Source organism: Pelodiscus sinensis, chromosome 14, assembly GCF_049634645.1.
Source record: "Pelodiscus sinensis isolate JC-2024 chromosome 14, ASM4963464v1, whole genome shotgun sequence".
Taxonomy (NCBI): Eukaryota; Metazoa; Chordata; order Testudines; family Trionychidae; genus Pelodiscus; species Pelodiscus sinensis.
In genome coordinates this window covers 26,273,603-26,561,960 of record NC_134724.1, presented here as the reverse complement: position 1 = coordinate 26,561,960, position 288,358 = coordinate 26,273,603, and the positions used below count along the sequence as shown (strand labels likewise).

At 42.0% G+C, this 288,358-nt stretch overlaps 1 protein-coding gene and 1 long non-coding RNA gene across 2 annotated transcripts; one reads left to right on the top strand and one right to left on the bottom strand.

Annotated features, from left to right (window-relative positions):
• The first annotated feature begins 65,123 nt into the window (after positions 1–65,123).
• Positions 65,124–283,854, top strand: WDR72 (WD repeat domain 72). Its single transcript, XM_014580591.3, has 20 exons — positions 65,124–65,332; positions 94,799–94,963; positions 98,449–98,555; positions 103,899–103,977; positions 107,398–107,572; positions 108,231–108,307; positions 111,590–111,709; positions 114,038–114,183; positions 114,540–114,636; positions 118,453–118,594; positions 119,101–119,346; positions 121,955–122,175; positions 124,402–124,597; positions 160,848–161,053; positions 196,366–197,186; positions 202,243–202,334; positions 209,223–209,305; positions 217,848–218,034; positions 276,464–276,568; positions 283,216–283,854. The coding sequence occupies exons 2-20, from the start codon at positions 94,811–94,813 to the stop codon at positions 283,269–283,271; spliced, it is 3,309 nt and encodes a 1,102-aa protein (XP_014436077.2). The 5' UTR covers positions 65,124–65,332; positions 94,799–94,810; the 3' UTR covers positions 283,272–283,854.
• LOC142818321 (uncharacterized) lies at positions 120,234–132,821 on the bottom strand. The gene is made up of 2 exons (XR_012895783.1): positions 132,675–132,821; positions 120,234–121,665 (listed from the first exon to the last, which is right to left on the bottom strand). It is a non-coding gene; the product is annotated as an uncharacterized LOC142818321 (long non-coding RNA).
• Positions 283,855–288,358: the final 4,504 nt, after the last annotated feature.

The window sequence follows — 288,358 nt, the reverse complement described above, 5'->3', positions numbered from 1 at the left end:
GAAGAATGCTCTTCCTTCGACTTCCTGCTGTGTAGACAGCGCCAAAAGCCAAATTACGCTATTTTGACTTCAGCTACACAATTGACATAGCTGAAGTTAAGTATCTTAATTTGACTTTTGCCCTGCAGTGTAGATGTGCCGTCAGGGTGAAATCCTGGTCCTATTGAAGTCATTGGGAACTAGGCTTTCACCCCTCAATGATTTAAATGAAAAAAAATCTAAGGACTGCAGGATATGGCTCTTGATATATAGTAAAATTAACCAGACCCAAAATTCTATCTGCCCTTGTATTATAACTGAATATACACTTTGTCTGTGTTCAATCATGGATGACACTATTGTGCCTGCACATTTTAAAGCTCACTCCATTTTTTGCCTACATACCCCTATGGAGTGTAAAATTGAGGTATAATTATACGTTGGAGAATGGGAGCTGCTGAATTCCAAAACTAATTTTATGTGAGAGATTTTTTTTTATAATCCACTTCTATCAAAGTACATGGAGAAGCTAATCAATTGTACAACCTTTAGGATCCTCTAATTATGAAAGGCAAAAATTTCATTAAAAATGTAAGAAAAGATTTTGTTGTTTTATGTCACACAATTCTGAATGAACCCCGTGCTTTCTTCTATGAACACTAGCTATCCAGATTAGTAGTAACTATTGGTATAGTTCTAAAATTTCTCATTGCACGTGTGTGTATGCTATCATACAACAATTAGATGCATTAGGTGCTAGACTACTTTATTGCTGCCTCAGGCTGTGGTACTTGGTAATATTTTACTCTGCAGGAAATTACAAAAAAAGTCCCATGCGCAAAGCTCGATCATCTTTAATGCCTATAATTTCCACAGACCACACTGCCCCCTTCCTCCCGCAGATCAAGGAGGATCTATTGTATGCATATTAACAAATCAGGATGTTGCCAAAGGATAGTATTGCTGTATGTAACCACTTCGGTTCCATAGTCTAGATCGCCCCCGACTTTCCTAGTGATAGGAAAATAACAGATTCCTATAATCCCTACAATCTATCACCCTAAAGATGAAAATATGTAAATTACAGACACACCCTTGATTATATCACATACACACCAAATTGTATCCAATGACTATAAATGCCACTCTGCATGTTTGATTTTAGTAAGCACAATACTTTATAAAAGCTTCAGGCAAATTAGTCTGTACAGGATAAACTTAAAAAACAACAAATAGTCTGGTAGCACTTTAAAGATTAACAAAACATGTAGATGGTATCATGAGCTTTCGTGGGCACAGCCTACTTCTTCAGATGACCTGAGTGTTGGATGTCCATAACTAAAATAAATAGAGGAGAAATACTGTAGTTCTTCTTGCATGCTGAGAGAACCTTTCATGAGTGACAGGCTGTGGCATGTGTCCCGATGCAAATGACATGTACCTTAGGGAGAAGCCCTCCTGTAATGGTTTCTGTCATCCAAATCTTGACAATTGAGGAGGAGAAATAGATTAGAAATAGCCAAAGGGCCTGGAATCAGTTTCATAGAAAAGAAACTGTTTCTTATAGTAATTGACAGTACCAGGGTTGGGAAGTGATCATGTAACTCAGCGGTGGGCAATAATTTTTGACAGGGGGCCACTCCAAGATTTTGGAAAGTGGTCGAGGGCCACGCTCTTCCAGGATATTAAGGGAGGAGATGTGGAGTCTGGGATGGAGGTTGGGTGTAGAGAGGAGCTTGGAGTAAGGCACTGGGGTACAGGAGGGAGACTGGAGTCTGGGAGGGAGTTGGGATGAAGCAGGCGGTTGTGATCTAGGGCAAGGGACTAGATTGCAGGGGTTTGGGATGTGTCCTAGGGTAGGAGGGGATTGTGATCTGGGGCAGGAGCTTGGGGTGCCACATCTGGGAGGAAGGGTGAGTGTAAGAGGAGGACAGAGGGTTTGGGTATGATGAGTGGGGGGGGGGGGGGTGGCAGAGATTAGGGTCAGGAAAGGTTTGAGGTGCCAGAAGCAGGCTGTAGATAGAGACTTACTTGCCAGCTGCCAAACTAGCCTGCCTGCCGAGCTTAAAATGTTTCCCAGTCTGCCTGCTTGCCTGGCCATGTGCTTCATGAATAACTGAGCCCAGCAGAGGGGGAGTGATTCTTCTTGGCTTCCTGTTGCTCCAACAAGCAGCTTGCACTGACAGAAACCAGCCAATGGGAATGTGCTGGGGACAGGGTGGCTCCTAAAACTTCCCTCCTCCCCTCCAGTTTTAAAACAAAAACGGAACCCTGTAGCTGCATTTCTGCACAGTGTGTGGGGCTGCAGGGCAAGCAGAGGAGCCTGCCTGGGGCTTCTCACTGCCTCCACAGCCAGATCCAGTGGCTTGGTGGGCCAGATTGAGCCCGCGGGCCAGATTTTGCCCAGGCCTGATCTAACTTCAAGGCATCAAAGGATTTGTGAATTTCATCATAGCTTTCATGTAAATAAGTAATTTGGAGATAACTGATTATACATTATTTCAATCATTAAATTACATGACTTTCAAGATCATGAAGATCACATTCTAATTTTCTGTCTTTCAAATACAAGTTAGAGGTGTTTGGGGTATTATATTTTGCAATTTATTTGTTCAGAAACAATTTAATGTTTCTTAGTTAAGAAACAAACTATCATTTGTAGATGGAGTAAACAGAGTCTCAGTTTTCCAACTCAGTTTGATGGCATGTCATTGATTATATCTTAGTTGTGGTTGTGTTTAAGCAGGAGTGCCGTGAGGTGTAATTCCACCTGCTGTAGGACAAAAATGTCAGTTTCTTGTGAGGAGGCTGATATGTCACATATACTTTGCAAAGTACAAATTGTATTACCCTTATTTGTGTTAGGCAACATCTTAATTCACATGTAGGCCACTGATACACTGTAAGTAAACATATCATAATCTAGCCCTAATTCAACAGAACTTTTCTTCCACAAGGTTTAGAAGAGTTCATATGATCCCTTTCCTTTCCTTCTCTCCACTTACATTGTTCAGATCATTTGTTAGGTGTGGTTGTTTTATTCCTCTTCAAAGTATTTACTGTGGGAGGTTATCAAAATGTCTGGTTGGCTGCCAGGGAAGGAAGTTAAGATCTTATCTTTTACTTTAAATAAATGCAACACAACTGTGGGAAAAAAAGGATAAATTGAAGATAACATTTTGGAGCCAATGGGACCTTGTTCATTTTCTATTCCATCAGCAATGCTCCCTTAATCATCCCTTGCTGTGTTCATTTCCTGGAACAGCTATGGGAACCTTCCCCCCATCCATGGAGTGCATACAGTCCCTGCCTCACAATGATACAAAAATAATTCACATACAGTACTTACTATAGTACAGTCTTGCAAAGACACTGAAGGAAGTTACCTATCTGTCACAGGACTATGCCTACACTGTTAAAAATGGTCAATTGAAAACATGTTAACTGCTTGTTGGCTTCTTTCTTAAAATGAGAAATAAAATATTTCTTTGAAAAGTATGTCCTTTCTCTCCTTAGAACAGCATAAGGCTGCCTACAGTCCAATGCCCCTTCCATACTTAAACATTAAATATTTACAATTCTATTTATGTATGACCAGAAAGTCACTAAAGAACAGTTAAAATATGTAAAAGTCAGACTACCACATGCACAATGAAACAGTGCTAAAAAGTGTAGCTTTGGATCTCATACTGGTAGAATGACACTAATCTTTTTAACAGTTTTGCCCCAGGCAAGTTTACTGTTTGCAAAATGTATTATATTGACTGCTCTGAAGATGGAACTCCTGGGGTGCATCTAGACTGGCAAGATTTTGTGCAAAATCAGTTGCTTTTGTGCAAAATATTGCTGCCTGTCTACAATGGCCGCAAGTATTTGGGTAAGAACACTGACTTTGTACTGTACAAAATCAGTGGTTTTGCGCAAATACTTTGACACTCTTGCTCAGGGATATGTCCTCTTGCGCAAGTATTCTTGTGCAAGAGGGCCAGTGTAGACAGGCAAGTTAATTTCTTGTGCAAGAAAGCCCGATGGCTAAAATGACCATCGGAGCTTTCTTGAGCAAGAGAGTGTCTACACTGGCATGGATGTCTTTAGCGCAAAAGCATCCATGCCAGTGTAGATGCTCTCTTGCGCAAATACTTTTAACGGAAAAACTTTTCCGTTAAAAGTATTTGCGCGAAATCATGCCAGTCTAGACGTAGCCCTGGGATGAAATCTTGGCCCTAAAAAAAAGTCAGTGAAAAATATCTCTCTGACTTCAGTGGGGCCAGATTATCAGACCTGGATTTCTTTCACAGGAGAAATAAAGCATGGGCAGTTTAAATGCTATCTTCTCTGTGCTGCTATACTAAATTTCATACAAATATGCCTTAACAATGACTCAGGAAGAAGCTTTTAAAACTATCTGATTCTTTGCATTCAATACAGTTAGAACTTGATCTGTGCCAACTGGTCACATGCACATGGGATACCCAGAAATACTAGCTCACAGAAGTTGCTTGTATATGTAATCCCAATTCCCGCTGACTCCAATAAAAATTGGTTACTGTGGCACTACTAGTTTTCCACTATGGCCATTGTCATCTTTCATTAACCCACTCCTGAGATGCGATCTTGTACCTGATAGCATTCATCCTCAGTTCAGGCCTGTCACTCACATCCATGGTACTATGTGTCTGTGTTTGCCTTGAATCCCAGACACCCCAGCATCCATAGGTATGTATGTATGTTTGTGTTTGCTTTAGCTTTCTCCTAGTACAAAAATCTGACCAGATGCGTTTTTTGTTCTTGTAAGAGACATTTTTTTTTCTTCCCTAAAGTAAGAATTATTGCTAGCACAACCCCAGAGACATCCCTGGGAGCAGCATATGTAAGATTACATGGTAATTATCCAAGTTGGGATGAGTTAAAAAGGCTGTCATCCAGCTGCCAAACTTTAAAATGGTCTGAAACAGGAAATGCTTTGAAAACAAGTCTCCATTCGAAAGTGAGACGTTTTGGACAAGGGCCTGTTCCGCTTCTCCCTGATTCTCTGAGGCCAGAAATAGGTGGGACCATGGGGTTGTAATACTGTGATCTGAAGGAGTCAATGGATGAGAATGGAAATCTGACAAAGCTGGTCCTGAAATACTTGCATAGTTTGGTCATACAACCCTGCTGGAGAATGTCCAGAGACTTCATTGGAGCAAAGTTAATGTAGTCCTTTTGCTCCTATATCAAAAAAGCCTGAGCCCAATCAAGTGTCCAACTCCAAAAAGGGCTGGCTAGGAAAAGTGGGCAGTTGCCCCATAGCCTGGAAATTCAGATGGGCCGGAGGCTCCTGGGCACTGCCATTGCTCCTGCAAGAGTGGCAGAAGTTGGAGCCCTTGGCCTTTTAAATTGCCACTGGAGTGCCATGTGGCATGCTCCAAGCAACTCTCAGGGCTGCTGGGGAGCGAGGAGGTCGGTGTGGCACGTTTCAGGTAGTGCTGAGGGCTGGCTGCTCTGGCCCTGCTCCTTCCACCCAAGGCCCCTCCTCTCCTAGGAGTGTGAAGCCACATACCCCCTTGCCCAGGGGGCTCAGCAAGTCTGTTGGACTCCTTGGGGAGACCTCCAGAGACCACGGCAGCAACAGATGGCAGCACTAGTCTTAGCTACCACTTGCAAAAAGATATTTATTTTCTCCTGCTGTACTTTATGGACTGCATCAATTTGCAACATCACCTCTATTCTTTTCTGTAGTGTCTGGCAAGAGTCAGCCTTGCAAATCAACTTTTCTGATTACTCTGAATTGCTTCAATTTTCCATAACACTTTCCATTAAGATAGCTGAGAACAGATTTGTCTGAGGGTGTGATATCAAAGTGGCGCCCCACATAACTCCATGGTATAGATTTGTACTCCACTCCCAACACATCAGGACAGTTTCATGACTCAAGCAAGTGGTGCCTATTATCCTATTTTTAATCAATTTGATTTTCCTATATTAGATCTGGCAATTCAGACTTGCCTGGCTGACAGTAAGGCAAGGCTTCTGGCAAGGATAGATATTTCCTATCTCTTTTCTTATGCTATCTTACTATTTAAGCCAGGGGGAACTCATCTGTCTTTCTTTTGCTGTCACTTCTGTACCCTTTGCTTCTCTACTGTGGCTCTTGCAATGGTCTGTCTGTTCAGTCCTCTCCCTTTCTTCTAGCACATTCTGTGGCCCCTACCTTCCTCTCCTCTTGGTTTTTCCTTGATTTTTCCTCTCTCCCAGCCTGATCTCTGTCCCTCCCTGGTTGCTCTCTTCCTCCCTAGCTCAATTCTACTTTCCCTCTTCTCTAATCTACTGTAAATCATTTGATAGCAACCCCTGCTTTTCCCATACCACTCTGATCAGCATTCTGCTTCCTATTCTGCCAGTGATAGTGGAAGATATGAAAGCACCAATAAGAGGCTTCTGGAGGTACAGACGCACAGCTGGTGGTAAAAGAACAGGGAACAGAGCTCTTATGCTGTGGGCAGTTGCACAAGGCAGCATGATGAGATGGCGGCAATCCAGAGCCGTGTTCTGATTTATTTCGCCTCAAACAAAGGACTGAAGCACTACTACAGCAGTAGCACACATGTTCCCTCCCGCCATGCTTTGAAAGTTTTCCAGATGCAATAAGCGCTTTATACACTGAATTTACTCTTTTCAGTTTGTTTGTACTTACGAACATTTTAATGCCTGCTTCAGGCAAAATCATGTAGCTTGAATTGCACATGTACATTTTTACATTAATTAGAACTTGTAACTAGGGCTACTAACTGTCTAATTACAGAAGCCCAAACACCCTTGCCCAACTCCCACTTTGCCTTTTCCCTGAGGCTCCACTGCTTCCCTAAGGCCTTGCCCCACTCGCTCCATCTGCCTTCCCTCTGTTGCTCACTCTCCCCCACCCTCACTCACTTTCACCAGGCTGGGATAGGGGGTTAGGGTGCAGGAGGGGTGCAGGCTCGGGACTAGGCCAAAAGGATTGGAGTGTGGAGGTGTGGTTCTGGGCTCAGTCTGAGGCAGGAAATGGGGGTGCAGGAAGGGCTGGGGGGTTCAGACTCTGGGAGTGGGTTTGTGTACAGGAAGGGCCACCAATGGGGGAGAAGAAAAAGGGACAATTGTCCTGGGGCCTGGCGGTTCAGAGGGGCCTGAAGCTCCAGCTGCTGCTGTCATGACAGCAGCAGTGACTGGAGCCCTGAACCCTTTAACTTGCCACCGGAGCCCCGCACAGTGCACTGCAGAGCCCCATTCCCAGCCAATGGGAGCTGCAGAGTCAGTACTCTGGACAGGAAGTTCAGGCATATGCCGCCATATACAGGAGTGGTGTGGGGCAGGCAAGAAGGGAGCCTGCCTTAGCCCCGCTGTGCTGCAGGACTTTTAACAGCCAAAAACTCTCAGATTGGCTGCAGTCGCCTCTGGGAGTTCAAACCCAATTCTGGAAGACTCCCAGCAAAACTGAGAAGGTTGGCAACCCAAACTTGCTTCTGAAATATATGTTCTGGCTGTTTAATAAGAAAGACCACACTGTCAGGATCTCCTGTGTCTGCCACGTTTTTAAAAATGGGGTGTGAACATTTGAAGGACGTGGTCAGTTCATGGAACAGATAAAAAGTGCTGTGGAGTGGGGATGGGGGAGAAGTACTTTCACAAAAACTTTCCAAATGGGTTGGAATTTGGAAGAAATTCCTTACACTTGCTGTCCAGTAGAACATGTATATTGTGAGAAGGAGTATGGAAGTGATAGGAGTGTACACACAGGCATATGTTTGGAGAATTTTTTTTAAAGAGGTGGTAGAGGGAGCCTTTCAAACTCCAGGGACAAAGAAGAAAGGAATAAGCAGAAATGTGATTAATAGCCGTGGATGTCAGCTTTATCCTCAAGTAATAACTTGTTCAGGACTGTATTCTCCACAGCAGAATAAAAGGCTCTGGATTTGATTCTTATTTGCACAAAGGCAGCTTTACTTCACTCTGGCAATCCAAAGGTACCTTACAATAATATACATCCAAGTTAAGGCCCCTGTACGCTGCCAGAGTGGTACACTGTCATCTTCAAGTAAATAAGAACAAGAATTTTTCAGCTTCAGTTCATGGTAGGGATATTTGGACCAAACATGTCATCTGTGTCTGAGCATGGTATTTATTCTATTTAGACTTGAAATGCTTTAAAGCAGAGATCTCGTTTAATAGATTTCTAAAGCTTGATGTGCCCTTTCGATGCTATAGAAAATCAGCTTCATCTGTTAAAAGCATTCATCCAAGTTCCTTAGCACTTATAAAAATGTGAAATAATAAAGAGTAAATAGTCTTACTACAAAAATCTCTAGTAACTAAACCATGTTGCAGCCCTCTCAACAAGCACACAACGCTCTTAAAACACATGTAAACAAATATAAACAACACTGAATAGAGTATTGGTTCCATGATGGATCTGACAGTCCAATTGTGCAATGTACTTGGCAGTTTTAGTGTGTTTTCAACTATATAACTGAATGGTGCTTTAGGAGATGAAGAGCACGCTTCATTACACAGTGCCTCTTTAATGAATGTGTTTCATTATGTAGTGTATATAATTTTATTATTTGATAAATGTGAATGAAGATGATTTATGCCTCCCACAGTCCCTTTTGGAAAAACCAGAGTACAAATGCTTATCTATTTTTCATCAAGATTAGTTTCTTCTCTCACAGGAGCACATAGCTTCACAAACCCAAATAAATTGCTATGTTTTAATCATGTCAAATTATCCATTTCTAATAACCTTTTTAAAAATGACTTTCAGTAATACCATAATGTTCCTAATTCTACTCAAGTGTTTATAGATGATCTAGCATATGGGGGGAGAGGGAAAGTCACTGTATTTGCATGCAGAATGTTAGAATTCAGAGACTTTTTTTCTTCATGAGGCATTTTCAGTAGCCTATGTGACATGAATGCAGGTCTCAGTGGACAAGTGACCATGTTACAAAAGCACTAGCACAAATGGCAGTAACATACTTGGAAGCCATCACAGCAGGCACAGCAAAGACTGAGTTGGTATAGAGATGGAACTGTGCCCTCACCCCCATAGATGGTTCTACTAGTTTCAGATTAAGACAAGTGGGTCAGGCACCATGGGGATTCCTTGCATTTCTACTGCACGCATTACATCTGTCTGTAAATAAACAGGCTTCAGTCTTAGGGACTGGTACCTGGCACTTTTCATGAATTAGTGACAAACATTCTGTCTCTTTCTCAGATCCTCAATTGCTGTAAATCATCATAATGCCAGGGCCAGAGCTAAGGATTTAGAAGGCAATGTCTAACACATGGACTGAAAAGCAATCATAAGATCAACAAAGAATCAAAATGCGATGAAACTAAAAGTACTGCAGAAAAAGCAAAGGGTACAGCTATGTTTGGGGTATTTGAACATCTGAAAGCTTAGTGTATTATGCCTGTTATGTCCCTGCCTACATAGAAATACAATGTTAGAGTGACATCTGCAGGATTTCCCCAAACATTTGACTGTGTACAATGCTTTCTCCAGTTTCAAATACAGTCTCTTAGAAAATTGACATGCTTTATCTTTCATGCTTCTTAATTTCTGACCATCTGCCTGAAACCAAAATTCATGCAATGAAAAATTAATTAGTAACTGGCTGAGCCAAAAAGAGATGAAAATAGTACCTGCAAACACACAGTTGGGTCAAGTTATCTTGATGCACTTGTGTTAGGCTTCAATCCAGCAAACTACTTAAGAATGTGTTTAAATGCTTTCCTGATTTAGGGTCATTATGAGAGATGTATGTCTATTGCATCAGCATTAACTTTTTCCTCCTGGATGCTGTGGCACAAAATTCCAAGGACTTAGCAACTCTACCACACCCCAGACTGGATTGTTCCTCTTTATATATACCCTTTGCTTCTTTAATAGTTAGGGGCTCAATTTCACATGCTAAAGTCAGTGTAGTCATTCCACTGAGTTCAACTGGAAATAGATCAGGCCTGTGGTGAGAAATATTCTAGACAGAACTACATCTGAATAGTAAGAATAAAAATAATTGTATATGTAGTTTCTTATTTGTTTGAGGCTTCATTGCAGCATTCAGTACTTAGAAGGGAGAGTTGACCAGTGCTATTTTGTTAGTTAAGATTTACTATTTAAAAAAAAAAGTAGTCCTCATGAGAGTAATAGGAGCACTATTGCACCGACAATCTATTTTTCCCCACAGCAAAAGAATTCTCTCCAATGTTGACCTTGCAGATAAAAGTTTCATTTAACACAAGGTTTTCCACTTCATCACCAAGCTTTTGGTTGGATAAGTATTATAAGTCCAGTATTATAAGTTTGTATCACTCGTCTTCTGTATATCAATTTATGTTATATTTCTATTATAGTATATTTTCTAGTACCCTTGTATCCACATCAGCACTACTGTCTGTGATGTTGCACGTCCATATTTTTATGGAAATTTGTTTTTGAATATTAATAAGCCAAATTTAATATGCTTTATGCAAAATGTAGCTTGTAACCTATCATTGGAGTGCTTGTAATCTCCTGAATGTGTCTATTCTATTTGTATGTATGAATCCTTCCTGTGTTTGAAGTTAGAAATATGAAGTATAAACCTGTTTATACAGGCGGCCCCCGACTTGCGATGTGATTGGTTCCTGGGGAAGCGTTGCAAGTCAGGCACATCGTAAATCAAACCCTCATTTATGATAGGCACCATGTACCATCGTAAATGTGGGCCGAGGACATAAGTTGGGGGGTTTTGGCCCCTTCCACACTCTCAAAAATGGTTGTAAGTGTGGGGAGTCGGAACTTGGGCAGTCACATGTCGGGGGCTTCCTGTACATCAAGATGTGCTAATGAGGGCCATTAGTGGGACTCAAGGAACTTTATGGCCCAGTGTTCAAGACTATGATCTGTGTTCCTCCTGTATGCATGGACTATCCTTGGTCCTGGGAAGACATGTGGCCAGATTACCTGATGTTGGAACCCATTATGGATTTGATACTTTTTCATGGGAGGGGAAAGGATTGAAATGGAACACAAAGTATTCCTGTCTTGGGCAAAATCTATTTATAGGTATGAAACCAAAGACTCCAAGACCCATCCTTACTTACCACCTGGATGACTACTGGAAAGATCTAAGACTAATGAGGGAGGGATTGGGCCCAAGCTAAAGGGATGCCTTGCTTTTGAGAACAAGGTAATTCGACCTACTGTTAGGGTAAGAAATTGCATGTAACAAGTTTCTTAGGGCACATCTACACAGCAGAGCTAAAGCCGAAATAAGCTACACAACTTTAGCTACGTCAATTGCGTAGCTTAAGTCGAAATAGCTTATTTTGGCTTTTAGAGCAGCAGGGAGTAGAGCAGGAAGTCCGAAGTAGAGCACTCTTCCTCCAACTTCCCTTACTCCTTGTAAAAGGAAGGTTGCAGGAGTTGGAGTAAGAAGTTCTCCAGCTCAACATTATTTTGACATTATGTCGAAATAACTGCTTGTAGTGTAGACATGCACTATGTTATTTCAGAATAACTGGTGTTATTAGAAGCTTCAGGGGGTAGCCAAGTTAGTCTGTACAGAAAAAAAACAACAAATGGTCTGGTAGCACTTTATAGACTAACAAAACATGTAGAGTATGCCCTTAGAGAATGATGCTTATCTGGCGTGTTTTATTTTATTTTGCTTCATAACTTACTTTGATCTGTTTGCTATCACTTGCAACCACTTAAATCCTACTTTTTATACTTAATATTTGACTTTTGTTTATTATTAAATCCAGTGCAAATAATTTTTCCTTGTGGGGGGACAACAGTTATGCATTTTTCTTTCATTGATCAAGGGAGCAAACAACTTACGAGCTTGCTTTGTATATAACTTGTACGCAATGTAAGATGGGTTTATCTGGGGTTCTGGTTCCATTGAGGCTGTGTACCTGGATGCTATGTCAAGACTCTGTGACCGAGCCTTCCCAGAGCTGAGCTGCTCTCAGTGTCTGTCTTGCTCAGCTGTGACCCCCAACTCTGTGCCTTTCCTGGGGAAGATCAGAGCTTTTCCGGGTCGTGGAGCATCCCAGAGGGCAGGTAGGTGGGCTTAGTGGGATCACTTTTAATATGCTTAATTAAAAACCCACAACATTTTGCTCCTAACATTTGTAAATTGTGATTTATAATGGAAAACTTAGCAAAGTGTGACAACTGGACTGCCGATCATTTTAAAAGCTATTTCTTTGTCCATGCTACTTCCAATGCCTTATATCATTAAAAACTAGCCGCCACGATTTTCAGAAGTGTTCAGTGATTCTGAGGGTCCAACTTGAGACACCTTGAAGAGACATGATTTTCAGAGTCTACTGAAAATCCACCCTTTAAAGAAATGTAGATGTTCTTTCCATTATAAAACTTGGGCCCCGTCCCCTTTGTCTCTTGAGTAATAGGGGTGTGTGCAGGAATTTAAATATGACACCTTTTAAAGGTACACATTAAACACATACAAATGAAATGTTCTCATGACCACCCCCCTCTGATTTCTCAGGATGCCTCTGTCAAAGATGCCCAGCAGTGAGGAGGCAATGGCTTCTTTTGGCAGTGGCACATCCTGTCGCTCTGCAGTCTGAAGTGGCAGAGTGGCTGGCTGCTGACTAAGCTCCTCCTCCCCTCAGCCCTATAGCTGCTGCTTCTCCTTCCTTGCTGTTGGAAACCCAGAGCTTCTGTCTGGTTTGCAGACACACACACAAACCCCACTGAGGTGAGTCAGGGGGTGGAGCTGGAGTCAAAAGGGGGTGTTTCTGCAGCAGAAAAAGAGAAGCAGAAGGCTGAAGCTACGGGGTGATGGGAGAAGCTCAGACGGCAGCTAGACACCTTGATGCTTTCTCCCACCTCAGGCTGCAGGGACACGGAGATTGTGGGGGTGCCTGCTTTCCCCTCCTCGTGCACACTCTTGTTAACTACAAAATTGGTCCTACTGATGTCAGTAGGAGCACTCAAAGAGCAAAGTCCAATTCAAGATGAGTAGTAAAGGTGACAGAACAGGGATATTATTTTTGCAGTTTGTTAACAGATAAATTGTTCTAGTCATTGTCCAAATAGGGAGTGCAGAGCTCACCACTCATGGAGCACCATCTGGAGGGGGGATGCTACAGGGATGCACATTCCTTCCTTGATTTCCACAGTTCACATGAGGCACATAAAGCTGTGTTATCCAAGAAGCTTCCTTCCTACACACTTGTGCCTTACTTGCGGCTATGGCCATGACCATAGACACCAGGTCCCCTGGTGTCGTCATTGCCAAACCTGGAGAGTTAGCAAGAATGGAAGGAAGTATTTAAACCCTACCAGATAACTCTTTTAATGGCTTTGATTTAAAAATCATGAAGCAGCACAGACATCAGCAGTTTGGGACTTTTATATTTAAACCAAAAAAAATGTCCATTACATTATGGACCTAATTTTCCTTCTACTGTTCTTTTCATGCCTACTATTATCAAGTGGTCAGACACCATACTGATGGCCAGCCCTGTAAAAGCATACCGACAGTTTGATATTTGATAGAGCATTGCATGAACTTAAATGAGCAGGTATCTTCCATCTCACATGGTTCAAATTTTACTTGGTTATTAGTGTGAAACTTGTCATTCAGTACTGCAAAGTAGACATCCAATAAAATCTCATGTAGAGTTGGTGTTTTTGTGCCACAGATTTCATGTCAATTTTTTATGGCTTCAGAATGTAATATACACCGTGTACCTGAACCTCACTGGTGATACCATGCAAAGACTACTGCTGCTTCAGAGAGGATACTGAGTCCTGGCAGCAGCAACCCAATGTCAGTTTAAACAGTATGTGGTGTGGTAGAATTGGCTTCCACAGCACTCTTATGTTACTTGCCATGGCACTACTTATTCTTCCTGAGATTCCCTCTAGGTCCTCAGTCCTCCTTGTTTTGGTATGAGACCCTGGTCAGTTCTGATTACAACAGAACATCATAAATTCTTTTCTTTAGCTTGCTATTGCCCTTCTGCATAGGGTGTGTTTTCTCACAATAATATGCCTCAATGTTCCCTGCATCCCAGCCCCACTGTCAGGGTTTTGATAGCAAAATCAAACAGTAGCCCCAAAGGAAACATTTAAAAAAAGCATCTTACCTCAGGCACTACGCCTCCATCCCACTTTCTACTCTAGTGTTCACCTTCATGACTTTGTCCTTGGAAACCTAGCATCTACCCAAACCGCTGACTCTCTAGACTTTGGATGTTTCCTTTGGGACGATTGTCAGAGAGTCCACTGGGCTGGCGTGTCATATACCTCTACCCCTTCCCTGCATCTGTCCTGTTTATTTAGAGTGTAAGTTCTTTGAGTTAGGACTTTTTGTTACTCCTTATTTGTACAGTGCCTAGCACATTCTAGGTTGCCCCTCTTTGTACAGTGCCAAGCACGTTCTAGGTTTTCCCTACCATAACAAACATAGTAAGACAGATTAAAAATAAGACAAACACAATAACAAAAGCTGCCTTTCAAGTGCAGCTCCCAATCATTATTTCTTCAAAAGAGACAGAGACAAGGTACAAGAGTGAGGTCATAAATTGCTGCAATTTTTAAAGTGTCCTAGGAGCTGGCTTGGACCCAACTTTTCCACTGCTGGGGCAGCAGATAGAGAGTTTGTAGCAACTCCTGTGGTTTATGCAGATTGTGGAGCATCTGAGACTGACTCTTTTTCTTTCAGCCCCGACCTGCAGACAGTTCTACATTGGTCTGCTGTGCACATTCAGGATTTCTAGCTTATTCAGCAGTATGACCTGCTCCTACTTTGTGAATAAGCTGGCTTGTTGGGAAGCCAGACTGGACTAGGTTCTTTCTACCCGCAGCCCATTCCAGGCTACTTCAGAGTGCCTATTCTCTGCAGCAGTATGAATTGCTGTCTGAGTAAGATCACCTAGCACTAACCCAGTCCACTCAGCTCCATGGATCTCAGAGACTATACCTAAGCAGGTACTCAGTGCAATTACCTTTGAGTGCCACCCGTCTCCTCAGTCTTCCCCACTCCAAAAAATAATCTCTTCTCTCTTCCTTCCATCATCTTTCCTCCACTTTCACTCCTTTCCCAATGCAAGGTAGAAGGAAAGGGAAAATTTGCTTACAGTCATGGCCAGGAGGATGTGTTAACTGGGTTTTCTCTTCAGTATTTCTGCCTGAGAATAGGCACAAGGACTGAAGGCACTATTAGCCACGGATACCACAGCAATGATCTGACAGCTATCAGAGATGTTGGCTGTCATAGCAATTATTAGAGCAGAGAGTTGATCAGTGCACTGGGAAAAGTACACCCTATAGTTACATAATCAGTTTGGATCGGATTTTTAGAAAGCCCATCATGAATCAAGAAATCCTTCTTAGCTGTGGGCCTCACAGGATTTAAGTTTCTACTCTATGATAGGGCTCTTCCTTTTTAAGAGGCTCTTTTCTGAGACTTCTTCTGACCATGTGACCAGCATAAAATAACAATGATTTTAAACAGCAATTAAAAAAATACAACATTTTCACTCATACAGCACCTTTAACCCAAAGATCATAATCTTCTGATATTGAAAACTCGTAGTTCCCTTGAGAGGTAGATTGCTTGTATCATGCCCATTTTATAGATGCGTAAAGTGGCTTACCCAAGTCCACAATAAATTAGTGGAATAGCCAGGCTGAGAATCCTGACTCCAAGTCTCCCTGCTCTAATCACAGAAACCAAACTGCCTCTGTATTTTTTATAATTAGTGAACACTGTTAAACTTTAACTCAGTGACTGAATTACACCTCATTCAATATGTGAAACATCTCTGCAGAGAATAGGTTTTGCATATCATCTATTACTTTGAGTGCTGCATATGGAACTGAAGCAACTGAGATATTGCTTATGATTAACCCTTTGCCTATAGTAGATGAGAGACTGAAAATAACTTTATCAGATTTTACACAAAGCATTTTGTACAGCAAGTCAACCACATCTGTCGCATATTCCACAGTTGTTAGGGAAATCCATAAAGAACCTAAAAGTTTATCCCATATCAAGTGTTTCTTCCACAGCTCCACCATAACGCTCTTTTTAACATCACTGAATTCACTACAAACAAACAATTTGAAGAAAAAATTCAGATATTGTGAATTGGGGCAGCAAACTTGAAAGTTACCCTTGTTAGTTAACCATGAATCTGAAAAAGCAGTCTTACTGGTGTTTCACTGCTGCTCCACTAAAATACTCTGAATCACAAACTCTGTTTTATGAATACTTGCTCCTGAACAAATAAATAAATAAATAAATAAATAAATAAATCACAAACGAAAGTGATGTCAATAAAGGACAAGTTGACATCCTTCACATTCTGATGGCTTAAAGTAAAAATTGTTTTGCAAAGTTTCAACAGGCAAGAAGAAAATGACACAATATACCTATGTCCTGGATCTACTGTACTTGAGATGTTTCATTTTGTGAATGTAATCTCAAATTAGATCATAGGGGTTCTACTGTGAAATAAGTAGTAACTGACACTGATATAAGCATAATTCTGAAGATGCAAGCCAATAATACACTTTAGTACCGAACTTCATGGCTCTTGACTGGTTTATTTCACAACTCCATACTTTAAGTGGCAGAAAATCTGCTAGGAGTGAGGCAGCAGAATTGTTTCAGTAGCCAATATTTCTGCTTCTCTGGGAGACTTAGAGCCATCTGACATAGCCCAGAAAAAAGGTAGGTATAAGCAGTAGTAGTACTGGACAGTTTCTGCCAGTGGTGTTGCTTTGACTTTCCAATGGTTCTGAAGCTGCCCTCCTCAAAAGCAGCCTCACCAGCTCATCCATTACCCCTTGGATACAAGGGCAGCTCAAGACCCCACTTCTGGTACCACTGTAATGGGTCCACCCACTGGTGAGCACCCCACTGTGGCCAAATGGTGCTGTGCAGGGTCCTTGCCTGGTTGTCCGGTCATCCTCAAAGTCCTGAAACCAGGGACTGACTAGTCCTGTCCATGGTCCTAGTGAGTCTCTGCTTGTGGCTGTTCTTTGGCCACTGGGGCTACAACTAGACTGCAAGCCTCTTTCAAAAGGAGTTTTTTCAAAAGAAACTTTTGAAAAAGCCTCTTTCGAAAAAAAAGCATCTAGACCACAGCCAATACTTTTGAAAAAGCACGCTACTTTTTCAAAAGAGAGCACCCAGGCAGTCTGGATGCTCTCTTTCGAAAAAGCATAGCTTGCATTACATAGCACCTTTTTTCGAAAGAGCACTTTCAAAAAAAGGCGTTATTCCTCATAAAATGAGGTTTTCCGTGGTCAAAAAAACTGCCGCGTTCTTTCAATTTACTTTTGAAAGAACGCAGCAGCAGTCTAGATGCAGGGGAAGTTTTTTTCGAAAAAAGGCCACTTTTTTCTAAAAAAACCCTGGAGTCTAGACACACTCTGGGTCTGGGGCTTACCCAGATCTAGGTTCAGCTCACACTGGGAGCTAGCCTAGTGCTGATCTCCCGGTTAGGGTATAGACCTGGATGGGTTGAGCTCCTGAAGAGAACTGCCATGCCCCACCACTGCAGCTTCTTTTATACCCCTCTGCTGGGTCCTGATTGGCTGCCACAGAGACAGCCACTCTATAGTGCCTGGAGGACCTCTTCTCCACTCCTCCTGCTGGGATGGGGTATGGCAAGGCTGCTAGCCTACTGTAGGGTGTTTTTGGGGCTTAGTTCAGCCTATCACATCAATATATTTAAAAACATAGAAAAAAAATCCAAAAATATATAATAAATTTTGCTGGTAGAATGGTGTTGGCTACTTCCTCCTTTCTCTCCTGCCCAAGAACTCTTCTTGGCCATAAGGGGAGAGTACCTCATGCAGCAGCTCTGATGGCTGCTCCTCCCCAGGCAGCCAATCAAAATGGGTTTCCCCTAGGCAGGACTAAAAATCATGTTGGGTTGGACCTTCTGGCATTATGGCAAAACTGATTTCAGCATGGCTCAGTGTCCATGAAATCATGAGAGTTTCCAACACTGGCTTAGATGTTGCCCTCCAGCTAGTCAGTCAGGTGAATAACTTTGGTATTTGGGGTACTGCCCTTTTCCATCTCAGACACCTGGGAGGAAGGGGGGCCAGACCCTAGCCATACTGATACTATCACTTGCTTTCACTATAGAAAAGAAAGACAGAATAGGTCTTCTTAACTGTCATCTCTGGCTAGAGGTGACAGACTGTGTCCCAGCAGAAGCAGTGTAAGGATTCCCCTTGACATCAATGAGCTTTGTATTAGGCCCTCTACAGGTAGGTTACCTGTGTATTTTATTATTTGTTGTTTTAGAGATACAGATGTTTGTGCTAAGTCTTTATCATATACTTCTGCCTTGAGAATTCATAACTCCATTTAGGTATTGCCATGTATTGATTCAAAATCAATACAATAAAGTCCCAGAGAAAAAATACTAATTATTTCCTAATGACACATCCTGCCATCTTGAACATTTAGACTATGAACAACTATGTGCTATTTCCTTTAGCGTTAGAGATAACATACAATATAACTATGCTGCTGGTGGTATGAGTGATGATACTTGTATTTCTAATGTTTATCTGACACATTAAATGAAACAAGGATAAATGCTGAGATTAAATAATAAATTATATTTCAGTCAATCACAGTGAAATCCTATGAATTCACATTTACCTAGAAAGAGAAAAATACTGAAGCAACAAAGGATGATTCCCCTGATTTTTAATTAAACATGAAGAAAATATAACCAATTCATGCTGCACTGCACAAGCGGTTTACATACTGTATGCATTTGGGTTGCCTGAAGAGCCATGACTTGATTTTTCACTGCCTTTCACCTTGTGCAGTCATTAACACCTGTCCAAACTGGATGCAAAATACTTCTATTCTGATTCTCACTTTACACAGGTGTGAAGAGCTATCCCAGCGGCAAAGTCCTGCCTTTAAATGTCTTCATCAGTATGATGATGTTAATATTTCATTGGCAATCAAAAGGCAGAAACATATGGTGAAGACTTAAACTGCTGTGTACATTAAAAGAAGCAAACATGCCGATTTGATGTGTACGGCTTTTTGCTCCTTATGATACATCTGGAGAGAAAGAGCACTTAAAGAAATGGACTAGAACATGACTCCTCTATATAAATGTATTTGTAAGTGTCTATTTATAGGGCATTTTAAAAGGCTGCTCTGTTGTATGCTTCAGTGAGCAGCAGATGGAGCCACAGCAGGCTCAGAAGAGATTTCCTCTTGCTCTTAGCTAATGAGCTTTAATTATCACAGGACAAACTGTTTATTTTCTTTGCTGCTAAAAAGGTGGTTTAGCCTCCTTCTGTCATATTTAAACTGCAGACGAAATAACAAATTTCCTTATATCTAGTGCAATTTTCCAGTGATGCTTCTTCCTAAATGGTTAATTTACCAGGGCAGTTGTAATTCCTTTGCCATGAGACAAATTTGGGTACGTCTAGACTACAGGCTTTTGTCGACAGAAGCTACTGTCGACAAAGAGCGTCTAGACTACATTCAGTTCTGTCGACAAAGCAAGCTGCTTTGTCGACAAAACCCTGTAGTCTAGACACAACCCTACATGCAATAACACCTTCTGTCGACAGAAGGCGTTATGCCTCGTAAAATGAGGTTTACCAGCGTCGACAAAACTGCTGAGTTCTGTCGACGTTATGTCGACAGAACTCAGTGGTAGTGTAGACGCCGGTATAGTTTTGTTGACAAAAGTCCACTCGTCGACAAAACTCTGTAGTCTAGACACACCCAAAGACACAATGTGACTGAAGGCAAAAGGTTTTTACACAAATTCACTAAGATCTGAATTTTCAACAACTCTTATAGGAAAGTTAGAAGACTCAGGTCAGAAACCACATACATGATATGACAACTTTCCTACACTTTGTGGATAGAAAGACTTATTCTGGTTTTCTCCCAAGTAAATGCTAGTGGTACAAATGAGCCTTAAAGAGAGTGTGAATGTACCTTGCACTTATTGAAAAGCCTTTTACATTGTCAGAGTGAGATGTAAACTGGATTTGGTGTGAATGAAAATCATGCTCAGAAACATTAAGATTCTTAAACTGAAACAATGGTCTTAGACTACTGTCATTATTTAAAAGTCAAATGGGTGAAATCTGTCAAATGTCAAAAGTCAACTGTCTGAAAATGCAAAATTAAATTAAAAATTTTAAAATTAAATAGTTTGGGTAAGCTTAAGGGAACATAAGATGAAGCGATCTAAATAGAGTTTATTTCTTTGAGATTCAGCAGGAAAAGACAGAAAGCAGATAAGATTGTTAGCAGAGCTGGCAAAATGATTGACATGTGGTTTTTCAATGAGAATATCAGTTTTTGGTGTTAGAACGGAGAACCTGAAGATTTTTTTTTCTTTTAGTAACTGAGCCCCATATGTTTTGGCTAAAAACCAAAGGAAATGTTAACTAAAACCAAAAATATTTTTGCTTTTCAGATTTTTTTTAAAAAAATCAAACATTTCTGAGGAAAGCAAATACTTTTCCCAAAATTTCTTTGCATCAATTTTATATCTGAAAAATTAAAGCAATTTTTTTCCACTAATCCTAGCTGCTAGGAGTAAAACTGATGAGAGGAGTAGGCAGCAGGATCTGATGGTGGATCTGGCAAGAAGCAAGGAAGGAAAAACTGGAGATAGGGAAGTAAGAGAAGGAGTGGTTAAATAGCCAAACCCCACTGGAATTCAATGGGAGCTGGATGTTTAACTTCCTTGGGCTCCTTTGAAAATTCCAGTTGAAAACAGGATCTGAAAGAATAAGCTGATGGGAAGTATGTGCTCATCCAGCTGGAGCCAATAAAGTTCATGAGTAAACCAGGATGGCGGAGAGATGGGGTGGAAAGAGGAGAAGATGGCTCAAGCAAGGGAGATGGCAGTGGACAGGATTTGAAGAGAGACATGAGGAACAATAGAGTGTATAACAGGTCAGCAATTAAAAGATAATCTCAATGACCAGTTAAAATAATACATTGGGCACATCTAACTGACAGGCAGAGAGACAGAAAATAAAATGTTGCATCTACTTGAATCCTAACTACCATCGTACAGCTCTCTCCTATTCACTGGTGCTTAAATAAGCTTAATGAAACTGGATTGCCAAGGCTTTTCCTTCCCTTGATGTACATTCTGGCAGACCACTGACTTCTACTGTTCTTTGCCTGCGTTCTGAGACCAGGAGACTAGCCCAAGATCTCCCTGAGCTAAATTTCCCCTTTCCCGGTGTGGCAGGCTGTGTTTGGTCACAGACTGCATTATCAAGTTTCACTTGTATAAACATAGCTATGACCCAATCAAGCCCACCAATGGCGGGGGGGAAGGGGACAGTTACCACGGGACTCGACGATTTAAGAGGATTGGGGCTCCCAGCTGCCACTGTTGCTACCGCAGGAGCAGAGGCACCTGGAGCCCTGGGCCCTTTAAATCACCGCTGGACCACCATGTGGCATGCTCTGGGCAGCTCTCAGGGCTGGCTGTTCCGTTTTAAGCATTTCCGGAAAAGGGTGCCAGTGTAGACGTAGCCCTAGTGTGTTTCCCGAGAGCCACTGGGGAGACACAAGACCTTTCACTTGCTTCTATTTAAAGGGTTTGTGCCTACCAGTAGGCTACCAGTCAGTCACCCGGCAGGCGCAAGCCCTTTAAATAGAAGTATTTGAAAGGGCTCGTGCCTCCTTGGCGGCTCCCAGGCAAGGGCGTTAGTGGCAGGACCAGGAGCTGCAAGCCCTTTCAACTGCTTTTATTTAAAAGGCTTGTGCCTTCCCAGCAGCTGCTAAGGTGAGAGCCCTTTAAATAGAAGTAACTGCAAGGACTCACAGCTCCAGGCCGCACCACTAGCACGTTGCCTGGGAGTCACAGGGGAGGCATGAGTCCTTTCACTTGTTTCCATTTAAAGAGCTCATGCCTTCCAGGCAGCTGCTAAGGTGCAAGCACTTTAAATAGCAGGAGTTGGAAGGGCTTGCAGCTCCTGGCTCCGCTAATGTGTTGCTTGTAAGCCACAGGGGAGGCACGAAGCTTTTCAACTCCTGCTTTTTAAAGGCTCTGCCCCTTCTGCCCAGGCCCTGCCCCTTCTGGGGTGGCCCGTGACCACTTTGAACATTTTTGAAGTGGCCTCCCTTCACAAATTATTGCCCACCCCTGAACTAAGCTATGGTGTCCACCTTGAAAAATAGACATTAGTTGTTTTTCTAGCAGGAGCATTTTTGATAGAGAACTATTTCCTGATTGTTAAGTGTGCACAAAAGCAGTACATTATTTACAGAAAGAGAAGCCTTAGGTTACAGCAGCTACAACACATCATAAGAAGAGCCCAGCACCTTAAAGATATTAAGGTGCCCACTTCCTACTGAAACCAATGATTAAATAAGTTGTACATGCATTGCTGCATGTGCAAAAATGGAGGCCACGTCTGAAAATCTGCTCCGCATTATACATATTAGAGTCAACGTAATTTCAAGATATTTCCAAATCATGAGGTGCACTATATGACTGTCTACATTGCAATGAATAGAATGAATTCACAGAAATACAAAAATAGGCACCTACATAAATCTAACTGTGGTAGAAAATTTGTCCCTTCCAATAAATGGCAAGACATTTTTTACTCAATCCTCAGCTGCTCCAAAGCAGAATTTGGTGTTGCTGTCATGGAGGGTGTCAAACATGCCTCCAAACCATCTTTTAATGTCCTCAATCCTGGGACAGGACAAAAATCAAACTGGTCTCTGGTGCAAATTAGAGCAGCCAATTCCTGGCTTGGTTCAGTACCATTGCTAACTTCTACAGATATCATTTAAAGATCTCCAGTTCAATAACAAGCTCTATTAAAAGTTTCAGACAGGCTGATAACCATAACAGCTAGCACCTTCTAACATTTCATTAAGGCACACTGGCATTTTCAACCAGTGTGGATTAGTGAGGTGGGACCCAAAATGCAGGCCACATTTTGCAGGCTGCCCTGATGCTACTTGAGCAATAGGCTAGGTCTGCCAAAAGGAGAGCTCTCCTTGGGCAACAAATTAAAGGGAACAAATGAGTGTAAACAAAATAATCTGTCACCAAATCATCTATTTCTTTTCTGTGCTAATGTACCAAGCATCTCAAATATTATGTCATTGCTCTCACACAAAATAAACTGTTGATAAAGTCAGTATGCTTTTAGAAATCTGAAGAGGTTGTTTATGGATTAAAAGCTTTAAATATACGATTATTTATTATACATGGTAAATTCTCTGAATACTCCAAGTTACCTAACAGAGAATGAAGGTTACAAATTTTCTCTATCTTTGTTGCATGACATCTTTACTTTGTTTTCAGTTTTTGTGGTTTTGGGGCTCATGCATCAAACTGTATAAGCATCTGGAAGTAATCCACGTTAACCATAAATTACTTGCCTAATTCCATTGATTTTGAACATCACCATAAAAAATCTAACCTTCTATCTCCAAAAAAATATATAAAAAATACATAACCCCCATCCAACATTAAAACTAACATGGTTTAAATTATTTGTGCAAATGCAACCAGAATGGATGAGAAACAGAACAATGAGGCAGACAGATTAACCTTTAAAACACGTATTTTACACTTTCTGTGAAATCCACCTTTAACTCCAAACTTTCATCCACATTTCACAGCTTCACTTCTCACCTCTTGCACCAAAGTTTACCTCACAAGTTTTCAAAATGAGTTTACACTTCTGTTGCTTCCTCGCACAGCTTAGTGCCTCTGAAGAAAATCCTGACTTTTCCTCTTACAACAACTCTGTTATCTGCCATGTTCAAGCAGCTGCTTCTCTTTGATTGATTCCTGTGCTTAAGACCTTAGTGGCTTTTCTCTGCATTTGAATGTCACCACAGTGCTTTGCCCCAATCTCTCTCATTTCCTCTCTGAAACCCCACCACTCACTTTTGGAAAAGAGAGAGAAGGTGGATGAGGTCAGGGCTGTCCTTAGGACCAGGCAGACTGGGCCCATGCCAGGAGGGTGCCTCAAAGGCTTCCCCTCACTGGCTGAGGCAGGACTTCACTTGGCTGCGTTGCAGACTCCTCTTCTCCAGCCCCTCCCCAGCATTAAGTAAGCAAGATTCTTCCTGCTTTCACACCATCATCTCCTGCCCTCTGCCCTCCCTCATTCCTCAGATTGCTAGATGATGGCCCCAGCTACACTTCATACTCCCTACACCAGAAGCCTGGAGTAGCATGGACCATTGCTGGCAGCAGGGTGAGACATCCCAACCCACCACCTAGAGAGCAGCAGGACCCTTCTGCCTGTGCTGTTTGGACTCCACAAGACTGGGGTGGGGCCAAGAAAGAAACTTTCTGTCCATATGATCAGTGTTCCCTCTAAGATTTTCCAACCATGAGCGGAGTGAGTTTTGACTTGTGCTCCAATATTGGGGTCATGTGCGCTGGTATGGATGAGTGCCACCGTGGCACCCAATTTATTAACACAGAAATGGCTGGGGAGTCCATGAGTACCAGGGAAATAAGGGGGTGCCATGCCCATGGGGGCCAGGGGCACGAAAACACAAGTTCGCCCAGGGAACCATTTTCTCAAAGGCTGGCCCTGGATGAAGTGTGATCTTTTAAATTGAGCCAATTTAAGAACTGACTTCAGAAAATTTAAGAAAAAGAAACATTTGTAATACTTCTTTCATCACATACCTCCATGCATACACAGAGACACACATAACACCCTTACATACAACAACGCAGATTCTATGCCACATTCACTGGTAGGCCCCAGTGGTGAAAAGCTGTTGCAATTCCAGTTAACTTGACCCTTGAAGATTGGAATCTTTGGCAGCCCGCAGCTGCCATAGCAGCTCCTGTGCCACCTCCCAATCCAGGGTCCATAACTGGGGAAAAGGGAGCACTATTGGGTCATCCCTTTGTTCAGCTCATCCCTGACTACTGTAATGTCCCAACACAAAACAAAATAGACTTACAGCTGCTCTAACTTACATGAAGGAGTGGAAAGCAGGACAGCCCCAGGAGTGGGAACATAGGGGTGGTCTAAGACCACCCTTACCTCCCACATATAGACAGACACCTCTTTTAGAATTTCTCCAGCATGGAAACTTTAGGCCATTATACCTGTCAGTCTGCATCATTTTTAACTTTGGTCATAGCTAGTGCTACACAACATTCAAAGCTCAATTTAAATGTTTTATTTAATCTACACCAAGTGGTTCTATAAATGTAAGTGTCTATTGTAAATTAGAGCACAGTTGAAACATAACATTTTCTGGATCTTGTACAACAATATTATGCATTATGGGAGCAAAAATAAATTGTACCATGATCTACACTTCACAAATGCAGATGCAACTAATGATGACTGTGCTTCTCAATGAATTACATGAAAATTGTATTCTGAAAAAGTGGCTCAAATGTCAGACACTGCCATATTTGACTGTATTTATCAGTTTATAGATGAACTTCTCTAGAAAAGTAATCATTACAGATAATTGGTTTATTTCAAGAACCTCAGTTTTAACAGCAGATTGTACATTCATTCCATGATATCTATGGAATTCAATCTGCCCTAAGAGATACCTAGTAGGGAACTAATGTATGCATGAGAATTAATTTATGCATCACCAAAAAATGAGGCATGCTTTGGATACTGACTATCTGCTCCGTCACTAAATACTCAAGTGGTGTACAAGGCCAAAGGTACATGAAGAATCACTGATACAGGTGCCAGGTTCCTAGTCAATTGTTGGATGCTATTCATTCTTTGTATACAGGAACTATACACTTTTTCCTAGGAATGCTATGGAGTACCCCAGGATAAAGGTGATGTATGCTTTATTTTATTATTATGCTAAATTTAAATTCTTACTCAGATTTTAATCTGCATTTGACTACACTGAAATGTTCCTGCCTGAATTGGGTCTTGCCTCTCCAGCCCAGCCCTTGAACCTGAAGACTGGCTGAAAACAATTGTAGGCAGCCAGATTTTGCTCAAGGTTATCAGGTAATCTCTGGGGCATCTGCTTCCATCCACACATCTCCATTGTCCTCACTGGGCACATTCAGGCACAGTCTCCCTGTCAACCTTTGGTGATGCTCCAAATGTTGCACCATCAGTCACTAGTCACCAATCGCTGCCTCCCATCACAATTATCTCACTTGTCTCAGGACCTTCTGGCTGCTTTTTCCCTTGCAATTGTTCATTTCAAGTATTAGCAGGGTAGAAAATAACATCAGTAAATTTTATGTCATATTATGGACCTTAATCTTGTTTGGAAAGATTCATTTCTGTGGTTCATTTCTCTCTTTGTAAATAGTAGAAAAATTTGCATAGCAAACTTGCATGCTCTTATTTATTTTTCCCTGAACCTGATGAACTGGATAGACTGAGGATCTACTACTATTTCTAGCTTAATCAGATTTACTTTAACACAAGGCATATTTGCTCTTAAAAGAAAATATGAGCATGCCTAAATTTAGAGGATGGGAAGTCAAACTTACCTACTGTACCATTCAACCTTCCTTTTTTTCCAGTATGAAAAAAAAAGAAATACAAATAGCTATATTAATTCTTACAATAGTTTTAGATGATTCTTATCTGTAAATAGTCTCATCTTTTAAAAACTAAGGAATGTCAGTCTTTTAAATGTATTAATCATTTAAAGATGCAAATGAGCCCATATCAAAGTACTATCTGTGTTAATATTTCATAACACAAAATTACATAACCAGCACAATCTGGTATCACAATATTGTCCAAATTGTAGTCAAGACAATAGGATCTGATATATCTTGAGGAAAGAGAGGAAAAACGGGGGGAAATGTGTTTTAAGAAAATACCTTTTATATAATTACAACATAACAAAGATTGATTTAATAAACCACACTAAACAATTGACTTCAGTAATAATTTATTTCAAACACCACTTGGAAAGATGAAGATCCATACACCTCACTGGCTCTGGATCTAAAATTAAGTGGAAGCCATGAAATGCCATGTTAGGTTTTCCGTAGCAGCATAAGGAATATACTGCCTACTTCTTTTCCAATTACAGTAAAACTCCGATAATCCGGCATCCAATTGTATGGCACTTCCGATAGTCTGGCATCAAAATGGCAAGAGCCTAGTGAGTGACCTTCGGCAAAAAACGAATCACAAGGCAGCAGCAGAACCAAGCAAAAAGGGTAAAAAAGGGTTTAAAAAACTAAAACATTACAGTATACTGTATACAGTATGTACAATAAAAAGGATTTAAAACACTTTATATACAGTATATACTGTATACAATATATATATAACCAGTTTATAGTCTATATATATATATATATATATATATATATATATATATATATATATATATAACAGTTTATACCGCCTGATAGTCCGGCGCATCCAATAATCCGGCACTACCTAGGTCCCAAAGGTTCTGGATTATCGGAAGTCTTCTGTACTATCTATGATAATTATGTCAGGGAAACTCAGCAAAGAAACATGGTGGTGAGCTCTCAGTGGCATACTAACAATGGTTGAGATTCATTGAAGGCAATTGGAGGGTGCAATATACAAAGATGAGCTCCCCCATCCCCATACAGAATGGTTTTATATTCTCCTATGGGGTAAAGAATCAGCACTTGGGCCATTAAGCTGCTGTACTCCCAATAGAATGTCATTTACTGTGTGGCATTTTTAGAAATAACTCATATATAGCAAAGCCACAGTGCTGTGAAATGAATGAAACTACATGGACTTATTTCTCATTACAGCTGAAAATATGCACCATTTCAGCAAGGATAGCATGTTATGTCATGATCAGATGCTAAAATTGCTTGGTTACTGCTGTATGTGTCATATTTATTGTTCATAAACTGATATTTAGGTCTGAATCAGAGTCAAGTCTGGTTCCAGGGCTCAAGCCTTATTGTTTTGCAATGGACGTGTAACCCCACTTTGACTCTTCTTCTGAGAGTTTGCTAAAAGTATCCCATATTACTACAGGCTCAATTTCTTTGTCATCTGGACAGTCAAGTTTGCCCCCTGAATACTGTAAACTTCACAACCACATTCTGGGAAGACTCTAGGAAGTCTTAGATATAGGTGGTAGGACTTGGGCTTGCATAATATACTGTAGACACTGGAGCCTCAAGTTTGGACAATTCTTAGCCTAAGGGTACAGACATACAAGCCCTAGGTTAACCGGCAAAGGATTTATTAGCCCTGGCTTATCTTGCAGTGTAGATATGCCCAAAATGAGATTTATACAAGGCAAACCTGCAGTGGAACAGGGAATTGAACCTAGGTTTCTCAAGTCCCAGGACAGTATCCTAGCCATTAGCGTGTGCTTCTGTTTAATGCAATAGGACCCATTCATCACTACAAGGGATGGTGCCTTCAGCATCACTGGCTGTGTTTAAATCAGGTTGGGTTTGGAATGTGTCAAAACCAAGAGGGAAATCAGACTTTAATAGCCAACAAATTGAGGCATTGAATGAAAGGACCAAACTCCTTACTGCCCCATTCCAAAACAACTCATTTTTACTACAGGAACTTTCAATCAGGTTCTGTTATGAGAAGTGATGGTGTGAAGACATAATTGTAGTAATCCATGCTTATTCTTTTCCAATTATTTCTAGATCAAGTGTGCTAGGTTTACAAGTAAAAAGGATGTGGGCTGGGGATTGTCTAACTGCCACCTGCATAGTGTTGATAATTCTGTTGATACACAAAGATAGATAGCATGGTCCTAGCTGTGATGCCTTAGCAGTGATATTAGGTGCAAAAACCAGGACAGCTTTGTTTCTCTCAAAGAAATAAACAGATTTGATAGACAGCCATAGGGACCAGGTCTGTGGAGAATAAAGTGTATGTTTACATATTAAAGTCAGTAAAGAGTCAAGATTTTTCCCAGTATTGTCTCCCCCCCCCCCCCCCATCGGTTAATTACATTGGCAAGATGCCATGGTTTTAATATCCATAAAGAAATATGAGGCTGTTACATACTTCTTCCTAGTCACTGGATCAATATTTAGTTTTTGTGGGGAGGTGGAATTAAAAATGAGTGTGGTCTGGAAACAGAGACAGAAGGTAAAGTTCCTCTGAAGTTTGAGTGCAGACTGAAGGGAGACAAATGCCATGAAACTTGAATGACTTGGTGTCAGAAAGGACGAGAAGCTGAAACAAGAGCTGTAAGATTCCATTAGCCTTTAATGCTTCCTGTCTCTGTAGTTGAAAAAGAAGACTGTATTCTAGAGACAGGCAAATTCTCCCTCCTCAGGGTCCCATCACAAGAAGAAATATTATTTTGATCAGAGGAACTAAGAGTCAGGTGGAAAAAAAATACAGCATATTCCCCATGTCATCAAATTGTGGCAGAAATCCTGGATATTAGAAAGTCAGCTATATTGGGTCACTGTGGAATATATTGTGCCTGGCGCAGAGTGCACAAGGAACTTTCCTCCCAGTTACACTTTCCTCCCCACAAGCAATCCTGCACTCTGAGGAGTCCAATGAGTTCTGTCTGGGTGGAGAAAGAGAAAGGTGGTAGCCTCATTCCATCATTGCTCCAGAGCTGGCAGCTGTGAGAGACCATGCAGCAATGAGTGATATGCATATTCACCTTAAGTTCCCTGAAACTCTAGGGCAGGGTTTGTTTGCGACCCGCGGTGTGCTTTGGGTTTACACAGGGTTCAACACACAGTCTGCGGCTGGGATCCTTTGAACATGGCCTCCACTGGGAACATGCTCCAAAATGGTAAGTCAATATAATGGTCTTCTGTTGCTATGAGTTTTAGTAGTTAAATTCCTGAACTATCATGGCTCATTAACATGACATATACGAATGGAAATTGGGTAAATATTGCATTGTATTAATATCAGCAGAACTGACTTAAATGGGGCCTGCGTGTTGTGTACTCTTGCCTTAATTTTTGTATACATGCCCATCAGTGTGAAAGAAGCTATTTGCATATACATTTGTATGTGTATGCAACCACACTTAAGTTGTGGCCCTCGGCATGTGCTGTGAGTATCATTGTGGCTCCTGTTCTAGGGGGATTTCTGCTTTCTGAGTCACAGACCTCCAGTAGTTTTCCCTGGGACAACATGAGTATATATACACCTATAATCCTTGGCTAGGTCTGCACAATAGGACCCCGTGAATTTAGCGTTTGTACACAATCTAAATAAAGTATAAGAGTATCTGCATTCTATAAAGAATATTATAAGTCCTCACCCATCACTATAGGTGGAAATCACTTAGACTAAACATTATCTATGATATGCTGCAGGAAGTAAATATACTAGGCGTCAAACAAGAGCTAGCGGTATCAGACAGCCGGCCCTTTTAAGAAGTGAAAGCCTCAGCCAACTTGTGACAGGCTCCACAGATGGGAATGAGCCAACCCTAGACAACCTGGGGAAAATTAACTGTATAAATAGCAGTACCCTTTCTACAGCTTGTTGCCAGCAGACTCTTCTTACTGTGTGGCACAATCCTGTTTAAAATTCAATTTATGTTAATACCAATGCTCTATGGCCATGGCCATGATGGTACTGTGTAAGTGATCACTTCAACTATTTAGCGGGTAGACATAACATGAAATATGGCCAGAGAGCCAGTGAGTATGGTGTGATATCCATCAACTGTGGGCACTGAGTCCAGTGTGTATATCAAGAATATCTATGGAGAATAATCACTCAAAGCTTTGCATAATCTGAATTAGCTCCCATTGCCATCTAATGGTGTGGGCTCTAAATGAGGTGTGGAAAGATGTTATCTAGCCTTTACTAACTAAAAGGCAAACATTTTAGGGTCCAACTTGTAATAGATCTACTCTCTTGTCACTTCCATTGACCAAGAAAACCCCAAAATTATCAGCATCGCTACCTGTACAGAAGTCACATTTGTTAAAGTTGAACCTTGCCATCATTTCTAAGTCATATATCTGTGTTAAAGCTTATTAAAATGTGATTTTAAAAACAGAGAGCCCTAAACTTTCCTCAGCAATCCAATCTACAAAGAGAAACAGATTTAAATTGGTACAAAAAGATGACACTACTGCCATGTAACACTAAAGCTTGTGCTACACACACAGTAGTGTGAGATAGGGTGGACTAGGCCCAACACCCTCCATTGAAGTCTGGAGGCCTTCCCCCACCCTGTCCCAGGGAGAAGAGCTGAAGCGAGTTCCTCCAAGAAGGGTAGACTGGCTGCTTCTGCTGTAGCCAATCAGGGCCCAACAGGCTGATATAAAAGAAGCTGTTGGTCCAGGACCTGGCAGTTCCTTACTAGAGCTTGACTGAGCCAAGTCTAAGCTCTGACTAGGAGGACAGTAGCACCTCGGATAGCTGTGAGTGTGAGCTGAACTTCAGACCTGGTTCAGACCCAGGTCCAGAGACTGAAGACTAGCCACAACTAGCTACCAAACTTTGCAGAACCTGGGAGAGGGTGTATGGAGAACAGGGCCTCAAAACCCAGAGAGAGAGAGAGAGAGAGAGAGAGAGAGAGAGAGAGAGAGAGAGAGAGAGAGATGGACAGAACATCATCTTAGGGCTCGTCTAGACTACAGGGAAGATTCGAAGAGGATATGCAAATTCTGTGGGAATTTGCATATCTTGCATATCTTCTTCTGATCTCACTTTCGAAAGCAGAGCTTTTCAAAGTGAAAGTAGTCTAGACGCATTATTTGGGGCAACCCCCACCTCTTTTTTGAAAAGCCACTTTTCCTCAAAAAATGAGGTTTAGGTGTCTTTTTCGAAAAAGGGGGGAAGGGTGCCGAAAAAACATGTCTAGACTACTTTCACTTTAGAAAGTTTGAACTTTTGAAAGTAAAATAAGAAGAAGATATGAAAATTCCCACAGAATTTGCATATTCTCTTTCGAATCTTCCCCGTAATCTTGACATAGCCTTAGGGAAGTGGCCCAAGGAGCAACAGACACAAGAGGCACTTAGCAGGAAATTGCTACTTCCAGGGTCCCTGGGTCAGGATATAGAGGAGTAGGCAGGTCTGAGTGCCTCCCCACTCCCCAGCAGCCTCAGCAATGGGGTAAGAAGATGCCTGGTCCCAGGCAATGGACTTGATACCCTTCAGGTACTTCTCTGTTCCCAGAGAATACAGGGCCAAAAATTGCAGATGCACCCTCGGTCACAAAAAGGCGCTCACAGGAGCGTGAATCATTTACATAGCACATAACCATATATTTCACTACTGGAATCTGTCACCAGCTGCAGCTATTGTCAATAAATAAGAATAAAACATCAAGGCTCTCAGACCCTGCTGCTGAAGATTCCTCTCACCCACTAATGCATTCTTTTCTGCTAATCTCTATCCTAATCTCTACGGGTATGTCTACACTACCCTCCTAGTTTGAACTAGGAGGGTAATGTAGGCATACCGCTCTTGCAAATGAAGCCCGGGATTTGAATTTCCCGGGCTTCATTTGCATAAGCGGGGAGCCGCCATTTTTAAAACCCCGCTGGTTTGAACCCTGTGCAGCGCGGCTACACGGGGCACGAACTAGGTAGTTCGAACTAGGCTTCCTAGTTCCAACTACCGTTACTCCTCATTTCACGAGGAGTAACGGTAGTTCGAACTAGGAAGCCTAGTTCGAACTACCTAGTTCGTGCCCAGTGTAGCCGCGCTGCATGGGGTTTGAACCAGCGGGGTTTTAAAAATGGCGGCTCCCCGCTTATGCAAATGAAGCCCGGGAAATTCAAATCCCGGGCTTCATTTGCAAGTGCGGTATGCCTACATTACCCCGCTAGTTCGAACTAGCGGGGTAGTGTACACATACCCTACCTCTTCTACCATCTCTTTCCTTTGCCCTTCTCTTCCATCCTTCTTTCCCTGAAAGCCCACAAACTGCTTCTCAAGTTGGACTATGCTGGCAATACAGCTGTTCAACAATCCAAGAGACCCCATCAGTTCTCAAACTCAGAATATTTTTACTCTAAGGCCTCAGGAGGAGATGCTATTTAACTGTCTCAAAGCGAGCCACAGGCAAATCTTGGAGCAGAGAGCAATCAAAGCAATAGTTCAACCAGCCTGCAAGTGCTTAAAAACTTTGTAGAATTTATAGATACTTGGAGCCTGTTTCATGGGGAAGCTATGCAACAAATATGCCTATCCTCTTTAATAAGCAGTACAGTACACATCTGAGCTTCACAGAGATGTACTTAGCAAGTGGCAACAAAGAGCTTTCTTACTCTGCTGAATGTTATTAAACACTTACCTTCTATACAGAGAAGTTTCATACCAGCAGAAGATTATTTTAAAGAATAACAAATAAAAAAACAAACCTCTATTTACAATGGGATGAGGTTTATTCCTGCTTTGATGATCACTGCTAGAGAGAGAGAGGAAGGATTAAGAGAAAGTATGCATGTCTGTGTGTTTCCTTCTTCTCACAGCCTCCTCTCATGTTTCACAGGGACTAAAGCCAGCCATTTGACTAATGGGTTTAAAGACCAGCTCAAAAACCTCCTTCTCAGTACATATAATCTAGGTGATGGGAGTGGAGTAAAGAGAGATTCCTGACCCTCCATTTACAGCTGTTTCCTGACCCTCCGTTTGTTGGATACAGCTGCCTTTACTGTAAAAGCAGTTCTGGGGACCATCTTTGCCAGTGAAATGAAATTACATATATTAGTTCAGTTACTTTGCAGAATATTTAAACTTTGATTTTAACAAGTGAAAAAATCTGAGGTGGGAGATGGGATAGGTAAGCCAGTTTATAGGCAGTGGTTTTGTCCATTCTTGTAGCATGCCACCGTTTTTAATCAGGCAAAATTGAATCTTGCAGATTTTGTTCCATAGACCTGTAATTTTTTTTTACTGATCATAATCCATGCCTCCCGTTAAATGATATTCATAGCATAGTTTCATGGAGGTCTCTGGTCCTACTCTAGAATCTTGTATGTCCTTGTTTTTTGATTGTTTGTTTTTGTTTTCCTAACCAGATAAGTCTTTATTACTTAAGTTGGTTTTAGATTACACTCATGCAGTATGATGAAGCTATAACTAATATACTCTCCTGATGGTATTGTTTGTGCTGGATCAATATCTGTTGGTATTTTCACTCATGAATTTTTGTGAACAGCAACCTAGACTATTCAGGGCCCGATTCTTATTGGGTGTAAACTGATGTAACTCCTCTGAAATGAGTAGAGCTATTCTGATATACATCAGCTGAGAAGTAGCCCCTTGACTTGAACTTGTGTCAAAGAATTTAGTGACTCAACACAATAAAGTATCCATTGCATGATGTGTAACAGCTGAGCTGTGCTACTAAATGAATCAAACTCAAGTGAAATTTGAAATAAAGTTATTTCAGAATGAAAAAAAAACCCAAAACATGACACAACAATAGTTTGGCATTTGGTTTTGTTCTAGTGTTTTGGGTTTGTTTTCTTTATTAAGATAATTTGGAAAATTTGATATGAATTTTGTTTTGGGCCACCCAAATCTATGTTTATCGGGGGGAAAAGGCTTTACCTGAAAAATTTCACCAAGTTCCATTTATTAGTTGTATTAACAGTGATGCCTACAGTCTATGATAAGGCATGAGGCATATCACTATTATAGTGTTGCTAGTAGCTGTGGGCTCTCAAGTCTGAGTACACAAGTATCAGGCCTTGTATATTCACCTCTCTTGGGCCGTGTCCAGACTCAGGGGTTTTTTCGGGAAAAGTAGCCTTTTCCCGAAAAAACTTCCCCTGCGTCCAGACTCAAGCCGCGTTCTTTTGAAATTATTTCGAAAGAACGTGGCTTTTCTTTCGATGGCGGTAAACCTCATTTCACGAGGAAGAATGCCTTCTTTCGAAAGTTCCTCTTTTGAAAGAAGGCGTTCTTCAATGTAAAGAGGCTGTCTTCGAAAGAGAGCATCCAGACTCGCTGGGTGCTCTCTTTCGAAAAAGCGGATTTCTCTTTCGAAAGATCCGCCTGCAGTCTAGACGCGATCTTTTGAAAGAGCCTCTTTCGAAAGAAGCCTGCAGTCTAGACATAGCCTTGGGGAGGAATACTAAGGTTGTCTCACACTGAAAATGAGTCCCATGCTAAAATACTCTGTGTACCAACCACGCATGCTTCAACAGGCCTGCCTGGATTTTACACCTGTAAGTCTCCTCTTCAGAAGCAGTGCTAAATAGTTTGATCTTAGCAGTTAGAAAAAAAAGCATAAGAAACCATACAAACCATACAAGGTTTACATGCACATATATCTTATCTTTGGCTTACCTTCTCCCTTCTCCTCCCCCTGAGGAAAGACCAACTGCTTCAGACCCTGTGTAGGGTCCAGTTGTGTCTGCCTGTTCCCCACAAATAGTTCCTGACAACTGCCTGTCCTCTAGACAGAGAGGCTTTTTAATTTTAGGGTCCTTTTGATCTGTGTGTTCCCAGTCTTGGCCAACAGTTGTGTGCTGTCAAGGAATCAGATTCTTCATGGCTTATTGCTCAGGGATTGTCTTTTAATTTTCTGGGAGGTTATCTGGAATCATTTTCCACCTGTTTTTCCAACAGCCCTGCTACTAAATGAACCAACAGGTATATTCAGTAAACATTCTAATAACCAGGTCACACAGAGTATTCCTAAATTATTACATATCAACTCCATGTCCATCACAGGGCACGCTATGCAAGCTGCTGTACAAACATAAAATAAAGTTAAAGTTGAAAACACAGTTCCTTAGAAATTGTGAAAAATCAGAAAATTGAAAATTGTTACCAATATGGCAGTAACAATGTAGCTGTGTCCATGAAATAGGCTACAAAATGATTTACTGTATTGGGAATCTGTCATAGAACCTGCATCATGTTCTATTGACACTCTACTATATTTTTCATTTTGTGTGCCACACATTCAATTCACATGTCTGCTTTTGCAAAAGCCCACACTTTTTTTTACTCTCTCACACAATCATATTTTTAAAGAATAGCTTCATCATGAAAACTGTTTCCTTTTAAACTTTCAGACAATTACTTTATAACAGTGTTTAATCAGAAAAAGCCAAAAAGGACCATCATAAACCAGACACGTTTTCCAGTTAGGAAATGAACTTTTGCTGGATAATGTATAAGAAAAAAGTAAATCTCTCTCCTTCCTTAAATATAATTACTTGAATGTTTAGGCTGACAGAGCTACAGCAGCCCCGCAGTCCCTTTACTGAACTACAAAGCCATAAATTACTACTGTAGCTATATGCCGTGTTGTTGCATCTGTGTCGGTCCAAGGCCATTAGAGAAATAAGGTGGGGAAGTAATATCTTTTATTAGACCCAGGGGGGCCGACAGCCTTGCTGGGCCTCTGAGCAAGGGATTTGTGGATGTGGTCCTGGCTCCACACTACTGGAAGGAGAGGGGCCTCGGGAAGAAGCGGTGGTGCTGGTGGCTGCCAGCCCTCAGCACCATCTGGAGTGTGCCTCCTCTCTTTCCAGCCAGCCCAAAGTGCTACCCAATGCATGAAGCACAACATTGTGTAGCGCTTTGAGTGGTAATTGACACCGGGGTAAGTTGAACTAAGGTACATCGATTCCAGCTACACTATTTACATAGCTGGAATTGTGTACCTTAGTTCAATTTTGCCCTCTAGTGTAGACCTGGCCTAAAGGAACATTCAAGGTAGCAGCTCCTTTGGAGCTAGAGAAAGGACATTATGGGAGGGAGCTGCACAGGAGAGTTTGAAATGGAGGCAAGAGGTTGATGCAAGGATGACGACAAGGGGCATAGGGCGTGTGTGGGGATGTGCTGTACGTGCACATCAGCTGAGAAAGCCAGCATGGAGCAGATGAGAGAAGGGGATAGCGGGTGATTTGTGGGGATGTGACATAATCTGATAGGAAAAATCTGAGTTCTCTCTATGTTGAACACTTACTACATGCACTTTGAAGACAAGAGACAGTATCATCAATCAAAAAAGATAGCTACTCAATATGCTTCTTACTCTGCTGAGGAAGGGGAAATATCCATTTTTAGACCTCCACTGCTATATCACAATTCAAGGCGACGACTAGATGCAATTACATGTCTAAGCATGTGGACTGATGCCAGTACCAGACACTGCCTCAAGATGAGCTAACTAAATACTCGTGTTCAGATATTTATTCTAAATGGACCAAACCCTCAGCTGAGGTAAATGAGAACAGCTTCTTTCACCTCAGTGGAGCTCAACCAATTGATAGCAGCTGAGGAGGTGGACCATAAGCCAATGTACATAGCATATGCTTGCAAATGGCATTCCTCACCAGTGCAACAACATGACTGCTTCTGAATTCAACAAAGTAATTTTCAGTCTGATGATTTATTTGGCTTTAAAAGCCATGAATTGTTCTTAGCAGGAAGTATGGGATACTGGCAATAAGAAGAGTATGCACATCAAAACATATTCAAAGCACATGTTCATATAACTTACTGTTGGTAAACAAGAGTGCAGAACACATTTGAATACTATACTGGAAAACATGTGGAAGATAACCTCTCAACTCTCAGAAGGAAAGGAAGATACAGTAGAGTTGTTGGTGACTTGAAGGTTTCACAGATAAAGTGAACAGAATGTGAAGAAATTGCTCTTTGGAAAAAAAGTTTGTAGCAACATTTAAATTAAGAACGGAGAGCATGGGCAGTGTGAGAAATTTCATTGCTTCCTATGCTTTTCAATCTCTGCATATTAATAAAATATCATTTATAGAGATTACTTTTTCCTTAACTCCTCATGATTGATTTCTTATGAGCAAATTTGTTTCTGGAAAACCCATATTCAATCTTAGCTTTTTAAAGTAGCTTTCACCACCATACTATATGAAAATATTCAGTTCCAAACAAAAGAAAGAAAGAGGTACATGAGTTCATAACAAGTCAACACAATCAATAAAACACAATTAAATTTTGGTTCCACCAAGTTCAATGAGCATCTGTGCCACTGACCTTCCAAGAGATATAAAAGACACAATCTCTGGATTTTAGCTCTGCTCCTGCTCTGCAGTAAAGAGCAGGCTCAGTGTAGCAAAGAGGGTATGTCTACACTACCCCGCTAGTTCGAACTAGCGAGGTAATGTAGGCATACTGCACTTGCAAATGAAGCCCGGGATTTGAATTTCCCGGGCTTCATTTGCATAAGCGGGGAGCCGCCATTTTTAAAACCCCGCTGGTTCGAACCCCGTGCAGCGCGGCTACATGGGGCATGAACTAGGTAGTTCGAACTAGGCTTCCTAGTTCGAACTACCGTTACTCCTCATTTCACAAGGAGTAACGGTAGTTCGAACTAGGAAGCCTAGTTCGAACTACCTAGTTCGTGCCCCGTGTAGCCGCACTGCACGGGATTCGAACCAGCGGGGTTTTAAAAATGGCGGCTCCCCGCTTATGCAAATGAAGCCCGGGAAATTCAAATCCCGGGCTTCATTTGCAAGTGCGGTATGCCTACATTACCCTCCTAGTTCGAACTAGGAGGGTAGTGTAGACATACCTAGAGTTCTTCATCCACTGTGGGGCTCTGTTAGCCTGACTTGATCTTCACTCTACAAACTTCAAAGATAACCAGCAGTATCAGAATGAATGAATGAATAAATAAATAATAATAGTAATACAGTATATATTTTAGAGAATTTATGAATCTGTCTACATGTCTGTCTGAGTCCATTTGTTCAAGAACTCCTCCTATGCGGTAAGAGCTAGGACCACCAAATTCAGTATGCATCTTCCTCTTCCCATGGCTTAAAGCAAGATCAGGGTTTGGTTGTGCCAGGACAATGGGATTTGCATGGAATGAGAGCATGGACAATTATACTCATGAATGACTGCAGGGGGCAGGAAGCACAGAGGACAGTTATACTCACAAATAATCACAGGGGCAACGATCCAGAATCCTGGCCAGGAACACAGTCCCCACCACCCTGGTGTGTCCTGGGGAGCAGCTGCTGGTTGTCACTTAGCCCCAGCCACCCGAGGCTGTCCCCAAAGAGCAGATGCTAACCTTGCTGGCCCTGGGGAGAACAATACCGGGGAGAAGCCGGTGGGCAGACTGCACAGCCCCCTGCCTCCCAGGTCTCGGACAGCCCCGGAGAAAAGCCAGCAGGTGGCCCTGGGCTCAGAAAATTCTGGCTAAGTCTTCTAGTAATTAATAAAATATTTTGCAAAAGCAAATGAGAAGGAAGGAAACCCAGCAAAATGGGCAAAGTCAGTATTATCAGCAAATCCATCTATATCTCCTGGAAATATGGATTCTTCCTCCCCCAGATATACACTATAATTTTCAGGAGACTCCATAAGTGATAAAAAATGGAAATAATGAACTCAGTAACAAAATGTGCTATCAGGAAATACATCTTCAAAGCGACAGGACATACAGAAAATCAATCAGCTGATTTCTGACCCTGAGAAATTGGCGAACAATATTGCAGAGAAGAACTACTAATTAGATCACCACAGTCTTTGCCTTCTAAATATAGGTGCAACTTTGGTTATGGATAATTGGCAACATGTCCTGACTTTCACAAGTATCATAGTGACAAATGCGAAGTAGCAGCTTATCCGTTTTAAGTAGGTACACAGAATGTATCTCGTATCTTCTATATCAGAATGACTCAGATGCACCCTAACTGCTCCTAATTGTTCTATCCTCTCATTATAACATGGGAAAGGGATCTTTCTTACAAATGACATGTGTATTACACTTTATTTATCACTATTATATAATAATATGCTATTTTAATTAAAGATATGTCCTCAGCCAGCTCCTTGTGCATTCTACTTGTTCTTTCTCTATTTCAGACTCTGATCCTACCTCATTTTCTCTGATACTCATCACGTTAGATGCCCAATTGCTACTAACCTTTTTGGTGAGAACTGCAACAAAAAAGTAATTTAGCGCATCTCCCATTTCTGTTTTCTCTCTTATTTTCTCCTCTTGTTAAATAATGAGTCTATCCTGTACTTGGTCTCCTCTTGCTTCTAATTTAGTTGTACAATGTTTTCTTGTTACCCTTTACGTCTCTAGCTAATTTAATCTAATTTTGTGGCCTGGCCTTGCTAATTTTGTCTGTACACACTTGTTTATATTCATCCTTTGTAATTTGACCTAATTTCTACTTTTTGTAGGACTCTCTTTTGAGTTTCATATTTTAAGTCAGAACTGTTTGTTGCCATACTTTCCTATGCAGAGGGATAGTTTTCTCTTGTGCTTTTAATAATGTCGCTTTGAAAAACTGCTAATTCTTTTGCACTGTTTTCACCCTTAGCTTTGTTTCCCATGGAATCTTACCTACTAATTCACTGAGCTTGCTAATGTCTGCCTTCCTATAATCCATTCTCTTTATTGTACTATTATTCCTCCAATTATTCCTTGGAATCATGAACTCTATCATTGTATGAGTTGTCCTGTGGCACTTTCGTGTACATCTGCACACCAGGGCTAAAGTCAAATTAAGCTATGGAACTTCAGCTACGTTAATTGCATAGCTGAAGTCGAAATAGCTTAATTCGGCTTTTGATGCTGTCTACACAGCAGGAAGTTGAAGGAAGAACACTCTTCCTTCAACTTCCCATACTCCTTATGAAATGAGGGTTACCATGAGTCAGAGTAAGAAGTCCTCCAGCTCAATATTATTTCGAAATAACAGCTTGTAGTGTAGATGCGCACTATGTTATTTCAGAATTACATCAGTTGTGTAGACGTACCCTTAGAGATTAACCAAATTATATAGACTCATGAGCTTTTGTGGGTAAAACCCACTTTATCAGATGAATCGAAGTGGAAATTTCTCCTGCCTTTAACATCAGCATTTCCACATCCAAAGCTATGTCTGGGACACATCCAGACCACTTAATTAACCTCATTAATACAGGTTCTACAATTGACAAGTACTTTTTCTGATGTTATCTCTCTCTCTCTTGCTTTCAGTTATTTCCACTCCAATTCACAAAAGCTCATAATCCTATATATTTTGGTTAATCTCCAAGGTGCCATAGGACTCTTTGTTTTTAAAGTTACAGATTAACTGAGCTATCCCTCTGAGATTTCTATCATTTTCTGAAAACTTTTATCCAAGCTTTCTTCCACTTTCAAATTCTCAACAATTCTTCTCTATTTGTCAAAATCAAATCTGGACCAGTGTCTGCCTTAGTGGTTTTCTCCATCTTCCGAAATAAAAACTGTCTCTAGTACAAACCAAGATAATCTTACTTTTCACACTATTGATAAGGAAATGCTATTCTAGTTACATGTAACATATTTGAGTTGATGGCTTTACCATACGTAGAGTTACTACATTTTAAAAGTAGCTCCTAAGTAAGTTTTCTAGAAATAACTCACATGGTTGTATCTAGACCCTCTGTTTGAATTTTCATAGCTGCAACAAATGTTCATTTATGCTTATCAATGCATTTTTCATATCTTATGCAATAGGTTGGTTTGCCTTTGGGCTGGAGAGCCTGCGGCTAATCAAACTCTAATTACGAGCTTCAGGGGGTAGCTGAGTTAGTCTGTACAGGATAAATTTAAAAAACAACAAATGGTCTAGTAGCACTTTATAGACTAACAAAGCATGTAGGCCAGTGTTTCTTAAACTTTTTAAGACCAAGGAACACCAAGTTAGGAAAGTTATTGAACAACAACAAACATTTTTAATTCTGTTGTTCTCCGCGGCATACCTCCAACTGCCTCGCAACACACCAGTGTGCTGCGGAACAGTTTAAGAAACACTGATGTAGATGGTATCATGGCTTTTCCCCAGTGCTGTGCCTATGAAAGCTCATGATACCATCTACATGTTTTGTTAGTCTATAAAGTCTATTTGTTGTTTTTTAAGTTTATCCTAATTACAAGGTGAGATCCTCCTTCTCCCAACCCAAGGGGAGCCAGGTTTTCAAATAATAAAAAGCAGCAGAAAGCTGCAGGAGAGTGTGATAGTGAAAAATAATTGGGACTGTCAGAGAAAGACCTAGTAGAGAGCTAGAAAAGCTCAGGAGACTGGAACTCATGAAAACTGTTGGTTTGGGGATTTTTGAGTTCTGCTTTGGACACACTCTGTTGCTGCCTAGTAAGAAGTGAATTAAAGAGTTTTGGGCTGAGAAGGTGGCGAGGAGTCCTGTGGCACCTTATAGACTAACTGAAGTGTTGGAGCATAAGCTTTCGTGGGCAAAGACCCACTTCGTCAGATACATCTGACGAAGTGGGTCTTTGCCCACGAAAGCTTATGCTCCAACACTTCAGTTAGTCTATAAGGTGCCACAGGACTCCTTGCCGCTTTTGTAGATTCAGACTAACATGGCTACCCCTCTGATATTGGGCTGAGAAGGTGACTCATAATGGAGCGAGCCCTTAAAGGGGCACTATTAAGGGGCACTATTAATTAGTCACGGCATTGTACCTTAGTAGGCTTAATAAAGCAGGATGCTCCCTGTATAGGTCCTAAAACTACAATTACATGTGTCTTGTTATATGTACTGTGTGATGACTAAGTGGAAGGATAGCATCTAAATAGAGACAATAGGCCAGTGCAGCTCTGAATCACATCCACAGTGTCATCTCCTGAGCTCCACATCTCAGGTTATGTCTACATTTAGGGTGGCATGTAGTGTATGGACATTACTTGCCCCTCTGATATGGGTATAAATGGCAGTGGAGAGGGCGAGGCATTGCTTGGGTGAGTAGAATACTGATGCTCCAGAATCTTAGCTCTTTATGAGCTCAAGCAGTAGCTACTCCATCTACTATTTCTAGTAGTGTGGCGTCCCCCTGCTGCCAGAGCCTCTCCCTCAGCAGGGAAAGGCTACAGAAGCATGGAAAGCTCTGGTGGAAGGAGGTAATGGGGGGGAAAGCTATGGCAGCTCCCTGCTGCTGTAGCCTTTCCCTGTTGCCATCCCCCCTGCCAAGATTTCACTGTTATGTGAGACTGTGCACTAATTAGCCCTGCTAATTTGTACTGTCTGATGTAATATAGCCACATATTATTCCATCTAAGTAAATATCATTGTTGTAGCTGTGTTGGTCCCAGGAAATTAGAGACAAGTTGAGTGAGGAAATGCGTGCACCTAAATGGGTAGGCAAAGAGTAACAGATCTCCCAGTATGGTCATCGCATCTGGGTGTTGCGCTAGCCTAATTTTGACCCTAGTCTCATAGCTGACATTGCAGCTACTTCAGCCACTGCATCCTTGTGCTGATGCACTAGAAAAGGTTCCACCTCAAGGTACCTCTGCCAGGGATTATGCTGACATAAGCAGATCAAATTTCCTAGGTGCAACATAAATCAGAAAACGACATACTTTCAACTCTGCAGAGAGGCAAGTATCTGAAAGAAATGAAATACATATAGTTTTGAGGATTTTTAAAAAATCAGTAATTTTACTTATTTAAAACAGCACATAATTATTATGTGCTGATGGTGACGGGGGTTTTGTTGTTGTTACTGACAACTTTATTCCTCTCCATTTAAGATATAGAAGTGGTATTTATATATTAATGTCATAATAACTTGAATAGATTGATATTAAGCTTTATTCTCCATTAACTGAATAAAGTGTGACAATCTTCTCCCTAGGAAGTATTTTTGAAGCTGTCACATCTCTGTTGCTTAAACTCAGACAGATACATTTATCTGTTTTGATTGCTTATATTTTCCATTTGGTGACACCTAGTGGCTAGAATCTGTTCAGCCTGGGAGAAGAGCAATGAACTTTAAATGTTTATAAATCTTCTTTAATTTTATATTCCATGATATAGTAGGTATGTTTCACTACACAAACAAGTTATAATTGTAAGAGCATAAGTCACCAACACTGTCACTGACAAATGTATTGTTGCCCTGATATATTTTTACAAATTAAAATTTTCAAACTGTATATAATATTGCCTTAACTTCTTAAAACTACTTAACTTAATGAGAAATGTGACATTCAATAAAACCATGTATCCTTTCTATTCTCCCCATGCTAATGCTCCATCATAGTGTTAGATCAGGCAATCATTCATTAAAAGACATCCAGTCAGACTATAGGGCAGTTAGCATGTGGCGTGATAAACTTATGTCAGTGTTCCCCATGTCTGAGCCAAGCATGTCAAATCATTATGAATGAGAAGTTGCAAATCTTCCTGTGAGCATATGTGACAATATTCTTGAATAGAACTGGCCTTACTTTCATGAGAGCTGGCATAAATGCTACTTCAAGGCTAGTGATGAATACAAGATGAATTTTTAGAAGGTTGTGAGGGAAAGAGGCAAAGGGGAAGGATTTATAACAAATTTAAACCTAATTTAGGCCCCAATTTTGCAACTGTTTCTCGCTATGAGTAGTATTTACTTGTGCAGATAGTCCTATAGTCTTCAGTGGAACTACAGGTTGAACCTCTCTAATCCAGAACTCTCTCATCCAGAAACATCTGGGCTGTGTCCAGACTGGCCAGTTTTTCCGGAAAATCAGCCGCTTTTCCGGAAAAACTTGCCAGCTGTCTACACTGGCCGCTTGAATTTCCGCAAAAGCACTGACGAGCTCATGTAAGATTGTCAGTGTTCTTGTGGAAATACTATGCTGCTCCCGTTCAGGCAAAAGTCCTTTTGCGCAAAACTTTTGCACAAAAGGGCCAGTGTAGACAGCTCAGATTTGTTTTCTGCAAAAAAAGCCCCTATCGCGAAAATGGCGATCGGGGCTTTTTTGTGGAAAAGCGCGTCTAGATTGGCACAGACGCTTTTCCGCAAAAAGTGCTTTTGCGGAAAAGCGTCCGTGCCAATCTAGACGCTCTGTTCTGAAAATGCTTTTAACGGAAAACTTTTCCGTTAAAAGCATTTCCGGAAAATCATGCCAGTTGTCCAAGTGTGGCCAAGTTTCCCGCAGTCCCTTAAAGATTGTTTACAACTACAAGTCCTAGCTCTCAGTATTCTGTGCTGTTATTTAGCTCTAATTTATCCCTAAATGTCCTCTAACAGAACAGTCAGCAATGGAACTGTTGGTAATGCCGCTAGACAATATTGACCTCCTGTGATTCAGAAAATTCTCTAATTCTGAACCAGTCAGGTCCCAAGGGTTCTAGATTAGAGAGGTTCAGCACGTACTGACATAAGATTATAAACACATGTTAATGATGAGAGAACTGGGATGTAATCCTGGTCCCATTGAACTTGATGGGAGTTTGACCATTAATTTGACCACTGAAGTAGAAAGCATCCCTCAGTCTATGTCTAGACTGCAGGCTTCTTTCGGAAGAAGCTTTTCCAGAGCTATTTAAGCTCTGATTACTATGGGCGGAATGGCCACCAGGGCACCTGTGCTTTTTTTTCTTTCCATTTCTTGCAAAAGAACTCCCTCTTCCCCATCCACACACACTTTTTTCTGAAAGAGCTTTTCGGAAAAAGGCTTCTTCCTCGTAGAAAGAGGTTTCCCAATGTCAGAAAAACCCCTCTGTTCTTTTGATTTTCTTTTGAAAGAACATGATTACAGTGTGGATATAATTGAAGTTTTTTTCCGAAAATCTCTCTAGGGTAGACATACCATTAGTGAATTCTGTAAGGGGTGGAGTGCATGTCAGATAGTTGAAGGCCTAACTACATTTCAACCAGCAGATTAAACTCCCTTGGGATTATGCAGCCCCGGCAGCTATAATAGTGGTAGCCATTGTCACTCCCTAATACTTCCTTCTGTCCTGCTGCTGTGAGATGGAGAGATTGGGAGAAAAAAGCTACCTACTCCCTCTTCTCCCATTAGAACAACAGGAAGGATTCAGGTTTCTGAGATAATGGCAGCTAAAATAGCTTTTTGAGATCAACTTAGCTAAAGAAGGTAATACAATTTTTTAGTTGAATTCAGTGTTTCAAAATGAGTCCTGAACATCGTAGCATTTCTCATATATTAAACCAGGGGTGGGGAACCTAAGGCCCGGGGCCTGGATGCAGCACCCGGCTTGCCTGATTCCAGCCCCTGAGGTTCAGGGACTCCCCTCCAGCATCGGGGAGCCTGCGCTGGTGCTCCAGTCTCCTTACTTCTCTCTTGTGTGCAGCTCCTGACTGATTTTTCTTCAGGCCATTGGCCCCAACCCAAAAAGGGTTCCCCACTCCTGTATTAAACAAAGCTTCCAACAAAAGCATTGGAAGCAGAATTTCAAATATTCATTTGTATTATGCTCTTCTGGGTCCCTGTGTCTAGTTCCACTGCTGTCAACAGGAGTTTCCTGCAGGGTTCAAGAATATGATGGTTGATATTAAAAATGCAGGCAGTGAACCAAGATCAAGCTCACTTATTAAATATGGAATCATCATGCAATGTCCAGAACAGAGAATATGTTAAAGGGGATTATAGGAAGACACTTCAAAGTATTAGTCGAAATAGGAAAATATTTTGTAGATTAACAAAGTTGCTAGGGCTCAATGATTAGGAAAGAAAGCATGGTATTCAGTGGACTCAGATCACCCAATAAGCCAATTAAAACTATTTGTGTTCTTGTCCTCTTGGCCAGAAATATATTTTCTTGCAGGGGAGAGGTAAGTGTGGTGGATAGAATTGGGATAATTCTTGGTTTGGGCCCCATTCTGCCACCTCTATTCACATGTAGCAGTGTCACTGAAATCAGTAGCATCATTGAAACTAATCCATTCCGAAAGTAAAACTCAAGAGCCATGGTTGCATGCAAAAGGATACTCTCAAAAGTTTGAGAAATGGCATCCACTTAAGATTTATATGTAGGACAAAATACAAAGGCCAATATCATGGGGTAGTAAGCCCAACCCCCTCGGAGATAGGGCATTGAGCTTCTGAGGCTCCGTCAGGGGTGTTCCACCCCATAATTGTTATAGTCCCCAAGTCAGTAGCAGCCCCTGTCAGCAGGGCACTAGGATCCAAACTAGAATCAAACTATTTTGGTCATTTTCACACCATCTTCCTATTTCAAGGATAGTAAACATAGCCCTGGGCTACCCTAGCAAGTTATTTTGAAATAACTCACTTATTTTGAGATCTGTACTCCTGTTTTCCTCAGGGAATAATGCTTACTTTGAAATAGGTATTCTGAAATAGCATTAGTTTCAGTGCTTCTAATTCAAAATAATCGGCCTCTAGAGTCCTCTCACACCTGCAATTCTAATCGCTCTGACCACACCTGGCATCTCCATTGCTTCCCTTCTCCTGCAGACCTTAACATTCCAGGTAGCAGGAGAAGGGCTTGTCCCATGTGGTGAGCTATGAAAGCCCTGTGTCTACACAGCAGCATATGAGGGAGCCATGACTGAGCCTCCTCAGAGCCTCCCATGGCTGCCAGCACTCCTGCTGTTCCCTTGGCTGCCACTGGTCAGGGATGCAAGAGAGCTCCAGCCTGGACTGGTACAGAGATCCTGGACCTCATTAAGGTCTGGGGGGGAGGAGACCAACCTTGAGGATCTCCACACCAGGAAAAGAATGCAGAGGTCTACAGTTGGATCACTGCAACCCTGGCCGATAAAGGCTACAACTGGACCTCTGGCAGGCCTACCACAAGGCCAGGGAGCGGAATGGATGCTCCGGGGTGGCACTGCTCACGTGCCACTACTTCGAGTAGCTGGATGCCATCCTGGGAGGGGAGCCAGTCTCTTCTCTCCTGCATCTTCCCCCCCTCCCACCTGTCATCATGGAGTCCAGCCAGGACACACCTGGTGTCAGCCTCCAGGAGGGCAGTGTTGTGGATGAGGAAGAGGAGGAGGAACCCAGCCAGGCAACCATGCCCACCAGCAGGACCTGCTCCTCACTCTGGAGCCAGTTCCTCCATCCCAGAATGTCTCCCAGGCTTTGCACGAATCCAGGTAAAGCACTTCAAGTGAGTTCTATAACTTTCCCTATCTACATGTGGGGGCAAGTGATGGATTGCGAGGAGCTGCACACTCCTTTCTTGGCCTTCTTGGCCTGGGGGAGCGGGGTGACGCACAACAACCTGTGCACATGGGTGCACATGGAGCGCCAGCCAGGAGCACGTAGCCCCATGATGCTCTCACAGAACCCCCTTGGTCCTTCTCACAAGGTTCCTGGAGAGGCCTGCCTTATTCCATCTCTGTGGTGGGACACCTCCCCATGAGAAGCCACCAATAGGGAGGCTGGAGTCATGGAAATATATAGTAGTGCCACACATGACACGGGGTCATGCCTGCACTTTGGCACCATCTGTTCCTCATCAAATGTGGTGATGTGGAGCAGACAGATCTTGTGCATGGGAACCTGCCGGGAGGAGAAAGAGAAGGAGAACCCAGTAGCACTCCCTCCAGTAAGTGGTATCTGCTGCTCACACATACCTCCCCCAACACTCTATCCCCTCCATTAGAGTTCTCTCTCTGCACGAGGGACAAAAGTTCTATCTCTGCACAATACCACCAGTGCTGGTCCCGGCACGTGCAGGACACAGTAGGAAACTGAGCTGCCCTATCCGTCCTCCCACCTTCAGGCTTCTGGCCTGGCTGGCACCTACCCATGCTTGCTTGTACCCAGGCCATGGCTGTAGTAATGCTCCCCTGGGACATCTGTGCCCCTGCTAGAAAGTGCTTGCTGTCTAGGCAATATATGGCTTTGCTTGAAGCACATTGCCATCATCTGAACAGAGACCTTTGATGTTGGGTCAGAGATTAGAGCTAGGCTTCCTATACAGTGTCTCCTGGGATGACTGCATTTGCAACTTTTCTTCACATCTGTGCCAGCTGCAAGCTTGGTGCGTCCCCCACCTCCCACGCCATTTACCTGACTCCATGGGATCAGCAGGTGGAAGAGAACCCAGGAAGACCTCATGCATGAGCAGATGGCCTGCCTGCAGTCCCTCGTCTGGGGGCTCGAGGAGGAGTGCCAGGAGAAGGCCGCTGACGGGAAGTAGTGGAAGGCCAGCTAGGACCATGTGCTCCTCCCTTATCTCAGTGATAGAGCACATGGCCTCATGCATGAAGTGGACCACCAACCACCTCTTGGCCCCACCCCGGTTTCCCCTCTTAATCCCCCTAGGGCCGACAGGGCCCCGGAACATGAGACGGTGGGACCTCTCGGGCAGCCAAAGCCTCCCAAACAACCAGAGGCAGGTGCCAGTCCCAGCTCATTCTCTGAGCCCCCCCTACTTCCTCTTCCAAATTCCAAGTTCTTTCCCCAGTCTCTCCCCTGTTGTAAATCCCTTCAATAAACAGTTCTGTTGTTTCAACAAATAATGCTTTATTATTTGCTCTGCAAGGAAGGAGAGGAAGGTGGGAAAAGAAAGGGAGGGGTACCGGAGAAAAGGCACACAGAGAGAATGCAGAGGCCCCTTGTGGAGAGGCACAGGGGAGAGTCTCACAGCTGGCCTTGCACGAAACTCTCCCTCAAAGCCTCCCTGATGACCACAGCCCCTTGAAGTACTCTCCTGATGGTGCTGGTGTCTGGCTGCTTGTATGCCGTGACCAGCCAGTCAGCCTCTGCCCCCCACCCTGACAGAAAATTCTCCCCCTTACTCTCACACAGATTGAGGAGCACACAGTGGGTTGCAACCACAAAGGAGATATTGCACTTGTTGAGGTCCAGATGGGTGAGGACACTCTGGAACCTCCCCTTTAAATGGCCGAATGCACACTCCACCACAAGGTGGCACCTGCTCAGCCTGGTGTGTCCCCCACCTCCCATGCCATCTACCTGACAAAATAAGAGAAGCTCAAGCACTGCAGTTGCCCTACTGCCTCAGGGAATCTCAGACTTTTTCGAGGTGAGGACATGCAATATTTTCTGAACTAAATGGACTGAGAGGCCATTTCAGTAACCTAAATGCAGTTACCAAACCAGGACTGATTTGACAAAGTTTGCCATTTCTAGTTTTCAGTTTTGAGACATCTTACTGAAATGTAACCCACTCGGAATTTCATCAACATTTCATTTGTGGGGGCTTACACACTTTAACTGAGCTGAATATAATTAACAGAATTCAACTAGCCATTTTTATTCAACTAAACTCACAAGATACAATAGTTGCAAGCTTATTCCCTTCAACCATTTTCCTGTTGCTCCCTCTAGTGTCTTCTATTATGTATTGTATTTACTTCTCTTGAATCTTTTCAATCAGACTAGATACAGTAAAGTCATTATTGTATTTGTTGTTATTCTGAAATTACTCTAAGTGCTTGCAGTCAGAGGCCACTGCACTATTATCCTCTTCAAAAATCACTCTAGCTTCTGCCTAATAAATTCACAGAAAGAAAGAGAGGAAGAGAAATGGAATTCTGTATCAGTAGGCATTTCCTTACTTTAATTCCAGAATGTAACCAGAAAAAAAAAACATTTTTCCTCCATCCTACCCCAATTTGTGAAATTGCATTTATTCTCATAAAAGCAATAATTGAATGAACAGCATCCTTAAATATTCAGAAGTGTATACAATGGTATTTATCCTAGGAATGTGAAGGACGAGTTTACTAGTCGACTATCCGATAAGCAAATGCTTATCGGATAGTCAACAGGCTAGTCGACTAATTGGTCCCCCCCCCCCTCTTTCCTGCCTCTATCAGAAAGAGGCAGCAAGGTGGGGGAGGAAGAGAAGCAGGTACTTCAAAGTGACAGCACCGCTTGGAGCCTGGGGCCAGACCCTGGGAGTCACGTGACACTGCCACTTTGAAATGCTGCGTGCAGCCCGGGGCCAGCTGGGGTGTCCCCAGGCTACACATGACATTTCAAATTGGTAGCACTACGTGGAGGCTGCGATTAGCTGTGGACTCTCCCACTGATACCTGGCTCCATGCCATTTTGAAATGCTGGTGAGCCTGGTGTAAGGGCTCCTCGTGGAGTTTCAAAGCAGCAGCGCCACATGGAGCCCAGTCTCAGCGTGAGACTCCCTCACTGACCTCAGGCTCTGCGCAGTGCTGCTGCTTTGAAACACTGTGGGGAGCCTGGTGCAGGGATGCTAAAGACTAGTCGACTATCCAATAAACATTTGCTTATCAGATAGTCTGTTGAATAGTTGATTTCCCCATCCCCCTTGCTGCCTTTACAGGGCCAGCCTGAGCCCTTTTGGCGCCCTGGGTCCGGGCACGTGGTGCCGCCCCTGGTGAATGGCACATGTGCGGGTCCGCCCGTGGGGCGCACGGCGCATGCACAGACCAGCCACAGCCGCTGGCATGCAGCCCGGGGCCTGGCCCCGGGATGCACATCACATGCGCGGCCCAGCCCGGCCTGGTCAGCACTGCTGGCGCGCGCGCTGGGCTGTGCAGGGCCCTGCAGCCGTGGGGGGAAGGGCGCTGTTGGCCAGCGCCGCGGGGCTGGTGCTGCGGGAGCTGGGCGCACGGCACCTGATGGCAGCTGATAGGGACGTCACACGCCCCTTACAGCTGCCATCATGTGCCCCCCATCGGTTGGCACCCTGGGCAGTTGCCCGGCTTGCCCATGCCTCAGTCCGGACCTTTGCCTTTATCAGATAGAGGCAGCAAAGGGAGGGGAAGGGGTACTTCAAAGTGGCAGCGCTGTACAGCTGTGCGGCGCTGCCACTTTGAAACCCCAAGGTGATGTTTCAAAGGGGTAGCTGCTACACAGCTGATCCATGGATCAGCTGTGCGGTGGCTGCCCCTTTAAAACGCCGCCTCTGGCATTTCAAAGGGGCAGCTACTGTGGAGCCAGGGGTCAGCTGGGGACTGCCCAGCTGATCCCAGGCTCCCCGCAGCATTTCCCCAGAACCCAGGGTCAGCTAGGCATGGAGCATGAGTCCCGCACTGACCCCGGGCTCCATGGCTTTGAAATCCCGCTGTCCCCAGGCTGTACGTGGAGTTCCACATTCCTCCTTTGAAATGTAGATGGGCCCTAGCTAGGGCTCTTGTACATTTCAAAGGAGGAATGTAGAAGTGCCTATCGACTAGCCAAGTAGTCGATAGAAATTCTATCGACTAGTCAACTAGTTAATTAATCGCATTTTAACATCCCTAGCCTGGTGTCAGGCTGCATGCAGCATTTGAAAGCAGCAGTGACGGTGAAGCCCGGAGTCAGCTGATCCCAGGCTCCACATGGCTCTGCCACTTTGAAATGCCACAAGGAGCCTGACACCAGGCTCCTCGCAGTGTTTCAAAGCAGCAGTGCCACACAAAGCCCAGGGTCAGTGAGGGAGTCACCAGCTGACCTCGGGCTCCATGCAGCACTTTCACCTTTGAAGTGTAGCAACTGCCCTAGGAGTGGGGTGTGATGTCAGATAGTTGTGTAACCAGTCGGACATGACCCCTCCCTCCCCCGCCTGTCCACTGGCATCTAGCTGACTGGACATACTCCTCTGCTTTCCCCTTTTCCTTTGACCCTACCTCTCTTAGTTACAATTTATGTTAAGCTCTGTATCATGCCTTTGGCATGTTAACCCATATTATTTACAGTAGGTCCTTTTAGTATGTCAAGTAATTCAATTCATGGTAGTTTCTGGTTACTCTGATTTTTACCTAGAAACCATCTTGCTTAATGTATGCTTATGAATATTCATGTAACCTGTGGAACGTGTGTGAGGTGTGAATGAGAAATACTCAATCCAAGGCAGTTTGGGATCTCTGACCAAAAGGCTGGGCATGCAAGTCATGGAAGGATCATTAGATCATCATGAAACCATTGCTGGGTACTCTGCTTAAAAGATTGGGGGGAGAGGGGGAGAATAGGAATGAGTTGGGGGGGGAAGAATAGGAATGAGTGTTGTGCTTCTGGATTTGCATTTGGATTGCGGTGTTAAACTTCTAAATGTTCCTGAAAAAGGGGTGAACAGGGACTAATCCAAAGTTGACTGCAAAGAGCTACAAAGGGATTTCACAACATTGGGTGATTGGCAACACAAAGGCAGATTGAATTCAGTGTTAAGTGCAAAATAATGCACATGGAAAAATATAGTCCTTACTATAGATACAAAATAGCTGTTATCACTCAAGAACGAGATCTTAGAATCATTGTGGATAGTTCCCTGTACAGTGGCAATTTAAAAACAGCTAACAAAATATTGGGAATCATTAGGAAAGGAATATATAATAAGACAAAATACCATATTGCCTCTCCATAAAGTCATTGTATGCCCACATTTTGAATACTGTATGCAGATCTGGTAACCCCATCTAAAAAAAGATATATTGGGTTCGGAAAAGCTACAGAAAGGTAATAGAAAAGATTAGGAGGTAAAGAACTGCTTCCATATGAGGAGAGATTAATAAGACTGGGACGTTTCAGCTTGGAAAATAAATTACTAAAGGGTAGGGGGATATGTTAGATGTCTAGAAAATCATGAATGGTGTGGAAAAATAGAATAAGGAAATGTTATTTATTCCTTCACTAACATAAGACAAGAAGCTGACCCAAATAAATTTATAGGCAGATTTAAAACAAACAAAATAAATTATTTTTTCACAATCATCTTGTGGAACTCTTTGCCAGGAGATGGTGGACAGGCCCAAACCATAACAGGTTTCCAATAAGATCAAAACAAGTTCAGGGAGGATATGTCCATCAACAACTACTAGCCAGACTGGGCAGGGATGGTGCCTCTAACTTGTTTGCCAGAAGCTGGGAATGGGTAACAGGGGATGGATAATGATGACCGCCTCTTCTATTTATTCCTTCTGAAGCACTGGGCATTGGCTACTGTTGGAATACAGGATACAGGGCTAGAAGAACCATTGGTCTGACCCAGTATAGTAATTCTGATTTTCTTATATAGAGCTGAAATGTATCTGCTCCCTTGCTGTAACTCACTAGACCAGTGATCACCAACCAGTAGATCAGGCTCTACTGGCAGATCTTGGATCCTCTGACAAGGGTCCTTCCTGGTTTGACCAGGAAACTATTAAGCACTGGTACTTCAGTTGCCCTCCACCCAATGTCATGCTGCTCCTGCCCTCTGCCTTGGAGTTGCCCCGCTGGGAGCCTCCTGCTTGCTGTGCAGAGTGTGGGAGGGAGAAGGGAGGTGCTGATGTCAGGGTGTCCCTCCTCCTTCCACTCCTGTACCCCATCTCCACACACAGAGAGAAGGGGATTGAAGGAGCTTGGCAATGCAAGTTTGTCACTCTCACACACTGTGTGTGTCTCTGTTAGTCTCACAAACACGCACACACACACTGTCCTTCACTCTCATCTCCCCACCCAGCACATACATGGGGGGGGTTGTTGCTATTTCTGTTATTGCTTGCAAAGTGGGTTATTTTGGGGTTGTGACTGGTCTGTGCATTTCATCGTTTTCATTTCTCACTTACCCTTACATTTAATTCTTTGAGTAGTGAGTTCTGAAATGCCTAACCTGCCATGGCTGGAGTAATTATCCCTGTGGTAATTGCTGCTCCTGGAAGTGGCTGGCATGTCCCTGCAGCCCCTGAGAAAGGCATAGCAGGGGGTCTCTACATGCTGTCCTTGCCTGCAGATACCACTCCTGGAGCTCCCATGGATCAATAAAGGGGGAAGAATGGCCAGTAGAAGCTATGGGCTCAGTGCCTGTAGATGAGGGGCAGCACATGGCACCAAGGAGCCATAGCTGTACATACCAGCTGCTTTCAGGAGTGGTGCAGGGCCTGGGCAGGAGTAAGCCTGCCTTAACTCACTTCTTCACCACCTAGAAGCCATCTCAATTAAACAGTGCCCAGCCAGAGCCGGCTTCCTGAACTTCTGTCCCAGCCCTGAACCTCGTCCTACACCCAACCTCCTGTCCCAGATGTGAGTCCCTCTGCACCCAAACTCACCCAGAGCTTGCACCCTGAAATCCTCCTGGAGCCTAATCACCCACCAGGGGCTAAGCCCAGAGCCCTTCCCCCCCCCACACACACATACACTCCAAACCCCTTGGCCCAAGCCCAAAGCCTGCACTCCACCCTCCAACCCAGCCTGGTGAAAATGAGTGAGGATGGGGGAGCAAGGGAGATGGAGTGAGGAGGGTGAGGCCTCGGAGAAGGGGTGGAGCAGGGGCAGGGCCTCAGAAAAGGGGCAGAAATGAAGTGGGGCAAGGTTTAAGGTGGATCTTACATTGCACTTAAATTGAAAAGGCGATCTTGTGGTTAAAAAGGTAGCCCTGCCCCCTGCACTAGACCCCACTCTCCTTCCAGAGCTGAGATACAGTCAAGGAGTTCTGATGAGGTCTCTCTCTCTCTACAGAGTTTGTAACAGAGTAAGAATATACATTAAAATTGTAAGGTTAACCAGTGTCCCTTAAGTGACTTGCCAGAAGATATCAGAATATGTTAGCGTTAGAGCTGAGTGGGTCTAATATTTATTTAATTTTCTTTCTTTTATATAGGAATTAAATTCAGTGCTCCTGTCAGCTTACTGCTGAGATGTCTGCCAAAAAAAAGTGGAGTTTTCCAGTGCCTTAGTAGCTCCTGGATAAATATGATGTGTGTAGAGGAGAGGGAGGATGGGGTTGGTTCTCTCCCTCTCCATTTGGTGGTTGGCTTACACTGAGCATGCTCAGTAACACAGCTGATGCTTCTGTCTTCAGTCTACACCCCCATGCTCTCACTCTCTTCCCTCCCCTCATAGTATTCACAGGTCACCCCCCACACCAAAATCTGAAATGGTGTCCCTGGGCGGAAGGTGCCTGAGGCCCAGATCCATTTGCATTAGAGCCTAGGTCCCCAAAGGTATTTAGGTTTCTAATTCCATTTGAGTTATGGTGCCTATGTTGCTTTGAAGATCAGGGCCCTAAGCCGTCCCCTTCTCTTTTGTGTCTCATTCTTGTTGGTGCAGGTGGTGAATGGCTCACAGGGGTGCCAGAATGGAGTAGAGGGGGGTTACAGGCAATTTTTGGCCACTTTTTACCAGTTGTAATGGCAAGTCACGGGGGGAGGAATGGTGAGAGCAAAGGGGAGGGTCTTGCGGGGAAGAGGTGAGGTGGGAATAGGGTCTTAGAGAAAGAGGCAGGGCAGGGACTCACATAGAAGAAATGGTGTAAGGGCAGGAGCTCAGGGGGGAAGGGTGCCATGGGGGCAGGGCTTCAGGGAGAAATTGTGCTGCGGGGGGTGGGTTCTCGTGGGGTGGTGCGGAGGGCAGGGCTACCGTTCAAGTGTCTGTGACATCCCCCCTACAGATAAGGCACTTCTGCTGCTTCCTGACTTCTCACCATGATGGCTTCTGAGCAGCAGCGGATATAGGGCAGGCGAGTGGGGCGGCTGCCCCGGGCCCTGTGCTTCAATAGGCCCCACGCACATGCTACTATCTGTCGGCTGTGGCCATGGCGCATGTGCAAAATTGTGCTGCCCTGGGCTCCTCGCTTCAACAGGCCCCGCGCTCTGGGCCCCACAAAACTGTAATCTGCCCCTGCTTCTGAAAATCCCTTTTTAGAGACCTAGCTTTCCCTATGCACTCTATGGGGGGGGCATGGACACCTAAGTCAGCGTTGTGAATGCCAACAAGGCATATTTGCTTTATCAGTCTGATAGGTATAGTCTATCTTTATGAAAGTACACACACTACTGTTGACAATTAGTGCTACACAAACAGGAGAAAGAAATAAACTCCTTATAAGCTTATGTGTCCCTGTAGGAGTTCTGGCTTCACCCACACAATAACATTGTTGTTTGTACACATACTTGTATGGGTATGGAGAAATATTTAATTTGGATCATCATTACGGAAGGTCATAAAACTATTGCTGAACTCAGAAGACTAGATCCTGAGCTTGACCTAATTACTCTTTGCATCACTCAAGTGGTGTAAATGGGATTTCTAGTAGTACATGTAGATTCTCTTTGCAAGGCTGGTGAACAAGAGGATTGGCAGGGAAGGACATTCTAGAGTAAAATAGGAGAAGCCACACTTTGGTATCCTGGCCAGAAGAGAAGCCACATGAATGGAACCATTAGGAGGCCACCTCTCAGAGTTTTAACAAAAGCCTCATGATAGTAAGTGTTTTTCTTAAAGCTCTAGACTAGTTCTGGGTATGTCTACACTGCAGCACTAATTCGAACTAACTTAATTTGAATTAGTTAATTCGAACTAAGCTAATTTGAACTAGTGCATCTAGACCTAAAAACTAGTTCGAATTCGCATTTTGCTAATTCGAACTAGCATGTCCACACAGAGTGGACCCTGAACCAAGGTTAAGGCTGGCCGGAAGCAGTGCTGCAGGGCATCAGATTAGGACTTAGAGCATGGAGCTGCTGCCTCAGGCTAGCCAAGGGCTGTGCTTAAAGGGACCCGACCCCCACCCCGGACAGACAGTTCTCAGGGGTTCCCTGCTTGCAAAGCAGTCCTGGCTTGGAGTGCCCTGAGTGCCCACATTCGGCACGTCAGAGCACTCAGCCATCAGCCCGGCTGCACTTGCCCCAGTCTGCCATACGGGGGGGGGGGGCAATTGGGGGGCTGCAGGAGAGCTTCCACCCCGAGGAGCCCACAGAGCCACCCCAGTCCTCCCCATCGGGGGCTCGTACCCCATTCCTCCCTCACCTCCTTCCACTTACCCCTCCCTAGCCCCTCTTCCTGATGTACAAAATAAAGATAATGTTTCTTCCAACATTGACTCTGTCTTTATTGAACAAAACTGGGGGAGACTGGGAAAAGGAGGTGGGAGAGGGGAAGAGAGAGGGTGGGAGAGGGGAGGGCAACTACAATGATCAGGGGTTTGGAACAGGTCCTATATGAAGAGAGGCTAAAGAGACTGGGACTTTTCAGTTTAGAAAAGAGGAGACTAAGGGGGGATATGAGAGAGGTCTATAAAAGCACGAGTGGTGTGGAGAGGGTGCATAAAGAAAAGTTCTTCATTACTTCCCATAATAGAAGGACTAGAGGACAGCAAAGGAAAGGAATGGGTAGCAGGCTTCAAACTAATAACAGAAAGTTCTTCTTCACAAAGCAAAGAGTCAACCTGTGGAACTCCTTGCTGCAGGAGGCTGTGAAGGCTAGAACTGGAACAGAGTTTAAAGGGAAGTGAGATCAAGTCATGGAGGTTGGGTCCATGGAGTGGTATTAGCCAGGGGGTAGGAGTGGTATCCCTGCCCAAGGTTTGTGGAAGGCTGAAGAGGGATGGCACGAGACAAATGGCTTGGTCACTTTCTTCGGTCCATCCCCTCCAGCGTCCCTAGGGTTGGCCGCTCGTCGGCAGACAGGCTACTGGGCTAGATGGACCTTTGGTCTGACCCAGTATGGCCATTGTAAGCTCAGGGCTCAGGGTCGGGGGTCTCACTGGACCACCCTGATTTTCATGCAAACCTGCTCCTGGGTGGCCAGGCTGGCAGCTCTCCTGCCCTAGACGGCCACTTTCCTGTGCCTAGTGCGGAGGTCGTGGATGAGGTCCACAATCTCCGCACTAGACCTGGTGGACGCCTTCCTCTTGCGGACCTGGGCAGGCTCCTGGGAGCCGCCAGCCTGGTCCCGGGAAGAGGCAGAGAGCTGGGTGGCAGCGGGTGGCTGGTTCATGCCGTGCCAGGTGCAGGGTCTGCTGGCTGGGTGCTGGCAGGCTTGCACCTGGCACAGGCACCGTAGCCAGACTGTGCCCCGGGAGGGGGGCAGACGAGTTTCCCTAGTGGTGCCCAGAGTGGCCACCAGGCAAGCTGGGGAGGGCTAGCTTCCCACTAGTTCGAATTAAGTGGCTACACAGCCCTTAATTCGAACTACTTAATTCGAACTAGGCGTTAGTCCGTGTAGAATGAGGTTTACCTAGTTCGAATTAAGCGCTCCGCTAGTTCGAATTAAGTTCGAACTAGCGGTTTGTATGTGTAGCGCCTATCAAAGTTAATTCGAACTAATGTCTGTTAGTTCGAATTAACTTTGTAGTGTAGACATACCCTCTGTGAATATATCAGAATCTCAACTTTCATTTTTTAAAAAAGATAAATGTTTAGTCCTTAAGGCTGTGGACATGAGCTTGCAAATGAGAACCCTAAAAGTGCAAAAGCTAGAAAAGAAGTAAAAAAGAACTATAATATATTATTTTTAAAATCTCTGACTTTTAAGACAAATTTTATTATTTTTAAATGTTTGGATCTGATAAAACTGCAATTGTTATTGAACTCAATGGAAATGCTGTCATTTACTTTAATGGGAGTTGGGTCAGGCTTTACGGGAGCACTTATGATATACAGATGTTGCAGCAATTTAACTCAATCACTTAGATGACCTTGCACAACTTGGTGTATGGCCTCCTCACATTGGTTTAAATCTGACTTATACAAGTTTGAGGCATACATAACAGATTTAAACCACATTTACATTTATGTAAAAGTGTCCACACTGGATTGCACTCAGGGCCGGCTCGAGCCATTCCTGCTCCGTGGGCAATGGGCGCGCAATTCATGAGCAGCTCCACCCCCGGGCGCATGGCGTATGCGTGGCCCCGCCTCCCAGCATGCTGCGTACCTTACAGCTGCAATCGGGTGTGCAGCGCTTAATGGCAGCTCTAAGGGGTGCTGCGCAGCCCCCGGCCCCGGGCGCACGGTGCTTGATGGCAGCTCTAAGGGGCGCCACGCAGCACCAGGCCCTAGGCACGCGGTGCTTGATGGCAGTTCTAAGGGGCGCCGCGTGGCTAGGCGCATGGCTCCCCTTACAGCTGCCTTCAGGCGCCCCCAATAGGTTGGTGCCCTGGGCAGCTGCCCGGCTAGCTCCCCCCCTTAATCGGGCCCTGATTGCACTCAGTGCAAATTGTTGTAACATTAAACTTTTAGTTAAACTAATGCAACTGTGTGTGTAGACCAGCCTGCATTGAGCACACTGCTGTATAAATGCTATTTAATCACTTAGAAACTTTAGCTCAACAGTATTATTTGGTATTACTACAGGAAGGATGAAAATGAAAACTTCAGAATGGGACTATAATAGGTATTGAAGGTTTGATTTTTACCTAGGATCAGTATAAAAAAATCCATTGTATCATATTGATACTACTGTGTTGCATACTATATTAAATTTTCCAAAAATATACTATTGATGAGAAACAATATATTATTTAAATAGAATGCCTTGTGCTATACAGTTTGTGAATGTAACAAGAACATTTTATTTTTAATGTCAATCTTGTAGTATAATGGAAATGGAAATAGTCAATATATATTTTGTGGGACAGATTAAATTTCTACTGGATATTAAAACATTGTGCTGTTAATACGCATAGTAGTTATTTTTATGAAATGACTAGTTTTCCCCAGATAACAAAATATGGTACTGAAAGACAAAATACAGACTTGAGTTTTGGAACCTCTTCAAAGTGAGATGCAATTAAGTTCTGAGCAGTGACCTTCCCTTTACGTCAAATTGTGTTAAAATGTATGTGACAGCTTTACTTATGGACACTTTCATCTATCTATGATTAAGGAGAGGCTGCCAAACTCATTTATTTGGGATTACAGGTAGAATTCACAAGAAGTTCCCAATAGCAAAAGTTCCATTGGGTGGGCCTCATACAATTGCTTCACTTTCACAATTAGTGTCTATTACTTATAAAACCTGTGTTGAAGTTTCTGTTAGTACCAACAGCTTCAAATTACTACAATGTTTACTTTTCTGAGAAAGAGAATTCTATCATTTTTTAAATAAGTTGACTTCGATTATCTCATTTTGCTTTCAGCGGGGACACAACCAAAATCCAAAGAAATGTATTTGACCTTGAAAGCTTGTGCAGAAAAAGCTATATCTCAATGTTCATTTTCACCTAAAATATTATTTTATAGAGTTGTTCACTGGCACAGCTATAATCAAGAATCTGTCATAATTTCCATTAAACTTATATTTTATGGGGTTTATAACTTGCACATATAAAATTTATCTCAAACTGAAGCTTGGCATGAAAGGTCTTATCTCAGAAGTGAAAAAGTTAAGATGTTTTAATTTACAGACTGCAAATACAAAAATTAATGTAGAAAGAATATGTATATTTTAAAATTTCAGATGCATATGAATTTATTTTTATTACATTAAATAATTCACCTTCAAAATATACATTTCCTGAGACTATAATTACAGGAGTTCCAATCATATTACAATTACATTCCATTGAAATTTGGTTCTGAGTGTTAATCAGGATTGACCACAATATCTTTTCAGTGCAAACAATTAAATCATAATATGTAATATGTAACGAGATGTGAACCCCACATGATATTTCAGAACCATTTGTGTCCTTGTACGAAAGCTTGCTCTCCAACAACATTGAAAGCTGGAACTCTCCCAGGAAATTCAAGGTTTGTAACTAAAGAAGGACAAAACTATTTCTTTAATATATTATAATGAAGTATTTGATTATAATTACTCAGCCAACTCTGTTTGCAGCTCTAAATAAGTATCTGTAGGTCCAGAGTTTTAAAATTTACTATGTATGCTGAACTTGCAAATGAGCATTTGTGTAATTGAAATGGGTTTATGTGCACATTATCCAAGCTCTGTTTTGTTCTGTTCTAAAATTCAGGCCTGTAAATAACCTCTCCATCTCACTAGTTACCAGGTGTCCTCATATTAGGAAAATTCATATGAGGGAAAGCTGATGGAAGATGCACACTGGTAATAAGAATAGGAGAGGGTAAACCAGCGTTAGTTTCTATTCCATGCTCTGCTGCTCTTGTATCATCCTGCGTTATTCACCTAAGGCGACATTTTTGAATGTTGGGTGCCTTAAACATCTAAGCAGCCAAATTAAAAAAATTAAGCAGATAAATATGCTGCTTGATTATTAAAGGAGTAAAAAATCTACAGCCTTTACAGATTTCAAAGGGTTTCTAAATTTTGTTAAAATCAAGCTACATTATTTAGGAGATGAATTGTAGGCATCCACATTTAGAACTTCTCTGCACCTGAACCTACCCAACAGGGAAAGGGTAGCTAATATTGTCCATGCTACAAAACTTTACATCCACTTACACACACCTCACTCCAGCTGCCCAGCATGCATCAGTGAGATAATGTCTTTTACTGGACCAATCACCATCCTTCTACAAAATAATTTCAGAAACCAGTTACAAAGGGAGACAGATGAACTGGAATTCACTCACAAATTCAACACCATCAATTTAGGATTGAATAAGGATCGCAACTGGTGAACGCATTACCAAGTAAGGATGTCAATGTGTAGTTGGGCACACAGTTAACTGATAAGGTATTATCAGTTAATTTTGTTGACTACATGCACCTCCCCCACCCATTGCCTCTGTATAAGAAGTGGGGTGGGGGTGGGGGGAATGGAACAGGTTCTGGTTCCCGTGAAGAGATGACTTTAAGCAGGCTCCTCACAAGCACCAGATCCACTTGCCCTCCCACCCTTGCACTGCTCCCTCTGATAGAGAGGTATCAGCATAGAGAATGAAGGGGCCAGGCTAAAGCTGATATAAGTGGGGAGCTGGCTTTCAAGCAGGCCCCTGTGGATGCTGGCTCTGCAAACCTGCCTCTCTGCACCCGGGCTTGCTGCTTTCTAAAGAGGCAGCAAGCAAGGGGGGGCAGGCAAAAGCTGGTGCTGGGGGGAACCACCTTAAAAACCTGTTCCCCCCAGCACTAGCTTTGCGGTACTGCTTACTCCTGCTCCCCCACACTGCTGCCTTTGTAGTGGCCCAGGCTTGCTATGGCAGCAGCCCCTGTCTGAGGGCGGTGGAGGGGTCTGAGCTCCCTGCAGACAGAGGCTGCTTCCAAGGACCAGCCTATGTCAGAGGGATCTCAAGCACCTCGCAGACAGGAGCCGCTGATGCTCCACACTGTTGCCTCTGTATCAAAAGCAGCAGCATGGAGCAGTAGAGAGCTGGTCTGTGCAGGCAGGTGGTTTTTAAACTGGCTTCTTCCTGCCACCTCACGCTGTCACTTGCTTCCTGCCACCTGATACAGAGGCAGCAGCGTAGAGTAGCAGGGGGCTCCCAGGAGTGCCAGGAATGAATTGGCTGCCTCCCCACCCCGGGGGACTATTGAATAGTCATGTTACTGCTAGGACTCTATGCAGTTACATGCCTATTCAATTACACGCTATCTAACATCCCTATTACAAAGGCAAGTTCCCCTCTCTGTATATTCACATCTCCACATCAAGTGCTGTGAGTGACCCACTTCTAACCTTACTTGCTTAGTTTCATTAACAGAAGCAACTTCTTTGTTATATATAATCCTGCTTCTATACTTTCACTCCAATTAATCTGTTGAAGTGGATTTGACAGAAGCAGACTGTGAGGGACTCCAAGAAGATCTCACCAAACTGAGTGACTGGGCAACAAAATGGCAAATGAAATTTAATGCGGATAAGTGTAAAGTAATGCACATCGGGAAAAATAACCCCAACTATACGTAGAGTATGATGGGGGCTAATTTGACTATGACAAATCAGGAAAGCGATCTTGGAGTTATCATGGACAGTTCTCTGAAAACTTCCACGCAGTGTGCAGCAGCAGTCAAAAAGGCAAATAGGATGCTAGGAATTATTAAGAAAGGGATAGAAAATAAGACCCAGAATATCTTACTGCCTCTGTATAAAACTATGGTACGCTGTGTACAGATGTGGTCTCCTCAACTCAAAAAAGATATTTTGGCCTTGGAAAGGGTTCAGAAAAAGGTAACTAAAATGATTAGGGGTTTGGAACAGGTCCCATATGAGGAGAGATTAAAGCGACTGGGACTTTTTAATTTAGAAAAGAGGAGACTGAGGGGGGATATGATAGAGGTCTATAAAATCATGAGTGGTGTGGAGAGGGCGGATAAAGAAAAGTTAATTATTAGTTCCCTAAATAGAAGAACTAGAGGACACCAAATGAAATTAATGGGTAACAGGTTTAAAACTAATAAAAGAAAGTTCTTCTTCACACAGTGTGTAGTCAACCTGTGGAACTCCTTGCCAGAGGAGGCTGTGAAGGCTAGGGCTATAACAGAGTTTAAAGAGAAGCTAGATAATTTCATGGAGGTTAGGTCCATAAAAGGCTATTAGCTAGGGGATAAAATGGTGTCCTTGGCCTCTGTTTGTCAGAGGCTGGAGAAGGATGGCAGGAGACAAATTGCTTGATCACTGTGTTCAGTCCATCCTCTCTGGGGCATTTGGTGTTGGCCACTGTCGGCAGACAGGCTACTGGGCTAGATGGACCTTTGGTCTGACCCAGTACAGCCGTTCTTATGTTCTTATTTACCCATGCAAAGTAATGCCCTAATGAACCGGTAGTCTCTAAGCCCAAGTCTGCACTAGGAAGTTATTTCAAAACAACCTCCCGCCCCAGGCTTTGGTGTGTGAGAGGAATGTAGGAAGCGTCTTAATCAGCCAGGGCCTTTTTTTTTTTTAACTTCTCACTTGTATGCAATCCCTGATTTATTTTTCTGTGGGTCAGCAGCCCCCAACCCAAACAAGGTTCCCCACCTCTGGTGTAAAGGATTGCTGAACTCTTCTGGAAGCCTGGGTCTAGTAGATTTTGTGGGGCACTCCACTTACAAATAGGCCAGAGAGTTGAAATGCCTCTTGCTGCAGGTGCAGAGAGTTGTGCTGAGCCTCCCGAGATGGGGAGCGAGTGCGAGAAGCCCTTACCGAGGCCTTACCTAGCCGGCTGCCCTGGGCTCACCTGGCTGCCTCTGACCCTGCAGTGCAGTGTGTGTGTGTATGTACACCTGGCTGCCTCTGACCCTGCAGTGCAGTGTGTGTGTGTGTATGTACACCTGGCTGCCTCTGACCCTGCAGTGCAGTGTGTGTGTGTGTGTGTATGTACACCTGGCTGCCTCTGACCCTGCAGTGCAGTGTGTGTGTGTGTGTATGTACACCTGTCTGCCTCTGACCCTGCAGTGCAGTGTGTGTGTGTGTGTGTGTGTGTATGTACACCTGGCTGTCTCTGACCCTGCAGTGCAGTGTGTGTGTGTGTATGTACACCTGGCTGCCTCTGACCCTGCAGTGCAGTGTGCGTGTGTGTGTGTACCCCTAGCTGCCTCTGACCCTGCAGTGCAGTGTGTGTGTGTGTGTGTGTGTGTGTGTGTGTGTGTGTGTACACCTGGCTGCTTCTGACCCTGCAGTGCAGTGTGAGTGTGTGTGTGTACCCCTAGCTGCCTCTGACCCTGCAGTGCAGTGTGTGTGTGTGTGTGTATGTACACCTGGCTGCCTCTGATCTTGCAGGGGGCACAGAGGCAACCGGTGCCAGTGGGAAGTGGGGGAAAGGGGTGCGGGGTAGGGCACACGGGTCACTCCATTTAGTCATTAAAATTTTGGCGGGTCACAGGGAAGAGTGTCCCTCTTTAGTGCTGCCACGTGCCAACGATGGGCGGGGTCCCTTCTGCGCCCCCCCTCGAGAAGCCCCGTCCCCACTTTGCCCCAGTCCCCTCCCGGGGCGGGTTGGCTGCCAAGTACCGTGTCTCGGCTGGGCTCGCCTCTCCCGCCGGCCGGGAGCAGGGACAGCAAGTTCCTGCCGCATTGGGGCCACTTCCAGAGCAGGAGGCCGGCGGCGGCCGGTCCGCAGCCAAGGCGGGGTCAGGCCAGGGTGCAGCCGCTCGGAGCCGGCATAAAACCTGGCCGCGCTCTTCTTACCGCCCCGCCGCGCCCAGCGAGCCGCCGCAGGTAAGGGCCTGCCCGGGCTGCGCGCTGCCCCCGCTCGCAGCGTTTGCCGCCTCCAGGGGCAACCACCCCCTCCAGAGAGACGCCCCTTCGGGGGCCCGTGGGCCTCAGCCTCCGCCGGCAAGCGCCTGCACCGCTAGAGCCTGGGCGCTCCGGGCATGGGGGAGCGCCCAGAGTCGTGCCAGCCCTATGCACGCTGCCAGCTCCCCAGGCAGACAGACGGGCGAGGGATGGGGTGGGGGGCATTGATGACTGTGGCTTATTTAAGGCCAGAAGAGGCCATCGCAGCCATTCCCTTGACTAAAGTTTGTTCATTGTTTCTATGATGCTCAGAACTGTACAACACCGAGCAAATGTGTGGATTTTGTGTGTGTGGGGGGTGGTGTGGGGGGGGGCTGCGTAATTCTCAATAGGAAAACATTTTACTGAGGCTGAAAGTGCTTTGGCTAGGACTGTCTAGTTATGCATTGAACTATCTCCCAAATCCCTAACTGGATCCTCTGTGTAGTTATGCATTAAAAATGATGATGATGGTAACTACACATCTCAGTTTTAGGGATATATCACGATTTGTGCTTCCCAAAGCGTTTTTGTGAAGGTAGGAATGTAGACTGAGTTTCTGGTAGGTATGAGATTTGTGTGTGCTTTTAGTTGTGTGTGATTGGAGGGAGGAGAAGGGGTTCACCTCTGTGTGGTTTGGAAGAGTGTTGCTCTTGATATCTCTGATCAATGTGTTTTTTAGAACTTTTTTAATCTGTTCTGTAAATCAGATTTTCTAACGTACAAATCTTGGTTGTGTTACCTTTTTACTCACTTCTACTTGAGCAAAACCCCCAGGTACTCAGTGGGATATTTGTCGAAATAAAGGCAGTAAAAACTGAGTAAGGACCTCAGGATTTTGATGTGAATATAGGGTAAATATAATAATTTATACCATTTTGTAATATTCAGATTTGGGTACTTGAAGATATACATCTCGTTTGGGTTTTTCAAGGCAATGTAGGAGATTTAGATTCATATCTTCCATTATTTTTTATTGGAGGTTATGTGGCTAAATCCATTAGACTCCTTTGAAACATCTTTTCTGCAGTTTAAATGGTGGTAAATTTTGGCAAATAAGCTCTGTGCATGCAGGTTTGAAATGATTGTACAGGAAAACCATTTTATTATTCTCATGTTATAGTCCTATGCTGGTCAATTTGAAATAGCTGCTTGTTGATTCTCATTCCCCTTTAAACTGGTCTTATTCTGTCTTGCGCTTATTGAAAGATGTCTCTGAGATTTACTCTGATCAGTTGAAACTCTTGTGGTATTACTGCATTGATTCATCAGTGCTCTCAGGATACTTTGTAGTGGGTTAGTGATAGTAACAGAGAATTTATAAGCATCTTGTAAGTTTAATATGTCCATATTGCCAACAATGTTAGGAACTGTAATTGCACAAATGTTCATTGTAATGTATTACTTCTGCCCCAAAAGTTCTAGTAGGCCTTTGTTGTGAAAGGTGGTTTTTTTTCTTGACATACCTTCACTGTAAGCAGGTTCTCACTGTAACCAGAAATGCAATCTGCACCATTCAGGACATTGAATCATTTTCAAACTTTCTTTCTACCTCACTCTAAACAGAGTTTCTTTGTATCTGAGCTGCAGGTTCCCAAGTATGTATAATAACTCGGGGTAAATGTTTACACTAAACAGTAACATGCCATACAACAAGAACAGTGACGGAAGTAATCTATTTGATATTGGCAAAGATACACACAGGTGGATGAATAGCAAAATGAAAATATAAGGGGAACTTTGGGGTTGCAAAGTTTCAGTAAGATACAGTTGATTAAATTAATAATTGGAGGTTATTTATACCACTAATTAGTGGCCATAGAGTAAGTTTGGAAATGGTTATTTATTTTGTTTTCTGTAACTGATTCCAGTTTTGTTTATTGTTTCAACATTACTGGGTATTGTGTAGCAGAACCCAAAACACCACCTATTTGATCAGCAGATTTTTGTGCTAAATGAGTTCAAGGTCACCTAAGGGAGACAAACTCTGGCTACCTTAAAACATAGTTGACTGTGCACTGCTCATTAATTTGTTCTTGAACCTTTGTGGAATTCAATTTTTCAGACTCTCCACTTCTTCTTGACTTCAGGTTGGATTCTAAGACTTTCTTTTCACTTTAAAACAATGTAATTGCAGGCATGTTTTGTGGGCTTAATTATGGTTACTGCATATTAGAATCCCAGGATTCCTCATAGAAAATGATATTCAACTGAAGCTAATAAATTAAACATGACTGCTTCAGTCTATTGGCTGACATGGTATGGATAATAATAGTAATACTTAGCACTTCTTTGTAAAGTGATTTTCCGCAGCTCTTTACAAAAAGTGGCACTGATTCTGCAATAATCTCCACTTTGGTAGATCCTTTTGTCTGTGCTTAGTACCACAGAAATCAATGGGGCATGGTATGAATGGAAGGGTTTACCCACCCAATAGATCAGCAGATTCAGTGGAGCTGCCTGTCTGCAGACTTAGGCATATAGCACTGTTTACATTAGGAACAGTTAACATTCAGAAGATCATCTTTACAAGTACAATAGGTATCAAATTAGTATGAAATCCTGGCCCTGTTGCAGTCAATGAGAGTGAGCCTTTTAAAACAATCCTAGTTTTCATTCTGCAGGATGGCCCTGGCTAATTAGAGATTTCAGATTGACACCATTGAATGAATTTTGCGAAAACTGATTAAGGCCCACTTCAGCAAGGTATTTCAGCACATAAATCATTTCAAGTGTGTATGGAGTCCCAAAACCAGAAGATTTCTAAGACATACATGCTGAAGGGCGTTAAGAATTACCTACAGTTCATACCCTTGTGAGACCTTACACTACTGTACTAGAAAAGAATATTTCATTTTCTGTAGGTAGATACTTCATGCTGTTGCTGTCGAGGTAGATGTTTAAAATCCATCAGTGCAACAATTATAGAGATAGAAAATAACCTAGTAGAAAATAATTTACATTTATGGTTCCAGAACCATTTATTTAATCTATTTTTTTAAATTCAAGTAACTTTACATAGTTCTCACTCAGGCTATGTCTAGACTGCAGAGTTTTTCTGGAGGTAAATGCATCTGCTCTTCCAAAAAATTTTTCAGAAGAGCAGATACTTTGTTTGGCATCCCTATAAACCTCGTTTCATGAGGAAGAAGGGATGTGCCAAAAAAAGGGGTTTTTCTAACATTTGGCCCTGTGTAGATGGGCCAAATGTTGGAAAAGCCTCTTCTGACATAAGAAGCAGGAAAAGGTACACAAATTGCGGTTTGCAATTTGTGTACTTTTTTCCAGAAGAACACCATAGCCTAGACACAGCCTCAGGGATTCTGTATTTAACTATCATTAAAATCAGCAAGCATCTCTTATTAGCTTAAAAAAAGAGATAAGTTTTAAGGCCATATAAATGTTTCGTTAAAAGGATAATAATTCCTGTGAAACTTGCATTGTCTGGGGAAGAGGGGATCAGAATTTATACTCTCTCATTCTTTGATTTTTGCATTTCCTTTTTTTTTCTCAATGAGCTTAACATGATATAATTTATAAAATAACATCATCATCTCCTTGAGGTGGTCATTATTCTACTGTACACCATGCTAGTGTGTTAAGTACATGTGTTCTGAGTAGTTGCTGCTTTCAGTGCACCATTTTCCAGTTTAGGTGCAACATAAACTATTTTAATTAATATTGTGTCACCAAAAGGGTTTGAAATGGCCAATTGAATTCTACCAAGATAGAGTCTTTTGATGAAAACATATCTTTATTGATTGTAGAAGAAGAAAATCATTCTTAAAATGAAATCCACAGAAAAATCATATCCCTCAGAGAAAATTTCTGAGTGGCAGGCTGAGATTAACATCATAAAATTGAATTTGTGCTGCAAACCTTTGATGTAATCAGCAGCTGGGAGATGGTGTTGCCCTTACTGTGCTCCTTCTGATTGTGGTGAATTACTGTGTGGAATGAAATAAGTGTTTTTTGTGTCACTCGTTCAAGAAATACAAACAAGGTATTACTAGGTGGTTCTTGCTAGTTAAAATGGGTTGTATTGATTCCGGTTCCCAGGCTCTTGCTCTTTTGGACTGCAGAGGCAGTACATTCGTATCCCAGGGGAGAGCTGAATGTCACTCAACAGTGACTCCTCTGGCCGATTAAGGAGTAGCATTGACAGGTCCCAAGAGGAGTCCCATTAAGTTTTATGATGGAAGTACAGTGGCAGCAAGGCGGGGCTTGAACAAGAAATATGAAGGGAGGAGGTCTCTTGAAGCAGAACTGAGTCATAGATCCTGAGAGTCTTGGGAGGAATATAGAGGATCATCATGAGGGGTGAGAATGTGGGATTGATATGTTCAGGGTTGGACTAATTAACCCAACACAATCTACGCTGATGACTAGAGTTTTCTAAACAAGGAAAAATACTTATGCTTCATTAGGCCACATCCCTGACAATTTAAAGGAACCATTCAGTTGTGCACTCTCCATTGTGTATTGTATTTAACATAACATGGGACTAATAGAGAGCTCTTGGGTCATTAAGTCCAGATCCCTGCTAATGCAGACAAACCTCTCATATAATCCCATTCATGAACTTCTCAAATTCCCTTTGAAAGCTAGCTAGGCTGTTTGCCCCCACTGTTTCTAGAAGTAGGCTGCTTCAGAACCTCCCTCCTCTGATAGTTAGAATTTTTCTAGGTTTTAACCTGAATTTATTCCTGTTAGGGATGTGAATGCATAATTGGTTAACCAGTTATCTGGTAAGCATCACCCTTGCTAGGTGATGCTTAGAGGTATCAGTTAACTGGTACCTGGGAGCAGTCTGGACAGAGTATCACGGAGGCTGGGAGGAGCAGCTGGCCCCCTCTATGCTTGGGGATGCCGGCTCATGTTCCTACCAGCTCCTCCTAAGGTTTAACTGATTAACTGGGATTTTACATCCCTAATTCCAATCCAATTTACACACATTTATTTTTGTACCAACATTGTCCTCTAATTTAAATAGTTGTTCTCCTTTCCAGGAATGTTCCCAGACCTTATATATGTACAGAGAGCAATTCTATCCTCTCTCAAGGATCATCCTGCTAGCCCTTTGTATCAGTTTTAATTCATCTTTCTTGAACATAAAATTGTACATAGAATTCCATGATGGTATTTATCAGCATCTTGTACACTGGCATGGATGATTCCCAATCTTTACTGGAATTGCATCACCAGGTACATCTAATATTGCATTTACTTTTTTTCATGGTTACATAACATTGATGGTTGAGAGTCATTTTGTGATAGACCAAAGAGCTTTAGACATTCTCCTCTTTTTTTTCTCTCTTACAGATGCATTCCCAGCTTAAATGTTTGCAATGTTACAAACATGACCCATATTTGGCATTATATTGTCCATCAACTTCCTATTTAACTTTAATAATATAATTGAATGCTGCTTTCTTGCGTTTGTTATAACTTTTATCTTTTCCTGGCTTTAAGCATTTTTTTTCTTTTCATATGAAGTCATTTTCCTCTTGTCCTTCTCTTGCTCACCTTATTTCTTTCTCTTTTCCAACATTGTTTCCTATTTCTTCCTTATCACTCTGATATCTCTGTTCTACTTCCGCTTCTCCATCATATATCTATCAGTACCACGTCTTTTTCCTCCATTGCTCCCACATTCATAGAGGCCCATGCACCCATCTACTCCCCAACCAGTAGCTCAGTGCAGGTAACCTATGATTCTAAGTTTTATGACTGCAAATAGGGTTCTGAATGACAACTGAGATGAACAGCAAAGCTGTTAGCAGCCACAGCAGCAGAATTAGAGCTGTGTGTCAGGAGACTTAGAAAAACAGCACTATATTCTACAACTGGCTTATGTTTGGCAAGTTATATAATGCCAAAGGCAAGGGTTTGGGGTATTTTTATGCCTCACAGGAAATTTCCTACTTGCTGCAGACAATGGAATGGAATTTTCAAATCCTCTAAATAATTATATACTAAAGTTTTTGCAAATTCTGTTACCAGAAACAATCATTTCATTAAGGATACCACTGTAATGTATAATGAGCTTATGGGAGCTGTGGGAGTATTGTACACCGGGACTGTAGGCTGCAGGTCAAAAGATATCTTTATTGAAAATAACTTATTTTATTAAAGATGAACTAAATTGTTGACAGGACTATTACTTTTTTAACATACGCAGTAAAAAAGAGCGTGTCAGGAAAAAACAGCCAAGGATCAAAACAGAAACACAGGAATAAAATTCATTCTTGTTTACAGCAGTCTTACAAGACAGCCATGACAATTTACCAGCCTGTGCCTAAAATTTACTATCTTACATTTTGTTATGATGATGAAGCTAATGGGGGGAAAAAACCCTGATGATATTTTACCCATCGATCAAAAATAAATTAGTCTCTCTGGGTAGGTAGAATTTTGCAAGACTGAGAAGCAGCACACATGCTGCTGTTTTTAATAAGTTCATCCCACTTAGCCTATCTTTCCTCAAATAGTTCAATTGTTGACCATTTTGTTAGTCTATAAAGTGCTACCAGATGATTTGTTGGTTTTTAAGTTTATCCTGTACAGACTAACTCAGCTACCCCCTGAAGCTTCTAATCAAAGCAGTAAGTCTCACCTCTCAATTCTTTTATTGTCAACTACACTTGTGTGGTATGTGTTTGTTTTTGTAATTGTGGGGATGAAATGTATTTGCTGCCTGCAATTAATTAGTTTCTGAAAGATGTAGCATTTTATTAATATTAATAAGCTTCTGAGGGTAGCCGAGGTAGTCTGTAACAGGAAAAACTTAAAAAAACAACACATAGTCTAGTAGCATGTTAAAGACTAGCAAAACTTGTAGATTGTATCATGAGCTTTCTTGGGTGCAACCCACTTCTTCACATGGGTTGCGCCCACGAAAGCTCGTGATACCATCTACGTACTTTATTAATATTAATGTCTTTTTAAAGATGTTTTAACAATAAACAAAGTACATATGTAATCCAGGAACACAAAGTTCTAGCAAAGGGTAAAACAATTGGAAATGTAAACCCGTTTCTTGATAGATGGTAGATTGACTGACTGTATTACCTGCAGGGGTGATCTCTTTAAAAGTTTTGTTGTATGTTTGTTTGTTTTTTACATTATATAAATTTGTACTTGGGGAACATTTATTCACTTGTTGCATGATGGCTTGTAACTTCTAGGAGACATCTGTTGGAATCAATTTTTCATTAAACCAACTTGTTGAGGGAGCAATTCCTAGAGAGGGATTTGTCAGTTAGAGATGATTTGAGAAATGGTGGACTCTGATGTCTCTGTTCACAATTAGGAGGATCATTTATTCCTTATCATGAAATGATATAATGCTTGTTGAGAGATTCCAAACAGGAGTGTTCCTTTGACCAAACTTGGTACAGAGGTTAACTAGAGTGGAGAAGTTGTTATTGATTTCAACAGTTTTTAGGGTAGGTTTTTACATTTCATACCCATCTACAGTAAAACTCCAATAGTCCAGCATCCAAGAGCCCGGCACTCCTGATAGTTCGGCATCAAAATGGCAAGAGCCTAGTGAGTGAGCTTTGGCAAAAAAATGAGTCACAAGGTAACAGTGGCAGCAGCTGAACTGAGCAAAAAGGGTAAAAAAGGCTTAAAAAACTGGAAACATTACTGTATACTGTATACAGTATGTACAATAAAAAGGGTTAAGAACACTTTATATACAGTATATAATGTATACAGTGTATAATATATATATATATATATATATAACCAGCTTATAGTACCTCCTGATAGTCCGGCATATCTGATAATAAGGTACCACCTAGGTCCCATAGGTTCTGGATTATCGGAAATCTACTGTATATAGTTTTAGGTTTTCTCCTTAGCATCTGAGCATAGCATGTACACTAGAAAATTTATCTTAATACCACTCCTTTGAGCCAAGGGAGCCTTGTTTTTCTAATTTTCGAAATAAACAGGGTGGATACGATCTCAGCAGACCTTTCAGAACTGACAGTGTTTTATGATAATAGAAAAAAAATCTGCATTTAATTTTCCTTTTGCAGGTTTCTCCTCACCAGCACTTTCAACCTAGCATTTTTTCTCCTGTTATAATTATTGTAGGAAACAATCTTGGCTTGTCCACCAGGTGCACATTGACTCAGCAGATTTTTTCCATCTCTAGTGTGTGACTCTGCTGCACATAGGGCAAAAAGGAAAAAAAATATCTAGGCTTGATTTACTTGTAAGCAACAAAACTACAATTTAAAGTTGGAGTTCAGCCCAGTAATAGCATTGTCCAATGTTCTTTTCTCCCACAGTAAAAAAAAAAAAACTCAGACAGTGACTGCTCTTGGGAGGTAGGGGGAGAGAGGGAGGGGAGTGGAAACTGTATCTCAGACTGAGGGGTACTAGTCTGTAATAAACCCTTTTTTTCCTCTTCTTCCAATTAATCAGCCTGACCTGTAGGCCAGGCTCAATGTTAAGGCTCAAAACCAGTGACATAGATTAACTGTCCAGTTGCATTTTTATGTACACTACACATTTCTTCATCACTCCGAATATTTTAGCTGACACATCTGTGTAAAATTTTACAACCTATATTCAGACTCTTTTCTTGAATGTGAACCTTTCGGCAACAGTTCTTCAGGCTCATATTGCTAAATACAGGATAGACAGCGTTTCACTTTAGCTATGTTCTATGCCTCCTGTAGGCCCAACACAATAGAAATACAATCATCCATAGAATAGAGATATTACTGACATAGGATTCCCTGATGACATGCAAATTTGCTACAGGAGCAAGTCAGCCAACACCAGCTGACAGATGCTTCCTTGCTGACACCCCGCACCTCCACCCTTCTCACATACACCCTCTACTGAGATCCCACACTCCCAGCTCGCTCCTGCATCCTACCTTGCTCTTTCACCTCCCTCCTGGCCAGACTTTGCACCCTCACCCCCTCCTACACACCCACCCCTATCCCACTCACTGGCAGCCCTGTCCTGAATGTTTAACCCCTCATTTTTGGCCCCACCTCAGATCCTAGAGGGGCCCACGAAATCCACTAACCCAGGAGCCCCCAAGAGAATTAATCTGGCCTGAGGCCTTGAACCTGAGTCCTCCCTGCCCCTCCCCCCACCATAGGAGTTAAATGTTTCAGTTGGGGGCCACATCAGAGAGGGTTGGGGTTTTTTTGGAGGGGGGTTGGTGAGCATAGTGGCTGGGGGGAGGGAGGTTGGCAAGCGTAGTAGCCGAGGGTGAGGGGAGGTGGCCAGAGTGGGGGTTGGTGAGTATAGCGGCTGGGGGGAGGAGAGGGGTTTGACAAGCATAGCGAACAGGAGGAGAAGCCCACCAGTTCAACTGTAAAATTTTACATGTCAAAATGAGTGCAAAGAGCAAGAAAAGAAAGTGTACTTTTAACAGGGCTTTGCAAAAGGAATATCCTTTTTTATAGAAACGTGATAATCACACATAACATTTTGCACCCAGTGTAGTGGTGAGGTAAACGTTGCTCATGGTGGGAAATTTGACATAACTACACATATTCAATCAGAAAAACATTAGTTAGCTGTCAGCTCTGTTGCTTCCAGTGATTCAATGAACAAATTTGTTATAAAAGATGATTCTGTTAAAATGGAGCTTGTAGCAAAGGAAGCGGTAATTGCGAATCAGATCGTAAAACATAATCATCAGTTTCAGATCTTTAGATTGCACCTCTAAGCTAATTTCCACATTGCTTGAACCTAAATTTTCATCATCACGAACAAAAAGCGAAGCAATTGTGAAAAACATTCTTGCTCCAGAAGCTCAAAAGATTTCGGAATTAGGCGAAACTTGGTGTCTCACTATTATTATAGTGATCTAACAATGAAGATCAAAAAGTTGTTTGTACCTTATTAAGATATCTTCATAAAAGTACTGGAGTTAATGTGAAAGTTCTTGAACTTGACGTCCTGTCCAGGGAGACAAGTGACCAATTAAATGATTATGTTTTCTCTATTCTGAGCTGCAGCAGACTTGTTGATAAGACAGTTGGCATGTCAGTTGATAATACTAATGCTAGCTTTGGAGGCACAAAACATACAGGTTCTAAGAATCTTTTCCAGAAATTGTTAGCTAGCTGCAATAGAACACTGGTGGGGATTGGTTGCATGGCACACATTTGCAACAATTGTATTAACAACGCATCTGTCATTCTTCCAGTTAATGTGGAAGTTGCTATTGTAAAAATATTCAATTTTTTCACATTTATACAATATGAATGGAGATGCTGAAATCATTGTGTGATTTTATCCAAGTGCAGTACAGAATAATTCGGTCATATTTGAACACTAGATTTCTGAGACTGATACCTGCTCTTGAAAGGCTACTAGTAATGTTTCAACTGCTACAAGCTTATTTTTATCAGCTGAAAATGTCCCCATTATTATTAAGAAATTTTTCGAAGATCATAAATTAGAACTTTGGTTCTGGTTCTTACACAATGTTGCCACTATTTTCCATGATGCCATTTCCAAAATGGAGAGGCAGAACATATCAGTGATGGAAGCCGCAGGTGAATATTTGTGCTTGTATCAGAATTTAGAAGAAAGAAAAAAATCTAACAGAATTGCAGAAGAAAATTGCTAAAAATGGCATTCATTGTGATTTGGATCTGGTGCAGCAGGTAATGGGGGAGTTCTGTTAATTGTCTGAATTATCTAAACCTCTGTAAGGCAAATCTTGCTAGCCTCTATCAGTTATTTTAGAATCTCTTGGAAAAAAGCCCTGAATGGGATGATCTGGAAAAGACATGCAATCTTTTCAAAAGTGTACCTTCCACTTTGTCGTATGATGATCTTTTTAATAAACTTTGTCCCCAAATCATATCTTAAGGAGAACTTGCCAGTTGAATGGGACAAAGAGAAATCATTTACAGATCTGAGATGGTTGAATGTACTTAAAGATTTTTATCATGAGAACATTAGTACAGTATTCCAAACATAAAGAAAATGTGCAAATTTATCCTCTTACTGCCAGGTACAAACATTACAATTGAGAGGTTATTTTCACTGATAAACAACTTTTGGGGATTGGAAAAGTCATCAATGACCATTGAAACTGTAAAATCTCTCTTAATTACTCAGAGAGTTGCCAAGAGATGTTTGAAAAAAATTAAGATTAAGCAATTATTGAACAAGATGAGTTTTTCAAACAAGTCCGAGTAGAACAATATGCCATCAACTTCAACAGTAGATGAATGATAAAAATGACAACACAAATATTGTATTAACCGATATATAATTTTCCCTGAATTTTGTATCTCTTTTCATATAACTTTACTCTTTTTCAGTGAAGACGATTTGTTAAAAATTAAATCGCATTTAGTTATACATTTATACTTGTGTAAGACACACACAAATTTACAAATTAGAAAAAAATCCTTTGTCAGATCATGTGTCCCCATGGTCAAATCCACTCTTGGGCTGGTCCTACGGGGGGGGGGAGGGAGGAGTTAAACACATCCCGATTGGTAGAGGGTGATGGAAAGAGTTCTTGGTGGGGCACATGACATCCTTTAATTCTGGTCATGTGTCCATCTTGACCCTGAGAGTACTACCTCAGGGGTGGGACTTCCTGTGGCAGGTGGGTGGGGCTTAATGTGTCACAGGGGGTTGCTAACATTTGATTGATGGTGGGGCCCTTATACCCTGTGTCCTCATTTTTGCCTAGGAATAAATAGTCACCGTAGTTATAGCTTTTACTGCTACTTTTTATAAGTATTCTGCTGTGTGTGCATTTCTTGATGTATCAATTGTTTCTGTAAGGAAGACATTCCCTTCTTCTGTTGTCACACAAGACCTATAACAGGATCATTGTGGACATTGCACCACCCTTTGTAGCAAGGGTCCCTCTTACCCAGACCACTGCTTGGGCCAACCTCTTGCCCCCTTCCCCAGGGAGCCAGAGCTTGCAGCTGGCTTCTGGGATAGGGAGCCCAGCTACTCCTTCTGGGACTCCCTCCCCTAATGTTTCTGTTCTAAAGCTGTTGTGATTTACTGACAAACTCTAGCTCTCCTCTACCTCTCCTTCTGTCCTCACTCTTCCTTTCACCTTCCAGTTGAGGAGGCTTTTAAAGGCTTCTAGCAAGCCAGCAGAGGAGTCAGCTGGCTCCAGTCTTCCTAAGCCTCCTCCCTACCAGCTGCTTCTAATTGTCCTGCTGCCCTCTGCTTCTCTTTAGCTGGTCTTTTACCCTTTTTATGGCTGCCTTTCTCCCCACTCTGCGGCAGCCCTCTGGCCTGACCCTGCCACACCATAAAGACTCAGATTACTCTAGACCAGGGGTGTCCAAACTTTTTTCAAAGAGGGCCAGATTTGAAGAAGTGAACATGCGTGAGGGCCGACCATTTTGCCTGACATTCTTTGAACCATTAAAATTAAATGCAAATTAACTATTTTATGCAAAGTTTATTGCAAACGGCATACTTTTCATTTCGTCACATGGATGACAAATCTAAACAGGTTTTAAATCACTCTGCCTTTCATATCTGAAGGCCAGATGAAAAAAAAATCCAGGCAGCTGAAATATATGTCAGGAACATTGTAAAGTACATTACATATTATCAACTTTTAAGTTCAAAAAATATGAACAGGAACATAACACCAACTATACATGTTGTGTCCAAATATATTTATAACTGATTTAGACCAACTGACATTAACTGAGATTTTACAATGTATTCATCTCAAATTGAAAAAAAAAACTTGCCTAAACTAATGTGAAGGGTGAAACTGAGATCTGGACTGCAGCACAGGAGAGCGCAGGGCACGCTGGCCTCACGGCGGCACAGGGGCAGGGCGAACCCGCAGCCAAGCGGGGGAGCGGGGCTGAGGATGTGCCCTACACGGCAGGCTTTAGGACCGCAGTGGCCGCCATGGACGGCGGCGGCGTGGCCGGAAGCAGCGCGCTGCGCGCGCCAGTTCAGAGGAGCACCGGGGAGCCAGGAGAGGGGGAAGAAGCGGGGGCTGTCCCCGCACTCTCAGCCCCAAAGCGGAGGGCCCGCAGGGTCGGAGAGCGCAGGGCACGCTGGCCTCACGGCGGCCCGGGGGCAGGGCGAACCCGCAGCCAAGCGGGGGAGCGGGGCTGCGGACGTGCCCTACAGGGCAGGGTCTAGGACTGCGGCGGCGGTGGCAGCGTGGCCCAAAGCGGCGCGCTGCGCTGCGCTGCGCGTGCCAGTTAAAAGGAGCACCAGGGAGCCGGGAGAAGCGGGGGCCGTATTAAATCCGACCGCGGGCCGCAATTGGCCCGCGGGCCGGACTTTGGACATGCCTGCTCTAGACTTTTGGCACTCTGCTCAATTTCTCTTTCATGCACTTTATCCAGGAATTTGCCTGTGACATCTGCTCTGTTGGAAGGACTGCATCCTGGTTTTAATGATTGAATCATGTTAATGAAGTGTGGGTTCTCAATCCTAAAGAAAGGAGAGTTTGTTGCATAAACAAAGCAATTTTTTTCATCAATTACTACTTTTTGTAATCTGCTCGTTCTTATCACAGATTTATCGATGGTTGTTTCTGGATTATGTCGATTGTTTTTCTTTTTGCCACAGGTGATACTGTGGCTCTGTCTAGACTGGCAAGTTTTGCCGCAAAAGCAGAAAACTTGCCAGCTGTCTACACTGGCCACTTGAATTTCCGCAAGAACACTGCCAATCTCATGTAAGATTGTCTGTGTTCTTGTGGAAATGCTATGCTGCTCCCGTTCGGGCATAAGTCATTTTGTGCAAAACTTTTGCACAAAAGGGCCAGTGTAACAGCTCAGATTTGTTTTGTGCAAAAAGCCCCAATCACGAAAATGGCGATCGGGGCTTTCTTTCGCAAAACTGCGTCTAGATTGGCACGGACGCTTTTCCGCAAAACGTGCTTTTGCGGAAAAGTGTCCGGGCCAATCTAGACGCTCTTTTCCACAAATGCTTTTAACGGAAAACTTTTCCGTTAAAAGCATTTGCGGAAAATCATGCCAGTCTAGACGTAGCCTATGAGACTGAAACCCTATCATTGGCAGATAATTCTGAAACAATAGAAAATGATGGTGATCTTGAAGTTGGATAGTCTTCAGAATCCTGTATATTGAGGATGGATTCTCCTAAACAATAAGCCAGTTCAGTTATTTAATTATTATTACCATACTGCTCTGTTAGTATAACTCATTGCATTCACTGACATTCAGTACTACTTTAAAGGTGAAATTGTAAAAGGAAGATCTGCCTATTTTAGCTATTTATTTTTAATCACAACTACATTAAAAAATGTTACCATAGAGCAGGGGTGGGGAACCTCAGGCCCAGGCCTGGATACGGCCCCTAGCTTGCCTGGATTTGGCCCCCATGGGTCAGGGATCTCCTCTTGCCCCCCTGTGGGGCGGAGCACATAAATCTACTAGCCTGTCTCTACCACCATGGTAAGGGGCTATTTCAAAATAGCAACAGTGGAGCATCTACACACGCCTTATTTTGAAATAGCTATTTCAGAAGGAGGTATTCCTCGTGGAATCAGGTTTAAAGAAATCGGAATAAGCCACCCATTATGGCAATATTATTTCAAAATACCGGAATTGCTGTGTAGAAGCTTGCATTGTGATTTCAGAATAAAGCTAGTTAGACATACCCAGAAAGACCTCAAGACTTCTGGAATATGCTGCTCAAACAGTTTCACTTTGTGTCTACTGCCTGTCCCTCTATTCATTGAACTTTTTTGAAACTTTGCACTTTGAGAGAGAGGTAAGAGATTGATTTTGGGTACAGAAATTTGCAGAGGGACAATAGAGTTGAGGTCTGTTGTTTCTCACCTCTGTATATTATTTATTTATTTAAAACATTTTTGCTGTTAGCAAGTATGTTATCTCTGAAAACACAAATCCACAGTTTGAGAACTGCTAAACTAAGCATCTCTGATGGTATCTTGTGGATTGAGCACTGATTCCCATTGGGTAGATAGAAAGATTAACCTAAATAATCTATACAGAAGCCTCTGGAAACCCATAAGATTGAGTCCCTAATCCATGAACTATTGGAACTCATTTACAAACCTTGTTTTAAACATTACGGCTACGTCTACACTGGCCCCTTTTCCGAAAGGGGCATACTAATTTCACAGGTCGTAATAGGGAAATCCGCGGGGGATTTAAATATCCCCCGCGGCATTTAAATAAAAATGTCCGCCACTTTTTTCCGGCTTTTAGAAAAGCCGGAAAAGAGCGTCTAGACTGGCTTACTTTGAAGTAAGAATAAGAGATCCTCCGGAAAAGGGCTTTTTTCCGGAGGATCGGGGCCAGTCTAGACACTCTTTTCCAGCTTTTCTAAAAGCCGGAAAAAAGCGGCGGACATTTTTATTTAAATGCCGCGGGGGATATTTAAATCCCCCGCGGATTTCCCTATTACGACCTGTAAAATTAGCATGCCCCTTTCGGAAAAGGGGCCAGTGTAGACGTAGCCCATATGATTACATTGTCTCATACTTATAGAATTAGAATTTATAATTCGTATTCCATGATGAGATATCTTTGAGCTACAATGTTACTTAATTAAAACTATCTTTCAATAGGCCTTTTCCTCAAAAAAGCATTTCATCAGAAAATCCAATTTAAGTTAAAAAACAATGTTTTTGATTAAAAAATACTTTATCCACCCTGGAAATAGATAACTGAAGTCAGAGATGTCATGCTTGTCAACAGATGCCTTCCTTAGGGCAGGGTCCAGAGCAAGGGCTAATGCAAGGGGTGGCCTATGGTTGGTTTACCTTACAGATCCTGGGGTTCTATAGAAAAAGCAAACTCCAGTCCCATGTGGGACCTACCTCTGCTCAGCATTAATATTTCTTGGTCATTCCCACCTCTCCTGTGCTAGTTTTCCCCATTCACAAAGAAAAAGCAGTCAGGAGTATGAGTCCTGAATTGATTTCTGCTTGAAATCTATCCTAGGACAACATGACCATCCTGCACTCTGGTTCCTTAGCTCCCAGGGGTTTTGCTCTGCCTTCATAAGGAAACCTTTTAATTACAGTTTAGATTCTGTACAAGTGATCCTAAATTGCAAAAGTAAAATTGCTGAAACCCTGTAAATTATAAGATCTGCCCTTGACTCATGACACAGTTTTTCCAGGCTGATAATGTTCTCCATTGCATTTCTGTAGCACAAACTGTTGCTAAGGCCTTCCTAGAACCAGGAACTAGCAAGGGAGGCTGGAGAAGAGGGGCAAGCAAAGCAGAGGAGGGGAAGATCTGGCTTGCAACATAGAGCAGCTTGGCGTAAGATGGTGAGACAGCCATTTGAGAGGAGACTTCTGGGCAGCGTAATCATGCTGGCCCATTGGGAGAACAGAGGAAGGAATTTATTAGGCCATGGACAGTGAGTGGGATGAGGAAGGGAAATGGTTCTTCTAAGAGAGTGACAGAAGGTTCTTTATTCTTGGCCCCTGCAGAATTCTCCATAAGAGAGCTTGAAGGTTTAAGATTCTTTCAGAATTATGTAATACCCTCTAGTTGTCAGGTAGCCAGTTCCAGTTTCTTGGGGCAGGAGTATAAAGGTGTTTGGAAGCCACCTTTGCACTCTGTATTTTGGGGCATGCTCAAGCCTGTGCATGAGGTTAGAATTGATGATCATGAGGGACCCTTCTGACCTTGAAGTCTGAGTATGGCCATGGCCTAGGATTAGCATTTTTCAGCCATTCCACAAGGCTCATTTCCAGACTTCTCCGCATACTCTCTGTCCTTAGGGTTACTGTCACATACATTCTTCTTGTCATTGAGCCTAGTAAGGCTTAGGAGCGGGGTGGCTGGCAGACTTGCCCATCGGGATGTAAAATGTCATTTAAAAATGCAACCATGTAACTGTTAAAAATCCTAGCGGTCGCATGGTTACACACACTGTGGGCTCTGCCGTATTATTTAAATCTTACACTGCAGAGCCAGCAGCAAAGCCTCTCCAAGAGTGCGGCCAGCAGCCCCTGCTAGCCCTGCTCCTGGGGAATCTACACTGCTGCAGGGAAGCCATCTCTAGCAGCAGGCCGGCAAGGGCTTTGCTTTTGTTAAGGGCAAGGCTTTCTGGTGAACTGTTTACAATACATCCCTACAGGGTAGAGCCTCCAGAAGAAGGGGTGGGTCTGAGGTGTCAGCAGCAGCCGGGAGCTCTGGCCTTTTTAAATCTCTGCACTCTGGGGCAGCTGTCCTCTTTGACTGACCTAGCCACACACCCCTCCCCCCACATCTGCAGGCGGGCGTAGGAGAAACTAAATAGTTGCCTGCTTCCATGCACACATTCACCTGTTCTTGCCATCTGCATTAATTCGGGAAGGCAAACTGGAGCATAGCCCCTTTTTTTAGCTCTGCACATGCAGAGGAGGCTCTGTGTTCAGGCAATTTTCTCAAAGGGCCATTCCTATACCCAGTAAATCTTGTGTTGCAGGAATTGCATAAAAGGGCCCTAGTGTGACTAACAATCAGGCCCAAATGTCTCGAATGGTAGAAAACTTGTATAGCTTTTTAATACCATTTAATCTTGTTTTCTATATTTTTAATTTTCTGATAACTGAATCTGCTATCCTGGTGTCAGTAGATATATATTTTGATTTTTTTCACCTAATATCAGAACTTCTGGGTTTTGTCAGCACACTGTTGCAATATTAAGGTGTGCTTTACATTACTGTTTCTACCTCACTTCATCAAAAAATGAACATTTTGTTTTTCCCCAGCTGCTCATACATATTTTGGGCAAAGTTTAAAATATGCAATATTGACCCAAGCTGAGTCACTTCCTAGCAATGCAAAGGAGCTTGATTTAAAGTCAGGTTATGGGTTAATACCATGAATCAGACACGCTTGAGTGGAGAGAACTGGTGGAATTTAACACGTGCTGATAAGCTACATATAACCCTGATATGCCTCTGGCAGTGTTTGACTTTGTAGAAACAGATTATACCTTTTAAAAGGTATACTGTGATAAAAATCTGTTGATAAAATATAAGAAATTTTGCTCTTGGTGCATCCTCATAACAAAATAGCTTTGATAAAGCTAATGCTGTCCAACCAAGTGTGTATGTGTACACAGTATTTCTGAAAAAAATCACAAAAGCAACACATTTTAACAGATAAGTGTTACGCAAAATGGAATGTCTTCTGTAGTTCTGTGTTTTGTGAATCAGATGAACTTGATATGAAAGCGACATTAGACAAGCAAAAAAATAATTACTAAAGAATATTACACTAACATTGTGCCTTCTGTTGATCTTTTATACTTACCAAGTTTAGAATAAAAAAAGACACACGTACAAAATACATTCATAAAATTTCAGTACTTAGTCTACTCTTCTCTCTAATGATAATGTTTTGTCTTTTGCAATATTTTGGTAATAAGTAATGGAAAGTACTTTATCCATAGCAGCCTGTCTACATAGAAAGTATACATAAAACAGTTCTCTACCTTTCTTTTCTAGAAACTTGTGTTACAATTTTAGCTTGTTTTTGACACACTACTGTTTCTGATTCTCAACTTCCTTGTGTCAGTATAATAATTTATAACTGTGCAAAGTGAGGGAAAATAGTGTAAAACATCATTGGAAGGAAGCACAACACAAAGTGCAAGATATGGGAGGCTAAGTCCCACTGTTTTAGAGGGTAGGAGCATCTAAAAATTGACCTGTTGTTAAATTAGTAGCCACCATTTGTATATAACTAACAGAAAAACATAACTCGTCCTAGATGGTATCATGAGCTTCTTCAGAAGAAGTGGGCTGTGCCCACGAAAGCTCATGATACCATCTATGGGCTCGTCTACACTGGCCCCTTTTCCGGAAGGGGCATGTTAATTTCAGAGATCGTAATAGGGAAATCCGCGGGGGATTTAAATATCCCCCGTGGCATTTAAATAAAAATGTCCGCTGCTTTTTTCCGGCTTTTAGAAAAGCCGGAAAAGAGCATCTACACTGGCCTCGATCCTCCGGAAAAAAGCCCTTTTCCGGAGGATCTTATTCCTACTTCAAAGATCCTCCGGAAAAGGGGCCAGTGTAGACGTAGCCTACATGTTTTGTTAATCTATAAAGTGCTACCAGACCATTTGTTGTTTTTTTTGTAACAGACTAACTGGGGGTACGTCTACACTACAGTTAATTCGAACTAAGCTAATTCAAACTAACGCGTCTAGAACTAAAAACTAGTTCGAATTAGCGTTTTGCTAATTCGAAATAGCATGTCCACATTAAGTGGACCCTGAACCGGGCTTAAGGATGTCCGGAAGCAGTGCCAGCAGGGCATCAGAGGAGGACTTAGAGCGTGGAGATGCTGTCTCAGGCTAGCCAAGGGCTGTGCTTAAAGGGTCCCGACCCCCACCCCGGACAGACAGTTCTCAGGGGCGCCCCGCTTGCAAAGCAGTCTTGGCTTGGAGTGCCCGGAGTACCCACACTGGGCACATCACACCACTCGGCCATCAGCCCGGCTGCACTTGCTGCAGGCTGCCATCTGGGGAGAGGGGGCAATTGGGGGGGCTGCAGGAGAGTTTCCACCCCTAGAATCCCGCAGAGCCAGCCCAATCCTCCCCATCGGGGGCTCGTACCCCATTCCTCCCTCACCTCCTTCCACTTACCCTTCCCTAGCCCCTTTTCTTGATGTACAAAATAAAGGACAATTGTGATCAAAAATGGAATCTGTCTTTATTGAACAAAACTGGGGGAGACTGGGAAAAGGAGGTGGGAGAGGGGAAGAGAGAGGCTGGGAGAGGGGAGGGCAACTACAATGATCGGGTTGGGAACAGGTCCCATATGAAGAGAGGCTAAACAGACTGGGACTTTTCAGCTTAGAAAAGAGGAGACGGAGGGGGGACAGGATAGAGGTCTCTAAAAGCAGGAGTTGGGTGGAGAGGGTGCATACAGAAAAGTTCTTCATTAGTTCCCATAAAGAAGGACTAGAGGACAGCAAAGGAAAGGAATGGGTAGCAGGCTTCAAACTAGTAACAGAAAGTTGTTCTTCACAAAGCAAAGAGTCAACCTGTGGAATTCCTTGCTGCAGGAGGCTGTGAAGGCTAGAACTAGAACAGAGTTTAAAGGGACGTGAGATCAAGTCATGGAGGTTGGGTTCATGGAGTGCTATTAGCCAGGGGGTAGGAGTGGTGTCCCTGCCCAAGGTTTGTGGAAGGCTGGAGAGGGATGGCACGAGACAAATGGCTTGGTCACTGTCTTCGGTCCATCCCCTCCAGGGTCCCTAGGGTTGGCTGCTGTCGGCAGACAGGCTACTGGGCTAGATGGACCTTTGGTCTGACCCAGGACGGCCATTGTAAGCTCAGGGCTCAGGGTCGGGGGTCTCAGTGGACCCCCTTGATTTTCATGCACACCTGCTCCTGGGTGGCCAGGCTGGCAGCTCTCCTGCCCTAGCTGGCCACTTTCCTGTGCCTAGTGCGGAGATCGTGGACGAGGTCCACGAAGTCCGCACTAGCCCAGGCGGGTGCCCGCCTCTTGCGGTCCCGGGTAAGCTCCTGGGAGCCGCCAGCCTGGTCCAGGGAAGAGGGGGAGGGCTGGGGGGTATCGGGTGGGTGGCTCGATCCGTGCCAGGTGCAGGGTCTGCTGGCTGGGTGCTGGCAGGCTTGCACCTGGCACGGGCACCGTAGCCAGCCCGTGCCCCTTTAAGGGGTCCGGGGCCGGGAGGGGGGCAGTAGAGTTTCCCTGGTGTTGGCCAGAGTGGCCACCAGGGAAACCTGGGGAGGGCTAGCCTCCCACTAGTTCGAATTAAGGGGCTACACACCCCTTAATTCGAACTAGTAAATTCGAACTAGGCTTAATCCTTGTGGAATGAGGATTACCTAGTTCGAACTAAGCGCTCCGTTAGTTCGAATTAAGTTCGAACTAACGGAACGCTAGTGTAGCGCCTATGAAAGTTAGTTCGAACTAACGTCCGTTAGTTCGGACTAACTTTGTAGTGTAGACATACCCTGGGCTATCCCTTGAAGCTCCTTAACTCCTCCTGCTTACTTTGAAGTTAAAAGAATATTTCTAGCTATGGGGTATGTCTACACTTGCACCCTCTTTCAAGAGAGGGATGCAAATGAAGACATTCGAAATTGCAAATGAAGCTGGGATTTAAATATCCCGTGCTTCATTTGCATTATTGTGTTATAGCGCTATTTTGAAATAATAGATGCTGTTAAAATGCAATTATTTTAAGAGAAAAACCTTTTCTTGAAATAAGTAGTAAACCTCACTGTATGAGGAATAAGGGTTATTTCGAGAGAAGGGTTTTCTCTCGAAATAACTGCATCTTAACAGCATCTGTTATTTCGAAATAGAGCTATTTCAAAATAGTGCCATAAAGCAATTATGCAAATGAAGCACGGAATATTTAAATCCCAGCTTCCATTTACAATTTCGAATGTCTTCATTTGCATCCCTCTCTCGAAAGAGGGTGCAAGTGTAGACATATCCTGTTTGTCCAGAGCATCTCTTCACAGCTATCTCTTTCTAATATGGAGATAATTTTAGGCCTCTGATGTCTTAGAATCATAGAACCAAAGGATAGAAGGAATTTCAAGAATCATCTAATACCATGGTGTCCAACCAATTCTATAGTACAGTGATTCTCAAACTTTTTGGCCCATGGACCACCTGGCTCAATATAAACCTTTCAGTGGATCACCAGTTGCTAATGGAAACTCACTGTTAATTAGTTGCCCTGAGGTATGCTTAGTGACTACAAAGGTGCTGTACAAAGGTAGGGAATTAGCCTTCTACCACGGAAGAAGAGTAGAAGCCCCAGAACAAATTAACACGACTTCAGATTTGTAGACATTTGCATGTTTCAGAGAACTTGCAAATAAGTCCTGCAGCACCTTAGTACTATTCAGTTTTTTTTAGCTACAGACTAACTGTAGCTAAAGCTTAAGATAAGAAAGGAAAGATTATTTTAACACCTGTGCACAAACTTTGTTTGAAGCGCATGTGCACACCCACAACTGGGCTTTCCCCCACCTCTCCAAGCCAGCCTAATAGAGGCCTGCGGTGAGTCAGACACCACAAACAAACTATCCCCTGACTCCATCTCACTGCACAGATGTCAGCACTCAGTCATTACTCCCTCTTTTCCCCATCTACTGCATGCAGTCAGCCCCTTTACCTCCCCCTGCCCAGTCCCGGCGGATTGAAGAGATTTTGGGGTTTCTGCCTCAGCCGCTCTCTTCTCTGCAGGGGCTTTTTCCCAAGCCAGTTAATTACTCCCTCACTCCTTCCTCCTAGCCTCTCGTTCCCTGCTTATCTGCTGATTGTCTTCCACTTCAAACAGCTGTAGGCAGCTTTAAAGCTGCTCTTTACAGAGGCCTTTCCCACCAATCAGCTTCTCTCTGCCTGCCCCAGAGCTTGGAACCTCTGGGCAAGGCTCAGAACATAGCTGCGCAGTTGTGTGGCAGTTGCGTGGCTGAGACCGCACAGCTTAGAGGGAACTTCGGTGCAAAGACCCAAAGGGCCCGGAGGCCCCACCTGCATGTGCAGGGTCCTCAGTCTCAACGTTACCTCCTTTTACCGCTGCCTGCTCCGCACAGCCTAACCTGCTGCTGGGGAATTGGGAAGGGGGCACCGGCTGCTCGCACACTATGAGAGCCCGCTCCACCTAGCTGAGACCTGCTCAGCCCAACCTGCTGCCTGGGACCAACACCAACCGAGTGAGCGCCACTCTTACCATGGCAGCTGCACTCCACCGTCTGTAGCTCCATGGCCTGTGGGGAGGGTGTGTGGAGGGGCTTAGTTTGCTTTATTCACTTCCCAAGCTGGTGTTGCCAACCACAAAGCTGCAATGGCAGCGTGGGTGCCCCTCTGCATGGGAAGGGGAGCAGGAGGGGGAGATCCTGCCATGGACCACCTGGGAGGTGGCCGCAGACCACTAGTGGTCCGCCGACCGCACTTTGAGAACCACTGCTATAGTGGCTACTGCTATAACAAACTAACCATACTCATCCACCCAAATAGCCACATGTGGCTAGTGGCTAGCATGTTGGGCATCACGGATCTAATCTAAGTTCCGGTCAAGATGAAGAATTTGTTGGGAAATCATCCAAGGCACATGACTATCCAACTTCCTTTTTGAAAACCTTCACTTAAGGAGCCTCCACAACCTCTCTTGGCAATTTGGTCCATTGTCCTATTCCTACAGTTAAAAAGTTTTTCCTGAGCAGGGCTGGCCTACTCATATGCAAAACACGCAGTTGTGTGGGGCACTACGAAATTTGGGGCATCAAATTACTCCAAATTTCATGGTGCCCTATGCAGCCACATGCTGTCTAGGGACTGCTGGAGCCCATAATCTCCTCTCCCCGCAGACTCAGTGCTGGAGCTCCAGCAGCTTCTGGCTGCTCCCCCACCTAGCTCAGCACCAATTTGGCAACCCTGATCCTGTCCCCATCTGTCGGCTGACCCTCCCTTCCGCCCCCAAGCTCAGCGCCCAGCCCCTGCTCACTAAGCATCGTTGAGTGGCACTCATAGGACCAGAGGACTCAGATGGAGCAGGGCTGGCTGAAGAGAAGTGACAGTTTCCCTTTAAAATCACCACTTCTCTCCAGTCAGCTGTGCAGCCACCCACTGCTCCTCTGGCCAGCGTCTTCCCTCCTGGCACTGCTCCAGTGTTACCAACTCTCCCTGAGTGGACAGACCAGACACTATTGCCATAAGTGGCATCCAGTCCAGGAGAGTTGGTAACCCCTTTCTCCATAGCTTCAGCACTCCAACCCGCAATTGGAGCAGCCACTGTGGAAGGGGGAGTGCAAGTGCTGAGCTGAAGTTCAGTCTAAATCAGCTGTGTTGTAGTCTGAACCCAGTGCCACTTCTTGCCATCTATGGCAAGAGAGCCCAACTTTTCTTCATTTTTTGATGGCAGCCTTTAAAGTATTGGAAGACAAATATCACAGGGTTACCATATTTGAACCTTCAAAAAAAAAAGGACTCCCCTGAGAGGGAGTGTATCTATATCTGTATCTACCAACTCACGCTGTAGTAATGTGTTGTGTATATACTATATGTTGTTGTTGTTGTTTTTTCACATTACTACAACGTGCGCATATATGAGTAACAGTGAGTATACAATGTGGCTACGTCTACACTGGCACCTTTTTCCGGAAATGCTTAAAACGGAACAGTTTTCCGTTATAAGTATTTCCGGAAAAAGCAATTGGCAGGATGCTTTTCCGGAAAAGCACTTTTTCCGGAAAAGCGTCCGTGGACAATGTAGACGCGCTTTTCCGGAAAAAAGCCCCGATCGTCATTTTCGCGATCGGGGCTTTTTTGTGGAAAAGACTACTGTGCTGTCTACACTGGCCCTTTTCCGGAATAGTTTTTCCGGAAAAGGACTTTTGCCCGAACGGGAGCAGCTTAGTTTTTCCAGAAAAACACTGAAAATTTTACAGTAGATCGTCATTGCTTTTCCGGAAAAGCAAGTGGCCAGCGTAGACAGCTGGCAAGTTATTCCGGAAAAGCAGTTGCTTTTCCGGCATAAGTGGCCCAGTGTAGACACAGCCCGTGAGTATATAATGAACTGTGTACTACATGTCATCTACATTGAATAACTGTAAATAAGAACAAGAGTTAAGGCCTCAAAAATCAATGTTAGAATTATTCAAATTTTAATATTCTTCTTTACATGTACTGAGTCCTTCCTTTCACTAGTCCTCCTTCAGTTTTCTTCCTCTTGATGTGCCCCAGCATATTTCTTTGTAGCTCGCATCTTTCTCAGCCATGGTTGAATGCTCTTCAAGATGGCATGAAAGTCTTTGCAAGAAGTTTGTCTAAAATTGTACTGTATAAGTAGAATCCCTTTCAATGACTCAACAGCCAAGTTGTTCCTTTCCTTAGTTTTGCTCCAATGTTAGCATGCAAGGAATGTGAGAGTGACACCACGCTTACATGAACCCAAAGGTGAAAGTAAGTCGGGGCGCCCCAGTGCAGCTCACGGGTAAGAGATTGGCTGGCTGGGGGTGGAGCTCTGGATGCTACCAACCCCTGAGGAGGTGCAGCCACATCACACCCAGGCTACAACCCTGGTGATCAAGTGGCTGGGCACAATGGTCCCAGACACTTCAGTGCTCAGGTGGTGACCAGGCACCGCTGTGCTCAGCTGGCCGGGCAAGCACAGTCCTTGCCTCCTTCCCCTCCGCCCCCCTATGCTTCTGTGGCTGGGCAGAGCAGTCCCTGTCCTGAGCTCCCCTCCCCCATACCCCACAGCCCCCTGCCCTGACTCCCATATTCCTGCTTTGACTCCTGTACCCCCTACAGAGCCCTCCACAATTCCCTGCTATGACTCTTATACCCCCACATCCTCCCTACCTTCAGCTGATGCCAGCTCCAGCCCTGGGGATGCTGGTGGTGGCTGCCCAGCTGCTCCTGGGCACCCCTGCCGTCATCCTCCCCATACCAGACCCCTGCCTTAACTCTTGCACCTTCCATCCTGAGCCCCCCATACTTCCTAACCTCTTGCCCTGACTCCTGCAACCCCACACCCTTTTGTCCCCTGCCCTGAGCTCCCAGCAGCCACCCCTCCAATCCCCTGCCCTGAGCCCCCTCTACACTCCATCCCTCACTTATATTTCTTACAGGTACTATCTTATCACCACTCCCCCTCAGTCTCCTGTCCTGACCCTCCTCCCTCCGAGGGACAGGAGGTTGTGATACCTGTAAGAAATTTATTTTCATCCCTGCGTGAACCCAGGTTAGCATTAGCTACAGGGTTAACTTGAATATGTAGGAGTGAGGGAAGGTCTAAGTCTAATGTTATTAGGAGAGGAGACACAAGGTTTATGCTAACCCCAACCTTATCCCTAGCTACAAGTATATTATCGGGGGAAGGACAGCACTCGCCTAATGTTAGTGAGTGGGTAAGAGGGATATATGCAACAGTTATGCTAACCTCCCAGATCAGCCCTACTTACAACCCTAACATGAGTGTGTTGGGGTAGAAAGGGCAGGTCTAATGCTAAAGAGTCTAGGAGAGGGAACAACTAGAGGTTATGCTAACCAGTGTTCCCTGTAAACTGAGTTCTTGGGTGGCCACCCAGGAGAGATTTAAATACTACCCAGCTGATTAGCAGAGCACCCACAGCAGGTAGCATGTGTTTCTAATGGTGGTGCTCATCTGCACATGCCTCAATGCACATAACATTTATTCTGCACAGGGATGGAAAAAGTTAGAGGGAACATTGATACTAACCCCCACCTTAGCCCTCCTGACAGATATAAAGTGGTGGAGGCTGGTGTAATGTTGGTGGGTGAAGAATGATACACAAGTGCCATACTAACCCTCAAGTCAAGCTCTACACCCTCACATCCTTCACACCCCTGCCCTTGGGGCGTGGCATGGGGGACTGGTATAATGGTGGGGATGCAGGATACATACAGGTGTGTTACTAATTACAGGTATGGGGGCTGTTGTAATATTGGGGAGTGGGGAAAGGAAGATACGGGGTCATATTAATTCTAGCCATAGACTTTTTACATGGGGACAGGCATAATGGGGGAAAGAGTAGGGGAAGAGTTAGACTGATTCCCAGTTCATCCCTACCCACAGATATTACACGGGGGACAGTGCAATGTTGTGGGTGCATGACAGGTTGTTTTGGCCCCAATGTTAGCACCATCAGCTACAAGTACAACACGGGGGGCACTGTGCCAGCACTGATGGGTAGGAGCAGGGGCAGACATGAGGTGCTAACTACCAAGTCACTGACCAAGAAGGGTGTGGCTGGGCGGAGTCTGGCCCCAGTACCAAAGTGCAGCTTCCAGCACTTGCAGGCATAGATCTGCCTCTCTCCCTAGGGAGCCACTTTAAGGCCTCCTCCCACCCAACCTTCCTTCCGGCTCCAGCCACGTCTCCTTTCCATCATCAGCTCAAACTACCCTCAAACTACCTTGCTGGGGCCACCACCCTCCCATCTGGCCCAGCACTTCTTATGGCAGCACTTCCATTTCTGTGTAAAGGGCTGGGGAGGGGACTTCCAGTGGCAGGCATGCAAGCTGGGAGGGACGGCGTGATGGGGACAGCAAGGTGCACGTGTGGTGGGGCTAAGGGAAGGGGGCTGTGGTGACACCATCCAGAACGCAGGCGTAGTTGGGACCCAGCGGAATAGAACCTCCCACACCCCCAAGCTCCACAGCGACCGAGTGCAGGGAGAGGAGGTGGCGGCACGTGTTGGGATCAAGCGGGATTGGCAAATGAGGAAGGCAAAATCCCGCACATTTTTAGATACTTAAATCTCCGTCAGGCCGGGTTTTTTAAGGACTGAAAAGGAGGACAGTTCCGGGGGGGAAAATGGACATATGGTGACCCTAAATATCATCATGTCCTGTCATAATGTCATCTTTCCCAAACTAAACATACCCTGCTCCTTCAGGCTTCATTATATGTCTTGCATTCAGTCCCTTTGCTCATCTTTGGCACTTACCTCTGGATCCATCCCAATTCCTCCACATCCTTTCTATACTTTGGTGACCAAAATTGGACACAGTACTCCAGCTGAGGCCTAATCAGTGCTGAATAGAGTGGTACTATCACCTCCCATGGTTTGCATGCTATGCAACTGTTAATGCTACCCAACATTTCATTTTTTTGGCAACATCATCACATTGTTGATCCACCACATCTCCCAGATTCTTCTTAGCATTATTGCTGCTAAGCCAGTGATCCTCAACTTGTATTTGTGAATTCAGTTTTTCTTCTGCAAGTGTAGCGTTTTACATTTGCCTTTGTTGAATTTCATTTTGTGGTCTATACCCCAGTTCTCCAATTTAGAAAGATCCTTTTGTGTTTTAGCTCTATCCTCCAAAGTGTTTGAACCTGCTCCCCCAGCTGCCATCTACAAAATTGATCAGTGTGTTCCTCATCCAGGTCATTAAAAAAGATGCTAAATGACACTGGCCTCAGAACAGATCCCTCCCCATTGAAGCCCTCTCTCTGGTGGTCACTGTTGTTGAATCATGGCAGCTTCTTGTGGGTTCTTGTTCCTCACCCCCAACACTCCTGGGCTTTACTAGCACAGATGAAGCCATGTTGTCTCACTTCCCATGTCACAGACCCAAGGATGACTTTGTCTTCAGTGTTCTGAACTAGGATGTAAGAACATAGTTGACTAAAGGATTCACTGATAAAGGGGTGCTTATTGGTTAATGATATCGACTACACACAACTTCCTCTACCTCTCCCCCGCAGCTCTGCAAGTACATTTTTTTAACGGGCTGGCTGACAAGCTGGCTCAGTCCTGGCTTGTGCTGCATCCCAGCACCAATCCCTGTTGTGGCTCCGCACTACAGGTGCTTTAAGAGTCTGCATGCAGGCAGGCTGGCTCAGTCCCGGTGTACAGGCTCTTAAAGTGCTTGTAGTGCAGAGCCGCAGCCGGGGTTCATGCTGGGACCCAGCACGAGCCAGGACTGAATGGCAGCAGTGCTAACCCTTGTTGACAAAATCACTCATTGGTCATATTGGAGGCTCATGACATCATGGCTGTGTAGCCACATTAAGAGTTCACTTGACAGATTCCACTCTCATGCGTGACAGTCCAAAAGACCCTGCCAGAGTTTTTTCCCCATTAGTCTTTTGTGGAGCCGCTGAATCTCATCCCCGCCCTCTCTCCCTCCACCAGCCCTCTGTTTTCTATCAGCTACAGCTATAGGACTTAGATTGGTTTTTACCCCAACTTCTGTGACCTGGACAACCTGTAGCTGTAGAAGTCACTCATGTTTCTGATCTCCCTTTACTGCTCGTGGTAAGAATGACTTTCTCATCAGCTGGGGACCCCAGGCTGCACACAGGGTTTCAAAGCAGCCGACTCTGGGCTCCACATGGCACTGCTGCTTTGAAGCCCCCCCTCCTCCTCCACTCCTCCTTGCTGCCTCTTTCTGATAGAGGCAGCAAGGTTGGGGTGGGGAAGTGACTAGTTGACTAACGTGTCAACCATCTGATAAGCAATTGCTTATCCGATAGTCAACTAGTTGTTCACATCCCTAGAAGGTAGTTGCGTGATAGCAACAGCGACCAAAAACTGTACAATTCCCTGATTTTCAAAATGTCAATTCATGCTCTTAGAGCAGGGCTGGATTAATTCTTTAGGGAGCTAGGGCTGTTAGATTTTGTCAGACCCCCTATGCTCTGGTGAGGGGCCAAGATGAGGGGTTCAGATTGTGGGTTCAGGCAGGAGGAAGGAGATGAGGGCTCTAGAGTGGGACTGAGCAGGAGGCTGGAGCGGGGTGAGGAACTGCAGTATGCAGAGCTGCGACCACTTCCCCACTCCAGGCAAGTCCAGAAGAAAGCCCCTAAAGCCCCTTTCTTAATCCAGCCCTGTCTTTGGGCAGTATTATTTGATCGCCCCTTTCAAATGTTTGCGATTATATTTTTCTAGTTTGTGTTACTTGGGAATATCTTACTTACTTTTTACTTTCAGGTTTTGTTCACTATGAAGCCCTTCGTGCCGGCTGTGGCACTATGGGGGAACAGAGCCCCCTCTCACAGCATCACTGCCATAATGATTACAGATGACCAGCAGACTATTGTTACAGGAAGTCAAGAAGGACAAATATGTCTTTGGAATCTCTCAGCAGAATTAAAGGTTTGTATTCATTATAGTGTTGTTTGTCAAATAATGTAGGTGGAGTTCCACCTTTTACTGTTATTAGCCTCTCTATAACTCATAGAGTCACAGAACTAGAAGGAACCTTAAGAGGTCACTAAGTCCAGTCCACTGCACTCATGGTAGGACCAAGCCCCATCTAGACCATCCTTGACAAGTGTTTATCTAATCTGATTTTAAAAATCTCCAATGATGGAGATTCTACAACTATCTTAAGAAGCTTATTCCATTCCTTATCCACCCTGACACTCGGTTGTGATTAGTGTAAAAGATAACGTGTGATTCTTTTTGTTGTACAAAATAAATTAATCAACATAATGAAAGTGAAAATAAACATGGGAGCAACCAGTTCTCTACAGGTGCCCTTGAGTAGTCTATGGATAATTAGTGGGCTGGATACCACAATTTGAGATCCAGTGCAGCAGATGTTTGCAGTTAGTAAATCTGTATTCCTTTGATGGGTCATGTCCTGGACAGTTATTTAAAATCAGGGCATAGTAGGGTCCTCTAGTTTGAGAGAAGATACCCATTATAGAAATGTTGTGAGTAGGACTAACGGAATTAAGAGATGGAAAGCTCTAGGCTAAAAAAGGAACTCTTTGAGGAAAGATAGACCAAGTGGGATGAAGTGAGTAAAATACATCAGAGATGTAATTTTGTTGCAAAACTATGGCTTTGATTCTTCTGTGTTCTCAGGCATGTTCTTGCTTCTTCATTTGGGCTCAAGCATGTCATTTGCATATACCCACACATGGGGGATGTTGCGAAATTGTACATTGCCAGTGGGAGTAAAAGTAGATTTCCTCCCAGAGTTTTCAGGTGTACAGAGGAGGCATACCTTTTTTTTTTAGCAAGGTTAACTCAGATGAGTTAGCTAGCATCTTATCAGGACTTTTCAGACACATTAACCTAACATGGCCTCACACCATGTTTGCTAGCATTTTAATGGAGCTTTCTAATTAAGTTAAGGTAACTTAATTGAAACAAATATACTTTTTTGCCCGCCCAAATCTGATCTTTGGCCCTTGGAATATCTATCTACCTATTAGTCCTTTGGTCTCCAAATGGAGCATAGGGCCTCCATAGTCATTCTCCATCTCTTGCAATTCTTAGTGATAGTCTTGATTTGATCCCATGTTAAGCCAGCTGCTTTTACTTCGTCCAGGCAGCTTCATCGCTTTCCTCTTTCCCTTTGGAGTCCATTCTAATGCTTGTCTCATGATACATTCCTCACAGTCCTTACGCAGGATGTGGCCTGCCCATCACCATTTTCTCTTCTTAATCTGGACCTTCATTAGTTTCTGATTTGTTTTGGTCCACAAGGTTTCATTTGACAGTCTATTGTACCACTTTAGCTAGATGTCATGATCTTGATGATCATCTTGATGATAACATTCCCCAAGTATACAAACTGATCTACCTCTTGTACTGCTTTTTCTTCTATTGTAATTTCACCTTCCCGTCTGTTAATGCGTATCAACTTGGTCTTCTCCTGACTAATCTTGAGGCCCACTCGCTCAGCTGTAGGGCATCTATCTTCTTTTGCATATGCTCCTATTTGTATGCAAGCAGGGCTAAGTCATCTGCAAACTCTAGATCTTCAAGTTTCCTTTGGAATATAGTGAAGCCTATTTAAGTGCTTTTCCAGATCAGATCACTAGTGCACTCAACCACTTCTGCTATCTGGTATGTAGCGGCTCTGTCCTGTTCTATGCGGGTTTATCTAATTTATCTATGCGGGTTAATTAAGCTAATTTGAATGAACGCGTCTACACACAAAATGCAGCTCGAATTAGCATTTTGCTAATTCGAAATACTGCATCCACACTGTCTAGACACAGAATCGGATTTAAGGCCAGCCAGAACCAGATCAGGCAGGGCATTAGGTCAGAAGTGTCTGTGTGTGGCTTCTGTCTGAGGCTGACGCCCGTGCTTAAAGGGACACCTCCCCCTGTCTCCTGGGCAGCCAGTTCTCAGGTGTCCCTGCTTGCTTGCGTACCTTGATGAGGGACAGCAAAGTATGTATGTCTCTGTGTACTCTGGTTGCCCTCACTTGGGACACCACAGCACTCTGCAACACAGAGCTGGAATTGCCCCTGGGCACTCTGGTGCTTCTTGTGGACGTGTTGCTGCGAGCCTGGCTACACTTTCTGCAGGCTGCCATCCTGGAGGTCCATCAGGGGGCTTGCAGTATCTAGGAGGCCCTGCGGGAGAGCTTCCACCCTGAGGAGCACTAAGAGCCTCCCTTGTGTGCCCTACTGGGGGCTTGTGCCTCATTTCTCCCTCCTTCCACTTATCCCTCCCTAACCCCCCTTCTTGATGTCAAATAAAAAACACATTTCTTGCCAAAAACAAACTCTTTTTATTGACCAAAACTGGGGTGGAAATGAGAGTGGGAGAGGGGAGGAGAAAACCTGGGAGGAGGGAGCTAGAAGGGGGAGGCAAGGGGAGGAAGGGAGAGGCGAAACTCAGGATTGGGGGTCTTGCCAGATCAACTTGATTTTTATGAAAAGCTGCTCCTGGGTTCACATGTGGCCTTTGGTGGCCAGGCTGGCAGCTTTCCTGCCATAAATGGCTGTGTTCCTCTGTCTAGTGCAGAGATCATGGAGGATGAGGGCATTGCCCTAAACCTGAGTACGGTCCACCCTGATCTTCACCCTGGACCAGGAAGGCGCCCGCCTTCTCTGGGCCCTGACAGGCTCCTGGGAGCTGGCAGACTGCTCCTGGGGCGCAGTGGAGGGCTGGCTGCCAATGCCTTGCTGGCTCATGTTTTGGGGTACTGGGTCGGGGCAGTGACTGCTGGCTCTGGGCTGGCAGGCTTGGAGCTGGCACAGGCACCGTGGCCAGAGTCTACCCCTTTAAGGGCTCTGGGGCTGGCAGGAGGGAGAAGAGTTTTCCTGGTTTGGCCCTGAGTGGCCACCAGGGGAAACTGGGAAGGCTGGAGGCCAGCTAACTCGGACTAAGCGTCTACACAGCGCTTATTCCGAATTAGCTAATTTGAGTTTGGCGTGACTCCTCGTAGAATGAGGTTTACCAAACTCGAATTAAACGTCCCACTATTTCGAATTAAATTTGAAATAGTGGTTTGCTTGTGTAGTCACTATGAAAGTTAATTTGGCATAATGACTGTTATTCCGAATTAACTTTGCAGTGCAGACATACCCTGACTCTTTTGGAGCATCCACTCAGAACAGGCAGCCTTTTTATATCCCAGGGGTGACAGGGGCTACAATTGTGCCTTGCTATGTGCAAGGGTGCAAAAGGCAAATGCTACCAACACACTCCACTTGTGCATGCTTGGAGCTTCGGGGCAAAATCTGGCCTTATGTAAGAAGGCAATGTGTATCCTCTACCAGTCCATAGTAAAATTAATAATGAAGCTGTTTCTTAATTTTGGATTATTTGATGATTGATACAAAAAAGTACTGTTTTTTTAAAGTGAGATAACTACATTGCTGTCCTAGGTTTCCTCTAAAGAAATTCTCTTTGGTCATACGGCCTCAGTAACATGCTTGGCAAAAGCAAGAGATTTTGAGAAACAGCCATATGTAGTCAGTGCTACTGAAAATGGGTAAGTAATTATAAGTTTTCAATTATTCTTTGAATCATAAACCATGTAGCAAGGTTTAAGAACATTGTGCATTGAAGTTATTCTACAGGGTTCCTCTCCAAAGAGGGCCTCCACTTCTGCCATGGGGAATTATCAGCCGGCCTCCACACACAGCATAAAGATGGGGAGCCCAGCCTTTGGAAAGCAGAGGGGAATGGCAGGTCCTTTGTGTTGCCAGGAGTAGGGAAGTTATCATATAGTCACTTAAATGGTTAACAGATAAGCCAAATGACTACATGCACACACCTCCCCTTGCTGCCTCTGTATCAGCAAGGGAGGTGGAGGGGAGTTGATGCCCATGGGGAGCTGTCTCAAAAGCTGGCTCCCAATGACCTCTGGATTTCATGGAACCTCCTGCCCTACCTCCTCCCATGCTGCTGCCTCTGATAGAGAGGAAGCAGCATAGAGTATGAGGGAGCAGGCGGGAGCCAGTACATGCAGGAAGCTGTCTCTCAAGCCAGCTCCCCATGAGTATCTGCTCCCGTGGAGCCGCCTGCCCTCTCCCCACCCTGTGATGCTGCCTCTCTATTAGAGGCAGCAAGTGGGGGTGGGGGTGGGGGTGGGGGTAGGAGGGAGCCGATATGTGCAGGGAGCTGGCTCCACGGAGCCACCTCCCACCCCTTGCTGCCTCCCACAGAGGGGACAGATGGGATACTGGAGGAGCCTCTGTCAGTGGGGAGCTCAGATCCCACATGGATAGGGGCTGCTGGCATCTCACACTGTTGTCTCTATATCAGAGTCATTAGCAGAGCATGGCAGGGGGCTCCCTGGAAGTGGGAGCCGGACGCACCTTGGCTGCTGGCCCCACCCCCCAGGCAAAGCATTTTAGTAACTGTGTAACCACTAAAAATGTTTGCAGCTACACAATTACTAAAATAAATTATTTCTAACATCTCTAGCCAGACCTAGGAGCCCATTCCCAAGAGAATGAGTTGTAAAGAAGTAGCAAGGCCCTATGTCAGCCAGGAGCACAGAGCTATGGGAAGGACCAGAAAACTCTCTATGCTCTTGAGGGAGTGAGGTTCAGAGGGAGATTGATGTTCCCAAATCACCTGTAATGGGGTTGGTGATCGCTCAAGAATCCTGTTATGGCCAAGGTGGCTCTGCAGCATTCCGCTTCAGTTTCTTTTCTCTCATGAGGCTCATCAATAACTCTCCATCACTCCCCAACAGTAATTAAAGCTCACCCCTTCTGGGGTGCAACTTAATAAGCCCTTACCAGAAAAACGACTCTTGGGAAATCCCAGCTCCAGTTCAATGTTTCTCTCCTTTTGAGTCCAGAGACCCTAGTCCTCCTTCCCAAAGCTGTGGTCAGGACCTTTTCTCCTTGCAGGAGTCAGTCTTGCTCCTTGCAACTGCTTCCTCAAGCCGCCAACAAGTTTCCAGGCATCTGTCCTGCCTCAACCTCCTACCTAATGTGTTACCAGCTCCCCTTCAAGTTCCTTTCCTCAGGGGCTACACCAGGTGTCCGTCCCCTTCTCCCTAACACAGTGAGGCCTGGCCTGAGTTATCCCCATGATTTCATTACCTCATTTGTTATTACCCAACTAGGGAGAGGAGATGATCAGGGCACAGGTGGGCTGAGGTCCCATTTCCTCTTACAGGGACCAGCCATCTTGTAACACCACTCTATGCTTGCTGGATTCCCACCCTTGTTCTAGAGAGGCCTGCTGCTGAAGAAGAAATCATGCCCCTGCTTCCTGTCTTGGTTAAAGAGGCAGTAGTAAAGAGAAGTTTGGGAACTAGATGAAGGAAAAAGACTGGAGGACCTACAAAACTAACTGTATTATTCCCCCTGTGCTACACTTGCCCTAAGGGCAAGACATTCAGCCCTGAGCTGTGGAAGGTTGTAACATGACAATAGCTTGATTTACAAAGAGAATGCCTCATCTTCAGAAGAGGCAGGCTTTATCATATTGTGTGTTCTGGGCTGTAGACTTGCCCTTTTACTACTTGCTAGATTCTATCTTCTTGGATTGTGGTAAAGCATGGAAGAAGATCAAGTTTCTCTTTAATTCCATTTAAAAATGCCATGGCTTTTCCTCTTTTCTGTTGCTGAGATTCCTTGAAAAAATGCATGATGGTCTGTTTTGTCATTTTTTGTGTGGAAATGTTGAATTTATTCCATTAAGATTTATGTTTCCACCTACATGTATGTACCAGTGTGGACTGTGTTGCACAGAGAAAAAAGGCATTATGATACAATATTTATAAAGTGGTAATCTCCACCTACTGGTAGGAAGAGAATAAACTTGTCATTTCAAAGCAACATGCAGAAAATATGAGTTAAATTCTGCTGTCATTTATACCAGTGTGTATATCCAAAGATGAAGTCAGTGGAGTTACCCCTCATTTACAGCAAAGTAAATAAGAGAAGAATTTGGCCACCAGGTAATGATTATTAGAAAGCTTTTTTATATTCTAATTTCTTGAAATGTACTATGTGCAGGTTTTATTTGAGTGTACACAGTGGCAAAATAAACTGAATAATCATTTTGGATTCTCCAGTTATATAAAACAGGAAGATTTACTCAGTTATGCTTGGGCCCTTCTGGGCAGGAAGTTGGAGGTGTGGAAGTTGCAGGGGTCAGGGAAGGGGGCGGTATGTGGAAAGTGTGAAGGAGCTCAGGAGATGGGGTACAGGGTTCAGGAAAGGAGGTGGGTGGCTCATTGAAGGAAGTGTGGAAGGCTGGTGGCCACTTGCCAGAAGCGGGGAGGGGGGAGAGGCTGCACCCATCAGCTTCTCCCCAGGAGCTTCTCCCCATGACCATGCTGCTGGCCAGAGGCTGCACCCCATGGTCAGGGTGCTTTTTGCCAGCCTGTGGTCATTCTGGGATACAATTACCCATGTGCTTGCTGCCCCTGTGTGGTCATTTGTGGGTATAACTGTTCCTGCTATCACACCATTACCTTTTTGTTTGATGAGAAACAGACACATTCCTGGCACATCCCATTGTCCTGGCACAAGCAAATTATGACAAAAGGAAGCAGAATTCCATATTCTTTCTGTTTAAGAAGAATTATTGAACAAATGTACTCAAATATGAATGGATTCACAGACAGATGCACAAAAGCTCTCAAATATATAGTAGAGTACCAGTTAAAGTTTAATAGTGATAGAGATGTAGCCGTGTTAGTCTGGTGAAGCTGAAACAAAATACAGGACTATGTAGCACTTTAAAGACTAACAAGATGGTTTATTAGATGATGAGCTTTCGTGGGCCAGACCCACTTCCTCAGATCAATTAATGGAATTGATTTTCTTCCATTAATTGATCTGAGGAAGTGGGTCTGGCCCACGAAAGCTCATCATCTAATAAACCATCTTGTTAGTCTTTAAAGTGCTACATAGTCCTGTATTTTGTTTCAGTTAAAGTTTACATCTCTAAATTGTTTTTTTCTGATACATTAATAAAGAGATTTTATTTTCCCAATATGAACATTCTTGATATAGTCTCAGAGGAGTAGCCATGTTAGTCTTTAACTTTAAAAACAATGAGCTGCTCCATGGAACCTTAAAAACTAACAAATATATGAGATCATAAGCTTTCTTGAGTAAACCCTTTTTCATCAGCGTGAAACAACTATTTTCTGAATAGTATAATATGTTTGGCTAAATTGCTTTCAGAATAATGTTTACCATTTATTTAACTCAGTCTGTAGGGTTTTTTTTTCTTAATATGTATGCCCCGATCCAGAAAGATATTGAAACATCTAACTTCCATTCAAATTGATGGATGTTAAAAGCAGGGGCGGATATAGGGCAGGGTGAACGGGGAGGCTGCCCCGGGCCCCGCTCTTCAAAAAGCCCCGCGCATGCGCCGTGGCATCACTGCGCATGGGCATGGCGTCACTGCGCATGCGCATGGCGTCACTGCGCATGCGCATGGCGTCACTGCACATGCACATGGCGTCACTGCACATGCGCATGGCGTCACTACGCATGCGCCGTGGCAAAGGGGGGGCCCAGCGGAATTATGGTGCCTGGGGCCCTGCAAAACGGTCATCTGCCCCTGGTTAAAAGCATTAATATCTTTGTGGAAGTGGGTCATAACTGCTAAACTCTGACAACTTGACATACCTCATTCCAATTCCACTTGCCAGGTAAACTTGATTACATAACTATTAGGGTACGTCTAAACTACATGCCTCCGTCGACAGAGGCATGTAGATTAGCCAGACCGGCATAGGGAAATGAAGCCGCGATTAAAATAATCGTGGCTTCATTTAAATTTAAATGGCTGCCCCGCTCTGCCGATCAGCTGTTTGTCGGCAGATCGGGGCAGTCTGGACGCGCCGCGCCGACAAAGAAGCCTTTCTTGATCGGCACAGGTATGCCTCGTGAAACCAGGTTTACCTGTGCCGATCAAGAAAGGCTTCTTTGTCGGCGCGGCGCGTCCAGACTGCCCCGATCTGCCGACAAACAGCTGATCGGCAGAGCGGGGCAGCCATTTAAATTTAAATGAAGCCGCGATTATTTTAATTGCGGCTTCATTTCCCTCTGCCGATCTGGCTAATCTACATGCCTCCGTCGACGGAGGTATGTAGTCTAGACACACCCTTAGAGATTAGTTCCAAAGCATGTTGAATATAGTTGAAGTAAAGTACATGGGCTAATATAAAAAATATTTGCAAGCTTGTTCTCTAAATATTAACCTTTGATTTTTATTACTGATTAGGTTTGTCTCCATCTAGGAGCCTAATCAGCAATAAAAATCAAAGATTAATATTTGGAGAACAAGCTTGCAAATATTTTGTATGTTAGCCAACATATTTTACTTAAACTACATATATATGAAATGCTGCATTGTTTTGATTAAATAGACTTCAGAAATAGCCTCATGGTGGCACTGTTTATTCTTAACTGAAAATGATAGCTTATCTCAAGAACTAAAGTCTGCTGCAGTGTGGAAGATGCATTATTCTTTTCAAAATATGTAGTTTAGGTTCAGTGAAATGAATCATTTTCAGGAGGATGTAGTTCCAGCAAATGATAGTTATGGTGACACATTGATGAGCCATAATGGCAGTATACCTACAATTTGTTGTAGGCAGACTTGGCCTTAAAGTACGGTTTGCTGCAAGGCAGCAGGGTGTAATTACCAAAACAAAAAGAAACAGATACTCTATGTCATCCCTTGCTAATGACCACAACATTTTCTTACCCAGTAATCTGTAACAAAAAGCCACATGAACGATCAGACTGCACTTAAGAGCAGCACTAAAGAAAAACTTGGTGGCACAAAATTATTCCAGCCAATTGAGTGGAAATGACAGAGAGTAATATGAAGTTATCTTTGGCAGGGAGATGTGTGTTTGGAATGTCACTAGTGGACAGTGCATTGAGAACGCAAAGCATCCTTATAGGCATACAGCAATCTGCGTAAGTATAGCAACTTTTCATTAAATATTTCAATACTTTATAATGTAAGTTGCACATTATTAGTACTATTAATTATTATATCACTGATTTGGGGAAAATATGTTTTAAAATAGTTCATAGTTTAAGAATGTAACATACTTTATAAGGACAAAAATTTAAAGAGCCCAAAATTTGTTACGTTTTATGTAGCATCTTACCACTTACTATTTATTCTTGTTTCATTTTCCACCTGGGAAATGAACTAAAAATTTCCGCTTTGTCTTTCACCTCTATTTCTCAGATAAATAGAAGCATTTCTTTTTAAACCATTAATGTTTCTAGAAAGTAATATCCATATATTTATTGATTGTGACATTTGAGCTTCAGGTATTGATGCACAATAAGGCCATTACTTGTGGCGTTTGTTTTGGCCTTCATGAGGACAACATGGAAAATGTTACTTTAAGGTCATCTATCTTGAAAATAGGTAAATGCAGACTCTGTAGCCAAACAGTTTGTAAGATGATTTGCTAGTGATCTTATGTTTAAACCTAGGTAAATTAGTTGGAGGCTTTTGATTGCCTACCTTCTAACCTCCAAGAAAATACTCTGTCGTCTTTCATTCATGGCAAAGCTCAGTGGTAGACCACTTACTTTTAGATGTCAAATTGCTTTAAATCTTTCTTCAGTCAATTCCCTTTCAAGTTTCTGCTTTGAAGTATATCCAGGTACTTTCTAAGTACCTAGATGTTAGAGAATGAAGGTGTGAGTATATGTGTGTGAGAAATATGTATGTACATAAATTCAGAGTGGATCTAATTCAGAGAATTGCTGGTTTATTTCTAATATGTTTGTGAAATAATTGCTCGTGGCCTCTAGGTTAATTAAAATGCCTTTTTTTTTCTTGAGTGTGGAAGTCTAAATCACAAGTACTGAAAATCTGAGTTTTCATGAGACTCCCAAGCTAAAGGAAAATTCAAATATTTTAAAGCTGTAGTGATAATACAGTTTTTATGCAACTGTTTTGGTTTACTTGGTTGACTAAAGCATAAATATCAATGGTAGCTTTTAAATGAAGTTGTTTCTTCAACTTGTTAATTAACAATTAATTGTACTTCTATAGTTTTATCAACTGACCTGAGGCCTGTATGCCATGTCATAATGAAAATCACTCATCAACAGTTCATGTTTACCATATACATACTACAGCAATAATGTTGTGGGGTCCAATATGTTCTGCTGTGCAGGGGCAACTGGTGCCTGTGGGGTAAAGGGAGTGCAGGGAGGGCTTCCTGGGAGGGTGAGGGGCATGTGGGGACACCCAATTAGCAATTAAACTTTTGGCAGGAGTAGAAGAGGGTAGTGCACCTCCAAGTGCTGAAACAAGTCCTCTATGCTATGGGATATAGCTCAATTAGATGTAAAGAATTAAGGAGCTGGAGAACTACTAAAAGAGGTAGAGATGTGGCTAGCCTGTTGGCTTAGTTCTAGTACATTGTACTCTTTTGGGAGATCAAATGTAGGGTCCTTACACCTTGCTCTCGATGCCAGGTAGCTTGGAAGGAGAGGAGAAACAACGTACGGGTCTCCCGGAAAGACTAGCACCCCTCATTAGGAAGAATGGAATAGCACTGATAGGAGATAGAGATCATCTCTCCATATATTGGGACTGAAAAGATAATAAAAGGAACAAAATGGGCATCTAAGAGTAAAACGGGGGGGAAAAGTGGGCAGGACAACAATCCTCATTCTAGCCTTCAAAAGTGAGTATTACCTGATATTACTGCTCCAGAAATACTGATTGCTGATAGTATTTGTGAGCGATTACTTCTTACAGAAGCAGGGAGGGCAACAGACTTGCCAGGCCTCTGGGCAAGTTAGGTGTATGGGAGGGACAGCTCTATGCTCCTTGAAAGGGTGGTGCCTCAGGCATCACTCGGAGCGCATCTTGCTGTGCTCTCCCGCCGGCCCTTAGTATGCCACCCAATGCTCTAGCAGTGATTAAAAGCCCTTTTGAATTACTGGGCCCCAGGGCAACTGTCCCCTTTGCCCCTCTTCCCATCAATGGACTTGTGCAGGAGGTTACTCTGAGATGGATACAGATATGTGAGGATTTTGATGGTATCAGCCCATGAAAAATTGTTGCTTGATTGCTAATTAACATTTCTCAAATCTAGTTTTGTATGTTCCTTCTGTACTCATGTAAGCTTCAGCAGAATATGGCAGATGTCAGGACAATGCAAACTGAACATTTGCCATTTTAAATGGAATTTTAACACAAAGAGAAACAGACCCATTAATCATTTTTGGTTAAGTAAATGTGAGATCTTCTCTTCCTAGAAGACTGACTGTTCAAATCTGCCAGCAAAACCTACTTTCTTTAACAATAGCTGTAACTACTAATGGTTGAAAGCATTTGTTACTGTGTTTCTATGGACCAAAGTAACATTTTCAGTCACGATAATTCAAACTGTGCATTGTCTGAGGTGTGTAAACATGTTTATCTTTTTTCATTTCATTATTTCTGTAACTTTATAATAATTAGATACCATTTAGTTAACTGTAATAGAATGGAGTCAGTTTCCAAAACTAAAAAGTATAAAAAAGTAAGCAACAATGAATAAACAAGTAGGATCCAAGTTATAATTCCCCATATTATTTTCATGATCACTCACTTTATTTTGACAACTTTATTTATTTAGATTCCATTTGAAGCAACAGTCCTATGCCTAGGCATTTTTACATTTTCGCATACAATTACAACTAAAAATCACACAAACTCCAAATGTACGTACATACCATAATATACTTGTCCAAAATAGAATCCCACATTGTCACAACCAAACTGATTATGTATTGGTCAACAAACAGCCAACCCAACATGTACTGAATATTGACAAATTTCTTCCCCTTTTAAACAAGTGAATGACATAGTTGAGAACCCCACCTGGAAAATAACCTACCGTCAGCCCTCGTCTTTTCCAAACTGGTCAGGGTTAGGTTAGACTAGAGCATCTTCAGAATGGAAATAGTATTTTATAGAAAGGGAGAGATGAGGTCTCTCAGTTGAACAAATCCTTAGTTCACTTTCACCAGGAAGTTAATACGTACGTAGCCAGTAGAGATCATGGAGCATTGGTGAGGCGTGGTATCTGCAATAAGCATTGATTTGTATTGATTTAATCTTACACATTTCAGACTGTCAGTGTCATGAGATGAAGTGGGAAACTTCTTTTTCTGATTGCTCAGAACAATATACTGGTATTAATTGTTTCACCTGTATGGTTCTGATGCAGTTTAAAAATAAGCTTTATGATGCTTAAAATACTGCTTTTATTAATTAATTTTACATGGCGCATATGCAAAGGAGAAATAATATGTAAGTGATTTTGTGTAGCTCTTTGTGTTAACCCTTTCTTTTGCTTGACTTCATTTGTACAGTATTACCATTGCTCATTCCGAATGACCGGAGATGGCTGGCTTCTGTGTTGTGGACAATATCACGATGTTCTCATTGTTGATGCTAAGACTTTGGCTGTTCTTCATACTTTAATATCTTTTCAATCTTCTGATTGGATCAGTTGCATGTGCATTCTTCACTCCACAAGGATTCAAGGTACATATAGTAATGAGATGCAGAAATTAACAAGCAAGCAGGCCAGTCATGTCTTGTTTTTATATACATGCCTAAAGAGTCTTTCTATACTATATTTTACTTATTTTTAGAGAAATATATTGTCATGTTAGATTGAAACTTCAAGATATATTTACATTTTAATGGCAATCAGACATAAATTATTGTGTTTTGAATCTTGGTAGAAACCTGAGAGCTGGAGAGAACTATGTTCTTCCACTTTGACTATATGTAGCTCCATTAATAGGTTACCTGTGAAAATGATTATATGGGTGTGCATTATAGAGATTATATGTGCACAGAAACACAAAGGGCCTGATGTTCAAAAGTGTTTATGTGCAGTGGCATTAACAAAATGCTTGTTTGCACATGAGATTGATGAATAAGTGGATGGTTGAGCATTTTCGTATACAAGGGCCTTGTTTCCCTGCACAATACATTGAGTACACATACTTATTATTCTGTTTTGTGTGTTCAGGGTGGAACATTAAATACAAAGAACTGAAGTTGGTAGTTTCAAAACAGAGCTCCACAGTTTACACCAAGTTCAGCATTGGTGATACTTTCGTTCCCATTTGGCTCAAGTCACAGTGACCTGAATTTGTTTTCATATTAAACAACTTTTTATTACCATTTACAGAAGATTCACTAGTAGCAGTATCTGTAACTGGAGATCTTAAAGTATGGGATCTGTCCTCATCAGTGACCAGTATACAGGTCAGTTTCCAAGAAATATGAAGTCTTAACCTAAAACAAGAATGTAAAATATAGAACATACAAGTATTTTCAGGACATAAACACTGAACCTGAACATAGTGTCTTGTGAATGTGTATTAGAGTTAGTTTTCTAAGCAAGCTCTGCCTCTCATTCTCAATACAGTTCCTTGTATCCATCCTTCCTATGTCCACTAAACACAACCCCATGTCTTTGGACATCTCTTGCCTTCTGGGTTTCCTATATCTCGTCAGTCCATGTTCCATACCACACTGATCTAAGATCATAATCCTTTTTTGTCATTTCCCCTATCTTCTACACCCTTTCCTCCTTCTTTCTACTTTATGTTCAGAGCTCTGAATAATTCCACCTGTTTGATCTCTTGCTCCTTCTTTCTGTATGCTAGATGCAGTTTTTGTCTCCTTCTCCCACTGTTGACTTTTCATATTCTCTCATGCTATCCTCTTCATTTGGAACAGCCTTTTACTTCCTCTGTGTCATGTATACTTATTGTTTATAGTTTTGTGTATTAATATTCTCACCAAAGCTAACCTAACTCCTGTTTGTGCTGGAACTGGAGTCCTAGGTTTTCTTTTATCTCACATAAACTGTAAGTACTTTAGGCTAAAAACTTTAATGGTTTAATGGGTCAAATTCATCTCTGTTGTAACTCCACTGCTATCAATACCATTACAATGTAAATGAATTCAACTTCTTGCATTTTGTAAGCACACAAGAACATAGAAGTGGCCAAACTGAAACAGACATAAGCCCATCTAGTCTAGTAGGGTATGTCTACACTAACCACACTTGTTCGAACTAGGGTGGCTAATGTAGTCATTCGAACTTGCAAATAAAGCCTGAGATTTAAATATCCCGGGCTTTATTTGCATGTTCCTGGGCGCTGCCATTTTTAAATGCCCCGTAGTTCGAACTACCTGCCCGCGGCTACACGCGGTATGGGCTAGGTAGTTCGAATTAAAGCTCCTAATTCGAACTACCGTAACTCCTCATTGCAGGAGTACTGTGTGTAGCCGCAGGCAGGTAGTTCAAACTATGGGGCATTTAAAAATGGCGGCACCCGGTAAAATGCAAATAAAGCCCGGGATATTTAAATCTCAGGCTTCATTTGCAAGTTTGAATTACTACATTAGCCACCCTAGTTCAAAATAAGGTGGCTAGTGTAGGTATACCTGTACAGTGGCCAGAACCATACACTTTAGAGGAAGATGTCAGAACCCTGCAGTAGGAGGATATATGAGCCCTATACTAGATTGAATCTTGGTCTCTAATAGTTAGAGAATGACTTAAACCCTGAAGCATGAGGTTTAATATCCTTTCTAAAATTTTTGTTACACTTTCTTATAACTTAAGATTAATAGTCATATATATATGCAATTCATTGTTAGAATTTTGCTAAATTCTCAGCCCAGTAACTTCCTGTGATATATTGTGTACAGCTAGTGAATATAAACTTAGCACTTTTACTATGGGAAAACCCCCCTCAAATTTGTATTATCCTTCTCTTAAAATGGGAAGGTTGCCTTTTTTAGCTTCTCTGCATTAGTACTTTAGTGTAGGAGCATCTCACGGGAGGTGCTTATTAATTGGTAGGATCAGACCCCTAATGAAATACTGTCAAGTTTGATGTCACTTATAAAAACATGTTCATTGTTATAAAAAGTCTGTGTTGAACATCTCCCTGCAGTATATCAGCCCTAGCCAGCTAGCGCGACTGCAGCCTTGAAATCGTTGCTGCTAAAGCTAAATGATTCTGCAGCTACCAGTCACAAGCAGACATCACACAAACATATGCGGGTATTCTGCCATCCCTTTACTTTTCTGCCCCTTGAGAAGGGAGGGGTTCAGAGTTAGTGAGAAAACAGCTTCTTCAAACACCTAGGGAGCACAATTCTCATCAATTGTAATTCCCTCTTGGAGCTGCAAGGGTCAGCAAGAGGCTGCTGTGACATTCCTGCCTGTGATGGTGGCTGTTTTGCTTTTAACCTAACAGCTAAGATTGAATGAGCACTGTAGACCTTCTTGTGGAGGTTTGATGGTGAGAGGTGGGGAGGGGGGGGTTGGTAGAAAATGTCAGTTTTCAGTGATGTGATCAATAATTAATAAAAATAATTCCAACATAACCATTTTGGGCCTGTCAGCCTTGATAGTGAGCATTTGCTATTCACATAAAAAAGAGCAAAAAGTAGGATTTGTTTCCCCTTTTGCAAGCCTTTCATGCATTCAAAACCAAAAGGGTAGGAATATAATGACTCTAAAAGTGATGGGAAAGTATTGATGGGAAAGTATTAATGTAAGTCAAGATAATGTACCCAGCTATCACTCCAATGCTTGTGCTGTTGTTTGCTGTGTTCTAGGAAAAGAATCCCCTGTTGGCCACTGTGCATCTGAAACTGCGAGTTTATAGACTGCTATGACTATGACTTTACATGGAGCAATGGCTAGTGCATCCCCATAGTGGCAGATCTACCAATGCTGATCACCTTAGCTATGTCTACACTAAAAGGTTTTTGCGCAAAAACATCTGTTTTTGTGCAAAAACATGTTTTTGCACATAAACCAACAGCGCGTCCACATCTCAAGTGTGTTTTTGAAAAAAAAAAAAAACCAAAACAACAACAACAACAAAAAACCAACAGTAAATCGACAGGACAGAGAGCTTTTGCCAGTAGAGTTATTCCTCTCCCCACGAGGAGTAACTCCTTTTTGTGCTACAACTCTTGCGCAAAAAGGCATGTGTGGATGCTCTGCAGGGTTTTCTTGTGCAAAAAGAGCCTTTCAGAAAAAGCACAGGTGCTCTGATGGCCATTCTGTTATTGGCAATCAGAGCTTTCTTGTGCAAGAGCGTCCATGCAGTGTGGATGCTCTCTTGTGCAAAAGCACATTGCAAAAGCGATGCACTTTGAGGTGTGGATGTGCTCTTGCACAAGAAGTTTTTGCACAAGATCTCTTCCACAAAAGGCTTCTTGCGCAAAAACCCTGCAGTGTAAACAAAGACCTTGATTCCATCCCTCCCTAACCTTCATTGCCACTCCTTCAAATGAGAATATGAAGGGAGTGCCCACAGAATGCCCATCATCTCCATAGTGGCCAGGAATCCTCCTCCCAGCTCACTGTTTAATAAAAAACATGAGTTTGCATTGCATTGTGAAAGTGTATTTACAAAATGTTTTAATATCTGTTTTATCTCCTGAAATCTGTAGCCTTAAAATCCAGAATATCTTGTTTGTCTAATACAACTACTTTTTTCTACTGCTGTCTAGGAGAGACAAAGTGTATATGAACAAGAATCCAAACCTCTCGACTGTACAAACTGCCAAGCAATAAGATTTTGCACATATACAGAAAGACTCCTCTTAGTCGTATTCTCAGACTGTTGGAAGGTACAGCATTATACATAGTACTTAATGCTTCCTATATAGCACTGCTAGCAATTTAGTTACATTTTGGAAAAGTGACCATGATTAGTGTTTTGTGTGTGTGTGTGTGTGTGTGTGTGTGTATAATTTTAGAAAATTTGCACATCTTTCTATGAATTTATCAATCCATCTGTGAGTCCGTTTGTTCAAGAAAGCCTCCTAATCGGTAAGAGCTACGATCACCAAATTTGGTATGCAGCTTCCTCTTATCTTATCTTAAAGCAAGATCAGTGGTTGGTTGTGCTAGGAAAAAAGGTTGTGCCAGGAATGAGATTCTTTTCCATAAATCAGAAAAGGAGGGGGCTGATAGGAGGGACATTTTCATGGCAGAATGACCATTGGGGACAGTGAGTGTGGGGGATCGTTATACTGTAGAATAACCACAGGGGAGTGGCTACATTGGGAAGAGAGTGGCCAGCTGGGGCCAGGTCTCTCCATATTGCTGGTCACTGACCGAGGTAAGTAGCCCTCTGCCCCAAACCCTTCCCACGGGGCCCCTGGCTGCAGCACTGAGGGGGGGCAGCCAGAAGCCCCACCAGCCTATTCCTCCCCCAGTAAACACTGCGGGGGAGAGGGGTGCACACCGCCATACCCTCAACCCCAGGCACTGCAGTTCCAGTCTCCCTCCACCAGATGGAACTGGCGGGTAGCAGCAGAAGCACTGTCCTCTCCACTGCGGGCTGCCATGGTGAGCTCCAGATATCCCAGCCCCCAGATCTCCCAGCCCCCGTCCCTGAGCTCTTTCACCCCTCACACTGCCAGCCCCCTGCTCTGAAGGACCCAAGCAAAGCTGGGTAAGTCTTCTGCTGTATAAATAATTGTTTTCCTCCTTAAGTCAAATGAAACTGTGCTCACTAGCTAGTGAGCATATCAGAGAACACTGCTTGCTCCATTTCTTCACCAGTCCCCTTAATTACATGCCTGAGATGATACAGGCCGAGCTTTTTATAGTTGTTTAGTGCTGTGCTTTGTTCTGCATTGCCTAAGTCTGATTTTCAAAATTGGCATAGGCGGTTAGCGTTACCTTCTGAGTCCCATTGAAGGTCAGTATGCAGACCGTACCACATGCTGCCCCTTGGCTACCCCATTACATTCTCTTGCCACAGCAGGGGAGGAGGCCCTGTGGAATAGCAGCCTCTGAGTTTTCATAGGGGCTGGGAGTGGAGTGGCCATCTTTTGCTGTGCACTCCTGAAAAAGTGTGGGTTTGCATGCTTTATCTGTGATGAAGAAATTAACCTGTGCCTCAGATGACGAAACCGTGGGATGTTCTAATAGTGTTGGGGGAGGAAGCTAAAGGTGTAGGGTGATCATGCCAGCAGAATGGTCAACATTTTAATACATTTAAATAATATTAACAGATTAATGTAAAAGCTCTCCTAAGAGGAAATGTGAAGCTTTTATTCAAAACAAATCCCCTGCATCCTTCCAACTCTCTGACTGGCTCATCCATAGGACAAATCAGGGTGGCTGCCCTAGGCCCATGTGTTTGGGGGCTCCTTGTGGCCACTGCAACCATCTTATGGAACCTGATGAGTGGCAACAGAAGGGGTTGCCCCCCCCCATGTTCACTACACAGAATGGCCCGGCATCCTGCTTCACTCCACTCCCCTCCACTCTGCCCCACTGAACCTCCCTCTCCTGCCATGCTGCACTCAGCTTCTCAGTGGCAACAGGGAGCAGAGCACTCCGAACCCAGGGGGCTCCTCTTCCTGCTGCCATAAAGAAGTGGGACACAATGGTACGGAGGGGGAAGGCCAGTGCATTGGGGCAAAATGGAGTGGAGCAGTCTGCCAGGCCACTACGGCTCCTGTCACCTATGTGGTGAGCATGGAGGGGAGACTCCGGCTGCTGCTACATCAGGCCCACTGTAATCTGGGCTGCATTGCTCAGGCAGAGGAGGAGAGGAAGTAGAGCAGAGGCAGAGCTTGTGAAAGGGGTGAAGTGGTATGGGGCAGGGCCTGCAGTGGCAGCGGCGGGGAGGTATCCCAGGCCCCGCACCTGTAGTACTGTGTGGGAATTGCCCCAGGCCTCGTGCTCCCCTCAGAATGGCCCTGACTGTACCCTTAAGCCTTTAATGTTGTTTTAAATTTAAACAACCCTTTTTTCATCCTAGAAACATACCCTGACTCTGATCTTACTGTGTTTTAACAGTGGTGTTGAATTGGGTAGTCTGAATGTACACCACAGAAACAGACTCTTAGAATACTTTACTTACTGAATCTGCTCAAAGATTCAACAGGAAATACATTATAACATTAATTTATGCTTATCTATAATTTTTCTGCCTTTAGATCTATGATTATTGTGATTTTTTCTTGCTGTGCACTGAATTCAGTAAAAGTGGCCAGTACTTTGCTGGTGGTGAAGTGCTAGCTGCTCAGAGACTCATCATTTGGACGGAAGATGGTCACAGTTACATCTACCAGCTGTTGAACAGGTGGGCTCAGATTGGAAATGAACACAAAAAGTTCAGGTACAAAATGAACTTTGGGAGGTTTATTATGGAAAATCCCTGCATGTCGCAAATGATGAAAAACCAGAACAAAAACACTTTGGCAGCAGAAGATTTACACTGAGTTTGCCAGCCCTCAGTCTTTGTTTGACACAGCAGGGGATACAGGAATAAGATTAGCCATGTAGAACTTGGGCAGCTGGTGCTGTGGTTTCAAAAAGAAATCACTTGTAATTACTTACCCAACAACTTTTAACTCAACTTGAGAATCTTGGACAATATCATTGTGCTTTTAAAAAGACAAATTTCTAAAGCATTTGATTTTCTTTTTAATTATACAGTGGACATTCTAAAAGCATACATCCTGCTGATGGAAAAGTGCTCAAAGAAACTGTTTATCCTCATTTACTGTGCTCTACTTATGTGAAAGAAAATAAGGTAACTTGTGAATAATATACAATGAGCTTCATATTTTCCTTGTAATGGCCACACACACTCTCAGCAAATTGGACATTTAAGGCATTGAGTCAAACTTAGTTTAGTTGTATTGATATCATAAATAAGGCTTGTTCCTTGATTCTGATTTTTCACTTTCAAAGGTGGTGAATTTATTACAGTAAACTTCTGATAATCCGGCACCTTTAGGACCCAGGCGGTGCTGGATTATCAAATATGCCGGACTATCGGAAGGGGGGGACTATGAGGGGTCTGGGATGGGGTGGGGGGATGCCACCGCAGACCCCTCATAGCCCCTCCTTCCGATAGTCTGGCTCTGCCCCATGCGTCCCTGATTCAGCCACTGCTGGTCAGTTTCAGCAGTGGCTGCATTGGGGACGCCTGCAGCAGAGCAGCTGGAGTGTTGCCGGGTTGGTCTGGTAGCGCTGACCTTTGGCACGGCGAGACCAACCTGGCAGCACCCCAGGTGCTCTTGGGGATGCCTGGGGCAGAGCAGCTGTGGGGCTGCCAGGTTGGTCCCACAGCGCCGAGGAGCGGCGCTACTGGACCAACCCGGCAACACTCCAGCTGCTCTACCCCAGGTGTCCCCAAGTCAGCCGCTGCTGATACTGATCAGTGGCTGACTCCAGGAAGCCCGAGGCAGAGCTGTTCTGCCCCTGGCTTTCTGGAGTCAGCCGCTGGTCAGTTTCAACAGCAGCTGAATCGGGACGCCGGGGACAGAGCAGCTGGGGCGCCGCCGGGTTGGTCCCCGCAGCGCCGCACTTTGGCACTGTGGGGACCAACCCGGCAGCACCCCAGCTGCTTTGTCCCAGGTGTACCCAAGTCAGCTGCTGCTGAAACTGATCAGGGGCTGATTCCAGGAAGCCGGGGCAGAGCAGCTCTGTCACGGGCTTCCTGGAGTCAGCCGCTGGTCAGTTTCAGCAGCGGCTGAATCGGGGACATCTGGGGTGCTGCCAGGTTGGTCTCGCAGCCCCGAGGGGCAGCGCTATGGGACCTACCCGGCAGCACTCCAGCTGCTCTGCCCCTGGCTTCCCCAATTCAGCTGCTGGTCAGTTTTAGCAGCGGCTGAATCGGGGAAGCTGGGGGCAGAACAGCTCCAATGGTCCGGCTGCCCGGAGCACTTCCGGGTTCCTGATGGTGCCGGACCATCAGATGCCAGACCATCGGAGTTTTACTGTATATACTTTGTATTTTATAAAGGCTCTTTGAGATTTTTTTGTTAGTTTTCAAAATGTGTATTAAAATTTAAAAGGCAAGGTGGAATATTTAGAATTCTTTAAACCCAAGAGGCACAATCCGGTAAAAAGTTACTTGTATGAATACTCCTATTGAAGTCAGTGGGACTACTATATGCATAACTATTTGGGCCCAGAGACTCTTAGTTCTTTACAAAATGTATCTACCACAAACTGTTAATAATTAAGTGTTTGAACATTTTACTGAGATTGCTATCCTGATCCTGCAAAGTCCTGTGCATGTGTTTAACTTTTTTTTCCAATGTGAGCAGACTTTCCTGGCAGTACTCAGTGTGTAAAGTTAAACACATGTGCAAATCTTTGCAGGATTGGCATCTAAGGCCTGAAAAGCTGTTTATATAAAGCTTAGGGGAAGTTGAAGAATCAGATGGATAAAGAGTTCTTATACTTATAGTTGTAAATGTGTGTCAATTGCAAGTTTACTAGCTTGACAACAGATGACTCAGATGAATGCAGCTATTGCAAAGCATACATCTGAATGGTTGCTTTCCTCTTTGTATGACTAGAAAAGATGATGACTGGTTGAATGAACAGAAATTAAGTGATTTAAAGATACAAATGAAGGATTAGTTACTACTATCTCTACTGTGGCAAAAACAAAAACCCTATTGATTTTAACAGGGATTTTGCTGAGTAAGAACAGCAAGCCTGCGACCAAATCTAAGAATTATGGAATTTTATTTACTTTTTCATTGACAAATAAGAAATATGTGGGTCCTGCTCCTGTTGAAATCAGTATCGATTTTTTGAGATTGACTTAAGTGGGACCAGGATCAAGCATTTAAACCATTCCTCAGGACTATGTATTCCACCAAAAGCACTATTAAAAATACAGGCTTGTGTAAGGTTTTTATTACTCCCTCCTTTGTGTTGCTAGGTAAAGATTTTTAAACAGCACTTTTGCTACATAGTCTTTCTAAGCCTGACATATTTCATTTTTATGTGAAGAGCTATAGCCATTAGTTTATCTTTCCCCATGAACACTTGTGATAGGATAACTATTGAAGGATATCAAAAGGCCAAAGACTGTCAAGGAAGGAAAGAAGCCAAAATATATGGCTTAGCAATAATTGGTTCATTATGATGGCAGAGCAGATTATGTATAATTTTTCCAACAAATGAAAGCACAAAAAAGTATCCACAATGTACCCATTTTCTGTTCTTATTATCTGATGTTTGGCTTAATTCTGTCCAATGGCAAAATTGGGAGGACTGTACAGAGGAAGTTGAAGAATCAGATGGATAAAGAGTTCTTATACTTATAGCTGTAAATGTGTGTCAATTGCAAGTTTACTAGCTTGACAACGGATGACTCAGATGGAAAGCGAACATGTGATAAAGTTTGTGAGGCTGTCTGTCTTGACTTCCAAGTTCTACATGATAACATGAAGCAGGAGTTACAAAATCTTTTCATAGTGGGAACCATGTGTATGATTGTAGGGGCTTCTCTTCCCATTTTCAATCACATAGCATCCTTGTTGCAACTCTAACAATTGCTTATATGGAAAAGTGATATGAGAATGTTATTTGTGCCTTAGAGAATCTTCCCTCAAAATGAGAGTTAGAAGCCCAGTTTTCATTGACTTTTAAGTAAGAACTAGACAGCCATCTAAGGGCATTTCAGGCCTTTTAAAAGCTCAACCTTGATGTTTTTTCATCTGTATTTTAATGCAGTTTAAGTGCTGGAAGGACCCTGAAAGCATCCACTGTCAAATGCTTCACAAGCTATAGTTTGGGCACTGGTGGGATAAAGTGTGTATAGCATTATATGTGTTAGTCCTTACATTTAGGGGGTCTTTGATTAAAGAGGATACCAATGCAAAAATGTATGACTTCAGCTATCAATAAACATAGTATTTGCCTTCCACACATATTTCTCTCAGCAATATGTACAATAGCTATTAATGATGAAACTCAATAAGCAGAGATGGCCTCTCTGAGAGACCTGTTGATAGATCATGGTAATAAGTTTGCTTTCAAGTATATTATAACTCTATACCCTGTAACTTCTTGTAGGTGAATTAAATGACACTGTAGGCCGTTAAGAATTTATCCCAAAACACAATCCCCTGACTTGCATTTTCTTGTGTCATATAATCTGTTGTGAATATAGGAGGGTTTTTTGTTCAGTTTTTGTGATAATAATCTAGAATTTACATCAGTGGAATTTTTGGCCCAATTCCTTCCCCCATTCTGACTAGTTTTCTGCACTTAAGCAGCTGCTTAAGTACTCTCCCTGTATAGAATAATTCACAGGCAGTCTTGAGCCTACCTGGCATCCCCCTATCAATCTCAACTCTTGACTTGGCATATAGGGTATGGCAAGAACATGTGCTACTAGTGGCATTTCAGATGGCCATACCAGCCAGTGCATCTTAGAACAGCAGCTGTCTGAGCAAAATTCAGCCACAACTGAGAATTCAGCCTCTAATTTCTTCAGATATATTTCCAAGATAGTATAGTTTTGTTTTGCAATTAGGTATTCACTTAAGCAATTTTTTTATATTGAAGTATTGACTTGTTGCTGCTGTTGTTGTCACAGAGTTTTCCTTTTGTTATGGGCTTTATGAATGAAAGAAAGGAACCTTTCTATAAGGTTCTTTTTTCTGGAGAAGCATCTGGAAGAATCACCTTGTGGCATATTCCTGATGTTCCTGTGTCCACACTTGATGGTTCTCCAAAAGGTTAGGCAATTTCATATATTTTGTGTAGTTTTTAATTACAGTGTTGCTTCCTCAGTTCTCATGAAAAGTGATGGACTACTCACCCAGGAAAGTGGAGCTTCTCCAGTCGTACAGGATAGTTCAGGACAGAATTCATCTCTGGTCTGTAAGACCAACACAAGGCTCTCCATACCAATAAAGCCCTGCATAAGTCTGAAGAAGAAGAACACAGGCATAGTCCTTGTACAGATTGCCACCCTGGCTAAAATGCCAAGAAAGGGCGAGTCAATCAAGGTGGCCCTGCTGAGGGACTGTGTGATCCAACTGTTGTGTAAAGACCACAATTATTGTTCCAAACCACAGGATGAAAGAAGGGCTCATTGGCAAGAGTTGGTCAGGAGGCACGCATGCTTGCTTATGCATTAATGTATGTTTGTTTTATGATCAATCACTTCTCTGACTGATTCTATATTTTTGAATCCCTGGAAATGTCATGTGAATTATTCTTGACTATTTCCTTTTGCTAGAGATCCCAATAGCAGCCACGTGGACTCTTCAGGATGATTTTGACCAACATCGTTCTATGACGGAAGGCATTATTGATCATCTCTGTGCATCTAAAGATGGGACTGACAGTGCAGCAGTCAGTTCATCTGTATACATGCCCAACCTTGATAAACTGGTGTGTGGGCGTGAAGATGGAAACATTTTCATAACACTTGCTTTGCATGCAGCCAAAGCAAGAATTTTAGAAGACATTTCCTTGCTGAAACGTAAGTTTTTAATTCAGTTCCACATGATCTAATTTTAATCCAGCATCTTTTCATATTCCTCTAAATGAAAAAGTATTGAGGATATAGGGACTTGAGGACTCCGTTTTGTTCTCATTTACAAAAGTCCTACTGCTGCTGGTGTTGCTTAGAGAATCCACCATGAAACTGAAGTCAAAATTGAGCCCTTCCCTTTTCATTCAATATTGTTTCTCTTGTGGAACAAATAAATGTTGATACTGGTCTCCTGTGGATATGTTGCCATGAAGGATTCTTTTAGTAAAGGTTGCACCTCTGAAAACTAGCACTCTCTGGTTTGGCAGTATTGGACAATGGATACTCCTGGACCAGGGAGCCTGGGAGCCTAACGGTAGGAGGGCCAGCTGTGGCCAGGCATAGTAGGGTTTGCAGCTGGAGCCTCATGGCAGCAGCTTCCACCAGCCCCCATTAGCGCATTGTTGGGCCAGGGAGCCAGCAGCAGCTGGACAAGTAGCCTGGCCAGGCTAGCAGTAGTGGGGAACAGAGGCTTGGTGCCAGCTGGGGCGGTAACAAGCCAGTACTGCTGACTGAGTGGCAGGCTTGGGTGCCCATGGCATGGGGTCGCCCTTGGTCCAGCAGAATGCTGGACCAGGACCAAATCCTGTATTATAGGGTATGTATGTTTGCACTGTTAAATTATGTAGGTAAAGAAATTGCCACCATAAGACAAAAATAAATATGGGTCACATTAAATTTCCTTTAAATTATTTGCATATTCCAAATTAATTGGTTTAAATTATTTTAATTCTCAGACGTACAAGATGTAGTTGACTAGCTTCTTCTGAATGGTATTTTGTATCCACACTTCTTTTGGCTTGAATTGTCCTTTTAGCCCCAATTAAAAACAATACTAGATTCTAACACAGCTTTTTAATCCTGAATTTCAGATCATAGAAAGAAAAATTCTTTTATATATCTCGAAAGAGAGGAAATGTTACCTCTACTTAAATTTCAGAAAATGTTTAAAACCTGGTGTATGTTTTGGTTTGGTTTGATTTTATTTTTTATTTTTAATCTAATAAGGTCACTTTTCAATTTTTGAAGCTCATATAATTCACCTTAGGTTCTTTCCAGAAGCAATTTTCTTCAGAGAAGTGAGAGTCTTACTGTGATCAATTTTATTATCAGGTCTAAGTCTCTTTGCATTTACACTGGTTTTATTTGGTGAATCTCCCTTGATTATACTGCTGTAACCGAGAGGAGAATTGGGACCAATAGGACTGCTTGGGATCATAACAAAATCCACACACTTTCTGAGTGTGGTGTATTGTCCTACCTAGTGGTATTCGACCACTTACAAACAGAAAGAATGAGTTTGCTCTACACCCTTAGCTGAGAGCCAGCTGGCTTTTAGCTCAAGAGGTAGAGGCGTTACAATAACACTGTACCCTGTCATCAGTATTTTCAGAGTCTAGACCCTCCCCTCCTCTTGAGTAGCTGAAAAAGCCCTAGATCCTTGGATAAAGATCAGGGAGTGCTCGGGGAAAATGGTAGAGTATGTAATTCCACAGGCATGGAACCACTGCTTTGCCCTCTGTAGCCACTGCATTCAAGCTCAGTTTTGCACAGCCAATTCTATAAGCACATACATGGGAGCTGGCTGTGACATATTGCAAAGAAACAGATTATAGGTCTACATTGCAGGGTGTGAAATCAGATTCAAGCCTAATCCCTCTTCTGTCTACACACAGATTGTGCTAACCCAGGGCTCACAACAAGGGTTCCACAATCCCATTGGAGAGGAGGGTCTGAGTCTGAGTTAAGATGGGATTTAGGGTTCAAGCTGTATTGCTTTGCAGTGTAGATGCAGCCCCACTAGATTAGTGCTGTGGGATTTGGCCAAAATTCCTCTAAACAGCCAAGTTTGGTGGACAATCAAGCTTTCCTACACTATACCAAGAATAAAGGGCTAGAGTGGTCACATTTTGGAAGGATTCAAAGGAGTCTGGAATATAGGTGTTAGAACTCATGTCTGCATACTACAGTGTGGATGCTGATGCCCCAGGACAGGACCCAAGTTTCAACAATTCCTAACCTGAGGTTACAAATGAAGGTAGGCTAACAAACCCAAGATCTGCTAACTCAAATTCTTGTCACCCTAAGATGACATTCATTACATGTCATATGCAGTGTTTTTCTGTAGTTGAAGGAAGTGTGAAAGTTTCAGATCCAGTGAGTTCTTCCAGCAAATCCTGGGCTGTGCTCCTTTTAGTCATTTCTCCTCTGAAGTCTCTTCTACTTTGTCTCTGCTCCCGAAAAGGGGAATTGTGTGCCTTTTATGACCTAGAAAAAGAAAGAATTTGGCTATATTGGCCTGAAACTCTTACTCGTTTTAGGAGTGAACTCTTAACTAGAGGTGATGCTAACCCATTGGTGGTCCTAAGCAGGAATATTTTGACCTCTCCTTCTCAAAATCAAATAGGAGACCACCTTGATCTGCTTGGGCCTCTAAGCAATTGGTTAGTCTGCTTATACTTTGCTTTTGCATCATGCAGATTTCCAAACTGTAAGCACATATATAACAAAAATCTGAAAACTCTTTTTTTATTTATCTAACATTTTTGTGTTACAGATACTCTGCCTTACAAAGTTCTTAAAGGCCACAGCAGCAGTGTCACTTGTTTACTTTATCCATACAGTAAATCACCCAAGTTTGATCCAAGCTGGCTGGTGTCAGGTGGCCAGGATTCTTGTGTGATCTGGTGGGATATATTTACAGAGGAAATTTTGCATCAATTCACTCTTCAAGCTGGTCCAATAATGAACCTGTTGTTATCACCAGAAAACTACAGAGTAAGAAAAGACAGAGTAAATAATGGGGGGTTCATTGGTGGGAGGAAAGATGGAGTAATATTTAACTGGTAACTATACAACATATTCTTATTTTATTTGTAACTTAATTCCCAGTTACTAACTCCTTAATTTACATTTTGTATGAAATCTACCATTGCTTTCTGTTTTGAGTTCTGATGCATCACTAAGTCATCAGCCTGGTGAACTGGAGTGGAAAATCAAGACTTTGCTTTCTGATTCTGGCATTTTTAGAGAGAGCTAATTTTGAAAACACAAAATTGCCAAAGGGCACACAAATTCTGATTCTCCCCATATTTATGTATGCGGGTGTAAATCTCAGGTGGCTCCACTGAAGTCAGTAGCTATGCTGGTGTAAAAACGATGCGAGAGGAGAATCAGGCCAATAACATCTAGTTATGTAGAAATGTGTGTGATTATTTTGACACATTTCTGTTGGGGTGTTTCTCATATCTAACTAGATGTTTTAGAAACTGTCTTGTGCTTCAGAATGAATGATGAGTTGTAGTGCTATTTTATTTCTCATATTTTTATTGAGCATTTTTTAAATGTACAGGGCTCAATACAGCAGACCCTTACTTACAAGAGAAACCCCTGAAGTCCACGGAGCAAGAATTTTACCCCTTAAAGGTGAAATACACCTTCGTTCTAAGAGGCCTATTCGATAACCTATTTACCATGCGAGGTCCACTTAGGGTCCAACTATATTATAGCTGCAGGTGTAATTTCCAGCTTGGATTGATGTACGTGTGCTAGCTTTGATTGAGCTAGCTCACTAAAAATAAGAGGGAAGACACAATAGTATAGGTAAGGGGTAAGCAATCATTTTTAAAAGGGGACAACTTCATAAATTTCTGATGTGACCCTGGGCCACTCCGAAAAGGGCAGGGCCTCAGGCAGAAGGGGCAAGGCCAGGAGACTTCTCATGCTCCCCCTCCCCCCCACAGTCCCTGATTGGCCTGCGGGTGGAGAGAGAGTGCAGAGTCTCTCGGCTCCTGCCCCCACACTGCCAGGGGCACGTGGCAGCTAGTGAGAGCCACCAGCTGTTTTAAAAGAGCCAGCATTTGTCTCTAGTCGCCATGCGCCCTTGACGGGGGGGAGGGGGAGGAGACTTCACACAGCTCCCTTGTCCCCAGGTCTCAATTAGTCTGTGGGCGGGGGAGCAGCAGGGCGGCCGAGGGCAGATCCACTGGCTTGGCAGGTCGGATCCAGCCCATGAAGGCCCCTTTGCCCATCCCTGGTGTAGGTTGTGACCCAGGCTTGCTGCAGGAGTAAATGCTAGAATATTGTGCAGTTTTAAGGTTTTAACTGGTTCATAGGGCCTTGTGATGGCCTTCTGCACTGCTAGGTGAAAATCACACCTGTGGCAAGGAGTGGTGATAACATGATTTCTTAAGGCTCACAAGTCCTGTTTTCAGGGTCTGTGTTGGACTTATGTGATACCTATATGTAGTTCTGGTCCTTTGCACTGGGGTGAATTTTGCTCCTGGGTGAATTCTGCCCCATGTCAGGAAGGTTTGCAGAAACTGATCCACAGAACAGAATGCAGCTGCAACCGAGGTTCCCTCTAAGCTGTACAGCAGCACAGTCCTGCATCTGCTTAATCAGCCCTCCCAGTCAGGCAGCTCCATGTGCAGAGCCATGAACTCCTGACTGGGCAGGTCTGATTAAGCATCTGTGGGCCTGTGCTGCCATTCAGCTTAGAGGGAATCTTGGTTGTAACATACCCAGTTTATGCACTGGATATATTTTTCCTTTGGCCTTTCTTGTCATAAGAACTGACACACAGTTTTATGTCAGATGAATGGCAATTTAGGTTAAGGTAGATTTTTATTTCTTTTTATTTCCAGGGAAAACGTCAAGCACTAAGAATATGTGATTATATACTTTTTGTTTTAATAGATGACTTGTTGATGTATTTGATTTTTAGAAACTCCAATACACATGCATTGAATTGCATCTTCACTTTGGAGATAAAATTTATTGTTAATCTGTTTAAACAATTTTTGGGGTGTAGGCTGAATTACAACACTAGTTTCTAAATGAATATATTTTGTAGCAGGGAGTTATTTTTATTTTTTTTTTTTTTTTTAATTTTCTGTGCTTTTACAGTTTCTAGCACAATGGGTCCTGGTCCAGAGTTGGAGCTCATAGGTACTACCACAATAAAAAATAATAAAAATAGTGATATTGATATTTTTTTTTCAGCTGAATGGGCACAGGATTGTGTGCTGTGTATGCAGTGATCATTCCGTAGCACTTCTACACCTTCATGAGAGAGTATGTCTCTTACATGCCAGGAAACATTTGTTTCCTGTGAAGATGATAAAATGGCACCTTGCTGAAAATCTGCTAATTGTCGGATGTGAAGATGATTCAGTTTATGTTTGGGAAATTGAAACAGGTAATGTGTTTTGTTTTGTTTTTTTCTTGTTCGGCCCTTGCTATTTAGTTTTGTTTTAATCTATCATGTATTGTTACATATACCGTGATTTGTTGTGGGGTCATTCAAAGGTGGTAGGTCACATTTATTAATTAGTATCTTTTAATTTTTTATTATAAATGGGCAAGAATTAAAAGCTCCATGTGATACAGAGTATGTTAATATAAAATACAAGAGCTTGAGTCAGATCCTGACTAGCAGGTGATTAGCTGATATTGCAGTACAGAGAAGTGCGCCGGATATTTCTGGAAGCCATGAATAAAAACATAACTTATCTATTTTAATTATTAACAAGAGAATAATTTACTGTCCTACCAATCTCAAATTATATCAGTACATTTTGCCTTCTTCAGCACACTCATAGTCTTAGCAACATTTTGAGTTAATTGATGACCAGTAATAATTAATTGCAATGCTTACAACTGTGTAGCTGGGAGAACTAACACTGAGTATTTAAGCTTAAATGGTGGATTCACTACTGATTCATGAGGATGGTAAATGTACTTGTTTGAATGTTGAGAGACTTAACATTATTAGAAGCTTTAATGTTGAAAATTGTAATAGTGTTTATCTCTGCAAGTGAAAATGCATCTTGTGAAGAAAAGAGTACATAATGTTTTCAGAAGCCATCTAATTTACAGAATAATAATCCTAGAGAAAAATATAATGTTATCAAATTCACTATAAAAACTTAATTCAGAACATTTATAAAGATATTTTGCTCTACAACCTAATATAACTAAGTCAATGGCTTTGCTGAAAAAGTACCTATTTTAGACAAAGTTTCATGTTTAAATGTGAAAAATACCAATATTCAATGAAGTTCTTGGCAAAAAGCAGACTGCATAAATTATATACTGCATGGATTTTAGTAAGCTGTTTAATACAGTTGAGTAATTAGGATAAGAACTGCCAAGTCATATGGTACTTATTTTTCCTTGACTATATTGAATCATTTTTAATGTTTTTCTAAAAAAATTGGCTTAGCTTCATATGCAGTTATTAGCATTCAAAATCAGTTGAAAACTATAATTTTTTCCAAAACTGGTATGATTTTTCCTGTCTTGAAGACCTATTTTTGCACAATATTTATTTAGGTTATAAAAATGCTTGTAAATAATACTGAAACAGAAAAGATGTTGCTCATAGAGAACCATACTGATCTGAGAAGAATTTAAATTATGTGTAGTGCTGCATTTATTTTCTTCTGTGTTCTTATTATATGCTGTTCTGCAAGTAAGATTTAAAACTGCTGCTTAAAATTACAGCTTTAATCCTACTGCAGTGAAAAAAGGGTGTGGGATAACATTTTCTAAAGCACCTCAGTAACTTAAGTACATGGGCTACGTCTACACTGGCCCCTCTTCCGGAAGGGGCATGTAAATTTCAGCAGTCGTCGTAGGGAAATCCGCGGGGGATTTAAATATCCCCCGCGGCATTTAAATAAAAATGTCCGCCGCTTTTTTCCGGCTTTTAAAAAAGCCGGAAAAGAGCGTCTAGACTGGCCCCGATCCTCCGGAAAAAGTGCCCTTTTCCGGAGGCTCTTATTCCTACTTCAAAGTAGGAATAAGAGCCTCCGGAAAAGGGCACTTTTTCCGGAGGATCGGGGCCAGTCTAGACGCTCTTTTCCGGCTTTTTTAAAAGCCGGAAAAAAGCGGCGGACATTTTTATTTAAATGCCGCGGGGGATATTTAAATCCCCCGCGGATTTCCCTTCAAAGTAGGAATAAGAGCCTCCGGAAAAGGGCACTTTTTCCGGAGGATCGGGGCCAGTCTAGACGCTCTTTTCCGGCTTTTTTAAAAGCCGGAAAAAAGCGGCGGACATTTTTATTTAAATGCCGCGGGGGATATTTAAATCCCCCGCGGAGTTCCCTACGACGACTGCTGAAATTTACATGCCCCTTCCGGAAGAGGGGCCAGTGTAGACGTAGCCATGGTGTTTAAGAGTCATATTTTCAAAAGCAATTTTCAGGTACTCTGGAGTTATTTAAGAGGAGCTTTTGAAAATTTTACACTTCTCCATTCATATATTTGATTGGTTGGGCACTTGTTCCTACCTGGAGTTACTGATTAGTATCTATAATGTGTAAGGCTGTATCTATACTAGAAAGGTTTGTCAACAAAAGTGCTGTTGACATACAAAAGTTGCCAAAAGTGAAAACTGATCAAACCATTCTTTTTGCCTCCCATTGTTGACATTTCATGGCCACATTGCTAGCACCCTGTCGACAAATAGAGCAAAGCAATGTGGGTAAGCATCCCAAAGTGCAGTGTTGTGGGAATCCCCTGCACTTCTTGGGATTCCCTTGTAGCTCTGTGAGCTCTGCATGCTGAAAAAAGTCCAAGCAGCACAGCAGTTTCTCCAGCCCCCCTGCAGCAGCAGTCTGCCCACTACTGTGTTTCTAGTGCAAGGCAGAACAGAAACTCTGCAATGATTTGCTATTTGTTTGTTCACTGAATGGAGCAACTCACTCAGCTGTCAGATACTTCCTGCAGCTTTGGAAGATGAGGGGTGCATGCCTGCAGGGCAGCAGAGATCACTAAACACAGTCATCAGGGCAGGCATTGTGGGATACTACTAAAAGCCAGTTCTCTTGACAGAACAAACAGCAATTGTCTCTTCATTGACAATAAGGGGAGAGGAAAACACAAAAGTGTCTTGCAGGGCTGGACAGTTTTGTCACTAAAGCTGGGTGTTTTTTTCCCAACACAAGTCCAACACAATTCAGTGTAATTGTTCTCACTGTTTTGTCACCAAAAGGCAGATTTTGGTGACAAATGTGCCAGTGTAGACGAGGCCTAAGAATCTATTTTTGTTCTTGTATTGTAAGTCTGCTCTGTAAATGACATGCCACATTCTGTGGATTTTCCTCCAGACAGGTGCACGTTAGATACATTCATTGTCCCCTTCTTGGTTTTTGGACCAGAACACACAAATACATTTTGGGGCTGAAACCTGGTGTACAATTTTAACCAGAGAATTGTTGTATTCATTTGAAGCCTATCCTGAAATGAAATAAGCCAAATTTATGTTTAAGGGTGACAAAATAAAGTACACTTTCTAGATGTTTACTGTAATTTTCTCTCCATCACAGTTATAGTACTTTTTAAAAATTGGGGTTCATTAAATTATTATAAATTAAATTATAAAATTATTTCATATAATGGATTATAGCTTTGGATATTAAAAATAAAACAGCTGAGATGCTATTATTCAAAAATTCACTTTTCATACACATTTTCTTATGCATTTGTTATTATGAATCCATAATATGCAATCTGTGTTGATGTTAATATATATTTGCAGGATATACTGTACTTCAGTACTACTGTACTGTGCTTCTTAGGAGCTCTTACAGCATATACTAAATCTGAAAGGGGCTATCGACATATTATTGGATTCTAAGGAAACTTCAGATCCTACAGTATATCATTGAAACACTTAAATACTTTAAAAGAGGAAATTAAACCATAAGAACTATGTTAAGAGTGTAATTTAAACTCATAGAAGGAAGAAAAGTCAGAGTTGAAAGAACTAACACTGCTCCTCTACTTGTATAAAAAAATACTACAAAGCATTGGTTGGTCATTCCATACAAAGGGTTAAATTTTCTTAGAATTTCTACTCAATGAAATGAAGTAATTGTAGAAGGTACATCAGAACAGAACTCTCCGCGTGTGTTCTACAATACCTAATCACAAGTAGTTGGACCAAAAAGGCAACGTTTTACATTTCAGTCTTAATTTCCTTTATACCCAAGTTAAATGTAGCATTTTAAGTGCTTACTTTATTTTGGATATCTATGCAAAATGAGACTATTTTGGTGAAAACTGTGAAGCTATAATTATTATTGCTATATCACACATTTAATGACATTTGGTGCAAAAAATTAGTTCCAAATTTATGAAGTTACATGACTTTTGCAGCCTTCAGTAATGTTCTTGCTATTTTTACTGCTGCTTTAAACTTAAGTAGAAATCGTGCTGGGTTCAATTAATTAGGTAGTGAATAATTCACTTTGTCATTTAAGAAATGAGACTCTAAACTGTTGCAAGCACTCCACCTGTGGAGATCCCATTGATGCTAATGGTAACTCCCATGCCCCCAGAATGAAACGTACTCAAGCAGGGAGGACTAACACAAAGTCTATACATCACTTAAGATTTCTTTTGAGAGCTAACATGGGACTTAAGTAGTGTACAGTCTTTCTGTTAGCCCTCTGCAAAAAGAAGAATTTCATCTCTGTGGTGTTTGCAGGATAAGGAACCAAGTGAATGTCAGTTGTTTCTGGCCTAGACTATGGAAATTAAGCATTATTGACCAGCTCATACTCAGCTTCTCTCTGTGTGGGTGGAGTTGTAGCCCTGTGCAGCATCCAGATATAAATGCAAGTCCCTGTACTCCACAATATGGGAACTGTTCCCTCTGATCCACCAGGTCAGGAGTGAAGAGAATTGGAGAGGAGACAGAGACTGGCATTGAATAGACCAGGTATGCCAGTAGGAACCAGCTGTATCATACTAAAGGATGGTGACTTCAGTGCATCCTAGTGAACAAAGGAGTGTTACAATACTACAGAGACCCTCTAAAAGTCAGAACATAATTTTGTCCTTTCATGGTACCTTAGAGATCTCGCCTATTTCACAGTTAATAGAAGGTAACGTGATATAATGGCACAGCAGTATTACAAATTCACAAAGGGTGCAAGAGGCAGGATTTTTAAACTATAGACTATTTTAAATTACTGTTTTAAATATTTTGCTGCTAGCTTCAAGAAGCAGGGTCTACTAATAGACCTGAGAGAAGTAGCTAGAAGTTAGCAAGGCAGCCATTTGTCACACTGATGGATAGCTCTGAGCTTTTCCTGATTCGTTTTATGTGTCTGTAATTGAAATAGTACCTATTATACTTAGGGAACTCCTCCTAGGATATACTGTACTGGGTTAATGTAAATTATATCTGTACAGCAGTAGAACATAGGAGGTTATGGCACTGATCCTTGAAATTGGTCTGACCTAGATTCAGAAGTATGTAGATATGTCAGTGCCAGTCAGGCAGGCAGAGGCATTGTCTTGGTCCTCATATAGACCCATGTGAAAAGATTAATATAGTATCATCAAACAGAAATCAAAAGATGTCTATGGAAACAATGCAGACTTTAACTGTGGGCTGGAGATGAAATATCTGTTTATATTTGAGCAGAGTGAATCATACATTACTATAGCCTAGGGCTGTGTCTCGACTGCATGCCTTTTCCATAAAAGGGATGCAAATTAGACGCATCGCAATTGCAAATGAAGCGGGGATTTAAATCCCCCTCGCCCCCGCTTCATTTGCATAAGCATGGCTGCCGCTTTTTTCCAGCTCGGAGCTTTGCCGGAAATAAGCGCCAGTCTAGACGGGGATCTTTCAGAAAATAAAGCCTTTTCCGAAAGATCCCTTATTCCTTATTTATGGAAAAGGGATGCAGTCTAGACACAGCCTAGGTGTGGCCCACTACCCCATTGATGTAAGTGGGAGATCTGTTTTTGCTTGCTAGAAGATTATTCTGTTTGAATGAAGCTATAGACTATTTGATTATGATAAAAACTCAGGAATCTAATTTTCTATCAAACTTGTATATAAATTTTACAAAACTGTTATGTTATTTGTGTATTAGAATTAATTGAAACGTGCAAAACTTGCTATCCTGTAGCAATTCCAGGATGCAAACCAAATTGGATTTTCAGAAAGTCTTTGACAAGGTACCTCACCAAAGGCTCTTATATAAATTACATGGCCATGGGATAAGAGGGAAGGTCCTTTCTTGGATTGAGAACTGGTTAAAAGACAGGAAACAAAGGGTAGGAATAAATGGTAAATTTTCAGATTGGAGAGGGGTAACTAGTGGTGTCCCCAAAGGGTCAGTCCTGGGAACAATCCTTTTCAACTTATTCATAAATGATCTGGAGAAAGGGGTAAGCAGTGAGGTAGTAAAATTTGCAGATGATACCAAACTGTTTAGGATAGTCAAGACAGAAGCAGACTGTGAGGGACTCCAAGAAGATCTCACCAAACCGAGTGATTGGGCAACAAAATGGCAAATGAAATTTAATGTAGATAAGTGTAAAGTAATGCACATCGGGAAAAATAACCCCAACTATACGTACAATATGATGGGGGCTAATTTGACTAGGACAAATCAGGAAAGAGATCTTGGAGTTATCATGGACAGTTCTCTGAAAACTTCCACGCAGTGTGCAGCGGCGGTCAAAAAGGCAAATAGGATGCTAGGAATTATTAAGAAAGGGATAGAAAATAAGACCCAGAATATCTTACTGCCCCTGTATAAAACTATGGTACGCCCACATCTTGAATACTGTGTACAGATGTGGTCTCCTCACCTCAAAAAAGATATTTTGGCCTTGGAAAGGGTTCAGAAAAGGGCAACTAAAATTATTAGGGGTTTGGAACGGGTCCCATATGTGGAGAGATTAAAGAGACTGGGACTTTTCAGTTTAGAAAAGAGGAGACTGAGAGGGGATATGATAGAGGTCTATAAAATCATGAGTGGTGTGGAGAGGGCGAATAAAGAAAAGTTATTTAATAGTTCCCTAAATAGAAGAACTATTAATTAATGAATTTAATGGGTAGCAGGTTTAAAACTAATAAAAGAAAGTTCTTCTTCACACAGCGTGTAGTCAACCTGTGGAACTCCTTGCCAGAGGAGGCTGTTAAGGCTAGGACTATAATAGAGTTTAAAGAGAAGCTAGATAATTTCATGGAGGTTAGGTCCATAAAAGGCTATTAGCCAGGGGATAAAATGGTGTCCTTGGCCTCTGTTTGTCAGAGGCTGGAGAAGGATGGCAGGAGACAAATCGCTTGATCATTGTCTTCGGTCCATCCTCTCTGGGGCACCTGGTGCTGGTGACTGTCGGTAGACAGGATACTGGGCTAGATGGACCTTTCATCTGACCCAGTACGGCCGTTCTTATGTTCAAAGAAATTCCAAGAAGTACTTGATACAGTTTTGTTGGTGTAAATCTACTTTGTTTTGCTTTCATAGAGACTCTCTGAATTCACACCACTTGAGGCAAGATTATGATATAGTCCTCTGGGTCAGATTCTCCCCTCAGTTACACCAGTTCAACTTGTAACTGAGTTAATTCAAAAGAATCTGAAAACTAGGGGGAGAGGGAAGAAGACCTCAGTTTGTTTTTCAAAGGATCCTAATAGCAAATCTGATGCCTTAGCAAAGTCTTGGAGAGCCAGTCATGCACAATGAAAGATTCTCTATAGGAAAAGAGGACTCAAGTCTCCTCTTAGGGCAGGTCTCTCCTTGCCACTCCAGAGATCGAGCCTCTGGCATTCGATTTAACAGGTATAATAGTTTTCAGAACTAGTTTTCAGATTCTTTTGGGAGGCTGTGCACAAATTATGTAAGATAGTAGAGGATAGGTAGGTCCTTCATTTTGCATGGTTGTTTCAGTGTTGCAAAGCGTTAAGAGGTCTTGAAAAGCACCAAAAACTATGTTACATAATTTATGGACAGCCACTCATTAGCGTTTTGTTAATGTATTTTCATGGGTTTACTAGCTTCATCATCATCCCTTGCAGCCCATCTTTTCAAGTTGGTGGCTTGTTTTTATAAGAAGGTGTCAAGGGGTACGCCCCCGTCCAGGGGCTCGGCCCCCTCCGACCGGGCCTATACAGTACTCCAGAGTCCCTAGGCCAAGGTCCCGGCCCTTCTATCAGGGCATATACGGTAGCAAAGTCTCAACACAAAAGTCCTGGCCCTTCTGGCAGGGCATATACGGTAGCAAAGGCCTAGTCGCTCTGAGAAGCCTCCCCGGCCCGGGGTTTGTTTGTCCAGGGAAGGGGAAAACGTGTGGTAGGGGGACCCGGGCCCTCCCTCTCCACCGGGTCCCAGCCCAGGGCCCTTTAGGCAGGCCGGGGGCTCCGGCCGATACACACCGAGCCAAACTTTGTCTCCCTTGCCCTTGGCTGCTTCCTACCACGCCCTGGTCCCCCCCGGGCCCCTTCGCCTCTCAGGCAGTACCTGTCGGGGTTGGGGCGCGCTCCTGCCACTCTGGGCCGGCGGTTGCTTTCTCTGTGTCCCGGTTCAGCGCGGGCGACGACTCTGGACCCAGCGACTGCAAGAACTCCGGTCCGGCCTGGTCTCCTCCTTCTCCCTGGGGCCTCCCTGCCTGCTGGGAAATGACATGTAGGAAATGACACTGTTCATATTTGTGCGCTCTAAAGAAACCCATGAAAAATAATATGGACACCATACATTATAATCTTTGATGTATATAATTAAGGCCAGTGCTGGTAATCTTTCATATTTTAACCAAATTTGTAACAAATACTTGACATTTTAATTTTTCCATGATACGAAATGTTGCAGAAGTCTGGTAAATTGATAGATATTTTTTTCCAAATGTATATTTAAAGAACTACTTCTGAGTCCTTTGTATTGTTTTGTGTAATACAGTCACGGCTTTCTTTAATTGTGGATACTAAAGATCCAAAAAGTACATTTGGGGTAGTCATTACTATGGCATATGGAAGGTATTTTCCAACCTCTATGTGCCTTAAAACAAATATGAAAATCAATAGCAAATTTCATTCTAATTGTAAAAAATAAATATGTTTTGCGCTTAAAATATGTTCACCACTTAAATCCACCTTAATAAGGAAATTGGTTCAGGATCTATATTGCCTTTATTGTTTCCTGAGCAGTTGGTATCTTTGAGGGATTGTAAAATGAGGTAAATATCAATATAAGAACTACAGTAATAAACACAATTTACATTTTTTCCTGTGGAGACCATTATTTTCTGATTCAGTTAGTTAATACGTGATGATGTCCAGGACCAATCTGAATCCATTAAGAATGTCTACACTGCAATTAAAACCTGTGGCTGGCCTGTAACCCTCAGAAATCTACAATACAATTATACAGCCCTACACCCTAAGCTCTGCAAACCACAGTCGGCTGGCATGGGCCAGATAGGGCTTTTTAATTGCAATGTAGACATACCCTCCTGGCCAGAGCCTCCCCCTGGCACCACTGCAACTCCCCCCCACACAACCCAAACCCAATGCATCCATACTATCTCCCAGACTCTGTATTCTAATCCGCATCCCAGATCACAACTTAAATCCCTGCACCATCCATCTGCATCCTTGCCCTAGTCATAAGCCTCTCTCACATCTTGCAGTTCTGCACCCCCTCCTCCATGTCAGAATCCTCTCCTGAATCCATAGCCCCTCCCAGCCCCTCACAACTCTCTGCCCCATAGATCATAACCCAAACCCCTGCCCTCCTGCCCCAGGTCACAACCCATACTCTCTGCACCCCTGCTCCTGCATTCACGTCCCCTCCTGCTTCCCAGTCCCTTCCATGCCCAGCCTCCATCCCAGCCCCCTCACCTCTACCATTAATATCATGGAAGAATGTATTCCTTGACCACTTACCAAATTCTTGGAGTGATCCTCCATCAAAAAATTACTGGCCACCTCCAATCTAGACCATTCCTGATAGTCTAACCTGCTCTAAAAATCCACAATGATAGAGATTCCACAATCTTCCTAGGCTATTTATTCCAGTGCTTATCTACCCTGATGGACATTAGGAACAAATTTCTAACCTAAACTTCCCCTGCTGCTATTTAAATTCATTGCTTCTTATCCTATCATCAGAGATTGATGAGAATATTTTTTCTCCCTTCTCCTTGCAACAACCTTTTAGATACTTGAAAACTGTTATTCCCCTCTCTCAGGCCATGTCTTCACTCGCCACATCGGAGATCGAAGTTCTGGTGTTTGAGTTAGCAGGTCTAGTATAGACCCATAAATTGAATGCTAAGGGCAGCTCCTGTGGTGTCTGTACTCCTCACAGTTGCAAGGAATAAGAGAAGCTGACAGGAGCATTTGCTCCTGTTGGCCTCCCATGGAGGGGATGGCGCAAAGTTCAGTGTAAGGTAAGCCGACTCCAGCTAGTATTCCAGGTAGCTGTAATTGCATACGTTAAGCTGACCTTCCAAGTCTAGTGTACACCTGGCCTCAGTCTTTTCTTTTTTTCCAGACTTTGTTTCTACAAAATATGCAGGAAAAATGTGTTTATAATATGAAAGGTAATATTTCACATGAAATATTATAATATGCATTGTTGTCAGGTGAAATATTTGTTAGCTTTATGAATTGATTTTTATTATCTTTGATTCATATGTTTGCAGTTCCTTATCTTTGATTCATTTATTTTAATTACATAGAGAGTAATTAAAGGAATTAAAAAAATCCCAATCATATTAAAGGATGTAATTGTATTTTTCCATACAACATTAAATAGTTAAGGGAAAAACACAGAAAAATACATACGAGCAAAGTACAGGAAAGTGTAAATAGAAAATTACACAGGGGAAAAAATATGTTAAAAGAACAGTAAGATTGCAAACTCAAGAACCTGAAGTGAGACAGTGCCATCATTAAAGCTGCCTATGTGAAACTAATTCAGTCCCCCTCTGTATTCACGTTACTTTTAATTGCATGATAACACACTACTATTTTCACAGGATCCTTGTCTTATTCTGTAATTTGAGAGTGTTTGTTTTAAAATACACCAATGGCATTCAAGTCCATTCTCAGAGATTCTTCTTGTAACCACAACTGCCCTTTTTTAACTGACCAACATGTGCTTGTTCTAAAACAGTCCTGATTTTCTTTGTCTGGATGCATTTCTTGGATTAATTTTGCCATTTCTGTAACCATCACTCTGCTTATAGGAACACCTTTTGATCTCTTTTGCGAAAACCCCAGATTTATTGCCTCATCAAAGTTAGATGCAGCAGCTTTATGTACAATACATCTGCTTTTTACTGCTCCATTGTCTTTGCCTTCTTTTGCAAATTGCTTAATTATTTTTCAAGTGGGACTTTTTTTCCCCCCTCTTTGCTGCTGTCTGATTACAAACGTCTAGTTCCAAATGAGGTGTGTAATTGACTAGTCAGTTTATAATGCCGGGGTTCTACTGAACTCAGGGCCAAATTAAGAAAAGGGCTTTAGGGGCTACAACCCAGGACCCTGGGTTAAGTGGGGTCCCCTTAGCCCTGAGCTGCAGTCCTTAAAGCCCTAGTGTTCTGGGACAGCCGCTCTTTGACGTGGGGAACAGCTCTGGGGGCTGATGTTGGGTGCTCATAAAGTGAGAAACACTCAACTAGTGGAACTTGTGAAAAGCTGGGTTTTAATGAAGGGCCAGGCATCACATAGGAGCTTTGTGCTAGAGGCAGGGATAGCAGCCAGTTTGCCATAACAGCATTCCAGTGCCTTAACCATCTTTTTTTCTCTTGAAGATCCTTGCCTCATTAACTATAAATCTTGCAAATGCTGCAGCACCTCAGAGGGACAGACAAAAGCTTCCTTCAGTAAACAATCCTGGTTCATCCCCAGAATGCTGCTCTATTGAAAAAATAATGGTTGTTGTCGATGTATTATAATGAATATGTACTACCTTAATTTAAATCTCTTAGGTAGATAACCTTAGTTCTGGCATTCTTGCACTTTGAATACTTGACTTTGCAATCTGAGCATTTTGTTAACATCCATTTTGGTGTATAATTTTCTAGATACTGAAAAGAGAAAATAAAAAGACCCAGAAATTCTGTCATGTGGAATCAGACCTACCTCCATCATAATCAGGAATAGAATATTCGTATACCCAGTACGGATCTCTGTGACTTGCACAACAGAGTGACAGATAGCAGTATAAGCTTGTTATCTTCTATGTAGACTAGCCCCTGAAGGAGAATGAGACATGGACATTGCCAGTGGGTTTCACCAATATTATTTCTGTGGATTCAATTCTAGGTTCAAGTTGGTGCTCCAGAGCCTGGAGACACTAGTACTTCTCAATAAAAGAGTTGTACAAAAATTTTTAACATGAGCAAAACCATGTATTTTCCCCTAATCTGACCCATTTTTTTGCTGAGTTTCTAGGAGTGGTCAAACAAAAGATAGGACTATGCAGCACTTTAAAGACTAACAAGATGGTATATTAGGTGATGAGCTTTTGTGGGCCAGACCCACTTCCTCAGATCAAATTGTGGAAGAAAATTGGCATGACCATATATACCAAAGGCATACAATCAATTGGTCATGTCAATTTTCTTCCACAATTTGATCTGAGGAAGTGGGTCTGGCCCACGAAAGCTCATCACCTAATATACCATCTTGTGAGTCTTTAAAATGCTGCATAGTCCTCTCTTTTGTTTCAGCAAGACCAGACTAACACGGCTACATCTCTATTACTAGGAATGATCAGTTTGAGGTGGATACCTGGCATGGAAAATTTCAGTCTAGTGATTAAAAATTGGTGAAGTTGTAAGCAATGGCAAACAATCTTTTTGTTGTGGTGGCAGTTTTTAAAAATTATTTTTAGAGAGGCATGTTGGGCAACTTAAAGTAATAAAATATATTTCTATGACCATAACAAAATATAAAGCATGTTATAAAATAGACCAAAAAAGGATGCTGTGAAATATTTCTTATACATTATATACAAATGCAAATGTTAGCGCTACATTTGAAAATATATACTAAAGTGAGAGTTAGGGGGTGAGGAGGGTTCCAGGATGTTTGTGGGGGCCATCCGCCGGGGCTTTCTTCCCCTATCCCCAGCCAGCAGTGGCCATCTCTCTCCTCTCCACCCACCCTCCGTGCTGCAGCCAAGGACTGGAGGAAGAGAAGTTGGGGAAGAGGGGCTACTTAATCGCTCTGTGGCAGGCAAGATGGCTAGCCTCAGCACACCACTCTCTCTCTGTGGCGTGGCTGCCCCCAGTGGTCACTTTGCAGTACAGCTCTCCTCTGTGTTCACTGCTCCCCAGTGGACACTCTGCAGTATCGCATCTCTCTGAACAGCAGCCTACTCCCTTTCCATGTTCTGGGAAACAGTCCCATTCCTGGCACTTCTCATTTTTCCTGGCACAACCAAACCCTGACCTTGCCTTATGTTAGGGTAAGTTGCATACCAAATTTGGTGGTTCTAGCTCTTACTGTTTAGGAGGAGTTCTTCAACAAATGGGCCCACAGGCAGACTGACTAGTAAATTGACCCAGTATTGATCGGGTCCTTAAGGAGAGGCTCAGGGCAAGGGGCTGGAAGTGTGAGGGGTGCAGGAATCAGGGCAGGGGCTGGTGGATTTGGAGGGCTTAGGGCTAGGGGCTGGGAGTGTAGGGACTGTGGGACTCAGGATTCAGGGTGGGGAGGTGGTCAGGGAAGGGGGTTAGTATGTGGGTGGTACAGGTGCTCACACTCCCTGGGTGGCAGCTCCCTGGGACTGGTCAAGCATCAGGGCTTCACTGCCCAGCTGGCAGTGGCTCCCTTGGGCTGTCTGCAATGGCAGAGCTGTGCTGCCTGGAGAGAGGCAGTTTCCCAAGGCAGGCCACAGCACCCGAGGCTGCACGGCTTGGTCGGTAGCAGCTCTCCGGGACTGGACAAGGTGTCATGGGCTGTGTTGCCCAGCTAGTGGCTGCTCCTTGGGGCTGACTGTGGCAGTCGAGACTGTGCTGCCAGCCAGCGGCATCTGATTCGTCGATGGTTGCCAGCAACATCCATCCCATCTCCAGCCAGCCACTCTCTTACTGGAGCACCCACCCACTGTGATCATTCTGCAATATAACTGTGCCTGCTAGCAAATTTTTCCCTTTGCTCTTTATGAGAAACACTTGCATTCCAGACACATCCCATTGTCCTGGCACAGCCAAACCATGGCCTTGCTTTTAAGTTATGATAATAGGAAGCTGCATACCAAATTTGGTATTCCTAGCTCTTACCATTTAGGAGGAGTTTTTGCACAAACACACTCACATACAAATGGACAAATGCACAAACACTCTCAAATATATAGTAGATAATATAAATGCTTTTCTATTTCATAAATTTTCTATTGTCAGTTTGGTTCAAACTTTAAACATTTTGGCAGGCAAGCAATTGGAATATTTTCAAACATTATATTAATGGGGTTTTTTAGGCAGTTTTGTGTTGCCATTATTTTAAGAAGCATCTCTAACAAAATAATGTCTCCTCAAAGTATGAGATCGGGGGTATGGCTGCATATGGTGTGTGTGTGTGAGAGGGGAAGGAGTAGGGGAATCTTCTGATTTGTCCTGTTTTTTTTGCTAACCAAGCGTTGAGACAATAAACTGATATTAAGCTACATATTGCTGGAAAAGTTTATATTTTGTTCATGACAAATATTCCCTTCATAGTTTTATTAGTACTGGGTGTGACGGCGTGTTGGGGTTTTCCCGTCTCCTGCACCCCCGTAATGGCACGGACAGACTCCACCAGCCAGTAGAATAGAGGGAGTTTATTGCTTCTCCAGGATACAGCACAGCACAGATGTCATCTGGTTACAGGAACTGGGGCTAAGAGGCCTCAGTGCCCCCCCTTGAGATGGGGGGTGGCTGGGCCCTACAATCCCAGCCACCTCCCTAGCTCCTTCTCCTCTGCTTCCCAGACAGAAACTAACCAACTCTCTTCCAGCCCTGCCCCCCAGCCAGAGGCGGCATTCCACCTTCCTTTGTTTCTCTCCCTGGGGGTAGCTGGTCAGATGGGTTGAGAGACCCTCTTTGCATAATGACTCATCCCCTCCCTGCTGGGCCATGCTACAGTCAGCAGCCTGTGGAGGTAACTCACAACCCACTGCCCAGCATAGCAACCAGCAAGGTACCCCCCTACTACGTCACACTGGGTAGTACACAACTTGTACAATAAAAAAAAGTTATGTTTAAAAGAAGCACATGGGATCTTTTTCAGGGGGATAAGGCAACATGCCACATTTATTGATAATATAACAAAGTAGTATATGCATTTACACACACACACACACACACTGCTGATGGAATAGTTACCAGCCTGTTGCTCAGCCCAACCTCTTGGTCAGATAAGTCGGGTACGAGGATGGAGTTGAGCTCATGTCAGTCCATACTGATGCTCCTCTTGGCAGGACAAGAATCTGAAGAACCATACAAGACACCCCATTCTTTATAGGATTTTCCTTCCATGCAAGTCTATCATTTGGCCTTGTCAGGCCTTAATTAGTCAGTCAGCATCTCAATCGGTTTTTCTGTGACATGTTTATCTGGAGGTTGTATTTGCAGTCACCTGTTATCAGTCTGCTGATGACCCCTCCTGGGTGTTGTCTTCTGGTGAAAATTGTTACCAGTTCCCTATCAAGGGGTGCTTGCCACTAACTTCAGGGTTCGTCAATTTGCCCCGGTAATCTGCGTCTTCAGTGTGCTTTCACTTAGTTGATAATTATTTGGTGCTTCTGAGTCTCCAGCCTCTCCTTTGACCCTTTGAGCATGCAGTGGCCTTCACACTTATCTCTCGTAAAACGTTCTCTCTCTTTCACACAAACAATACATTTACAGAATTGCAGCATGGAACAAAGGGTACTTCTAGTCACTTTAACAAAGTTACAAAGTCTTTAAACTTCTTTCTATCTATTACAAGGCCTTGCCTAATATTAACATCACTATGTATTACAATATTCTATCCCTTTGCTTTAGCATCAGAACATGCCAACAGAGATGGAGCTACGTTTTAACAAAGCTGCCTGGCCTGTCTGAGGCCTGCATCTTGAATTTAAGTTTAATCGGAATCTTTTGTTATAATATATATTCATTATAACTAACTGACTTATTAGTTACAAAATTCCAGGGCTACAAAAAGAGGGAATCGGGTTGCAGGCCTGTAGTGAAACAAGAAAGTGTCCTTCTCTAGATCTTGTTTACTGGTTAGAAATAGGTTTTATGACACTGTTTAGTTCACTATAAGGGAGAAATGCTTTTCCAAAATATTTGTACATTACCTCTGGTGAGGATGTGCAGAGAGAGGATTACCTCCATCAATGGCAGGGAATAATCCCAAATTTCCCCTCCCCCAGGAGGCACACCCTAGTAAGAATCCCTGCTTGCACATCATCAAATTCAGTTTCTCCATTGATGGAAAATTCCTAACGTGCTCTAGTTTCCATTTATCAGTTGCAATGTCATGGATCAGGAGTCCTGATAATAAGGGTACGTCTACACTAGCTCGTTAGTTTGAGCTAGGGAGGGTAATTAGGGCAAGCGGAGTTGCAAATGAAGCCCGGGATTTAAATATCCTGGGCTTCATTTGCATGTTCCCGGTCGCCGCCATTTTTAAATCCCCTTAGTTCGTACTAAGGGGGATTTAAAAATGGCGGCACCCGGGATCATGCAAATGAAGCCCGGGATATTTAAATCCCGGGCTTCATTTGCAACTCCGCTTGCCCTAATTACTCTACCTAGCTCAAACTAACAAGCTAGTGTAGACATACCCTAAGAGATGTAGTGCTGAGGCTATACCTTATCCCAACCAGAAGACAAGGGTGGGAGCCACCGGGCATGGAAGGCAGCAAGTGGCAGGCCATGAGCACCTTTTCTGATCATGCAGAGATTAAAGGCCCTTAATAGTGCTCAGTTTTTCATAGCCCCAGGAAAGGACTAATTGTGGTATTTGGGTTTCAGTCTAAATCCTAAGAGTCACAGGCCTCCAAGGTCCCAGTCTGTCTGGAGCCAGTGTTGTACATGGTTTAATGAGGTGTTTACATTGGACAGTTTTGCTCTCTAGTACCTGGTGTTGGAGATACCTGGGCTTTAATAATTAGAAATATGACTTTTACCAATATATTGATTTTTTTTTTACAGAAGAAAAAACAAACAAAATGTTTTGTTTTGGGTTAATCCAAATTAAACATTTGGGGTTGCTGAAACATCAAAATATTTCAACTTAGGAATGCAGGAACATTTTGTTATGTTCAGAAATGAGAAAATAAAACAGTTTGACATTTCCAAATAGAAACTCTTTGTAACTTGCCATTTTGAGGGAAAAAAGGGGGATGGGGGCTTTTGGTTGCAGTTCAGGATGGAAATGCATTTTGCAATACTGGATTTTCCTGTGGGATGGAATTTCAAGCAGATGTAAAAGAAAGTATGTAAGAAAACCTTAAAATAATGGGGAGCAGGGTATAATCAATAAAATGTGCTCTCTAGCTGGCTAGTTAATACAAGTTTTATTTGAGTGAGGGTGAAAAAAAAAACAGCTGTCAAACCAGTTTGCAGTGTGGGGAAAATCCCTGTGGTGCTAAACTGTAGGCCTGAGTATGTTGTCAAGCACAGTTGAGATGGCAACCTCATGCCATCCAGGATCTCTAATATAGTTGTTCTACTGTAAAGCCCAACACCATTGGAGAGAGGGTGAGTACACAGAAGAATCTTTGCACCAAGAAGCAGAATGCACTCCCTGCCTCTGGTGGCACCATGTTCCCTCTGCAAGATGTGGCTTAAGCCAATTACAAATCCATCAGACAGGCAACTCCGGCAGACAGGAAGGATTGACTTTGGCAGGATGCTTCCTCCCATTGACTCCCAATGCCTTATTCACTGCCCACTGAAGTCAATGGGGGTATGTCTACACTACCCTCCTCGTTCGAACTAGGAGGGTAATGTAGGCATACCGCACTTGCAAATGAAGCCCGGGATTTGAATTTCCCGGGCTTCATTTGCATAAGCGGGGCTCCGCCATTTTTAAATCCCCGCTTGTTCGAACCCTGTGTGGCGCGGCTACACGCGGCACCAACTAGGTAGTTCGAACTAGGCTTCCTAGTTCAAACTACCGTTACTCCTCATTCCACGAGGAGTAACGGTAGTTCGAACTAGGAAGCCTAGTTGGAACTACCTAGTTCGTGCCCCGTGTAGCCGCGTGGCACAGGGTTCGAACAAGCGGGGATTTAAAAATGGCGGAGCCCCGCTTATGCAAATGAAGCCCAGGAAAGTCAAATCCCAGGCTTCATTTGCAAGTACGGTATGCCTACATTACCCCGCTAGTTCGAACTAGCGGGGTAGTGTAGACATACCCTGAAAGACTAGTGTTGACTTCAGTGGGTATCAGATTAGGAGTTTTCTCTGGTGTTTGTGGTTTAGACCCAAGTACCAGAAAGAGATAAACTAGTGATATATAAAATGTAAGCCACATCATTCCTGTGCCCAGAGTTGAAGCCTGTTCTTTAGCAAGGCATCTACAAGACAGTGAAATAACACTTCAAGAGAACGATTTCTTTTTAATCCACTAGTCACCTCTTTATAGCAGTCCTCATAAATATTTTTTGAAGAATAATAGTGTTATTACCCTGACCAAACCTATGACTAATAAAAATGGCGATGAAGCTTTTTATAAAGCCACGCCCATTTAACTTGATTGACAGTGTATCTAGATTTAGAGAGAAGGTAACAAATAAACTTCTCATAAAACTAAGTTTAAGGCTTTATCCAGTGCCCATGAAGAAATAATTTGGGAGATATTAATGAAACTCTCAGAAGTGTATGAAATTCTCAGGATATCAAGGTAAACCCACTTATTAATTGACTGTATTTCTATGCCTAAGTAATTGTCAAAGGCAATCATAATTTCATCACTGTGTTCCGTTTGTCCTTGCAAATTTTAATGATTTACAGTGTCCCTTGGTCTTTCTCTCTACCTTTTTTTCATTTTCCCTCCCTTTTTCTCCCTCTTTCTTTCTGTTTCTCTTCAGGTCATTGGTCAGAATTAGATTTGAGTGGGTGAGTATGGCCTAGCTGATAAATCCTGCAGTTGCTTTTTAAATGCTGTGGGCTATGGTGTAGCTTGGGTCAAGGTCATAGTGGTCACTGCCTTTTTTAAAATGCATTCTGTATAGCCTAAAGGTCTGGGCTTTTGTAAAGCTCAGTTGTGAGTTGCTTAATGTATCTGGTAGCTTTTTTTTATAGAACTATATATATATATAATGTAATATAAAATGGCAAAATGTTCTTTTTTTGTCTACTTCATATGCAGCAATAAAACACATTTGGAGGCAAAATATCTATTTATAATTCATATAGTTTGTATAAAGTTCATTAAAAATATTTTTTCTAGTTAACTAAGTTGGATACCTCTAGGGTCCCATGCCCCTGGTTAGAAATACAAGTCAATTTATATATTTGCTGGAGTAAGATGCAGTAACTGTGAAATGGTTTTGTTAGGAAGGGGCACCAGGTCGATCTCTATGCAGTTCATGTGAACAAGGCAATGAACTTCATCTGTAACTGATGATAAATGATAAATCTTCAAAAGTGCCAAGTAGCAAAGTTCCATGATAGATGTTACTTGATTGAAATGGGTATCCAGTTGTTTTAGTGAATTCTGATAAAGATTTTTGGATAATAAGCCAAGATATAAACTTTTAATAAAGTAACTCTTTAGTGTCATGTTTTGTTATAAAGAAAATACATTAATAGTTGTGATCATGTATTCTTTTCAAATAGATAAAATGAGATATAGCAACTACTTTTTTTTCTAAACCATTCTGTTGTTTGTGTAAAATGTATCCACATTTTAAATTTTAGTTTAGCTACCCCAGATTGAAAATTTTAAAAATCAGTTTTTCTTTCACACAGTCATACTCTCTTCCCCTCAGTCATCTATTTGAGGATCCCAAAGACAGTATAATATTAGTGACCACATTATGTGCAGCACCTATTTGAAAGGCTTATTTTAATGTGAAAGATGAAGTTTTCAAATAATTTCCATTACTGCCTCAGCAAAATTTGTGTAAGTATCTGCTTCCTCCCATGGAAAGATGAAACATACATCTATATCCCCTATGAATTTTAATGTCCGGATCCAAAACTATGATATTTCTACATCCTATCACATGGAACTTTACTATCTTTTGTAGCATACCAAATAAGTAATTAACAGCTGATAAGCTATGCTCAAATACTGTTAAGTGTCCTGTTGCATCACTAGGAGGAGTTAATTGAGGGTTGAAAGGCTTACATCTCCCCTGAAGGGAGTTCTTCATATTTGAAAAAAGGCTCTAGTGATTTAGCCATTCTGTTCTTCAAGGGTAGTGGTTTGACCTTCAATATTAATAGTCAGGTCAGAAACCATGTGGGGTGAGGTCTTGATTTTTGTCATGCTTGGTAAGAGTGTGTGTTTTAAGAGCTGGGTTTCTTTGTAGAGAAGAAAAAACCTGCAGGGAGGGAGTGAACACAGCTTTGCATTATTGAACCAGTACAAGATAACTTCTTGGGCCCAGAGCACTAGACTCCTGTGAAGGTGCAATGCAACATTAAACAATTTCATTTTTTCTGCTATGGATAGTCATTCTTTAAGAAAGCAGTTCAGCCCAGAATGTCAAACTGTTGTAGAGGTGAAATACAACACACATGATAAAGACTGAAGATGGAAAGTTGCAGACTGAATCTGATATTTCTATATGTTTTATACTAAAGCTTGTATCCATCTGGAGAAAAAAACCTGACTAGTATATGTTAAACAAACAAAACATACTGGCATCTGTTGAAAATATGAGCAACCCAAAATAGCTCATAATGGTGAATAAAGGCTTAATCAGGTTCAAACTTAAGAGACAGTGTATCTTTCCTGCTTTGCTCCCTTTGCATTCTCTAGGTGGTGCCAAGGGAGCAGAAACTGTCCACAACCCTCCCCTGCTGGAGTGCAGAGCTGGCAAAGCTAGCTGTGCGCCACTTTCACCTTCTACATCTAGTTTATGGAACAGGAGAGATACAAATAGAGTGCACTGCATTCTGGCTATCCTCCACTAGTGGGCAGTCTTCTGAGGACTGTTGCAAGTGGGTGTATGCCAAGACTCCTGAGTTGTCATTGGTGCTGAGCCTTTCCAGTTTTGCTCTGCTGAGTAGATCTAGATTTTCTACTGAGGCCTAGTGTAATGCTTATTTGTTTGTTATTTACCTACCCTATATAAAAACCATTGTGCTGTATTACAGCTTGTAGTGTAGCTCTCCATGGCTCTTCCATTGACTGAAGGATATTCATGGAGGAACCTGCTGGCAGCATTTTCCCATTAATCACAGTATGTTGTGGGCGAGTAAGTCAGTTATGTCAGCAATGCTCCCTTCAGCCACCTGATTAAGCTCTCCAATGCAGATGTGACGGGTTATTACTAAACCAGCTTCCTTCAGTAGGTAGCCAAGTGCTGTACACACGTGGACATCGCACATATTTTAGGGTACTATGTTTGCAACACCTTGGATCCAAATCATGTTGCTACTGCTAAACTGTGAAGTCTTTAAGACCTTGGAACAGAGTCTGTCTTATGCTGTATGTATAATATTAGGCACAATAATGCCTGGCCAGGTATGGTCTTTTTGGTGCTAGAGTGATAGAAATAGTATTTTTTTTTAAAAAGGTGCTAAATAAATTTCCCCTGTCTTTCTAGCCGGATGGTAGATTCATAGGTTGTGAGATGATTTTGATGACATTGGTCTAATGCAGGTGTGGCTTGTTAACTCCAGAGGAGCCTCTGGTGAGATGAAACAGGTGTATGAGGACAGGAAGGTCATGCATGAAATCAGAGGAATAGCCAAAGGCAGGGAGGCAGTTTAGGCTGAAATTTACATTGTGTTTTTATTTCAGTTAGCAGTCAACCCAAACCTCAAGGGAAGGGCAAGTTGTTAAGCAGCATGTGTAGACTTCATTTGGAGCCAATTAGGAAAAACACCAGTTCACTCTCTCTAAATAAAATGAATTCCAAGCACAGGTTTCATTCACCTGTGTCACTCTTGTTACATTCTAAAGTTCAAGTGAGTCATCAAGGGCACGTCTAAACTGCATTTCTCTTCCGAAAGAGGAATGTAAATGAGCCTGATCAAAAATTATTTACAAATTTCACGCTTCATTTGCATAACCGCGTGAGAACCCTTTTTCAAAAAATCCTTTTTCAAAAAAGATAACACAGTCTAGACAGGGTTCTTTCGGGAAAAAAAACCTTTTTCGAAAGAACTTGTACTCGTGAAAAAATGAGGTGTACAAGTTCTTTCGAAAAAGGGTTGTTGTTTTTCAAAAGAATCCCATCTAGATTGCTTTCACACGATTATACAAGTGAAGCGTGAGATTTGTAAATCCGCACTTCATTTGCATTTTCGATCGGACTCATTTACGTTCCTCTTTCGGAAGAGGAATGTAGTTTAGATGTGCACCTAGTCATTGAAATATCAAAATGTCAAAGGTGACTTTTCAGTACTTTAGCTGAGATGCAAATATAAAGCAATGATGCCTGATGATGACGTGACAAGTTATGTGACATCGATGAATACTTCATCATGACACACTATAACATGGTGCAGTGCCCCAGTAAGCTGGAGGGGACCAGAAAACTGCTTTCCACAAATGTTGCTGTGAATACAAGCTGTGACCCTATCTGAGGGTATGTCTACACTAGCTCCCTAGTTCGAACTAGGGAGGCTAATGTAGGCATTTGAAGTTGCAAATGAAGCCCATGATTTAAATATCCCGGGCTTCATTTGCATCTTCCCGGGCGCCGCCATTTTTAAATCCCCCTTAGTCCGAACTCTGTGCCCACGGCTACATGCGGCACGGAGTAGGTAGTTCGAATTAGGATCTCTAATTCGAACTATCGTTACTCAAGGTGTACTGGTAGTTCAAACTAGAGATCCTAATTCAAACTACCTACTCGGTGCCGCGTGTAGCCACAGACACGGTGTTCGGACTAAGGGGGATTTAAAAATGGTGGCGCCTGGGAAGATGCAAATGAAGCCCGGGATATTTAAATCCCGGGCTTCATTTGCAACTTCGAATGCCTACATTAGCCTCCCTAGTTCGAACTAGGGGGCTAGTGTAGACATACCCTGAGACTGGAAAAAAGAAAGTGAACCTGGGAAGTTAGCAAGCAGATGGGAAGAATTCAGGATATTATGAGTTGAAAGGGTTGGTATCAGGAGCTCTGTAGAGTATGGTAGGGCAGAGATCTGCCCTTTCTTGGCCAGCCAGGAGAAACTTTCAGAAGATAGCTTACACACTGCTTTCCCTGTCAGAACTGGATGCATTCAGACAAAGGAATGAATTCTGAAGGTCTCTCTGGATGTCAGGAGTGTTGGAGGTGGATACCATAATGGACCAGACTTCAAAGACAACAAGACTTCAAAGAGAAACTGCTGAGCTACAGTTCATGTGCAAATTTGACACCACCAGCTTAGGATTAAACAAAGACTGTGAATGGCTAGCCAACTACAAAAGCAGTTTCTCCTCTCCTGGTGTTCACACCGACACATCAGCTGCTAGAAGTGGGCCTCATCCTCCCTGACTGAATTGACCTTGTTATCTGTAGCCTTACTCTTGATTGGTACTCTTTTCTTATGCCTGTATATTTATACCTGCCTCTGGAATTTCCCCTACATGCATCTGACGAAGTGGGTCTTTGCCCATGAAAGCTTATGCTCCAATAAAATCTGTTAGTCTATAAGGTGCCACAGGACTCCTCATCGCTTTTGCATGATGGACCTTGTGTTTGGGACACTGAAGACTGTTTGAAATTATTTTGGGTTACTGACCTAGTTTCAGGGCCAGTTGAATCCAGCCCTGAGAAACCACAGGATCCCCAAAGAGAAAGAGAACAAAGAAAGGGCCCTGCAGGAACACTTATGGCCATGAGGACACGTGGTGAATGGCAACGCCACCACCTGCATGATAATATGAATGCCACCCCCCAATAGCAATTCGCTATTCAGTAAGAGCAAAGCCTTGAGAAGTTCACTGACAGCACTAACACCAGGAGACCAAATTTGTAATACTTGGTCCAGAAGAAGAATAAGATGTAGCAACAATCCCCAGCTGGGGGTCCAAAGCTGCCCAGGAGAGTGAAATACTCCACTCTTGTCTATTCATGAGATTTGGTTGCCATGGTCACAACTTCAAGAAAGTAAGGACTCTCTAGCCTTTTTCTTGCATGGTTTGGGTTTTTGAGTGTTATTTTATTGTTGCTCTTCAGAGATATTTAATCCCTTTCTACAAGTGATTCTTTGTTTCCCCAATAAAATTATTTGATAATTTACTTGTCTTTTTTTCTCTTGCTGACTTTCTTGTTTTATTTTGAAAGGAGGCAATATATACTCTGTCCTCCCCCGTTGCCCCAGAATGATGGGAGAGACTAGAAAAGGAAGAAGGCATATTCCTTATTCCCATGTTAGTTAAAATGCAATTGCTGGCTTGTCAAGTTAACTTAGTCGTGTTTATTTTATTCAGCTATATTCATCCAGTGACTTCATTAGGAGTCTAAGTATCATGATTTCTGGTCTGTATCCCTACCTGTGCCACTGATTTGCTATATGATCACACCCAACCTCTGTGTGTTTGGGTTTCCTCAACTATAAACCAGGGATAAATCCATCCAACATTATAAAGTACTTGCTATTCTTGGATACTGGAAACTCCATCAGAATTCTTATTCCTCCACTCTTTCATCACCATGCTCTGTCTTCTCCTGTCCATTTTCCTGAACTCTCGGATTCCCTCTTACCTTCTACCCCATCGACATGCTTCTACACATATATAAGAAAACAAAAGCTATTATTTTATTAGGAACTGTAGCATATAAAAACAAGTAAAACTACTGTACTCAAAAAGCAGAACCATTTAGAAGATGCTACCTTATGATTTTGAGAACTGGGGAGGGCGTATATTGGGATATACATAGCTTGCTTACTGTTTAGATATGCTGAGCCCTTCCATAAAGGTAATCCGGGTCAAATCCCTTGCTTATTCAATATGATACTGTCATTTTTTGTGTAATTGGTTTTTGTTAAATTAAGCAGTTAATTCTCGCATCTCTGCAGTCATTAGTGCAAAATCTGGTAGCATAAACCCTCATTCACTTTGAGTTTTATTCTGATAGTGCAGCCATTTTTGAAAAGGATCTGATGACTCTGAGAGAAAGACCAAGTCTAAGAGTTGCTGATAGAATGTATTGTCTTGCTGGCAGATATGCTTCCAACGCACGCACACACTCACATTGATTTGTATATATTTGGATAAGGAATGCTGCCTGTCTATCCCAGTCATATTCACTCCACACATTCATTACATTACACTCCAACTTATTCATTTCACATTCATTCTTCACCCCTTTTCATTCAACCCATGCATACTCATTTCACACATGTTTCTAGGCAAAGCAACTCACTCTGTATACCACTCTGTCTCCCTCAGAGACCGAGTTCGGGCTTTGGAGGCCAGGGTGGTTGAACTGGAGGAGCTAAGGGAGGTAGAGAACTATGTTGATGAGACTTTCCGGGACACTGTAGTACAGTCCCACCTCCAGGCTGAGAGCCCTAGTGCTTTTAAGGAGGATGAAAGTCTCAAGGGAACAGAGCATTCAATGGGAGCAGAGGGAAACCATCCCGTAGTTGGGACCCTCTTCCCAGAGGATGTTGCAGTATCCTCTCACACTGAGGATACCTCTGAGGGGGAGGGAATGCCAGTTAGGAAGAGGCAGGTGTTAGTAGTGGGAGATTCGATCGTTAGAAACATAGATAGTTGGGTTTGTGATGACCGGGAGAACCGTATGGTCACTTGCCTGCCTGGTGTGAAGGTTGTGGATCTCTAGAGGCATCTAGATAGACTTATGTGTAGTGCTGGGGAGGAGCCGGTGGTCGTGGTACATGTAGGTACCAATGACGTAGGGAAGGGTAGGAGAGATGTCCTGGAGGCCAAATTTAGGCTGCTAGGAAAGAGACTGAAATCCAGGACCTCTATGGTGGCATTCTCGGAAATGCTTCCAGTTCCGCGCGCAGGGCCAGGTAGGCAGGCGGAGCTTCAGAGTCTCAATGCATGGATGAGACGAAGGTGTAGGGAAGAGAGGTTTAGATTTATTAGGAACTGGGGACACTTTTGGGAGAGGGGGAGCCTATACAGGAAGGATGGGCTCCACCTAAACCAGGGTGGAACCAGACTGCTGGCACTAAACATTAAAAAGGCCGTAGAGCAGTTTTTAAACTAAGAGATGGGGGAAAGCTGATTGGTGCGGAGATGCACGTAAATCGGAGGGAGACTTCTTTTAGAGGAGAATCCATCGATAGAGATTCTCTAATCTGTAGTCAGAAAGAGAGGAGGGGAGAAGACGAATCATGGGCCAGGGCAGACAAACAACCGCATACAAAGGAATCCAATGCATCAGGGAAGGGCAGACAAATAAGCAGTGGCAAATTTTTAAAGTGCTTGTACACAAATGCTAGGAGTCTGACTAATAAGATGGGTGAACTAGAATACCTCATATTAAATGAGGAGATTGACATATAGGCATCACTGAAACCTGGTGGAATGAGGAAAATCTGTGGGACACAATCATACCGGGATATAAAATATATAGAAAGGACAGAGCAGGCTGTGTGGGTGGCGGAGTGGCACTGTATGTGAAAGATAATGTAGAATCAAACGAAATAAAAATATTAAGTGAATCAACATTTTCAATAGAATCACTATGGATAGTAATTCCAAGCTCCAATAATAAGAAATTAGCAGTAGGGATATATTACCGACCACCTGACCAGGACAGCGATACTGACATTGAAATGCTAAGGGAGATTAGAGAGACTACCAAAATAAAGAACTCTATAATAATGGGGGATTTTAATTACTCCCATATTGACTGGATACATGTCACCTCAGGAAGAGAAGCGGAGATAAAATTTCTCAATGGCTTAAATGACTGCTTCTTGTAGCAGCTGGTGCAGGAACCCATAAGAGGAGAGGCAATTCTCGATTTAGTCCTGAGTAGAGTGCAGGATCAGGTCCAGGATATAACCGTTACAGGACCGCTTGCGAATAGCGACCATAATATAATAACATTCAACATTCCTGTGGTGGGAAGAACACCTCAGCAGTCCAGCACCCTGGCATTTAATTTCAAAAAGGGGAATTACACAAAAATGAGGAGGTTAGTTAAACAGAAATTAAAAGGCACAGAGACTAGAGTCAAATCCCTGAAAGATGCATGGAAACTTTTTAAAGACACCATAATAGAGGCCCAACTTAAATGTAAATTAAAAAACATAGCAAGAGACCTAAAAAAGAGTCACCGTGGCTTAACCACCATGTAAAAGAAGCAGTCAGGGACAAAAAGGTATCTTTTAAGAAGTGGAAGTCCAATCCTAGTGAGATAAATAGAAGAGAACATAAACACTGTCAAATCAAGTGTAAAAATGTAATAAGAAAAGCGAAAAAAGATTTTGAGGAACAGCTAGCCAAAAACTCAAAAAGAAATAACAAAATGTTTTTTTAAGTACATTAGAAGCAGGAAGCCTGTTAAAAGACCTGTGGGTCCCCTAGATGATCGAGCTATAAAAGGAGCAATCAAGGACGATAAAGCCATTGTGGAGAAACTAAATGATTTATTTGCTTCAGTCTTCATGGCTGAGGACGATGGGGAGATTCCTGGTCAGGTGGTCGGTAATATATCCCTACTGCTAATTTCTTATTATTGGAGCATGGAATTACTATCCATAGTGATTCTATTGAACATGTTGATTCACTTTTTATTTCGTTTGATTCTACATTATCTTTCACATACAGTGCCACTCCGCCACCCACCCGGCCTGCTCTATCCTTTGTGGGTGATGTATCTGCACCATCCTTTGTGGGTGATGAATCTGAGGAACTGTCCCAGATTGAAGTGTTATTAGAGGAGGTTTTGGAACAAATAGAAAAACTTAATGTTAACAAATCTCCGGGACCGGATGGCATTCCTCCAAGGGTTCTAAAAGAACTCAAATGGGAAATTGCTGAGCTATTATCTGTACCTAATGACTGGAAGGTAGCCAACGTGACACCAATATTTAAAAAGGGCTCTAGAGGTGATCCTGGCAATTACAGACCGGTAAGTCTAACTTCAGTACCGGGCAAATTAGTAGAAACAATAGTAAAGAATAAAATAGTGAAGCATGTAGAAGAACATAATTTGTTGGACAAAAATCAGCATGGCTTCTGTAAAGGGAAATCCTGTCTTACTAATCTGTTAGAGTTCTTTGAAGGGGTTAACAAACATGAGGACAAGAGGGATCCAGTAGATATAGTATACTTGGATTTTCAGAAAGCCTTTGACAAGGTCTCTCACCAAAGGCTTTTGTGTAAATTACATGGCCATGGAATAAAAGGGAAGGTCCTTTCTTGGATTGAGAACTGGTTAAAATACAGGAAACAAAGGGTAGGAATAAATGGTAAATTTTCAGATTGGAGAGGGGTAACTAGTGGTGTCCCCCAAGGGTCAGTCCTGGGACCAATCCTTTTCAACTTATTCAGAAATGATCTGGAGAAAGGAGTAAGCAGTGGGGGTACGTCTACACTACAGCGCTAGTTCGAACTAACTTAGTTCGATTTAGTTAATTCGAACTAAGCTAGTTCGAACTAACGCATCTAGAACTAAAAACTAGTTCGAACTAGCGTTTTGCTAGTTCGAACTAGCAAGTCCACATTGAGTGGACTCTGAACAGGGCTTAAGGATGGCCGGAAGCAGTGCCGGCAGGGCATAAAAGGAGGACTTAGAGCATGGAGATGCTGTCTCAGGCTAGCCGAGGGCTGCGCTTAAAGGGTCCCGACCCCCACCCCGGACACACAGTTCTAAGGGGTGCCCCGCTTGCAAAGAAGTTCTGGCTTGGAGTGCCCTGAGTGCCCACACTGGTCACATCACACCACTCGGCCATCAGCCCGGCTGCACTTGCCGCAGGCTGCCATCTGGGGAGAGGGAGTAATTGGGGGGCTGCAGGAGAGCTTCCACCCCCAGAAGCCCGCAGAGCCAGCCCAGTCCTCCCCATCGGGGGCTCGTACCCCATTCCTCCCTCACCTCCTTCCACTTACCCTTCCTTAGCCCCCCTTCTTATTGATGTACAAAATAAAGATAACGTTTCTTCCAACATTGACTCTGTCTTTATTGAAAAAAAACTGGGGGAGACTGGGAAAAGGAGGTGGGAGAGGGGAAGAGAAAGGCTGGGAGAGGGGAGGGCAACTAACATGATCAGGGGTTGGGAACAGGTCCCAGATGAAGAAAGGCTACAGAGACTGGGACTGTTCAGCTTAGAAAAGAGGAGACGGAGGGGGGACAGGATAGAGGTCTCTAAAAGCAGGGGTTGGGTGGAGAGGGTGCATTCAGAAAAGTTCTTCCTGAGTTCCCATAAAGAAGGACTAGAGGACACCAAAGGAAAGGAATGGGTAGCAGGCTTCAAACTAGTAAGAGAAAGTTGTTCTTCTTCACAAAGCAAATAGTATACCTGTGGAACTCCTTGCTGCAGGAGGCTGTGAAGGCTAGAACTAGAACAGAGTTTAAAGGGAAGTGAGATAAAGTGATGGAGGTTGGGTCCATGGAGTCCTATTAGCCAGAGGGTAGGAGTGGTGTCCCTGCCCAAAGTTTGTGGAAGGCTGGAGAGGGATGGCACGAGACAAATGGCTTGGTCATTGTCTTTGGTCCATCCCCTCCAGGGTCCCTAGGGTTGGCCGCTGTTGGCAGACAGGCTACTGGGCTAGATGGACCTTTGGTCTGACCCAGTACGGCCATTGTAAGCTCAGGGCTCAGGGTCGGGGGTCTCAGTGGACCCCCTTGATTTTCATGCACACCTGGTCCTGGGTGGCCAGGCTGGCAGCTCTCCTGCCCTAGACGGCCACTTTCCTGTGCCTAGTGTAGAGATCGTGGACGAGGTCCACGATGTCCGCACTAGCCCAGGAAGGTGCCCGCCTCTTGCGGTCCAGGGCAAGCTCCCGGGAGCCGCCAGCCTGGTCCCGGCAAGAGGGGGTGGGCTGGGGGGCATCGGGTGGGTGGCTCTGTGCCGTGCCAGGTGCAGGGTCTGCTAGCTGGGTGCTGGCAGGCTTGCACCTGGCACGGGCACCGTAGCCAGCCCGTGCCCCTTTAAGGGGTCCGGGGCCGGGAGGGGGGCATAGAGTTTCCCTGGTGTTGGCCAGAGTGGCCACCAGGGAAACCTGGGGAGGGCTAGCCTCCCACTAGTTCGAACTAAAGGGCTACACAGCCCTTAGTTCGAACTAGCTAGTTCGAACTAGGCGTTAGTCCTCGTAAAATGAGGTTTACCTAGTTCGAACTAAGCGCTCCGCCAGTTCGATTCAAATTCGAACTAGCGGAGTGCTAGTGTAGCACCTATTAAAGTTAGTTCGAACTAACGTCCGTTAGTTCGAACTAACTTTGTAGTGTAGACATACCCTGAGGTAGTAAAGTTTGCAAATGATACCAAACTGTTTAGGATAGTCAAGACAGAAGCAGACTGTGAGCGACTCCAAGAAGATCTCACCAAACCGAGTGATTGGGCAACAAAATGGCAAATGAAATTTAATGTGGATAAGTGTAAAGTAATGCACATCGGGAGAAATAACCCCAACTATACGTACAGTACGATGGGGGCTGATTTGGCTACGACAAATCAGGAAAGAGATCTTGGAGTTGTCGTGGACAGTTCTCTGAAAACTTCCACACAGTGTGCAGCAGCGGTCAAAAAGGTAAATAGGATGCTAGGAATTATTAGGAAAGGGATAGAAAATAGGACCCAGAATATCTTACTGCCCCTGTATAAAACTATGGTACGCCCACATCTTGAATACTGTGTACAGATGTGGTCTCCTCACCTCAAAAAAGATATTTTGGCCTTGGAAAGGATTCAGAAAAGGGCAACTAAAATGATTAGGGGTTTGGAATGGGTCCCATATGAGGAGAGGTTAAAGAGATTGGGACTTTTCAGTTTAGAAAAGAGGAGACTGAGGGGGGGGATATGATAGAGGTCTATAAAATCAAGAGTGGTGTGGAGAGGGCGAATAAAGAAAAGTTATTTATTAGTTCCCATAATAGAAGAACTAGAGGACACCAAATTAAGTTAATGGGTAGCAGGTTTAAAACTAATAAAAGAAAGTTCTTCTTCACACAGCGTGTAGTCAACCTGTGGAACTCCTTGCCAGAGGAGGCTGAGAAGGCTAGAACTATAATAGAGTTTAAAGAGAAGCTAGATAATTTCATGGAGGTTAGGTCCATAAAAGGCTATTAGCCAGGGGATAAAATGGTGTCGTTGGCTTCTGTCTGTCAGAGGCTGGAGAAGGATGGCAGGAGACAAATCGCTTGATCATTGTCTTCGGTCCATCCTCACTGGGGCACCTGGTGCTGGCCACTGTCAGATGACAGGATACTGGGCTAGATGGACCTTTCGTCTGACCCAGTACGGCCGTTCTTATGTTCTTATTTATTAAACACCTACTCCTCTATCCATTCTGCACATCCCTCTATTCTGCACACACTCACACACATCCCATCATGCTCAAAGGGAACTCAGCTGTCATGTTCACCAGCCCAACCCCATGGGAATTAGAGGAAAAATACATACGCCCAAGAAGGATGAGGTTTTCTGAGCATTAAGTGGAAGCTTCACGTTCCTCTGTCTTAGCTATTATTTCTGTCTCCATTTTGGGGGGCAAAAAACTCCCAGGATGTGTCTAGACTACATGGCTCCGTCGATGGAGCCATGTAAAGTAGTTTACCTGACACAGTCAATGAAGCAGGGATTAAATAATCCCTGCTTCATTAAAATAAAAATGGCCACCGCACTGTGCTGACAATCAGCTGATCCAGCACAGTGCGGCAGTCTAGACGCAGATCGGTCAACAAAGGAAGCGTTTCATGAGGCATAAGGGAGCGGTTGATAAAGGCTTCCCTTGTCGACCGATCCGCATCTAGACTGCCACGCTGTGCCGGATCAGCTGATTGTCGGCAAAGCGCGGTAGCAATTTTAATTTTAATGACGCGGGGATTATTTAAATCCCTGCTTCAATGACTGTGTCGGGTAAACTACTTTACATGGCTCCGTCGATGGAGCCATGTAGTCTAGACACACCTCCAGTGTTCCAACTCTTCAAGTAATTGACTTCCACATGGGCCCTACGAATTTCCTAACACCCCTTTGGTTCTCTCTCAGGGTACGTCTACACTACAAAGAAAAGTCGGAAAAAGATACGCAGCAATTTGTGTATCTTTTTCCACTTTTCTTCCGAAAGAGGCTTTTCTGACTTTTGGGCTGTCTGCACAGGGCTAAATGTTGGGTAAAAGCCTCTTTTGGAACATATCTTCTTCCTCGTAGAATGAGGCTTACAGGGATGCCAATAATGCTTCTGCTTTTCCAAAAAATTTTTTGGAAAAGCAGACAAGTTCCTTGGATGCTGCAGAGCTTTTCCGGGATACCAGAGGTATCCCAGAAAAGCTCTACAGTGTAGACATAGTCTCAGTATGTGATATGCTGCTACCTCTGGTTCCTCCTGTGGTGGCTTTTGCTCCTCTCATCCCATCTTCAGGTACAGCAATGCTGCCCTCTACTCAACCAGCACAGCCTTGAAGTATGTCTGGGTCTGCTGCCCGAAGGGAAACTTCACCCCAGTGGGAACTGTTTTACCATGATGAATGTTTTTCTATGGAGGTCAAATATTCTCCAGGCAGTCTTCCTGTCGGTCAAAAACTGGGCCATTCTGGGTATGGGAAGGCTGAAGCACAGGGTACAGCTAGCCATTGCCTGAAGATGCTGCTGGTGCTGCTTCCTGAAAATTCCCTTGTTATGTGGGAGCCACACAATGTGGGGTTAGGTGTCAGATGAGGAAGGCAGCCACATGACGTGGGATGGAGCTAGAAGGGGAAGCAGCAGCCACCTCTAGAGGAGATGGAAGTAGGAGCAATAGATTGAGGGCAAGAGCAAACAGGTGGGCAACAGCTGCAAATGAGGCTTATATGGGGAGTGCTCATTCCAGAGGCCTTCTACCCATTCCCAGGGTAATGGGAAGAAGGACCTGATTTCAATGGGAGTTACATGCCCAACAAGTGAATGTTTGTAAATTACATTTGGGGTACGTCTAAACTACATGCCTCCGTCGACGGAGGCATGTAGATTAGCCAGATCGGCAGAGGGAAATGAAGCCACGATTAAAATAATTGCGGCTTCATTTAAATTTAAATGGCTGTCCCGCTCTGCCGATCAGCTGTTTGTCGGCAGATCAGGGCAGTCTGGACGCGCCGCGCTGACAAAGAAGCCTTTCTTGATCGGCACAGGTATGCCTCGTGAAACCAGGTTTACCTGTGCCGATCAAGAAAGGCTTCTTTGTCGGCGCGGCGCGTCCAGACTGCCCTGATCTGCCGACAAACAGCTGATCGGCAGAGCAGGGCAGCCATTTAAATTTAAATGAAGCCGCGATTATTTTAATCGCGGCTTCATTTCCCTCTGCCGATCTGGCTAATCTACATGCCTCCGTCGACGGAGGCATGTAGTCTAGACACACCCTTGGTGCTTATCTGTGTCGCTCGGCATCTAAATACTTTTATATACTTTAACATGACTCTCCCTAGGCCTCAGTTCCCCTTTTTGGTAAAATGGGACTCTGTGGATATATTGTTATAGCATGTTAGATCCCCAGTCTTAGACCACAATCACATTGTGTTAGGTGCAGAACAAACACAGAACAAAAGATGGGTCCTGCCCCAAAGAGCTTGCAGTCTCGATATAAAATAATGGATGGTGACACAGATTGATAGGCGAAATACAGGACAATGAGACAAATATTGGTCAGCCTGTCAGGCTGAGGTCCCACTGCACGAGAGGCCTAACAACTGTCAAAGTTTTGTTGGCTTATGGCAGAGGAGAGTTTTAAGAGGAGTTTGATGGAAAACAGAGAGTTAGTTTATGGCTGTTTATAGGGAGCTCCTCCCAAATGTGATGAGAGCAACATGGGAGAAAATAGGAAGGTGTTTGGAAAATTTAACAAGTGGACAATGGAGGTTGGCATTCTGGACTGGTTGGAGGTAAGGATGTTAAAGATCGGTTATTTGGTTAATTGTATAGTCAATAGAATTTGTATTGACTATATGATTAGCTGCAGTGGAGGTAGCTCTCGGAGCCAGCATGAACCAGGACCAAGCAGTCCTGGCTCGTGCCGGCTCTGCATCGCTGCGGCTCTTGTTTGAAATGTAGTAAGAGTCACCAGGCTCTTACTTCATTTAAAATGCAGAGGTATAGCAGTCCTGGACCAGCATGAGTCAGGACTCCTCGGTCCCAGCTTGTGCCGGGTCCAGCAGCCCCTTCCTGCTGCCAGCCTGGGCCACTGTGAATGGGGCTGCTTGGTGGCAGTAGCCCTTGTCTTTGGCAGGGTGCCCAGCTCCCCGCTGGGACTCCAACAGATGGGGTGCTACCAGAGCAGCCTCTTTTATCCTTCCCTTCCTCCCATTGCCTCTTAGAGGCAGCAGAGAGGGGCAGGTGGCACCATGGAGATGGAGAACCAGCTTTTAAACCGGTTTCCCCCAGCACCCACTCCTGTTTCCTGTTCCCTCCCTTTCTGCAGCAAGGGGGGGAGTAGTCAAGTACTCCACTCAACTACCCGATAAGCTATGCTTATTGGGTTGTTGAATAGTTGACTATTCACTTACATCCCTAGTTGGAGCCAGGATCCAACCTTTCAGTTACGAGAGAGAATTCCTTAATTCCGAGGGTGTTGGGAAGATGAATGCATGAATGTTTGAGAAGTGCTTGCACACCACAGTGATGGGACTCATATGAACACATAAATGAACAAACAGCAAGCTTAACTTGAAGTATCTCTAGATAGCCTGATTGCTGGGCTCTTCTCATCCTGGATCTTGGGCACCTTGCCATTCTTGTTGTGGTAGATAACCAGCTGAGCTCTGGCTTTGGCAGCTTGTGGGAAGGGACTTAACTACTTATTTTTTAAAATGAATTATTGGGCCTGAGTCTGATCTTTCTGCCTGGTAGTAACCTCATTGAAAACATATTGACAGGGTTAATCAAGCCTTTGACTTCCCTTTGCCTGGAATTTGAGGAAAGGTTCCTTTGGCCAATCTAAGAAATGGAGGAGATATTATATTTGATGAAAGGGGAAGGTGGATTTTCAAAGAAATAAAATTTCAGACAAAATGAGTTTGTTTTTTTTTAAACACCTTATGAGATCCCTCAATCCCTATCCAATATTTTTTACCAGCTGTTACTGGTAGGACGTCTCTGTTACATACTTTTATTTGGTATCAGTGAGAGGGAAAATTCGTGTTGGATAACTGCAGGCTACAAAAAATTCAGACCTAGAAACAAAAAACCATTTCACATGAAATGGTTAGTACTTTTAAAATACCTTATGTCCTTCATCCCTGACATTTATAGGAAACTTTTTCTTTCACTATTTCTTGTCATTTCTGCTTAGATGGGAAATATGAGGCATCTACAATAACTTCATTTTAAACTAATTATGCAAATACAACATAATATAAGTTGCATTTAGAAAAAGCCAATTCTTATGTAAGATCAGTTTATACATAGTTAATAAAGATCACAGAAAACTACTTTCACAGAAGTGTAATAACTCTCTATAGATCATGAATAATCATGTTGTTTTTCTTTATATGTCTGTGGGGTTTTAAAATTTATTTTGCTTACTCTAGCTGGTTGAATTATGTGTTGCAGATAATGAACCAAATTTGGAGATGATTAATACTCTAGCCAGAAGCAAGTGTAGGAGAGAACTATAGTGTGAAAAAAGAAGAAGAGGAAAATAAGGTTAAGGAAAAACATGAGAAGAAAAAGACAAGAGAAGAGACAAAGAAAATGTATCACATAGGGAAAGAGAACTCTTGTCAGTCTCTACTTCCAGATGTTAACAATCCAAGCACTGAGCAAGATTCTCTTGAGCCATGCAGATAGTAATATTAAAGTCGGGTCTCTGGATCCATACTGTTGTAATCTTGAATATAACACCACTTGATAACATATATTCAGCTAGTAACATTTAAAAAGTTGAATGTGAAGAAAAGATGTTACTTGGGAATCTGGAAGAAGAGAAAAGTTTATAGATTCTTCTTGTTGTTTGTAACCTAGAACACTAGAGGACAGCACTAAAATATTTCATAAGTGTTTATTATTGATTACAAGGTTCATAATGAATATAGTAAATGCAGGTTTTGTTGGTAAAGAATAACACATGAAATGTTGATCTCACTGTGTAAAGTGAAAGGGAGAATGAAAAGTTTTGAACACAGGTAAGAAAAATAACATTTTTTCTCTCCATTTTTATACAGACTATGCTTTGAAAAGGCCTTCAGAATGGTTTCATACATTCTACAATAGATTATAAGTTCCATATATTCTATATGTGACAAATTTTCAGGAAAGATTTTGATATGAAATTTGTATCCGGTTATATTGGAACAAAATAAAATTAAGTGTATTATACTAATAATTAATGTGAACACTGAAAATCTGCTGAAATTGTTACATAAAGTGACACTGCCTCTTTAAAAAAACTTCACAAGCTCTTCTGTTCTGTTTTGCAGGCACTCTAGAACGGCATGAAACAAATGAAATGGCGAAAGCAATTCTTACTTCCTGTGAAGATTCAGAGTGTTTAGTGACTGATTTTACACTTCCATTCTCTCCAGATACACAAAAGCATAAAAATGCAGGGTTCAAATCCTCCAGTTCTTACAAACTTGGCACACTGTCTCACAATCTTACCCACACAGAAAAGTCTTCAGATAAGGTAAGAGTGAATGATTAGACTATTATTTGGTGGAAATGAATAGTGGTCTAGATGACTGTGCCATATCATAATCTATCTCTTTGTGGGAAGGGACCAGGAAACTGAAGATTTGTTGCAGAGTTGCCTTTATATTGATTGCTCTAGTGAAGACTGAAGAGGAGGAGGTGGAGGCAGCATTTGCCCTAACTCACAGAACAGATAAGGGTGAGACCCACTTTAGCTATGGGGAAAGACCACAGAGGGCCAGAGCATTTGTTTAGAGGCCTAGTGCCTCTGAACATACCTATCCATACCTCCCTCACATCCTGACAGAATGACTCATTCTAGAGAACAGTCCTAAAAGACACCTAGAAAGGGGTGTTTTGGAATAAATGACAATCTATGGGAGCGGAACTCTAGTGTGAGAGCTGTGCTGTCCTGTAGTGTTCCTCAATAGTGGGCAAGAAGAGGAAAACATAAGATATGGAAAACAGACAGCAAAATAGTCTCTGTACTTGTACTGAACTTCCTTTCTTCACTGCTTCCAGTGCCTGAAAATCTTTTGTCTCCATAACTAGGGAACTCTGCCTGAGAGAGGACAGTAGAATCAGGCTCTATATCATTAATTTTTTTTAACTTTTTATTTAATGTACATATAATTTTAAATACATTTCAGTTTAGACTGGTGCCTGATACTCTCATTGTATTCATCTTTGACCTTTGACTGACCTCAGTCTGATGTCTAAAGTTCTTTTGGTGCCATTTGCTGAAAAGTCTTATTAGAGCATAATCCTGCTGAGCATCTTGCAGGGCAGATGGTGCACTAGTAGGCCATTGACACAGAATCTGATTCTCACCATTACATTATCAGAAAGAATGGCTTTTTTCCTACTTTTTTTTACAATAATCAAAATGGAAACAAGTAGTATTAGAGTTAACTGTGAAGATGGATGTATTTTAACTTTAAAACTTAGTACATTTAAATTAGTAGTCATAAGAAAAAACTATTCAGCCTTAGATAAAAGAGAGTGATTTTGAGCTGATTATGAAATGGGTATCTTAAGTAGCACGTTGTGCTTGATTGTAATGCATGATAATTTGATAGCTTTATTATTCAGAGCTGGTAGAGGTGAATAATACAGTAGTTATACAAACATGTTTCTTATGAGTTCTGTATGTTCCATTTTTTCCCACTTTATTTTTTATGGTCAGTAATTGATTACATTTCTGTGGTCCCCTTCTAAATCTGTTATTGAAAAGGAAATTATTGATGATTTCTCCCAAGTCTGCCAAAAAGCTTGTTATGTATTGTTTGTTCCTGATGCATATTAAATGTAGACATCTTGACTGGGATTTTCCCTCTGAGATTCACAATTGGAAGGGACTCCCCACCTATGAAAACCTCTCACTGAACAAAAAAAGAAGGGTGTCTCATCCCTTCTGAAACACTTCTACCATTCCTTCAGACAGCACAAACAGAGGATGGTCTGCAGATCTGATTTGGGAAGTTCTGAAGACTACATGGGGCTGGGTGTGGGATGGGTACACTTGAAGGCAGACATGACCAAGGAGATTCCCTAGTAATGTTGCTCTAGAAGGCTACTGAGAATCACAGGGAGCCTTATTGCTGGCTCTCCTGGGGGATCGAAACCCACTCGATTTGGCGCAAGACCAATGTATTTTCAGTGTTGGGGAAGACCACGCCCAAACAATGGGATGATTCAGAGAATCACCGTGAGGACACTGTCAAAATGTTTCCTCAGAGAGATCCTCCTCTTTTAGATGATGGTCTGGCTCCCATCTCTAAAATAATTACTTGTTATAAAATATTTCAGATTTTTAATAATACGCTTTTTTTTTTTTTACCAGCAAACAGTGAATAGGACCTATTCTGTTTTCACCTTTCCCTACAATACTTTTCATTATCAGTATTACAGTTTACCTTTTTCCTCCATCTTTTGGCATTCAGATGTGTGAGAGATGCTTCAAAAGATGGGTATGAAGAATCATGAAAAGTGGAAAAACAGGAATCCACTCTTGTTATCCTTATTCTTGCAAGTAAATTCCGGCTTCATACAAAGAGACTATTCACATTAGAAAAGCAAGCAGGATTTGGCCCTGACTTTGTGTTTTAAAGATTGTAGTACATTGTATTATTAATACTATCTGAGAAAAAGTGCCTGCCAGTTAATGAATGCCCATTTACCCCATGCTATGAAAAAGAAAAAAAATCCTCATATCATAATGTGACTTCAAAGACTTTCTTGTATCAAAACATTTGACTTCATGTAAATCACAGATACAAAAGAAGAATGCTTTGATTTCATGGTGCTTTGGCCATTTTAATTCTTTTATTGTACTGCACGTGCCAGTGGGAGTACCAATAACAGAAGGGTGTGACAAATGCAGTTAACACAAAATCCATATTAATGTTGTCAAATTCCCTTGATGTATTTAAACAGATTTTAATTATTTTCAACGTCAAAAGGCATGAAATATATAGCTTAATAGTTCTTCAAAGAAAGCTTTACTTAATGTGTGAATGTAAAACCCTAATAAAAATGAAACTTTTATATTGGCCTTAGTCATTGACATAGGGTATTCATCAAGTCAGCAATTTGTGTGGCAAAGTGCCATTTGAATAGTGTATTGTTAGAATACTTATGGTCCACTTGACAAGGGCTCTTGCTGTAAATAGTGCAATTTGACTCCAGCTGTTAAAGAGTGGCTTTGACAGCAGCCAAATAGAATGGAGATGCTTTACTGCACCGCAGAAAAATCAATATTGGGCTCTTGTTCATAGTAACCTGCTTTTTTATTTTCTGCAGATTTATACAAGACTATCTAGAGTTTATAGGTGGAAGTTTAACTATTATTTTAAAAGTGGCATTTTTTTAGTTTCAGATTAATCCTGGCAATAAAGGATATAAGTGTAGCATTTTAGTACACAGTATGATAGTGTTTCTAACACTGGTACGTATTTAGTCACTATTATAATACCATATTATTTGGACTCTCCTGCTTATATAAATGAATATTAGGATGTAGGGACATAAGTTACATAACTATTCTTTCTATAACACAATCTTTCATTTCTGCTTATATTTTGCTATCTACCACCCTCAGGATTCTTCCTGTCAGTTCTCCTATCGTACCTTTTTAATATAGATTTCTTTGTTGTGGTGCCCATGGCAACACCATAGATGTTGACAATATGTAGTGCCATTGCAGATTTTCCTAAAGCAGACTCTTACTGGTGCTGAACAGTTTTCTAGCAGTATTCAGTGACATAAGGTTGCTATGATACCTGACTTGTAGCAGTAGGTATTGAATCTCTGGTTTTAATTACAGTAGACTCTCTACACAAGACTTCCTCATTGTGGTTTTGAACTTTTGTTTTGCTTTTTATTCACAGTTATTATTTGAAATATGGAACTGTGTGAAAAGCTTGAAAAAATTAATAATACTTCACGTGGTCATATAAATATTTCCCTTTTCCATAAAAAGTAGATGTTCCTAAGATTTTTTTTTTTTTTGGTGTTTCAGGAACCATTACAGTTAGCACCTCTGTTTATTGTGATAATGCAACCATTTTGACAATTTATATGTCTTTTTTAGTTATTTAAGAAGCTCTGATTAGAACTTCTTAGAGATGAACACAGTGAGGAGGACAAGTTAGCTTTGCAAAGTTTGAAAAATAAACCAAATTAATCCTTAGTGTAATTGTATTATGTCCTTGGTTAATTGAATTACACCTGGTGTGAATTGACCCATTTTCAGTAATTTAAGATAAACTTGTGCATTTCTACAGACATAATAGAGACACAAGGATGCAGAGAAAACTGTATTCAGGAGTCTGTATGTGCACATACATATACACACATAAACATTTTGAACATGCTTAGCACTTTATATCTTTTCACTTAAAGATTTTGAAAAAAATGTTGCTCTTCCATTGCTGACAAGGCATGCAAGGCTGAATAAGCATTATGAAGAGCTCAATGAAAATATCACAATTTCCTTTACAAACATAAATTTGCTCAGGGTATGTCTAAACTACACCCCTCTGTCGGCAGGGGGATGGAAATTAGATGTATCGAAAGTGCAAATGATGCCGGGATTTAAATATCCATTTGCATAATGGCGACTGCCGCTTTTTTTCAAAATGGGACTTTTCGGAAAAAAACCCCGGCAGTTTAGATGGGGCAAAAAATGAGGAGTACAGGATCTTTCGAAACAGGGCATTTCTGTCGAAAATGCCACATCTAAACTTCCAGGTTTTTTCGAAAAGCCCGTTTTGAAAAAAAGCAGTGGCCGCCATTATGCAAATGAAGCGCGGGATATTTAAATCCTGGCTTCATTTGCACTTTTGATACGTCTGATTTACAGCCCTCTGCCGACAACGGGGTGTAGTTTAGATGTACCCTCTGTGACCACTAGAGATTATTTTGGTTCCATGTTGTTGTTGTTGTTGTTATTATTATAATAACCAGAACTAGAGCTGTTAAGTTGCAACCTATTGAGAAAGAAGCCTTTAGACGCTATAAATGGCCATAACTAATATTGTTTGTTCCTGAGACTTTTCTTTAATACATTTCTGTATTAATTTGTATATACGTACTTAAAGAACTACAACACTGTAATTTATGTTCCTAAATACATATCTCCTGTATTAGAGTGGTAGGGGAAGCCAAACTTTGCTTTTCTTATACTTGTACAAAATTTAAAAAGAGACAGATATTCCACAGACCGTTGAATTAATATGTAATCATAGCATCAAAATTGTTATCTCTGCAATTGCTTTTATTTTCACTACCCATATACTTTGACTACACATTGAGGGTATGTCTACACTACAAAGTTAATTCGAACTAACGGACGTTAGTTCGAATTAACTTTGATAGGCGCTACACTAGCACTCCGCTAGTTCGAACTTAATTCGAACTAGCGGAGCGCTTAGTTCGAACTAGGTAAACCTCATTTTACGAGGACTAAGCCTAGTTCGGACTTACTAGTTCGAATTAAGGGGTGTGTAGCCCCTTAATTCGAACTAGTGGGAGGCTAGCCCTCCCCACCTTTCCCTGGTGGCTACTCTGGCCAACACCAGGGAAACTCTATTGCCCCCCTCCTGGCCCCGGACTCCTTAAAGGGGTACAGGCTGGCTACGGTGCCCGTGCCAGGTGCAAGCCTGCCAGCACCCAGCTAGCAGACCCTGCACCTGGCACGGCTCGAGCCAGCCATCCGATGCCCCCCCTCTTCCCGGGACCAGACTGGCGGCTCCCAGAAGCTTGCCCGGGACCACAAGAGGCGGGCACCCACATGGGCTAGTACAGACATCGTGGACCTTGTCCACGACCTCTGCACTAGGCACAGGAAAGTGGCCGTCTAGGGCAGGAGAGCTGCCAGCCTGGCCACCCAGGAGCAGGTGTGCATGAAAATCAAGGTGGTCCACTGAGACCCCCGACCCTGAGCCCTGAGCTTACAATGGCCATACTGGGTCAGACCAAAGGTCCATCTAGCCCAGTAGCCTGTTTGCCAACAGCGGCCAACCCTAGGGACCCTGGAGGGGATGGACCGAAGACAGTGACCAAGCCATTTGTCTCGTGCCATCCCTCTCCAGCCTTCCACAAACTTTGGGCAGGGACACCACTCCTACCCCCTGGCTAATACCACTCCATGGACCCAACCTCCATCACTTTATCTCACTTCTCTTTAAACGCTGTTCTAGTTCTAGCCTTCATAGCCTCCTGCAGCAAGGAGTTCCACGGGTTGACTCTTTGCTTTGTGAAGAACAACTTTCTGTTACTAGTTTGAAGCCTGCTACCCATTCCTTTCCTTTGGTGTCCTCTAGTCCTTCTATTATGGGAACTAATGAAGAACTTTTTATGCATCCTCTCCACCCCACTCATGCTTTTATAGACATCTATCCTATCCCCCCTCAGCCTCCTCTTTTCTAAGCTGAGAAGTCCCAGTCTCTTTAGCCTCTCTTCATATGGGACCTGTTCCAAACCTCTGATCATTTTAGTTGCCCTCCCCTCTCCCACCCTCTCTCTTCCCCTCTCCCACATCCTTTTCCCAGTCTCCCCGAGTTTTGTTCAATAAAGAGAGATTCTATTTTTGACCACACGTTTTCTTTATTTTGTACATCAGGAAGGGAGTCTAGGGAAGGGTAAGTGGAAGGAGGTGAGGGAGGAATGGGGTACGAGCCCCTGATGGGGAGGACTGGGCTGGCTCTGCGGGCTTCTGGGGGTGGAAGCTCTCTTGCAGCCCCCCAATTGCTCCCTCTCCCCAGATGGCAGCCTGCGGCAAGTGCAGCCGGTCTGATGGCCGAGTGCTGTGATGTGCCCAGTGTGGGCACTCAGGGCACTCCAAGACAGGACTGCTTTGCAATCGGGGCACCCCTGAGAACTGTCTGTCCGGGGTGGGGGTCGGGTCCCTTTAAGCACAGCCCTCGGCTAGCCTGAGGCAGCAGCTCCACGCTCTAAGTGCTCATCTGATGCCCTGCCGGCACTGCTTCCGGCCATCCTTAAGCCCTGTTCAGGGTCCACTTAATGTGGACATGCTAGTTCGAATTAGCAAAACGCTAATTCGAACTAGTTTTTTATTCTGGATGCGTTAGTTCGAATTAGCGCTGTAGTGTAGACATACCCTCACACACAAAAAGTTCAGAATACAGAAGCATATTAGATTTTTTTTACAATATTTGAAGAGTTTCATGATAAAATTGCAAATTAACATTATAAGTAAGGTTAATAATGAATGCTCACAGTTTTTCATTAGGATAGTAAATACCCCAGTACACTTCAAACAGCAAGAGACAGGAATAACTTGGAAGAAAAAAACCCCAGATGTTGAGCTAGCTGGTTACTCCTGTTATTTAATTTCTAGCTCTGTTATTTGGAGAATGGCAGAGAGGTAGGGGGCACCTGGTCTTTGTGGCTCCCTTCAGAAAGCCCTGTGATCTTACAGTACACAGCCCCATGAGGTAGGAAGGAAGGGAACAACAAGGTTCTCCAGGACTGAAGCAGGTATCTTGGAAATCACAGAGAGCTGCTTCTCCAAGTACTCATACAACATAAATCACAATACTGTGAACCAGACATTGGAGAATAAGACCTTAGATATTTACTTAGCAAAGCTAGAGACCACTTATGTATTTTTGCAATATTCCTCTTAAATATTATATTGAAGAGTTATTTAAAATACCAAGATGTATATGCATCTGACGAAGTGGGTCTTTGCCCACGAAAGCTCATGCTCCAATACATTTGTTAGTCTGTAAGGTGCCACAGGATTTCTCATTGTTTATGCAGATTCAGACTAACACGGGTACCCCTCTGATACTTAAAATACCAAATGTACCTTGTGCTTTTTCTCACAAAGTCAGCTAACTTGATACTGGTTTAAAGTACCAAGAATGTTGTGGTGGCACTTTAAAAAAAAATTCATGGAAATAATTCTGATCATAGAATCATAGAAGATTAGGGATGGAAGAGATTTCAGTAGTCAGCCCTTGGAACCCAGACTGCTGTGCCTCCATCCTCACCCCAGCCCTCAGAGCCAAGCGGAGTGGCACTCCATCAGCAATTCAAAGGAGTCTGAGGCTCCGTTGCTTCAGAAATTCTGGGATCCTTTGAATTTCTTGTTCCTGGGGCAATTTCCCTCTTTGCCCCCCTTCTTCCCTGTTGGTGAGCCTGAGCAACCCCAATTAAATCATTCCACCTAGGGCTTTGTCAAGCCTGGCCTTAAAAACCTCTCAGGATGGAGATTCCACCACCTCGCTAGGTACCCCATTCCAGTAGTTCACAAACTTCCTAGTGAAATAGACCTCCCCACTGTGAGTTGAGGCCATTGCTTCTTGCTCTGTCATCTGCCACCACTGAGAATATCTTGGCTCTATACTCTTTGGAACTCCCCCTCATTGTTCTCTTCTGTAGACTAAACAACACCAGTTCCTTCAGCTTCTTCTCATAAGTCACGGGTCTCAGGTCCTTAATCATTTTTTCTCTCTGCTCTACTCCCTTTCAAGCTGTTTACATCCCTTCTGTTCTGGGTGGCCCAAAACTGGATGCAGTACTCTAGATATGGCCACACCAGTGCTGAATAAAGGGAAATAATCGGTTCCCTCCATCTCCTGGAAATTCTCCTACTAATGCAACCCAATATTCCATTGGTATTCTTGGCAAGAAGGCCACACTCTTGATTCATATCCAGCTTCTTGTCTACTGTAATCCCTAGATCCTTTTCTGCATGCTGCCATTTAGCCAGTCAGTCCCCAGCCTGTAGCAGTGCATGGGATTCTTCTGTCCTTAAGTGCAGGATTCTGCACCTGTCCTTGTTGAACATCGTTATATTTCTTTTTGCTCTATCTTCCATTTTGTCTAGGTAACTTTGGGCCCTATCCCACCCCTCCCCCTAGCTTAGTGTCCTCTGCGAACTTGCTGAGGGTGCAAACTATCCCTTCATCCTGATCATTAATGAAAATATTGAACACAACTGGCCTAGTACCACCTCCAGAGCACTCTGCTTGATACCAGCTGCCAATTAGACTTTGAGGTGTTGGTCACTACCCGTCGACCCTGATTATCTAGCCAGCTTTCTATCTACCTTGTAGTACATCCATCCAAGCCATAGTTCTTGCTGGCAAGAATACTGTGGGAGACCATATCAAAAGCTTTGCTAAAGTCCAGATATAACATGTCTACCACTTTCACCATATCCACAGAACCAGTTATCATAGAAGGCAAATAGTTTGACCAGGCATGACTTGCCCTTGGTGGATCCATGATGTCTGTTTTTGATCATCTTCCTCTCCTTGAAGTATTTCATAATGGATTACTTGAGGATCTGCTCCATGATTTTCCCAGGGATTGAGGTGAGGCTGACTGGTCTGTAGTTCCCCAGATTCTCCTCCTTTCCTTTTAAAAAAGATTAACATTTTCCTTTTTCCAGTCATCTAGGACCTCTCCTTGTTGCCACCAGTTTTCAAAGATAATGGCCAATGGCTTTGCAATTACATCAGTCAACTTTCTCAACACTGTTGGATGCATTTAGATCCAGCTCCGTTGACTTGTGCATGTCCAGCTTTTCTAAATAGTTCTTATCATGTTCTTTCACACTGAGGGCTACTCACTTCCTCTCCGTACTGTGCTACTTAATGCAGCAGTCTGGGAGCTGACCTTGTCTGTGAAGATCGAGGTTAAAAAAAAGCATTGAGTACTTCAGCTTTTTCCACATCATGTGTTACTTGGTTGCCTTCCCTATTCAGTAAGGGTGTGTCTAGACTACATGACTCCTTCGACGGAGGCATGTAGATTAGCCAGATCGGAAGAGGGAAATGAAGCCGCGATTAAAATAATCGCGGCTTCATTTAAATTTAAATGGCTGCCCCGATCTGCCGATCAGCTGTTTGTCGGCAGATCGGGGGAGTCTGGACGCGATGCCCCGACAAAGAAGCCTTTCTTCATCGACACAGGTAAGCCTCGTGAAACCAGGCTTACCTGTGTCGATGAAGAAAGGTTTCTTTGTCGGGGCATCGCGTCCAGACTCCCCCGATCTGCCGACAAACAGCTGATCGGCAGATCGGGGCAGCCATTTAAATTTAAATGAAGCCGCGATTATTTTAATCGCGGCTTCATTTCCCTCTTCCGATCTGGCTAATCTACATGCCTCCGTCGAAGGAGGCATGTAGTCTAGACACACCCTAAGAGTCCCACACTTTCCATGACCTTTTTGATGCTAGCATGACTGTAGAAACCCTTCTTGTGATCTTTCATATCTCTTACTAGCTGCAACACCAATTGTGCTTTGGCCTTCCAGATTACACACCTGCATGCTCGAGCAATATTTTAACTTCCTCCCTAGCCATGTGTCCATGTTTCCACTTCTTATAAACTTTGCTTTTCGTGTTGAAGATTGCCAACGATTTCTGTGTTGAACCAGATGGGTCACCTACAATATTTGCTATGTTTTATGCACATTAGAATGGTTTTATTCCTGCTCGCTTATGAGACTTATTTGAAATACTTCCTGATATCGTTGATAGTCCCTATAAAATAGCTTAGATCAAAATATAGTTAATGAAGTACCACTGTATGCAAGCAGATGCACTTTTCCATCATATATACTGTATGGGAATACTCTGTATGGCAAATCTTTCAATTACCAGGCTCTGTTGGAAACAACAGCTGTTAATATCGGAGTCTCCAATGACTATCAATATCCTTCTCTTTAAGTGTCTTGATAGTCAGACAATAGTGTGGTCGTCTCTGTTTAACAGAGGTGGATGTACTCTTTGGCCCAGTGGTTTATATTCTACCTTCTTGATGGTTGACAAAAATAAAACCTTTAATAACTTAGGGTTCCTGACCCCTTAAATACTTTTCTTGATTCATATTCAATTAGTCTAGGAAAAACATGCACACATTTATAGGTTAAGAAATTCTTGTGCCCCATTGTTCCTTATATCTATTCAAAACAAAAGAATTTTGGGTTTAGCAGAAGTAAGCCAATCATCTCTATGAAATTAAGTATTATTTTCTCTGGAAGTTCTACCTCCAGAACCCAGGTTTGAAAAGGCCCCTTACTTTGGACACCTTCATCTCTCATTAAAAACAAATACTACTCACTTGCTACCAGATGCCTGCTGTGATATAGTTAACTCTCATCATGTATGAAAAGAAAAATATTGCTAAACAGCTTTGTATGTCCAAATTTGTGTGGTTGTGCACTAAATGGTGACAATGCAAAAGGAGCATTTTGGGGACCCATATTCTTTGCGTTGCAATGATTTCCATTTCAGATTTGTTCAAATGGGAAACACACAGATATCTCTTCTAACTACTGGCACTGCAAACTTACCCTGGGTTTTGACAGTCTGACTTGGTTCTTTCCCAGAGCTTTTGTGGGATAAAAACCATTTAGGTGACTCTGTGTTCACATTCTGCCTTCATTGACATCTTTGCAGCTCTGTTAGCCATCAGTGGAATTACACAAGGGTAAGTTGGGTCATAATCTGAAGATATTGCATAGATGTAGCTTTGGACCTAGTTAGTAACTTCTTAGAGTAAAGTCACATTTTCATGATATGATTCTGAAGTCCTTATGTATGCAACATTTCCATTGTCTCAGTGGAAATTATATTCACAGGACTGGGTCCTTAAAATCGCTAATTGATTATGTGAAATATGTACTTGGAGGATCCAGAACAACATGTGTTATCCCATTGGAGCCCAGGTATCAGTCATATTGAGTTAACTCTGACAATATCAGTTTTTGTGAATCCTTTTCTGAGAAGTATGAACTCTTCAGTATTGTCATTTTTCTTCTAAAACCACCTTGACATAATCTCCACTAATTCAACGTTATTTTCCTAAATGTCTTAAACCAGAGTTTCTTAAACATGTTGAGACCACAGAACACCAAACAATAGTATTTTTTTATGCGGAACACCTAGGGTTGCCAGATGGTTTCTAAAATCAAAGCACTGGGGAAAATTTGTTGAGGGGAAAAAATAGCACCAGGGGAAGTAACCAGGGAGACCTCAGGCAGTCGGCTGAAATGCGGTCACGTCCCCTTTAATTGACGTATGTCCCAAGCAGGCTTCCGTCAGCCACCGAGAAAAGTGGAAAAACTTCCTTAAGTAGAAAATACCCTAGGAACACCTATGAGAATTTTCTTCAAAAAAAAAATTGTCACAAAAAAAAAAAACCCCCAAAGAAGAAACAAAAACAAAGAAGAGGTCATAGCACATCTGTGAGTTTTTCACGGAACACCACTTAAAATGTCCGGTATTTTCTGATTTTTTTTCCTGGCCAGGGGGCAAAAATACCACACTGTCTGGGTCAATACCAGACACCTGGCAACCCTACGCACTGTGAGCAATTGGGCCCAGCCCCTCCCCCCAACTGTTGCTTACCTGGTTCTGCAGGGGAGCTGTCTGGCCCAGAGCAGGGAGGGAGGCAAGATGGCTGCCGGCTGCCAGCAACCTGTTAGGAGAGGCAGAGCCCAGCCCTTCCTGTTCTTAAAGGGGCCATGCTGGTTTTTTTAATTTTTTAATTTTAATTTTAATTTTTTTTTTTTTGCTTAATAACTCTCTGGGTCCTTTTTTTTCTCAGCACCTTTGGTCCTCCCCTCTTTTTTTCAACAATATTTCCCCCTTTTTTTGGAGGGGGTTGGAGTTCGGTATTTTTGGCAAAACCATCAGGCAGCCCTATCTGTACTACGAACATCACTTATCACTTCCCTAGTAAAACTCCTACTTACTTCAGTGGAGCTCTAACTTCACCCCCAAAACATTGTGAACCTAGCTTAGTACACCTTCACTGTTCCATCATAAGTTGTGGATATAAAATGGAGAAGCGAGTCTCAGTTATTCTTACATGTATGCCAGAGGTCTAGAAGACAGCAACTAGGAAAACAAGCCCCTCCTCTCCAGCCTACACACTTGAAAGTGAATTTGGCCGTCATTTTCCATAAGGAAAGAGTGTTGTGGCATTGGGAGCTGTGGGTGCTGAAACACACTCGTTAGTATTGGTGGATAAGCTAGAATTCCTCAGTTTTCTTGGGCATAACCCAAAGTTAGGGGAAGTACAGATTTGACTTGGGTAATATGTTGAAGGGCGCAGGTGTGAACACAGTGGCATTCAGTTTTTGTACAAAGATGACAAAACACATTTCACAGGTTATGTTAACTTATGTCATAATATCAGCGAAAGCCATACAAAAATTGAAAGGCAATTGGTAATCAGAAGGAAATATGTTGTTAATTTGTGAGTAAGCTCCACTTTAAAATGTAATGTTTCCTTCTGTGAGGTTGTGGTACTTAACTTTTATGCTAAATATAGGAAAAGACTGAATTTAATATAGATCAATAGGGCAGCAAATGTTTGAATTTTTAACAATAGCCATTCTAAGTGCAAAAGAAAACAATTCTTGTTTTTTTGAGTTTGTAGAATCAGTGCTAGAATGAAACAAGAAAATATAACAACTTTTTTAAGTAAAATGTATTAGGCGGTCTCTGTCTCCCACTCATATATATATATATATATATATATATATATATATATATATATATATATATATATATATATATTTTAGTGTGTGTTGGTCTGCAAGTCCATTTGTTCTTACCTCCTAAATGTTAAGAACTAGGGTCACCAAATTTGATATGCAGCTTTCTCTTCTCCTATCTTAAAGCAAGGTCAGGATTGGGTTGTGCAAAGAGAACCGTAAGCCCTGGGAAAGGGACAGTTTTCCATAACATGCAAAGGGAGGAGCTGCTTTTGGAGGGATGTCATATGAACGTGCCCACTGGGGGCATCGAGCCCGCAGGGGAGAGCTATATGCAGTGTGTCCACTGGGGGCAGCTTTACTACCAAGGGAGTAGCCAGCAGGACTGGAGCTCCACCATCTTGCCTGCCAGCACACCAAAGGCAGGCAAGGAATAACAGACCTGACTTCAAATACAGTGTTTTGTAGGTAATGAATCTGAGTCATCAGAATCTAATTTTTTTCTCTAAACTCCCACATCATTTAGAAAAATTCAAATCTCTTTCTTCAGAACTGCAATGGCAAAAATGTGAGGGTTCATAAGGTGTATTGCTAAATCTGTAAAGAAAAGCTTGAGCGCGAGTGTGTGTGTGTGTGTGTGTGTGTGTGTGTGTGTGTGTGTGTGAGCCCTACATTTTCACTAGTGCATCTAAATGTGGCTCCTCTCCCACACTCTCCCATGCCTCTTCCCATCCCACATTACCTGGCTAGGACTCTGTCCTCCTGCTGCGCTGGAGATTTCTGAATATTAGGGCACTCTAGAACTACACCAGTGAAAGGAACAGAACACGGGATCACCAGGCTTTCCTATGCCATCAGCTCCTCCAGTGTGGTTCTAGTGGTATTGCCCCCTGTAATATCCCCAGTTCTGTACTAGGAAACACAGATGCATGGAAGGGCTTGGGGAAGTACTGCTGCACTGGAGGAACTGCCAGTGTGGGGTTGCCCAACTGCCCCATATTCTGCCCCTTTTGCTACTGTGGCTCCCTGCTAAGTGTGTCCCCCCCACCAAGGTATCTGAGGGGGGCATGCGGCCCTTCTTCCCCACACCCACATGTCGCCTTTGTGGCAGCTCAGTGCTTTGGAGGAAATGGGCCCATTGCCTGTTACTTTTGGGAGGTTACTGCTATGCAAGGACTATGTGAAAATAGTCTTTGCTCCCTCAGTTGTACCTGGCCTGTGTGTGATGGATAAAAATGTGGGTGACTGCTTACACCCTTTCTAACTGCACGGTTGTGGCAAAAAGATAGAATGTATACCTGGAAAAGATGTTTTAGTTGCACTGTTACCATGCTAGCTCTTTGCCTTTTTATTGCTCACATTCCACACTGTATATCTTCTTAATGGGGCATGAAAATAAGACAGCAGTGCATTTGCAAGTGACTGTGAGCATTTTTAGCACAACTATTGCAAATTGTTGATTGAATGATATACTGCTAGGACAAAAGACTAGAAAAAGTCTTGGGGCGATATTGTCAATAAAAGATCTGTGGCCTCCTGCAGCAGGATGGAGATCTTAGCTTTATATCTAACTGGTTTAGTCAGATGAAAACACAGCCATGCTTAAAAAAAAAAGGTGTTTAGCCAGTTCCATGGGTGACAGCCACAGAGAACCATTTTGCCCCTGAAATTCCTATGGTAATGAGTATTCCCATCCTCTCTCCTTTTATCCATACTGTCTCAGATTTGCAAGGGTCAGATCCTATTTGATAATATGGACCAAAAAGTAAATTGCTCTTGGTCTACCTACTCTTTTCTGTAGTCTGAACCATTGATGATTTGATCTTAGTTACTACAGTTAAAGTAACTTCGTGTAGTTGTTTTAGTTCATCCACATTATGACTTATCTCTTTCTAGTTATTAATATATACTCAGTAAATATGGTGTAAAATAGTAGTATGCTAGAATATTAGAACATTTGTAAACATTATAAAAGCTCATCCATATTGTTTGATATATCACTTTTAATATTGCATTACAGTACAGTCCTATTGTGAAAGCATTTTGAGACTATTACATTATATGATGCCAAACCTGATCATCTGTTTGTGGGGTTTTTATTAAAAATAGTATGTAAAATAAAACACAAAATTTAACTAAATATGTAATAGGTCCATTGATGTAGTTTAGCTCAGGTAATGAAATTCATTAATCCTGTAGTCAGATGGTAAGAAATTATTATATTATTTGTCATTCTTATATGTGATTTAAAAAATCAAAGGGGAGCGCTAATGAAATGGCATTTATTCCCAAATTTCTGAAGCACTTCCCAGGGAATTTGACATTTGATTGTCATTGAAGTTAATGTGGCTAAACTGGGTGCAGTGCTCACAGGTCTTACTGCCTTTCATGAAATTATAAAATCCCAGAAACCTGAAATGAAGATTGAAGCTGTCCTTAATCACTGTTGTTGGGCCTCTCTGTAGTAGAGTGTTCCTGCCTTAAATGGCCTGCTGGACCACATCTGTAGTCCCTACTCTGAATGCTGAGGTATAAGCCTAGAGTTGCATCCTTTCTTTTCTTTTTTTAAAAATAATTAAATCACACCTTGTAAAATTCTGAAGTCATGTTGCAATAAGTAGCTGTGTAAATTATATAAAGGTTTGTGTTACGTAAGTAAGATTGCACCAAAATAATACAATTTACCCACAGACAAAAGAGAGGTGTTATGTTTATTGGATAGGAAAGGGGGTGCATGTTGAAAAAAGAGGTTTTTGTAGAGCTCGCTGACAATATTTTATGCTCATAAACCAGTTTGAAGCCTGAAACACAATTTCATTTATCTTTATATTCTAAGCTTTATAGAGTCTGGGAAAGTATCCATCTGTTCAGCTGAGATTGCTGCAAATAGTGAGTGGTCAGAGAGACTTAGCTGAGAAAGGTCAAAGGAGCCTCTTGACCCTGTGATACTTGCCAAAGCAATTGGAGCATAGGGACTGATGTACAGTTAGATACAGCTTGCTAAAACGGTCTCCACTTTAATTGGTAATGATAGCAGGAATACACAGTAAAGTCATTGCTGAAAGAAAACAAAAAGTATCCAATATAGTAATTTATTACCAGTCACTGGGTTTCACGCACTAGGTTGTTTTACCCCTGCAGTGGTCAGAGAAAGCAAAAAGGTACTCTAACACTTAACTGAAAATGGATGCCCTGCTGCTACCAGAGATGCATGGTGGTCAAATGATTGCCTGTGCCATTAGCTTGGTAATGTTTTCTCTATTGTAAACTCAGCTCCCCATGTTCTTCTTGTGCATCAGCTGCAGATTGAAGGCTTTCTCGTTTGTCTTCTATTTGTGCTGCCAATCATCAAGCTGCTGTCCACCCGGCGCATTTGAAGGAGGCAATTTTTTTCACTATCGACAACCATCTCCAGCAACCCCGGGCTCAGAGGATTTAGAAATGAATGGCCAATGCTTTAATTTACACTATGCCAGCCATTTCATGCATTGTTTGTATGTTTGTCTGGTCAGATAGTTCCACGGGAGAAGCACGTATTTCATATTTTGCAAAATAATTTGTGGAAGATTTAGCATCTCTTAACCACAATGCAAAATACAATATTGCACGTTCTCTTTCTGTAATACTAATTTTTGTTGTAAATGCTGAAACTGCAAGTGCTAAATAAGCAAAGCCCTTTGTATCGCTTTTCCATGTAGTGAATCAATATAAAATTTGCTTTAAAAATAGTTATTGCTTCCTGCCAGAGAGGACAAAGCATCATGAAGAAATAGAAATGATCTCTCTTTGGAACTATAATTTCATACTAAAAGCAGTCGGGGCCTGTAACATTCGATATATAGTCTGTAGTTGCAGCCATCATCCCAGCCCCAGCTATGGGAGAAAGCAAAAAGAAGACTAAAGATAACTGGCACTCTTTTGTGTGGTCACACCTGACGTTGTGAACTACTTTATTTGTACAAGCTTACAGTTGGTCAGTGCTTGATTTTTCTGAGAGATGATGAATGCTCTGAACTCTCACTGACTGTAGAGTATGGCAGAATCTGGCCCTCTGTAGAACCTCAGTAAATGTTGGCTTGCAGATTTTTCCTGGCCCCTACATTTCTGATAACAGAGGTTCTTCAGTTTTTAGTTGAAAAGTGAAATCTTGTCTCTATCCTAAATGTTATTAATTACCACAGAAACAGTGAATGATCTAGGCATAAATGCTTTTTAGAATTTCCACCATCTTTGCGATACAACTACAAGTCAAATTAAAGAGCTGACTTGCCAGATGACAAAAGCAAATGTTATTAATTAATAATTATTCAGTTGTATTAATTAAATTAAAATATTCATAATAATCTTGAACTTCAAAAAGGTTGTTCATGAAACTGCTGTGGTATTTCAGAAATTACCACTTAGAGAGGATGTGGTTGAAGATATACCACAAGATTGAGACTTTGAAATCTGTATTGGCTAGAGGTTTTGCTTAATAATACTTGTGTGAAATGAGTCATTGCAGCATAACGAAAATATATATAATCTGCTTCAGACAACATGGCTACGTCTACACTGGCATGATTTTCCGGAAATGCTTTTAACAGAAAAGCACTTTTTGCGGAAAAGCGTCCGTGGCCAATCTAGACACGCTTTTCTGCAAAAAAGCCCCGATCGCCATTTTTGCAATCGGGGCTTTTTTGTGGAAAACAAATCTCTGGCCCTTTTACGCAAAAGATTTTCGGAAAAAGACTTTTGCCCGAACGGGAGCAGCATAGTATTTCCGCAAAAGCACTGACAATCTTACACGAGATAGTGCTTTTGCGGAAATTCAAGCGGCCAGTGTAGACAGCTGGCAAGTTTTTCCGCAAAAGCAGATGATTTTGCAGAAAAACTTGCCAGTCTAGACACAGCCCATATGTATAAAAAGACCCGGTAAGTTCAGGATATTTAACTTGTAGTTGATACATTTAATTGATTCAGCCTGTCCATTTAATAATGCACTAATTATTGTTTTGATTATGTCATAAACACAAGCGTTTCCTGATTCAGTAAAGCATTTCAGTACACACTTAACTTTAAGCACATGCTTAAATGCTTTGTGGACTGGGGCCTCCATTTGCTAGGATTATATCTAAATAATATCTTAAAGGTACTCTAATTATAGTCAGAAGGCAGAAGGCTCTATAAAAACAGTCCGCCTTGAAAGAACCCAGTCTATATCATTCCTAGAAATATTTTCATATTACCCTAGGCTGCACAGTACCTGATCCTTCAAGGTGCTGATCTTCAACTTTTACTGATTTAACTTAGTTCTTCAGACAATCAGGCCCTACGTCTGTTTTCCAATTGAGTTTTAATACAGTTCTGCATTTGATACTTAATTAGCACAGTTGTGCCTCACATATTTCCTCAAGTTTTTTTTTCCTTCTGAAGAATTTGAGGGCTTTGATTCTTCTCTCACTTAAGCTGGTACTACACTATTGACCAAATTCTGCTGTTTCATCAGAGTACAATCAGAAGAACTCAGCTGACATTAACACACCCTCAGCTTACACCTGCATAATTTATGAATGAATTTGGTTCATTGGCTTCAATTGAGTTGTTCAGGACTTACACTGGTGTGATAGGAAACAAGGCCTAAGTCTCTTGAGGCCACCTTCATTGCCTTGTACTTTGTGTCATTCATACAGCCACAAAGTAAATACACAATAGATATAAAAGGCCAAAAGTCTATGAGCAGACCATTCATATTTGATACTTTGCACTCACTTTGCACAGGTATAAATAACTACACAAGTTGCAAGGCTGTGAAGAATCGAGTCCTTTATTTACAAGCTTCTAGGGGTGATGACCTGTTGGTATATTTTGGATCAGGTTTGCTTTGCAAATCCATCATGTGATTCTATCATTTTACTTCCCCTTTGTAAAGTGAATGTCAAGGCAATTCTTGTCAAATGCCTTTTTTTCTCAGCACTAAACCTAGAACAGAATACATCTGCTAAAGAAAGTCAGTATGAAGAAAATGGGTATGTGAGGAGTTGAAACAGTATGGGAGTCCCTACAAGCTAATGGAAGTGTATATTTTAAGCGGACCACAGTTCCTAGAATAAGTAGACTCCCAGTGGAAAAGATCCTTGATGAGAAGGTAGATAGGTAAAATAGCATTTGCACTGTTCTTTCCATGAAATTTTTATGTGGTGTTTCTGTCAAACCAGTTGTGGTTAATAGCATATATTGATATAGTGGGGGCCAGAAGGAGGGAAGAATGCTTTTTTTTTCTCATCGATGGGAAATACTTCTCCACTTTGCACCAAGGCTGTATAGTCAGACTTTGTGCAGGAAGGAGGGAAGAAGTTAGAAAATGTCCATAGGCTTTAGAGCAACAATGGACTGTGTCCATATCTCTTGCATCCCACCTCCATGAACAGAAGAATCTTCATATTCTGAATACATTGGAACATGATCCAAACGTCCTCTGTTTGGTGGCAAACAGTGAGCAAAACAGCTCATAGGTGCTGGAACTAGGGGTGCGAGGGGTGCTGCAGCACCCATTGACTTATTATGGAAATCACTTTATACAGTAGACTTCTGATCATCTGGCACATTTGGGACCTAGGTGGTGCCTGACTATCAGATATGCCGGTGTATCGAGAAGTCCTGGTACAGCTGCATGGCTTAACAGCTGGCCGGGACACAATCTCCCTCCCACTCCCCTCCCCTTTCCTCTTCGCTTCTCCTCCCTACTGTAACCTGATTCTCCTCTCCCCCCTCCCCTTCCTCTTCGCTTCTTCTTCTACATGCTGTAACCTGATCTCCTCCCCTCTCCTTTCCCCAGCAAACTTCTTCTCCATACTGTAACACAATACCACTCTCCCCTCCCCCAACTTATGCGTGGTCCGGGTACAGTCAGCACGTGTGCTGAGCGGCAGGCTTTTTAATCAGCTGGACAGGAGCGCTTGACATTTTGATGCCAGAGTAACGGGAGTGCCGAACAATTGAATGCCGGACTATTGGAGTTTTACTGTACATGATTTACAGTTTGGTTCAATAGCATGCCCAATATAAAAATTATTCCAGCCCCCCTGGCCTTTGATACAAGTCATTCTGTGGCATTCATGGACATTAGCTCCCCATTTCATAAGCTCCCTGAATCCTACTGTCTGTATTCAGTGTAACTGTGCCAGTTTTTTGTGTGTGTGTGGGGGTCCTCTATACCACAGAATAAAAGTCAGGACTTCCCCATATTGTTGCTAATATGAATGCACAAAACACAGATTCTCAGTTACGTTTGCACTTTGAATTAAGTCTATCCAAAATGCACAGGTCAGTTTAGATTTAAGATGCAGAGCACTTATGTGAAAGGCTACTGGAAGACGGTGATAGTGCTACAAAGTGTCTGCAGTCTCCCCATGACATTGTGACTGATGCAATCTGTAAAGATCATGATGGTAGTTAGCAAGAGGAGCACAAGTAATCACCAGCCATTGTCAATCTAGCCCACCATAGTCTATTAGGTTTTACATATCACTTTTGTTTACTTGTAAGAAGGATTAGACAAATGGATATGAGCATTAGTGGACAACCCAAAAATTTAAAAGTTGAAATAAAGATATAAATATGTATTAGTTATTTTACAAAATAAAGAAGGGAACACAAACTCTGAGGCTGTGTCTAGATTGCACCCCTTTTCCGTAAAAGGGATGCAAATTAGACACAGCGCAATTGCAAATGAAGCGGGGATTTAAATCTTCCCCGCTTCATTTGCATAAACATGGCTGCCGCTTTTTTCCGGCTCCGGGCTTTGCCAGCAAAAAGCGCCAGTCTAGATGAGGATCTTTTGGAAAAAAATTTCCGAAAGATCCCCGTCTAGACTGGAGCTTTTTGCCGGCAAAGCCCCGAGCTGGAAAAAAGCGGCAGCCATGTTTATGCAAATGAAGCGGGGAAGATTTAAATCCCCGCTTCATTTGCAATTGCGCTGTGTCTAATTTGCATCCCTTTTACGGAAAAGGGGTGCAATCTAGACAGCCTGAAAGAACACTGCTGTCTTTAAAATCCAATAAAAAAAAATTTAGTTATTAAACAGATTTTGTAAGTTCCACATCAGAACTGTGTGGAATTAGATCCCTTCCTATTAATCAATTTCTTTTAATCCTTTTTAAAGCAATGTTTAACTTTTTAAGGATAACCACAGTTTCAGGCATGAGATAAACATTAATGCTAGTTTTTCTTAAGATAGTATAGGTTTAATTTATCTAGTCCATAACTTTCTGGTCTAGCAACATCTATGGTCCTGCATGATTTTAGTTAGCTGGATGTCTACTTACAATGAGTGTGACCAAGTTTGCCCCAGTTCTATAAAAGTTTGTTTACAGCCACCAGTCCTGGCTTTCAGTGTTCTGTGCTGTTATTTAGCTCTAATTTACCCCTAAATGTCTTCTAAGAGCCCATTAAGCAGTGGATGTTGCTAGACAATATTGCTCAGCAAATTTTCTAGTTTGGCACTTGTCAGGACTAGAGAGGTTCAACCTGTATAATCTTATATCAGTTTATTCCTTTGAAATAAAAGTTACCTCCCTTCTCAGGCTGGTGATGATAATCACATAAAATGTGGGACATACGTAGTCACAAAAAATGTGCTTCTTTTATGTAAAATATAAACAGAGAGATAAGCCTAAACAGGCAGATCCCAAAAAAGACAAATCCTGTTACTGCTAATTTTTTAGAGAACATTCATTTTTAATTTTTAAAATAATGATTTATTTGTAATTTTTCAGAAAATTCATTCCATATTCAGAATGTTTGCTATAATTTTGGGGAGCATAAGCTTCATTATTAAACATAGAAAAGATATTTAATTTTAAGTGAAGAATGCAACTCAGTCTTAACTTTGGAGGTACAACTGGGACTTATGTGATTGTTACATGTTTGAGATGTAACTACTCTTTTAGATTAATGTCAAGAGGAATATGTAATTTTGTTAAACATTTTTATTTTATTTGAAACACAATATACATGTCTTTACAAGGACATGTATAAAAACTTATTCATATTTTTGTTTTGGACTATCCACTATGTTAATATGTAGTAATATTTTATTGTGCAGATCTCTTTGAAATAGTGCTTCAGTACTCCAAACTAAATTAAAAGGTACTCTGCTGCTTTTGACTTTTTCACAAAAGCAAGTGGTATTCAGAATGGTAATAAAATTCTACTTAAAATCTTTAAGATGTCAATTATGGAAACCAGCTAACTTTCTTCTATGTAAAATCATTGTGAAGAGACCGAAATCTTAAGTGTTTTATCTACATGTGGTAATTTCACTATGGAAACCATGGAAAGAGTGTGAAATAACATTCTAATTATATGTTTAGCAGAGCTGCTCAAAATCGTAATCATAAATACTTGTTGGATTTTGTTAGTTTGGTGAATGTAAGGGAATTGAGAAGTTATTTGCTTTTTAATATATGTTCTCAAACTTTACAGAGTGCAGGTAGTTCTGAAAAATGTGAGGACTGGAATTAAAAAAAATTGAGTTTTGTTTGTCAGTTCCAGGGATAAGTGTCAGTCTTAAAAACAGTGAGGGGATTTCAACTGAAGATTTTGCTCTGTTTAGAGTTTCATCAAAGGAAAATGATGCAGGTTGCTATATACAGGGTTCCCAACGGCTGGGCTGTGGACCTCTGGCTGCCAGGCTGTAGCAGATCTGGGGGCCAGAGCTGGGGTACATAGCTCTCGCCCCAGCTGTTGGCTAAGAGGCAGGGCAGGACACACCGATCAGCCGATTATTGCCAGGAAGGGGTGGGGTCTCTTCTCAGCTGCTGAAGAGTACTTCGCAGCACAGCAGGAGGGCAGCTCTCCGGCCATGCAGGGAAGTGTTCTCCTGTGGCCAGGAAGAGACCCTGCACCTCGCGGCCCTTCTGCCATGCATCAAACAGCTCTTGTGCAGCTGAAAAGCGTCCCTTCCCCTGCCCATCACTCATTGGCTGAGAGGCAGGGCACGACATGCCTCTCTCAACAGCCACGGTGGGAGGGAAGGTGCAGGGTAGTGTACCTCAGCCTCCAGAGTCATCGCCACATGGGCAGCAGTGCAGGGCTAGGTGAGGGGGGCAGGGAAGGCTCTGGAGTCTCCAGGGCAAGGCTAGTGCTAGGGGCTCTGAAGGCTGAGCTAGTAGTGTGGTGGGCTATGGGGGCAGGGCTGGCACTGGGGAGCTATGGGGACGGGGTTAATATTGGAAGTGGGCATTGGGGGAGGTTCTGGGGATATTGGTTGCAGTGGGGCTCTGGAAACAGAATAATAAAACCAGGAGGGACCTCGAGAGGTCATCGAGTCCAGTCACCTGCCTTCACGGTAGGACCAATCAGGGTATGTCTACACTACAGCACTAATTCAAACTAACTTAGTTTGAATTAGTTAATTCAAACTAAGCTAATTCAAATTAGCACATCTAGACTTAAAAACTAGTTCGAATTAGCGTTTTGCTAATTCGAACTAGCATGTCCACACTGAGTGGACCCTGAACCGAGGTTAAGGCTGGCCGAAAGCAGTGCCGGCAGGGCATCAGATTAGGACTTAGAGCGTGGAGCTGCTGTCTCAGGCTAGCCGAGGGCTGTGCTTAAAGAGACCCGACTCCCACCCCGGTCAGACAGTTCTGAGGGGTGCCCCGCTTGCAAAGCAGTCCTGGCTTGGAGTGCCCTGAGTACCCACACTCAGCACATCACAGCACTCGGCCATCAGCCCGGCTGCACTTGCCACAGGCTGCCATCCAGGGGGGAGCAATCGGGGGGCTGCAGGAGAGCTTCCACCCTGAGGAGCCCGCAGAGCCACCCCAGTCCTCCCCATCGGGGGCTCATACCCCTTTCCTCCCTCACCCCCTTCCACTTACCCCTCCCTAGGCCCCCTTCCTGATGTACAAAATAAAGGACACGTGTGTTCAAAAATAGAAACTCTTTTTATTTAACAAAACTGGGGGAGACTGGGAAAAGGAGGTGGGAGAGGGGAAGAGAGAGGGTGGGAGAGGGGAGGGCAACTACAATGATGAGGGGTTTGGAACAGGTCCCTTAGGAAGAGAGGCTAAAGAGACTGGGACTTTTCAGCTTAGAAAAGAGGAGACTGAGGGGGGATATGCTAGAGGTCTATAAAAGCATGAGTGGTGTGAAGAGGGTGCATAAAGAGAAGTTCTTCATTAGTTCCCTTAATTTAAGGACTAGAGGACATCAAATGAAATGAATGGGTAGGAGGCTTCAAACTAATAACAGAAAGTTGTTCTTCACAAAGCAAATAGTCAACCTGTGGAACTCCTTGCTGAAGGAGGCTGTGAAGGCTAGAACTGTAACAGAGTTTAAAGAGAAGTTAGAGGTTGGGTCATGGAGGTTGGGTCCATGGAGTGCTATTAGCCAGGGGTTAGAAATGGTGTCCCTGGCCTCTGTTTGTCAAAGGCTGGAGATGGATGGCACGAGACAAATGGCTTGGTCATTGTTTCGGTCCATCCCCTCCAGGGTCCCTAGTGTTGGCCACTGTCGGTAGACAGGCTATTGGGCTAGATCAGTGGTCCCCAACCATTAGAGGATGCCGGGCACCAGGGGGCGTGGCTGTTCGCCCGCCGGGTGCCAGGGGGCGGGGACACTTGTGCGCCCGGGGCCCCCCATAGCTGCATGCCTGGGGCCGGGGCCCCTGCATAGCCATGAACCCGGGGACGGGCCCCCCCATAGCCGCGCGCCCGGGGCCAGCGCTCTCCCTCCGCCAAGCGCCACGTGCCCGGGGCCGGCGCTCTCCCCTCGACAAGCGCCGCGTGCCCAGAGCGCGGGCGGCCAATCCGCGGCGCTCCCGAGGCCGGCGCTCACCATGCGCTATGTACCCAGGGCCGGCTCCGGCACCGCGCATGCGCCACGTGCCCGGGGCCAGTCCAGCCCCGAGCACTTGGCGGGCGCACACAAATGCCCCCGGGGGCACCATGGCGCCCGCGGACACCATGTTGGGGACCACGGGGCTAGATGGACTTTTGGTCTGACCCAGTACGGCCATTCTAAGCTCAGGGCTCAGGGGCGGGGGTCTCAGTGGACCACCCTGATTTTCATGCAAACCTGCTCCTGGGTGGCCAGGCTGGCAGGTATCCTGCCCTAGACGGCCACTTTCCTGTGCCTAGTGCGGAGGTCGTGGACGAGGTCCACGATGTCCGCACTAGACCAGGCGGGCACCCGCCTCTTGTGGACCCGGGCAGGCTCCTGGGAGCCGCCAGCCTGGTCCTGGGAAGAGGCGGAGGGTTGGGTGGCAGCGGGTGGCTGTCTCGAGCCATGCCAGGTGCAGGGTCTGCTTGCTGGGTGCTGGCAGGCTTGCACCTGGCACGGGCACCGTAGCCAGCCCGTGCCCCTTTAAGGGCTCCTGGGCCGGGAGGGGGGCAGAAGAGTTTCCCTGGTGGTGCCCAGAGTGGCCACCAGGGAAAGCTGGGAAGGGCTAGCCTCCCACTAGTTCGAATTAAGTGGCTACACAGCCCTTAATTCGAACTAGGTGTTAGTCCTCGTGGAATGAGGTTTACCTAGTTCGAATTAAGTGCACCGCTAGTTCAAATTAAGTTCGAACTAGCAGTTTGTATGTGTAGCGCCTATCAAAGTTAATGCGAACTAACGTCTGTTAGTTCGAATTAACTTTGTAGTGTAGACATACCCTCACTGTCTAGATCATCCCTGATGGATGTCTGTCTAACCTGTACTTAAATATCTCCAGTGATGGAGATTCCACAGCCCCCCTAGGCAATTTATTCCAGTGTTTAACCACCCTGACCATTAGGAAGTTTTTCCTAATGTCCAACCTAAACCTCCCTTGCTGAAGTTTAAGCCCATTGCTTCTTGTCCTATCCTCAGAGGCCAAGGAGAACATTTTTTCTCCCTCCTCCTTGTAACACCCTTCTAGATACTTGAAAACCACTATCATGTCCCCTCTCAGACTTCTCATTTGTAAGGCTATGTGTACACTGCTGGGGAGGGGGGTTCGGAAAAAGATACCCAAATTGCAAACCGCAATTTGGGTATCTTTTTCCACTTTTTTTTTCAGAAGAGGCTTTTCTGACATTTGGCCCATCTACATGGGGCCAAATGTCAGCAAAACCTCCTCTTTCAGAACATACTTTATTCCTCATAAAATGAGGAATATAGAGATGCCGAAAGAAAACACCCACTTTTTCAGAAACTGTTCCGAAAAAGTGGACGCATTCCCTGGACACAGCAGAGTCTAGACATAGCCTAAACTAAACAAGCCCAATTCTTTCAGTCTTCCCTCATAGCTCATGTTTTCTAAACCTTTAATCATTTTTGTTGCTCTTCTCTGGACCTTCTCCAATTTCTCCACATCTTTCTTGAAAGGTGGTGCCCTTAACTAGACACAATACTCCACTTTAGGCCTAATCAGTGCAGAGTAGAGCAGAATAATGACTTCTCATGTCTTGCTCACAACACTCCTATTAATTCATCCCAGAATCCATGTTTGGTTTTTTTGCAACAGCATCATACTGTTGACTCATGTTTAACTTGTGGTCCACTGTGACCCCTAAATCCCTTTCAGCAAGACTCCTTCCTAGACAATCACTTCCCATTCTGTATGTGTGAAACTGATTGTTCCTTCCTAAGTGAATTACTTCATCCTGTTTAACTCAGACCATTTCTCTAGTTTGTCCAGAACATTTTGAATTTTGACTCTATCCTCCAAAGCACTTGCAATCCCTGCCAGCTTAGTATCATCTGCAAACTTAATAAGTGTACTCTCTATGCCATCATCTAAATCACTGATGAAGATATTGAACAGAACCAGTCCCAAAACAGGTCCCTATGGATCCCCACTTATTATGCCCTTCCAGCATGATTGTGAACCATTAATAAGTACTCTCTGAGAATGCTTGCCCAGCCAGTTATACACCCACTTTATAGCAGCCCTATCTAGGTTGCATTTCCCTAGTTTATTGATAAGGTCATGCAAGGCAGGTACTGTGAGATCTAATGGTGGTGGGCTGGCACTGAGGCATTTGGGATGGGGGGCTGGCACTAGGGGCTCTGAGGGTGTGAGACTAGCACTGGAAGGACTGGGTTCAAGGGACTTTGGGATCAGTGGCTGGTGGGCTGCGGGGGGGGAACGACAATAGAGGAGTCAGAGGGCTCTAGGGATATGGGCTGTCACTGGAGATTTTGGCGGCTGGGCTTTTGATGCACCAGCAGCATTTTATTTGCATATTCGTAATTTGCTCAGCTGACGGGTGATTCTAAGTGCGGCTCTCCCTTGCAGGGCGGGGGCAGACTTTGCATGCTCCCACTGCCCCAGGCCCTGATTCACCTGGGGGGAGAGGGGAGCACTCAAAGTCTTCTCCCACTGCCAGTGGTGCGGGTGCTTAGAAGGGGTGAGGGCAAAGACTTCACACACTCCTCCACCCACAGACTAATCAGGGTCTGTGGGCAGGGAAGCACAGAAGTGTCCTGGACCCACCTCCTCTGCATGAGGCCACACCCTTTCCTGGCCAGCCCAGGACCATTTCAGAAATTTCTGAAGTGTCCCCTGGTCAAAAATTATTTCCCACCCCTGGTTTAGGAGGAGAAGGGCACAAAACTGGGGAGGAATTTATATTCTCTTTCCATGATCTCATTGAAGATGTTAACATGCCTTTTTAGTGGGTGGACTGGATTCAAATGTCAGCTGCTGTCATCTTTTATTAGCTCAGCATCTGTATGGGATATGCTTGCTAGCATATTCAGAACATAATTATACAATTTTCTAATGCATATGCAGCATGATTGGAAATGTTCACTTTCATTGTTACGTTGCTTTTATCTTTGAGGCAGGAGACCTCAAAACAATTTTAAAGCAAGAGTTTTAACTCTTTTAATCTGCTCATTTTTTGAGACTTCCCTTTAATTTAACATGGGTTTAATAGAAGTTGAAAATGTGTTTAAAATAAGTCCAAAACTCCAAACCTTTCTATATAAATGCCTGTCCACTCTAAATATTTTCCCCAACATAAATGATTCTCAGTCTTTAAATGTATATGGTCATCAAATAAGGCTCTTGTCTCCTTCAGTTTGCTTAAGTACTGTCAAATAACTAATTCCCCAATTAATTTCTATACTCAAATGGCCTCTTACATTCATAGCTTGTCACAGCATCTCATTTGTACATATAACGACTTACTATTTGTATAGCAGTGGTATCAGGCAGTTAAAATATGAGGGCATTCATTTAGAGCTAAACTATTAGCTGAGAAGACGACAACAAAGGTTTTTCACCTTTAATTGGAAACGTGAGTTACAAGTAACTATCTTTAGTAAAACATTTCCCAATGTATATGTAAACTTTAAAGTTTTAAGAATGAAGGCTTTTGAGTATTTTGAAGGCTTGTCTGCCCTTGAAGGGAGAGAGCTGGAGCCTTAGGAGATGGCTGCAGGATGGAGCCAGCAGCTGAGGCAGAGATAGCCAATAAGATCTCATCTGGGGTTGTATAACTAAGGGCTACTGGAGGGGCAGAGACAAACTCACACTTGCTGCAGCTGGGGAGCAGGAGAGACCTACCTGTCAGGAAAGCTAGAGGCTTCCTGACTTAGATCAGGACTAAGGAAAGTCTGGTAGGGCTGTGAAGCTCTTGGCCAGGCAAGCTTCCAGGATGCAGGGAGTGAAGCAAAGCCTGAGGCAAATAGGGCTGCATTGAGGCAGCCAGGGCAGGTAAAGACAGCAGGTCCATACCCCCCATGCCAATGATGAGTGGCCATTTCAGAGTGCATTTGCCCTTATGGCAGGGGCTAGATGAAGACTGGCAGTGGCTCACTGAGGCAAGGTGGACATAGGGGTTGGGGAGTTTCCTGAAGGGGAGGACTCCAGAGTGTGGAGGCACCTTGTCAGGGAAGTACTCAGAGGAAGATGCTGTGGTCTTGGAGGGACGTGGGTCCTAATACACAGTGGTTGAGAATAACAGGGAACAGTAGGTGTGGCACCAGCTGGAAAGGGGCACTCCAGGGCTAACACATAATATTTTGTGACGTCTGTTTCATGAGAGAAAGATCATGTCTGTTCCAAACATGTCTTGTGTAAGGGGAAGGGTTCTGGGTCTTTGTTGATAGTTTGTTTTTTGATTCCTAGATTTATAATTTACCATTTGTAGTACATTCACAACTTGCTGTAAAAGATGTCTATCACATTCTGTACAATGCAAAAATCATAACATACAGAAATTTCAAAACATACTATAAAAGAAAATAATACAAAATATTAAAGGAAACTAGAAGTTATAAAACTGTATCCTGGAAGCTTGAAAATGCTTGGGGATCTCATGGTTAAGGTTCCTGTCAGTGACTGAGAGAGAGAAAAATTTCCTTAGGAATTACCTGAATTATCTTGAACATTTCCTACAATAAGCAACACAGAACATACAAATCTGAGCTATCATATTCTCCAAGCATCATGTGTGTGAAAATTCATGATAGTTGAGGGCAAATTTTAATAGCCTGGTTTTGCAGGGTTATTTAGCTTTGTCTTTACATGGTTCTTTGACAAATTTTATGTTGTTATTAAAAACACCACTCACCTTGCAGAGAAGCAGAAAAATAGGACAGGTAAGCCTCTTTACCTGCAAAATAGGAGAAGCTCCTAATCCCTCAAGTACATAGAAATCCCTACATAACAGCAAGTATGGAGTGGTTATGCTGAAGAAGGGACAGCCAGGACCCACCTTTTGTATAACTTCCTTTTCTGAAACCACAGATTTTTCTGATCAGAAATTTAGCATATCAGATTAAGATGTTTGGAACTACAGTATCTCAGGCAACATGTTGTGTGTACAATATTTAAAAAGTCACAGGACACTGGTACAATAGGGGGCATAAACAGAGCAACACTCAAAAAATGAGGACTAACGTTAGTTCGAACCAAGGGGCTTGATTCGAACTAACGCATCCCGGAGCGCACTTCCTGGTTCGAATCAGCTGGCGAGTGGAATAACGCGCGGGCGAGATTACGCTAATGAAACGTGGGATATTTAAATCCCCACTTCATTAACAATTTTGGTCGGCTACGTTTGCATCTTTAGTCCGAACTAGGGAGCAAGTGTAGATGTACCCTGGGGAATTCATTCTGCCAGGAAAGGGAATAAGGAAATGTATAAGGGTTTTGATTTAGGTAAATGTCACCAGATCCACGAGGTAAAAGCTGTAATTCCTCATGGACCATTAGGATCTGTCCACCTTTTGGATCTCTGTCCTATCTGTGTGTCATAACATAGTTTAACCTTACCGTAGCTCTTAGTCAAGATGTATCTTTCCTCTCTCTTGAGTGGCCATACCCTAAATTTCCTGGCTAACATTACTACCATCCACAAACTCTTCTGCCTGAAGACTGACTGGTATCCTAATACATAAGATTCTTCTAGGTACTTTTTTTATCACGTCTCAGTCCCTTACTGTCTTTTTTACATTCTCACCTAATCTATTCTTTTTTGTGCACTGAGAGCCAACTTCTTCCCTCAAAAGCATGCCCTGCATTATGAGGACAGAATTTTTCCCCATGGGACTTGTGTGGGTAAATTCTTCTATGATGCCAAAGTAAGGCAATTAATCTTGGACATTTTAAAAATGTATCTGAAATTTATCTGGATTTCCTAATGCATTATGTCTTCCCTAACTCTTTCAGACTGTAAGCTGTTTGGGACAAGGCTGTCTTCTTTTCTTAGTCTGCTAGAGGTTGACCGAATGGCAATGGGTTCTAGCAAAAAGGTTAAACACTTGATCTCAGTGAATTGAGTGCAATGAATCTTGTAAAGAATGAAGCTGTGGAAATAAAAATAGTTAGAGAAAAGAGGGTTGGGAGAAATATCTTTCAGCTGACAGTCCTGTGGTTCAGCATGCAAGGTTATTTCTGTCATGCTTTTAATGGGTCAGCTAAAAGTTGTGAGTAATTATAGCTGATCCCAAATCTGCAGTTCTGTCAGTTTTCTAAAAGAAGACTTACCATTTCTGTTGGCTAGTCATTAGCAGTAATTGTGGTTAAGAGAGAGTTGTGCTGGGACAATAATATGATAACATATGAATGAATGGTGCTCAGGTGGTAGTCTGCAGATCTCTCACCTGGAAGACAATTTAAATGAGATGAAAAAGCCTGGATAACTGGAGCAAGGGCCACATACGAGAATGTGAATCTCAATCCTCTCATTAGACTCAGATAAAGAAAAGTGCTTTAGGCTACAGATGCTGTCCTAAGCATCCACAAGGAGTCCAAAATCGGCAGATGTTGTGTTGCACTCCGTCAGGTAGTGGTTCCAGTTATGAGTCTTACCATCTCTTCTACCTTACCCTCTGCACAGCCTCAAATGAGTTGCAGACAGCTGGGCCCTTTTCAAATTCAGCAATATTGGGAAAATGACAGAAATATAGAGCTGGGCCTCTGCAGCAAACTAAATATAACAGAGCCTAAGTCTTCTAAAGATCCTTTCTAGTAACTTCAGATACATGTTAGACAGGAAAAGTGATGACAGAGACAGAGGTCATGGGGAGACAGGGAGAGAACAGCATATGATTATGTAGTTACAGATAATTACATCAATAAAAGTAGATATATCCGGGATGGGGGAACTATGAGCACCCACTTGATTTTTGCAACCTAAATGTTCTTTTAACATAGGTTAGGGTTTTGCTTTATTTTGTTTTGTTTCGTAGGGACTTTTTCTATATTTTTTTAAAAGTACACACTGAAAACCCCCCAGAATTTCTATTACATGGATCTATACATGAGTCATCAATGGGTTTAGACCTATGGATAAGCCACACAGACTATGCCACTTGAGTTAACAACCTAGGGTATGTCTACACTACCACCCTAGTTCGAAGTAGGGTGGTTAATGTAGGCAACCGGAGTTGCAAATGAAGCCCGGGATTTGAATTTCCCGGGCTTCATTTGAATATTTCCGGGCATCGCCATTTTTAAATGTCTGCTAGTTTGGACTCCGTGCCCGCAGCTACACGCGGCATGAACTAGGTAGTTCGGATTAGGCTTCCTATTCGGAACTACCGTTACTCTTCGTGGAACGAGGTGTACAGATAGTTCGGAATAGGAAGCCTAATCCGAACTACCTAGTTCGTGCCGCGTGTAGCTGCGGGCACGGAGTCCGAACTAGCGGACATTTAAAAATGGCGGCGCCTGGCAATATGCAAATGAAGCCCGGGAAATTCAAATCTCGGGCTTCATTTGCAACTCCGGTTGCCTACATTAACCACCCTAGTTCGAACTAGGATGGTAGTGTAGACATAACCCTTATGACATAAATAGCCAAGCACTGGGTATTTAAGAGTATTTAGAACCCACTCTATCAGTTCCATTTAGCATGGACATGGGGATGTGACTAGTCGACTAGTGACTCGAATAGTTGCTTCCCTCATCCCTTGCTGCCACTATCAGAGAGAGGATGAGGGAAGGGAGACAGGGGTGCAGTGGAGAATGGGCGGCATTTCCACCTTTGAAAAACAGGGAGCATAGGGCCAGTGGGGGATTGGTTTTAAGCTGGTTCCCCCCCCAGCGCCAGCTCCTGCTTAAGTCCCCTGCTGGTCCTGTGCTCCCTGTGCGCTTCTGCCTTTGAAATGTAGCAAGAGCTGGTGGGGCTCTTGCTACATTTCAAAGGCGGAGGTGCTCTAATTGACTAATCGAATAGTCAATGCAAATTCCATCGACTATTCAATTAGTTGATTAATCTAAATTTAACATCCCTAGCATGGACACACTAACAATTTTTTTCCCATTTTTTTCTTTCTCTTTCCCTCACCATCCGCTCTCTTTCTCACTATTTATTTTGCAACTTGGACCCCTTAATTTCATTCATCTGAAGAAGTGGGTGGTGCCCACGAAAGCTCATGACACTATCTGCATTTTTTGTTAGTCTCTAAGGTGCTTCAGGACTATTTATTGTTTTAGAATTTTCAGCCTATTATTGCTACTAGTTATCTTGTTTATCTTCCAAGACCTGGTGTTATCACTTATCTCAAATAGTTATCTGGAGGTACAGGATGTTTGATGGGGAGTACCGTATCAAGGAATGTGGAAGTTTTTGCCTTTCAAAGGTCATTCCTCCACTTTTACTTGATCATTTTATCAGTCTTCCATCCCAGCTTGATGTAGAGTACATCACTGTTTTAATTCATGATCAGTGCCAGGGGCGGGGAGTTCAAGAAAGAATCAGGTTCTCCAAGATCATTGGCATTTCCCACCATTTTGTTACTCATTAGCCTCCTGTGGTGGTATTTTGCGGTAAAGGATTTTCAGACACAAAATTCTTTCTGAGTTTCGACCCCTTGGGTAGTGGAATGTGCCCACGAAGTGTTTTCTTGGAGCATGCATATGTTTTTGCGTCTCCTTCTTATGGAAGGCTCAATGCAGAGTTGCTCTGTGGGGATAGCACAAAGGAGTTGTGTGAGGATGTAGTATATTCAGTGTAGAAGGTCATCAAAGTCACCGAACAGTATGTCTAGACTGCAATGTAAGCTCAGGGTTAGTGGAGCTCAAGTCAGCTCACTCATGTTAGGGATCCTTGATCATGAATGCCTGCACTGGCTTTTAACTCTATTAAGGCTTTTTCTAACCTGTTCTTGAACCTGGGGTGCTGGCGACCACAGTGAAGCATATAGACATGAGTCAAACCAGCCATATCCCAGAAGCCCTCCTGAAATGTGCTTGCTCTAGCCCTGTGACCATGCTGAATTATGGGAAAACTTTATTACTCTCCCTGCATGTTACAAGAAACTTTAATAGCCCACCAATTCAGCATGCCAAGCTGTCATTTTGGTCTGTGCACTCTCAGTACTGGACTCGGCAACACCTTTTGACAAACTTTTGCTTGTGTTTTCACTGCTGTGTCAGGAAACTGGCAGAGCCACTGGTAGATATTTTGGTGGTGTTTTCTGTCCCAGCAAAGGTATCTGATGGAGCAGCAGGAAGAGGAATACTCTGGTATGGTAGACTCACTGGCAGGTGCTGCTCACTACAATTCACATAGCTATTTCTGGCACAGGGCCCCAAGCACAGACTGATGGGATCATGTTGTCAAGCAGGGACCAAATGCCCAGCAGTGGGCCTAGAACTTTTGCATAAAGAAAGTTACATTTCAGAAGCTTTATGCAGGGTGGAGGTGGGGAGATAGAACTAAAGAAATTGGCCTATGGAGTTGTGGGATACTCCCAGGACATGACATGACTGAAGCAGGGCTGTGTCTGTACTGCAAAACAATAAGGTTCAAGCCCTGGGTCCCAGCTTGACTCATGCTCAAGCCCTGCAGGGTCTTGGGTCCTTGTGTGCAAATGCAGCATATATGCAAAGGGGCTTGAGCCCAAGTTAAGCATGTGCTTACTTCGCAACATAGACTGACATACCCTCACAAACCTGTAATGAGATGTGTGTTGTGATATTTTCAGAGGCTTGTACCTTGGCCACATTCGAATGGATTTTCACGTGTATGGCAAAAGGCACATCCCTGACGAATATTTAATCCCTGCTCCAAAATTGCTAGAGCGTCTCAGTGAAAATGATTGTAAGGATTTTTCTGCATGGGGAAAAATGTACTTTTCTCTAAGGCTATGTCTAGACTGCAAGCCTCTTTCGAAAGAGAGCGTCTAGACTGCACGTTGAACTTTCGAAAAAGCGGCTTGCTTTTTCGAAAGAAAGCATCCAGTGAGTCTGGATGCTCTCTTTCGAAGAAGCCCTATTTACATTGAAGAACGCCTTCTTTCGAAAGAAGAACTTTCGAAAGAAGGCGTTCTTCCTCGTGAAATGAGGTTTACCGCCATCGAAAGAAAAGCCACGTTCTTTCGATTTAATTTTGAAAGAACGCGGCTTGAGTCTGGACGCAGGGGAAGTTTTTTCGGAAAAAGGCTACTTTTCCCGAAAAAACCCCTGAGTCTGGACACAGCCTTAGTGTCTTCTTGGAAACAGCTGAAATGTTGCAAAAAAAATTGAACCTGTGGCAGCAGAGAAAATTTCAGGCCAACCGGTAAAAGTTTGATGTAGGGTCTTATATGGAAAGATACAGGTGTCACTAACATTTCCTATAATTGCCCGTTAATCCAATCGCCCTTTTCCTTGCTTCTATTTACCTGGCTAGTAAGTTACTCAGGGTTAGGCATTTATTTTTGTGCTTACCATTTGTAAAGTGTCTAGTGCATAGTGACGCTGCTGTGAATACATAATTAATAAGTTATGTACAGTTGAAATCAGTGGAGTTAAATGAGGAATGAATTTGACCGACTCCATAGGCAATTCTAGGCTTAGAACTAGGTAAAGTTTTGTGTAACCCCGTGGATTCAATTTTAACGTTTAATGCATAACTTTTTTATTTCAGCAAACTGGTACCAGCCATGTGCAACAGCTTTTTACTATCTTGCCAGTAAAGACAAACTGGAACAGCATAATCTTTCATGTTCTCTCATTTGATCTGGAAAAACTTGTAGAACTTTTACTGTCATCTCAACTCAATGGGTTGAAATCATCAAATTCATTCCACAGTTATGATATTTTAAAAAGAGCCAAGAGCACAGCAGAGAAAAGGACACTAATACTAAAAAGAAATAGAACTGCAGGCTCTCTCTTCTCAATGGATGGGCAAGTAAAAAATGTTTATGAAAAAAAGATCCATAAGGATAATAGTGCAGCGAGGTCTTTGGAGGAAAGTGGTGGCATCAAAACACGGAAAAAAACGAAGAGTTCAAAAAAGATTAGACTGAAGCCAGCAGGAAAAATTGATGTTAAAATCACCACAGATACAGCTAAACTGCTTTTGTCCTGTCTCTTACCATGGGGTTTAGATAAAGAATTAGACAATCACTGTGTTAGATATTTAGATATCTTCAGACTTCAGTGTCCAGTTTCTTTTGGACTAGTGTCAAATGGAAATCACATATCACTAATGCTGCCAGGGTGGAATCGTAATCACTGTGGTCTGGTGGAAGAACATACACCAATTAACTTGTTTTCAAGAAAAGTAGTAGATTTGTCAAATAAGTACAGCACTGCAGGCCAAGGACAAATTGGAAAGAAATATGGACTAGACCATAATCCTGATCACATACAAGGATCACAAACTGTATTCTACTTATTGAACAGAGTATCTTTAGTCAACAGCGCATTTACTGTGCCTTTGGAATTCACCAACATAAGTGACAGGTAAGAACTTTTTCTTATCAGTTATTTTCCTGATAAAATTAGGAAAATTATGAAAATATCCAGCCTTTTGTATTCTTAAATATAGACAATTATATAATGAAGTTCAAAACAAACTTGTTCAAGCTTATTTTCATGAATATTCTTTGGAAATAGGGAGAGATTTGGGAGGAACTATGTGTTATCCTCTAATGTGAAATGAGTGAATATTATCTTTCAGTTTAACATACGAGCAACCAGAGGCACAGAGATTTTGTCAAGGTCCGAGTCAAGTATAGGAATACAACTAGGATCACTCAGCTCTAATTCCCATGCCTTTACCCTCAAGGTCGACCTTTCTCCCCAGAATTGAAAGTGAAAGTAAGGGGCTCCTTCAGAATAAAAGCACAGACAGCTACAGATAGGGGAGATTTCTACTATGAAGTTCTATCTTTCATTTCCCATAGCTAACAGGACTCCTTTGTCACACAAGGCAGTGGGTCCATCACTAAAGCAAGTTAAACATCAGAAGCACAGACGGCCTTGCTCAGGTCCTCTGCCTAAGTAAAGAGACTAAAACCCAAAGGCAGCTTCTGGGACCTGATGCTGAATGCATCATCTGCCACTGTGTTTTGAGAACCTGTCCCAAATTCCATTTATGTTACTCAAAACAATTTTACTTAGCTGAATGCTTTTATAGCATCAAGGGGAAAATAACGTGTTCAACATTCTTTGACCAAGCCAAGTGGAGCACACAAATCAGGCATGTCCCAGTCACAGTCCAGCATTAGACAGTGGCTAACAGGGTTGAGGATTTGGGATACAGAGACTTCAGTTTGCTTAATTCCATGGCATAAACACTAAGAAATCCATATCACAGGTTGGGGATTTGTGGATTAAAATACACAGGAGAAATGGAGATAAATTTTATATTTGATAAACGTGTTTTATATTTTAAAGTTGAAACTGAATGTTCATATTTAAAAAGCTTAACTAAAACCTATCAAAGTCCCTTTTAAAAGAGAGAAGATCAGTGTGTCTCTTATTTTGTTGGGCTGGAAGGACAGGTTAGTTATATTGCTTAGGGCTGAGATTTGAAAGATTGTCACATTTTCTGCTTTAGACATGAAAAGACAGGGTAAGAGGCAAACTAGCAAAGGTGAGGAAAATATGGCTTTTGCTTGATATTCTTAGGAATCCAGGCAGAGGTCAATCACAGATGGAGTCCCAGCCCCAGAGAGCTTACAAGTATAATGAGATAAGAAGAAATAAGTGGATATCGAAGGGGGAGTACAAGGGTGATGTGAGACAATATCGGTCAGCACGATAGACTGTGGTCTCAGTATCTCAGTGGGTTAACCATTGTAAAGATTTTTATAGGGATTACAGCAAAGGAGAGTTTAAATGATGATAGAGGTTGCCCAAGGGCATTTGCAAAACCAGTGCATTTCCTGGCTGCCTTGGCCATACCATAGCCAGCCCTGCCCATTTTTCAGGCTGCACTCCTGCTCCTTGCCTCTCATACACAGCACATTTCACAATCAAGTGTCATGCAATATGTTCTTTACTTTCTCAAGCTCTGCCCAGTGTATCTCACCAGAGATCCTAATCAACTCACTGTAAACAACAGTGACTGCAAAAACCTTTTGCATTTTTGCCAACAGCTAGTTGATCCTATGAGTTCTGGAAGAATTCATGCCTTTCCCTCTTACGATGCTGACGATAATCCTCATAAGATTCCTTTTATTGCCACAATCTCTCTGTCCTACTATAGTTTGAAACTGAACTTTGCCCCCTTGTTGAACTCCAGGAACTGTTTCCAAGCTTTGTACACTTCACTCACAATGTCAGCCACACCATCTGCTCTCCCCCCCCCCCCCAATAAATACAGATCTGAGCAGAGCAGGTTATGTAAACGCTTCTGTATTCCCTGCGTCAGTAAAACTATAAGTAATGCCCTGTCACAGTCAAGAACCATTATTTTAACAGAATCAAAATTGTGTAGAGTAGAACTATTAGACAAATGCTGAGGCCAAGGCATTAAGGTCATTTAAAACAACAATTAGCTGTCATTGTGAGAGGAATGGAGTACCACCTTTGGAATTAGCTCCAGTCTTCTTTAGATTTTTTTTTTTAAAGAAATACCACCAAACCTCCAGCTCAGGCAAGGAAACAAAGTACATGATATTTCCTTGTCATGACAATGTTGTCTTTCTGTGTGACTCATAGTAAAGACTTTTCAAAAATATTTGCTGTCTGAAATTATTTTTGAAAATTTAAGAACAGAGATTAAAGGGTCAGTCGGCCCCTGCCTTATGAAATGTGGCCATTATCACAGCAATGCAAGGCAGGAATAAAGATGCCACTCACTAATTCATGGTTTAGATGAAAGGGTGCAATGGGGCAGGCCTTCTGCTGGAGCAACTTGACAAAGTTCTATTGATTTCCATGAAGTGATACTGATTTACAACAACTCAGATTCTGGCCCCATTTTTATTAACTTATTTTATTAACCAAATACAGAGGCAAAATTATGTTTGTGTCTCTGCCCAGCAGTCACGCCTTCCATTGGAACTTATTTCCTTTGCTCTCTGAAAATATGACCACAGTCAAATGGGCCTGAAATTATTCCCCACTGCTTTAGGATTCAGCTTTCACCTAGTCCCTTCCTGCAAAGACTAAAGATGTGACAATGGGATGGAATACTTTTCTTTTCCCAGAACCTTTCATCAGCAGATCCTGTAAGCCTTGTTTCATGAGGCATAAAGGATCTGCCGACAAAGGGTTCTGGGGTCAGCAGATCCCCGTCTAGACTGCTGCGCTGTGCCGACAAACAGCTGATTGGCACAGCGTGGCGGCCATTTTGATTTAAATGAAGCGACGATTATTTAAATCGCTGCTTCATTTCCCTTTTTTGAGTAAACTAATCAACATGGCTCTGTCAATGAAGCCATGTAGTTTAGACGTACCCTCACTGTCAGTTTTGTGCTCAGGGTTAGGATAAGCTCTGGCCACAATAAGACTGAGCCATTCAGTAACAGCCTTCTGTCCAGTTACAAGTCGCAGTGAAACTATACCAGCACATTCAGCTCAGTTGGTCTAATTTAAATCATAAGGCCATACCTATCCCTAAAAGTAGCATGATTAGCCCAGCTGAGCCTCCTAGATGCTCAAGTGGAAAATAAATACAACTTCAGTTCCAATTTGCCATGCCACTGAAAGAACCTGTCAATGAGGCAGGGAACAAAAGGGGGCAGGAACAGATGGTCTGCCTGATGCAGACAAGATGCTCATGCTACCATGGCTTCATTGGAGGAAAAGATGGGCAAGGATCCAGTGCTGAGCCAGTGGGATTCAAATTCAAGAACATCAACGTAGGAATAAAACCTCCCAACAACTGCCAACTTGAGCACCCTCCATGGTACTCTGCTAACGCTGGTAAAGAAAGGGTAGATTATTTATACTGTATACTCTTTGGGCTAGAGACCATCTTTTGTTCTGTGTTTGAATATCACTTAACAGAGTAAGGCTCCTAGGAACTACTGCAGCCCAAATACAGTGAAACTTTTGTTATCCAGAAAACTTTGTTAACCGGCATTGCACCCGCCACAATACTGTCACATCTTCAGGTGCACAGGCCTGGCTTGGTTTACCATGATTGACTTAACAATTTTTTATTTAAGAAGTACTGAACATCTTTAACTCAAAATAGAAATGCAAGACCAACTGCCTCACAGTACAAAACTATCAATATTAAAAACTTGAGTTTTACTATTATTGTTCATTGGTTTTTCCTAGGTTGATGGGACTCTCAGATAACTGGAATTTTTAGATAACCAGAACGCCCTAATCCCTGAGCGTGCCAGATAACACAGGTTTTACTGTACTATGAATGGGTCATAGAATATGAAGTGATCCAGATTTTCTTCTGATGTATTTATTATTGTAAATTTCCATTTAATTGTTTGGATCAGTGGTAGGCAATCTGCGGCCTATCGGGGTTCTATGGGTGTTCTATTAGGCATTTTATTTACCATTGTCCATGTGCAGGGTTTCCAGTTTCTGCTGGTTTCCATCTGTGTATTTTTTCCCTACCGGTATTACTAAAGCGACACACGTAAAACGAGGGCATGTGAAGTGAGATGTGTGCTGATTGCACACATTGATTGTAAGAGCTGTGCACTCCCTCTGCATCTGATCAAAGCACTGCTGCAGTTGAATCAGCCAAATTCTAGGTACGCAAGTTCAGTTAGCAAAACTATCTTATCCCAGGAGATTGTCTTGGTTACGACAATCTTGCGGCTCACTGAGATGAAGGAGAGCCACTCGTACAGTCCACTCCCTAGCTTAACTTGCTCATCGCTGTTTGGATCAATATTTTTAAGCTATAGTTTGTTTGTGAACTGTTAGTTGTTTGGGTTGTCTGGTTGGTCATATGAGACACAGAGTAACTATTTTTCTTCCTTCTTGGATGGCTGAAATTTTTTGAACATGAGAATAATGAACAGTGAACAACATGTTTCTGGTGCAGAATTTCAGACCTTTAGTCATTACTGATTGACTTCAGTAGGAATATAGTTTGGGTAAGGACTGCAGAATTTGATCCGATATTAACATCACAGTGTATTCACGGTTGATATAAAGCTGTGTATTCTTAGGGAATGGTCTCATCTGAATAGCTGCATATCTTTGGAATTGATGAAAGTTCTTCTGTCATTGAAAATTTTCTAATTCCATTTGTAAATGTACATGTTGAAGTTAATTGGAGTTGCTATGGCTTATCACCTTTCAGGATTTGTTTATATGTGTGATTAGGCATGTTTGTGTTTTAAATAGTAGGTAAAGGGCTGAAACATACAGATGCTACTGGTCATTGGACTGTTCCAAGCACCTCTCATGGTTGTTGATTCCACACTTGTTAGTAACAGTTGGCAAGATCGATTCCTATTTTAAAACTAAGAATAATAATAAATAATAATGCAGTAACTGTTATAAGTGTAGAGACTTGAATAAGTGTTAATGGTACATTTGTGAATTTTTTTGTCATTTTGTAGTGATTTAATATTTCTTTGATTTTTAGTCCACAGAAATTAGAATCTGTACGTAACAAATGGAGAAATTCGGAAAATTCCGGTTCTTCATTTTCCATGCTTTATGGAGAGTTACCAAATTGTAAGTACTGAAGTATTCAGCCATGCTAACACACACACACAGTATTTTTGTTTTTATTTGTTTTAAATACAGGGAGTCCCCGGGTTACATGGATCCGACTTACATCGGATCCCTACTTACAAACGGGGTGAGGCAACCCCGCACTAGCTGCTTCCCCCCAGCAGACCAGGGAGACGTGAAGCTAGCGCCTCCCCCCGCAGCAGACCAGGGAGACGCGGAGCGGCTTTTCTCAGCAGACACCTCAGTTTGAGAATAAAGGACTGAGGGAAGTTTGGTGTGGGAGAATAAAATTGAGCTCTGGAGAAATGTTTGGCTAGAGTTTCCCCTACAATATGTACCAGTTCCAACTTACATACAAATTCAACTTAAGAACAAACCTACAGTCCCTATCTTGTACGTAACCCGGGGACTGCCTGTATTAAATTAGATAAAATGCATTACATATATTTAAACACAATCATATTATATGAATACTGTTTTCTCATTGCCCTTTTCATCCAGTGGATTTTAAATTTTTCTTAAAAAAATTTCAAATACAATAGTTGGATAAGTTTAAGCATGAAGTGACCTGTTCTTTTCTTATGTGATGATCACAAAAGCATGTAAACAACATGTTGACTAGAAAATAATACATAGTGGAATCAAGAATACATTTTGCATGGAAACAAAATATCCAGTTGTATTTCCTCAGGCATTTTCTATCCATGTGAAAAACAAGAGTGAACATAATGAAACAAATGCTGACTTTTTTCCATGAAATTCTATCTCCCTAAGCACCATCATGCATTCGCCCAACAACATGCCTCAACCTTCAAGCAAACTGTTGCCTTTGTAATACTGCAGTCATCTTGCTCTTTTGATAATGCCCTTCTTAGACGTTTGTCTTAGGGCGGAATAAAATAATCTCTGCACTTTAACATCCTTCGGGCAATAGTTTACCAATTTTGCGCTGCAAACCAGTCAATATTTGTTTTTTCAACATGAAACCAACCAAATAATTTTCAAGAACAGAACCAGAGCGTATGGATGACTTATTTGTCTGCCTGTATTGCCAGACAAACCTAATGTGGTTCTATTACATAGTAAATCCTGGGTAACTTTAAAATTCAAATTTTTTAAGGCTAAATCCTGACCCTTTTCTATGTGGCAGTCAAATAAGCTCTTAAACGTCTGTCCACAACCAGTCTGCTATTGATCATTCTTTCTCTGTCTTTTGCTCAGGAATTAAGGAATGTATTTTACCCTTGAGACTTCAATACCCCATGCAGGCATGCCTGGAAGGGGAAAGAGAAGGTACAGGATGTAACTGGGAACTAAAGGGTAACATGATAGATTTAGGGATTTTTGCCTTGGGGTTAGAAATACATTACCCTGGGCTCTTCAGTCAGATGAGCCCCTCTCTCTAGGGTAACTTCTGTTGTAGGCCTGCACACTAGAACTACTGGATCTGAGCAGTAGAGACGTCACAGCCTTTCCAAGAGCGAATAACTGCTACACATGCTGGCTACGTCTACACTGGCATGATTTTCCGGAAATGCTTAAAACGGAACAGTTTTCCGTTATAAGTATTTCTGGAAAAAGAGCATCTACATTGGCAGGATGCTTTACCGGAAAAGCACTTTTTCTGGAAAAGTGTCCGTGCCAATATAGACGCGCTTTTCCACAAAACGCCCCGATCGTCATTTTCGCGATCGGGGCTTTTTTGCAGAAAAGAAATTTGTGCTGTCTACACTGGCCCTTTTCCGGAACAGTTTTCCGGAAAAGGACTTTTGCCCGAACGGGAGCAGCATAGTTTTTGCGGAAAAGCACTGATGAGTTTACAGTAGATCGTCAGTGCTTTTCCGGAAATTCAAGGGGCCAGTGTAGACAGCTGGCAAGTTATTCCCGAAAAGCGGCTGATTTTCCGGAATAAGTGGCCAGTGTAGACACAGCTGCTGTGATATCAAGAAGACATTGCTTCCCTTCAGAATCCCAAGACCTAATTCTTTTGTACCTTATACCTTGTGCCAACTGTACTGATTTATAGCTGTACAAAGTAGATGAGTGAATGCAAATGAATCAGAATGATTTCATTTTGCATGCTTTTTGCGCTGTCTGGGGCCAACCCAGAAATCTGGTGTTTTGGCACAAAACAAGAGTGAAAGACAAAGTTTGATGTCTACCTACTTTATCCCTTCTTCCCTGTAGATACTACCCCTCTGCTATGCAGGGTGGGTACAAAGGTTTCGATCTGTCTCTGAAGAAATTTAGGGCGTGCGCATGGCAGTTCTCATGTGTGCTGGCTGGTAACTACCTGAGAGGGTCATTACACTGCACTGGGATGGCTGAAATATAGCAGTATTGTGGCTACAACCCATTCAGCACACCTGGGGTTTTGCAGAGCCCGCTATGCTAGCTCTTCATCCTCAAAGATTTTCCCACAGCGTGGGGAATCCTCAGTAGAAATTCAGTAGGCTCAGATTAGAGAAGGTAATTATCATTTGAACCTTGTTGTAAATAACTAAATATTTTTTAAAGATATGGTAGATTGGGGCAGTGCACAGGAGAAAATGTGACTAATCACTGTCATCTTGGTCTTATATCTGTATAAATAGGGTCAAATATTTAGTCCTTATTGAAATAAAGCCCTCACTGAAGTAAATGGGATTTTTTCCTGACTCAGGATTAAGGATTTCAGAACTTGGCCCATCTACAACCAACAAGCTGTAACTGTAAATGTTACAATTATGTTTCTATTAGTTTTCCTTGAAATTGCAACTTCTTTGTATTAACTCACCTACTGTGTCAAGTGAAGTTTGCAGGAATTTTCTTTTTCTATGATAATTTTAACATTCCCTTAGCTACAGTAGCCAAAATTAACTAACAGTTGAGTTTTTTGATGATTTATGTAACAAAGCTAGTAAAGTGATATAAGAAAGACAAGGAAAAGATCAAAATTCTCCTGCCCATGAAAAACCATTGAAAAATCAATTTAAAATGGAAAAGAACAATTTTACTGATATTCTCATTTTTGTTTCTCTCATTTTTTTGTCATTTTTAATGTCTCTGCTTTTCTCATTGTAATCTCTTGTGCCAGTTTCTTTCATGCTGCAAAATTACATTGCATGGTATTTCTTTCTCTATACATATCAGGATGGCAGGCTGTGTCAATCTTTGTTTTTTATATACTATAGAATTACTTACAAAGTACAAGTGCAATTGTACATACACAGTCATCAACTGAAAACTACAGTGAACTGATTCAGATTCTGCAAATCCCACAAACTGCACTACAGTAATCCAACTGTTTTTAAAAAATGTAGATGATAAAGTATTCTGATAAAACAATATATTAAGTATCCAGCAGTATTGTAATGCTACTATATACAATTTAGGACTGTGATTCAGAACATTTACTCAGCATTAATATTCAGGGATTGTCATGTTACTTCAAAGGTTGAATCAACCCACTTATTCTAAATAACATATGTATTAAGCTGCAAAGCTTATTAGCCAAATATTGGGATAAGCAGCTGATGAGTGGCATTGGCTTGTCAAATTTCAAATAAGGAAGAAATGGATTAAACAAGAAAGTTCTGCTAATTCATGACCATGCATTTGCTCTGAAAACCACCTGAGAATTCAGATGCACATTTTAGACCATTTTGAGATTATCTGTATATTACATACTTCAAAGGATGGGAGGGTTTACCCTAAAAGCTGGATAGTTATTCTTTTATGCTTATAAAGTTATTGAATATTTCAGCACTGATAAGGAGCAAATTTAGTTAAAATATGAATTTCCACATGTCTCTACCTTTGCGGAAACCATTATCATTAACTTTATCCATACCTTTAGTCTTGATTAATGCATCATCCCTCTTCCTTTGCCGCCACCCCCATGTGTCACAACCTGCCTTTTCTCATGTGAAAAGAAATATTACCATAACCTCCAACAAACTCATTTCAGCAGCCACATTAAAATAGCTTCTTCTTTCCATAGTAGAGCCTTCCAGCTAGAATGACATTATTTTAGTGTCTCTTCTCCTCATGGAATTCTCATTTAAAATATAATCAGAAAATATTTCTTTTCATATTTTCTTTTATGTTAACTTCATTTGTATTATTTTTTTAGACTCACTACACAATAAGCACTTTTCTACATGCTTCTAAGTCAAACATAAAAACTGGTCTCCATCAAATCGAATACCCATGATTAGAATAAATCAGTAATTCACCTTTGCTGCTACTTGAGGTCAGACAACCTGACATCCTCTTGGGTATAGTAGAAACTGGCCTTTTAGTTCTTATATAGCAAGATTACATCTTCAATTTTACCAAAGAATCCAATATGATATAAGCATAAAATTTGTTTTAAGGAAAGAAAATCCCACCTTTGAACCATAGCATGATTTTGAAACTTTTCCCATAACATTGCTGAAGATATAGTTAGCTTGCCACAAAATTGAGCCATATCCTCAACTACAGGTTGAACCTCTTTAATCCGGCACCCTCAGGACTTGACTGGTTCCGAACCAGAGAATTTGCTGAACTACAGGAGGTCAATATTGTCTAGCAGCATTACCAACACTTCCACAGCTTACTGTGCTGTTAGAGGACATTTAGGGGTAAATTAGAGCTAAATAACAGCACAGAACACCGAGAGCCAGGACTGGTGGCTGCAAACACACTTTATGGGACCATGCAAAATTTGGCCACACCCATGAAAAGTGGATATCCGGCTACCTAAAATCATCCTGGACAACAGATGTTTCCGGGCAAGAGAATTCTGGACTAGAGAGGTTCAACCTGCAATTGAAGAAATTATTTGCATCTGCTGTGGATTTGGTACATTATACTGATTAGATGGTAGCTTTATCTTTCATATATGCCTAGAATGTGAGTGATTTGAGTGCAGATATTCAAAAAAATATCAGCAATAATTGGAGCATCCCACTTTGTATGAAATAGCATGGTGGAACCTTTGATCGCAACTTCCATTGCAGTAAATGAAGTTTGCAGCATGCAGGAGGCAGAAGACTCTTCATAATTAAAAGTTCAAGCTTACATTTGAATTGTAAGCCTGCTTTCCTCGTCATCTTAAAATACTCAAAGAAAGTTTACACTTCACTTACCAAATATATGATAGCTATGACTATGGGTCAATTCTTTGCTGGAATTTGTAACATATTTATTTTTGAAATATGAGACTTTGTGCACAATATCATTTCTGAAATGGGGAAAGACTTATCTAGGCACTGGTAAACCGAATGAAAAAAAAATGTTTGGAGAAACCTCTTAAAAAAGAAGCCATTAAATTTCACAGAATTCTAATAGATACCTTAAACTAACCCTTTATAAATAATTTTATGCAATACTCATATATGTACTAAATGATTTACTGAGCATTGCTCAGGTCCTTAACTAAAATAAGTTTTTTGTTTTCCTTCATTTAAATCATCTTTCTGAGGTGGGACTAGGGATGAAGAGTTCAGGAGTTCAGAATGCAGGCTGCCCCAGAGAGAGAGATACAGCCCCAGCTGTCTCTCACAGCAGCAGTTTGAGGTAGACATGTAGGCGAGTAGTCGACTACTCAACTACCAGATAAAAATAAGCTCATCGGGTAGTTGAGTGGAGTACTTAACTACTCGCTTCCTTTCCCACCTTGCTGCCAGCAAGCAGGGAGGAATCGGGAGCCAGCTTAAAAGCCGGTTCCCCCCCAGCACTGTCTCCACAGTGCTGCCTGTCCCCCACCTCCGCCACTGTTTCTATCAGAGGCAATGGAGCGGGGGGGAGGGGAGTAAAGGATGCTGCTCTGGCAACAGCCCCTGTCTGCAGGCCTCCCAGCAGGGATCTGCTTCCCATCCCCCCACCTGCAGACAGGGGCTGCTGCCACCAAACAGCCCCTGTTTGCAGCAGCCTACGCTGGCCACGAGCAGAAGCTGCTGCAGCAGCATCCCCAGTCCATGGCCAGCCCAGGCTGCTGAAGCTAGCTGCACCTCTGCATTTTAAATGTAGTAAGAACTTCCTGGCTCTTACTACATGTTAAATGCAGAGGTATAGTGGTCCAGAGCCAGCACGCCAGGACTCCACGGTCTTGGCTTATGAGCCAGCTCCAGGAGCCACCCATGATGCAGCTCTGCAGAGCAGTCCCTTATCAACTAATCGTGTAGTCAATACAAATTGTATTGACCACACAATTAGCCAAATAACTGCTCTTTAACATCCTTAGTTTGAGGCCAGGCGAGAAGTGCCTTCCCATGGCAGCTGCAGCAGGCAGAACTGGTGGAGGGATACATGTTTCCCGGCTGGTGGACAGACAGACACGTAGATAAACAGACATACAGACAAACTCTCTGAAATGCATAGTAGATAGCTGGCCCTTTTTCTACTCTTGCTCCCTGCTGACCCTATGGGGTTATAGATGTTCCAGACCCCATCCCTGTGATCATTCTATAACTGTGCCTCCTATGCTTCCCTTTCCATTTTATGAGAAAAAGTCCAATTATAGGCACATTCCATTGTACAGGCCATAGCCAAACCCTGACTTGCTTTTAGTTAAGATAAGAAGTTGCATATCAGATTTGGTAGTTCTAGCACTTACCATTTAGGAGGAGTTCTTGAACAAATGGACTTGCAGAGAAATGGACAGACACACAGACTGTCTCAAATATATATGTATTGTGTGTGTTTATACAGATACACACACACTGATAATTCTAATGTACAGATATAAATGTCTTACACAGACATGTCTATGCATACAATGAATAAAAATTATATAAAATGATTCTGTTTCAAATATGTTGTTGAACACTACAAAAATATAGTGCAAGACCAGTTGAAATTTCATATGTGTTGTTTATGTGTATTTTATTGTGAACTCATAAAGAACATATATATTTTCAGATAAAAGTGGATATCATTTCCCTGATCCTGGGAATGTTTCATTGATGAAACTCATTTTGTGTTGGAGAGACCAATCAGTAAAGGTAGGACATAGCGCATCTGACTGTAATAATGTCGTTTTTATAAAGCGATATTTTACTGAAATGTTGATATCAGTACGTAACATCATAAATATAGACTTTGGGGAAATTATCACATCCGGTCTTCCATTTAGGTGTGCGTGCTTTGGAGAAAGAATTTCTATGTTAAACTGCAAGGTGTTCATCATGGCGTTATTTTGGTTTTTAGAGTATGTGGTTGGAAATGGCAAAGTAGGCATTAGTGAGCCTCATTTAGGTGATACCGAGTAACAGAAATCAATTTAAAATTCACATAGCTTATACATCTGATCTGGTGAATGTTGCTCATTTGACCAAAAGGATGCAAGTCCCAGCGAATAGTCTTTAAATGTTTTACATTAAAATACATTAGATACATTAAAATCAAGATGGTTTATATTCGTAGGGAAGCTCAATTTCATATGTGCTAGAGAAGAAGTGGGTATGGGTTAGGGTTAAAAAGATGTGTGGTTAGGGCTCCATACTTTACTCAGTATGAGCCCCTTCAAGAGCACACTCCTAAAGGGAGCGGATTCCTGCTTCACAAGGCAATTTAACTTGCACTTTTGCCTGTGTGATCTTGGTGCCGTGGCAGGCAGGTTAATGCTCTGTGTGGATACTATAGATTGCTATGGGATGTCCTGGTGATTACTGTAAGCATAAGACTCATTTGTCATGTCCGTCAGACCTTCTGAAGGGGTCAAGATTTTACCTGATCTCTGGCAAGCTTTTACAAGAGGATACAAGGCTGCTCAGGATCACCTGGGACTAATTAACTGAGTAGCTTGGAGGCAGATAATTAGATAGGGGAGCAACTGGGAATAATAAAATGAACCTACTCCCAATGACTTGGGAACAGAGAAACTGTCCCTGGAATGTAGAAAGAGGAAGATCCTAAAGGGAGGCCTTCGGGGGATGGGAGAGGAGCCTGGTGAGGGGACTTACGAGGAAAGGAAACCAAGGAAGAATACTCCTTGGTGGAAGAGACTCCAAAGTGAAGGATATATGCATGCCAAGCCTCAGTGAAGCCTGGTCCCTATGGAGGGAGTTCTCCAGATAGTAGCAGAATTATGTACTTTTCCAAGGAAGGTTGTTGTGGTTTGTCCTCTGTGGGGTCCTCAATCTAAGAAGAGAGATTCTTCCCCAGTTGAAGACAAGAGGCTCTGGATACAGGTGATTGCAGGCCAAGAGGGCCTCTTTGGTATGGGGCCTGGATATAAGTGGGGTTTATGGACTACAGATCATTCAGCTCATTCCTCTCCAGCTACAGGTGCTGGAGGGGCAGCCTACTTGTACAACATTCCACCACTGAGGCACCACAGAGAGTGCACATACAAGAAAGTTTGCTGCTGATGTCAACCTGGAAGAGGACAAGATTAGAATTCAAATGATCTTGATAAACTGGAGAAAAGGTCTGAATTAAATAGGATGAAATTCAATATGGACAAATGCAAAACACTGCAATTAGTAAGGAGTAGTCAGTTACACAAATAAAAAATGGGAAATGATTGCACAGGAAGAATTACTGGAGAAAAGGGTCTGGAGCTGGAGAAAAGGGTCTGGAGGTTATAGTGAATCATAAACTAAATATAAGTCAGTGAAATATTGTTGCAAAAAGGCGGAGAAGTATTAGCAAGAGTGTTATAAGCAAGATACAAGAAGCAATTCTTCTGCTCTACTCAGCGCTAGTAAGGCCTGAGCTGAAGTATTGTGTCCATTTCTGAGCATCGCACACCAGGAAAGCTGTGAACAAATTGGCAAAAGTACAGAGGAGAGCAACACAAATGATTAAAAGTCTAGAAAACATGCCCTACAATAAGAGTGAAAAAAATTGGGTTTGTTTAGTCTGGATATGAGAAAACCAAAGGAGATAACAGTCTTCAAGTGCACAAACAGTAGTTATAAAGAGATTGATAAATTGTTTTTCTTAACCACTGGGGCGAGGACAAGAAGTAAGGGCTTAAAGTTCAGCAAGGCAGATTTAGGTTAGATATCAGGAAAAAAACCTAACTGTAAGGATAGTTAAGCAGTGGAACAAATTACCTAGGGAGATTGTGGAGTTTCTGTCATTGGAGGTTTTTAAGCACAAGTTAGATGAACACCTCTCAGGGATGGTCTAGATAATATTTTGTCCTGCCTCTGTGCAGGGACTGGACTAAAAATCACTCGAGGTCCCTTCCAGTACTACATTTCTATTATCTGTTATTAGTTATAGAACATCTCAATATCTGTTATTAGTATCATTAGCCATAACTGGAATGGGAAATCTTGTGTCTTGTTGAAAGAAAAAAATGAACTAGAAAAAAACTAATTTTTATATATTTTTTTAAAATCGTGTGTGTCAGTGTTTTTCAGATCGGTTCACCACATCACAAGGTTTGTGGTGCCATTTCAGTCCTCAGGGGGGCTGCTAGTACTCAGCTATGCTTCTGGCAAAATTGCTTATCATCCAAATCACCCTGCATGTATATTGCTCCAACATATTTTTTTAAATTATCATATATTTTGCTTTGACACTATGAGCTTTTAACCACCTACTGTTTGGAGTGTGTTGTAATTGCATGTCTCCTCCACATCATTAAGTTCAATTCAGACTAAAGAATGTTCTCATGAGACTATGGAAGCTTACTTTTTGAAGGTCTCTTTTTGGATTCCATCCCATACCAATCTTGAAATATACCCCTTATCATATCGAGTTTTTAGATCAAGCATAGTGTATGTCTAGAAGATTTATTCCATCTAGTTTGACTGCAAGTTATTGGGCTGGATGCAGAAACCACTATGAGAAATTCTTTGGCCTCTTGTTATGCAGGGATTCAGAGTAGTTGATCATAATGGTCCCTTCTGGCCTAAAGGCTATGGAATATACATAATCCTCATTGGATTTATTGAATGCCACTAGGGGAAACTGAGGAACAGATGTAATTGTGCTGCTGTACTGAGCCTCCAGAGTGAGGCCCTTGCATCAAAATGTCATACTGACAATAGGTACATAATGGAACTTGCATTATGATTGGGTCATTTGTTGTTCAGGAGTATGAGCTGGAGCGTTGCATCTCTGCATCCACAAGAGAATTCGTTCTGAAGGTATCCAGCATCTCTTATGAACATGTCCCTTTTCTGTTTTACTCTTTTGCTAAATTTCATATAATTCTATGTAGCCATGTACTACATGTCAAATGGCATGTGCATCATTGAGAAGAATACCACTTTTCAGCTAAGAGGCTTTCATGGGACAGTGGAAATAATACTCTGTACAACACTGTTAGCCATAATAAAGAGCAGTGGTGTATGCAAATATTCTGCCTTTCCTTTTGTACATTCCTGGTATAGCTCAGTTAGGCCTGGTCTACACTACATGGGAAGGTCGAAGTAAGATATGCAACTCCAGGTATGTAAATTACTTAGCTGGAGTCGACTTATCTTAAATCCCCATTCACACAGCGAGAGGTCAAATTAGTCACTACTTAGCATCCCTAGTATAGACCTGCTAGATTGAACTCAGAGGTCTCCCCTGTCGGCACCAGTACTCCTACTCCTTGCAAGGAGTAAGGGAAGCCAACCAGAGCATTTGCTTCCATTCACCTCTCGCTGTGTGAATGGGGATTTAAGATAAGTTGACTCCAGCTACATAACCCGCAAGCTCAAACTCCTGAACAACAAATGCCCCAGGTTCCACGCTGCACTTCTTTTTTGAAATACACAAGAGCCCCTACTGGGGACTCTTGTACATTTCAAAGCTCACACATCAGGTAGAGCCCAAGGTCAGCTGGTCCCAGCTGATCCCGGGCTCCAAGCAGCGCTACTGCTTTGAAATGCTGCACAGAGCCCTGGGTCAGCAGGGGATTCCCCAGCTGATCCCAGGCTCCATCCGGCATTTCAAAGTGGCAGCGCTGCAGGGAGCAGCTGACCCCGGGCTCCGTGCAGCACTGCTGCTTTTAAGTACTCTCCTCTTCTCCCGCCTCTATCTGATAGAGGTAGCAAGGTGGGGGGGAGCAACTAGTCAACTATCCTGTCGACTATCCAATATGTATTTGCTTATTGAATAGTTGACTAGTTCTTTACATTCCTGGTCTATACTACACCTGCAAAATCGAACACTGGAAAATCAACTGCAGCAGCGTCGATCTTTCATGCAGTGTAAATGTACCCTTATTGTGGATTATTAAATCTTTCACTGACCTATCATCTTCCACATTAGTTCAACATTACCCAACAAACTTGTCATCCCAAAGCCAATTTTTTTTCTCTTTGGAATTTTTTTAATTAAAACTCAAATATAGGAGGTCAAATATAGGTGCAGTTGTCAGATAAAATCTTTTGATCTCTTGAATTTGGGGACTGGAAAACATATATCCAGAAATCCTGTGGTTGCCTTTGGTCTCTCCAGTTGTACTTTCCAATTAATTGAGTGAAGCTGTATTAAAACCAGAACTGATCTTAGTGGATTTAGCATCCTAACATCCACAAAAACATCTCTCAGTAGCCTGCCTACTTCAGCAAGCTAATCAGACTTCTGCATTATTCTTAAGGCAGAAGATCCCATTTGACCATTTGCAACACGTTCCTTTAGTTCCCAGATGTGTCCAGAGACCTTTGTGACAGCTTCAGCTGTGTTTATAAGCAGGTACTGTGTCAATCAGGACAAAGTATTTTGGCAGATGTGTGGCAGTCCAAGGCACCCACTAAATGTCACTGAGCATTGCTGAGGTGCTAAAACCTTCAGATCTGAAAAGTAGTTTGGGGTTAGTCTGCCAGAATGACCAGCTACCTCCCCTGCCTGAACCTCAGGCCTCCCTTTATTAATGTGTTGGCTCTGAGCCTATGCTTCCTGAAGTGACGGGGTTAACAGAACCAGCCTACCAGCAATAAAGCATGAATGGGAGTTGGTTTAATAGCTGATGACATGAGGCCCCTATTGCCAATGTCACAAATGATTTTAGATGCTACACTATTCAAGCAGTTTGGCTACATGCAGAGAGAAAGTTGAAGAGCAAAGCTTGCTTAACTCTGTTCAAGTGATGACAACATTCAAGCAGTTTTCAGTGGCCATTGTGCATGGCAAAAATTAGTTTTAGTTTTTGTATTTTAAAATGTTTTTTTTAATTTGAGAGAGGTTTTCTTTTTACACCATTATTGTATAGGTATATGCCCTTCTCTCATAATTTTAAAGGAACATTTATTTACTTTTTTGTACCACTCATCTCAATACTCTTTCAAATGAAATGTAACACCTACGTCTCACATTGTCCCAACATATATAGTTGCTCTTCTCAAATTCTTTCCCTCTTCTCTTATACTATACTGTCTGCTCAATAGTATTTAACACAGGAAATGGTGGTTTTGCTATTGTCTGCTGATGTTTTGTATTAAAAGTATTTTATTTTCCCCTTTATCTGTGCAAGGAATATTAGATTGTATTTTTATTTAACACATTATATTGCAACTCTTATGCAGAATCTAGTTGCAAATATGACCAATAAAAAACAACATTCCAAAGGATAGTTCCTTTCCCTGGGTCAGTCAGTCCATAGTGCAATCAACCGTATTTTTCCTGTTGCTGACTGTTAGCAGGAAGAAACGTATATGCAAGGATTTCCCTTGCGAATCCTTCTTAGTTAAAAAAAATGTCTACCTGTTTTCTCTGGCTTCTTAGCTTTGAAATGTTAAAGTTTCTCTCCTCCCTGTTCCTTCATTTGGAATTTCAAATACCCTCCTTAAGTCATTTCAAATGGAAAAATGCAGTTCTTCCCACTATCTGGTTCCCAGCTCTGTCAAAATCTATTTTTTTTATGTTAGTCCTTATGAAAGATGCCTTGACTGACATCCCTGGAGAGTGGAGTCCTTTATCTATTCACAGAACAGTTACAGCATGGGCAAGTTTCCTCACATTGTTCCTTCAATGTTCCTCTCAATCCCTGACCTGAAGGGATTTTATAATAGTGCAAAAGAGCATAGCGCAGTCTCTGTATCACCTTTCCCATCCAGTTCTTGTTCTCTCTACCAAGGTTGCCATTTGATGCAAACCTGAGATGTTAGAGGAAATTAAGTTACAAAATACTGCTTGGCCAGTGTACACAGTAATAATGCAGGTAATGCTGATCTAGATTGTGACAGAGCCTTAGCATATCAGAAAACAATGAAAAAAATTGATACTTTTGTACCCTGTATTCACTGTGTCTCAACACAAGGAACACATTTGTCTACAAACTATTCTAAATTTTTCTGAGAACTTCTGTCATTTTTTTTATTTTCTGCCAGAATAGGTATAGAACAATGATAGCACTTCTGTGTTTGCTTCTCATTTTTTTAAAGAGTCTGGTTCTGCATCCAAAATGCCAAAAGTTCAGGGTTATTAAGTTCTGTGACTTTCATGTCTAATCCAAACAAAACCTCATTTTTTTTGTTTCCCTACAACAGAAGGAAAGTTCCTTGCAATAAAATACTTTTTAATTTAAAAAAAGTGGAATGTTTTGACAAATCACAAACAGGTTGGATATGCTCCCTTTCAATTTACTCAGCTTACTCCTACCCTATGGACTCCTGAAAAAGGTACATCTTACCAGAATACAGTCAAAATGGTGAAACACCAACCTGGGAGTGAGCAGAGATAGACTGTAGGGTGATGAGCTCTCTGACTCTGCATCTGTTCCAATCAATCTCTGGTCACCTAGCTTTAACTGAGCATTAGCCTAAACTCATAGCCCTGGTCTACACTAGGAAGTTATTTCAAAATAACCCTGCTTATTTCAAAATAAGAAGTGGATTGTCTACACTACCAAGCCCATTGTTTTGAAATAATGGGCTGGTTATTTTGAAATCTGTACTCCTGCTTTCCTCAGGGAATAACACTTATTTTGAAATAGTTATTTCAAAATAGCGTTAGTGTGGACACTCCACTGCTGCTATTTTGAAATAACTACTTCCCAGAGCAATTCGAAGTAATCACTCTCTAGTTGTTCATGAGGCTAAGTCGAGATAGCGCATCCACAATCACGGAACTTGCCTCAGACTAATTTTGAGGCTCCCCCATAGTGGAAACATGCTAATTTGGTTTTATTATTTCAAGAGTTATTATTTTGAATTTAGTTATTTCTAATTAATTCACTAGTGTAGACATGCCCATAGATGCCTCCCCTAATGTTTCTCAGCTCTATAGCCTGGAAGCCTTAACATCCTATTTGCAATTTCCTGACCTGAAGAATGAATGCCATTGTGTAATACTTAATTCATGTAAATAAAATTATCCAGTCTGTCGACCACATAGAATTGTAAAGTTCCAGTACTGTGGGCAGAGAGAAAGAGAGACAGCACAAACCCTACCCCTATGGATTAAGTAAAAAGATACTTTACAAACTGGATGGACCAGGCCCTGTCCCACTTTGTGCTGATTCTGTAAAACAGAGGAAGGATAGCGGATTCACAGCTAGCTAGGAATCACCTTTGTGTATAGAAATTCCCAAATGATTAAAGACGGGATAGCCAGATCCACATAATATGTTCCTGGGCTCCATATGTAATATTGGATACTTGTTGAATGAATAGAAAAAGTGCATTGAGCTTTGTCAATCCATGGACAGAAGAATGTTTAGAGTAGTTCTAAGGCTGCTTCGTACTGCATCAGAGGTGATCTAGCCCCTTGTTATCCCCAGATTTAGGGAATTGCAATGGTGATCTAATGCTTTAATAGATTTAATTCAAAATGTTCAGCCTTATTAATTCAAAATAGATTTTCTGTGTTTAATTCATATTGAAATGCAGTGGCACTACCAAGCAAGGGCAGAAATAATCACCTGTCAGAACATACTGCTGAACTGACATTGTAGGCCAGTCGTAATTCCAGCAGATTTGTAACCTTTCCTTTAGGGTAACAGGATCTGTGTGGAGTATTTTCTTCTTCCCTTTGAAAAAGAGTATTGCATCCTGGCTGAGGTGCAGCTTATGTGATACTAGCACTAAGAGCAAAACATTAATGCAACTTTCTACACTGAGGATGAAACAGCTGGAATTCTAAGAAGGCAGAGAAAAATCATGAAGTCCTTACTCAGTCTTTACCCAGTTCTGCCCACCAGCATGTAACAAATTGAAGAATTTTCATGATAATCACACTGAGTCAGATCCTCAGCTGGTGTAATTTTACAAGCCTTACTAAAGTCAACAAAGCTATGCCAATTTACACCAGCTAAAACTCTGGCCCATAAACTCTGATATATTTTTGAAGCTTTTAGTTTATAGTAAATCTAGGGAAAATTAAAACTCGTGTGTTGAATGTCAGTCACCATTGACAACAGATACCACCGAACTACTATCCAATTAACTGTTTTTTCTTAATCAAACTATGGGGGGAGGGAAATGGTGGTATCTCATTTCTCACTATGTGACCACTATTGGCAAATGTTAACTTTCTAATGGCAACTACTATAGCTTTCTTGAATTGTGTGTTTCTAATATCAGCATTTGAAAAAAAAAATCATGTAATTAATTAAAAGTACAAATATCCTCTCCTAATAATCTGCATTCATGACAGATTATTGAGGCAGTGCAAGCAACGCTACTGGCAGAAGTACAAAGAAGTATGAAAACCTTGAAAAAGACATCAAACAGCAATCAGCCAGTGACCATGGTAGACACTGGAAATGGTGAGCTACAGACACTGGCAAAAACCGAGCAGACAGAGCAGATGGCAGAATGCATTAAAAACATTCTCTTGCCGAGTAAGTGCAAAATGTATTGGAATACTCTTTCATCGCAACTTTTTCTAGTACTTAAAACATGTAAAGAATATGAGTTAATAATATATTATTTCTCTACAAGACAAGACAAGTTCCCTTTTTCTGACCTACCAGCCTATCAATTTTCTTACACAGTTGTGAGGTATTCAAAGGACAACCACATTTCATTATTATTATATTTAAGTAAGAACATTGAAGAAGAAAAGGTGAAGATTGTTTTATTAAAATGTTTTAATAGTTCTGATACTAGAAATATGATTGAAAACAAATGAAGCAAATGTTTAAAGATAGCATCAGTATATTACAAAATTGAGATGAAGAGTTTTTAAAATTTATATATTTTTTAGTGAGAATAGGATACTATACTAAAAAATTAATTGCCTAAACTTTATAATTTGGCAGTGTGATATGAAATCATTTCTTTTTTGCACTACAGCTTAAACAATCAGAAATAACATGAATTTTACAGTTGGATCATTTAATTTTATAACAAACTTAATAGTTGTAGCTGTATAATGGTGCTAATGTTTATGGTCAGAAAAGATTGAATCTGAATTTATGTTACAAAGTGATATCAATTTTTTAGCCCATTAGCTGAGTCTTAAAATTAAGTGACCTAAATTTTAGATCTAATCTTATCAGTGAGGCTTCTCTTAGGAAGCTAATTTATAATCTCATTGAGTATGTGTTTCTATCATAAAATTTGTTAGCAATCTCCTTGTTCAACAATACTAAAAATGATCAGTGATGCATGTTTCAAGCCACAAAGAAAAATTACATCTTTCGTAACTTGAACTGTTGAATTAATACAAAAATGCTAAGATTTTGAATAATGATAATTTTAAAAAGTTATATTTTGCTTACACTGGAGAGTATTTTGAATCCATTTTGTCATAAAGAAGCTGGGGACTGAACAATTTATGAAAATCACAGACCCAAAGTTCAGATCTGAATTTGGATCCAGACTTCTTTAGCATCTGGGGGGTTGATTTGGTCTGATAGAGAAACTAGGAATTTTAGATCTGCATTGAGACATCCTCAAATTTATAAATGTCAGATGTTAGGCACTTAGGCTGTGTCCAGACTCAGGGGTTTTTTCGGGAAAAGTAGCCTTTTTCCGAAAAAACGTCCCCTGCGTCCAGACTCAAGCCGCGTTCTTTCGAAATTAAATCGAAAGAACGCGGCTTTTCTTTCGATGGCGGTAAACCTCATTTCACGAGGAAGAACGCCTTCTTTCGAAAGTTCCTCTTTCGAAAGAAGGCGTTCTTCAATGTAAATAGGGCTTCTTCGAAAGAGAGCATCCAGACTCACTGGATGCTTTCTTTCGAAAAAGCAAGCCGCTTTTTCGAAAGTTCAACGTGCAGTCTAGATGCTCTCTTTCGAAAGAGCCTCTTTCGAAAGAGGCTTGCAGTCTAGACATAGCCTTAGATGTTTGAATTCCATTATCATTGACTTTTAGGCCCCTAAGTGCCTAAATCAGTTTTGAAAATGAGATTTTAGACTTTAAACCACCTTAATTCCTCTAAAAATCCTGGCCTAAGTCACCACAAATAATTTCAGTTGAGTTTCTCTGATTTTACACTAGTAAAACTGTAGAATTTGGCTCATGGCATATTTGGTTGGTTATGATTTTTTTTAATCATGTTACATGCAGGCTAGTCAACAAAGCTCAGCTGAGGAAATAAGGCTATGTCTACACAGCAGTGTTATTTTGGAATAACTGACGACATTCCAAAATAACATAGTCCACGTCAACACACAAGCAGTTATTTTGACATAATGTTGAAATAATGTTGAGCTGGAGGACTGCTTACTTCAATTCCTGCAACCCTCATTTTCCAAGGAGTAAGGGAAGTCAAAAAAAGAGTTCTCTATTTCAAAATAACTGCTGTGTAGAATAAGGATGTTAAATGTTGATTAATTTAATAGTTGAGCAGTCGATGGAATTTCCATTGACTACTTGACTAGTCGATAGGCACTTCTGCATTCCTCCTTTGAAATATACAAGAGCCCCAGCGGGGTCTCTTGTGAATTTCAAAATGGAAGCATCCGCATGGAGCCCGGAGTCAGCGGGACTTCCCGCTGGCCCCACGCTGCACGTGGTGTACCAGCTTTGAAATGTACAAGAGTCCCCAGTGGGGGCTCTTGTGCATTTCAAAGCAGAAGTGCCCACATGGAGCCCAGGTTAACAGGAAACTCTGAGTCTGAGCTGACCCCAGGCTCTATGCGGTGCTGCTGCTTTGAAATGCCATGTGGAGTCGGAGTCATCAGGGATCTCGGGCTCCGCATGGCATTTCTGCGGAACCTGGGATCAGCTGGGGAGTCCCCAGCTGACCCCGGGCTCTGCACACTTTGAAATGTCGCGTGGCATTTCAAAGCAGCAGCGCCACACAGAGCCCGGGATCAGCTGTGCAGCGCTGCCCCTTTGAAACGCCGCCACAGCATTTCAAAATGGTAGCGCTGCATGGAGCCCATACCCCGGGATCCGTGCGATGTTGCCACTTTGGAGGACCCCCTCTCCCTCTCCCCTGCCTTTGCTGCCTCTATCTGATAGAGGCAGCAAGGGTGGGGGAAAGCTACTAGTCGACTTGTGTATCCGATAAACATTTGCTTAAATTGTATAGGCTAGCTAGTGATGTTAATAGAAGTTTATTAATCTGATCTACTAAGTCCACATGCTGTATAAACTCCATTTTAACCCTCTATTTGATCAAGCACTTCTCGCTTCCTGTTTTATGATTTGTAGTTTTTATTTCAGATTGACATCAAGGTGAGTTCTAAATATTGTTTCAGGTCTTAAACAAATAATTCCAGGCTAAGAAAATGTATTGTGACCCAAGTTATGCGTCTTAGCTGTCATCAACGCTGCATTGTGGGTTTGGTTTTTATTGTGCTTAACAATAAGGGTCCAAACTGAAATATTTAGCCTTATTTTCACTCAGCAGACTCTCACTAAAGTCAATTAAGCCTTTTTTTAAAGAGTGAGGAATGAGTTTAAGATTAGACACAAGGTTAGTATTACCTTTTTAGATAATAGCTTATTATATAGGCTGTTTTCCAGAAAGATTTGTCTCCTGAAATTTGTGGATATAAATTATATTTAGACATCTATTTGTTACACTCATTAATTAATTAGAAACGTCATCTCTTTTGCCTGCAATTAAATGCAGGCACAGTTGTTTGTTGCCTGGGTATAGAGGGCATATAACATTGTTCTGAAAAATAATTCTGAACAATTAATAGAAGGGATTCAAGTAATGCACCCTGGGGAAGCTGGTCATTTGCTCTGCCAGATTAATGTGTGTGTTTCCTTTATCAAAAGGACTCTCATTCCTTAAATGGCCCCGAGAAAAGGACATGAAAACAGGTGTAACACTTTCCTATATTAGACTAAGGGATATTCAGTAGAGGCTTGTTTCAAAACCTGTTGACATTATTTGGAATCTTTCCATTGATTTCAATGAGCTTTGGCTAAGTCCATTAGTAAAGTAAGGGTATTCTCTTCTAAAGCAGATCTCCACTGTGGTACTGTATTGCTCTGCCAGGCGATCTAAGGGCAATAGCTCTAAAAAGTTGTCAAATAGTTTATATTTTTTCTTGTGGGACTATGGGCAAGTCGTGTAATCTCTTTGGGTATGTCTACACTACCCTCCTAATTCGAACTAGGGGGGTAATGTAGGCATACCGCACTTGCAAATGAAGCCCGGGATTTGAATTTCCCGGGCTTCATTTGCATAAGACGGGCGCCGCCATTTTTAAATCCCGGCTAGTTCGAACCCCGTGCCGCGTGGCTACACGCGGCACGGAGTAGCTAGTTCGGATTAGGCTTCTAATCCGAACTAGCTGTACTCCTCGTGGAATGTCAGTTAAGTTCGGATTATGTACAGCTAGTTCGGATTAGGAAGCCTAATCCGAACTAGCTACTCCGTGCCGCATGTAGCATGTACCACGGCACGGGGTTCGAACTAGCCGTGATTTAAAAATGGCGGCACCCGGCTTATGCAAATGAAGCCCGGGAAATTCAAATCCCGGGCTTCATTTGCAAGTGCGGTATCCCTACATTACCCTCCTAGTTCGAATTAGGAGGGTAGTGTAGACATACCCTTTGTGACTTCATTCCCCATCTGTAAAATGAGGATATTTTTCTGTCTCATAGATGGTAGATACATTAAAGTTTGTGGGGCATTCAGACACCAGAGCGTTGGGGTTGGGAGGTTAATATAAATGGGTAGATGTGTCATGTTATTGTTAAAATATTAATAATTGATCAATTGATGCAATATGACAAAGAAGTGCAATACGATGGTAAATGATAGTGTGGAATTTATTCTTAAATACTTTACATTATTCTTGACTTGTCTTCATTTTATTATATGTCTCTGTGGCAGAGAAGGCTATAATTTAATGGTTCGTGAATGCTTTAAATATGCACAAATGCATATAAAGCATGCTATTAAGGTTAGCTTGCAATAACTTCTCTTTTTGTAGTCTGGAATTGCTAATTTAAGGAAGTGTTAATGGTTCAAGTTTTCAAATATACTTGGAAGCTGTTTGCTATAACCTTGTTTGCAGGTGGGTGGAATCTCTTCACCCTGAGAGAGAGAAATTGTTTTGGTGAAATGAAGATTTTGCTGGCAGACATATGAAATCATTAAATAAAAGTGGGCTTTGAATTTCAAAGTTGCTTAAATTGCTGTTTAATAAAAATGAAACCTACACAAACCTGTACATAAGCCTCTTTATTACACAAAGAATCTTCAAAGACTTTCTGCTTCATAATGAACTAATGTAGCACTATGTGTTCTTAAAACAGAACATCATATTTAGACAGTGATGGCGTATCAATGAAAAGCACCACATAAAAGCTTCTATTCAACAGAAACGTTCAATGGTTTTCTGCAGCAGAAGCTCTGAGAACAGACTTCCCCTGCCTGCTGAGTTTTCCAGAAGGAAATCTGTCCAGTTGCAGAAACCATTTTAGATGTAGTTTATGTGCTCCTCCCTTGAAAAGCCATTCTGTGACAGGGTCTTTATCTGTAGCAAATGAATCCTCCCTGCCCCCTCTTAGGTCTTGCTGCCTGATTAAGAAGGTGCAGAGAGTGCGTGTGGAGGAGGGGTGGCTGTGGAATTCTTTATCAAAGATCCTTGTGGCTGTCAGCCAGGTATCTGTTCACCTTTGGCCAAATAACCCTCTATCGTGCACGTGTGTGTGTGTGTGTGTGTGTGTGTTTCATACCCAGGGTAAAATTCTGTGCTGATTTAAGCCCTGTTTGTCCCCATTGACTTCACTGGACTTGCATGGGTTTTAAATCAGAACTCGGCCTTAGTCTGTTGGTTTGCTGAGGGTTTCATCTTCCTATGTATCAAAGGAATTTATTACCTGTATTAATGTAATGTGGTATGGATAGGAAAAGTATCCTTGCAGAATCCTAAAGTCTGATGATTTTTGAACATTGTTCTTTCGGGAATCAAACTATTCTCTGTTCCATGGTAAAGCATCTGCATCGGACTCCATATTTGGATGCCTCCCCCTCCACACACGCATACGCACCTACAATTGCCCCTGAGACTGATCATTCCAGTTCGGATTTAAGGTCTGTGCTCATTACATAAGTAACACTCATTACTTGCATACTTTTCCTGAATCCTTTTTCTGTGTTAGCCGAGTTCCAGACCCAGTGAAAAGATGTACATTGACCAAAATCTGGACTGCAATGAACATACTGGTGTGCAGCTATCGTGTGAAATGGACAAAGACAGTTATCAGTGCTGTTCTTCTGCAACTTGTTTTACTTTCTCTTCATTTGCATGCTGGCCATTTGTATGAGCGATGAAAAAGTCTATGAGGTTACGTCTACACTGCACAGTTATTTTGGAATAAGCTATTCCAGAATAGTTATTCCGAAATAGATTATTTTGAAATAGCACATCTACATTAGGGAAGCCTGCCTCTGACTAATTTTGAGGCTTCCCTGCAGTGTAGCCGTGCTATCTCGATTTAGAGCCCCAGGAGGAATAACTTAGAATGGCTCTGGTGAGGGGCTATTTCAAAATAGCAGAAGTGGAGCATCTACACACGTCTTATTTTGAAATAGATATTTCAGAACAGGCATTATTCTTCATAGAATGAGGTTTACAGAAGTTGAAATAAGCCATCCGTTATTTTGAAATTATTTTGAAATAACGTAGTTGCTGTGTAGATGCTCGCATATTTATTTTGGAATAACAGCCGTTATTCCTTAATAACTTTGCTGTGTAGACACACCCTGAGAGAGCAGAATGATAGAATGACTTTCACAAAGGGGAAAGAGAATCAGAAGAGATTACAGGGAGAAATACTGGAAGACCCAAGAAATAGGGAAGAGAAAAGGGAATGAAACATGGCAATGTAAGCATGTGCAAAACATCACTGAGTTGCTAATGCTAAACTCAATCAGCAAATTGGTCATTGTGAAAATCCATTTTAACCCATTTTCTGGTATGAACTAAGTAAGGGCAATAGGGTGAGGTAAGTATGTTGAGGAAGAAAAGAGGAAGTCTTAACAGAATGTATGACTTTGGATTGAAATGTGGTAGAAAAGAGAAACCAGTAAAAGGAGAGGTAGTAAGAGGCCATGTCCCCCAACAACATTGATTTTTGAGGATCAGCAGTATGAAATGTTTACTCTTTAGAACATGTTTAAATCACACACAAAAAAAGAAAAGAAATTACTTGTAGAAACTAAAATGGGACTGACAAGCGATTCTGAGTTCTGACAAAGTTTCTAAAAGGACAGTGAGCGATGAGCAAAAGGTTTGTGTTTTATTCTTGTTTTGCCTATTTGTGAAACTGACAGGAAGACAAATTTCCCTGTTTTCCTTTTTATATGTAAATATTTCTGCAAGGGCCAAGCTATGTCCTATAGATACAACTCTAAAGATTTCAGTGCCTGAGAGCAACTGGTAGTCCTCATTGCTCCTTTCTCAAAGTAGTTCCATTTTTCAAGAGAATTGAGATTGATTATCTTCACATTGGCATATGAAGATCTAAAGTATATCATCATCCCATCTCCCAAGTGTGTGCATTGATACAGGCAGATGAAAGTGTGAAGGCAAGAGCTTTATGAGCAACAGCATGAATGGGTAACATTCTGCCGCAGCCCATTCTTCATTCACCCAAGTGTTTCCCCATTCTTACTCAATGGGGCAGGTGTTGCTTTGTGTAAAAATGCTGCTCATGGAATGCACAAAGCAAAAAAGGCTGGTTCTAGTCAAAGCAAAGGGACTCCCTACTTATATAATGTTGAAATATATATTGCTCAGAGGCAGGCATGTATTGCAAAACAAATTAATTATAATGATATAACTAACTCCTTGCATTTCTATAGCTACTTTCACCCAAGGATATCACAAAATTTACCAAATGAAACCAAGGTTTCCTGTTAGTTAAACAAGAGAATAACAGTGTGTAATGCACAGTACCAGGCATTACACTGAGGTTGAGAAACTTTGCGACAGGGAGGATAGTAAAGTTGTCTGGGGGCTACATCTGTCTGTGCTTATAGAGGAGAAATGCAGGCAAGAGAAATCAGGGGAAAAGATAAATTCCATCATAGAGACTGAGCCTAGATGGTGATAAAATGTCAAAAAAAAAAAAAAAAGGGCAGCTAGAAATGTGAGGCAGTGCAAAGAGTGGATAAATCAGAAGTAAAAAAATATGTTAAAAACTATGCACATACAAATTCTTTTAGACTCTATCAGTGAATTCAAGGTCAAAGTGAAAAAGTGTAGAAGGAGAAAATAGTATTTGCACACATTTTGTGTGATTCTGTGTTTTTTCTCCCCCAAATTTTGGCCATGATCCTCTTGCCATGGAAATCAAGGGCAAATTCTCTTTTGCTTCTGCGTGGGGAAAAAAATAGCTTTCCATTGGAAAATACAGTAGTGTCAAGGTTGTAACGTTTCATAAAACTGTATTAATTTTCCCAACATTTTGTTTTGCAGTAAAAAACAAGGGAATAAGTTATGACAGTGCTGAAAAATTGATTTCAATATTTTTGGAATGAAGCTTTTGAATTTTTAAATTATTTTTAAAAATTATCATGTAAAGAGTAAAAATTGAAACAAAACACTCGGACAAAATCAAACCAAAATGTTTCAACTGTACTGAAATGATTTTGAGCGGGGGTAAGAGGGGGGGGGATTTTCTTGTTTAGAATGTCAAAATGTATTTGGTTTGTTCTGAATTGGAAAGCAATCATCTTCTAAAAGGAATTGCTGCTGCTCACTCAGCCCTGTTGATTTCAATACAAGTAGCAATGCACTCTGCAGGAAGAGAATGACAAGCACACAGTTAAAGACCATGTCAACTTCCTGTATAACAAAATAATTTTAAAATACGGAAGGCACTTTTTTTTACTTCTCAGAGTCAAGCCATTGTTTGCTCTTTGTTCTGTTTTAAATCTTGACACTGATGCTTTTTAGCTAATAGATAGCATAAAAAAGAGCTACAGGTCGGACTTTCCTTCTCCGGCACCCTCGAGACCTCAGTGGTCCCGAATAATGGAGTTTGCCAGATGATGGGAGGTCAAGGCTTTCTACCTGACTGCAGGCTTTGCTTCCGGGTGGGTTGTGCTCCCTGCCACCGCCTCCAGTCCCACACCATGCCAGGCCTGCGTTCCCTACCATGCCAGCCCCAGAGAGGGGCTGACACCATTGCCTCCAACCTGACAGTGGCTGCGGCCCCCACCTCACCATGGTGCTGACTCTAGCCCCAGCTGGGGCCACGCTGCCCACTGCCAGCCCTGGCTGAGACTGCACTCTGCACCTCACCAGCCCCGGCTGAGACTGCACTCTGCACCTCACCAGCCCTGGCTGAGACTGCACTCTGCACCTCACCAGCCCTGGCTGAGGCTGTGTTTCCCACAGTGGCAGCCCCGATTGGGACTGGGCTCCTGGCCACCAGCCCCACTACTCCATCCCTGGCCAGCTGGATCACGGATGTTTCTGGACCAGAGAGTCCCAGATTTTAGAGGTTCAAACTGTATTAGAAATGATTCTGTGATCCACATCAACATGCCACCACTGCCAATAAGAAAGGTATTCATTGGTATTTTATTTATATCCCTGCCACAGCAAACCAATGAGTTAAGCATTCTGTTTGATGAATGGCATTTGAATATAAACCTGTGACAGCAATTTGCTTTGTCCAGTACTGAATATGCATTAAATGAGTGTATTATATAGTAGTTTCATATTACAAATATTTCCAGTAAAAAAGAATACAAATCAATTGTATTTGTTAGTATCTAACCTGCAGCTTAACTCTGCCACTATATATATATATATAAATATATATATATATATTCATTCAATTAAATTTGTATTTTGATACAATATTCTTTAATATTAGTGGTCAAGTATTAAAGAAAGCAATCTTGAAGACTAATTGTAAAACTACAGCTTATTTCATTCCTTACTCCATGTATTTTACCATAGAAGTCCTTAATGTAACAGAAATCAGATTTGGTGTGTATTTTTACACAAAATCAAATTGTACAGGCGCCACCTCAGACTTCTCCAAAACATTAGAAGAGATAGGATTCCATGAGGACATTATACAAGAAAGCAGTAAGGAAGCCTTACATTTTAAATACAGCTGCATAGTATTTGTGGTTGCAGAAGACTTTTATCTACAGCAGCTTAACAGCCTTGGCAGATTTGGGGAGCTGTTTTTACATAATTCTATAAAAAAATACACATAGTGTTTCTGTAGCTGTATGAATGGATAAAGTGAAACAAAGGAATGAACAGATTATGAAGTATTAATTATTATGTTCTGTCAGGTCAGCTTTGTCATTCATCAGTCATAACTGCATTCATTTTATTTATAAAAAGAGGTATGCTTCCTACTAGTATGTGTTTGAACAGTTCAGTTTTATATCAAATAGAGTTCCAATTTTATTTTAAATTATATTTTTAATTATCCCCAGCTATATTATTTCTGGAAGTCCCACCTTACCTCAGTGTCACAGGACATGATGATGTACTGGAAAGAATGTTAATACCTAAATCTTTTGCCTTCCAGGGTCTGACCTAAAATCTTCCACCCCTTGAATGCAGCTGGAAGACCCAGCTTACGTCAGGAAGGAAACCAACAGAATTTGATGTATGACCCTGTTACCTGTTTAGTCAATGACTAAACAGTAGTGCCACAACTAGAAATGATTTTTAAAAAGCTAAGATTAACCTAACATGTAAACAGAAAGAGATGTTTGAACTTAAACATGCAATGAGACATGTAAAAGAACTGGATATTTATAAATATAAGAACCAAAAATATCCCCTAAAAATTGTAGTTGGAGGCAAGCCTTTTCCCCAAGCCCTTTGCTTTCCCCAAAACTCACCTTACCCAGGGAGAGAGAGGAAAAAATGGCCCAGATACTCTAAACCAGGGCCTGATAATTAGAATAACCCTAGAAATGATAAAGAACTATAGCTAAAATGAGTCTGGGAGAGTAAAGAGGGGAGAGAGAAAGAGGTTTTAAAATATGTGCAATGTCTGGGCTTCTCATAGGTCATCCTCTTTTATGGCAGGAAACCAGTATGATTTAGAAACTGGCCCAGAACCATTAAGTTGGAAGCCTGTTAAGTAGAATCATACCTAGAAAGATGAACTACAGCAAAAAGAATAAGAACAACTAAAATGTAAAAAAAAAAAAAAAAGTCTTCCACCCTAGGAGCTCATTCACATTCTATTCATGTCCCATCCTCAGGTTGGGTATCTCCAGCAGGACCAATGGTAGTCTAGGTTGGGCCAGGGAGTCCTACATACTATCTGGTCACTGGTCTGCTCTCGTGTGCCATGGACTAGTGGCTGCTCCTGACTCTTCTCCATAGGAGTGGTACATAGCTGGGTCCTGCTCTGCCCCCACTTCCAGAAGGTGTAGTGGGAGCAGAAAATATTGGTGGTGGCAGGAGAGACATAGATCTGCACCCTTTTATATGTTCATTGTGGGGGCACTAAACCCAGCTGGTTCCACTGTCTCTGTTCAAGAAAGCTATCATGAGCAGCTCTCCATTGTAATATGGATACCTGGCACTAGTTTTCATAAGACAAAGAGAATACGTCAGTGGTAGACAACCTGTGGCCCGAGGGCCACATGCGGCCCAGCAGGCTTCTATGCGTGGCCCTCAAGACACTTTGTTTACTCTTGCCGAAGTGCAGGATTTCCAAATTCTGCTGGTTTCCATCCACATTGTTTGTTTGTTTTCTACTAATGTAACACACGTGCAAAGCCAGGGCACATAAAGTGAGGTGTGTGCTGATTGCACACAACATTGATAGCAAGAGCAAAATGTTCTCTATGCATTCAATGAAAGAGCTGCTATGGTTCCGTTGACATACTCTGCATATTCTAGGTATGAAAGTGCAGTTAGTTGCTCCTCACTTGCAAACAACCCCCCAACCTGAAACACATCAGAAAACCCCACATCAGAAACAGTAAACCAGGAACCAATCCTTGCAACAAACCCCGATGCCAACTCTGTCCACACATCTACCCTAGTGACACCATCATTGGACCTAAACACGTAAGCCATACCATCATAAGCTCACTCATCTGCAAATCTACTAATGTGATATATGCCATCATGTGCCAGCAATGCAACTCTGTCGTATACATTGGCAAACCTGACTACATAACAGAATAATAGAATACTAGAACTGGGACCACAAGAGATCATCAAATCAAGTCCTCATAGCAGGACCAAGCACAATCTATATCATTCCGGTTAGATGTCTGTCTAACCTGCTCTTAAATATCTCCAGAGATGAAGATTCCACAACTTCCCCGGACAATTTATTCCAGTGTTTAACCACCCTGGGTATGTCTACACTACCCTCCTATTTCGAAATACCCTTCCTAGTTCGAACTACCGTTACTCCTCATTCCACGCGTAGGCCTAGTTCGAACTACCTAGTTCGTGCCGCGTGTAGCCACGCGGCACGGGGTTCGAACGAGCGGGGATTTAAAAATGGCGGCGCCCGCTTATGCAAATGAAGCGCGGGAAATTCAAATCCCGGACTTCATTTGCAATTGCGGTATGCCTACATTACCCCGCTAGTTCGAACTAGCGGGGTAGTGTAGATATACCCCCTGACAGTAAGGGAGTTTTTCCTAATGTTCAACCTAAACCTCCTGTGACGGCCTCGAATCCCCCCTTCCTATCCGGGAGAAAGGGGGAGGGGAGGATGTGAGTCCGCCACGTCTAGACCTGCCCGCATCGTCCCCGTCCTGGGACGCCAGGTCCCCTGTAAGCGAGGTTCTCTAGCCCCTCACCGTTGAGTGCTCCTCATTCGACGCGTTCCCCCACGCGGAGGGGGGAAAAGGGGAGCCCGGGCCTGCCCTCACTCACGGGCCCCAGCCAAGGGCCCTAAGGACTCCAACTGACTGCCAGTCTGGGTCCAGCTGACGGGGGTGTGCCCCTAAACGCATCAGCCCACGGGCTTCCTCACAGCCCCTGCCCTGGGCTACTTCCTTTTCTCCCCTCCATGGTCCTTACCCCAGTGGCGGTGCGTCTCAGCGGGGCAACAGATCAGGGAGTGTCAAGGTCCCTCCTGGCGAGTCCCGTCTCTCCGTCCTGCTGCCTCTTGCTCGCGTTGCCCGGCGGTATTTGACGCTCCCGGCGGGCCGGCCCCCCGGCGCTTGTCCCACCCCCGATCTGGTCGGAGCCGTTGATTGGCCTTTCGGCCCGCCCGGGCTGGCCCCAGCACCTCTCCGGTGGCATCTGGGCGCTCGCCCAGCTGAGCCGCGTTTTCGCTCAGCTGAACCGTGGGGCTGCCCCGCCAAGCCGCGCCTCCGCTCAGCTGAGCCACGGCGTCTCTGCTCACCTGAGCTGCAGCGTCCCTGCTGAGCCGCGGCTTGGGAGCAGCCGGCGCACAGCCGGTATCTGCTCCACGGCTTCTCTGCCAGGGCGCAGAGCCCCTGGCTCTCAGTGCGGGGTTTTGATGCCCCGTCACACCTCCCTTGCTGCTGTTTAAGCCCATTGCTTCTTGTCTTATCATCAGAGGCCAAGGAGAACCTTCCCTCCCGCCCTCCCTGTGACACTCTTTTAGATACCTGAAAACTGCTGTCATGTCTCCTCTCAGTCTTCTCCTTTCCAAACTAAACAAGCCAAATTCCTTCAGCCTTCCCTCATAGCTCATGTTCTCTAGACCTTTAATAATTTTTGTTGCTCTTCTCTGGACCTTCTCCAATTTCTCCATATCTTTCTTGAAATGTGGTTCTCAGAACTGGACACAGTACTCCAACTGAGGCCTAGTCAGCGCAGAGTAGAGCAGAAGAATTACTTCTTGTGTGTTGATAACAACACTCCTATTAATATATCCCAGAATCATGTTTGCTTTTTTTGCAACAGTGTCACACTGTTGACTCATATTTAGCTTGTAGTCCACTATGACCCCTAGATCTCTTTCTGCAGTACTCCTTCCTAGATAGTCATTTCCCATTCTGTATGTGTGAAACGGCTTGTTCCTTCCTAAGTGGAGTACTTTGCATTTGTCCTTATTAAACTTCATCCTGTTTACCTCAAACCATTTCTCTAGTTTGTCCAGATCATTTTGAATTATGACACTATCCTCTAAAGCAGTTGCAACCCCTCCCAGCGTGGTATTATCTGCAAACTTAATAAGTGTATTCTCTCTGTCATCATCTAAATAGTTGATGAAGATATTGAACAGAACCGATCCCCAAACAGACCCCTGTGGAACCCCATTTTTTATGCCATTCCAGCAGGATTGTGAATCATTAGTAACTACTCTCTGAGAATGGTTATCCAGCCAGTTGTGCACCCACGTTATAGTAGCCCCATCTAAGTTGTATTACCTTAGTTTATTGATAAGAAGGTCATGTGAGACCGTATCAAATGCCTAAGTAAAGACTAGGTATACCACATTCACTGCTTCTCCCTTATCCTCAAGACTTGTTATCCTATCAAAGAAAGCTATCAGATTGGTTTGACATGATTTGTTCTTTACAAATCCATGCTGGCTGTTACCTATTGCCTTATTTTCATCTAGATGTTTGCAGATATTTCCTGGCACATAAGTTAAACTGATTGGTTTTAGTTTCTTGTGTTGTTCTTATATCCCTTTTAATAGATGGGCAATGTCTGCCTTCTGGAATGTCTGCTAACTTCCATTATTTTTCAAAGATGATAGCTAAAGGCTCAGATGCAACCTCTAACAGCTCTTGGAGTATTCTAGGATGCAATTCATTAGGTCCTGGTGACTTGAAGACATCTACCTTTTCTAAGTAATTTTTAACTTGTTATTGTTTTTATTTTAACTTCTAAACCTACCCCATTTCCACTAGCATTCACTATGTTAGGCAACCCTTCATCATCAAACGTCTTGTTGAAGATCGAAACAAAGAAGTCACTAAGCATCTCTGCCATTTCCAAGTTTCCTGTTATCATTTCTCCTTCCTCACTGAGCAACTGAGAATAAATGGACACAAATCAAACGTCAAGAATGGTAACATACTAAAACCATTTTATCCTCCCGGCATACTGAAGACTTGAAAGTTTCCATACTCAAAGAAAAAAACACTTCAAAACCAGGCTGCAATGTGAAACTGCTGAGCTGGAATTCATATTCAAATTTGAGACCATAAGAATGAGTCTGAATAGAAATTCAAAATGGCTCACTTATTACCATAAATAATTTTCCACTTTAGGTATTATATTCATCTTATCCACGCCCACCCTGACTGAATTTGCTCTGAAGAAACAATCCCATCTCTGTACCCTTACTATCTGTTTCTTTTTCTTTCTCTTCATGCATGTGATGAAGTGAGTTGCAACTCACAAATCTTATGCCATAATAAAATTGTTAGTCTTTAAGGTGCCACTGCACTCCTTGTTGTTCAAGCTAACTCTATCCACCCATGACGGTATTCCTACTTACAAACTGAAAATTCCTTTATCATGCACCATTAAAATATTAAATCACGATTCCATATAAGTCGTACTTCAATGTTGTTTGTGCCATCAGGAAAAATAAACTGCCATCACATTTCAGCCTCTTATTAATTTATTTATCAGTATTTGTAACTATGTGTGTCTAAGCACCTTTTTTAGATTTCAACCAATTAAGCTTTACAATGTGAATGGATAATAAGGAAGTATGCTTATCCCAGTTTTGCATTTAGGGATGTTGAAGAACAAAGAATCATGCAGCTCACACAGAAAGTCTTTAATGAAGAACAAAATACAACCTAGATCTTCTGGACACCTTTGCTTTAACTCTAAGACTGTCTTCCTTTTTCTCTTTCTGCCTTTATTCTATTATTTTACAAGCGGGAGGAAGAAAAATTATTCTCCTTAACCTCTGATGATGATATGACAAGAAGCAATGGACTTAAATTGCAGCATGGCAGGTTTAGGTTAGACATTAGAGAAAACTTGGTAACTGCCAGAGTGGTTAAGCACTAGGGATGTTAACATTTAGTCGTTTCTGTGAGATTAATCCTAATAACTACACACACAAGCCCCTTGCTGCCTTTGATACAGAGCCAACAAGGGAGAGAGGAGGCGGGAGCCAGTGCCCATGAGGAGCCAGCTTTTAAACCAGCTCCCCATGTGCCAGCTCTTGTGGAACTGCCTGCCTCTCCCCTCCTCTCTCCCCCCATTGCCTTCCACAGAGGCAGCAGCGGGGAGAGGAGCAGGGGGCAGGCAGTACACACGGGAAGCCAGCTTTCAAGCTGGCTCCATATGTGTAACTGCTCTGCGGAGCCGCCTTCCCTTTGTCCCCCACTCCCACTCTGAAAGATTCAGCAGTTACACATTTACAAAAACAAACATTTGATAACATCTCTGTTGTTATCATAAATTGTCTATGGATGTTGTGGAATCTCCATCATTGGAAATTTTTAAGAGCAAGTTAGACAAACTCCTGTCTGGAATGATCTAGATGGTGCTTGGTCCTGCCATGAGGGCAGGGAACTGAACTTGATGATCAGTCAAGGTTCCTTCCAGTTCTAGTATTCTATTATTCTATGTTCCTCTGTCTTCTTTTGCCTTCTCCCCAGTTTTGTCCATGCATGTAGTTCTCAATTATGTCATAGAAACTAGAGGGGGCAAAATTTACTGCTTCAGGTAATTCGGTTTTTATTCAAGAAAGGTTAGTATTTTCCACAGCAAATTAATTGGTATCATCAAGGCTTGTTTTGTGCCCCAATAAAGTCATTTTTCAAGTTTATCTTTTCCCTTGTTGGACTTGTCAGTGTCTGGATACTTCAACCTCTTCCATTTAGTGCTTCCTCAAGAGCTCTTCTCTTTGCTGCTCTGACTCACATGCCTGTATGCTTGTCTGAGTTTCACCTTTTTATTATTAGTCATTCATTTCTGCTTCTCCTACTCACCAAAAAAAAGCAGCAAAACCACAACTAGGATTACAAAGAACCTATGGAAGTAGATTTATTTCTAGTCATTGCCCAGGCTAAATCAAGAATTTATTGCTTCTCTACTTCTATGTGAGTTTCTCTCTGCAACATTTCTGATACAGTTTCTTCCCTGTTTGATATCTCATTCATGGTCAGTATAAACTTTCCTCATATGTTTCACCTTTGCATCTCGTGTAGCATTTTGACAGTGTTTATTTTTTTCTGTTTTCAGATGTGAAACAGGTGGTTTATGTATTATCCATTGAGACTTTAGGGATATTAATTTTATGGTGTAGTTTATGTACAGTTGTTTTAGTTCACTGCAAATCACAAGACATCTCAAAATATGCTTCTGTCTTGAAATTGCAGCATGTCCATAGATTATTTTAAGTTATACAAGACAAGAAAATAAAGTTCAGCTAAATTACAGCCTGCTATGAAATAGATGCCTAAGTATAATAATTACTTGGCAGTAAGGCAAGTGACATATTTTTCCAGCCTGTCAGGAGGGATTTGAAATTTCTGCTTGAAAATGAAAGATGTGTAACAGACATTTGTAATTCTCCTGAGTTTAGAATTCTTTGGATTTACAGAGAAGTCAATTAAAACATATTAGTTATTTAGATTTGACTTGGAAAAATGAACCTCCATACACATATGTGTATCCTGATAATAACCCCCCTAGAAGTACAAATACTCATAAATTGACTCCATCAGCCTCTAGTAATCAAACTGAGTCCACCATTTATTACCTCATCCAGCAGACAATAAACGTAAAAAAACCAAACCTTTCACACACAGACACCCCCTCAACAGAATCAGAAAGATACATTCATTCTTCACAAAAATCACTGTCAAACAAATACTGAACTGTCATTTGAAGGCAATACAGCCCATCAGCAAAGAGGAATGGAAGAGGCCCATGAAACTGATGTTATGTTTCAGGAGACTAGAGTAGGTGTTCAGATTTGCACACTCTTCTGCTTCTCCATGCATTTTTAAAAAGGTTCAGTACAGCAGTATGTCTATATGGACCTGATGCCTATTATGTGAGTACAGATCTATTTTGCCTTTCCCAGTGGAGAAGTGCATTTGAAGAGACTTGTTCACCTTGTTCAAAGTAGGCTTTGAACATTAAAGAATAGAACAATATTAATTATGCATAGTTGCCAAAATGTGCTAACATATACAGCACCTTCTCTGACTTCCATCATTCAGGAGGCATATAAAGCATGTGCAGACTTGTGTAAGACTGTGTTAAAGAATGTGTCAACAAAAATTAAAGCCATACAACATGTGATAGGATTATTCACTGGTATTGTAGCAAGAAGCCAAACTAACATCTATTCTTTATAAAGTTTTATTATAAACCTTTTTAAGTGTTAACCACCCACTCATAATAAGAAGTCATAACGTGGCAAAGCCACTTCTTTCATACTAACTATATACCAAATAAATGTTTCTCTTTGGGGTGCACAGGCATGCATACGTTTTGCCCAAGGGTTGGCAGTTGGGCTTTGGTGAAGCAGTGATACTCAGCTGGTTTGCACAAAGGTGCATGTCATGCGATCAACTAATACCAATGCTGCATGTTGTGTAGACCCGTCAACAGCCCCCACATATAATTGTGGTTCATCATGGGGAATGCTTACAGGGTGGAACTAATGTTCAGAGCAAGGAAGGATTTGGGGCTGATCCTTGATCATTTTCCAGACATGCTTCAGTGCAGGGTCTGGCAGGGGGCTCTCCCATGGTGGACAACTCAAGGAGGATGTGAACAGAGAGGTGGCCAAATTTCTTGGGAGTAATGGAGGAGCAGTTATTGCACATCCAGACATAATACATGGGACAGCTGAGTTGTTTCAGGAAGATGGGTTCTGTCTTGTTTTTAACTGATATAAAAGATGGCATGAAAAGATGCCTGGAAACCTGACGGTGTGAGGAGGAGGCAGCCAAGCTTATTGCTGGCACCTCCTTTTGGCGAATGTCCAGTGCAGGCACTCCATAAGGAAAGGATGGGTTGACTAGAGAAATGGCTTGGGAAAGGACTTAACAAGAGGTGTTCATTAAATAAATGAATTGAGGGTGGTTGGGGACTCCTATGATTGGTATGTCAGGGAAACAACTCCCTCCCTCTCATTCTTAAAGCTTACCTTAACCCTCCTACAAAATAGGGATGGATGGTAAAGTTCTGACACCGGATTTGCTGGAGGGACCAGGATGGAAGAAGAGGGGGAGCAGGTGGAAAATGTGATGGGAATCAGTGGGAAAATGCAGATAGTTTCTAAAAGTTTTGCAGTCTGGAACTGAGTAATACAGATCTTCTTTTGGTGAGAAGATTTAAATTGTTGATTCTTCCAGGCCGTTTTACCAAGTATTACTATTTCAAATTTAGTTTTAATTCCTTGCACAATGTTTTTCTAACCCGGATAGACTGCTTCCTCCCAACATCCACTGGCTAAACATTCAGGGATCATCTTTTAATAACAGCAGAAAGAGCTTACAGATATGAGAACATTTCTGTAAAACCTATTTAATGTATCAATGTACACTGAAGGAGGCCTTAAGACTTCTCTCAGAAATCTGTCCCCTGCAGATCAAAGGGAAAAAATGGGCAACTTGCAAATTTTGGCCTCCTCTCTTCACCATTTCTTTTTATTAGTCATTACAAGTCTATAGACTGCTCAATTCTGTAGGAGATTTTAACAAAAAGATATTTCTATCTCTGAGATTTAACAAATCTAAGCACCAAAATGTCAGCTCTCTGAAGTTTAATGCAAATTTGTCATCATCTTTCAGTGGAAGGAACCAGGATTTTAATTTAGTGAAGAAGCTTAAAATCTTTGTTTGAATAGTTTACTACATTGTAGTTTAAAATGCTCTGTGCGTGTCACATGATTTTCAAAGTTTCATAACTCAGTTAAAACTAAACCAGTTTTCACCAAGGGTATGTCTAGACTACATGCCTCTGTCGACAGAGGCATGTTAAACAGGCTACCCGACATAGTCAATTAAGCATGGATTTAAATATCCCTGGCTTCATTCAAATAAAAATGGCTACCGTGCTGTGCCAGCTCAGCTGATTGTCGGCACAGTGCACGAGTCAAGACGCGGATTGGTCGACAAAGGAAGCCTTTGTCAACCGATCTGCGTCTTGACTGCCATGCTGTGCTAACAATCAGCTGAGCCGGCACAGCGTGGTGGCCATTTTTATTTTAATGAAGCTGGGGATATTTAAATCCGTGCTTAATTGACTATGTCGGGTAGCCTGTTTTACATGCTTCTGTCGACAGAGGCATGTAGTCTAGACATACCCCCCCGAAGATTCAAATCTGTTAATGTAATTCTAATTCAAATTTAATCTTCCAATCCCAAGTAATTTCCTCTGTACAACAGTTCAGAAAAATGCAGGAATATTTTTGTACTCTGAAAACTATTTGAAAAATTGCTTAACTTTTAAAGACATTAAAATAATTTTATAGCAGAGGCCTAATATGGAAAATTTCAGTCAAACTTGTAAATGATTAAATGGAGTTTTAATGGAAACTGATGGCAGTCTTAACGATAGAGGGTCATGTCTAACATTCAGTTATAAGCACAATCTCATGTTAAAAATCAAATATTAACCAATCTTTTCAGAAAGGCATACCACTCCTGGTTTCAGCTAGGGAAAATAATTTCTTACGAATAATTTCACCAAGTTTGCCCCTTCCAATTCTTGAATGTATTAGTTGTCCACAGTTTTCAGACTTTTGGTCATCTATGAATAGCTCATAAAAAGTGCTCAGGAGATATTTAATATTCCAGTTTTCCCAATTCTTAGGTGTGTGTATTACCATACGTGATGTGGTAATGTTCTTGTAAGCATTTCAGACTCAGGGCCATCTTTGTCGTTTTTGTGCATAGCTGAGCATAATATTGCAGCTAACCAAATAAACAATAACATAATGATAGCCATAGTAGTGACAGCGTTCCCTGCTTAGATTACTTAAGAACTGACCAGCACAAGACCAGTTCATTCTCAGTCTGTAAGGCTCCTATCCAGCAGAGCATGTAAGCACATACTTTACTTTGAACATGTGAATATTCCCATGATTTCAGTGGGCATACTCAGTTACTTAAAAGTAAGACAGTAGTTAGATGCTTGCCTGAATCAGAGCCTATTTGAGCATTCAAGTTTCAGATTCATTTTCCACATCATGCTACAGTGACTGGCTGCACATATGGCAGTGGAAACTGAACACTGAAAAAAATTGAGAGTACAATCAAATTCATGTTGATTCTTAAATTCCAATGAACATTCACAGAACTTTGTTTTCTGTTTGCTAAACACTGCTCATGTCATATCCCAGGTACAGTTCCTAAAGGCCACATCACCCTGTCAGCCACAAATGGAATTCTCCCGGAAGCTAGTATGTTCTTTGTGTGATAAATAAATAAATAACTGCCTGGATGGTGAACTTCAACATCAGTGCTATACTGGGATGAGGAAAGAAAATATCTGTACTCTCTCTCTTCTCTCCTCCACCGCTGACCTCAGTTTCCCCACAACTCCTTCTCCCCTGCAAAAAAAAGTAGTCCTGACCTATTAGTGAATCATGCCTGTTGGGCTTTGTAAAATTGATTGTGCACTACTGCTAAACCCTCCATTTCTTTTAAAAAATGGTCTGTTGGCAAGGTTTTACATCTTGCCACATTGGAGAGATTGATGTTGACAATGAAGATCGATAAATCTTTATGTTGACTGAAAACACAATCTATTTTTGTATTGTTATGTAAGTTAAGTGGACACCACTTTTCGTCCGTGTTTTCAGGAAAGCATTGCATTTTGACAGAAATGAGCGATCCCTCAAATAGATGTTTCCAGATAGTCTAGACATATTTGTGCCATCTGCAATGCCATAGGAAGGGATTCATCTTGCAATTAGCTTCTCCTTATGGGAAGGTTCAAAAGACTTCACTTTTATCACTTAAAATGGGTGTATTTGCTAAGCAGAGCTACAGTATATAATGGACATTTTTTGTTTGCTGGACAATTGATATTGAGGATTAGCAAAAAATGGCTTCCCAAGAAAGAATTTAAGCAACCCCTTGCTGTAATCTGCAGGTTGAATCTCTCTAGTCCAGAACTCTCTTGTCCAGAAACTTCCATCATCCAGAATTTTAGTTAGCCAGATGTACACTTTTGATGGGTGTGGCCAAGTTTCCCGTGGCCCATAAAGTGTGTTTACTGCCACTAGTCCTGGCTCTCAGTGTTCTGTGCTGTTCTTTAGCTCTAATTTAACCCTAAATGTCTTCTAACAGCCCAGTAAGCTGTGGAAGTGTTGGTAATGCTGCTAGACAATATTGATCTCCCATCGTCTAGAAAATTCTCTTGTTCAAAACCAGTTAGGTCCCACGGATACTGGACTAGAGAGGTTCAACTTGTAGTATAATAGTAAGTTATATTGCATGTTTGGAAAAGGTTTTTATTGTTGTTTTATTTTGTTTTTTTACATTAGTCATTTAAGGACAAATCCTGCCTCTGTGTCTGTGACAAATATCTTGGCAGTTGAACCAAAGTAGAATTAGAAGAGCCAGTACAATGAAACTCTTTCTCAGAAGGATTCTTGTGTCATATCACATGGAGAGCATTTGGGGGAATGACACAGAAAGGATGAGGGAGTGATGTGCCAGGAGATCCTCAGGGATAAGGATCTTGAGCAAAAAGGGGGTTTTGCGCAAAAAGGAAACAGCCACACTGCTTGTTTTTGTGCAAAAACCCCTTGCACAAAAACAGCTCAAATAGATTATGCAAATGAAGTGCAACAAAATGATAATCAGCATTTAATTTGCATACTCTCTGCTGGCAAAAGCCGGTAGTGTTGAGAAAGCCAAGTAGTAATTGCAAAGTGGTTTCCTACCAGATCCATAGTCAGAGGAGAGGAATCCATCTGCCACTTCCCAGGTTTTCATGAACGTTCTTGCTATGCACCCATATGAACATCCACAGATGGTGAACACAAACTGGCTAAGAGCATGGATAAATTCATTAGTTTAAAATTCAAAAACATGTTTATAGGAAATTATTTCCAGTATTTGCATAGCAGAATATCTATCTCCTTGATGTGGAGCATTGCTGTTCTTGAGTATGTATTGATCTCTCACTAAGCACTGTGCTATGGATTGCTATGCTGGGTGGACCATTGGTCCTGCCCATGCCCTACCTAGGCATACACCTCTTGGGATCATAAGTACTGCAAGCATTACAAGCGAGCGCGTCAGTGTGTTCCCCAGCTCCATTTGTGCTCTTTCCCCTTGTAGCATACCCACACAGAAAGAGGTATAGTTATATCCTAAATTTAGGAATCTTTCAAATAGATGTTTGTCAAATTTCTAGAAATTCCAGAACTAAACCCTAACTCTGCTGGCCAAAACCTTTTTCACAATATGACCAAATAAATAAAAATGACAGAAAGGGATCCTACTTTCATATAAAAACAAGACTGTAAAGTTTTGGAGCCACAGTCAAATATATTCGTTTATAACAAAGGCTCATTTTGGAAATGAAATGCTTATGCTGTTGTCACTTAAATATTGGCTCCAACAGATGAACACACATCTTCATGTATTCCTACAATATAAACAAGGTTTCTTTATTTTGCATTTGAGAATAATATGATGTATGATGCACTTGTCTTTGCAACATGTTTGAAGGATCCTATACTGTATTGGTTTTCTGGAAAAAACTGTGGAGTGGCTGTCTCTGTTGTCAGGAATTTTGTGGTAGTGTCTGTAGCATCCCATGTTTTTAGAAGTGAAGCATATACGTCTTGCAACAAAACAAAAGCCATTACAAGTCTTGTTTATTGAATTCTGCTTGCTAAAACTACCAGAAATAAATTAATGACTGCTACCACTAAAGTGATTTTTTTGTTCATAAGAAAAATATCTTGACATATTTTTTCACTTGGTGATTGGTGCACATTTCAAGGGTATAAATTAATCTTCAAAAGATCCTAGAGAATATCTCTCCTGGACACTTCACTTATACATCAAGTTGGCCATGTTAGCAATCTAATCACAAACCTGTAATTCAGTGGACAACAATTTCTTATTGTGAACAGCATAGCAGCTTTTACTATCATTTAGGTCAGCCTAAGATTGCTGATGCACCATATGTTTCAGGCCAGGAATGATGGATGGTATCCTCTGGTGCCCATCCCTAAGTGATTGGAAAGATTGAAGACACACAGTTCACTTAAGCTTGCTTACTATTACGTCAAGTAATCAGTGTGATAGGCAGACCCATGCTCTTTATGTTACATTGCCCAAATTTCTGCAGGGATATCATGTCAAAAAAAAATCTAAGAAAATTTCCAGATGACAAGACAGTTACTAAAACAATCATTTAGCAACCACATTCATCCAGAAAGCTTAACACATGAAAAAGTCAATATATAGTTTTAAAATACCCTTATCTATATGAAGCAAATATGTTTAATTTTGAAGATTTTTTTCTGAAGCGGAGAGGAAATGCTTGCAACAGAGTGAAATATGAAACAGTATATTTTCATTGTTATATCCTGAGATGAGAGAAACAAAACAGCATTACTAGTATCAAGCAGAGCAAAAAGCTACATTAAAATAATAGTATGTCTCCCAAATCTCAGTTTCAAGTTTGATAGGTAGAAAAACAGAACATCACTTTTCAACTTAACACATTTTAGGACTTTCAGTTTGCAGGTAAAAGCTTGTCTTTCTGCTGATAGTGATCAATGTTAATTTCATTATCCACAATCCCGTTGGACCAATATCTAACACTAGCCACTGGGAGCTTCTTCCGTTTTATCAGGTTGTGTGGGAAGTGCTTTAGAAAACAGATGAGGGAAAACCTGAATGATAGTGTAAGAGCCTCATTTTGTATTAAGCATTGCAGAAATTCTAGAGACTATGCCATCAGTCAAAATAAATCCATATGAATTGTTTGTAACATTATGATTTATAACCTCCTGTGAAATACATTATTGCATAATTGGATGTATTATAATTATAAGGTAAATGAACTTAAAAGCTATATACATAGCATCACAGAAACATATGGCCAGAAGGGACCTTGAGAGGTCATCAAAGCCTGTTGCAGAGCTTAACAACCCTTACAGATAGAAAGTATTTTTCTAATATAGAACCTAAATTTCCCTTAATGCAGACTAAGCCCATTACTTCCTGTCGTACCTTCAGGGGACATAAAGAACAATTGATCCCCATCCTCTTTATTATAGCCTTTAACTTATTTGAATACTTTTACATGGTTTCCCATCAGTCTTTTTCTCTCTTACCTTTTCTTCTCATTTGATAGGTATGAGAATGAAGCCAGACTGGATAGTGAATTAAGATTTTGTGCAAAATGTCCACCTGCCTTTTGTCATCACTAAAGAAATATCTTTGTATTTATTTTCTAATTTGAAACATAGCTACCGCATGAGCTGTGTTGGTGGGCATGTGGCCTAATATCAAAATAAGGGGTTGGTTGGTTGGTTGGTTTTTTAAGTACCTCTAAATTTCATTGTTCCTACTAGTGAAAAGTGACCCTGAACTTAAAGTTGTGCCAGATCTTCTATAGTCAGTCTTTCAAGTAGATTCCTCTAATGCAGTTATCAATGCAATACAGCCCAATACAATTCATGCAGAAGTTTCTAAAGCAGATATTAAACTAAGGATGCATCTACACAGCACCCTAAACTTCAAATAAGATACACAATTTGTGCTACGCAAATTGCATGTCTTAACTCAAATCTATTTCGAAATAGCTACACAGCACCAAATTTCGAAATAACGTTCTATTTCGAGCCATCCCTTAACCCTCGTGCAACGAGGTTTACCAGGATGGCAAAATAGTATGACCGTTATTTAAAAAATATTTCAAAGAAACAGGCAGCTTGTGTAGATGCAGGGTAGCTATTTCGGAATACCAGAGGTATCCCGAAATAGCCATGCAGTGTAGACGTACCCTAGGATAATGGGGAAAAAAACTATTCTGAAGAAAAGAATGGCATGTGAGGTGAATAACTCAGACACTGAAACCAAAGTAATTTTTAAAAGTAAGCATCTACTGTCTGCCGGCCTCAATAAGGATCATACTGGTCTAACAAGATAGTAGAAATTGCTAGAAAATTGAATAAGAGTCAGTGTACCAGATCCTCATGTGGGGCAAGTGAGCATAGCTGTCAGTAGAGCCATGCCATTTGCATCAGTTGAAGATCTGGCCAATGGCTCCTGAGAGAGAAGAGATTAAGATTCCTGGGATTTGCTATAATCTGCTCTATTCTGAGTTTGCTTTCACTGAAAACATTGTCAGTCAGAGTGTCTCCACTGAACGCAATGGATTTACAATGGTGTAAATGTGGTACAAATGAAAGGAGACATAAATGTAAGCATTCCAAGTGCAAATCAGACTTCGTTGGCCTTGAATTCACTGATGGAAACACATTGCGTGTACATATCATTTATTTGGAATAGAAAAATAAATCCTGCTGTGCACACAGTTTTTTCTCTAAGAAGAAAGGAGCAAGAAAGAACCAAACATGACAGATGTTATTCATATCACCTAAAGCACTACTGGAAGGTGTTCAGATATCGTGGCAATGAGGGTGGAATAGGTTGATATAGAGTAGAATGAAATAGAGCAGGGAATAGATTCAAACCCGGACTCGTGTTCTCTGAAAAAGGGTTTCTGAAATGTCATTCAGTTGATGCCAGAAATATCAGTCATGGTGGAAACGTAAGGAGATTTTCCATCTTTCCTGCCTTCCCACTCTCACCTCACCTGGATCTCATTGAATGCAGAACAGTCACATTGGAGATTAGAGATTTTTTTTTTTTTTTTACTATGATCACTGAAAATAACTTGGGAAATTAAACCAGCATTTTCAAAGTTAGGCACCTAAGTCTGTAGTTAGGCACGTAAAGATTTTTACTGGTAGCTGGATGTCTAATATGCATATAGACACCAATTCAGATTTTCAGAAGCACCTAGATGCCTGTGTACTCTTGAAATCAATGGGCATTAGGCCCTAGATGCAGCTGAAAATCTCACTAGCTACCTATGTTGATCCTTAGAGATCTAAATGCCTTTACAGATCTGGTCTGATTTTTCTGGGAACTGACATGCTCACCATCACTGCAAATCAAGCCACCAGTATAGGTGTCTGACAAAAACTTTGCCTAACACATCAAATGTTGTTTTAAAGGATGATTGGCTACTCCCGAGTTGGCCACAGCCCTTCAAAGGTCACACAGCAGTCCTCGGTATTTAAAATGCAATGAATTCTGAGATCAAATAGTAGTTTAATGTCACAGCATACTAGACTAAAATGACTAGTTTAAAAATGACTCCAGGAAAATAAAGCAATTGTATTTCTGCGGCGGTGAATAACTTCCTTTCTGAAAGAAACATCACAGCAGGTAGATTTTTGGCTATTATGCACAACTGGGTTGTTTCTGTATCTTTTAAATGGGAAAGGCAGGTCCCAGAACAATCAGTCCTGTCATAGCAATGAGAAGTCTGTAGCAAGATTGACTATATTATTTTTAGTCACTGCAGTTAAACAGAAAGGCAAAGAAGCTAAGCTTTTAACCAGTGCAATTAGCTGTCCCTTGTAGTAACCTTTTAAAATCCTGCTAAGATGGCAGACACTTATGTTAAACACAGTAGATTGTTGGTAAAGTTAACCGTGTGTATCGAAAAGTGACAGAATATGGACTAAGGTGTAACCTCAATCTGTGCTGTAATAAAGTAGCTGTTCATCTGTGGTCAGAGATCGTCATGAAAGACCTTGAGTTCCTTCACTTTATTTTTCAGAAAGGCCATCAGACAGCTTTGCATCATCTAACTCTATCAATCAAGGACCTCAACCACTGCTTTCTGCTGAAAGCTTTCCTGTTTGCCTCTGTTTTTCACAGACAGCTCAATAACTTGTCTGTGGAGCTGTGATAAATGCACCATGTGCTTTTAAACTGTCTCTTTAACACTGGACTGCATTCCAGTGTAATGCTTGGGACTAATTATTTTCCTCAGATAAAGTTTATTTATTTCTAATTATTACTCACTAGTTTGATTATTTCTGTTTTTCACTTTGAGTTGGTTACATTTGAAAGCAGTGCAGCAGTTAGCTCCAAACAGACCGCATTTCACCATAGGAGAAATCAGTGATGATCAGAGAATTAAAATGGTGCAAGCCCTTAGATAAAAACCTTTGAAAGCATCCATTTCCAGTGTAGTTTTTATTAAATGACACACATATGTTGTACTTTTTCATACAAAATTTTGGCCTTCTCTTGTGAGCCTGTCCTAACTACAATATCCTGGTAGGTTTGTCTCAGTCTGTAAAATGATGGCCAATATGGCACCCCCATCCCATTTGGGCACAATTGCCTGGTTTTGCTGAGGAGGCCCAAAATAGAGCTATTATAGTAAATGAATAACTTCTCGCTCTGAAAGAAGGTAGTTCTTTTAGCTCAGGTTGAAGGTCAATGGCAGGGCAGGGTGAGGAAGCTCATATTGCAGCTGTCTGCAAATGAGTTTTACTCCCAATCCAGTGTAAAAAGAACTTTAGCTTGATGGCTGATAAAAAGTCAGAGACCATTATAAGTCCACACATTGTAAAGCATGGGAGAAACTAAATATGTGGCTCTACACCTCTGCAAATGTGATAGGGGTTATAGTATATTAAACTCAAAAAATACTGAAAAGAAAAAAAAGACTTGTAAATAACAAAATATCAACAATGATTTTTACAAGTGTCCCTTTTGGAGAGAAAAATGGTAGTAGAAATTAGGTTTCTTTCTAAAATTGTGGGAATGAATAGGGTGTGTAGGAAGCCGTGTATTGTTGATGTTAGAAATGTTGCGGCTCGTACATGCAGAGAAACTGCTCATCTGAAGTAAAAAGCTGATTTAACAATGTGTTCATCTCTCTGTGGGAAAAGACATGCTACACTTAGAAAATTTGCTATGGGACTATTTCATGTGAACAAGAAAGGAGTTCTGTATATTCAGCTTCAACTTAAAACAGGGCAAGGGTTACCCTATTGAAATTCTTTTTCCAGAGGATTGGAAAAAAGTTGGAGAGAGAAAAGAGGTATGTGACTCAGCTTCCAAACACAAAACAAAGTGGATGAAGCCCAAAAGCGAGATTCTGTTGCAAGAACAGTTGCGCAAAAGGTCTTATTCCTGAGTGGGAGCGTCAGAGTTCTGGCGCAAGAAGCCCTGATTTTATACATTAGAACATCAGTTTACTTGCACAAGAACACGCGGACAGTGTAGACAGGCAGCAAGTTTTTGAACAAGAGCGGCCGCTTTTGCGCGAGATCGCGCCAGTGTAGACACAGCCTAAGAATTTATGATGTAGTAGGGGAGAAGGCTGAGCATGTTAGTTGCTTTAGAAAATACATTGTTACAAGTTACAGATTCTTCATGTACAATGTAGAGATGTATAAGATTAATGCATGTTTGTGTTGAAAATCATGCAAATTAACTACAAATTGAACCTCTGTGGTCCAGGACTCTCTGGTCTAGCAATATCTGTGATCCAGCAGGGCCAGGGATGATGCTGGACTAGAGAGCCACAGTGCAGAGGTTGCTGGCAGCTTGGAGCAGAGCTCACCAGCAGGGTAGCGGAGCCTGCAGCTGATGAGGCTGGGAAGCCAGAGGGGCCACAAGAGCCTGTTGGGAGTGGGGGAAGGGGCCAAGGGCCAGGAAGGGGTGGGGGCCAAGGGCAGCGGTGCCAGGTGACTGGGGAGAGGAGTCCAGCCTCCTCTGATCCAGCAAACTCCCTTGTCCCGGGACCATTCAGGTCCCGAATGTGCCAGACCAGGGAGGTCCATTTTGTACTTCTTTTCTGCTAGGATACGTCTACACTACAAGCTTTGTTCGAAAGAGAACGTCTAGACTACAGCCAGTACTTTCAAAAAACCGAGCCGCTTTTTCGAAAGAGAGCACCCAGGCAGTCTAGATGCTGTCTTTCAAAAAAGCACAGTTTGCATTACATAGTGCATTTTTTCAAAAGAGCACTTTCGAAAACAGACGTTATTCCTAGTAAAATGAGGTTTTCCGCGGTCAAAAAAATTGCTGTGTTCTTTCGATTTACTTTCAAAAGAATGCGGCCGTAGTCTAGATGCAGGGGAAGTTTTTTCGAAAAAAGGCCATATTTTAAAAACAAAAAACCTGTAGTCTAGACACACTCCTACATAAAGGGAGAATCCAGTGGCACCTCTGCAATACTGCCTTATGGTGCCTCTCTCCATAGCAGTCTGGGATGATGAAATGGAAGGGCCTGGTTAGTGGGTCTGTATACTAGGGAACAATGTAATGCTCTCCGATATATATTTATTTCCTGCCCAAAGGCTCATTTACTCCATATTTTTCCATTGTCTCTAATACCTGGTACAGTAAACTTACAATAATCCGGCACCTTTGGGACCCAGGGGGTGCTGGATTATCGGATATGCCGGAGTATCAGGAGGTACTCTGGAAGGGGGGCTGTGATGGGTTGGGGGGGGGACCAGCGGGGAACGGTGCAGCGTGGGGTGAACCCTCCGCCATTTTGCAGGGAAGCGGGGGAAGCCCCACTCAGCCACTGTCAACAGGCCAGGTGGGGCTTCAAGTGGCAGCGGCGACTTGGGGAAGCGGCGGGGCAGAGCAGCTGGGGTGCTGCTGGGTTGGTCCCGCAGCGCCATCCCTCACCTGAGCGGCACTGTGGGACCAACCCTGCAGCACCCCAGCTGCTCTGCCCGCAGCTTCCCCAAGTCTGCCACTGCTGAAACTGACCAGTGGCAGACTTGGGGAAGAGGCACAGAGCAGAGCAGCTAGGATGCTGCCAAGTTGGTCCCACAGCGCCGCCCCTCGCCCCCCTGCTCAGCGCCCGGCAGCACCCCAGCTGCTATGCTCCGCAGCTTCCCCAAGTCCATTGCTCATCAGTTTCAGCAGCGGCGCAGAGCAGAGCAGCTGGGGTGCTGCCAGGCGCCGAGCAGGGGGGTGAGGGACGGCGCTGTGGGACCAACCTGGCAGCATCCCTGCTCTGTGCCTCTTCCCCAAGTCCGCCACTGGTCAGTTTCAGCAGCGGCAGCAGCGGACTTGGGAAAGCGGCACGGAGCAGCTCCAATTGTCCAGCTGGCCGGAGCATTTCTGGGTTCCAGTTGGTGCCTGACTATTGGGAGTGCCAGACCACTGGATGCCAGACAATTGGAGTTTTACTGTATGTTGGTTGATCACATATAGGAAATCCCAAGGATGACCTACAGACATTGGCTATGTGACATGATTAGGGAAGTCATATCTTTGAATCACCAGGCACTTTTTATATATCTTGTACCACTTCTGAACAATCTCAGATGAGGGCCCATTCCCATTTAATCAAAGACAATAACAAAATAACTACCCAGGCCCCTGGCCTCTTCCATTCATCTCCTCTGTACATCTTTTTATGTCACCTCCATACCTCACTAATTGCCTCTCCTGATCCATCTGCCTCATTCTCCTGTCTTCTTCAGAATCTCATCTGATGTCAGGAGCACAGCTTCAAGACACCCATCCATGTTTCCCCCCGTGTATACCTTCTGGTTCTCTGCGCTCATTGAACAGTGCAAATATAACAAGCCTTTTAAAGGGATATAGTTCTTCCACATGAGAGAGGTGATCATTTCCCGAGTTCCTCCTAGCTTGCTGGAGCCTGTGGACCTCCTGGGCCTGTCCCCTCACTTGTATGAGAAGGAAGAGGGCTTACTGCTTTCTACAGGAATCTCTGGCTCCATCTTTGTTACATTCTTGCTCTACTAAGCCTCTCCTTAGTACCTTCCCTGCCTTCCCAATATCATTTCAGTAAAAATTAGGATATTTGTCAAATGTTAATCACAAGAGATACTAAAACAACATGGGCAGACTATGCTTCTTTGTCAGTACAGAGCTGCCATACGCCCAGCAGATGCGAAGCAACGGATGATTTTTGCCATGCGGGAAACCATCTCTGGCAGCACAGGACCACTATAGGACCCTGGCTGGGGAAAGGAAGTGTGCTTTTGATGTTGCTGTGAACAGCTGATCTCTGGCTGCCAGAATGGTTCCCATGGGCCATGCACCTGGGTTTAAAATAGAACAGCCTTAAGAGTATTGGGCTCTATAACATTCCAGTTCCATTCCTGGTACTGTATTTTCAAACATTTCCCAGAAATGTTCTTTCTTGGGATGAGTTTTTCCATAGGAAATAGTGGAGGGGGAGTGAGATGAGGAGTGTAGTTGAAAATCAGGTTTACAGTGAGATCTCACTTTGCAGGCTTAACAATCAAGAATCTGTCATTCCACAATATCATTTGTACAGCCCAACAGATTATATGTTTTTGAGGAGATTTGGCAGCCCTTTTCTGACATAGTCCGTATTAATGACATCAAAACCGTCAAGTGAGCAAAAATGTTGATGTCCTGGAAAAATAAGAATTTCCTTGCCTGGTGCGGACAACGTTCCATGGATATGTGGGGCAGGCTTACAAGTGGATTTTGGAAGAGATTTTATAATCTCTCACATGAGGATGTGCTTTCTGCTCTGTGCATTATGCATGGTACGGGTATTTGTGTTTGGTTAGTGTTATACCTCCAGTTTCTAAACTCTCCCTAAATCAAGGCAGGACTACTCCATGGTGAAGTACATAGGTGCTGATCTGTATTAATGATGTCTGCACTGTATAAGTGTTCACATAACACTGACTGAACTCTCAAAATCCTGTCACAGCATGAACTGGGCTCAGTGAAAAGGACTAAGGGCAGCCGGCTGCAAAGCCTCTGGAACAGAGGATTTTTCTAGAGGGTAGGAAATGTAGCCAAGATAGTCCTGTGGCTCATGTATTCCCTGGCCGCTTCATGGTCTGGTTCTCCTGGACAGCTGCATGCAAATCAGGGCAGTCTTCCTGACTGCCTTAACCAATGCTGCTTAAAAAGAATCAGAATGACCCTAAACAGCCCCAGGATTGTGAGGATACGCACTCGGCTTCCTCATAAGTGCAGACGTAAATTCCTTCCCTGGGTGTCATTGGCAACGTACTGTGGCAGTCCCAAAATCTAAGACAATGTTAGTGTGTTAAAAAATGTGATTGAAAACAATACTGAAAATATTACGTGCCATTATGTACGGTGATGGCATATTCTCTGCTGCGAGCTTCTGAGCCATCCTGTTTACTCTGCTGTAAAAGATATGACAGAAATAGGGTGGAGAAGTATAGAAACTGGACAAGGAAATTGATTAGGCTTCTGCATAAGGAGACCCTGAAACGATTGCTTAGCTTAAAGAGAAGACAAATAGTACTGAATGAGGTGGAGATCTACAGTATAATGAATGATTTGGAGAAAGTAAATCAACCACTTGCTTCTATTTGTCTCTTCTTATAATAGGTGAACAAGCAAATATTCAATTAAACTGAAAAGCAACACATTTAAAACTGCTAACAGGAAATACTACTTTTTCTGTAGTACATAGTGAACCCATATGCCTCAGTCTTCCCCTCTATAAAGTTAGGATACCAATATGTCTCTACTCCCAAGGGTGGTTTAAGCATTAATTTACCAATATTTGTAGAACACTCCCTCACAAAAACTGGGCTCAAACACCAGAGCCAGAATTTCAGAATCTTATCTTAAATGCTAATTCATATAAAACATATGCAGACATCTTTATGAGTTCATACTGAGTGAAATCCTCTTGACCACAAAGAGCCAGAGCAATCAGATTCCATATGGAGAAGGTGTTTGTAGACTGGAGGGCTGAAATCCACCTCACAACCTGGAGCCAAGACCCGGGGCTGTAGTGCACCGCTACACCGTTCTACAGAGGAGCAGAGAACACTGCCTTTTCATGCAACTTGTATGAAATGTTGGCCAACTGAATATGTAATTCATGGATTACAAGTTTCAGAGGGACAGCTGTGTTAGTCTGTTTCGGCAAAAACAACAAGGAGCCCAGTGAGCACTTTTAAGGCTAACAAATGTATTTGTCATAAGCTTTTGTGAGATACAACTCACTTCTTCAGAAGCATGAAATAAAAAGAAAAGGAAAAGAGGAAGGAATACAGTCATGGGAGTGTGACCTCAGTGCTAATTAAATCCGAGTGGATGTGGCTCCAACAGTGATGAGAGTACCCGAAGAGAAAAATTACCTACTGTAATAAGAAGGCCATTCTGTGTTTCTATTTAAACCTCTTTTGACTGTGTCAAATTTCTATATGAATTCAGGCTCAGCAATTTCTCATTGCAGGACGTTTTTTTGCCTGAAAATGGCAACTTGCAAGTCAATAACTGTGTCCCGAGAGGTTAAAGTGTTCTCCTACTGGATTTTGTATGTTGCCATTCTTGATGTCTGGTTTGTGTCCATTTATTTTTTTGTGTAGAGATGGTTCAGATTGTCTAATGTACATGGCAGAGGGGCATTGCTGGCACATGATGGCATATATTATATTAGTAGATGAACCAGCCTTTGATGGTATCGCTCATGTGATTAGGTGCTGTGATGTTATCAGTAGTGTAGTTGTGTGGACAGAGTTTTCAAAAGGGTTTATTGCAGGGTTTGGTTCCTGAGTTAGTTTTTCTATTGTGGTGTGTGAAGTTGGTGATGAGTATTTGTCACATTTGTGGCCCTTTCCATGGATCACTCTGACCCACCTACTCTGTGGCTAATTCTGTATGGCACCATTATGGGGGCTCAGGTGGTTCAGAGACAGATTCTGGCCCTGCACACCAAAGGTGAATTTCTCCCACTGAGAGGTGAACATGCAGAACAGTGCTCTTTAGTATGAATTCAAGGGTGATAAAATGATTGTATTTTTAATATACCTCTGATGACTACGGCTAAATGAAATTTCATCCCATCCAAACAGAAACAATAATTGGAATCACATAATATAAATATAGGTAAAAAAGACCTAAAGGAACCATTTGACACATACAAAATTTTGTGGCTAACAAGCAACTAGGAAAAGCTGTAATGTGACTGCTCTACGGTGAATTATGGAATAAATTGTATTATACCTCCCTACAAAAATCATTTTAATCTTATATGATAAAGATTACTTAGAAGTTTGTTTTATATAGTATATAGCACTTAAATGTCCTTGGAATGAAACACCCGTATTCAGGAAACTCATTAGTTGAGCTGTCTGTGTCTGTATATCTGCCATCAGCATCTGGTGAGAGGGTTGCCACTGACCCTGCCAGACTTGGGTCATGAGGTCAACAGGTCTCATTTATTATTCAAAATTGCTTTCTGACCTTTTATCAGCTAGGTCAAAGGATGTTATATTCTAGTTGGTTGAATTTTATAGTAAATCCAGTATATTGCACAGATTATGTGATTACCAGTTTATTTGAATCTTACGCCTTCCCTCCAAAAAAAAAAAATGTGGTACCTAAGAACTGAGAAAGTTTAAAATGATTGCCTATAGAATGGTGTATATATACCTCAATAAGAAACATAGACAGCCCCTGGCCAACCTTGGGAAAAAAATATTAGCTGCTTTACATATCAGTTGGATTATAAAATGCATATACTCTCTCAGCTGTAACTGTTTTGAAACAACTAAAGGCAAAATAGTTAAGTTGCTAGATATTCTTCTATTTTTACTCCACCCATTCTTTTATGTAGCTTCCTTTGCAATAGCAGGAACAGGATGCAACTAGCAGATAGTTCTCTGATTCCAGCAACTGATGCAGCTCCATTGATGCTTGGCTATAGGAATTATAGGACAAAAATGACTAAGAAAGGTTTCTTTGTGTCTTTAATATATTTTGCAAAGAAAAACAAGAGCGCGCCTAAAATATTTTTAAACTTCATTTGATTCAAGGTGTCTTCCAGATCTGAGATTTCAGTGAACAATGCTTTGCAATACATTAATTCCTAATGAGAAGCCTAATGAGAAATGTAACTGCCCCAGAAAAAATCTTTTTGTTACATGCTTTCATGAAGGACTGATCATTTCACGTTTTCACCCTGGAATGAATGAGTAGAAGATTTAAAAATAATCCTCACCTGAAACATGCTTTGGGTATATTTAAAATACTACTTTTAGCAGAAAATTAGCCCTCACATCTTAACAAGTTATAGTGTAGAAAACTAGGAAGTGTAGATGGTAGGTTGATTCTTAAAGGAAGCTTTGCAGTTAAGCAGTATTCCTCTGGAATGATTTCATCCTTTTTAAAAGAAGAAGTCAAAGGTCACATTGGTCTTGCCCTTGAAGCAGACAATATGAGATGTCAGCGTGTGCTTTCTGACACTGCATATGATGAATAACCTTGACATGATAGTAAACAAATAGCCTATATTAATGTTTGTATGCTTAGTGAAGTATTAATACAATGTATTGTTCAGCAATGTACTTCATGTACAGCTTGTGTAGGAATGGAAGCCTCTTAGCAATTTCATACTGAAGCAATGATTTGTTAAATGTTGAGATTAAGCATCAATTTTTTTCAAGTATCAAAAAGTATACTTATCTGAAACATGGCAAACAATAGCCACATCCAAAAAAATAGTTGTATTACCCATCATTGTATAAATATACACAGAATAATATATAGAAACAATAGAAATAACTGCTTTCTTTGGGCATCTCTGTTTATTATATATATTTATTTAAAGTGTTCCACATGTCTGGCAGTCAATCAGATTTGAAAGCAAGGGCTGCCACCAGTAAGTATGTAATATCCAAAATACAACCAGGATATCAGCGGTTCCCTTTTGATAGTTTTGGTAGTCTAAAAGAACAGCTATGTAATGTCAAGTCATACATAAATGTTTGATCAAAATGAAGTGTTATCTTTTTATATGTCCAGCAACTCAAGAGTCAAGTGTTACTGTGACTGAATGTAAACAAAGAAAAATATTTCACCTGGCAAACTCTTTAACATACAAATATTGTGATTTGTGTGTGTGTTTAATAGTTGTTTTTATGACACTTGGGATTCTTTGGAGGGGGAGAGGAGAAACTAAATGAAAGATGCTGCATTGAATTGATATTAATATCATATATTATTGTTGCCTGTGCATCTTTACTCTTAGCACAGGTAAAAGCTGAGAGCTGCTCCTGTTCAAATAGTATCAGTATCTTACAGTTATGAAAAAATCTGTATGCTCTGGGTCACATGCTTGTTTGTTTGTTCCAAAATCAATGTCGCTGTCCCTAAAAAGCAAGTTATTTCTAGAACAGTCTCAAATTCTGTTGTGACATTTAGAATATTGTCAGCATTCTCAATGCTTCATAGAATAGTGCCTATATACTATAACATATGAATAACCCTGGTCCCTTCTCATAGCCTTTGTTATTACATAAACTGTATTGTAACTGTGGCACTATAAATATTCACACTATTGTGACAGAATCTGAGAAAACCTTCTAACTTAACACCTGAAAAACATCCTAGCACTTATCCCATTGTACTTTACAAAGTGAAAAAAGGTATTTGTCATTCCTCCCTCCATATATTATAAATGTTACATGTCCATGAAAGGTACTTTACAGGAGGTGGTGTACAAGAAAGGTCAAGAATACATTTCAGATGATCATAAAAATAGTTTCAAAGATCTAAAATGTAGATAGGAAAAATGTGGAGAATGGCATTCGATTACTATAGATAGAAGGAATCAGGATTGATAATTTGATGTCAAAAGAAATTGTGCAATATTGCTATAGAACTAAAATAAATCTATATACAGTATAAAATAGTATAAGGTTAATGATGATACATCTTAATTATATAATAAGTAATCACCTGACACTCACAACATTAGAGATCCATTTCTTCACTTAAAAGAAAAACAAAATAATACTAAAAGGAAAAAATGTCAGGCACTCCAGAAAATCATTGCATTCCTCCTGTTTTTTGTCCTTGATAAAGGGCATGTGATGAAGTGGAGAGGCTGGTGTTTCCTTGATATAAGGTGACATCATACCTGCAGAATCTAATTTTTAAAACTGACTTTCTGTTTCATACCCACAATTTTTGCATCCTCTAATAATTCTGGGCACAAATTATGTCAATTAACTGCCTGCTCTGTAAATGTAGGATGACCCTATTTCCTTATGCTGAATACAGTACACCTGGTAAAATTACTTGTATTCAATCAAGTTCAATGCACTCAGTCAGAGCTATGAAATACAAACATTCAACATCAAGTTGACTGAGCCCTTGTTAAAAAAATACTATGTAGTTGGATTATTTTTATTTACCTTCTTATCTTTAAGGTTCATATGGGAGGAGTAACACTCCATGCATGCTCCTACTCACACGTGGGGAGAAGTGACCCTCCCACACTTCCATAGGTGTCTCACATAGAGAGGGGTGGCCAACTGACCCAACACTCCCTGTTCCATGCTTTCAACTCTCCATCCCTGGCTGGGCCCCTGGACAGACCCCACTTCTCCTGGTACCTGGCGCCGCATCTTCCTGAGGCAGTAGTCGGGGGAGGGGGGGGGGCACACTAGGTCACATGCCTTCCCCAGATTTCTGTCAGGTTCACAGCTTTCCTCACTGTGCAGGAGGGAAGGGACAGGAGATGCTTCCAGTCAGAGAAGAAGGGGCTGAGAAGAGATGACCTGGCCTGTGTCGTTGCAGACATCATCTTTTCTTCCCATCCTTCCTGTGGCTAGAAGCAGCTTGTTCCTTCCTACCCATACAGAGTCAAAAGGAAGCTAACACTTCCAGGCTGCTGCTGACCACCAACATAACCCAGCTGCTTCCTGTCCCCTGCTATAGCACAGGCAGGAAGAGGTTAAACCCTAAAAGCTGTGTAATTCACCAGAGCCCAGGGAATCTTGCCAACTTGGCTAGAGAGGTGTCTCAGCTAGGGAGGGTGGCTAGGGGATGGAACAGCCCCTTACTCCCTGGAGAAGGACTCAGGATGGGTGGTGGGAGTGTGAAAAGGGTCCTAAAAGCCTCTGTCTGGGGGAGCTGCTGAGGAGCCTGCATGTATGGGATGCAAACAGGTTAGAAATTGTTCCCTCCTACTGCTCCAGTACCACAGCTGTGCAAAGCTTTGGCACATACAGGGCTTGGCTCCTCCTGGTCAGAGCCCCAGGCTGTAGGGTCTCAGGCTTTCCTGGGGCGCCAGCCCTGCCTGAGGCAGTGAGGAAGGAAGGACCTTGCCAGCCAGGCTGTTGGTGAGTTGAGCACTCCGACCAGGGGTGTGGTCTCCCCACAGATGTGGAAGCAGGATGCCCCCTGCCGGGATGGGAAATGGAGGACCAGCAGGCTTGCAGGGGTGAGGGGTCCTAGCAAGGAGAGCACAGTGTGAGGGGGAAACATGTAAATGACTGATGGTTGGGCAGCAGAGGTGACACGTTACCGGCCATTGCCTGGTGCGTGCTATCTCTATAGCTTACAGCACTCAGCCAGTTCTGGCCAGAAATAGGATGGGGCAAGGCCCTTCTCACCAAGAGCTGGCACACAGCCAGGCCTGCTGACAGGGGGAGGAAAGGGGGCAACTGCCCCAGGGCCTGGCGATTCCAAAGGGCCCAGGGCTCTCAGCCGTTGCCATTGTTATTGCAGCTGTGGTAGCACCTGGAGCCCTTTAAATTGCCACTGAAAGCACAGAGAGCTGGGGGAGGGGATTGGAATGCTGTATTCACTACCCCTAGCCCCACCCGTTCCCTTGGAGATCCTGCCTCTTCTGGGAGCATGGAGCCTGGGGCTCCCCACCTTGCCCAGGGGCCTGGTGTGGCTGCCGGCTCCGCTGCACACAGGGGGCACGGTGCTGATTGCCCTGCAAGAGAAGCAGCTGGCCACACATGCTGCCCCTTTGTTCTGCCACCAGCCTTGCATATCCACCATCTTCTACCATTGGACCCCTCTCCTTCCTCACACACACACACTCATTGCTGGTGAATAGGCACCTGGTGTGCAGGGATCCAAGCAGCAGTAGGATCTGCCAGTAGTGATGGTGTAGGGCACAGAAAATACTGGACAATTTGCCTGGTTTTAAGAAAGTCTGGTCCCATGAAGAAGGGCATATATAGAGGACTGACCTTTTTAAACTGGAATATCCGGTCACCCTGTGTAAATGCACTCTGGTAGTTTGGCATCTGCCTTCATTCAGGTTTTTTCTGGGTGCAAAACTGGATGCTGTTTTTCAAACTCAGTCCGATTCTTGTCCTAGGGAAGTTCTTTATGAAGTGTTTGAATAGCTCCCTTGAAACAGATGATGGCAGGGGAGCGGGGAATAAATGATTCCTTATTACTGGCTTCCTGTGTCTGATCTGTGTTGTGCAAGCCATAATAGACCCACTTACTGACAGAAGACTGGGCATCAAAATTAGGCTAGAAAGTCAGACTCTCTTGAGATTTTAATCCAGAGGATGTCTAGCCTAGGTATCTGTAATGGCTTTTTGGTAGCTGTTCAGAATTATGAATGCTTTGTCCACCATAAATGGACCCTCAGGACTGTTGGCAATTTGCCTGTGGTGCTCCAGATGTTAATGACTAAAGATGAAGACTGATGAAAAAGGACTAAGAAGGATCTTCTATCAACACAGTCTTTTGCATAAGTTCTAATTCAGGTGACCACAAGAAAGACTGTTGGTGAATTTGGGAACAGTGAAAAACTAGACCACAGCTAAGAGGAGTATTTAAAGATAGTAGAACCTCAGAGTTACGAACACCTCAAGTTGTATCTCTGAAATGTTTGTAATTCTAAACAAAGCGTTAGGGTAGTTCTTTCAATTGCCTACAGCTGAACGTTGTCTTAATACAGCTTTGAGACTTTACTATGAAGGGGAAAAAAAGGTGCTTCCCCTTTATTTTTTCAGTAGTTGAGGTTTAACACAGTGCTGTAATTTATTTTCTTTTTGTCTCTGCTGCTGCCTGATTGTGTACTTCTGGTTTCAAATGAAATGTGTGGTTGACCAGTGAGATTGTAACACTGGTGATCATAACTATGAGATTCCCCTGTATGTTGCATATGTGTTTAAGTGACTATTAATATTTAGTACAGATGATAATTTTTTCTGTAAAATGGTGATTATTACATATAGTTAATAAATTAATGTAAATCCAGTTTAAATATTATCTTTTTAATTTCCTCACATTTGTTGATCTTGCAGAATTATTCATAATTAGTAGTTGTTTTTTGTTGTGGTCAGTAGGTTTGAAGGCTGTAAAGAAAAATTTGACTTTACTGCTTTTTGTTTTAAAATATGTGAGGCTAAATCCTGTTTATTAAAGGGGTCTTCCAGAAACCTAAGTCCCGTTATCCTTTATCAAGAAAAACTTCTGTAGATCTCATTAAGAGTTTTATTTGAGTGAGACGTATAGCATCTGTCCTATTTATTTAAAACTTGCATAATAGCATTGTGATTTAAGTGCAAGAATTCCAGGAAAACAATGAAGACAGAACTCCAGTAACCAGCAGTGAGGGTGCTGGAACAATTTATGTCATGGGGGTGCTGAAAGCCATTGAACCAAACTGTATACCACTTCAAGCCAGGGGGTGCTATAGGAAAATCCTTCTCCCCACACACAAACTCATAGTTCCAACACTTATGCCAGCAATACATCCATATTTGTAGTGATGTATGAATGGAGGTTTCAAATTGTTGGACCAAGAAGGCTGTGTTTATATTTTACAGGAGTAGTTTGAATTTGACTTCCCCTAACATTCTGCATGGGATTAAATAGAAAGTTCTACTTTTGAACTCTCTCTGGCCACATCTAGACTATCGAGAAGATTGACTCTGTAGCAGTTGATCTTCTGGCATCCGATTTAGTGAGTCTAGTAAACACCTTTCAGAGATTTCCGCTTCAGTCATCTAAGAGGCTGGAGGACAATATTTGGTCACCTTCTGCACTAGCTGTTTTGTTTCCTGTAACACTAAAAATTTGTTTTTATCTTCTTGGATGTAAAGGAACCTAGGTATGTGTCCCTAGATTCACCTTTGATTGTGCAGACTAGTAGCTGAAAAGATAAAGTATCAGCAGCAAGTCACCAGTAGCTAGGAGAGAAGCACCAAAAATATGTTTGAAGCAGCAGCAGGCAGATAGGAAGCACACTACATGGGTGTTTCTTTGAGGATTGTGTCCTTTGCAAATATTCTACCATCACTCTGCTTCTTATTTGCCTATACAGGAAGCAGAACATGGCACTATGTGTATTGTATGTATGGAGATGCAACAACATCTGTTTTATCTGATAGAGAAAAAGAGGACTTCTCTGTCTTCTCTGAACAGAAGGTAGCTACACACGTACAAATAAATAAGTTATTAAGGGCATGTCTACACTAGGAAGTTATTTCAAAATAACTTACTTTGAAATAATAAATCCTGAAATAATAGTTTCAAAATAGCATGTCCACACTATGGGGAAGCCTCAAAATTAGTCCGAGGCAGGCTCCATTAATGTGGACGTGCTACCTTGACTTAGAGCTCCAGGAAGCACTCTGGGGAGTAATTAGTTTGAATTACTCTGGGGAGTAGTTATTTTGAAATAGGAGCCTCAGAGTGTCCACACTATTGCTATTTGAAATAACTATTTTGAAATTAGCATTATTCCTTGTGGAAAGCAGGAGTAGTTATTTCAACATAATTACCCCCTTATTTCAAAGTAATGGGCTTGTAGATGCTCCACTTGTTATTTCAAAATAAGGGGAGTTGTTTCGAAATAATTCCCTAGTGTAGACCATGGCTAAGGCATGCAGATTTCAGAAAATTTCAATAAAGACATTTTGGGAATGTGTTGAAGAAGCAAAGGCATATTGCAAGCCATAGCAAACTGTGGGTTATGCAGAGTTACTAAGTGAGATAAGGGCCCTCACAGTTAAAAGCAAACTCTTGTTGGTATCTATCTAGCAGTTGCAAATAATTATAAACTGCTACATTCAAAATTACAAAATCTCTTAAATTGTGCTGCAGCTATTATCATCATCATCTTTAAAAGAAAAGAAGTTGACATTGTGGCCTTTTTCCGGGCTATAATATTCACAATTGAATCAATTCCTTATAAGGTTCTTTTTAACAACTCTCTGTTCTATGCTGATTTGCTAAGTGAAAGGAGTATGTCTTAACCTATGCCTTACTTCCAGAATGACCAAGACACTAATTATCAGGACGCCAGCATTTCAAGCTGTGTTTAGATTGTACGCAGTTTGGGGTTAGACTGTCTTTTTGTTCAGTGGTTGTGTAGTACTTTGCATAAATAAGGACCTGCTCCATGAATAAGGATCCCAGGCACTATAGTAATACAAATAATCATAAAATATAGAACTGGAAGGGACCTCTAGAGACATAAAATGACTAATAATAATACCCAGTTACAGGCCCACTGATGGGCATGGGGAGAGGAGTTCCCCTGGGGCCCAGCAATTCAAAGGGGCCCAGTGCTCCTGCCCACTGCTACTGTGCTGACAGCCTCACCGGACCTCTGGGCAAGGAAGATGGCCTGACTCTATGCCCCAGAAAGGGGTGAAGCCTTGGGTGGAAGGTAGCTGATCCTTAGCACCACTCAGACTGTGCCTCTCCCCGCCCCTAGCAATGTCTGGAGCATGCCATGTGGGGCTCTGGTGGTGATTTAAAGGGCCTAGAGCGCCACAGCAGTTGCAGTAACAGTGGTGGTGGCTGAGCCCATGGGCCCCTTTGAATTGCTGGGCCCTGAGATGTTGCCCTCTTTGTTGCCTCCAGCAGCACTAACTGTTCACAGATTTCACCAATTGGAGGGAAATAAATTACTTAAGGTTCCTCACAGTCAGTTTTTCCACACTGCCAACATTTGACAGCCTCTTTCTTAGTAGTTAGCTCCACTGGAGAGCTCCAATGTAGCTTTGTCCATGAAGACTAACCCCTCCTCAGATTGCTGGGAGCACATGAATGTAATGTATTATTTGTTACCATAATCTTCACTCAGTGTTTACATGCAGATCTGTATTCAAACCCACACAAAGTTCAACAGGATTCAGACTAGTGATCTAAAATCCCATTTAATTGGTTAACCGGTTAAACATAATGTTAAATGATTAACAAGGGAATGGGCAGAGGGGGGCTGCAGCAAGACTGGAATGTCCCTCCCGCTCCTGAGGCAGGGGCTGCTCCGGCCTAGACAGAGCAGCCGGGCTGGGAGCTTCCTTGTCTCTGGTGGGTCTCATGGGGCTGCAACCATTCACCCTGTACAGATGCATACTGCAAAGTTCAGATCTCTTGCCAATCATGTTCCAGCTCTCAAAGAACCCCAATGTTTGATAAGGTTCAGATCTACTTTTGTAACCAGAGCCTACTTCTTATATTATCTGTTAAACAGTTATAAATGTTATCCTGTTGGGATGAGAGAAATTAGATTTGTTTTGAGGCTACGTGTCCTGCAGTGCTTACGAGGAACAGATGGTCTGTTACCCAAAGTTTTGTCGTCTTCTTTGGCATAAGTAATTCAAAACAAAACAAAACAAAAGCCAAATTCATCATTGGGATAATTCCATTAATGGCCCACAATGTCGTTTATACTCCTCTGTGATTTAGACATGGCAACATGTTTTGTTCAGTCATTAACAAAACAGCGGACACCACATTCTGTACTCAGCTGCGCAACTAGAATTAAGAACAGAATAGCTTGTGCTATTTTGTAAACAAAAGGGCTGTGTCTACACAGCACCCCTTTTCCGGAAAAGGGATGCAGATGAGACAAGTCGGAATTGCAAATGAAGCGGGGATTTAAATATCCCCCACTCCATTTGCATGAAAATGGCTGCCGCTTTTTTCCGGCTCGGGGCTTTGCCGGAAAAAAGCGCCAGTCTAGACGGGGATCTTTCGGAAAATAAAGCCTTTTCTGAAAGGTCCCTTATTCCTCTTAAAATCAGGAATAAGGGACCTTTCGGAAAAGGCTTTATTTTCCGAAAGATCCCCGTCTAGACTGGCACTTTTTTCCGGCAAAGCCCCGAGCTGGAAAAAAGCGGCAGCCATGTTCATGCAAATGGAGCGGGGGATATTTAAATCCCCGCTTCATTTGCAATTCCGACTTGTCTCATCTGCATCCCTTTTCCGGAAAAGGGGTTCAGTGTAGACACAGCCAAGGTGTTGTCATGCTTACCCAACAGAGAGGCAAACAGCTATCAATGAGTTATCCCAGTTTTACACCAGCGTAACTGAAAGTAGAATCAGGATCCACTTTTAAAATACATTTCAGGTACAACGGGTGGATATATCAACTTCAGAAACCGTTGGAAACAAATACAAAATATGTCAGATAGTAATACACCACCCTAAACCCCAGTTCACTACAAAACTTAACATGTAATTGAAAATCGTTAATTAAATACTGTTCAGTCAAGAATCATGCATAATGTAACACAGCTACCTCCAACAGTTTACTCCAGATCATTTACATTTCCTCTGAGCTTTTATGGACATGAGGAACTGGTATTTGAAGTTGTCCCTGATGAGATTTTCCTTGGCCCTTCCAGCATCCTCAGAGAATGTCCTGGTGCACATTAATGGGATTGGGAAGGAGAATGACACACATGGATTTATGCTTTTACAATATTAGGTGGAATCACTATTAAAATACACACCTAGAAAAATGCTTCTAACATGGCATAATATGATCACGCATTGTATATGCCCCCAAATTCTTTTATCGTTATGGGAGATAAGTGGCCTAGAGCTATGGACTCAAAAGTACTGAGACTATCGGTGAATGAGAGAAAGAGAGAGTTAAATTTCAGATGTCACTGCCTGTAAAATAGGATTTCCATCTTTTCTATTATTTTTTCTGGGGATTTTAGCCAATACATATTTGTATTTAGCAACATTATTTCTGAAGTCCTGTCATATTTGTATTTTCAAGTGACATGAATAGCTTAGGCTCCTCAAGCAGCATTGCTACTATTCACACATGCAATTTTGTTTAAAGGAGAGAGACAAAAAAAGGGCAGCAGTTCAAGGAACTTGGTAAATTACAAACTGCACTGTAGTTCACTGGAGAACTCTATACTAGTTATACAGTACAATTCAGCTAATCCATTATTCTTAGAAGATGAATCCCTGTATATCCAGGTACAATCCTTACCAAATATCTAGACACAATCACAGGCTTTTAGGATTACAAGTAACATAATAAAGGATAATGACCAAAAATTAAGCACACCAATATAGAAAGCTTAGGCTAACTGGGCCTGCCATGTGCAATGTAAGACAGCAGTCTATTAGGTTTAAAGTGAGATTAAGGAGTTGTGTAACCTGCAATTATGCTGTTTTTCATTAAAAAATAAGATGATTGGACTCAGTAGGGCCCTTCCTTATATTTACCTCTGTTTAATTGGATTGGGAACTGCTTAAACATCTTTGAGTTGGAGCTTATAAGAAGATGATCCCAGCTGTTTTTCGAAGCTTAAGACAGCAGGCAGACAACATGATCATGTCAAGACTCATACTAAAGCCTTAATCCTACTTTTTCATCAGCTAACACTACAGCCAAGTCTTTAACCTCATCAGTACTAAATGTGCTTTGGCTTTCCCACAATACATTTGCTGTCAAGTGTTACGGACTAATAATATTAATTTTTGCTTGATTTCTGACAAGGATCTTTTAAAAATCATCTCCTGTCCGTTTGCATGTAGAGTGCTGCAGTGCGAATCTATACTTTCAGTCATTTGAAAAATAATATTTATCATTCTTTGCTTCTAGAAATCTTAGAATCTACCAAAGCCAATTATTCTATATTTGGAAGTTGGGGAGATTTCACTGAGCTGTACCATATCTTGTTATAATGTTAAATTCAGTATATTGGTGTTATTCTCTGGCATGTGTTATCAGATGGTAAATGGTTTTGTCTAAAAAGAGGGGAAATAATCAATGGAAACTGTTTCAGCTTCCAGGTTTTTGCTTAAGTACTGTTTGAATAAACTGAAGCAGTTGCTCAACATTTTAACTTTAAAACTTGCTAAATGGAGTATTGGCTAATTTAGAATCTGGGAGTTGTTTAAAAATTAAAGGCTAAGTGTTCCAATGAGTTATCCTTGCAGCTGTGCATATTACTTTGTGTGAGCCCATACTTCTTTCTTTCTTTTTTCTTTTTTTTCGGGTGGTGCTCCGATTTGTCCTAGTGACACAGGGCTGCCAGCAGGAAAGCAAGCGTAGTTAATGCTCAGCTGCTCAAACCAGTCAAGCAAGCTAGCAAGTCCCAGCTGTGCTACTTGATGTTTTTTGATTGCACCTAGTCCTCAATCTGTGAACTGTTTTCTGGACTTAGATTCATCAAGCTCTGCCGCTTTAAAAACGCATGCAGGCAGGCATCCTAGGATATGCCATTATAAGCTGCTGCCAGGGGATCTTCTAGGAGATAAATGGAATCTGTGTGAAGTAAATTAGTGTGAACCAGTCAATCTGTGTGTCAGCCTTGAGCCACATCCATCGGTAACTAGCTTGCTGACTGAAAAGTCAACTGTCTTTTGCCAATCGGAGATCACAGCCACCAGGAAGCAGTCCTATACAACATTAGTTTCTTGGAATAATGCCTATTTGACCAGCAAGTGAAACTCTTCAGTATACTGTACCATAGTGCTTGAGTTTACTTATTACCTACAATAGAATTGAACATCTTTTAAAGTCAGATAACATTTTAGCAGTAGGGAACATAAAAGAAATGTCTGGGAAATAAGTACTTCCACTTTCATACAGAAGTCATTCAACAGATTCATGCTGTGCTGCTGTTGGCTTTACCTCCCGGTCAGTAATACATCTTCAAGGCCATAATGCAAAATAATAATAACTTGGCCAAGAGAGGTTAATCAAGGCAGTCTCCTCAAATTGGTTTTCCATTAATTAAATGTGTAGGTTCATAGATTAAAAAGAGGGAAGAGTATGCAAACCGTAATATTCATATGGTAGAAAGGAATATAACTCAGTATCATGATTCAGTGCTGCTTGTTTTGGTTTTTCTAAACCAAACATTTTGGCCTGTGTGATTAAGGTTCTTTTGCTGCAGTGGGGTAAAATAGAATCTGGACTACAAAGGTTTTGACTCAAGTTATTCAGAGGTGCTGGAACAATTTGTATAGTGGGGGTGCTGAGAGCCATTGAACCAAACTATAAACTCTATATATAATGGAAATCACTTCAAGCCAGGGGGTGCAGTAGTACCGCCCAGACCCGTAGATCCAGCACCTATGAAATTAATACATATTTTAAGGTGCTGAATCCTAAGTATATTGAGTTTCTGAAATATTCTGACAATATGACTATTTTATAATGTCAAGTTATGAGTGGCTTTTGGTTGGTTTTACAAAAGTTATTGATAGACTGGTTAATAATTACATTACACATGTAAAATCTCCCCCTTTGATTCCAATGCTGAAGTGACTGCGAATTCTGCTTGATTATGAAAATCACAGAAATTACTCTGTATAGTAATAACAATTAAAAACTACCCATACGTCTTACCTCTTCCCATAAAAAGTTAATTACTATTGCTGCTCACTGATCTTTTTGGGGAAAAGTGAAACAGGTAGAAATAATCTTGACAAAGTAAGAGGACACTGAATAATTTAATTTTGCACCACGTTTGGTGAAGATTTGTACTAGCAATTCTTGCAGAAAAGCATTTCTGGAAAAATGACATTTGTTTTCTAGATACAAAAGGAAGTCAGGAAATAAAAGTAATGGCTAACAACAATAAAATAATTAGTGAATGGGGTTTTACATCTTAAAATAATCTTCCTTTATTTCCCTCTTTACAAAGTTCACCGATGCTCATATTGCAGTGATTTGCAATAAATGCTGTGGAAGCTTTTATGTGAAACTGTTCCTTTTTCTATAGCAGAATCTAGAGAAAAATATTTCCTAGTAAGTTATTTTATTATTTATAATATATATGGTATGTGGACAGGTACTGGTGTAAATCACAACTAAGCTCAAGCCAATTGCTTTAAAAACTGAGTGAATGTTTCATTGCACTAATGAAACAAAAATGGGACAGCCTTTGAGAGATTAATTTGTTACATGGTTGAGAGAAATAAGGATATCCCTCTGGGTGAATAAAACTTCAAAGGATATTGGGGAAAGAATCACAGAAAATTCCTGTTTCACTCTCTCAGATAAGAGCCGTCCTCAACAACATGTTTTTAAAAATATATTAAGATTTAAAACCTACTATAGTACTTTCAAAAGGAAAAGAAAGATGTGGGTGGAAATTACATTTTAGTTTTGATTCATTTCGTATGGGGTGGGATGTGCATCTGATATACCTATAACTTCATTGCGTGAACAGGAGGTTATATGTTTTTGCCATGTCATTGACAATAAATGAGTCTTTGCTAAGTGAAGTGACTCTGGCTGCACCACGTACATGGCAAAGTATTTATGCATTTCTAAGTGTATGAGGCAAGTTAACGATAACCATATAACACAGAGGTTTGATATCGTAAATAATTTTACTATAATTTCTCTTCAAAATTCTCTTCAAAATTCTCTTTTAGATGCTGATGGCAGATTCATGTTCTTGTATCATGTTCTGTTGTCTGGCTAGAATGTAATGTTTTTGTCTCCAAATCAAGATACAATTTTATTTTGGAAGACTTAAGCCTTGTATTGCCATGTCTGTGATCCATAAACGGTAAGAACTAATGGCTAGTAAGCAGAGATTCACCCAACCTGCTTTTTGCAGAGAGTTTGTGGGTCGACAGTAGCAATACTACATATCTGTTTAATATGTTTGCCTATAATTGTTGAAATTAGACAAGGAAAAGAGACTCCTTTCTTCAAGTCTCTCTCCCTGCCAGTTCAGCATGATGTCCTACAGTATAATTGCAGATGCTTTGTCCCAGCTCAGTGCTATTAACTTTGTTGCTTTAGTTCCCTTCAGTTTCCAGATGGACTCATTCTATACTGGTTTATTTAAAAGTGATACCAACTGCCGTATGCCGCTACATTTACGTTAGAATCCTAATTTAAGGGACTCTACAGATTAATTCTTTAATCTCTCTTTTAAAAGAAAAGGGTAATGAAAATTGCCAGACTGATATTTAATTACTGTAACATCACAACTGGCTGCTCTCCGTTAAATGCCAACTACATAAATCAGTGATTTTTTTTCTAAATAACAAAAATCAGGAATTAGCCTAAAACTGATGTTTCCTGTTACTTAAATGAATTTTGAACCAATAGTGCATATCCCTGTTATGGCTCTTATGACTGAAGGGCACTCCCACTGTCAGAGCACTGCAAAGTGTGGAGGGCACCACCATTTGCATAAACAGGAGTTTCAGTGAAATGGCAAAGTCTGACTGCATATGAAGGGAAAGGAGCTCCTGGCTTTCACTCCCAAGTCCTTTCAGTACATTCTCAGATTCCCTGCCCCTGGGAGGGGTGGAGGAAAGCAGGACCAACCACTTAATGGCTCACTTTGGGGCTTGCCACAGCTATCCTGCCTGGCTGATAGACTGAACTCAGCTCTCTCCTTGTAGGATCTGTGTGTATCCTCTGAAGCTTTCCAGGAGTCTCCCTTGTGACAGTAGATCTGCTGTCTGCTCTCCCTGGGCATGTCTACACTAGGAAATCATTTTGAAATAACTAAAATCAACATGTATCAGAGGGTTAGCCGTGTTAGTCTGAATCTGCAAGAACAATGTCAGCTGTAAGATTTAACTTGCTGCACCTTATAGACTAACAGATATTTTGGAGCATAAGCTTTCATGGGAAAAGACCCACTTTATCAGATGAATCTTTAAAATCAACATAACTCCCGATTTCACAGAATCAAAATAGTGTATTCCTGCTATGGGGAAGTGTCAAAATTAGTCTGAAATAGCATGTGCACACTGATTGGTGCCTGCCTCGGACCCTCTTGGGAGGGCACCAAGAGGGCAGATATTTCCTGTGGCTGCTTGGTCAGGCTCCTCCCTATGGCCGTGTCTTACACGCCACTCCTCCACTGCCTCCCCCATCACGGGACACGAAAGAGATGCAGTATGCTCTGGTTGCCCTTGTGGATGCCCCAGCACTCACAGCATGGAGCCAGAGCTGCTGCAAAGCAGTGCTGTGTTCACAGGCCTCGTACTGTGCCTCATGGTGCAGTACTTCCAGAGTGCCTGATTGTTGCTCCAGCAGGGTGAGGACCAGGACCTGTAGGGTGAACCCCAGCATGGACAGCAAGCCCTGCTCACCCAAGTGCTGGTGCTCCTGCTGCTGTGCATGCCCCTCAATCCCCTGGACACCGCAGAATGCCACTTCTGGGGCAGGAGGTGAGCTCAGACTGGTGGAACTTCATCATCCTGCAGGTATGGGACAAACAGCAGTGACTTAAGAACTTCCGCATGTGAAAGGCCACCTTCCTTAAACTCTGCAGGTGGCTTGCCCCACCCTCAGGTGACAAGAAATCTGCAAGCCATCCTCCATCCCCATGCAGAAGTGTGTGGCCATCAGTCTCTGGAAGCTTGCCATGCTAGATAGCCCATTCGGTTGGGAACCTGTTTGACGGTGGGAAATCCAACAGTCAGGGCCATTCTCCTGCAGGTAGCCAAGGCCAATCAATCAGGTGCTGCTGTGGAGGGTCTTCACTCTGGGGAATGTGGACAACATCGTTGACTGCTTTATTGCCATGGGCTTCCCCAGTTGCGGAGGAGCTACAGACAGCACGCACATCCCCATCCTGGCCCCTGACCACTGTGCCTACATCAACAGAAAGGGATATTTCTTCATGGTGCTGCACGCCCTCATAGATCACAAGGGATGCTTCAATGACATCATTGTCAGCTGGTCAGGAAAGGCACACAATGCCAGCATCTTCTGGAACTCCTACCTGTTCTGAAAGATGAATGATGGCACTTTTTCCCCTGACTGTACCATCAGAGCCAGGGAGGAGGACATGCCCATAGTGATCTCGGACAACACAGCCTACCCCTTGCTCCCCTAGCTCCCTGAAGGTCTTGGTTCGAACCATGACAATGTTCTTCAAGCAAGGCCGTCTGTTGCCTAGACAGCAGGCACTTTCCAATAGGAGCACAGACGTCCCAGGGGACCATCTGGAACATTCTGCTTTTAAACCTTTACTCTGACCCTGACAGAACTGTAGGTGCTGGAGAGGCAGGGCCATCCCTGCCACAGTAGCTCTTTAACCCTATCCGAGTCCACACTTTTGGTCTAAAAAAAGTGAGGGTGGAGGGTATTACTGCTAAAAATCCATAATCTTTGCTTCTTCTATATTTTTCCTGCAGGTAAGAGTAGCAGCACCATCAAACAGCGAAGGATGTGTGTGACAGAGTGCAGAGAATGAATAGCTGAGCCTACATACTGATCACTTGGAGGCTAATTAGTGTACCTGGTGAAGCTGATTGGTGGTAATGAGCCAATCAGGCTAGTGGGCTGGATGGGGTAAGAACTCAATTGGCCCCATGAGTCCAGGACTGATATGAAGGCATAGGAAGGAAGTGCAAAGGGAGAGAAGAGTGGATCAGGACTAATTGGTGCTAGTCACATAGAGGTCTCAGTGTAGGGAGACCTCTGTTCCCCTCAGGTCCTGCTGAAAGGACCTAATCTTCATATTTAGGTAGCTGAATCCTATGTTTCAAACCTTACTACCATTTATAAATGTTTTAGGGCATGTCTACACTAGGAAATTATTTCAAAATAACTACATTTGAAATACTAACTCCCGAAATAACTATGGGTACGTCTACACTAGCTCCCTAGTTCAAACTAGGGAGGCTAATGAGGGGGGCCGAAGTTGCTAATGAAGCGCGGGATTTAAATATCCCGTGCTTGATTAGCATAATCCCAGCCGGTCGCCATTTAGGAAACTGACTAGCTCGAAGTAACTGCCCGCGTCTATAAGCGGCAGAGAAGCAAAATTCCGAGATAAACCCCTTAGTTCGAATGAACTGTTACGCCTTGTGGAATGAGGTTTAACAATTAATTCGAATTAAGGGGTTTATTTCAGAATCGTGCTTCTCCGCCCCATATAGATGCGGGCAGTTACTTCGGTCTAGTCAGTTTTCAAAATGGCGACCGGCGGGGATTATGCTAATCAAGCATGGGATATTTAAATCCAGCGCTTCATTAGCAACTTTGGTCGCCCTCATTAGCCTCCCTAGTTCGAACTAGGGGGCTAGTGTAGATATATCCTATTTTGAAATTAGTATTATTCCCTGAGGAAAGCAAGAGTACAGCTTTCAAAATAACCAACCCGTTATTTCAAAATAATGAGCTTCGGAGTGTGGATGCTCTGCTTATTTTGAAATAAGAGGGGTTATTTTGAAATAACTCTCTAGTGCTTAGATCTCTAGTCCCACAGGCCCGCTTCCCTCTCTTTTGACTGAAGGATGATTTTTGGTTTTGCCCCAGCTTGTTCTAAATTGTCAAATACAGGATGGCAAATTTCTTGTCGATTTCTTCACTGGTTTTTATGATCTCTTTTTAAATCATTAATACACATAGCCTTATTAAACAACAGAATGAAACAGTGATCAGGTTATTTACCTATCTAGTGAAAATCTTCTTCTCCAATCTCATACTGAGAATCTGTATGGAGATCAAAGTTTACAACCAGAGTCTAGTAAGGCTTTTCAAAGTTTAAATGGAGAATAGATGGAAATAACAGTGATTAATTCGTGCTGCATATCTCCAAACCACTGCTCATCACTTAAAAATATCTTTCATAAAAATTATCTGTGGGTTATGAAGTGCTTTGTTGTTGCTGCTGTTTGTGAATTGAGTTTGCAGAATTCAAATAGGAAACTATTTACATAAAATTCAGATACAGATTATGTATCTGTACTACTCAAAAGACAAGGCCAACAAATCTGGATTCCATACTAAGGTTTGTGACACATTCCTGCCTAGTGGGCCCTTGGATGTGATGCCATAGCTAGCTGCCTTCACTAAACAAATGGTAATCACTTGTTAGCATGCTGAAAAAATAGAAAATATCCTTTTCATTAAAATGTGTAAATTTTGATCCTGTAAAATGAAGATTTTTCCTGTCGCTCTCAAGTTTTTATGAGCCATTTACAGAATCTATCCATTTATTCTTAGTTCAGTTTTGTGACTAAATTGATACTGGTCCTATGTAGTAACTTTAATTATAACTAACAGAGAGAAAATAAAATATCACTATAATTATTTGATCAAAACCTCTTCGTTTACTAGCTTTCTCTCAGACTCTTTATTTTGAGCATCATTTCCATTAAGGCCTCTTTACGCCACTCTGGCAATGTAAGATGGCCTTAAAGTGGGCATCTATTTTACACGTACTTTAAGGCCCCTTTATACTGCCAGAGCAGAGCAAAGGGGTCTTGCTGTGAATGAGGATCAGACTATTCACATCACACTCCCTGTTAGTACCTGTCCCAAGTCAGGCAAGCTAATGATCCAACCAGCGGACCAAATTTAGTGATAAATCCTGGTCACATGATACCACCTGAGGGATGTTAAGAATAAATTACATAGGTCTCATCAATGTTATGGGAAAGATTATAGTTCCTTTTAGGTATCAGAAACGTACTAAGAATCTTTTCAGTGTGTGGATATTTGATAATAAACATTCTTTTCCTGTGACTGGGATATTTTAAGTTTTGTCTCAAGACAGAGTGAAGTGGAGGAGACTTATAGATGACCTATGCTCCACTCAGAGTACAAGAGTTTAATAATAAGAATTTAGTGTCAGTTGTAAGATTTAACTTGCTGCACTTTCTCCACTGTTATATAATACTGTTCTGACTTTCACTATGTGGGCCACAGTGTTCCTTTCTTATTTTTAACTTTTCAATTCTCTTTGTTCGTTTGTCTTTTAGGAGCTTTATTGTAAGGAACATTCCACTTCAAAATGTGCACATAATACATGATATTTTTTGGGAAAAAAAGTTCTGATGTTATCATTATGTAACTTACTAGGGGTATCTCTCAGGGCTGATCTACACTACCACAGTAAATCAAACTAACTTACACAAGTTAGTTATGTGAATAATGTAACTGAAGTTGACATTGTTAGATCCATGTACCATGGTGCATTGTGTCGAAGGGAGAGCATCTCCCATTGAGTTCCCTTGTGCTTCTCAATGAGGTGGAGTACACAAATCGATGGAAGAATGCTCTCCCATTGATTTAGCATGTCTTCACCAGACCCACTAAATCCACACTCGCTGCATCAATTGTAGCAGGGCTGATCTACTGGCAAGTGACAACATATCCTGAGTGTTATCTGATGAGATCTATGTACTGCTTTATCATTGAATAGGCAGAAACACACAAACTCTGCAGGCTGTTTGATCTCCTATTAATGAGTTTCTTATAAACACCTTCCTTATGTAAAAATGACTTTTAAGAATTAGATCTGAAGCTTGTTATAAATAATACAGTACACAGTATGACGAGCATTCATTTAAATGTACATTTTGGTTTGTTCGTTTTTATCTCAAATGTTTTTAGATTCGATGCTACCATTTCCCCATAGGCAGGGATACAATTATCCAGAAAAACATGTTTGTAGAATTGCAGGCCTCATTTGCACAAGTGACTAACACTTATATAGAAAGTGAAAAAGAACTCAATTATGACCCATCCCTTGGTAACACCTCACACCTCTGACATCCCTGGATCACAAATCTAGAGGCAGGGGAGGGTAGGGGCTGCTTGGTCAAAAGGCCTCCCCAAGAAATCCATGGCTTTACCTCCTCTATGTTTGGGCTAGCCGAGTTAACGGCACATGAGAGTGTATGATAATTGCCCTACATGATATATTCTCTTTCTCCTGCAGTGTAATTCCCCAAAGAGAGATTCCAAAGGAACTGTGACTCAGAGGTGTGAAATGTGACTCAATATCACATCACATTTTGGGTTAAACTACAAGTCAGTATTTGCTGCCACAGAAATGATATTGTCTCAGCTGGATGCAATGCTATACAGAGTCAGCCTCTTATAGACACTACAGCCCTGGGTCAAAACCCAAAGGGTATGTCTACACTAGCTCGTTAATTCGAGCTAGGTAGGCAAATGAGGTGACCGGAGTTGCAAATGAAGGCCGGGATTTAAATATCCCGGGCTTTATTTGCATGTTTCCGTCCAGTCGCCACAAAATTTCAGTAGCCCGAACTCACTGCCACGCGGCTACACGCGGTGGTGAAACGTTAATTCGAACTAAGTCCTTAGTGAAATATCAAAATGGCGACCAGATGGGAACATGCAAATAAAGCCCAGGATATTTAAATCCTGGTCTTCATTTGCAACTCCGGTCGCCTCATTTGCCTACCTAGCTCGAATTAACGAGCTAGTGTAGACATACCCAAAGTCTGGAGGAGGTGCTCCAGGCTCCTAGAAAAAGTCAGGCCTCAGGTGGAAGGGGCAGGGCTGATCTGCCCAGACAGCATCATGTGACCCTCCCCCAGCCAGCCCTTAGCACCATCTGGTCTGCACCTCCTGTGGCTCCAGAGGCAATATAAAGAGCCCGGGGTTCCAGTCCCCTCGCCACCCCCTTTGGCAAGCCTCCACTACAGAGTTAGGCCAATGCAAGTCAGCTTGAATTGAACTAACTATGTAAGTGTCAGAGGGGTAGTTGTGTTAGTCTGAATCTGCATAAACAACGAGAAGTCCTGTGGCACGTTATAGATTAAGAGATTTATTGGAGGATAAGCTTATATGGGCAAAGACCTACTTCATCAGATGCATGTCTATGTAAGTGTCTATACTAAAATTTCACTTCCCCCAATGTAACTGCCTCACTACAATGACTTAATAACTCTGCCTCCATGAGAGGAATAGAGTTCACATGGATGTAGTCAGGTCGATGCAGTGTCAATGTAGGCACTATGTTGCTTACATCTACTGTTACTGACTTTCAGAAACCATCCCGCAATGCCCCATGCTGATAGTACAGTCAGTACAAGTGCACCTAGTGAAAACACACACCACCAACACAGGGAGCAAAGTGTAGACGTGTCCCAATTATTTCATTACTGCTGCAGCTATATGCTGATATAAATTAGGTCAACTTAATTTTGTAGTGAAGATATGCCTTCAAAATGTCACAAATAATTATAGGATGGTGCAGATTGTTTGCACACCCACTCATGGGAGGAGGGAGTTGAGGTTCCTCTCACTCCAGTCGGTGAAGGGTGCAGTGGGGTTAGCTGTGATTCTCTGAGGTTAGGTCTACACTTCTGACCTATGTCAATATAACTATGTCTCTCAGGGGGGCCGCTGCATAGGTTGGCCCCAGCAGTGCTCCCTGGGTGGGGGGGGTGGGGGAGGGTGCCACTCATGCTGGCGGGAGGGGGGGGGGGATGCACACACTGGGTAGCCTGGTAATGCTAGAGGAAATGGGCTAGAGGAAGTGGCGCTTCCAAGGGGTGGCGTGGTCTTCTCTCCCTCCCCCGCCTGACAGAGTCTTCTCCCCTTCTCCCCTCTGGCAGGGCTATTTCTGCCCCTCCTCCAGCTGGGTCTTTCCTCCCCATCTGGTAGGGACCTTTCCCCCACCCCATCCAGCAGGGGTCTTTTCGTCCCTTTCCCATCCAGTGGGGCTTTCTCTCCCTTCCCCCCATTTTGGCAGGACTTTCTCTCCAGGGTTTTCTCCCCCGTCCCATCCAGCAGTGCCTTCTCCCTCTTCCCCTCCCCCCCACCTGACAGGGCTTTCTCTCCACCACCATCCTCCTGTCCAGCAACGCTTTTTCTGCCCCTCCTCCCATCTGGTGGGGCCTTCCCCACCCTCTCTGGCAAAGCCTTACCCCCCCACACACACCTTCAGTTCACCAGGGCTCTCTCGTTTAGCCCATCTGAAGGGGCTTACTCTCCACCTCCATCCAGCAGAGCCTGTTTTCCCCACCCCTACCCTGTCCATCAGGGCCTTCTTGCTCCCCCTGTTCAGCAAGGCTTTTTCTGTCTCTCCCCCCATCCAGTAGGGGCTTTTTCTCCCCCTTCCCCTCAATCTGGCCGGGGTCTTTTCTCTCCCATCCCACTCCATCTGACAGAAGCCTTTACTCTCTCCCCTCCCCCATCCATGCATCTGGGCCTTTTCTTCCCCCCAGGGTTCCGGGGAGGAGTTTAGGGCAGGGGAGCCACTTACCCGGACCAGTGGCCAGCAAAAGGGCAAGTCCCAGCTGGCTACCTTTTTGGTGGTGTGGTCCTCCCGACCCCCAGTGATCATTATGCAGTTTCAGCTCTCCCGCACACTCACTGCCCCCCAGTGGCCATGCTTCAGTATAGTGTCCCTCCAAAAAGCTCCCCCCTTCCATCTTGTAGAAAACAGTCCCATTCCCAACACGTCCCATGTTCCTGGCACAACCAAAGCCTGACCTTACTTTAAGTTAGGAGATAAGGAAGATGCATACCAAATTTGGTGATCCTAGTCTTACCATTTAGGAGGAGTTCTTAAAGAAATGGACTCACAAACAGACAGATGCACATTTCTAAAATATATAGATAGATTTTAAAATTCAGAGCTCTTTGAGAGTAGTTTCTCATCTTCAGAATCACAAATATTCACAAGCTAAATAAAAAAAATGTAAGATAATCTACACACTTCAATTGAGTCTTTTTTTTTGCTGTTACACTTCATTCCACATCACATTTCAAGTGTCTTGTGTAGCACATTTTTTTAAAAAAAAGATTAATATAGACCAAACTAAAATACAGTTCTACTCCTCAGTGTGTAATTCCAGTTTTTTACAAGACCTTCTAATTGATTATTTACTCCATTTACCAGTTTCTTCTGGTGAAGCAAGTGAGCATTTTGTTGGTCTAATAATGTACTTTATTAGTTCAAGTTCATGAAGTTTTTCCACGACAATGGGATCACATTTAAGTTGATGTCTCAAACTTCTGTTCCAAAAGAGTTATATCTGTAGAGTTTTCAACTATTATGTGCCTGCCAATAAATATTTATGAGGATCCACTTTATTTTTAATGTATTATTTGTGTTTGCAAAACATGAGCTCAGTGTTGAAAGAACTATAGCAAAGAAGAAAAGTGTTTTATTTGTGAATATATTACAATTTTCCACCCTATTTTTCTTTCTTTATAGCTGCAGTGAGTGTGGACAAGCATGACAGCTGCTCAAACTCAGCAAACTTCCAAGGAGTTGAGGATATGCCTGACAGATGTGTCATGGAAGAGTCTGAGAGTCCAGGTGAGAGCCCTTTAAAGATAGTTACTGAGTATCAAATGATAAATATGACATGGCTTTTGAGCCAATCAAAAAAGCACATTGTAATGCTGTTTCCTTTTTAGCAGGTGCAATGTCAATTAATGGTCACCTCCTGGGGTCATAGTGTGGAGCTGTTATCCTTTCCTCTTTTATCAAGCATTCAAGTCCTGGAAAGGATAAAGGCTTTATGACCAAAAAGAAAACTGACACTACTAGTTCATTATAATTAGTTTGGGACTAAACTGCTTAGTTAATATATGTACATTGTCTGACCCTTTGAAGGTAGAGTAAGATTATGAAAAATCAGAAGGATTATACTGACTATAGCTGAATATAAAGCAGGTGTTCAAATATGATAGGTCTGGAGAAAAGCAATTTGACAGTGTTAAAACCTGCTTCCTTTTTCAAATCAACTCACACTAGTTATTTCAAGAAATGATTTTTAAGAGTGAAATGAGTAATGACAGTGATATACATAAGGTGCCTCCCCTTCTAGTGGCTATAGGATTTCTCTTAATGTTGCTTATTTCTGTATTTATACTTGGAGTATGTGAGAAAGTTGCACCCGAAGAGAGGGATAACTAAGTTTAAAGTGCATCTCGTTGTGGCTGATTAAAAACATAGAGTGTGATTAAATCTAAAAAAGGCAAGCAAGGTGTGTCTGGTCCCTATAGCAATGTGTATGAAACATGCACACAGTATCATTTAGTGAAAGAGTTAAATATATTTTTTTCACTTGATATTTTCCTTTCTTGCTTTATCTGGTTACTGTGTACCCTCTTGCATCTTTGTGTGCTGATCCGTGTATCATATTTTTGATTCATCCGCTCTGCGGCCTGTCAGCTTAGTTAAGAGATTTCCAAATCTTGCAGCCTGCACTGACAGGGGGCAGCTGCCAACAGTCCCCTGATCCTTCCCCAAGGAGCACTGTTGAGATTTAATTTTCAGTGAAAGGGTGCAGTCTGAAATCCATGTCAAGTCCCCTAAGTCATCTCAGAACCCAGATAGGACCCATGGCTATGGGATTATATTTCAGTGCACTCCACTCCTTCAAGATTCCTTGGGAGCTGAACTGCTGTCATGTACCTGATTTGAACTTCATTTCCTTTTCATCTTTTCCACAGAAATGAGCGGTGATATGTTTTAGAATAATTGAAATCAGTGAATTGTAAATCTGCATCTATTTTCAAGCCACTTTGGCTTGGTCTCCCTACCTTGCAAAATCCAGTATCGGACTTAAAAATAACGGGTACCATGGTAAGGAGACATATTTAATACACCAAACCATCCAGTGTGCCATACCTTAAAGCTTATGCCCTTCAGGAACTGTCCATAAACCTTTCTAGAACTCTTACAGATAACAAATGTACAGCCTCATTTTTGACGTGTTCTGGACAGAAGTTTTAAAGAATTACTGGTAATTAAGATTAATAGTAATAACTTGTTCTGGTGACAATTAATTTAGAATTAATTATATTAATTTTATCCTTCCTTTAAGTTGTTTTGAATGACAGAGTCTGCATGTCACTGGAGGAGAGTATAGAATATATTGTTCTCCAGACCATATATGTGAAATAAAGAAAAGGATGTCAGGTTGTCCAGAGGTGACTATTGATTGGGAAAAAATGTTTGTTGATAAAGAATCTAAACTTAAAAACTGAGTTTTATTCTGTCCATCTGACATCATTAAACTGGTAATAAACAATGAATTACTGTGGCTTTTCTCTCTGCCCATTCCTGCATTTTAAGACATCTTGCCTTGTAGGTCTGAAAATCTCTGGAGATTTCACTACTGGTCTCACTGCTTTCCACTGAGAATTTGTGGCTTGGTTGTCATGGAGACATCGTATTTCTCCAAGAATTGCTCATATTGATCCGTGGACAGGCGTAAATGGCCAGGCGAATGTGAGGAGTAAAGGGGGCTGGGCAGTACTATAAAATGACCAGAGGTTATGGGTCGGAAATAAGCTCATAGCAAACACTTAGGTAAAGAGAAAGAAACAGTTTCATTTTGTTTCAGGATTTCGTTTTTGCACTTTGTGCCATTGTCTTCTTTCACTATAGACTGAAAGAAACTTGTTAGTCACTTGTCATGTCAGATCTTTGGTGCTTGTCCTGACACAGCTGTCAGCCTTCCAGCTCTGTGCAGTTCAGGGACACACAACAAAGAGCCAGCAACATGAATTATTTATTGCTCCTTGTGTGGATGAAATTCTGTGATAAGAAATTAAGACACTTCTGACAGAAGCGTTTGTTTGAAAAGAAAGATTTTGGTGATAGAAGGCTTGAAGTTGACCACTTACTTTTTTGTAGGCAAACATTAAAACAGTAATGTAACATTTAGTTGGATACTGTTTTCTTTAGTCTTTGTCATGTGTTTTTACTTTGTAGCATATTTTACTATTTGAGAGCATGAAGGATGTCATTGTTTGACTTGATGATATCTGCTACTTCAGAATCTGTGTCCCATGAATTTAGAGCCTAAAAAAAACGTAGACGCTCCAAATAAGTTGTTATGAAACATTGACCCATATAGATTTTCAGAGTAATTTGCATTTTGCTTACAGTATTTTGGCATATGTGCATTTCCCATAGAAACACCATTAAGGAGCATATTGACTTTAACACCTCTTTTGATGAGAAGAGGATGAAAGTATTACAATGAATGTACAAAGAGCTGCATAAGTATCCTTAGAAAGGTACTTTATTATAACTTTTATTGGAACTAGTATGGGTTACAGCTGTGCAGAACCCATACTAATAGATGTGACTGTATCGTTTGTTTTATGATGATCCCGCTAATGTATTCAGAATGCTTTTCAAACCGATTTTCATTCTGTAGAATCTTGCACAATTTATTTACTTATGTTGGTTTTACCCTTCCCAATGTTCCACACTGATACACTCCCTCCCATTGCTGCAGAGCTGGCCTCCAGCAATCACAGAAAAAGGCATATACTGAGGTGAATAGCAGGAATTCATTAGACAAGCCAAAAAACTAATCTGGGATTTACCTGTAATTCTCAATGTCCATATGACTAGTCTCTGACAGGTAATAGAACCCCTCAGCCTGTAGTTTCCTCTTGGATAATTCATCAATACACATTTTTCACCTGCGCTAGGCACAGGTAAACACCAGCTTAGGGTTACTTGCCTGGGCAAATTGGATTCTAATTGTTCTCTTGCATGTACCTACAAGCTGCCATTTTCTGAGATAGTGGCTCATGTTTGTATCAGCTCCAGCATTTCCTCTGGGCTTCTATCCCGGATGCCTAATACTATGTTTGTGTTTGCCATTCTTTCTAACATGCAAAGCTATGGCTCTTCAAATTGCTTTGGCCTGTAACACAATAATCAAATAATGTCAACATTTCGTGTTTATGGAACTGGCTATCTAGGCATATCAAAACACTTTACAAATATTAACTGACCCTCACAATGCCCCCATGAGGGAGGAGTTACCAGCCCCATCTTCCAAAGTGGAAAACTGAAACACAGAGGTGTTAAGTGACTTCCCAAGTTAGTGCACCAAGTCTGGGAAGAGACCCCAGATGTCCTGATGCTTACTCTCCTAGGAGGCCTACATACCTTTCTTTTCCAGGGAGGAGTACTGCTGCAGGCCTACTTCCTGCTTTCTTCACCATCCATGCAGAAGTCTTGCAGGAGCATTATGGGGGCCTAGGTCCATAAAGTTGGAGGGGACAAGGCAGAAAATTCTTTTTATTTTACCCACAGAAACGCAAAGGGAAAGTAGCACAATTTAATGCAGGCTGAGATTTCTTTGCTTTCTGTTCTGCCCGTTAGTATGACCCAGTAAGGGGAGCCCCTGAAAGCCTGGGTCATGCAGGACCTGTGCTGTCTGGATGAGAGCAAGTGGGGCCAGGTGGAAGAGCACAGGCAATGAGAATTGGCACAAATCATGCGATATTCACCAGATAAACAGGTAGAAACCAGACATTTCCAGTGGTAGTGGCAACTGATCACATTCCTCTAATGGAAGAGTGAGTAAGAAGGTGGAGGCTGAAACTAGCTGAGCATTTTCTCCCCTGCATGGGTGTAATGGGGTGTACAAATGCCATGCTGAAGAAGAAAGGATTAAGGAGTTCCTCTGGGCCCAGCTCTGCACAAGCTGGAGGAAAAGCTTAATAAGGGAATGGGAGTATCACAGTGGCAGGAAGATGGAGGAAGCAACTCACATGCACTCCGAATTTCTGGGAAGGAGGTCCCCCAGGAGCTCCTGCTGTCTGAGGCCTGGTGATACTGACCTGACCAAGCTTTCAAAGGAGGTTTCTTCTGACTTGATTTTCATGTTCAGGTATTTACTTTATCCTGTGGGAACAGCACCTCAAAGCACAGGGCTTTGCTTCCTACTGCTGGGCCCTGGATTGGAGCCTGGTGAAGAGGGTGGGCCCAAACTTCTCTACCAGCACCTAAAGAGGTGATACTGATAGATGTCTGTACCTCAGTAGGAAATATAGTTGGGGAAGGTGCCGGTAGTCCTGGGGTCTGTCTAAAGGGATAAGCCTTTGCTAATTTCTGAAGACTTCCATATTATTGGACTCTTCATGTGTGCCCTGAAAAGGGTGAACTTGGGTGTGTGTCCTGGCCGAACCTGAGTCACTGACAGGCTAGACCAGCTCAGGGAAGAGGTGTAGTGAGAAAGGAGAGTGCTCAGGAAGAAGACAACATTCCATCCCCCTGCCTGACCACAATGCAGCACTGGTAGTGAGTGTTCCCATTGACAATGGGTTATTGCTGTTTAAAAGAGCATGGGACCCCATGTGATGGCCTTCAAAAGTCTGTCAGTGCCAATTTGGTTAAGCCGAGAACATCCATTTGTGCAGCTTAAATCTTCCTGTCACTTCACTCTGAAAACATTGCTTCTAAATAATATGCTCCTCACTCTCTGACAAGGCTGGACAGAAAAAAAATTCTACTTGGATTTCTGACACTAGTAAAAAAATGCCTGTAGTTTCATAATCTTGCTTAGTTTCTTGTCCCCAAAAATCCTGACCACAAATGCGTTGGTAAACAATGTGTGGCCCTCCCTGAGATTTCATCCATGAGAGATAGCACTACACTGAGTGGAAAAATGAATAAAAAAGGAAAGATTGCAGTGGGCCAAGTGCAGCTGAGAGCTATGAATATGCAACGCTGGGACTGACTGTGTTAACAAGCTTCAGAGGAGTAGCTGAGTTAGTCTGTAACAGGAAAAACTTAAAAAATAACAAAGAGTCTAGTAGCACCTTAAAGACTAACAAAACATATAGATGGTATCATGAGCTTCCGTGGGCAAAACCCAGTTCTTCAGATGACAGAAGTATTAGAAGTCCAGTCCAGAAGTGTTGTTAACAGTCAGGTCATAATTACCTGTTAGAATACCCAATTAACAGTCTCCAGTCTATATGCAACTCTAAGATGTGTTATTTAGATCAAAGCAGTACCACTTATATCTTTGGTCAATGTCCTGTTTGTTGGAACTTGATGTTCAAATCTAGGTTTTTCCATGAAGTTTTACAGCTGCAGAGAATCTTACGAAAAATCAAACCTTTTTCTGGCTCAGGTACCAATATTGCAGCAGAAATCAGGTAACAGTAAACAAGGAAAGATTTAGGAATGGAATGCTGGCCGAGCTGCTGCTGATGCATGAAGCAGAAACAATGTGAAATGTGTGGACAACCCATTAATCATAACCACAGATAACACATGATCTATGTTAAATAAAACTTTATAAACATTTCATCATAGTGAAAGTATCAATTAAAATATACCATATGTAATTTAGCATTCAGTTTCAAAGTATTAAATATTATTAGTTCAAGATTTCATAGTATGGTATGAAAAATGTTTTATATCTATATAAACATAACTTGACATCTACTTTTAATTAATCAAATAATCTCCTGGATTTTAGCTGTAATTATTAGGACTGCAAAATAATTGTTTGTTTTTACCTCTTTCTGTCTGTTCTTACCTTATCTCTTCATTGCTTCCACTTAAACAATAACTTTTAAAATATTGCTTGTATTGAGTATTTTATGTTAAGACTATAAGTATATCAGCTAGGAAAATTCATGTATCTAAAATTTTGATTGATTGACTAATTCCCATTTCTGCTAGACTCCTGATACATGGTACAGGACTCACATCTCATACCTGAATATTATAACTCACTATTACTCTTATTTCCACTTATTCTACAATAAGTTTAATTGAAAGAATGTATGCATTCCATCAGCAAGTGAAGTGAAAATGCAAGTAATCTGTTAACATCTAAAAGGAATCAATTGTCTCCTTCCAAAATTGGGAAGTTTTGAATGCGTAACACAGAAGTCTGCTGTGTTGAATTACTTTCAGGAGATACATATGCAGTCTCATGCCAGTTTGGCTTTGACATTGCTTTTTTGATGTCTGCACTTTGATGGGATTAAATATTTTGTGGTTGTAGGTTGTGGTGTACTTGAGTACTTGCATAATGTTGATGCATAGCTTAATTTCACTACAAATACTTGAGGGTTTTTAGCATTTTATAAAGTGATTTATAATGAACTCTTTCAAACAAGTGAAGCTGTGCCTGTTAATCATACCACAGAATGTTCCAAAGACAAATGAATACATTTGTTTTCCAGATGAGAGGAAACAGCTTCCTTGGACGTCCAAGGTGCGTTCCTGCAAAGTGTGCTAGATAAGCCTGCTTATCCAATGGAACTAGAAGGTACAACAGGGAAACTGAAAACGCAGGATTTTTTCATGGGACAACATATTTTTACTGTGTTTTGATACAAGAAATACTCAGTTTATATTGTTTCTCACTATGCTTTTCACGATTAATTTTCAAAGTATCTTTCATAGCAGCTGTTTTTCTTTTCTCAGTTACTGGTTCCAGGTACAATGCCAGCCCTTCAGTAGAATCACATTGATTGAATAAATCTAGATTTTTGTTAACATATGCAACATTAAATGATTCCTTCTTCTTGAGATGTTTTTCCACTAACAGGAGCAATGACTCCCAATCATAAGATATTGATTTACCATAATGCTTTTAAAGTGAATTTTACTAATAATGACAAAATGTCTGTATCTGGTAAATATTACATTTGACAAATTTGAAGATTTAAATCATTGTTAAATGTTCTCTATCTTGTTAATGTTAATAAACTAAAATTGTTATTGATAACATTTCAACATGGGGAAGACTAAATATATTTAAAACTTTGTGCATCAATGTTGCCTGAATTTAAAGAAAAAATATAAGCATTTAATTAAACACCAAATTAAAAATTAACGTGTCTTTGTTTTAGGTAAGTGATTCTGCAGATATCAGTATTAGTCTATAGGAAATTTTCTGTATATGTGTAAAATGTCAATATGAAATTTGGAGAAAACTCTCCATTAACCTAGTATCCACTACTGAAATGCTGCAGTGTGTGGAAATGCTGTGCATATTCCCTAGAATGAGGCATTTCAATATGTATTTACATGGCAGATATAGATAAAACACGGACTTTACACTCCTACATTGGATCCTTCCTTGAGTCTAGTCTGGATCTTGTGCAGTGTGGGCTACATTATGCTCTCTTATTCTGGAGTAACTTCACTGACCTCACTAGAGTTCATTCCAAATTTACACAGCTGTAGCTGAAAGCATATTGTCAGCTGAGATAAATGCAGAATTAATCTGGCTCTCATTGTTTATGTTAAAAGCAGAAATGCAAACAGTAAGAATGTAAAAATGATTAATTTATATCTGAATGTAGCAAAATAGGTAATATGCAATTTCACAGGTGGCAGAGTGAGAGAGAAAATAAGCTCCATTCTTGACTTCACCACTTTCTATTCTTAATGACTGTCTCTTATTTATGCAAGCAGAAACCCAGGGCTTGATATTTCACTGCTGTGGGTAGTGCTGCTTTCAGAGACATTGCTCAAGTCATGATCCTTCTAATTACATTTTTATTTCTTACATACAATGCATTACCTTGCCAGCTTATGAGTATTGCAGCTATATTCATGTGTTGTATTAGTGCGCTTTTAGTCATGGGATCATTGTGTGTGTGTGTGTGTGTGTGTGTGTGTGTATGTGCGCGCTCGCATGAGCGTTAAACCTTATCTAAGCATCCAGTTCTGAAATTACTTCCCTTACTCACGTCATCCCCTTCTTCAGTGTAAAGGGTGCAAATTGGGCCAGAATCAGTTTCTACCAAAGCAATAGCCTCTCTCTCTCTCTCACCAAAAGATATTTTGTATTAAAGGATGTTGCATAGATCAAGGAATTAGCATAGTCCACAACATACTGTTGTGCTGTGGTAACAATTACATTTGTACAACGTGATGTTTGATTGCTTGCTTTTAATTCTACAAAGCACTGCAAATACCAGCAGGCTGCCAATACTGAAAACACTTTGAAATGCTTTCTGCAGTGAAGATTGGTGTTTGGCACACGCTCACGCCATTGTTTATTCACTTTGTGCTAATTATAATTTCAAGTATCTGCAAGGTAATGCATTAACTTTTTCATTGGGTACATTTATTATCCTGGAGAGTACATCCAAGTGGTGTTTTGATTCCTTTTAAACACGTGAGCATGGTGACAGTAGCACCATTTGTTTAGAACAACACATTTGTACCTACTCAACAACTCTATATCTGTGTACAACAATATGCATTAATATTGCTCCTCTAGTTACTAGCAGTACATATGAACCACAATAGCCAAGAAACCATCCCTATTCTAATGCAATGTGGTGCAGCTTTGCAATATTTATCAGATAATTTGATTTTATAAGGCAGTTACAAAGTGTTTGGGAATATATGTTTCAATTGTATGAAGTTAAAGGGTCTCCATCAAGTTGAAACTCATAATCTAACATTGTAATGTCCTTTTCTCGGTTGGAGTTATATACAATTTTGAAAAATGTCTAAGTGACTTACAAACCTAAGTTCCATTTTCAAAAATCATAAGTATTTTTTTAAAGTAAATCTTTATAAGTCAGTGAGACTTAGGCTGCTAAGACAGTTGGGCATTTTTTTAAAAAATTACCCATAATCCATTGCACGATTAAAAAAAATTAAAATAGAACATCCCAGACGTGAAGCCCATGAGAGCTCATGATACTATATATTTTTGTCAGTCTCTAAGGTGCTACAGGACTACTGTACTTGTTTAATATGGAATTTACTTTTTCACTGGAGATGGGTTCAAACCAAAGTCTTAGGCTTAAGAACCCTTTTGAAACTTAGAATTTCCAGTCCAAATTGGATATAGATCAGAAATTTGCAAATGGCGCCTGTATCCTCAAATGGGCTGCTTCCAATTCTCATATCCAAACATCGCAATATTTGCATTAGGAGACTTATTATTAACTGTCAAAAATTCAGCAGTTTGATCTCTGATGTGCCGTTGATTTATTTTTTAAGCTTGAACAGTGGAACACCAGTTGTTTCAATTTCAGGCTTCTATGTACTTGCACAGTGCTGTTGAGTTTGACTGTTCCAGGGAAACATTTTCATAGTGGTAACAACATCTGCTGCCTTCACAGTCCAGATTTTGCTTCCCTTCAGTTATGCTGGTAAAAAGGGAGCAGTGTGCACATAACTAAGGTATTGTGTGCATAAAGAAGGGGAAGAGAGCACTGAGCCTTTATATTCATAATAGTTTTGCTTTGTTTTTGAAAGCCCATATGTGCAAAGTCTAATGTTATCTCTACGACTCCAATACTAGCTTGTCAATTTCCAAATCCATTGCCTCAATTTAAGGGCTGTAATTTCCATTCTGCTGCAACATGAAGCTTAAGAGATAATTGTCTCAGGGATCCTCTCAGACATGTGATAAATTTTGTACTTTTGAATGGCACCTGTTAAAAAAAGGCCAAACAGATGCACATGCATATGCACTCCCTAATGCTTGCCAATTATCTATTTTGCATGGACATTGTATTTATAGTAGGGCAGATATGACAGCCAAGCGATATAAACCATGCAGTTAGTTGACATGTAGCAATGCAGTTTATAAATGTCATTTCTGATTATGGAAGATTCTCAAGTTTACTAATGTTTGCAGGAAGATTTCAGCATGATGGTGTAAATACAATTGTCCAATTTAGAGAATAAAACTCTTCAATTGTCTCTCTGTTTTACATCTGTGTGCCTTTAAGAATCTTACTAAAGCAGAGATGTTGTACTCTCTGAGTTTACATTAAAAATCATGCAGAATTGGAAGTGGATGCTGCTGTCCCTCCTTGGGGAAAACTTCCACTGGGAACAAGCAGGCAAAATAGCATCTCAATGATAAATACATTTCAGCATTACTATGTCCATTACTCCTATTCTATGCAAAATGAGGTTGATGGTTTTTTTCAAATGCCATTACAGTTACTCAGCAGCAAAAAATATAAAGAACATCCTGAACAATATATAATTCACTCTATTTTCCTCTATCCTTCAAATCTTGCAAAATAATGTGCAGACTTCTGAACCCTAGGGATTTTGGTAAGTTGCTCTTTGTACTAAATGTCACTGTGGATTTCTCATGTACCATATCAAGATAGTAAAAAGCATGAAATTTATTTTCATAGCTCTAACATATAATTTGACAGTCAGACTCTCTACAGATCTCCCCCCAGTAAAAGCAATGCATCTGTTGTTTGTTTTGGTGTATAGTCTTCCTGCCATGTAGATGGCAGCAACACTCAAGCCTTGAAATTCACATCAGCTTTTAGTGAAGCTTCATTCCACAACACATTGCTCAAGAATATGTGTTGACATGACATAAAAGGCTGATCTTACGATTAATATCAGCACAATTGTGTACATTTTTAAGCAGCATATGAAGGCACAATCCCTGTATTTAAAAGGCTTTCTATAGTATCTGACAACATATTGTATCTATTAATATGAATATCAGTGTCACATTTTGTTCTGTGTTTTTGGTTGTATTTGGTTTATGCTCATTAAATCACCAGTGTTTTCCTGCTTTGCTAGATTTCATGCATGAGATTGTTTCTCTGGGGGGGGGGGGGGGGGGGGGGGCTGAAGCAGGTGAAGATTTAACAGGGCATTGCCTGCTTTTATTTCCCTTTGGGATGAGTGCAAAATAGCAAGGGCTGGGGGCAGGGAGCTATTTGTGATGTAGGTCATTGTCCATGAGAGAGACAAGGAAGATGATCAGGCAAAGATAACAGGGTGCACAGTGCAGGCACTACCTTTGAGCTCTGCTAAGCATAGTACTTTAGAGAAGAAAGTATAAATTATCCTGCAAGGCCCAGCGTAAGCGTCCACATCTGATTAACTTGACATTGGGTAGAATTGTCTGCTCTCTGTGCTTTCTTTGGATGCAAGCTCAGAGGATTGGAAAGGGAAGCACTGAACCTAAGCATGTGATAGCCTCTGTCTCCTCACAGCATCAGCGGAAACCTCATTGAGGTTTCCTCGGGGCATTTTCAGGCCATGCTGGGTAAAAGCAGGTGTGCACAGGTGACTAGAAGCAGTGATTAGTGATACATGAGCAGTGGAATGGGCATTAATATGTAGTTCCTTAGAACAGAAAATATTTTTTTAAATGATCGGGAGGGTGGGTGGTTATTATTTGGCAAGCTAATTTACACTGGGGGGCAAATCCATACTACTTTCTTCAAGGCTTTGAGTTCAGTAGCAGCTCTGGAGTGTCAGGAAGGTCAACTGCCCAGAGAGATAATTGTTCCCACTGCACAGGCTCACAACATCTACTAATGGCAGAATCAGTAATGGGAGGACTGTGATTGTAAGTTCTTTGTG

Bases quoted from the DNA above. Each gene is read 5' to 3' on its own strand.
- WDR72 (XM_014580591.3), top strand. From the start codon at position 94,811: ATGAAGCCCTTCGTGCCGGCTGTGGCACTATGGGGGAACAGAGCCCCC. The intron at 103,978-107,397 runs GTAAGTATAGCA...TCATTTGTACAG, and splicing joins ATAGGCATACAGCAATCTGC to TATTACCATTGCTCATTCCG. The intron at 114,637-118,452 runs GTAACTTGTGAA...TTGTTGTCACAG, and splicing joins CTTATGTGAAAGAAAATAAG to AGTTTTCCTTTTGTTATGGG.